At 39.3% G+C, this 288,358-nt stretch overlaps 2 protein-coding genes and 1 long non-coding RNA gene across 10 annotated transcripts; 1 reads left to right on the top strand and 2 right to left on the bottom strand.

Moving 5' to 3' along the window:
- Positions 1-108,967: 108,967 nt before the first annotated feature.
- Positions 108,968-247,023, bottom strand: NMD3 (NMD3 ribosome export adaptor). 2 transcript variants are annotated; one of them, XM_059920473.1, is made up of 16 exons: positions 246,671-247,023; positions 145,439-145,495; positions 144,199-144,333; positions 140,987-141,083; positions 136,877-136,957; positions 135,989-136,117; positions 135,619-135,709; positions 128,306-128,384; positions 127,516-127,612; positions 124,782-124,899; positions 119,809-119,954; positions 114,053-114,165; positions 113,174-113,246; positions 111,801-111,907; positions 110,805-110,875; positions 108,968-110,352 (listed from the first exon to the last, which is right to left on the bottom strand). In XM_059920473.1, the coding sequence occupies exons 1-16, from the start codon at positions 246,685-246,687 to the stop codon at positions 110,222-110,224; spliced, it is 1,542 nt and encodes a 513-aa protein (XP_059776456.1). In that variant the 5' UTR covers positions 246,688-247,023; the 3' UTR covers positions 108,968-110,221. The 2 variants fall into 2 exon arrangements, with proteins under 2 accessions (XP_059776456.1, XP_059776457.1); XM_059920474.1 differs by lacking the exon at positions 246,671-247,023 and adding an exon at positions 146,068-146,187.
- On the bottom strand, positions 148,772-246,632 carry LOC132364624 (uncharacterized). The gene is made up of 4 exons (XR_009502853.1): positions 246,559-246,632; positions 230,442-230,491; positions 153,170-153,215; positions 148,772-149,557 (listed from the first exon to the last, which is right to left on the bottom strand). It is a non-coding gene; the product is annotated as an uncharacterized LOC132364624 (long non-coding RNA).
- B3GALNT1 (beta-1,3-N-acetylgalactosaminyltransferase 1 (globoside blood group)) lies at positions 246,579-278,944 on the top strand. 7 transcript variants are annotated; one of them, XM_059920479.1, is made up of 6 exons: positions 246,579-246,950; positions 247,886-247,965; positions 248,390-248,475; positions 272,087-272,151; positions 274,717-274,809; positions 277,548-278,944. In XM_059920479.1, exon 6 carries the CDS (start codon positions 277,582-277,584, stop codon positions 278,575-278,577), a length of 996 nt encoding a protein of 331 aa, XP_059776462.1. In that variant the 5' UTR covers positions 246,579-246,950; positions 247,886-247,965; positions 248,390-248,475; positions 272,087-272,151; positions 274,717-274,809; positions 277,548-277,581; the 3' UTR covers positions 278,578-278,944. The 7 variants fall into 7 exon arrangements, with proteins under 7 accessions (XP_059776462.1, XP_059776458.1, XP_059776461.1 ...); XM_059920475.1 differs by having other exon boundaries at positions 248,387-248,475; XM_059920477.1 differs by lacking the exon at positions 246,579-246,950 and adding an exon at positions 247,085-247,210 and having other exon boundaries at positions 248,387-248,475.
- The last annotated feature ends 9,414 nt before the right edge of the window (positions 278,945-288,358 follow it).

Raw genomic sequence — 288,358 nt, 5'->3', positions numbered from 1 at the left:
CTCATGGTCCTCACCCTGTCAACTCTTACATGCAGCCCCAGGAAGGGTTTACCGTCATTCTCTGCAACCTCAGTTTTCACCACTGGATGGGAGGAACATGAGAAATCAGGGGTGAGGAAGTACGGCTCTACGTAGAATCAAAAAAGAGGGAAGGTTGCTTCCATGTCCTGGCTATTGTAAATAGTGGTGCAATGAACACTGTGGTACATGACTCTTTTTGAATTATGGTTTTCTCAGGGTATATGCCCAGTAGTGGGATTGCTGGGTCATAAGGTAGTTCTATTTTTAGTTTTTTAAGGAACTTCCAAATATCATATGCTAACACATATATATGGAATCAAAAAAAAAAAAAAGGTTCTGATGAACCTAGGGGCAGGACAGGAATAAAGACACAGATGTAGAGAATGGACTTGAGGACACGGGGAGGGGGAAGGGTAAGCTAGGACAAAGTGAGAGAGGGGCATGGACATATATACACTACCAAATGTAAAATAGATAGCTAGTGGGAAGCAGCTGCATAGCACAGGGAGATCAGCTTCGTGCTTTGCAACCACCTAGAGGGGTGGGATAGGGAGTGTGGGATAAGGAGCGTGGGAAGGCGATGCAAGAGGGAGGGGATATGGGGATATACGTATGCATATGGCTGATTCACTTTGTTATATGGCAGAAACTAACACAACACTGTAAAGCAATTATACTCCAAAAAAGATGTTAAAAAAACAAAGGGAAGGGGTTCATGTCCTGGTGTAGCCAACAGGCAAAGTGTCCAAAAAAATCAGCTGTCGAATATGCCCTTCTGGTAGTTTATCTCTTGCACCTTATTATGCAAAGGCAATACCATCCTCCCAGTCCTGAGTTACGTTTTCGTGAACCAGACAAAGTACCTGGCTGCAAAGAAGGAGAGGGAAGAAGAGAAGTCCATTGTCCATATATGCGTATTCTGTGCCTCTCCTATGTCAATTTCCAAACAGTTATGCAGGTGTGGCTTCTGGAGAGCACATACTGTTTTTTTGCCCCAGGTATTCTTGTAAAAGCTCATTAAGTGAACGGATTGATGAATACATTAAGTCCTTTTTGCAATTCGAGGTTAGGAGGCATAGAGTCATATTCCAGACATGATTTGTCATTAGAAATTGTATCGAATGATTCACCTATGAGGAGAGCTTTAAAACTCTGAACAAGTAGGTGAAGGTTTTGAGAAATTGCTGACCCTCCCCTGTGTTCTCCTACCTGTTTCTCCTCTCTGCTCCTGCATTTATTCTCGCAGCAATCCCTACACCAGCGTTGTTAAAAAGGAGGAGGATCCAAAATGTATTTGCTGCTCAAGGACCACACCATTGGTTTACCTCTGTGCCTATACATTAGAATCATCTGGGAGCTTTAAAAACCATCAGTGCCTGGCCCCACCCAGAAAATTAAATCACAATGCCTGGTGGGGGCCCCCAGCATGGGATGTTTAAAAGCTCCCCAGGTGATTCTAATATTCAGCCAAGATTGAGAACCACTTTACTAGGGTTTCAGCAATGCTAATTAAGTCACTCAGATCCAGCTTAGAGCTAGACCCTCCACTTTCTCCCACTTGCCAGGTTCCCTGAACATGTCTGTGATATGGTCAAGACTCCACTGTTTGTCTAGATCCAGACTTAATCTGAAAAAACACCATTTCCCTACAGTTCTTCAGTAAAAGTACTTAACACTCCCATAAGAGCTTGAAGTGCTAAATCATTAAGAATATCACATTCCCTGTTGGATATTGTTCCATGTAATGATGTCTTCAATCATTTCATCATGCATCATTTAAAAGCAGTAAAATATCACAATTTATGCTTATAGGCACGAAGCTCTAAGTACACTTAGTCTGCTGTTGATTAGCCTGGAGTTTTTCATTTGCAACCTGACTACAAGATCATGCCACAATAATTTGGTTAAGCCAGATAGATAGTGCCATCAGCACTGCTGCAGAGCAAGCAAGGCTTATGAATTTCACTACAGTGTTGTAGGGCATCTCGTGGATGAATGATTGTACCTTGCTTCCTTTTGTTTTTAATTATTTGCAGCTATATGTCTTTAATGTAAAAAATATATGATGTTATATTGTTAAAATCAAAAACAAACAGACCAGCCTGGAAAAGTCCCTGAGCAGACAAAATCAGTTTAATCATACAAGCAAAGCTTAATTTAGCTCATTTTGCAAGACTAACTTGACCTGGGTCATTTCTTGCTTATGCCTCTGAAAATCATAAGTAAAACTTAAACTGTTTCCCCAAACTGATATGTGGTGGCCACTAACCAATTTCCTATCATTTAAGAAAATTCTAATACTATAACCAATCATGGTGAAGAATAAACAGTCACTGCCTTCCCAGTATGTAATTTGTTTTTTAACAGTATACCTTGAGCCTCATTCCATGTTTTGGTTTGAGTGTTCCTGGTTCATAAACTGTCTTTGTGGTGTGTGCACAATAAACTTTTACTGATTACTACTTCAATGATTCATTGGTTTTATTTCTGTTATTTATGAACTTTTGACAATACATATACACGCATACATACACACACACACGTATATTTTATATATATGTATATTTAACCATCTAAAGCTACATCAGTGTAACTGGTGGCAGGGGCCATTCTAATCAGAAACTAAGCTAACCAAATGATATGTTAGGAAAATAAATACCGTCATACATGATGGCAAGACAAATACCAACCAAAGAGTGGAAAAACCCAAGTTCCAGTTCTTGCTCTGGCTGGCTGTGTGGCCTTGGGCAAGTCACTTCACTTCTCTAGGCTCCAGGTCTCTCTGCTGTGAAACGAGGGACTCACCTGGGAATGGCATATGTGTTCTTGTCTTTTCGGTCCCTCCAATCACTGGCAGGACCCCTCTGGAGGGCCTTGGTGAGAAGCGTTCTGAGGCTTCATCTGCTCACTGGAAAAAATACCATTATCAACATATCAGTGTCTGTCATGAGCTCAGGAGAAGGGAAGTGGAGTTTAAGTTCCACCGGGCCAAATAGCAGAGAATTACTTTCCCAAACCAAAGCAGTGAATGGAGACCAGTAGAAATAAAATGAAAACAACTATTTACACCACCTTAGCTGCTGACCTTTACAGCCTTATAAAAGTGTGTCCCCGCATACTGGTAAAAAGCTGTCTTTACCTAGCTCACTTATCCTTCAGCTCCATTTCAAATTCTACCTCTTCTACCAGACCAACCACATGCCATAATAAAAACTGGTAATATTTAGGTAGCATTTACTATGCTTCAGGCACTGTTGTAAGCATTTTGCACAAGTAATTCATTTAATCTTCACAGCAACCCTGTTAGGTAGATACTATTATTATTCCTATTCTACAGATGGGGAAAGCTGAGGCACAGATTAAGTGACTTGCTCAATATTACACAGTCAGTGAGAGAGCTTAAATTTAAACTGAGGCAGTCTACTCTAGAGAAATGTGTTTACCATTGGATGAAATATCTATCCAATAGATATCATTTTCTGATTCTATCATTTTCTGATTGTGTGATTACAGAAGATAGATTAGTGTGGTAAGTACTTTGAGATTCAGACATAACTTTATAGAGGGTGACCATACATCCTGGTTTGCTGACTCAGTGTCTTTGGATGAGGGTGGGGAAATTCAGAATAGGCTTCCTACATGAAGTGATGCCTGAGTTACTGAGTTATTAAAGAATAAATACCAATTAACCACGTTAAAATTGGCAGTTAGGGTCCGTTTGTTCTCTAATACAAACATTCTCCCTTGCCAATTGGTTATATTGCTTGGACCCCAGGATACATCCTTTTGTAAACGGAGTTGTCTACCCCTCCTCCAAACTCAAAGAAAACATTAAATTACCTGCAAGAATAAAGTTCAGTCCTGGGGGTCGTGATGGCGGCCCCAGAGCTGGAAGTGCAGTCCCTGGCAGAGGACATGGAGAAGAAACCTCTGGCCACTGCTGAGGCGAGCAGCAGGAAATGCCAACATACCCTGGCAGAACTGGAGGGTGTGCTCAGACACCTGGAGGCTCTCTTTGCCTGGTCACTAGAACCCCAAGTGCTGATGCTCCTTGGGGGCAATACCCTAAGTCCCAAGGAGTTCTGTTACTGACCCGGGTCCTTGGACCCTTTAATCAATAGAAATTGGTAAAAGATCAGATGAGGAATTCAGGCAACGCTTTACTGGGACTTGTGCTGCTGCACAAAGGAGAGAAAACAAGTAACAGGTGCCCTCGCTCGCTCTCCGATGAGGGCAGGCTGGTTCCTTAAATGGGATGAGGGTGGGGGCATATCAGTGGGTTGGGCCGGAGGGGCGGCTTAGGGGGTCTGCCCGCCCCCTTGGTGGTGCTATGTGCAGGGACCATGCGTAATACCCTGCTTTTGCTCTCAGCGCCTCAGAAATGGTAGTTGGTGCATGCGTGCAGTGATTTTCAGTCCCTTATAGTTGCTTTGCATTCTGTTGCTCGAGCAGACGTTTGTCCAGGTGCAAGGGCAAGCACTCCAGTAAAGGGTCCCAGGTCCCAGTCTATCTCAGTTCTATGACCTTGACTTGTCCTGCTTGGCCGCCAACAGCATGGACCTGAGCCTGAGCACAGCAGCTTGTTTGCGCCGTCTCTTCTGAGCCATTTTCACGGCTGGCGCCTTCAGTGAGCTGCAGACTCCTCCACTCATGGGCACCATAGTAATGGCACAGGGCCACTGCGACTGTGGAGAAGATTGGTCTTGACCCAAGCTCAATTACAGAGTGCCCAGCCCGGGCCACAAACTCACTGTGACCATGTTCTGTGGTTAATTCTCCATCCCAACCATGGCCTGGGAGGATTTCATTTTGATTCCAGGCAGTGGTGACACTGAAAGTCTTCTGTGAGTGAAGAGGAATGCTTCTTAATCGTGAACACAATGGCTAAATTATCTTTCCCCTGGTGGCACCAAGTGACCCATCTCTCGCTTAGAGCTAGGTACTTCCTGGTGAGAAGAAAGTTCTGTCCTTCTGGCAGCCTGCCTCCCTTCCTCAGACTTCCTGGTGGGCTGATGGTATGGCTGGGACTGTGACACCATCATTGAACAACATATTTTTGGATCAAAGGCTGATTTTCCCAGACAGTGCTGAGTCAGGCGTTTCTGTTTAGGGTTGGAAAGCAAACATGGGCACATAGACAGACACTCTTATGGAGGTAGCCCTTTTCTGCTTTTTGCTGTGAACTTTCAGAATTTTTACCAGGGACATAATGTGGGTGTGACTCATGAACTTAAATATAAAATGAATGGATTCTGGACTTCCCTGGTGGCGCAGTGGTTAAGAACCCACCTGCCAATGCAGGGGACACGGGTTTGAGCCCTGGTCCGGGAAGACGAGAAGATCCCACGTGCCGCGGAGCAACTAAGCCCGTGCGCCACAACTACTGAGCCTGCACTCTACAGCCCTCGCACCACAACAATTTAAGCCCGCACGCCTAGAGCCCGTGCTCCGCAACAAGAGAAGCCACCTCAATGAGAAGCCCGCCCACCACAGCAAAGACTAACCCCCGCTCACCGCAACTAGAGAAAGCCCGTGTGCAGCAACGAAGACCCAACGCAGCCAAAATTAAATAAATAAATAAACTTATTTTTAAAAATAAAAATTAAAAATACATAAAATAAATAAAATGAATGGATTCATATTAAATTTTCCTCAAACTCAAGAAAAAAGTTCAGTCCTATCGTAATTATGGTAAATTGCTTTACATATGAAAAGCTTAAAAAGGTCACTTCCAGGTCATGTTCTTGTGTCGTTAGAAAGGGAGGGAAAGATCTAATAAAACTCTTGATTAGGAAAGAAGAAAATACTTCAGGGCACAAGAGAGTGTGGGAAATCATTTCTTCCTACGGTCAAGAGCTTCAGACTCTCCGGTAAATCAAACGTAATGAGCTGGTAACTCTATGAGGTTGTGAGGGGAAAGATGCTACATTTTGGTGAGTTCCAGACAAATAAAAATTGGTTCCACTTATACACTCTGAGACCTAGTTTAGGGAGGATTGGACTAACAGGAAAGCATGCTGCTAAGGGAGAGAATAAAAAGGGACCACGTTGGAACCTTACTTTTGTTTCTGGTTTGGTGATCATGAATTTATTTAAGAGTCTTATTTTTCTAATTTATTACAATAATAATTTTCAACCTGCTCACGATGGTAGCTTGTTCCACAGACACACAAAGATACAAGCCTTGTAAGACACATTTACCTGTAAGACCTGAAAGCACTAAGAAGCTCAGAGAAGAATGCAGGGAGGATGTATTTCACTTCTTCAAAGCCACACCAGGATGACTCTGGGTTAATCACCATAATAGGACACTCAAACGAAGCTCAAAAGTCGATCTGCTTTCAAGATGATCATATATCCTGGAAACTTGAAGTTGCCTGCCTCCCAGATGATGGGCAAGGGGAAACGATGATGAAACCTATCAGGAGATGGGAGCACAACTCTTCCAGAGACAGAAACTAATTTACAAACAAGAAACCAGTCAGAGGTGATTTCAATTTACCGGGCAGGAGTTAAAAACTGAGATCAGGATCTGGACAAAAAGGAAGATAATCAGGAGCTAGGAGAACAGAAATAGGGAGTCAAGACCAAATGAGAAACTCCAGAGGCTGGAGTAGGAATGCTGCCCAGAAACTCCATGGCTCCCACCTCTGGGTGGGCTGTATGGAGGTTCTAAATTCCAGGATGCCCCTGGGAGGTTGGGGAGAAGAGGACATTTGGTCAACCTGAACCAGCTTCCCAGGTTCAGGTTTAAACACGAGCTCCACCACTTTCGGAGCACAATCTTGGAACCATTCTTGACTTTGAAAAGGCACCTTTGATGAGTCAAAAGATTCAGGAGGGCATCAGAACAGGTCTCCACTTGAAGTCATCTAACATCAGTGCCCACAATCATAGTGGCCCTATATTTTGTTTAGCAAAACTTTTGTTCACAGGACAAAGGTGAACTGGAGCACCGCCCTATTTGAATGATCACTATCCCATAAGAGTATACTTTCTTCCTGTTGCAATTTTTCATAATGTGTGACATGATTTATCTAATGTCAGTTCTCCCTTTAGACAATAAGCACCAAGAGGGCAGGAACTGTGACTATTTTTGTCCACTATTGTATCCTCATCACCTGAAATACTATCTGGCACCAAGGAGCCCTCAATACATATCTGCTGAAGAGATAATACCCACTCAAAAAATTGTGAGGACTAAAAGAGAAAATATATGTGAAGTACCCATCCCAGTGTCTGGCAAATGACTCAACATTTTTTGAGTAGAGTGAATGAGTGGAGAAGATTTTACTGCACTCGCTCTTGGTGCCCCCTCTGGTTACCTTCCTATTTTACAGCTTTCTTTTATTACATACTTTTCAGATGAGTGCTCAATGCTTTTATTTCCTCTCTAGTTACTCTCCAACTTCTGCCCTTTCCACTTCACTGAAATAATCCTCTCAAAGCTGTTTCAAATCCAAACAATTGGCAAACTCTCTCCTCCTTGAAACTCTCTCAGTGTCTGTGGCATCACTACAAATTCTCCTGCAATTTTTCCAGTACTTTCTCTGTTTCTATCACTGACTCTCAACTTTCTCCTGTTCTCTCAGTGAGAGCATCAGCAGGACTCACACCTTGATTGTCTGCCTTTTTTTCTTTCATTAAAATTGGACTTAGCGGGCTTCCCTGGTGGAGCAGTGGTTAAGAATCTGCCTGCCAATGCAGGGGACATGGGTTCAACCCCTAGTCCAGGAAGATCCCACATGTCGCGGAGCAACTAAGCCCATGAGCCACAACTACTGAGCCTGCGCTCTAGAGCCCACGAGCTACAGATACTGAGCCCGCGTGCCACAACTACTGAAGCCCGCACACCTAGAGCCTGTGCTCCACAACAAGGGAAGCCACTGCAATGAGAAGCCGGTGCACCGCAATGAAGAGTAGCCCCGCTCACCACAACTAGAGAAAGCCTGCGCGCAGCAACAAAGACACAACTCAGCCAAAAATAAATTAATTTTTTAAAAAAATTGGACTTAGCCAATCTAAGATACCACTTACTACTTCTTGCTAACGACTCAAAAATTTTCAGATCTTTCATATTTTGCCTGGCCTATAATCCCATACTCCCAAAACCTTGGGGAAGTTGTCCCTCCTTTGTGTTCCTAGAACATTTTCATCCTCCCTACAAACATAGCCTGTATGTTTGTCTCTACCAGACTCCCTTAGGATAAGCCCCATATCATAGGTTTTTTTTATCCTCAGCACCTAGCATTAAATTCCAGCACAAAACAAGTGATCGTTTGTTGAATGAATGAGTTTATAAAACTATTATTAAAACATTTTCATTTGAACTTCTTGCACTTTCTCAAACTTTACACCAGAATGATATCCTTTTTCCCTAAATTTCTTTGCCTCCTGAATTTCCTGCTGTCAGTGGTACTGGCATCCACCTATCTGAGCCTAAAATCTTCAAGTCCTCTGTCACTCCTTTCCACTTCCCTCATATTCATCAAATCTTAATGTTTCCTCTGGTATTCTAAGTCATATCCATTCTTCATCCCCACTATCAACATGCAAATCTAGCATGGTATCAGGTCCCATCTGGATTATTACAACAGCCTCCTTATTCCCAAACACGCAAAGGCTCTCTATTATCTGCAGCAGGCTTGTACTCTAATATCCTTGACTTGGTTTTCAGGAATCTCCATAATCCAGTCTCCCCTCTTCCCCTACCACTGACTATTGATCCAACCTCAGGTCAACATCCACTGCCACAACATCTAGGCAGGCTGTTCCTGCTATTGACCACTCCAGTGGTGACTTGTTCTCTATCTGAAATCCTTTCCTTCTCCACCATCTATGGACTTCTGCCCACAATTCAAGACTTAGATCAAATAATTTCTTATTTAACAGCTTTATTGAGATTATCTTTGACAGATAAAAATTGTATTTATTTAAGATGTACAACTTGATGTATTGACACAAATAATTTTTTATGCAGGAAACTTACATTGACCATTCCAGTTCCTAACCCCTTTCCTCCAACAGTGCTTAAATTCTACACCAGGACCTCATTCAGGACTTCATTAAGGGTTTTGACCTGATTTCTCTGTGTTCATCTTCTTTCTTCAAAGACATTGTAAGCTTATTGAGAACTGCAGCTATGTTCTGAGTTCTCAGCAAGTGGCAAGTAGACACTTGATGATTGATTAATTTTATCAGATTTAGATAAACTGTGACTCATTTAAGAGATGAGATACAGTCCGTAAAAGCAGACTACCATAGATAACTGGAGGAATCAAAACTCATTTCATCTCCCTGTAAAGTTGGAAAGGAGTTCTCAACAGGAAAAATTTGTGTGGTCAGAATTTTATAAAATAACATTTAATATACAACACAATTTTCAAGTCACACTTGTTAAGGAATAGCAAGATATTCTGGTGGAGAATAGGAAAGGGAAGACAAAATGAAATCAATAAAATTCCTCATGAGACTTCCCTGGTGGTCCAGTGGTTAAGAATCTGCCTTCCAATGCAGGGGGGGGACGCAGATTTGACCCCTGGTCGGGGAACTTAGATCCCACATGCCGCAGGGCAACTAAGCCCATAGGCCACAACTACTGAGCCCGCGTGTTCTGGAGTCCACGCGCCACAACTAGAGAGAAACCCACATGCTGCAACGAAGATTCCACATGCCACAGCTAAGATCTGATGCAGCCAAATAAATAAACATATATTCTTAAAAGTTAAAAAAAATGAATTCTTCAGGCAAACTACAGTATACAAATGTTCTCAAAGAACGTTATCCTGTCAACGTGACTGACCCTCTAAAGATGGTCTTAAAAATTTCAAACTTTTCTTCCCTTCTCAAGAGGAGAGAATCTCTGTCCTGAATAATTTTTCTTTACCTTTTTTTTTTTAGTTTTATTTATTTATTTACTTTTACCTTTCAAATCTTTTTTTAATTTAATTTTATTTTTTTATACAGCAGGTTCTTATTATCTATTTTATACATATTAGTGTATATATGTCAATCTCAATCTCCCAATTCTTCCCACCCTCCCCACCCCATCCCCGCTTTCCCTCCTTGGTGTCCACACATTTGTTCTCTACATCTATGTCTCTATTTCTGCCTTGAAAACCAGTTCATCTGTACGATTTTTCTACATTCCACATATATGTGTTAATATATGATATTTGTTTTTCTCTTTCTAACTTGCTTCACTCTCTATGACACTCTCTCAGTCCATCCACATGTGTAGAAATGACCCAATTTCGTTCCTTTTTATGGCTGAGTAATATTCCATTGTATATATGTACCTCATCTTCTTTATCCATTTGTCTGTCAATGGACATTTTGGTTGCTTCCATAACCTGGCTATTGTAAATAGTGCTGCAATGAACATTGGGGTGCATGTGTCTTTTTGAATTATGGTTTTCTCTGGGTATATGTCCAGTAGTGGGATTGCTGGGTCATATGGTAATTCTATTTTTAGTTTTTTAAGGAACCTCCATACTGTTCTCCATAGTGGCTCTATCAATTTACATTCCCACCAACAGTGCAAGAGGGTTCCCTTTTCTCCACACCCTCTCCAGCATTCGTTGTTTGTAGATTTTCTGATGATGCCCATTCTAACCAGTGTGAGGTGATACCTCATTGTAGTTTTGATTTGCATTTCTCTAATAATTAGTGATGTTGAGCAGCTTTTCATGCGCTTCTTGGCCATCTGTATGTCTTCTTTGGAGAAATGTCTATTTAGGTCTTCTACATATTCTTTGATTGGGTTGTTTGTTTTTTTAATATTGAGCTACATGAGCTGTTTGTACATTTTGGAGATTAATCCTTTGTCCGTTGATTCATTTGCAAATATTTTCTCCCATTCTGAGGTTTGTCTTTTCATCTTGTTTGTAGTTTCCTTTGCTGTGCAAAAGCTTTGAAGTTTCATTAGGTCCCATTTGTTTATTTTTGTTTTTATTTCCATTACTCTAGGAAGTGGATCAAAAAAGATCTTGCTGGGCTTCCCTGGTGGTGCAGTGGTTGAGAATCTGCCTGCCAATGCAGGGGACACGGGTTCGAGCCCTGGTCTGGGAAGATCCCACATGCCGCGGAGCAACTGGGTCCGTGAGCCACAATTACTGAGCCTGCGTGTCTGGAGCCTGTGCTCCGCAACAAGAGAGGCCGCGATAGTGAGAGGCCCGTGCATCGCGATGAAGAGTGGCCCCCGCTTGCCACAACTAGAGAAAGCCCTAGCACAGAAACGAAGACCCAACACAGCCATAAATAAATAAATAAATAAATAAATAAATAAATAAATAAAAAAGGATAAGCCCAACTTTATAAAAAGAAAAAAAAAAAAAAGATCTTGCTGTGATTTATGTCAAGAGTGTTCTTCCTATGTTTTCCTCTAAGAGTTTTATAGTGTCTGGTCTTACATTTAGGTCTTTGATCCACTTGGAGTTTATTTTTGTGTATGGTGTTAGGGAGTGTTGAAATTTCATTCTTTTACATGTAGCTGTCCAGTTTTCTCAGCACCACTTATTGAAGAGACTGTCTTTTCTCCATTGTATATCCTTGCAACCTTTTTCATAGATTAGTTGACCATAGGTGCATGGGTTTATCTCTGGGCTTTCTATCCTATTCCATTGATCTATATTTCTGTTTTGGTGCCAATACCATATTGTCTTGATTACTTTAGCTTTGTAGTATAGTCTGAAGTCAGGGAGTCTGATTCCACCAGCTCCATTTTTTTCCCTCAAGATTGTTTTGGCTATTTGGGGTCTTTTGTGTCTCCATAAAAATTTTAAGATTTTTTTGTTCTAGTTCTGTAAAACATGCCATTGGTAATGTAATACGGATTGTGATGAATCTGAAGATTGCTTTGGGTAGCATAGTCATTTTCACAATATTCATTCTTCCAATCCAAGAACATGGTATATCTCTCCATCTGTTTGTGTCAACTTTGATTTCTTTCATCAGTGTCTTATAGTTCTCTGAATAAAGGTCTTTTACCTCCTTAGGTAGGTTTATTCCTAGGTATTTTCATCTTTTTGTTGCAATGGTGAATGGGATTGTTTCCTTAATTTCTCTTTCTGATCTCTCGTTGTTAGTGTATAGGAATGCCAGAGATTTCTGTGCATTAATTTTGTATCCTGCAACTTTACCAAATTCATTAATTAGCTCTAGCAGTTTTCTGGTGGCATCTTTAGGATTCTCTATGTATAGTATCATGTCATCTGCAAACAGTGACAGTTTTACTTTTTCTTTTCCAATTTGTATTCCTTTTATTTCCTTTTCTTCTCTGATTGCCATGGCTAGGACTTCGAAATCTATGTTGAATAACAGCAACGAGAGTGGACATCCTTGTCTTGATCCTGATCTTAGAGGAAATGCTTTCAGTTTTTCACCATTGAGAATGATGTTTGCTGTGGCTTTGTCATATATGGCCTTTATAATGTTGAGGTAGGTTCCCTCTATGCCCACTTTCTGGAGAGTTTTTATCATAAATGGCTGTTGAATTTTGTCAAAAGCTGTTCCTGCATCTACTGAGATGATCATATGGTTTTTATTCTTCAATTTGTTAATATGGTTTAATCACATTGATTGATTTGCATATATTGAAGAATCCTTGCATCCCTAGGATAAATCCACTTGATCATGGTGTATGATCCTTTTAATGTGTTGTTGGATTCTGTTTCCTAGTATTTTGTTGAGGATTTTTGCATCTATATTCATCAGTGATATTCGTCTGTAATTTTCTTTTTATGTAGTATCTTTGTCTGCTTTTGGTATCAGGGTGATGGTGGCCTTGTAGAATGAGTTTGGGAGTGTTCCTTCCTCTGCAATTTTTTGGAAGAGTTTGAGAAGGATGGGTGTTAGCTCCTCTCTAAATGCTTCATAGAATTCACTTGTGAAGCCATCTGGTCCTGGACTTTTGTTTGTTGGAAGATTTTTAATCACAGTTTCAATTTCATTACTTGTGATTGGTTTGTTCATATTTTCTGTTTCTTCCTGGTTGAGTCTTGGAAGGTTATACCTTTCTAAGAATTTTGCATTTCTTCCAGGTTGTCAATTTTTGGCATAGAGTTGCTTGTAGTAGTCTCTTAGGATGCTTTGTATTTCTGCAGTGTCCGTTGTAAATTCTCCTTTTTCATTTCTGATTTTATTGATTTGAGTCCTCTCCCTCTTTTTCTTGATGAGTCTGGCTAATGGTTTAGCAATTTTGTTTATCTTCTCAAAGAACCAGCATTTAGTTGTATTTATCTTTGCTATTTTCTTTGTTTCTATTTCATTTGTTTCTGCTCTGATCTTTATGATTTCTTTCCTTCTGCTAACTTTAGGTTTTGTTTGTTCTTCTTTCTCTAGTTCCTTTAGGTGTAAGGTTAGATTGTTTACTTGAGATTCGTCTTGTTTCTTGAGGTAGGCTTGTATTGCTATAAACTTCCCTCTTAAAACTGCTTTTGCTGCATTCCATAGTTTTTGGATCATCATGTTTTCGTTGTCATTTGTCTCTATGTATATTTTGATTTCCTCAGTGAGTTCTTGGTTATTTAGTAACATATTGTTTAGCCTCCGTGTGTTTGTGTTTTTTACGGTTTTTTTCCCTGTAATTGACTTCTGATCTCATAGTGTTGTGGTCAGAAAAGATGCTTGATATGATTTCAATTTTCTTAAATTTACTGAGGCTTGATTTGTGACCCAAGATGTGATCTATCCTGGAGAATGTTCCGTGTGCACTTGAGAAGAAAGTGTAATCTGGTGTTTTCGGATGGAAAGTCCTATAAATATCAATTAAATCTATCTGGTCTATTGTGTCATTTAAAGCTCATGTTTCCTATTAATTTTCTGTCTGGATGATCTATCCATTGGTGTAAGTGAGGTGTTAACGTCCCCCACTATTATTGTGTTACTGTCGATTTCCTCTTTTATAGCTGTTAGCATTTGCCTTATGTATTGAGGTGCTCCTATGTTGGGTGCATATATATTTTTAATTGTTATATCTTCTTCTTGGATTGATCCCTTGATCATTATGTAGTGTCCTTCCTTGTCTCTTGTAACATTCTTTATTTTAAAGTCTATTTTATTTGATATGAGTATTGCTACTCCAGCTTTCTTTTGATTTCCATTTGCATGGAATATCTTTTTCCATCTCCTCACCTTCAGTCTGTATGTGTCCCTAGGTCTGAAGTGGGTCTCTTATAGACAGCATATATATGGGTCTTTTTTTGTATCCATTCAGTGAGGCTGTGTCTTTTGGTTGGAGCATTTAATCCATTCGCATGTAAGGTTATTATCAATATGTATGTTCCTATTACCATTTTATTAATTGTTATGGGTTTGTTTTTGTAGGTCCTTTTCTTCTCTTGTGTTTCCCACTTAGAGAAGTTCCTTTAGCATTTGTTGTAGAGCTGGTTTGGTGATGCTGAATTCTCTTAGCTTTTGCTTGTCTGTAAAGCTTTTGATTTCTCCTTCCAGTCTGAATGAGATCCTTGCCAAGTAGAGTAATCTTGGTTGTAGGTTCTTCCCTTTTATCTCTTTAAATATATCATGCCACTCCTTTGTGGCTTGTAGAGTTTCTGCTGAGAAATCAGCTGTCAACCTTATGGGAGTTCCCTTGTATGTTCTTTGTCGTTTTTCCCTTGTTTCCTTTAATAATTTTTCTTTGCCTTTAATTTTTGTCAGTTTGATTACTATGTGTCTCGGTGAGTTTCTCCTTGGGTTTATCCTGCCTGGGACTCTCTGCACTTCCTGGACTTGGGTAGCTATTTCCTTTCCCATGTTAGGGAATTTTTTGACTGTAATCTCTTCAAATATTTTCTCGGGTCCTTTCTCTCTCTCTTCTCCTTCTGGGATCCCTATAATTGGAATGTTGGTGCATTTAATGTTGTCCCAGAGGTCTCTTAGGCTGTCTTCATTTCTTTTCATTCTTTTTTCTTTATTCTGTTCCTCAGCAGTGAATTCCACCATTCTGTCTTCAAGGTCACTTATCCATTCTTCTGCTTCAGTTATTCTGCTATTGTTTCCTTCTAGTGTATTATTCATTTCAGTTAGTGTATTGTTCATCTCTGTTTGTTCGTTCTTTAATTCTTCTAGGTCTTTGTTAAATATTTCTTGCATCTTCTCGATCTTTGCCTCCATTCTTTTTCTGAGGTCAGGGATCATCTTTGCTATCATTATTCTGAATTCTTTTTCTGGAAGGTTGCCTATCTTCATTTAATTGTTTTTCTGTAGTTTTATCTTGTTCCTTCATGTGGTACATAGTCCTCTGCCTCTTCATTTTGTCTATCTTTCTGTGAATGTGGTTTTCCTTCCGCAGGCTGCAGGATTGTAGTTCTTCTTGCTTCTGCTGTCTGCCCTTTGACGGATGAGGCTATCTAAGAGGCTTGTGCAATCTTCCTGATGGGAGGGACTGGTGGTGGGTATAGCTGGTTGTTGCTCTGGTGAGCAGATCTCAGTAAAACTTTAATCCACTTGTCTGCTGATGGGTGGGGCTGAGTTCCCTCCCTGTTGGTAGTTTGGCCTGAGGCAACCCAGCACTGGAGCCTACAGACTCTTTGGTGGGGTTAATGGCGGACTCAGGAGGGCTCATGCCAAGGAGTACTTCCCAGAACTTCTGCTGCCAGTGTCCTTGTCCCTGTGGTGAACCACAGCACCGCCAGCCTCTGCAGGAGACCCTTCAACACTAGCAGGTAGGTCTGATTCAGTCTCCTATGGGGTCACTGCTCCTTCACCCTGGGTCCTGATTCACACACTACTTTGTGTGTGCCCTCCAAGAGTGGAGTCTCTGTTTTCCCCAGTCCTGTCAAAATCCTGCAATCAAATCCCGCTTGCCTTCAAAGTCTGATTCTCCGGGAATTCCTCCTCCCATTGCCAGACGCCCAGGTTGGGAAGCCTGACATGGCGCTCAGAACCTTCACTCCAGTGAGTGGACTTCTGTGGTATAACTGTTCTCCAGTTTGTGAGTCACACACCCAGAGGTTATGGGATTTGATTTTATTGTGATTGCGCCCCTCCTACCATCTCATTGCAGCTTCTCCTTTGTCTTTGGATGTGGGATATCTTTTTTGGTGAGTTCCAGTGTCTTCCTGTGGATGACTGTTCAGTAGTTTATTGTGATTCTGGTGCTCTTGCAAGAGGGAGTGAGCACACGTCCTTCTACCCCAACCATCTTGAACTAATTCTACCTTTTCTTTACTTTTTTAAACTTTCTATTTTGAAATAATTTGAAAGTTTCAAAAACAGTACAAAGGGTTTCCATATACCCTTTACTTAGCTTCTTCTAATGTTAACATGTATCAAAACCAGGAAATTAATATGCCAATATTCAGTCAATACTATTGACTGAACTACAGATCTTATTTGAATTTCTCTAGTATTTCTCTTAATGTCCTTTTAATGTTCCAGGATCAATTTAGGATCCCACATTGCATTTGGTTGTCTCCTTAGTCTCCTCCAATCTGTGACAATTCCTCAGTCTTTCCTTGTCTTTCATGACCTTGATACTTTTAATGAGTAGTAGACAGGTATTTTGTAGAATGTTGCTCAATTTGGGTTTATGTGATGTTTTCTCATGATTAAAGAGAAGTTTGTGCCTTTTCTGGCAAGATTACTGCAAAAGTGATCTTGTGTACTTCTCAGTGCATGATATCAAGAGGTATGAGATACTGATATGTCTCAGTACCAGGGACATTGACCTTGACCACTTGGTCATTATGGCGTCTGTTGGGTTTCTTCATTGCAAATTACTATTACAAGTTATCCTTTTCCCTGGGGGGGAGATTTTTTTGAGATTTTGCTAATATGCTATTTCTACCCTATCATTCACCCACTGATTTTATCCATTAGTGGATCTTGCCTGCAACAATTATTACTGTGGTATTTGCCTAATGGTGGTTTTATAGTTCCCTCATTCCTACTATATTTATTAATTGGAATTGTGTAAGGCTGCATGTTTCTTAATATATTATTGATTTATGCTCCTTAGCAGGTGTCTAATATGTAGAACACAGTCCTGGGAGGCTTGGAGATCCTAGTCTAGTAACAGTTCTGCCCCTAACAAGCTTTATCAACTTGGAAATATGTCTGTTTTATACTTTCAAGTCAAAGGAGGTAGCCTAAAGTATATTTTTCAGAAAAAAAGAAGTTGTAAGAGGAGGAGGAGAAGAAGGAGGAGGAGAGGAGAAAGGAAAAGAGGGAAAGGAGGGAGGGAGGGGAAAAAAAGGAAAATTAACCTTTTGTGTCTTTTTCTTAACTATCAGTAACTTTGAAAACAAGTAGCATTTTAAGGGGACACTTTCTTTTCAATGAGATATTCCCATATTGAATACCAAGGAAAGATCTAGAAACAAAATACATTTCTGGCAGTCATGCCACCTGGATGAGTTACACAGCAGGATAATACATTTCTGAGGTCATTACATACCAATATAACCACGATTATGACTTTCCCTCTTATCTTTTAGAGTAAGGGAGTATATCTTGAAAGAGGAAAAAAGGGCCTCAAAGCCACAGTACAAACTAGCAGAGTGGTAACTGCCACCAATCCTGATGGCCTCTGTACCCCTTGCAGGAAAGTAGAACATAGTGCACAGTTATTCTCAAACTGGGAAACGCTCACTTACACCAGGGTGGGGGCGGGGGGCGTGGTATCTACAAATACTTTGAGATTATTATAATTCTTTATTCTCATATGATTGATTGAAACTCTTGGAAAAAAATAACATAGGTATATTCTGGGTCAATCAGGATGACCACTCAATACCCACAAACAGATACTAATTCCAGTGTTCTCATTTTTGCACAGTGGTTTATAATCAGGTTATTATCAACTGATCATTTGAAGAGGTAGCATTTAACTTCTACGTGCTAATAGGCGTAACTGAATGCATTTGAGCTGGCATGTCCTAATATCCAAATGACAACATTCTATATCTGCTGTTGTACTTAGGTCATTTATTTTAACCAATTATAAAGATAAATCCTGAGATTTGCAGTGATACTCAAAATTGAAAGACATTTTCATGGACTAAAACTTTCGTTTCTTAAGTAACTTAATAAATTGGGATTTTGCTATACATCATGAAAATGACAGTGTTCAGTAGTATACTCTAATGGAACAGTCTAATGAGGAAAGAATTGAGGCAGACCTAGAATGGAAATAAGGCACCAAAGTCAACTGGAGGCCAAAAATTACCTCATTTTGTCCTACCTAAAAGCTTAACAATAGTTTGAGGAGAGAAACATTTGTTGGAGAGTTGTGTCATACTATAGACATTAATCCAGATATAGCAGTATAATTGTTAATACCATACAGGAAGAAAGTGGATTCTTTGTATGTATCTCCCTCTGATCTAATTAGCTTGCAAAAGTTCACCACCAGAACACATAATTATAGAGATACATGGAAAATGTTTTTGTTAAATGGTCCTTTATAAATTTTTCAGTATATTTGGGCATGCACTATTACATTAATTGCTCACAGGATCAAAAGAGAGAGTATTGTTTATTGTTTAAAAGGAAAAATAATAAAATGATAATGATGATGCCATAAATAATGGCCCATCATGCTCAAAATCAAAAGGATCAAGTCAACAAGTAAAAGATAAACCATTATTAAACTGAACCATTGACAATTTAATTTCAATTACATTAAACTGCATTACATTAAAATTGATAATTTAATTTTTTATTTTGAAATTTTGTTGGTTCTTTATTTGGGTTTTATAGTTGTGTATCACCTAGAAGCACAAAATTAGGAATTTTATACCTAATTATATAACTGTATGTATTTAAGCCACAGGATAATAACATAAGTCACTATGGTAAGGAGGGGTCCAAAGAGGGGGAAAAAAGGCCAGAGTAAGAAGTTGAACAAATTATAAACAAAATGACCCTATTTATGTAAAATAGAATAGCTATGTAGGTGCTTACATATATGCAAATTTGTAAATACATAGGAAAAAAAGATTCTGGAAGAAGGAGACATAACCTACCATTAACAGTGAAAACTCCTGAGGAGGGACATGTTTTGAGGGACAGAGATGAAACTGAACTTTTGAATCTATAATTTCTGTATTGTTTCCATTTTTATACAAATAAATTCACCTAACTGAGTAGAAAATACTTTCAGTGAATGCACAAATAAAAGTAATCAGTAAATTACTGAAGTGGTAAAAAGGGCATGGACTTTGGCATTAGAAAACATGGGACTAAACTAATTTTCCTGTTTCTTATGAGCTATGGGATTTGGGGCAAATCACCTAACTTCTCTAAACCGCAGTTTTTCTAATCTGCAAGATAGCAGTGATACTAGCTATGGGAATATTGTGAGGATTAAATAAAATAAAGTATGCAACTTGCTGAGTACACTGCCTGGCCCATAGGGGATGCCCAATAGATAAAAGCCACATTTTTACTATATCAGTTATTACTACTAATATTAATTACAGCTGTTTTATGAGATTAGGTTGACTCTGGAAATAGCCAAATGGGCTACCATGCCATTGTTCTCTGTTTCTGCTGGACATTCGTTATTTGCCCCTTCAGGTCTACGCCTCTGCCTTCTCCACCTGCTCTGAGCCTTAGGAAGGCTCACCCTTATGAACTGCATCAATGGACCCCCATGCCTTCCAGTTTCCAGACAGGTTCAGCCAATGGGTGTGCTGGCAGGAGACTGGGAGGTGGGGTAAGAGGAAAGTCTGGTATTTATCCCGTGTTCATTCTCACAGCTCCCACCTTACCAGGGAGCCATTGGTTGGATGCCTCCTCAACCAAAGCCCACAGCTTCTGTCCTCAGCCCTCTCCGGGTTCTGGTAAATACTTCCTCCCACTTCCCCTTCAGCCTAGGGTGGTCAGGTCTTCCCAGGGTTTCTAGTCTAAGGTTCTGCACTATCCTTTGTTGTTTTTCCTAACTCCATAAGTGGTCCTTTTCTTAAATTATTTTCAAATTATGCTGTTGGAATGCAGTGTGTTTCTTCCCAGACTCCGTTATATTTGCCATTCCAAGTTTGGCTCCATGAGATAACCCAGTACAACATAGACAACTTCACTGCAGGAAACTTCCAGTGGAAATTCCTGCAAATCTCACCAGACCAGCCAGATGCTTAGGCAAGAGGGCAATTCTTACTCTGTGCCATTTCAGTGGAATGGAAAGAAATCCCTCTCCCGCTGGTCTGAAATTCCACTGCTGTAACAACTATAGTTTGCTCACTAACTGATGGTTATAAAAGATGAAAATTTTCTAATTACAGGTTATAATTCCAAACCACCCATTCACAATTTGTCTGTGGAGGCAAAGGATGGAATCTTTGAAATGTAAATTTCTCATTCTAATTTTCAAGTTTTTTCTCTGCATGTGAGTTGCTCACTAGTGTTTCTTATGCAGGCAATATTCCTTGGGTCAATGAGAGTCAGCCTCCTGACAAAAACAGTAGCTGTAACTGGACTGCTGGCCCTGCCTTTATTAGCCTTTCACCCTGCATCAAAAATGCCACTTCCCTGTTCAAAAACCTACAGTGGATGCCCATTTTACTTAGCAATTGTTGCTGTAAAACTTACTAAGTGCTGGGTACTGGTCTAAGCAATTTATAAATATTAACTCATTTAATCTTTACAATCGCCTTATGATACCCATTTGTTTTACATAAGGAAACTGAGGCACAGAGATATTAGGTAAGTTGCCCCAAGTTATATAGCCAGTAAATGCTAGTAAGTAGAACTGGCTGTCAAACCCAAATAGTCTGCTCCATAGTCCATCGTTTTAACCCCTCCTCCCTGAAGCTTGTTTGTCCAAGAAACTAGTGCACACTTCTTACTAGACTTTTAGGTTTCTCTACATTTTGGCCCCAAATAGCTTTCCAGTATTATTTCACATCACCTACTTAGTATCTATTTATCCAACAAAAATCTATTGAACTCTGTATGGAGATGTGGCCTAGAGGAATGACAGATGTTAAGAAAGAATTTTTCAACATTAAAATAGATAAATAAATTGTGGCAGTTTCAAAAGATGGAATGCTATACAGCAAAGAAAATGAACAAGCTACAACCACAGGCAACAGAATGGCCCAGCTAAGACTGAGGCAACCAATGCTGGTGCAGAACCGGCAGTTTCAACTGAAGGTAAAGGTACTCTGAAGAAGTGCTAGAGAACATGGCCTGCGTGGGAAAGGTGTTGCTTCCAGTGTATCCTGAGCCATCCCAGTCCCTCAGAGTTCACAGTGTCAGAACGGCTTTCTCTTCTGCCTTGCTTTGCTTATTACCTGTTCTAGTAGTTAAGTGCATTACTTGTCTACCTTGCAGCTCATTCATACCTCCTGAAGGAAAAAACACCAGAAGGGTAGCATGATGCATCTCAGAGGAAAAGGATATGCCTAGTAAATGAAATCAACAGTGAAGTCCTGTTTCTTACTAAAGCAGCCTATGGAAGATGTTGGCATTCAAGACCTATCCTGCACATATGCCTGCATTATGGCTCATGTAATAAACCTAATGAGGGAATTCCCTGGCTGTCCAGTGGTTAGGACTCTGCACTCTCACTGCCGAGGGTCCGGGTTTGATCCCTGGTAGGGGAACTAAGATCCCGCAAGCCGCAGTGCCATGGTCAGGAAAAAAATAAAAATAAAATAAACAAAAAATAAAATAAATTGGCAGAAGATAACTTAGGTCCATCACTACTGAAGAAGACAGGAGTATTAACGATGATGAATTAGGATCAAATGCTTTTGTATGCTGCAAAATCTTATGACAATATTTTCCCATTCTTTGTGTATCCAAAATTCATGAAAAGGTAGTCTGGATTATTGCTATTGGTTAATTATTTTTTCTCTTTTTCCAGTTTTATTGAGATGTAATTGATACATGTATAAGTTTAAGGTGCACAGCATAATGGTTTGATTTACATATACTGTGAAATGATGACCACAATAAATTTATGTAGTATCCATCATCTCATATAGACACAATTTTTTAAAAAGAAAAAAAATTTTTTCTGGTGATGAGAACTCTTAGGATTTACTCTGTTAATAATTTTCATATATATCAGACAGCACTGTTAACTATAGTCATCATATTATACATTACATTCCTAGTACTTACTTATCTTATAACTAGAAGTTTGTACCTTTTGACCACCTTCTTCCGATTCTACCTCCCCCCACCCCACCTCCGGTAACCACAAATATGATCTCTTTTTCTATGAGTTTGTTTTGTTTTGTTTTAAGATTCCACATATGACTAAAATAATATGGTATTTGTCTATCTCCATCTAACTTGTTTCACTTAGGATAATGCCTCAAGGTCCATCCAAGTTGCTGCAAATAGGATTTCCTTGTTTTCTTAATGGCTGAATAATATTCTATTACTTGTATACCATAACTTCTTTATCTATTCATCCACTGATGAACACTTAGGTTGTTTCCCTGTGTTGAATATTGTAAATAATGCTGCTATGAAAATAGGGGTGAAGATACCTTTTCCAGTTAGTGTTTTTGTTTTCTTTCGATATATTCCCAGAAGTGGAATTGTTGGATCATATGGTAGTTCTATTTTTAATTTTTTGAGGATCTTCCATACTGTTTTCCATTGTGGCTGTACCAGTTTACAATCCCACCAACAGTAGTGCACAAGGGTTCCCTTTTCTCCAGATCCTCACAAGCATTTGTTATCTCTTCTCTTTTTGATGATGGCCATTCTAACAGGCATGAGGTAGCATCTCATTGTGGTTTTGATTTGCATTTCCCTAATGACTAATAAAGTTGAGCATCTTTTCATGTACCTGTTGGTCATTCCTATATCTTCTTTGAAAAAAATGTCTATTCCGGTTTTTTGCCCATTTTTAAAGTTGAATTATTTGTTTGTTTTGCTATTGAGTTGTATGAGTTTTTTATATATTTTGTATATTAACCATCCTCTTGGATATACGGTTTGCAAATATTTTTTCCCATTCTGTAGGTTATCTCTTCACTTTGTTGATTGTTTCCTTTGCTGTGTAAATAATTATTTATACCCATTTATTTTCTTGCTACACTACAATTCATATTTGATACTTTGTTTAGCAAGCAATCATTTATGTAGAAATTAAGTCTCAGTTAAGTCTTAAAAGAATGAATATTTCAACAATAAAATCAACACTTCTGATTTTAATTAATTGGTGACACCTAAATTTTTAGAATATATCCAAAACTACTTTTTTGAATATCAATATTTTCAACAGAATATAAACATTAAAAAAAATCCCACATGGGGATGTACTCAAGACGGCAGCATAGGAAGATCCTGACTCACCTCCTCCCACAAACACAACATATCTATGACTACATATAGAATAATTCCCTTGGAAAGGGACCTGAAAACTGGATGAACAGAGTTCCACAACAGAAGGTAAAAGGACCACAACAAGACACGGAGGAGAGGCAGAGATACGGTCTCACCAAGAAAAAGTGCACATCCCAGCCACAGTGATCCACTATTAAGAGGGATCACGAAGGTATGGATATTTTCCCTGAGGAAAGAGAGATTTGAGCTCCACATCAGGCACCCCAGCCCCTAGATCCTGCACAAGAGAAATGAACCCCCAAAATATTTGACTTTGAAAACCAATGGAAAATATGCCCAGGAAAACTATAGAACTGCAGGTAACAGAAAATCCACTCTCATAGTCCTCATGTGCAGGCTAACATGACCCAAAATCCAGCACAAAAACACCAGACTGAAAAGCACATGGACCATAGGTGGAGGGGACTTACTAATCTTAATGCATTTGCTGGAGAGGCAGGAACCAGTTGGGACACTCCCCAGGGACTGAGATACTGATGGGAGCCATTTTTGTGATCTCAGGCTACCTTACTAATGCCAGCACTGGAGGGCGCCATTTTGGAATTCTCCCTCTAACCTGTTAGCACCAGTGGGCATGGCCACTGAGAGCCCTGCCCATCCCTACACCTCAGCTGGGCCTCACAGCTGGGGGAGTGGGGCAATAGCCCAGCCCATGAGCACACCGCAGCAGCTGTGGTCCCACCACAACAGGAAGGTGCACATAGGCCACACAGGGAACGCCCCTTGAGCTCCTGGCTCTGGTGGGTGGGTGGGATTGCACTTCTGAGCCCTACGGGACATTTCCTAAATAAGGTCACTCCTTCAAGACTAGGAGAGATAGCTGATTTACCTAATACATAGAAATAAGCACAAGGAACTAGGCAAAATGAGGAGACAGAGGAATATGTTCCAATTGAAAGAACAAGATAAAACCTCAGAAAAAGAACTAAACAAAATGGAGATAAGCAATCTCCTTGATAAAGAGTTCAAAGTAATGGTCATAAAGATGCTGACCAAACTCAGAAGAAGAATGGATGAACACAGTGAGAACTTCAACAAAGAGATAGAAAATACAAGAAAGTATCAAACATAAGTTATACAGAACAGAAAAATATGCTACAGGGGTTCAACAGCAGACTGAATGAGGTAGAAAAATAAACCAGCAAGCTGGAAGACAGAACAATTGAACTCACCCACACAGTGCAGGAAAATGAAAACAGAATTTTAAAAAGTGAAGATACCTCAAGGGATTTTGAGACAAAATCAAGTGGAATAACATTTACATTATAGGGATCCCAGGAGAAGAGAACAAAAAAGGGCCAGAAAAATTACTTGAAGAAATACTGGCTGAAAACTTCTCTAATCTGGAGAAGGAAACAGACATCCAGGTCTAGGAAGCCCAGAGAGTTCTGAATAAGATACGCCGAGAGACACACACCTGACACATTATAATTAATATGGTAAAAGTTAAGGATAAAGAGAGAATCCTAAAAGCAACAAGAGAAAACAACTTGTTAGGGAACCCCCCATAAGGCTATCATGGATTTCTCAACATAAACCTTAAAGGCCAGGAGACAGTAGGATGATATATTCAAAATGCTGAAAGAAAAATACTGCCAACTGAGAATACTGTATTTGTCAAAGTTATCCATCAGACATGAAGGAGGATAAAGACTTTCCCAGACAAATGAAAGCTGAGGGAGTTCATCACCAGTAGACCTACCTTACTGAAATGGTAGTAAGACATACTGAAAGGAGTTCTTCCAGCTGAAATAAGAGGATGCTAATTAGTAACATGAAAATATACAACACACTCTTAAACTATGTACAAAAATAAACTGGATTAAACACTTAAATTAAGATTGAAACCATAAAAATTCTAGAAAAAAACATAGGCAGTTAGCTCTTTGATATCAGTTTTTTTTTTTTAAACATCTTTATTGAAGTATAATTGCCTTACAATGGTGTGTTGGCTTCTGCTTTATAACAAAGTGAATCAGTTATACACATACAATATGTTCCCATATCTCTTCCCTCTTGCATCTCCCTCCCTCCCACCCTCCCCATCCCACCCCTCTAGGTGGTCACAAAGCACCGAGCTGATCTCCCTGTGCTATGTGGCTGCTTCCCACTAGCTATCTATTTTACATTTGGTAGTGTATATATGTCCATGACACTCTCTTACCCTGTCACATCTCCCCCCACCCCCCCCCCCCATATCCTCAAGTCCATTCTCTAGTAGGTCTGTGTCTTTATTCCCGTCTTGCCACTAGGTTCTTCATGGCCTTTTTTTTTTTTTTTTCCCTTAGATTCTGTATATATGTGTTAGCATACTGTATTTGTTTTTCTCTTTCTGACTTACTTCACTCTGTATGACAGACTCTAACTCCATCCACCTCATTACAAATACCTCCATTTCATTTCTTTTTATGGCTGAGTAATATTCCATTGTATATATGTGCCACATCTTCTTTATCCATTCATCTGTCGATGGACATTTAGGTTCCTTCCATGTCCTGGCTATTGTAAATAGAGCTGCAATGAACATTTTGGTACATGACTCTTTTTGAACTATGGTTTTCTCAGGGTATATGCCCAGTAGTGGGATTGCTGGGTCGTATGGTAGTTCTATTTGTAGTTTTTTAAGGAACCTCCATACTGTTCTCCATAGTGGCTGTATCAATTTACATTCCCACCAACAGTGCAAGAGTGTTCCCTTTCCTCCACACCCTCTCCAGCATTTATTGTTTCTAGATTTTTTGATGATGGCCATTCTGACTGGTGTGAGATGATATCTCATTGTAGTTTTGATTTGCATTTCTCTAATGATTAATGATGTTGAGCATTCTTTCATGTGTCTGTTGGCAATCTGTATATCTTCTTTGGAGGAATGTCTATTTAGGTCTTCTGCCCATTTTTGGATTGGGTTGTTCGTTTTTCTGTTATTGAGCTGCATGAGCTGCTTGTAGATCTTGGAGATTAATCCTTTGTCAGTTGCTTCATTTGCAAATATTTTCTCCCATTCTGAGGGTTGTCTTTCGGTCTTGTTTATGGTTTCCTTTGCTGTGCAAAAGCTTTTAAGTTTCATTAGGTCCCATTTGTTTATTTGTGTTCTTATTTCCATTTCTCTGGGAGCTGGGTCAAAAAGAATCTTGCTGTGATGTATGTCATAGAGTGTTCTGCCTATGTTTTCCTCTAAGAGTTTGATAGTGTCTGGCCTTACACTTAGGTCTTTAATCCATTTTGAGTTTATTTTTGTGCATGGTGTCAGGGAGTGTTCTAATTTCATACTTTTACATGTATCTGTCCAATTTTCCCAGCACCACTTATTGAAGAGGCTGTCTTTTCTCCACTGTATATGCTTGCCTCCTTTATCAAAGATAAGGTGACCATATGTGTGTGGGTTTATCTCTGGGCTTTCTATCCTGTTCCATTGATCTATATTTCAGTTTTTGTGCCAGTACCAAACTGTCTTGATTACTGTAGCTTTGTAATATAGTCTGAAGTCAGGGAGCCTGATTCCTCCAGCTCCATTTTTCGTTCTCAAGATTGCTTTGGCTATTCGGGGTCTTTTGTGTCTCCATACAAATTGTGAAATTTTTTGTTCTAGTTCTGTGGAAAATGCCAGTGGTAGTTTGATAGGGATTGCATTGAATCTGTAGATTGCTTTGGGTAGTAGAGTCATTTTCACAATGTTGATTCTTCCAATCCAGGAACATGGTATATCTCTCCATCTATTTGTATCATCTTTAATTTCTTTCATCAGTGTCTTATAATTTTCTGCATACAGGTCTTTTGTCTCCTTAGGTAGGTTTATTCCTAGATATTTTATTCTTTTTGTTGCAATGGTAAATGGGAGTGTTTTCTTAATTTCACTTTCAGATTTTTCATCATTAGTATATAGGAATGCAAGAGATTTCTGTGCATTAATTTTGTATCCTGATACTTTACCAAAATCATTGATTAGCTCTAGGAGTTTTCTGGTAGCATCTTTAGGATTCTCTATGTATAGTATCATGTCATCTGCAAACAGTGACAGCTTTACTTCTTCTTTTCCGATTTGGATTCCTTTTATTTCTTTGTCTTCTCTGATTGCTGTGGCTAACACTTCCAAAACTATGTTGAATAATAGTGGTGAGAGTGGGCAACCTTGTCTTGTTCCTGATCTTAGTGGAAATGGTTTCAGTTTTTCACCATTGAGGACAATGTTGGCTGTGGGTTTGTCATATATGGCCTTTATTATGTTGAGGAAAGTTGCCTCTATGCCTACTTTCTGCAGGGCCTTTATCATAAATGGGTGTTGAATTTTGTTGAAAGCTTTCTCTGCATCTATTGAGATGATCATATGGTTTTTCTCCTTCAATTTGTTAATATGATGTATCACGTTGATTGATTTGCATATATTGAAGAATCCTTGCATTCCTGGGATAAACCCCACTTGATCATGGTGTATGATCCTTTTAATGTGCTGTTGGATTCTGTTTGCTAGTATTTTGTTGAGGATTTTTGCATCTATGTTCATCAGTGATATTGGCCTGTAGTTTTCTTTCTTTGTGACATCTTTGTCTGGTTTTGGTATCAGGGTGATGGTGGCCTCGTAGAATGAGTTGGGGAGTGTTCCTCCCTCTGCAATATTTTGGAAGAGTTTGAGAAGGATAGGTGTTAGCTCTTCTCTAAATGTTTGATAGAATTCACCTGTGAAGCCATCTGGTCCTGGGCTTTTGTTTGTTGGAAGGTTTTTAATCACAGTTTCAATTTCAGTGCTTGTGATTGGTCTGTTCATATTTTCTATTTCTTCCTGGTTTAGTCTCGGCAGTTTGTGCATTTCTAAGAATCTGTCCATTTCTTCCAGGTTGTCCATTTTATTGGCATAGAGTTGCTTGTAGTAATCTCTCATGATCTTTTGTATTTCTGCAGTGTCAGTGGTTACTTCTCCTTTTTCATTTCTAATTCTATTGATCTGAGTCTTCTCCCTTTTTCTCTTGATGAGTCTGGCTAATGGTTTATCAATTTTGTTTATCTTCTCAAAGGACCAGCTTTTAGTTTCATTGATTTTTGCTATTGTTTCCTTCATTTCTTTTTCATTTATTTCTGACCTGATCTTTATAATTTCTTTCCTTCTGCTGGCTTTGGGGTTTTTTTGTTCTTCTTTCTCTAATTGCTTTAGCTGCAAGGTTAGGTTGTTTATTCGAGATGTTTCCTGTTTCTTGAGGTAGGCTTGTATTGCTATAAACTTCCCTCTCAGCACTGCTTTTGCTGCGTCCCATAGGTTTTGGGTCGTCGTATCTCCATTGTCATTTGTTTCTAGGTATTTTTTCATTTCCCCTTTGATTTCTTCAGTGATCACTTCGTTATTAAGTAGTGTATTGTGTAGCCTCCACGTGTTTGTATTTTTTACAGATCTTTTCCTGTAATTGACATCTAGTTTCATAGCGTTGTGGTCGGAAAAGATACTTGATATGATTTCAATTTTCTTAAATTTACCAAGGCTTGATTTGTGACCCAAGATATGATCTATCCTGGAGAATGTTCCATGAGCACTTGAGAAAAATGTGTATTCTGTTGTTTTTGGGTGGAATGTCCTATAAATATCAATTAAGTCCATCTTGTTTAATGTATCATTTAAAGCTTGTATTTCCTTATTTATTTTCATTTTGGATGATCTGTCCATTGGTGAAAGTGGGGTATTAAAGTCCCCTACTATGATTGTGTTGCTGTCGATTTCCCCTTTTATGGCTGTTAGTATTTGCCTTATGTATTGAGGTGCTCCTAGGTTGGGTGCATAAATATTTACAATTGTTATACCTTCCTCTTGGATCGATCCCTTGATCATTATATAGTGGCCTTCTTTGTCTCTTGTAATAGTCTTTATTTTAAAGTCTATTTTGTCTGATATGAGAATTGCTACTCCAGCTTTCTTTTGATTTCCATTTGATGGAATATCTTTTTCCATCCCCTCACTCTCAGTCTGTATGTGTCTCTAGGTCTGAAGTGGGTCTCTTGTAGACAGCATATATATGGGTCTTGTTTTTGTATCCATTCAGCCAGCCTGTGTCTTTTGGTGGGAGCATTTAATCCATTTACATTCAAGGTAATTATTGATATGTATGTTCCTATTCCCATTTTCTTAAATGTTTTGGGTTTGTTATTGTAGGTGTTTTCCTTCTCTTGTGTTTCTTGCCTAGAGAAGTTCCTTTAGCATTTGTTGTAAAGCTGGTTTGGTGGTGCTGAACTCTCTCAGCTTTTGCTTGTCTGTAAAGGTTTTAATTTCTCCATCACATCTGAATGAGATCCTTGCTGGGTAGAGTAATCTTGGTTGTAGGTTTTTCTCCTTCATCACTTTAAGTATATCCTGCCACTCCCTTCTGGCTTGCAGAGTTTCTGCTGAAAGATCAGCTGTTAACCTTATGGGGATTCCCTTGTGTGTTATTTGTTGTTTTTCCCTTGCTGCCTTTAATATGTTTTCCTTATATTTAATTTTTGACAGTTTGATTAATATGTGTCTTGGCGTGTTTCTCCTTGGGTTTATCCTGTATGGGACTCTCTGTGCTTCCAGGACTTGATTAACTATTTCCTTTCCCATATTAGGGAAGTTTTCAACTATAATCTCTTCAAATATTTTCTCAGTCCCTTTCTTTTTCTCTTCTTCTGGGACCCCTATAATTCGAATGTTGGTGCGTTTAATGTTGTCCCAGAGGTCTCTGAGACTGTCCTCAGTTCTTTTCATTCTTTTTTCTTTATCCTGCTCTGTAGTAGTTATTTCCACCATTTTATCTTCCAGGTCACTTATCCTTTCTTCTGCCTCAGTTATTCTGCTATTGATCCCATCTAGAGTATTTTTAATTTCATTTATTGTGTTTTTCATCATTGCTTGGTTCCTCTTTAGTTCTTCTATGTCCTTGTTAAATGTTTCTTGCATTTTGTCTATTCTATTTCCAAGATTTTGGATCATCCTTACTATCATTATTCTGAGTTCTTTTTCAGGTAGACTACCTATTTCCTCTTCATTTGTTAAGTCTGGTGTGTTTTGACCCTGCTCCTTCATCTGCTGTGTGTTTTTCTGTCGTCTCATTTTGCTTATCTTACTGTGTTTGGGGTCTCCTTTTCACAGGCGGCAGGTTCGTAGTTCCCGTTGTTTTTGGTATCTGTCCCCAGTGGCTAAGGTTGGTTCAGTGGGTTGTGTAGGCTTCCTGGTGGAGGGACCTAGTGCCTGAGCTCTGGTGGATGAGGCTGGATCTTGTCTTTCTGGTGGGCACGTCCACGTCTGGTGGTGTATTTTGGGGTGTCTGTGCCCTTATTATGATTTTAGGCAGCCTCTCTGCTAATGGATGGGGCTGTGTTCCTGTCTTGCTAGTTGTTTGGCATAGGGTGTCCCACACTGTAGCTTGCTTGTCGTTGAGTGAAGCTGGGTCTTGATGTTGAGATGGAGATCTCTGAGAGATTTTTGCCGTTTGGTATTACGTGGAGCTGGGAGGTCTCTTGTGGACCAATGTCCTGAAGTTGGCTCTCCCACCTCAGAGGCACGGCCCTGATGCCTGGCTGGAGCACCAAGAGCCTTTTGTCCACATGGCTCAGAGTAAAAGGGAGAAAAAATAGAAAGAAAGAAAGAAAGAAAGAAAGAGGATAAAATAAAAAGTCTCTTGCCTCTTCGGCAGCTGCAGACTTTTTCCTGGTCTCCCTCCCAGCCAGCTGTGGTGCGCTAACCCCTTCAGGCTGTGTTCACGCCTCCAGCCCCAGTCCTCTCCCTGCGATCCACCGAAGCCGAGCCTCAGCTCCCAGCCCCGCCCTCCCTGGCGGGTGAGCAGACAAGCCTCTCGGGCTGCTGACCGCTGCTCGGCGCCGAGTCTCTGTGCGGGGTCTCTCCGTTTTTTCCTCTGCGCCCCTGTTGCTGTGGGATCCGCGCTGATCGCCGTGGCTCGCGCCCGTCTCTGGAGTTCGTTTAGGCGGCGCTCTGAATCCCCTCTCCTCACGCACCAGGAAACAAAGAGGGAAGAAAAAGTCTCTTGCCTCTTTGGCAGCTGCAGACTTTTTCCCGGACTCCCTCCCGGCTAGCTGTGGTGCACTAACCCCTTCAGGCTGTGTTCACACCGCCAACCCCAGTCCTCTCCCTGCGACCGAAGCCCGAGCCTCAGCTCCCAGCCCCGCCCGCCCCGGCGGCTGAGCAGACAAGCCTCTCGGGCTGGTGAGTGCTGGTCGGCACCGCTCCTCCGTGCGGGAACCTCTCCGTTTTGCCCTCCGCACCCCTGTGGCTGCGCTCTCCTCCGTGGCTCCGAAGCTTCCCCCCTCTGCCACCCGCAGTCTCTGCCCGCGAAGGACCTTCCTAGTGCGTGGAAATCTTTCCTCCTTCACAGCTCCCTCCCACTGGTGCAGGTGCCGTCCCTATTCTTTTGTCTCTGTTATTTCTTTTTTCTTTTGCCCTACCCAAGTACGGGGGGAGTTTCTTGCCTTTTTGGAGGTCGGATGTTTTCTGCCAGCGTTCAGTGGGTGTTCTGTAGGAGCAGTTCCACGTGTAGATGTATTTCTACTGTATCTGTGGGAAGGAAGGTGATCTCCGCGTCTTACTCTTCCGCCATCTTCTCTCCTCCCCTGATATCAGTTTTAACAATAGTTTTTGGATATATCTCCTCAGGCAAGGGTAACAATAGCAAAAATAAGCAAATGGGACTACACCAAACTAAAAAGTTTTTGCACAGCAAAGGAAACCATCAACAAAGTGGCAAGGCAACCTACTGAATGAGAGATACATATGCAAATGATATATTCATTAAGGGGTTGATATCCGAATATATATAAAGAATTCATACAACTCAGTATCAAAAACATAAACAACCCAATTAAAAGGTAAGCAGAGGATTTGAATAGACATTTTTCCAAAGAAGACATACAGATGGCCAATAGACCAATGAAAAGATGCTCAACATCACTAATTATCAGGGAAATGCAAATCAAAACCACAATGAGAACTCCCAAAACAGTCTAGGACCAGACGGCTTCATAGGTGAATTCTATCAAACATTTAGAGAACAGTTAACACCTATCATTCTCAAACTATTCCAAAAATTGCAGAGGAAGGAACACTTCCAAACTCATTCTATGAGGCCAGCATCACCCAGATACCAAAACCAGACAAGACATCACACACAAAAAGAAAATTGTAGGCCAATAACTCTGATGATCATAGGTGCAAAAAATCCTAACAAAATAATAGCAACCTGAATTCAACAATACATTAAAAAGATAATACACCATGATCAAGTGGGATTTATTTTAGGGATGCAAGGATGGTTCAGTATCTGCAAATCAATCAGTGTGATACACCACATTAACAAACTGAAGAATAAAAACCATTTGATCATCTCAATAGATGCAAAAAAATCTTTTGACAAAATTCAACATCCACTTATGATAAAAACCCTCAACAAAGTGGGTATAGAGGTAACATACCTCAACATACCTCAATATACACATATACCACTTCTTTATCCATTCATCCATTGATGGACCCCCTAGGTTATTTCCATATCTATTGTAAATAACACTGCAATGAACATAGGGGTGTATATCTCAACATAATAAGGGCCATATATGGCAAACCCACAGCTAACATCATACAGTAAAAAGCTGAAAGCTTTCCCTTTATGATCAGGAACAAGACAAGGATGCCCAATCTCACCACTTTTATCCTACACAATATTGGAAGTCCTAGCAGCAGAAATTAGGCAAAAAGAAGAAGAAGAAGAAGAAAGGGCATCCAAATTGGGAAGGAAGAAGTAAAACTGTCACTATTTATTATTATATATAGACATGATATTATATATAGAAAACCCTGAAAACTTCACTAAAAAAACTATTAGAACTAATAAATGAATTCAGTAAAGTGTCAGGATACAAAACCAACATACAGAAATCTGTGGCTTTTCTATACACTAAAAACAAACTATCAGAGGTACTTCCCTGGTGGTCCAGTGGTAAAGAATCCACCTTCCAGTGCAGGGGTCACGGGTTTGATCCCTGGTCAGGGAACTAAGATACCACAAGCCATGGGGCAACCAAGTCCACACACCACAACTACTGAGCCCGTGCACCTCAACTAGACAGACTGCATGCCACAAACTACAGAGCCCATGTGTTATGGAGCCCGCACGCCACAACTAGAGAGAAGCCTGCGCACCACAACAAGGAGCCAGCACACTGCAAGGAAAGATCCCGCATTTCCTGGTGGCGCAGTGGTTAAGACTCCATGCTCCCAATGCAGGGGGCCCCGGGTTCAATCCTTGGTCAGGGAACTAGATGCCACATGCATGTCACAACTAAGGAGCCCATGAGCCGCAACTAAGGAGCCTGTGAGCCACAACTAAGGAGCCCGCCTGCTGCAACTAAGACCCAGCACAACCAAATAAATAAATAAATATTAAAACAAAACAAAATAAAACAACTATCAGAAAGAGAAATAAAGAAAGCAATTCCATTTATAACTGTGTCAAAAAATAATGAAATACCTAGGAATAAATTTAACCAAGGAGGTGAAAGACCTAAACACTGAAAACTATAAGACACTGATGAAAGAAACTGAAGATGATGCAAATAAATGGAACAATATTCTGTGTTCATGGATTGGAATAATTAATTGCTAAAATGTCCATTCTATCCAAAGCAGTCTACCGATTCAATGTAATACCTATCAAAATTCCAATGGCATATTTCACAGAACTAGAACAAATTATTCTAAAATTTGTATGGAACCACAAAAACCTTGAATAGCCAAAAAAGTCTTGAGAAAGAAGAACAGAGCTGGAAGTATCACACTCACTGATTTCAAACTATACTACAAAGCTACAGTAATCAAAAACATTACAGCACTGACACAAAAACACACACACAGATCAATGGAACAGAATAGACAGCCCAGAAAGGAACCCACACTTATATGGGCAGTTAATCTAATAAAGGAGGCAAGAACATACAATGGAAGAAAGACAGCCTCTTCAATAAATGGTGTTGGGAAAACTGGACAGTTACATACATGAGAATCAAACTGGATTACTTTCTCACACCATGTACAAAAATAAACTCAAAATGGATTAAAGACTTAAATGTAAGACCTGAAATTCTAAAACTGCTACAAGAAAACATAGGTAGTATGTTCTTTGACATCAATTTTAGCAATATTTTTTTGAATATGTCTCCTCAGGCAAGGGAAACAAAACCAAAAATAAACAAATGGGACTACATCAAACTAAAAAGCTTCTGCATAGTGAAGGAAACAATCAACAAAATGAAAAGGCAAACTACTGAATCAAAGAAGATATTTGCAAATCATATATCTGATAGGGGGTTAATATCCAAAATATATAAAGAAATCACACAACTCAACAACAAAAAATCAACCTGATTAAAAAATAGGCAGAGGATATGAATAGACATTTTTCCAAAGAAGACATACAATGACCAACAGACACATGAAAAGATGCTCAACATCACTAATCATCAGGGAAATGCAAATCAAAAGCACAATGAGATATCACCTCACACCTGTTAGAGTGGCTACTATGGAAAAGACAAGAAATAACAAATGTTGGAGAGAATGTGGAGGAAAGGGAACCCTTGTGTACCGTTGGTGGGACTGTAAATTGGTGGAGTCATTATGGAAAACAGTATGGAGGATCTTCAAAAAATTAAGAAAAGAACTACCATATGACCCAGCTATTCCACTTCTGGGTATTTATCCAAAGAACACAAAAACACTAACTTGAAAAGATATATACACCCCTATGTTCATTGCAGTGTTATTTACAATAGATATGGAAATAACCTAGGGGGTCCATCAATGGATGAATGGATAAAGAAGAAGTGGTATATGTGTATATTTGTATGTATATAAATATACACATATGTGTGTGTGTGTGTGTGTGTGTGTGTGTGTGTATATATGTAAGGTTGGCCCAAAAGTTCGTTCGGGTTTTGCCATAACATCTTATGAAAACCCGAACGAACTTTTGGGCCAACCATATATATATACATACACACATATATATAAAAAAGAGTGAAAAAAAGAGTGAAATCCTGCCATTTGGGACAAAATGAATGAACCTTGAAAGTACTATAGTAAATAAAATGTCAGACAGCAAAAGACAAATATGTAATTTCACTCATATGTGGAATCTAAAAAACAAACATAACAAACAGATATTTAAATAAATAAATAAATAAATATTGAGAACAGATTAGTGGTTACCAGAGGGGAAGGGGTTTGGAAGGTGGGCAAAATAGTCAAAGGGGTCAACTATACGTCTCTTTCTCTCTAAGGAAACATTATTCCCAGGATGGCCAGACTGGTGGTGGTGATCACTTTATAGTGTATATAAATGTCAAATTATAATGCTGTACACCTGAAATTTATATAATTTTTTGTAATTCCCACACCTTAAATACATCATTTATTAAGAGGGAAAAAGAAACAAGCACAAAGGGATATACACCTCTTGAATTTATTTATGTAAAGTTCAAAAAGCTGGCAAAATCATTCTATACTGTTGGAGGTCAAAATAGTAATTACTCTTCAGGTTGAAAAGTGACTAGAAGGAAACATGATGGGGCTTTGAGTCAGTCATATTCTGTTTTTTGATCTGGGCCTGGTTACATATGTGTGTTTCCCTTATAAAAATTCTTGAAGCACACACTTTTGTGTTCTCTCCTGTATATGTATTTCAATAAAATATTTACTTAGAAACACACACAAATTTGTAATTACTAATTTTAGTGCTATGTGTCAGTCATTCTATTTAGCTCTTTATGTATATTATCTTTATTATCATTACAAACTCATCTGAATAGGTCCTATTATTAACAGAGTTAATAAACAGCACCCAGGTTTCTCCCAAGCAGATTACACTTATTTCCTTCCTAGCATTTAACACAATAGGTAACAATTTTGTGTGCTTGCTTGTTTATTGTCTGTCCCTCTACCTGAGGGTACAAGCATGGGACTTGACTTTTTTATTCACTAATGTAGCTACTAAAGGAATCCAGTGCCTGGAATACAACAGGTCTTCAATAAATATTAACAATTGCTAAACAAATGAGCATATAAATTTTGTAAAGGCAAAGAATACAGTACAAGAGAGAGAAAGCAGTTGGGACTTACCTGTTTGGGTACTCAGAGACGTTCTCTCTAAGGAAACATTATTCTCAGGATGGCCAGCAGACTGGAGGAGATGAGAGACCCACGAGCAGGAGGAAGAGCACGTGTGAGGACGTAGAGCTGGGACAGGCTTGCTCGCTGGAAGAACAACAGAGGCCAGTGGGCCTGGAGTGTGGGAGCAGGGAGCTGCAGAACCCACGCTCCCCAGGATGATCCACATGTTCCTGCCTCCATGACTTTCCTCCTGCCAGTCTCTAAAATTTTATCCAACATTCAAGGCTCATCTCAAATCCCAACTTCTTTAGGAAATCTCTCCTGACAACTCCAGCCAGGAACTAGGTGCAGTAGTGTTGGGGAAGGTCATCGAAAAGACATGACCGTTGAGCTGAAACCTTCTTACCCCCTCCCCTGTCCTTGGAATGTACACTCTACCTACCATTCCCACAGTGGGAGCTGCTCCAAGGACACAGAGAAAGCAAGGAATTCTTGAGACCATCTGGACAGTGTATGTGACTGAACCCAGTTTAGGCCTCTATATAAACTTTTCAGATTCTGGCAGGTGGGTGCAGAAATCTACACGGCTGAGCAAGACAAGCCTTGTAAGTAAGTTCCCTTGCTTATTAAACCTGCCACCCTCCAATCTGGAGTGATTTACCTCTTTCTTGGGTCTCTCCCAGCCCTCTGTGTATGGGGTTCAGTTTCAGATTACACCCAGGAAGCTCCTGAGGAGATGGCAAACCTATAATTGTCAAGCCAGGCAGGAGACCAAAGAAATCGGCTTTGGGAAAAAAGCATCCATGGGGGAAATCCTGAGGTGGCCATGGACCTCTGTGTGGGGAGGGGTGGCCCATACAAGCCTCTTAAATTCCCTAGCCTTGGGAAAGAGGCATCCACAGGGGAAATCCTGAGTTAGCCATCAATCTTCAGGTGGGTGGACATATATACACTAGCAAATGTAGAACAGATAGCTAGTGGGAAGCAGCCACATAGCACAGGCTGATCAGCTCGGTGCTTTGTGACCACCTAGAGGGGTGGGATAAGGGAGGGTGGGAGGGAGACGCAAGAGGAGGGGGGATATGGGGAAATATGTATACACATAGCTGATTCACTTTGTTATAAAGCAGAAGCTAACACACCACTGTAAAGCAATTATACTCCAATAAAGATGTTAAAAAAAAAAATCTTCATGTGGGGAAGGGTGGCCCATATGTTAGATGCTTGTGGACTGCTCCATGAGTATGGGGATGTCCCAAAAATGCCAGCTGTCATTTTTTGCTTGAGAAACTGCACATAGCACACTGAAGCAAAGGGAAATGAAGGGCTCTTGCAATGGGCTGTACTCTACTGTGGGCAGTTCAGCTGGACATCAGTGCCCAACTGGAGGCTAGAGCTTGAGTTAGAGAGTTAGAAGAAAAGCTGAGGTTAGAGAAAGACATGCAGTTGTCCGCTACTCTGCTAGCTTCGGGGCTGCCAGACAAGGTGCGAGAGCAGGATAATAAGTTGGAGACCTTAGTGTACCATTTTGCAGAGCTAGAAGGGTGTAAATTGCTGTGGATTAAGCTCCAAGTGCTTGTGACAAAGCCTGACTGAGACACTAAGGGGTGGAATCCCTGGGAATGTGATGAGAATAAAGAGGATAATGTTATGGTGATTGATGAGGAAGCAGGTGAAACACCCTGTGCCATCCTATTACAAAGGAAAATTTTAAATAGTAATTACCTCAAAACCCCTAGGAGAAAACTTACATGCTCTGTCTTCTGAAGTTGTAAATCTTATCATGTCTTTGAAATATAAACACCCTGGAGATAACCAAAACATTTCCCACAGAGACCTAAAAAAATTTTTTTAAAAAAAAAAGGCAGGGAAAGAGGCTTTTTAAAAATACAGACTGCTGTAGAAGCTCCTTTGCCCAAAAATCTAGTCCACAGCCTCCATAAGATCACAAATATCAGTAAAAAGCTTTAGCCATGTGAGTGGGTACCTGATTCATGGCTTAAGTTTTGGAATGAAAGCCATGGAGATTCCGTTTGTGTCTGTCTGTATGTTTATGTAATATGTCTATAGATGTGTATTGTGAATGTGTGATGTTTTTCTACCTGCAGAGGGTATTACCAAAATTTATTTGTAAAAGAGAGAAGGTATTTTACAAATCTATTAGAAATAATAAGGGTGAAAGAAAATGACTGTATAAGAAAAGTAGGTAAAAATAATAGAACGTGTTTTTTTTTTTTAGATAAAGGACATTGTTTATTTGTTTTGGTAAAGAAAAAAAGAAAGCAATTTTGTCCTAAAGTAAAATGATTGTTCCAAGATTGGAAAGAAAAAAGATAGGACAAAAGCTGAATGGATATAGAAAGTTGTCGTTTCGCAGAAAAAAAAAATATTGAGAAAGAAATGTTATGTGTAGTCAAGCTAAAGTTGAAATAGATTTAAGTTAAAAAGAAAAAAGGAGAGTTTTAATATCAAAAGTACACTGCAAAATTAGAATTTGGTTTTCTCTCTGTTAAAAGGACAAAGTTTTCTTAGATTATTGGTTTGCTCTAGTAAGAAATTATAAATCAAGGTTTTTCTTTGCCTTTAATGTAATCTGTCTAGAAAACAAAGATTTTGTGTTTTGTCTTTATCAGGTGCTTGATTACTTAAGAAACCTGAGCCTTCTCTATTAAAGAAACTAAGTGTTTTACAACCATATAACTTTTCGTATATGTTAAATTTCATGGGAAGCATTGTCATATTTAAGAAGTGGTACACTTTCTTTAGGGTATACTTGTATGAAATCCCTAAAAACCTGATATGTCTTGGTATAATGTTATCAGTCATAATTTTAAAATGTATGTCACAAATATAACCAGATTCTCTTGACAATTGCATTATAATGAACTCTAATCAGATCTTTAACCATGGCTATTTTTTGTCTTCTGTCATTTGCAGGCAGTTATTGTTTTACTCTGATGCTTTGACAAACTGTTACTGAAAAAGTGCTTTATCTTCAAGGAGATTCATGGAAAAGATTTTGACAAGTACAGGTTTCTGATAACTAAGATCAATTTGCCTTCATATGGGAGGGGCAACAATGGACCTTTCAAGTGCTTCCCCAAGTCTACCTGCACAGCCCCACAATATGTCACGGAATGGTAGCCAAGACCTGTCCCTGTTCTCCTTCCCCACATTAGTAAAATGGCCCATTACACTGATGGTTGCCTCTGCTGCAGGTCACTCTGCAGGCTTTGCTAGAACATCTGCAAGGGAGAAGATGAGCAGTGAACTTACAGAAAAGTCAAGGCCCAGGCACCACCGCAAAGCTTTTGGGGGAGTTGTTCGGTCGGGTAAGACATGTGTTGTCCCAGAAGCTGTGTTTAAGATGCAAGCCTAACCAGCCCCTAAGAATGTGAAAGAGATGCCAGCCTTTGTAGGGATTTTAGGGTTTTAGAGGACTTGTATTCCCTACCCAGCACGTTGTCTCCACCTGGTAAAGAAAGGGCACATTTGGGACTGGGGATCAGAGCAGCAAGCCACCTTTGAGAAGGCAAAAATACTAGTGAAGCAGATGAAAGCTCTGCACATCTACCAAGCAGAAGTAGCATTTGGGTTAGAGGTGTCTGTGACTCCAGAAGGTATGGGTCAGGCACTGTGACAGAGACAACAGAGGGGGAGAGTGCCCCTCGGATTTTGGTCCCAGCTCTGGACAATGGGAAACAAGGGCATATGATTCATGAGTGCTGGTCCTTGTCGGTCAGGCTGTGTGGAGGGACAGTTGGGTTTGCCTCCAAGAGCCTGAGGCAATCCTCATTCTTTTCCGTATCCCAGCTCGTAAGGCACTGACACCCCCTGGCAATCAGGAAGCTGATGCTCCAGCTCAGACACAAGCCCTAGCAACTGACCCTTTAGTAGATACAGCAGATTTGGGTGTATAAAAGGAGCAGCTGCCACAATGCTTGGGTAGGATGGCAAATTGCCAAGGATGTCAAATTGCCCTTGAAATACAGTGACTTGGTTAATGGCAGTAACAACATGTCCTGTGCGTTCTAAGCAATGCGCAAGGCAACATTATGGATGATTGGACCCATCCACTGTAGTTCCCAACTGGGGAGGGATTGGCAAATTGATTATATTGGCCCCTTCCCTGCAAGTGAGCGTTTAAACATGTCTTGGTTTGTGTGGACACTGGGTCTGGTTTAACCTAAGCCACACGAACCAGGCTACCACTGTTATGGGATTAGAGAAGCTGAGTACCATGTATGGATACTCTTTCTGAAGATCAGTGATAGTGATCAGCGATCACATTACAAAGGTCATGATGTGCAAGCCTGGGCAAAAGAACATGACATTAAATAGAGGTTCCATCTCCCCTACAATCTGCAAGCAACAGGGCTGGTAGGAAGGAAAAATGGAATATTAAGACAGCAGATTAAATTACTATCGAGTAAAATCACCTTGTCAGGGTGAACTAAAGTACTGTCTTAGGCTTTAATACATTTGAATGATCAACCAGTATGGCCTGTTGTCCCATATGCCAGACTAGGGACCTCTGCCAAGGCACCCAATACTGTAGAGGTATGGAAATGGCAGGATAAAGCCATTGCCCCAACTCTCACCATGGATCAACCTGCTATGCTGTTGAGGACACCGGGCCCCATCACACCTGGGAATTGTCTCCTGGAATTCGCAATAGGACGTCTCACCCAGACCAGAGACTTTGCACCCCTGGGTGAAAGGAAACTATGCAATCTCCTCAGGGATCCCATTGTCCTGCTGCAAGCTGGACCTGTTGAAACACATTATACTTGGAATGGAACACACACCATTGAAAGAGGGGAGAAGGTGGGGGTCCTGGTCTGGTATATCTCACCCCCAGTCCGTCTCCTCGTGCCTGAGATTGCTGCCTCCCCAGCCAGCATGTATGGTGTGCACAACCAGGTCAGTTTCCTAAAGCTGCCAACCTCCCTCTCTTGAAGACCAGGGGGGCATGTTCTGTTTTCCACTGGTACAATCATTTGGCCACCGTTTGTTCCCTCTGTTGGCCTGGAGGACATTATAGCACACATAGAAGCCCTTACTAAATTCACCCAGCAAGCCTTCAGTGAAAGTCAGCAAGGCCTATCTTTAGTGAACACTGAAAGGTCTCTAATAATAAAAGCTGTCCTCCATATTAAGATTCTGGTGGGCAGGTGCGGAAATCTACTCATCTTGTGGCCACCCAAAACAAGCATTGTAGGTTTGTTCCCTTCCTTATTTAATTTGCCACCTACCAATGTGGAGTGACTTGCCTCTTTCTTGAGTCTCTTGCTGCCCCCTGTGTATGGGAGCCAACTTCAGATTACACCCAGGAAGCTCTCAAGGAGGTTGTGAACCAAAAAATGCACTTATGTCACCCCCCACCCCGAACACTCCATGACAACCTGTACTTCCATAACATTGTCCTATTCTACTTTGTGTTGCAATTATGTGTGCACGTATCTAATTTTCCCTTCTAGATAACAAGCTATTTAAAGACAAAGAATTTGTCTTATCTTTGTAGAACCCTCACTCCAAGTGCCATGCCTTGCAAATATTGTCCAGTAGGAACTGAATTGGGGTGTTGGCATAATTTGGCAAATGTGGGATGTACAGGAATGGTGGGAAGCATTGTGCATATATGAGTGGAGGAGAGGGAAAAGGAATGTATCGACTAGGAATGCCTTTGTCTGCAAGTAACAGAAAAGCTGAACAACCATGAATTAAACAGTGAAGAATTTAGTTTTCTCATTTAACCAAAACTAAGCAGGTACTGGCAACTGGTTTAGCTACTCAGCCGCACCCAAGGGCCAAGACTCTTGCTTTATTTCTGCTCAGTATTCTTCACAGACTGGCTTTTGCTCCCATGGCTATCTCACCATGGGAACAAGGTAGCTTTTGCATCTCCAGATAACTTGTTCATTTCAAAGCAGGAAGAAAGGGGGAATGGTCAAGGGCCAAACCAACTGTGCCTGTCGTCTTTTACAGAGAAATAACATATTCCCCGGCTCATCAGCATCCTCTGCCTACATCTCATTGGTTAGAACTGGGTTACATGGCTAGAAACAAGGGAAGCTGAGAAATACAGGAATGTGATTAAAAATTTAGGCATAGACCCAGCTATACACACCTTGCCACCATAAAAAAATCTCAGAGTTTCATTGAAAAGAAAGAAAAGGGGAATATCTCTTGGAATAATAAACATATTATTTCAGCCTCAGGGATGATCTGTGCCTGAAGATAAAGTCACAGGTACAAAAGCTAAACTGGGTATCTTAAACACAAAGTCTATAAGTGAGTAAATGAGCAAAACATGCAGGTGATTTCTGTAGAGATCTATTTAAGTGCATATGAATCCCTAGGATACTCTCACTTCCACAAGGAAATATGCTTTCTCTCATTGTTCTTGAATCATGTGGCATCTTGGTCTGCATCATGCTTTTTGATACAAATGAGGTTATCGGACATATTCTAATATTCTGTTAATTCTACCATCAGACAAATAACCATCACATGGATGGATGGATTACAATTGACATTCAGCCTCCACGTCTGGAGAAAATAAAAGGATGAGAGGGGAATGGACAATGGGGAACTGGCTCTGTCCCAAATGAGCAGCCACTATTCAGTCTTACTCAGTGAGAGCTACTATGGTGGAATGCTATCAGATTTTTCAAGAGAAATCAGAAATGTGGATTTGCATGTGAAATTTCATGATTAAATGTTAATAATGAATATAGGAAGTTTCAAATATAATGAGGACTAAATGTTTTGTGCCCTTTGAGAGCAACTGTCAAGGATGAGAGCTCTCACTACAGGCCAAGCTCAGCCAACCCCCTCGGAGCTTCCTTTCCCACCCCAGCACTTTCCACAGGCATGTTCCTTTCCCACCTCCCAATGTCTAGACATTTCTATCAACTTTGACAAACAAAAACATTTTAAATGAGTACACTTTTTATTCTAAAACTGGAGTTCATTTGTAAGAGCAAACCTCTCCTACTGTTAGAAAGTTCTTTCCAATTTTTTACTAAAGGTCGGACTATGTACCTTTTTTAAACTTTAGTAAGAATTTCTAAAATATTATAGCATCAGGTTTAAAAAACAAAACCAGATATTTCTGGTTACCATAAAGAGCAAATATTGACTCATTTCATGGTGAGATGACTGCTTCTTTGTTGATTCTTTCACTTATTTGTTTTCATTTAGAAAGTGTTGTTTGCTTTAGAAGTAGGACCAATGGTCTGTTTTCAGCTCAAGAAAATTCTGGACTACTTTACTTCCTCAAATTTTCAAAGTAAAACTTTAATAAATAAAGCTCTGGCTTGTCATCAAGCATTTTGATTTTTCTTTTCTCTCCTATTGTTTCTTGTTTTCCCATTTCACTCTGGCCCTAGGCCTTTTGGTTAGCCTATAACAAAATCAAGAGTAATTTGACAAGGACTATCCTCCTCGCTTCACAAAGTAATATTCTTGTTGATTTATGTCACTGTAACTAGCCAAGGCAACCATTCCCCAATCTCAAATCTAATACTGTTTTTCTCTCACTGTGATAGAAGTACACCTTTCAGACTGTGCTGTCTGACCTTAGTACATATATCTTATATCTGCCTTTCTCGTAATTGGACCACTGTGCAGCTTTCTCACCAGGTTTATAATATTCCTTTTCCTCTGAGAAATTCTTTGGATTTTCTATGTCCTTTTCTCCTTCTCTTAGATATAAAAAAAAATAAAAACGATTAAATAACTAAAGGTAAAATACTTTTTTCAACACATGGTTCTTCCAGCTACATAATATCCATCCACACCAAGTCAACTTCAGCAACTCTCTCCATATAAATATATGTATTTATAGTTTATACATCAGAAGTCAATTCTTGGAATGACCCTAATTTTTCCTTCCTATTTATAAGCATAATACATACCACCTTCCCACGTTTATCTAATAGTTATTGCTCCTTGATTTTTCTTAATGTTACCATCACAGCGATTAGGTTCACTATGGCGAAAGGCATTAATTTTCCTTACACATGAATCAGAGATGAGCCAAAATTTGCCAAATATCTTTATAATTTATGTTATTTGTAGTTCTAAAATGCATTTGACGTCACTTATAATAAAAATATGTAGTCAGGCTAATTTAAAGAAAAATAAGCAGAAGTCTTTTAGAATTGGGATAAGGTAGTTATTATCACAACAGAGCATAAAATCTGGCTTGAAGTTTTCTGGCATGCAAGGGAAAAGAAAACCAGAAAATGATGCAAAGCTCCCATCAGGTAATCAAATAAAGTACATGAGTTCTTCCTTCAATAAACAAATCCACGTAACAAATATTTGCGGAGGACTCACAATGCCTCAGATACCATGCTCGCTGTGTGGATATAAAGATAGACGATATAACAACGACCTGAAGAGCCCAGCATCCAGTAGCGTAGACAGACATAATGATGACAATGGAATGAATTAAATTTAGCAATTGAAATATGTACAGGATGCTACAGGAGCACTTACTGGAGCCAGGAGTATTCCCTCTCCTGAAGGAGAAGCAGGTGACTACCTAGGACTGAATTCACAAACAGGGGTTTCCATGCACTTGATGCCCTAACTAGAGGACAACACATACAAAAGAATACTTGGGATTTCAGGTGAGAAAACAAGTGTAGTTTGTAGTAATAAACACAATCAATCTGTGTAAAATTTTAATTGTTTCCTCTTTGGGAAGTGACATGTATTTGTGGTGTCTCAAGTTCAAAATCCATTCAATTCAAAATGGCTGGATATGTACCTAGAAAAATAAAAACATATTCTGGGCTATATAAAATATAAAACATGGGCCATGCAGCTTTATTCAAGAGCCGTTCACACAACCTGCAGTTTTAAGACTGTGCATCACTAATTGACATTTGGATCAATTCAACCTAAAGGGAATTTGATCAATAAGAACTCAGCCATGCCCAGTAGGGGCGCTTCATGATGGATGGTGACAAGTCCATGCAGGCACAGCCTCCCCCTCAATGTGATGGTTGATTTTATGTGTCAATTTGACTGGCCACGGGTGCCCAGATTAAACATTATTTCTAGGTGTATCTTTGAAGGTGTTTCCAGATGAGATGAGCATTTGAATCAGTGGACTCAGTAAAGTAGACTGCCCTCCCCAATATGGGTGAGCATCACCCAACCCATTGAAGGTCTGAATAGAACAAAAGGTGGAAGAAGGAAGAACTTGCCCCTTTCTTCCCTGCCTCACTGCTTGAGCTGGGACACCTCATTCATCTTCTCCAGTCCTCAGATTGGGATTTACACCATCAGCTTCCCTGGTTCTCAGACCTTTGAACTTGGACTAACTTGGAACTTGGACCACTGGCTTTCCTGGGTCTCCAGCTTGCAGACAACAGATTATGGGACTTCTCAGTCTGCATCATTGTGTGAACCAATTCTTATAGTTATAGATATAGATAGATATAGATATAGATATAGGTATAGACATAGACATGATAGATAGATACATAGATAGACAGATAGATATCCTACTGGTTATATCTATATCTATATATACAGATAGCCTATTGTTCTGTTTCTCTGGCGAACCCTGACTAATGCCCTTGGGAAGGGTGAATGTGGACACACACAGAGGAAGCAGCAGCGGGGAGCAGCCCTGCTCAACCCTGAAGGGAAGACAAGATGACCAGGTGTGTTGAGCTGCTGTTGCATCACAGATCACAGGGGGCAGTAGAGCCGCTGGGAGTTCCCGAACAACACTGAGCAGCGTTCTCACTGAGAGAGGGCTGCTGAACCTCCCAGACTTGGATGTACTGGGGGCTGGAGGGACCCCCAGTTTGGCAGGTTCACTACCAACCTTTTGTGGTAGGCTGAATAATGGTCCCCCAAATATATCCATATGCGAATTCCCAGACCCTGTGAATACACTACCTTACATGGCAAAAGGGGCTTTACAGATGTGATTAAGTTAAGGATCTTGAAGTAAGGAGATAATCCTGTATTATCCAGTTTGGCCCGATATAATCGCAATGGTCCTTATAAGAGGGAGGCAGGAGAGGTCAGAGTCAGAGAAGGTAATGTGATATCAGAAACAGAGTTTTAGTGATGAATTTTAAGATGAGGGAGGGGCCACAAGGCAAGAAAGCCAAGGAAGGTGGCCATAGAAACTGCAAGAAGCAAGGAAATGGATTCTCGCCAAAGAGCTGCCAGAAGGAACCAGCCCTGCCAACACCTTGACTTTAGCCCAATGAAACTGATTTGGGACTTCTGACTTCCAGAACTGTGCAAGATAGAGTTTTGCTGTTTTAAGGCACTCAGTTTGTGGTAATTCATTATAACAGCAATAGGAAACTAATACAGACATCTTTGTCCTCTTTCCCCTTTGACACTGCAGACCACCTTATGCCTTAGGCTCATTTAGGAACAGACAAGGCAGTGTGATGCAAGTTTCTGCATGAGCACACATGAGGAAGAGCAAGACATCCACTCAGCGTGTGTGATAAGAGTTGAAGGAGGAATACAGAAAATTGAAAGTCACTGGTCCTCTGAGTGGGGTGAGTACTGAGCAGAAAGCCTACTTTTAGAGGGCTGATTCACAATCAGGAGATGAGGAAATCAGATAGCCAGTGAGTGTGGACCATGAGTTCATACTGCTTGTCGCAAAAGGAAACAAATTTGTCTGTCCATAAATTCTAGAAAGAACAAAGCACTGGATTCTTATATAAAGGGAAATTTATAACATAACAGATAATGTCTTCAAGCAGCAGTTTTATAGAGACATTCTTAAAACCTCAAGAAAACAAGAGCATACCTTCAATTACAGCCCAGGGACAGCAAGTTTTATAGGAGCAAGACAAATTGACTCAGAATATATTATCTGCAGTAATCCAACTTGATAAAAAAAAAAATAATGTAGAGAGTTTAGACCACCTGAATGAATTACCAAAAGTTATTCAAGGGATATGGCCTCATACCTTAAGAAAAGTTGGCTTTAAAAACCAATGCATTAGGGCTTCCCTGGTGGCGCAGTGGTTGAGAGTCTGCCTGCCAATGCAGGGGACACGGGTTCGAGCCCTGGTCTGGGAGGATCCCACATGCCGCGGAGCAACTAGGCCCGTGAGCCACAACTACTGAGCCTGCGCGTCTGGAGCCTGTGCTCCGCAATGGGAGAGGCTGCGACAGTAAGAGGCCCGCGCACAGCAATGAAGAGTGGCCCCCGCTCGCCGGAACTGGAGAAGGCCCTCACACAGAAACGAAAACCCAACACAGCCAAAAATAAATAAATTAAAAAAAACACAAACAAACAATGCATTAGCAGTGACTTCTAATTTTTTTTTAAAACAGAGAGAATTTGAACATGCTTCCCCTATGTGGACAGGACCTGCATCTCTTTATGTCTCTGGATTATAACAGGTAGGGTAGATTTGAAAATCTTTTCCCAGTGTGGGAAGCTGAGGGCACTAATTACAGAGAGTTCATTCCCAAACTTTACTACAGATCCTGGTTTGTGTTTTGTGAGAAAACTAAATCATCTAATGTATTTATACTGATCATAGAATAATTATATTGCGTATTGTTCATTTATTTTCTTAATGGAATGTTGATAGACACACAGAGTAGACCACACCCACTCTGAAAAAATGAGTGAATATTCTGACTTGATTAGGTCTCCATCTTTAGCAATCATGAAATCCTAGTTCCTCCTTTTACAAGGCCCCAATATCAGGGGGTAAATGTGAGATGGAGATTCAGATTTTTAACTCCTCCCACTGGCTGCACTTAGTTCTTTCTAATTCCATACTTCCCAGAATATGGAGCTGGACCTTAGCCCACAAACTCAGGATTACAAAAAAATATTTATTCTTATTATTTTTCTCATTCCTTTCTTTTCTTTTTTTTTGGGCTGTGCCGAGAGGCTTGTGGGATCTTAGTTCCCCAACCAGGGACTGAACCCGGGCCCTTGGCAGTGAGAGCATGGAGGCATAACCACTGGACCGCCAGGGAATTCCTTCATTCTTTCTATTTTATTCTTTATTCTTTTAATTCAGCTTAATTTCTGTTTTGGGTTCCCATCATGCTGGGCAGGGAGGAAACCCAGCCTCAAGCCATGGTTCCTCCCCTCTGGTCATGCTGGGGTCCCAGAATCCTGGGCAGTGGAAGGCAGTCAGGGAAAGACAGACTTGGAGACATCCAACATAGAGGCGGCGGTCCCTGGAATTTCAGAGTTTTCCCACTGCTGCCTAACCTAGCTGAGGCCTGGGAGTCTCCATGAAACTGCCCCAAGCAGCTTTCTCAACTCTAGAGTCTTTCCACCCTCCCAAAGCCCTGCCTAAAAATTAAGCAAGCAGTTAAGAAAAACAAAACCAGCTTTCTAGGTTCCATATTCAGCTCTGATACCGACTAGCTATGAGATCAGCAAATTATGTAACCTCTCTATGTCTCAATTTCTTCATTTGTAAGCTGGGAATATATCAATAGTATCTAACTCAACAGGTTGTAAGAAGTAAATACATGCCATGCACTTAGAATAGTGTCTGGCATACCAGAATCCCACAAGTTTTGATATTCACTAAAATGTAATCTCCATGAGGGCAAGGATCAGGATCTCTGTGTATTTGTTCACTGCTCTTAGACCAGTCCATGGTGTATACAGAAGTTAAAGAATGAATGAATGTTGAAAGATTCAGTGCATGCTCCTTCTTTGTCCCAGGACTTCAGAGCTCTCTGTTTTCCTTATGTTCCCTCTCTCCAGCCCTGGAAAATCTCTCTCTAGTCTCAGAGAAGTTTTTATTTTTTGGGGTGTCTGGCCAATATGTTGTTTCTGACCCATACCATCCCCACCTCTGCCCACAGAGCCAGGAAAACATGCAGACTATGCTTTATTTTCTCCCAACCATATCCCTCCACAGAAGCAAAGAACAGACTTTACTCTGCTTCAACGGAAGGAAGAGAAAGGAGGAAACACAGAAGAAAAGCAAAGTTTAAAAATCTCAAAATAGTATCCCATCCCAAGAGCTTTAACTCATTTTTTTTTTTAACTTTTAGTTTCTCATGAATGAGTCCAAGGGTTGTGCAAAATTATAGGGCTTTTTCTTGTAATCATTACATGAAATGAACTCATGCCTGCTCACATCAGCTGAATCTAATCTGCCTGTGATTCATGGCCGAGTTACCATGTTGCCTTGCTGGTCAGAACAGTTTCCTCCTGGCTTCCTTGGACAGGATGAGGCTGGCTCTTGGTAGCCAAGTCATTGGAGTCATATCAATGAGCAATTTGCCTTCTTTGATAAAAGCTCTACTCTAATTGTTAGGTACACACAGAGCCCACACCCAAGCACACCACGTATACTTTCTAAACAGAGGTGGGGCAAGCACCATGATGTCTGTTTCCTGACGAGTCAGTAATGCTCTCCTGCTCCACCCTCCCTCCCACCTAGTTTGCCATCTTCAGCTCTAGGCAGTGCAGATCGTTACTAGCCTCCTATTTATTAGTGAAAGCAGTCTGGGTTTCTTTGCCAAAAGATACACTCAGGAAGGCTCATCAGCCCGTACCCAGTTACACCGGCTGTGCTACCAGCTGGAAGCCTCCCATACTTCACGTTTGTGAAGAGCCCTAAAATCAGGGCCCACAGTTAACCTGGCTTCTTCTGGGACAGCAGCACCAGAGCCAACAATTTTTTCACTAACATTTAATGAGATTGTTAAACACTTCATTTCCAAACAGATCTGAAGTTGGCTTAGGGTTTTGTTTTAAAGCCAGATGTATTTTCTGGTTCTTAGTTTGTCCAGGTATGGCTGAGATTAGATTTTAGTCTAATCAGTGCTGCCTAGAGCTGAAGATGTGAGCCATCTTACTGGTAAAGACACCTCTCCCTCAGCCTAATTATTTTCCAGGGCTCACTATTATCCCATACTCACGTGGTAAATATTGATAAGGATTGGAAATGACAATAATATGGGGGTAAGAGCCCTGGACTGAAGTTCAAATATCTGCATCCCAATCATGACCTAGTCACTATTTGCCCTTGGGAAAGTCAGTGACCTGGTCTGGATTTAGTTTCCCTAACTGTATATTATGAGACATTTTTAAAATATTTTCATATCCTACAATTATCCTTGCCTATGGTAGCCCACTCTTTGACTCTGAAGCATCCATTCCTTTGGGAGGGCAGATACCATCTATAACAAAGGGTCAGCATCCACGTCCAAAACTGCTTCTTATTAAAATTCTTATTAAAAAAAAATAGTAATCACCAATTTTAAAAATCTCTAAATTCTTTCAGCTTCCTTTATATAAGAAAAGCAAACCTTGACCAACTCATCTTGATTTGCCCAGGATGTTCCCAGTTTTAGCACTGAGAGTCCCACATCTCAGGAACCCCCTCAGTCCCAAATCAGGGTAATCGGTCACTCCACTTAGAGTTCTGGACCTACAGTTTAGTTATGAGCCATAGTGTAGAGATTATTTAAGGTAGAAGAGAAAGACTGGTAAGGATGTGAGCTCCAGAAGGAATGAGTGCTTCAGTCATCTATGAACAAACCACCCTAAAAGAGTGACTTAAAATAAGAGCAATCATTTCTTTTGCTAGTGAATCTGAGCATTGAATGGGCTTAGCTGGGTGTTTCTTGCTCAGGGTGTCTCTTGAGGTTGCAGTCAGACAGTGATTGAAACTGATACCATCTTGAAGCCTTCTTAACTTGCATGTCAGCATCTGGGTTGGGCACACTTGAACAGCTAAAAGCTTAAGCTCCTCAGATCTCTCTGTCTTCCCCACCCCCTCCTCCTCCCTCCCAACCTCCCTCTCTAACTCTTTCTCTCATCTCCACATGCTCCCCCCAAATGGTTGCCTCAGGATAGCTGGACTTCTCACATGGGGGCTGAAGGCTCCCAGAGCAAGTCCCAAGAGAAACTGGCAGAAATGGCATGGCCTTTTCTAATCTAGCCTCATGTCATACTGCGTCACTTCTGCCATATTCTTTTCATTAAGCAAGTCACAAATGTCCACCCATGTTCACAAGAAGTGACATAGACTCCACCTCTTGATGAAAAGAGCATCAAGGAATTTGCAGACACGTTTCACAACCACCATAAGGAAGAAGGACACCTACTCCTTCCAGCTCAGAGAATTTACTTGAAAGAGAAGAGAGGTAGGGGAAGCAAATTGTCAGATGCATATGTGCTAGGGATCACCACCACACCTCCCCAGACCATAAGATCTGAGCGGCTGGTATCAGACAGTAAAGAGTCAAGAAGAAAGCCAAAAGTAGAGAAGCCTCAACCACTCCCCATTCACAATTCTGGGAAGATGTCACCACATAAGGCACCAACAATGAATGATGCAACAAAGTGAAAATGGCAGCCCAGCCCAGTTAGGTAATGAGAGCATCAATTACCCAGAGCCTTCCTTGTGGCACAGAAGAAATTTAGAGGTTTCTGCCTATCTCATGAAGGATGTGAGAAGATGATGTTGCTGATGGCAAAGGTACAACAGAGCAATGATGAGGTCACTCTGAAGTGCTTTAAATTGGGAATCACAGGCGTCCTCAGACCTTAGGGAGAAGAAACTGTGGCATCAGAGAAAATGGAAGTAGGGTGAGTCTGCAGGAAAGACTTCTGGATCAACTGAGCCCAGAGGACAGACTGAGAGTTCTCCAGAGACAGGTAAGCAAAATGTCCCCAACCCCATCACCTGACTGGATGGACAAGGGCAAGACCAGAGCTCTGGCTCCACCTGTCAAGATGGAGACAGGAGGAGCCAGAGGGCAGCAGACAACTGGTGTGTGGACCTGGGGCCTCTCTTCCCTGCCACCTTGCAAAGACAATGGAGTCATCTGAAAGTGATGAATATACCACAAACTGGCAGGTTTAAATTTCTGGTCCCTTCTTTCAGTCTCACCTCCCATTCAGGGTGGCAGCTGTGAGAAAAATCAGGTCAGCTCTAGAGAGAGAAAAAGCGATATTTCTTTTTGCACATCTAAGTTACCGTGTTAAACTTGTCCCTGAGCAATATGAAAAACAGAAACCACTCTTTTGATTACCTCACTCCCCACACTGCAGCCACAATAGTTCCTGTTGCTTACCTCTGACTTGCCGTTTCCTCCCTTTGTGCCTGTGCACCTATGGTTCCCTCTGTCTGGAATGTTCTCTCTGCTGGCTCTTTGTACCTTTCATATCTCACCTTAAATGTCAACTTCTGAGTGAGGTCTTTATTAACTGCTCTGCCAAAATGGATCTACTCCTGTTTGTCTCGATCTCAATACCTACTGACTTTTTTCTGATAAATGATTTCTCACCCCACCCGCACTGTTCCCAACCTGCTCCTCACCAGACTTGTCCATCTTAGGAGACAGTCGTACCCAGTCGCTCAAGCCAAAAACCTCAGTTCTTCTGAGTCCTTCTCGTTTGTCCTCAAACCCACATCCAAAGGAACTGCAGTCCGAAGGGTTCTGTCTCCAAATATATATCCTAAATCCATTCACTTCTCTTGCTCGGCTCTGCCACCACCATCTAGCTGGGCCAGAACTTTCTTGCCTGGTCTGACCTGCAGTGCTAGCCCCCCTACCTCTGCTCTTGCCTCTCTACCATTCCATATCACACTCAACAAAGTATTTTTAAAATATAAATCAGCTCCCGCAACTCCTGTGTTTAAACACTCAATGGCCTCAAAAGTCTCCCCCTAGACCCACAAGGCCTGAAGGGTCCAGCCCTCAATCTCTTCACCTAACAGCACATCTCCTTCCCTATACACTGGTCTGCTTTGGACTCTTTGAACCTGCCTTCCTGCCTCAGGGCCTCGGCAATTCCTCTAACCTGTAACAATCTCCCCCAATGCCGTAACACAGATGGCTCCTTCTCATCATTCAAGCCTCAGCTTAAATTGTCATCTCCTCAAAAAGGTCCTCCCTGAGCTCCTCCCACCCCCATCAGAAAGTCCCTCTCCTTGGACTTCTTTTCTTTACAACACCTAACTCTGTGATGAAATGGGCAGTTCATTTGTTTACTTTTTAAAAATTATCTAGTCCCTCCTTCACAAACACACTTAGGTAAGCTCCCTGGTGCAGGTCTCTATATCCCCAACACCCAGAACAATATGTGGCTCTTAGGTGCTCAGAAGGTACTGAACAAACGAATGAATGAATACCTTGAAAACCAGTTATTCTCTGAGGAAGAAGGAGCATTTTCTTCTGGTCTCAGTTTCCTCACCTGTGAAATAAAGCTATTGAATAAGGTCATCTTCAGGGCTCATTTCAGCCAAACATCCAGGGTTCTTTCTATAATTGCATGTGCACTCTAATGGTTGGCTCTGTAAGGGCATCTTTTCTCTACAGATAGTTTAAAGGGCTCTTTCAATCTTATCCTAAAGTAAAAATTCGCATCTGCCAAAATAGAGTAAAACTTCACTAGGTAAATAATACAGTTAACACTTGCCAATAAGATAAGGTCGGCCCAAGTAAAATGTAAATCCCTCATTTCAATAAGTGATGAAATAAACTGCCTGTGCTCCAGGTCTATTTGTATCTGGCATTTAGCTTTCCTTTGGAATTTGGCTCCTCTGGGCTGGAGCTTGAATTTAAGTAAACACACACACACATACTATATATATATATATATATATATATATATATATATATATATATATAATCAAAACTCTATTAACTGCAATTGATTTGTTGTGTCCCTATCTGGGGTAATATTCTTTATTGTCAGCAGTACTTAGCTTTCAATTTCAATTCATTTTTCAAGTTCTTCCTGATCTAAAAAAAAGAAAAAGAAAAAGCTATGAGGGTGGAAGAAATACTCTTTTATTTTAGCAGGGTTCCCAGCTACATGACTGCAGGTTGGTACCTCCAGGCAAATGGCAATAGAACCCAGGACTTCAAGTTCTCTCTCAAAGTATTTCTCTTTGAAGAACTACAAAGTCACTCTAAATGCTCTTTGGGCTTCAAAAAAAGAACATCTCTAGCTAGTCCCCATGCTGAATTTTTACCATATATAAACACATCTAGTTTCATAGGCTAAAGGAAGGCATGAAAGAATATGTTTGGAGAAAAAGTAGAAGTTTGAATAAGAAAATACTAACCAAAAAGTTTAGGATATACATTAAAAAAAAAAAAACCTTCCTTACTCTCTTCTGTACCTTCAGAATCAGATCCATCCTTCAAGCTTCACTTCAGAAATCACCTCCTCCAATAAATTTCCACCCAGCTCCTCAGACCACTTTAAAATCTCCTTCCTCTCAATTCCTGCCACACTTTGCTTGTAATTATTCAATTTATTTGACTCAGAGATTATATATGGTTGTTTACATGCCCACCTCCCAGTAGACAATGTGCCATTCACTGAACTATCTTCCCCACTGCCTGTAAGCACCTAGAGGGCAAGGACTCCCTCTAACTCACCTAGAATGTTCAGCAAGGCCTAAAATCACACTTCTGTTCTTATGTTCAAAGTCATTATTGCCTTTTTTCAAGTTATTAATAAAATACAGATACTTCTATGTTTTTATAAGCATTTTTACTCACTACCTAGGGGTTCTTTTAAACTTTTTATTTTAAAACATTTGTAATACACTTCATCCAGCTTCCCCCAGTGGCAACATGTCGAACACAAGATCGAAACAGGAAACTGACATTGGTACAACACTCTTAACTAGACTACAGACCGTGTTCGATGTTCATCCATTTTTACATGCACTCATTTGTATGTGTTCCTATGCACTATATGCATATGCAATTCCAGGTATATACATTTATGAAGCCACAGTCAAGATACAGAGCTGTTCCATCATCACAAAGGATCCTGCTCATACTCTCCATTTATCTTCACATCCCCCCGACATCTATCCCTGCCCCATGGCAACCACTAATCTGTTCTCCAACTATAGTTTACCCTTTTTGAGAATGTTATGCAAATGAAATTATAAAGTATGTACAAAACCTTTAAAGGTTTTAAAGTATAGAACCTCTTGATGTTGACTTTTTTCAGCATAATGCCCTTGAGATCCATCCAGGTTGCTGTGTGTATCAATAGTTCATTACTTTTTATCCCTGAGTAGTATTCCAAGGTATGAATGTACCAGAGTTTGTTTCCAGTTTGGAGGTATTACAAATAAAGCTACTATAAACATTCGTGTATAGATGTTTGTGTGAACGTTAAGTTTTCCTTTATCTGGGATAAATGCCCAAGAGTGCAATTGCTGGGTCATTATGGTAAGTGCATGTTCAGTTTTATAAAAAACTGCCAAGCTATCTTTCCAGAGTAGCTATGCCATTCCCACCAGCAATATATGAGGAATCCAGTTTCTCGGCATTGTCTCTAGCAGTTGGTATTATCACTACTTTTAGCATATATATATATATATATATATATATATATATATATATATATATACACGTATATATATGTGTGTATATATATATATATACGTATATATATATGTGTATATATATGTATATATACATATATGTATATATATATATATATATAATGGAATATTATTTAGCCATAAAAAGGAATGAAGTACTGATACATGCTACAAGGTGGATTAACCTCTAAACATTATATAAGTGAAAGAAGGCAGACACAAGAGGTTACATATTGTGTGATTCCATTTATATGAAATACCCTGAAAAGGTAAATTCATAGAGAGGGAATGCAGATTGGTAGTGCCCAGGAGCAGCAGAGAGGAGAAATTGAGAGCAACTGCTTAATAGGTACAGGGTTTCCTCTGGGGTGATAAAAATGTTTTGGAACTAGATAGAGACAGTGGTTGCAAAACATTGTGAATGCACTAAATGTCACTTTAAAATGTTAATTTTATGTTATAGGAATTTGACCTCAATTTTTTTTTTAAAAAGTTGGACATATTTATGTGTGTCTGTTTAATACCATCCAGCCTTGATTACTGTAGGTATATAGTTAACATCATACTTTTCATACATAGGGCCAACTACAGGTGAGCTGGGTAAACAGACACTCTCCTCACCAAGCATTTTCTCTCACTAGGCTGGGAGTTTTCCCCCAGAGGCACAGATCCCTCTATCCCAACATACATTCACAGGCCCCCTATTATCTATCTCCCTATTACACGCAGGTGGAAGTAGGCTTTGCTGACACAGATTGGCATAGGGTCTCAAGAAACTGGAGATTCAGTCAAAGTTAATTCATATTATCACTTTGACTTTCTGCTTACGCACCTTATTATTTTAAAAAATCTCCAAGTATTAAATGTAATATTTGTATTATTACTTAAAATTGTATGCATGATTAAAGTGGGGAAAGGAGAGTTTTCATCTTCCTATACAGTGAGGACTGAATTAATAATGGGAGTGTGCTTAGCTTTAATTTGGATTGATTAGGTTTAATAGCGTTAAGTGGCACAACCCTGTAAAAGTGATACTAAAATTTATATTTATTTCTAATGGGCCTCTGGCTGGACTTTGGGTTTGGTTGGGGTCAAAGCCAGGTTGTTCCTAAGTTGAATTCATTCTGATGCTTGACACCCCCCACCCCCTTGTCCATTTAGAAGCCCTGCTTCTAAAGGTCAGTGTACCATCTCTTTGGCACCCAACTAACAATTAAGAGTAGGCTATAAGGGAAGATTGTCTATAGTTTGAGTGGCAAGAAAAGCCGCAGTCATTTTGTCTTTGCACTTTGGATGCTGAAATCTTCCTGTGTAACATAGCCACATCTAGATAAATATGAGCTTTTTCTTCTATTAAAATTATTTCCAATGTCTATCAAAATGCTTTCTTTTATAGAATGGTTCTGACCCATAGTGGCCTGTAAAACATGTATTTGGAATAATATTTGGAAAAAAGTAAATAGCTTTTTCAAAATGAAAAAAAAAATTGCTAAGCAGTTAGCGGCAGTCATTGACCAACACTTTCAGAATGGTTTTGAAGAGATGATCCAGTGGACAAAAGAGGGGAAATTGTGGGAGTTCCCAATTAACAATGAAGCAGGTTTTGATGACGATGTTTCAGAATTTCATGAACATATATTTCTGGATAAATACCTGGAGGATTTTCCAAAACAAGGACCAATTCGCCACTTCATGGAGTTGGTGACCTGTGGCCTTTCCAAAAGGCCACAGGTCACCAACTTTTTTTTTTTTTTTAACAAACTTTTAACACACTTTATTGATTTAGGGGCCAAACAAGGCAGCATTTGGACAGTTAAGAAAGGCACCTCACTGAAAATAATACATCACAGTGCTGTTGAGTGATCCCAGTCACAGGATTTGAGGATGGAAAGGACAATCTCTGGATAATGTCGCTTAGGACACTTGCTCATTTATTAAAAAGAGTCCTTTCACACGACACGGATGGAGGAAGGCAAGAGTGTAGGACTGTGGCATATGCTGGGTGGCTGTCGAGAGCTTACCCACGAGAGCCGGTGGGCTGCTACGTCAGTGGTAGGTTGGGAAGGCAGTGAGACCAGCCTGCTCCACCTGCCCCATGACTCCAGTAAACCTGATTTGCTGAGCCACCCCCATGAACACACTCTGTATCTCTCTCAAATGCGGAGATGACTTTTTGATCTCATGGTATGGGGAACAAGGGCTAGTAGTCAACTCCCACCCTGTTCCAAGCTACAGAACAGACAGGACAACAGGGTGATTTCCTGCATTCCTGGGCTGGCATGAGGTTCTGATAAAAGCTGAGGTCTTAGGGCACTGGCACTCTAGAGTTAGAGTATTAATAACTAGCTTATCAAGATTTTTAGACTTCTACTTAATCCTAAATTTTACACTAGTGAGAAATCTCCTGGTAGGCACTTCGAAAATAGCCATAAACTGTCACCAGGAGCTGTACTGGAATTAGACCATCTTCATGGAGCCCTGGCACACCCCGGCCTCCCACTCATGGAAGGCTGAGCCCATAACCAGCTTTCTTCACTAACCAGGCAGGAGGCTGATTGGGCTGTACAGTTCCATCTCATGCCTGTGCTTGACAAACTGAAGAGCTCAGTTGTCGTGTCAAACCTACATCTTGATGACTTTGTGGGGCTGATGTGAGGATCGATTTTGCTGCCTTGCCTTTCCTCTCAAGCTTACAGTGAGATAATAAAGAGAATCTGCTCATGTCAAATTCCTGCTTAAAATCTTCCATTGACCTCAGAATAAAGTCCAACATCCCAGCATATCATACAAGCTCCTTGGCTTTCCAGCTTTCTCTGGCCCCTTCTCCAACCCTAACTCCCAGTCTCATATCAAAATATTTGCACGTCCAACACTTTGCCATATTCTCACTTGGCCCAGTGCCTTTGCATATGCTGTCACCCTTCAAGCTTGATTCAGGATAAATCCTACCTGGAAAGTTCTCTGTGACCCATCATAGTCAGGTTAGGGGTCTCTCTGTGTTTCCTTCTTCTACAGTAAATCTTACCTGTGTCAAAATTCCCTGTTGACTTGTCTTTCTCCCTCATGAAACTAAAGATAAATTTTTCCAGCCATGTAGTAGGTGCTCAACAAATGTTTCTTACATGAACACACTTATTAATTCATGATAAGGGATATTTCTCAAACACCTATTATGTGCCAGATACTGTTTTTCTACATGGAGATATAGCACTTTACAAGGCAGGCAAGACCCCTTCCTTCTTGGAGCTTATATTAAAATAAAGGAAGGAGACAATAAATAAGTGTATATTAAAGTTTCAGGTGTGATAAGGTATGTGAAGAAAATCAAAGCAGAGTGAATGGATGAATGAATGAAGAACTCAGATCTAGGAATCAGGCCATTCAGACTGCTGCCATAGAAGCCAATCTTACTGCTATCAATTCAAACTTGAAATTACATGGATTTATTTTTTAATTTGTATACATTTTACAAATATTTATTGATTGTCTTCTAGATGCCAGCCATTGCTCTAGGTCTGGTATACAGCAGGGAACAGAGCAATTATTTAGTTAGTTAGTTAGTTAGTTTTGGCTGCATTGGGTCTTCGTTGCTGCTTGTGGGCTTTTCTCTAGTTGCAGTGATCGGGGGCTACTCTTCGCTGCAGTGCACAGGCTTGTCATTGCGGTGGCTTCTCTTTGTTGCTGAGCACGGGCTGTAGGCGCACGGGCTTCAGTAGTTGTGGCACGTGGGCTCAGTAATTGTGGCTCGTGGGCTCTAGGGCGCAGGCTCAGTAGTTATGGTGCATGGGCTTAGTTGCTCCGCAGCATGTGGGATCTTCCTGGATCACGGCTTGAACTCGTGTCCCCTGCATTGGCAGGTGGATTCTTATCCACTGCGCCACTAGGGAAGTCCCCCAGAGCAACTTTTATTAGGAATTTTTACTCCTGTCCTTGCAGAGCTTACATGTGAGTGTTAGCAAGTAAATATATAATATTATCAGAGGCTGGTAAGTGCTTTGAGGAAAATAAAGCCAATTAAAAGGCAAAGAAATTCTTGAGTGTAAACTAGACTAAGAGCAGGCAGACCTGGGTGTGAGACCTGGGAACCTCACTTATGGTTGTATGGCTTTAACCAAGGTTTTAATCTCCTCAGGTCTCTGATTCTTGATTTGTACAATTAATGCCTCTCTGAAAGTATGGTCATGCTACTCCAGCAGGATGATGGACTCTATAAAGTATTACGAATATCAGTTTTAACTATTTTCTCATATACCTTGTCTTCTAAGATTGCCAGGAAAGTTAACTAGATCATTAGTGATCTAGTTATGATGATCTAGTTATGATACAATGATATTCATTATATCTAAATGCAACATGAAATTATAGAATTTTCAGATTCTTGTGGTATGTTCGCCTTATGTAACTAATTATTTATATAATGTGACTTAATTAAGATGTTTTCAATCTTGGTATTTCTTGAAAGAGCTATCATTTCTGACCACTAACAGTATCTAGACTTCCTATATCATTCAGGTTAAAGGTTTTTTGTTGCAATATGCATATATCCTTTGTCAAATTGACTTTGATTCCTGATTCTAGACATTAAACAGATTGTTCTTACCATAATTTTATGATTTAAAAGAGTTCCTATCATTTTTAATTAGGTAAGCATAGTACAAAGGAAGTTTAAATTCAAAGAGGCTGCGGTCCGAGCCTCCCGGATGTCTGGGACAGGCCCGACAGGGATACCTGCTTTTTGTTGGTGACTGAAACAATGGGGAGGATTTGATCTGGTGGGACAGTTACCCAAAAGGTGACTTAAGTTTTCACTATGATCGCTCGCTGGAGTTTTATACTATATATTATTATATACATTATAGGCATTACAATATAATTCCATATACAAAGCTACATTTGTGTATGTAATGGGTAATATAAGGCATTTTTAAGTGTAATTTTGTACTATAAGCGTCCTTCAGGAAACAACGCAAGCATACATAAAAAAAAAACAATTCACAAGATTAGGCAGCATGTGACAACTGACATACAAGTGGCACAGACAATAGAGGATGGAAGGACTTCAGAGAAGGGAGGGTAGTTTACTAAATTCGACAATCAGGAAAGGCTTTGCAGATGGGTGGGGATTTGAGTTAAGGACATATGATTCAGAGATGGATGAAGAGGACGAAGACATTTCCAGAAAGGCATGGGAAAGGCCCTCAGATGGTACCCATGGAAGGATGTTTGAAATCAAAACAATGTAGCTGTAACTGAGGGCAGATCTGAAGTAAAGGCTTTATACAGGAATATATTTGGAATAATTTAGGTGGAAAGAAAAGTCAGGAAAAATGTGGAAGGCCTTGAATGATTTCATCACTGATACACTGTTGGTGGGAGTAGTAAATTTATACAACTTTCTAGTGAGCAGTTTGGCAGTATTCCTCAAAATGCATATAACCTTTGACTTAACAATCCCACTTCTAGGAATTTATTTTAAGTATATAATCAGAGAAGATCTCAAAAATATGTGTAAAAGGATGTTTACTGTAGCATTATTTATAATAGAAAAATAAAACTAACTATCTCACATACCAAATTGGTAATAAATAACAGTGTCTCCACCTATGGAATCCAATGCAACCATGAAAGCTGGTTTTTCAGGATTACTAAGGAGATGGAAAGACAATGTAAGTATGAAGTGAAGAAAGCAAATCACAAAAAGTCTTTATACAATATGATTCTGCAGGGGCAGAAAACTTTTCCCTTCTTCCCTTCTAGTTTCTTTGCCTGGCCTAATAATTAAATTGACATAAGACAGATTAACAGGAGAAAAACAAATTTAATTTCATAAGTACAGGAACCCAATAAAATATATAAGACTCAAAGAAGTGACCAAAGCAGGCAGCTTTTATACCTGCTTGACAAGGAAACAATAAATTTGTAAAGAATTGACAAGATAAAGGAGTTTGGGCTTGGGGTAGTAAATTAGCGAAGAAGTAACAAGGTTTGTTTATATGGCCTTCTCAGCCCTAAATTCCCCGTCTCTGGTGATAAGGATGCCTTCTAGCCTCCTGGTACCCGGAGGGTTCCTTTCACATAGGAGATTTATTTCCTGCTTTCAGGGGGTACAAGGGAGGGTCAGAGTGTTCTTGCACCAGCTGTTTCTTAGGTAACTTTAATCCAAAGTAATCGATACACCAAAATGGCATATTTGGGGGTAGCATATTCTACTTTCCTTCAATTCAAATTTTTTAAAGGTTGTATAAGGTGGGCAAGGAATACACCAAAATGTTAACAGTGGTTAATGGGTGCTTTTTTTTTTTTTTTTTTTTTAAACAATCAATGTTTACCTGTCCTGTGCTCCATCCCCTCAGGGCCAATCTGATAAACTGTGATAACGTGGTGGAGGACACTCAGTGCAGTGCAGCGTAGTGCGGACAGCTGCCTCTCCCATGGACGGACGATGGCTCTCTTACAAACAGAGGCTTCCTGAAACCAATGCCTGAAGTCCAAGGCTCAGCAACGTTTTAAAGGGAAGTAAGCTTTCAGTTTCTCAGATCACACCAAGTAAGAACAGGGGCTTTATTTAGTGTTTACTTAGATGCCAGGCACTGTGCTAGCTTTTCTCATAGATGGTCTCATTTAAACCCCCAACAGTCCAATAAGGTAGGTACCAGTATTCTCATTGTATATATGAAGAAACTGAGGTACAGAGAGGTTAAATAATTTCCTCAAGGACACACAACTAACAAGAGATGGAACCAGGATCCAAATGTAGATAATGACTCCAGCGTCCATATTGACTACCACACTCACCCACCCATTTTAATGGAAGACAGAAAAAAAAAATCCATCCTATACATCTCCTCATCCTAGGGTCACCTGCTGTAATGTCCTTGGTGGTGGAGTTAGGCAGCATATGATCCAATAGAAAAATTCTGGATGGGGCCTGTGGGAGCCCTCTGGTACTGGGTCTGGCACCTACTAGCTTTGTAACTTTGGGCAAGTCATAATGCCTCCAAGCCTTGACTTTCTTACGCATATAAGGGAAATAATATTCCTTGACCTGCAGGCCTCCCAGGATGGCTATGAAGATCAAAGGAGACAAAACACATGAAGGTCCTGTGAAAACTATCTAGTGCCATACAAGTAAAAGGTATTATTAGTCATAATACTAGCATGGAACTCTCAGAGTGTTAAGACTGGACACCAGATTGCTCTGAGAAGCTCCCCCAAGGGTCATTCTCAAGGAGTATACCATACAACAACACAGACATTTGCTCCAGCTGTGGCCTGACAATCGTGATGTGCTATTTGGAACAAAGCACCTGATTTGCACCACAGTGTAATGCACTGTGTAGTAACACCTACCCATGACTGATGGACAGAGGTGAGCTGAATAATGGCATTCACACAATCCAAGTCCTGGCCTGGAAAGCCATTCAGAGAACTTACTCTGAGATTCAGGCCTAGCAAGGTCTTTCTTGATTCACAAGGCAGAACATAAGAGGCAAACAATTGATGGTGCCCACAACAGACCAGGCCCTGCCTGTGCTAGGCCCCTTAAAAACATCTTCTCTAAGCCTCAGAGCATACCTGCTATTATCTGCATTTTACAGTTAAGAAAGTTGAGGGCTTTCCTGCTGGCACAGTGGTTGAGAACCTGCCTGCTAATGCAGGGGACACGGGTTCGAGCCCTGGTCTGGGAAGATCCCGCATGCCGCAGAGCAACTAGGCCTGTGAGCCACAACAACTGAGCCTGCGCGTCTGGAGCCTGTGCTCGGCAACAAGAGAGGCCGCGATAGTGAGAGGCCCACGCACTGCGATGAAGAGTGGCCCCTGCTTGCCACAACTAGAGAAAGCCCTCGCACAGAAACGAAGACCCAACACAGCCAAAAATAAATAAATAAAGATACCTCTCCATTTATTAAAAAAAAAAAAGAAAGTTGAGGCTCAGAGAGGTTAAGGGGCTTGCCTACCAGAGAGCTAAAGGGATAAAGAGAAAATTAAGGTATCATGACACAATTTTGTTCCTCCATTTCTGTTCCAGTAAAGATATCTAAACTCTTTTTTGGTTCAGTCCCTCCAAAATGAAGATAATTAATAAATCAGATTATTTCCTGGGTTTCTCTTGACATGTTAGGTGAGTAAAACTGACATTTATTCAAAATATTTTATTATAATATATATCAATATTTTGAGACCAATGTATGGCTGCCACTCTTATGAAAATCATGTGAATTTAATAGAAAGTAGTTTTGTCTAAGTTTTTTCTCAAATAACGGGGAAAGGCTTTTGATTTTTAACTGAGAGAAATGAAAGGAATATTTACAACAAGTATGGCCCATTCTTAATGTCAGCAATGAACTCATGTAATTCTATGTTTGTTTAACACATAAACAAATTGCCCCCAAAATGAGCAGACAGTTCACAAAGGAAGAAATATAAATTTTTATCAAACATATGGAAGCTCACGAATAATGAAGTAAATTCAAAGTAAAACAATGATATCCCACATTTCATATGTTGAATAAGTAGAGATTTTTAACTTTTTAATATTTAATGTTGGCAAGTGTGCATTCTCACGAACTGCTGGTAGAACTGCATATCAGCACCTTTCTGGAAAGTGATTTGGTGATGTGTATAAAGATCCTTCAACAATATGCTCTTTGACTATGGTAGATTAAATATGGCCACAAATTCCTTGTCACTCCCCACCCCCCCCTCTGGAATCTGACCTGTGACTGCTTTGACCGAGAGAGCATGGTGGAGGAGACTCTGTGCCAGTTCCAGGCCTAAACTTTAAGAGGACTGGCAGCTTCCACCTCCTCCCTCTCTGAACCCAGTGGAGACGCCCACCTTGGAGGGGAACGGAGGCCCCAGCCAACTGCCAGCACCAACTTGTCGGTCATGTGAAAGTTACCTCGGAAGTGGATCCTCTAGCCCCAGTCAAGCCACCCCAGCCACCTAACATGTGGAGCAAAGACAGATTGTCCCCAAATTGCAAGCAAATGAATGATTGCTGTTTTAAGTTTTAAGTGACTAGGTCTTAAGTTTGGAGGATATGTTACACAGAATATTGAACTGATATTGATCCAATAATTTTGCTTCTAGAAATGTATCCTCAGGCACTAATCAGGAATGCAGACAAAGGCTTACACCCAAACATTTCTTGCAGAGAAGTTTCGAAGAATGTTAACGTCTAAATTAGGAAAAATGATTATGTAGGTCGCAGTATAACCAGTATGAAAGTAATTTAAATGTTAGCAATATGGTAGAGTACTTATGATAGACTTTTAGGTGGAAAAAGTCATATAAAGAACTATGAATATAAAAAGGAAAAAAATTAAAAGTTAATAGTGGTTATTTCTGGGCAATAGAATAATGAATGATTTTATTCTGACCTTCACATTTTTGTGATAATTGCACAAAATAGAAAAAATAAATCTTAAAAATGAGAAAACTATCAACTTGTAAAATCTGTCCATAGATAAACAAATAAAGCTCCCTTTTAACTATAGCTTCAAACTTTTTCACAAAACCATTTTACCAAGGCATTCAGCAATATTGATGTTGAATCATCTGCTATTTCTCATAACTGACAGGCTGATAGGCAGTTACACTGCAATTTTAAAAGTCAGCAGGAGGAATAAAGATGCAGACGTAGAGAATTGACTTGAGGACACGGGGAGGGGAAGGGTAAGCTGGGACGAAGTGAGAGAGTGGCATGGACATATATACACTATCAAATGTAAAATAGATAGCTAGTGGGAAGCAGCCGCATAGCACAGGGAGATTAGCTCAGTGCTTTGTGTCCACCTAGAGGGGTGGGATAGGGAGGGTGGGAGGGAGACGCAAGAAGGGGGGGGATATGGGGATATATGTTTATGTATAGCTCATTCACTTTGTTATACAGCAGAAACTAACACACCATTGTAAAGCAATTATACTCCAATAAAGATGTTAAAAATAAATAAATAAATAAATAAATAAAAGTCAGCAGGAAACAGACTTATTAGCAAAGGGCTTTGATAATCCATAAACTGGATGTAAAACATCCTGAATAATTAAGCAGTTCTAATGATGTAGCAGAAAGAAAAATAACTGAAGAAAAAGCTTCAAAAAATCAAATTAACATCATTGAAAATCTGTTACCTGCCAGGAACGTTCCTAGAGCCATGTCACTTAATCCTCTCAACAGCCTTGTGAGGTAGGTGTTATTCCCATTGTACGGATGAGGATCCCGTGGCCTTGATTGAACTTCCTACAGCCTCCAAATGCAGACCCGAGAGTCGGGTTCAACGCACATGTTTTTTCCACAGTACCGGGCCATTCCACTCCAATGTCAGGGTTCAACATTCTTACAGGATGAAAAAAATTATTAAACATATAAGCTTTTTGAAAAAGCCTTTCTTTCATTCTAACACAATTCATTAAAATATATTTAGCTGAACTTTGTGAGCTTCTTTTGCAGGATCATTTTCTTCTTGCATAACTTGAAGTAATCCTTAAAAAGTCAATGCCAATTTTGTAAGAAGCCTAGACTATTCTTGAGCAATTAGAAGGTGTTGCGGGAGGAGGACAGGCTGACAAAGCAGAGGTACTTGTCCCCTCTCTCACAGCATCTCTGAGAAACCCTATCTTTAGCGCGACTGAGTCTTTTAGTAAGTTGGAACCTGGCTGTGCTCGTTGGTCTTATTCACTATTCATACCTGTTTTATTCTGTTTCCAATAGGCCATATCCATTTTGGGAGCCAAGATGTGAGGGATCAGTACCACAGAGAAGCCCCACAGGGCATTTGGCAGGATAATGTGGAGACCCAGATTTCAAACGAGCCCAGGGGTTTTTGTTTGTTTTTAAAGACAGTAGTTTGCTCTGTTTGTTGTTAAAGAAGAGTAACTAATGATAACAACAGCTAAGATTTCCATAGTGTTTATACGCATCAGCTCTGTGCTGTGTACTTTGTTTGTGAACATTATCCAACTTAATCCTCACGACTCTAGGAGGTAGGCACTATTTTGACCTTCATTTTACAGATGAAGGTGTGAGGTCTCAGACTCCAGAGAGGTGGTGGTCAGGGTATGAATTGTTTGTCTGATCTCAGTCCATGCTCCTAACTGCCACATGGACTGTAGTCGTCAGCCTGCTTCTGTCCCTTTCTGTCAGTTCCTGCGGGAGCCCCGAGTATGAGCAAAAGGAGAAGGGCCATAGTCAGGAGAATGGAGAAATGGGAATCCTAGTCACGCAAAGCCAAGTTGGAGGGTGGCTTTTCCCAGAGCCAGGGCTGCTTGCCACCTAGTTCCAAACCTCTAAGGACTCTGAGTCTTCTTTTTAAATGTACTTCTATTCATTCATCATTCCCTATATCTAAAGGGATGTAAGGGAGTTTACAATGATAGACAAAATATAACAACATGAAGTAAGAAAGAAAAAGAAATAAGAGTGGTAAGTATTCAATGGCCGACATAAAATCATGATCAGTAATCATCACAGTGATGAACAGTGTTCGGTAGATTGAAATAAACCAGTGGCTCAGGACAAGCACAACTAATGCCAATATTAAGATCAGGAAAATATTTCCTCCTGAAAGCAAAGGGGCACAGGGCAGTGTGATGAGCAGTGCCCTCTGCATCTCCAAATGATTAAACACCAGGCAGCAAAGCAGAGTGGTTGAGCACACGGACTCTGGAGCCAGACTGTCTGGGTTCCACCACTTTCTAGCTGAGTAATCTTGGGCAAGTTATTTAAGCTGTTTGTGCCTCAGTTTCTTCATCTGTAAATCGGGACTGGGGAAATACGGAAGACTGAATGAGATAATGGATATAAAGCCTTCAGAACAGTGTGGGGCGTGCAGGAAGCACTGTGTCTGTGTGCTGTTATCATCAGCCTGGTTAGGAATATAACAGACACTTCCTACCCCAGGACCCCTGTCCCCACTGCTCTCTCTGCCTGGGACAACTTTTCCCCCGATTATGCAGATGGCTCACTCCTTTCTCTCCTTCGAACCTTTGCTCTAATGTCACTTTCTCGGTGAGGCCTTTCCAGACAACAATATTTAAAACTGAAGTGCTTTCCCTACTTGTCTCCATCAAACCAGCAAGCTACATCTCCTTCCCCAATTCATTTCTCTCCTTCTCATGAGCTCTTCTCACGCTCAGATAACCAATTACTTCATTTCCTCTGTTTTTTGTCTATCTTCCATCACTAAATGAGGGCAGGTTTCCGTTTTATTCACTGAACCATTACCAACACCTACAGCAGAGCATGACAGAGAACAGACACCCAATAAACCCATGATGAACGAACTAACCAACACATTCATCACTGTACAACCAACTGCAGGGTTCTTTTGAAACACCTGTAAGGGCAAGTCAGTCAGTCAAAAAGAGAACCTGTAAATTGTCTGGACTTTTCAATCTTCTGATAATAATTTGAGAAAGACTTTGAAAGGCTTACAAAATCTTACAGTGACAAAGGTTACTCCACTGAAATTTTAGGTGACGTGTACTGTTTTATACTCTTGGAGTGAGTTTAGAATTAGTGACTAAGAGTCACTTCCAGCAGAGGAACAGCTAGAGGGAATTGTCAAAATGCAGAGTAAGAATAAAGCATTACTGGAATTAAGTCATCACTCTGTCAGTTCTTAATGGAGCCAGTCCAAATAAATCATAGGTTTTACTATCCAGCTCTCTCCTGACAGCAAAGCAAGGACAGGAAAGCCGGTTATTAATGAGACATCTTATTTCATGCCTCAGAGGAACTCAAAATTCTGTATTTCCTAACACAAAGGCAAGTGTTAAGTGCAGAACTTGGGGAGAGACATCAGGACACATGGGGCTCCCACTGAGTACTAAGACTTACATGACTGCACAGTCCTAAGTGGTGACTAGCTGTCTTTCAGTCACTGAAGGGCAATCTAGCAGAACGGAAAACATGCCACAGAAAGGGCAACAGAAGGCAACAAGGTGAGTCAAGCTCCAGGTGAAGCTGGGAAACTCTCCCCGGCCCAAAGGCAGATTGATCCATGTCATCCACATGTGGTAGAATGCCAGCCTCAAAGGAGCAGCCATTTCTATACACCACTCTTTGGTCAAAAAAAGAGTTTGGGGGTACTCTTAACTTTCCGATGGCTGAAGTACGAGAGCCAGGAATACTTCCCTGAGATATTCTTCAAAAGGTTTTCAGAAAAAGAAAGTTGATTGACTAGGCTGCAATTCTGGCCATTCACTGTGTGGCATGGATTGCTGGCTGTGAATGAGGCTGTGCTTGTCTCTTGTTACCCTTTTTGGTTTAAAGTCTATTTTGTCTGATATAAGTATAGTATACCCCTGCTCTCTTTTCTTTTCCACTTGCATGAAATATTTTTTTCCATCTCTTCACTTTGAGCCTATGTGTGTCCTTAAGGCTGAAGTGAGTCTCTTATAGGCAGCATATAGTTGGGTCTTGTTTTTTAATCCATCCAGCCCCTCTGCCTTTTTTTTTTTTTTTTTTTTTTTTTTTTTTTTTTTCACACACACACACTGTATTTTATTTTTACAAGAGATAAATCGACTGACACCAAGCATTGTACATGGATGACCACAACAAAAGCAACAATGATTGCAATTACGAAACATGAAACACACTCATACTATGTCATAATATTGACATTCAGTCCAGTAATCCTCCACTGTAACAGCTCCTTTACTTTGCAGTGAAAATTGATTTGTATATTCTTTGCCTCTGAGTCCTTGTCGAATTTTTTTTTTTTTTTTTAAATTCAGACAGAAAGTCACAAAAATTATACTCATCCTCATCAGTTCACTCAGTCCCATGTAATTAATTTTTTTTTTCATCTTGATCTTTTGTTAGCACTTTTATGAGTTCATCAGTTTTTCATTAGAGTTCTGAAAATGCTTATTCATTCAGTTCAGCAGTACAGTCCGTTACCAGAAACCTGTACTTGTCAGAGTCTTTTCCATGTATTTCTTGAAGATGAAACCCTTTTATAGGAACATATTTGCAAAATCATCAGAGTACACCCAGAACTGTCTGTAAATGACAAAAGACTTAAAAATGACCACGGTTAAAGATTTGATGACAGTTCATAATAATGCAGTTGACAAGAAAATTAGTTATTTCTGAGATATACATTTTAAAGTAATAACTAGGATTATTACTTATAACATTATACCAGAACATATAAGATTTTTAGAAATTTCATGTAATGTCTGAAACATTTATATGAACATATTTCCATACATATTTCCATACAAGTACAAATATGATTTTTAGAAATTTCATGTAATGTCTGAAACATTTATATTAACATATTTCCATACAAATACAAATATAAGATTTTTAGAAATTTCATGTAATGTCTGAAACATTTATATTAACATATTTCCATACAAATAACCCAATGAAAGTTTAGTATTAGTTGTTTTGTTTGTTTTTTTATACTGCAGGTTCTTATTAGGCATCAGTTTTATATACATCAGTGTATACATGTCAATCCCAATCGCCCAATTCAGCACACCACCATCCCCACTCCACCGCAGTTTTCCCCCCTTGGTGTCCCTCTGCCTTTTGATTGTTGATTTCAATCCATTTACATTTAGAGTAATTATTGACAATTAAGGACATACTAATGTCATCTTATTAATTGCTTTCTGGATGTTTTGTAGTTCCATTGTTCCCTTTTTCCTCTCTTTCTGCCTAACTTTGTGAATTGGTGATTTTCCATGGTGGTGTACTCTGATTCCCCTCTATTTTTTGTGAATCTACTAAAGGTTTTTGCTTTTGGGGTTACCATGAGGCTTACATAAAACATCTTATAGCTAAAACAATCCATTTTAAGTTGATAGCAACTTAACTCCAATCACATATAAAAGCTCCACCCTTTTACTCCTCCCTCTTTTTTGTTTTTGATGTCACAATTACCTCTTTTTGTATTGTGTATTTGTTAACAAATTAAGGTACCTATAGTTATTTTTAATACTCTTGTTCTTTAACTTTTACACTACACTTAAGTGGCTAACACACCACCGTATTACATGTATTAGAGTATTCTGAATTTAACTATAAACTTACCTTTACCAGTATATTCTATACTTTCTTTTTTTTATTGAATTATAATTGACATACAATATTATGTTAGTTTCAGGTGTACAACATAGTGATTTGATGTTTAAATGATTACCATGATAAGCCTAGTTACCATCTGTCACCATACAGAGTTATTATAATATTATTGACTATATTCCCTATGTTGTATATTATATCCCTATGATTTATTTATTTTCTAGCTGGAAATTTGTACCTATTAATCTCCTTCACTTACTTCACCCCTCTTCCCCACCCGCTTCCCTCTGGCAGCCACCAATTTGTTCTCTGTATCTATGAGTCTTTTTTTTTTTTTGGCTATGCCACATGGCTTGCGGGATCTCAGTTCCCCAACCAGGGATTGCACCCGGGCCACGGCGGTGAAAGCCCAGAATCCTAACCACTAGGCCACCAGGAAACTCCCTCTATGAGTCTTTTTTTGTTTTGCTTTGTTTGTTCATTTGTGTTGTTTTTTAGATTCTACATATGAGTGAAATTATATGGTATTTGTCTTTGTCTTACTTCACTTAGCATAATACCCTCTAGGACCAACCATGTTGTCACAAATGGCAAGATTTCAATATTTTTTATGGCAGAGTATATATAGATATGTATATACCTATATATGAATATTGCTCATTGATAGACATATGGTTATATATATATACCACATCTTCTTTTTCCATTCGTCTATCAGTGAGAACTTAGGTTGCTTCCATGTCTAGGCTGTTGTAAATAATGCCACAATGAACATAGAAGCTTATATAATTTTTTAAATTAGTGTTTTCATTTTCTGGCAGATAAATACCCAGGAGTAGAATTGCTGGATTGTGTGGTAGTTATATTTTTAATTTTTTGAGGAATCTCCACACAGTTTCCCATAGCGGCTGCACCAAATGTGTTTGTTGGCCATCTGCATGTCTTCTTTGGAAAAATGTTTATTCAGATCCTCTGCCCATTTTTAAAATTGTATTGTCTGTTTATTTGATGTTGAGTTTTTTATATATTTCAGATACATATCAAATATATCATTTGCTAATATCTTCTCCCATTCCATAGGTTGCCTTTTCATTTTGTTGATAGTTTCCTTACTATTACTGTAGCTTTGTAGTATAGTCTGAAATCAAGGAGGGTGATACCTCCAGCTTTGTTCTTCCTCAAGATATATTTGTCTGTTCAGGGCCTTTCATGTTTCCATATAAATTTTAGAATTATTTGCTCTAATTCTGTGAAAAGTGCCACTGGTATTTTGATAGGGATTACACTGAATCTGTAGATTGCCTTGGGTAGTATGGTAATTTTAACAATATTAATTCTTCCAATCCAGGAGCATGGGTTATCTTTCCATTTTTTGGTGTCATCTTCAATTTCTTTCATCAGTGTCTTACAGTTTTTTTGAGTATAGGCCTTTTACCTCCTTGGTTAGATTTATTACTAGGTATTTTATTCTTTTTGATGCAATTGTAAACGGGATTGTTCTCTTAATTTCTCTTTCTGATAGTGTTGTTAGTGCATAGAAATGCAACAGATTTCTGTATATTAATTTCATATCTTACAACTTTACTGAATACCTTGATGAGTTTTAATATCTTTGTGATGGCATCTTTAGGATTCTCTATGTATAGTATCATGTCATTTGCAAACAGTGACAGTTTTATTTATTCCTTTCCAATTTGGATGCCCTTTCTTTCTTTTTCTCATCTGATTGCTGTGACTAGGACTTCCAATACTATGTTGAATAAAAGTGGCTAGAGTGGAATCTTTGTCTTGTTCCTGATTTTAGAAGAAATGCTTTCAGCTTTTCACCTTTGAGTATGATGTTAGCTGTGGGTTTGCCATACATGGCCTTTATTATGTTGAGGTATGTTCTCTCTATACCCACTTTGTTCAAAGTTTTCATCATAAATGGATGTTGAATTTTGTCAAAAGCTTTTTCTGCATCTATTGAGATAATCATAAGGTTTTTATTCTTCAGTTTGTTAATGTGGTGTATCACATTTATTGATTTGCAAATATTAAACCATCCTTGCATCCCTAGGATAAACCCCACTTGATCATGGATTATGATCCTTTTAATGTATGGTCGACTTCAGTTTGCTAGTATTTTGTTGAGAATTTTTGCATCTATGACCATCAGTGATGTTGACCTGTAATTTTTTTTTTTTGTAGTGTCTTTGTCTAGTTTTGGTATCTGGGTGATGATGGCCTTGTAAAATGAGTCTGGAAGCATTCCTTCCTCTGCAAGTTTTTGGAATAATTTGAGAAGGATAGATGTTAACTCTTTTTTAAGTGTTTGGTAGAATTCACCCATGAAGCCATCTGGTCCTGGACTTTTGTTTGTTGGGAGTTCTCATTGTGGTTTTGATTTGCATTTCCCTGATGATTAGTTATGTTGAGCATCTTTTTATGGGTTTGTTAACCATCTGTATGTCTTCTTTGGAAAAATATCTCTTCAGCTCCTCTGCCCATTTTTTAATCAGGTTGTTTGTTTTTTAGATATTGAGCTGTCTGAGCTCTTTATATATTTTGGATACCAATCCCTTACCAGATACATCATTTGCAAGTATCTTCTCCCATTCAGTCAGTTGCCTTTTCATTTTATTGATGGTTTCCTTCACTGTGCAAAAGCTTTTTAGCTTGATGTAGTCCCATTTGCTTATTTTTGCTGTTCTTACACTTGCCTGTGGAGACATGCAAAAAAAAAAAAAAATTGCTAAAACTAACGTCAAAGAGCTTATTGCCTTTGTTTTCTTCTAGGATTTTTGGTTTCAGGTCTTACATTTAAGTCTTTAATCTATTTTGAGTTTATTTTTTATATCATTTAAGAGTGTGTTGTATATTTTTTAGGTTACTAATTAGCATCCTTACATTTCTGCTGGAAGAACTCCTTTCAGCATTTCTTGTAAGGTATTTTTAGTAGTGTTGAACTCTCTCAGTTTTTGCTTTTCTGAGAAAGTCATTATCTCTCCTTCATTTCTAAAATATAACTTTGCCAGATACAGTATTCTTGGTTGGCAGTGTTTTTTCTTTTAGCACTTTGAACATATCATCCCACTCTCTTCTGATGTAAGGTTTACACTGAGAAATCCACTGATAGCCTTATGGGGGTTCCCTTGTAATTTACAAGCTTCTTTTCTCTTACTGCTTTTAAGATTCTCCCTTTGTCTTTAAATTTTAACAGTTTTAGTATAATGTGTCTTGAAGAGAATTTCATAAAGCTGAGTTTGTTTGGTGACCTATGAGATCCATAAACTTGGATATCCAAATCTCTGTCCAAATTTGAGAAGTTCTCAGCTGTTATTTCCTTAAATAAGCTTTCTGCCCCTTTCTCTCCCTCTTTTGCTATTGGAACTCCAATAATTCACAAAGTATTTTTTTTCATGGTATCCCATAAATCACGTAGGCTTCCTTCATTCTTTTTCATTCTTTTTCCTTTGTTCTCTGACTGGATACCTTCAAAGTTCCTATCTTCTCACAGATTTTTCCTTTGGCTTGATCCATTCTGATGTTGATGCTCTCCATTTCATTTTTCATTTCATTCCTTGTATTCTTCAGCTACAGAATTTTTATTCACTTCTTTATGATTTCTGTCTCTTTGTTAAACTTTTCATTTTGTTTATGTATTGTTTTCCCGATTTTTTTGAACTGTATTTTCTTGTAGCTCATTAAGTTTCCTTAAAACAACTATTTTGAAATTTTTATCATGTAAAGTACAGATTTTCATGTCTTTGAGATCAGTTACTGGAAAATAATTATAATCCTTTGGTGATGTCCTGTTTCCTTGATTTTTTCATGTCCTTGAAGTTTTGTGTTGCCGTCTTCTCATTTGAAGTAACAGTCTCTTCCTTTAGTCTTTATTAACCTCCTTTGAGAAAGAAATACCTTCCACCAGCCCTGCTAGTGATTCTGAGGCTTTCTATGGGTATACCTGCTCCATGCTTCTTGCTCCCTCTTGTGGAAGAATTCCTAATTTATAGGCATACCTTGAAGATATCGCAGGTTCAGTTCCAAACCACCACAATAAAGTGAATATCGCAATAAAGAAAGTCATATGAAGTGTTTGGTTTCCCAGTGCATATAAAAGTTATGTCTACACTATACTGTAGTCTAGTAAGTGTCCAATAGCATTATGTCTAAAAAAATGTACATATCTTAATTAAAAAATGCTTTATTGCCAAAAAATACTAACCATCATCTGAGACTTCAGCAAGTTGCAATTTTTTTTGCTGGTGGAGGATCTTGCCTCGATGTTGATGGCTGCTGACTTGTCAGGGGGGTGGTTGCTGAAGGGTGGGGTGGCTGTGGCGATTTCCTAAAATAAGACAGCAATGAAGTTTGCCACATCGATTCCTGCTTTTACAAATGATTCTCTGTAGCACATAATGCTGTTTGATAGCATTTTACCCACAATAGAACTTCTTTTAAAATTGGAATCAATCCTCTCAAACCCTGCCGTTGCTTTATCAACTAAGTTTATGTAATATATGTAATATTCTAAATCCTTTGTTGTCATTTCAACAATCAATTAAGTTCACTATCGTATATGGGCACAGTTTGTGGCACCCCAAAACAATTACAATAGTAACATCAAAGATCACTGATCACAGATCACCATGACAAATACAATTATAATGAAAAAGTTTGAAATATTGTGAGAATTACCAAAATGTGACACAGAGACACAAAGTGAGCAAATGTTGTTGGAAAAATGGCACCAATAGACTTGCTCAACACAGGGTTGCCACAAACCTTCAATTTGTAAAGAACACAACAACCTGCAAAGTGCAGTAAAGCAATGCACAATAAAATAAGATATATATACACTACCAAACGTAAAATAGCTAGCTAGTGGGAAGCAGCCGCATAGCACAGAGAGATCAGCTCAGTGCTTTGTGTCCACCTAGAAGGGTGGGGTAGGGAGGGTGGGAGGGAAACGCAAGAGGGAGGAGATATGGGGATATGTGTATATGTATAGCTGACTCACTTTGTTATAAAGCAGAAACTAACACACCATTGTAAAGCAATTATACTCCAATAAAGATGTTTAAAAAAAAAGATATGCCTGTATATCTTCTCTTGATTTTGCAACAAACCAGGCTGAGCACTGATGGCCTCCTTTTTGTTTTTACAAAAGTAGCCCTAAAACTCAAGTTTGTAGGTTCTCCCTGGTCCGCAGATTCAGGTCGATTTTCTGCACATGCTCACTAGCCATTTGCCAAAGCTCACTCTTGCTGCCGCCAGTGGGAGCATGCACAGGGAGCCACCACAGTAGGCGGGGGGCGGGGGATGAAGCACACAGAACACTGGGGGTGCCCATGGGCCAGTTGGGGGGATCTGCTGGCAAGGTGCCCCCAGCAGCTCATGGGCAAGCTTCTTGATGGAGTCTGTGACACAGGAAGATCTGTGTCCCTTTGATGCCCTCCCAGAGTCCAATCTGGTGCCCTCCCAGTCTTCCCCTGCACCTGCCCAGTCATGCAGCTCACAACTCAGTACCCTGGATGGGTGAGAGAAATGAGCCTCTTTGAGAGTGTCCCACACAATGGGGAATCCAGGTGCTCATTCACACACTCTCTCATTTCCCCCACAGGAGAAATCACAGGCTGAGAAGATCTGTCTTGGCCTTAAGCAGTGCTGTCTTGGGGATGGGGTGATGCAGGTAAAGTCAAACTGTTCCTCTTACCCACCCCATTGCACCCAAACTCATATGTTTTTGTTTCAGTGGTGTGCTAGGATTTCTCCACTGGAAATTTTGAATTCCACAAAGGCTCTCTTGCTCATGGATGACTAAGACAGTGTTTTCCAGGGGCTCCTGGACTGTAGCCAAGAGGGACTGGAGCCAGTTCACAGGTCATTGCAGGGTCCAGAGCCAGGACCAAGGTCCAGTTGCCTATTATCTGACACATGAGTGGGCAAGACCCTTCCTGGACCCCTTGGCCTATGGGGCTGGATCCCACAGCTCTCACAAAGGCACTTTTGTCCCTGGATGGATGCCAAATTGTTGTTGGGGGAAGGCCACAAACGAGTGATGTCTTATTCAGCCATATGGCTGACATAGCTCCCCAAACAGCTCAGCCCTGTATCTTTCAGCAAGCTGAGAAATTAAAGAATGGAAAAATGTGGACAGCTCAGCTTTCTTTACCACAAAATTCTTGGCTCCATCAACTACCTAACTCTTAACCTCCAGCTCCATTCCTATAATTCCCAGCTTTATTCCTGTCCAATATTGCCTCCAAACTTTGAACACTGTCCCCCACTGTCCATCCCATGCTTATCCTTTGGATCTGAAATGGACTTGGCTTCTCTGATTTGACCCCCTCCTTATTTCCTGGCTCATCCATCCTGAGTATCTACTCCAGGAGACCAAGCCTAGGCTCCCAGACCAAACTAGTCATTATCCAGATGCTTATCTGGCATCTGCTTGGGAAGAAGTGGGAAACAGTACATGATGGTTGGACATGCTACAATAATCATTAGTCAGGAGGGCACAATTCTGCCATGCTGTCTGCTGCTTCTACCACCACCAGCATCAGCACTTTTCCATGTCCTGGGTGTGTGAGAAGGAGTGGTCTGGCTCAGCTCACCACCACCAGAAGCAATAATTGATTTATCACTAAACTGAGAGACCAAGGCATGAAAGTAGAGAAGACTATAAGCTCCCTAGAGGTAAGAATTATGTGTGTCTTATTCATAATTGTCTCTTCAGGGCATGCCAGTGTCTAATATGTGAGTAGGTTCTCAACAAATTTGTTGAAATAATTAATTAGGAAAAGAGTGGTACTGTCTTTGATCTCCATCTTATTGTCCTTTAAAGGAATTTAAGTCAATAAACATGTATTGTTCCAATCATGGTGCAAGGCCTTGCAAATATATGAACAGATGAAATGAGTTACATGTAATCTTTTCTCTCAAGAAGTTTACAGCTCCCTTTAAGCATAAAGGCAGACACATTTTAGACGCCTGTGTGTTGTTTCACTAGAGTTACAGATAAATAACTATGAGCAGAGATAGCACTTTACGGAGTAATTTATTCTGTTAAAGTTGGAAGCCTATGGGGAAAAAAAAGTGACATTTGAGCTGGGCCTTGAAATAGGAAGCAGTATCTCAGGGAAACTTATAATGACGAGAATGAAATTGACCACACAGTGAGGACTCTGTGAAGAACAGCCCAGCCTGAGAGCAGAGTGAGTTCAGGGCTGCTAGTGCCCCTCTGGCAGACAGAGCTAACTGTTGACAGCAGTCTCTATCACAGGAAGCCTAGGACGAACTGGAGATGCCCTAGAAGAACGCTGAGGACATATATTGGGAACAGAAGGCTTATGACAACCACAGCTCTGTACCAAGATCAGCCAGTGGTCCATGCAGCTCAGCCTGGAAGATGCCTCAGGACAATGGTCAGTTCTAAGGCTCCCTCAGAGGGTTTCTGGGTTCTTCTGGGCAGGCCCTGCAGATCCAAGTCTGACGAGGTGGGTCAGAGCCAAGATGGAGAAGTCTGGGACTCAGAGATGGCCTGGAACCACTCGAGCCTCTAAGAGTATAGCTAGCTTTCTGTGCTCACCCCAAGCAGGAATCTCCTGTGCAATTTCCCCAGCTCCTGAGGTCACCAAAAAACAGAGCCTCCCTGGAGACTCAGACTAGTCTGCACATATGGGTGTAGACATAAAATGGGGGATACCCTTTTACCTGCAGTCAACTATGGGAAATAGGCTGGAGCCCAGATACTGAAGCCCATGTGGGAAGAAAAAGTCCATGATCCGTAAAAAATGATGCGGGGATGTATTAAAACCAGAAGTTTGTCTCTCTTGACTTTTAGAAGACAAAATAGCAACTTCACTGAGCAAGAAACTAGTTATACAAAATTAGAGGAAGTGAGACCCCCAGCAGCACTGAATGCAGGTGACCTAAAGACCCTAAAGAAACACCCCAGGATGAATCAGGATATTCATATATTCCCCCCAAACGTCATCAGGGCTCCAGCTGCAGCACTGCTACTTACTGTTTGCCTGATGTTTCTGTTACTTAAATAAGTGTTATCAATAGAATATTATAACAGAAAGGAATCCATTTGCTAAGGAAAAATGAGCCTCATTTAAATTATTTGCATTATGAACTAGGATTAACAAGTAATGACAATATCTTAATTGGTACAGAAGTTTCAGTTTTTAAGATACTTTCCCATACATCGTTGTATATGGTGCTAATAATCCCTGACGAAGTAGGCAGGTAAGACACTAACAGAGAGGTTAACTGCACCTACCATGGTTTCACAGTAAAACAGGAGGCAAGCCCAAGAAGGCCAATTTCCAATCCTGTGGTTTCCTAATCCTGGCCAAATATGGCCACCAGGAATACCACTGTGATCCACTCATTTTATTTAGCCATTTCCAGATTTCATCTGTCAGATGCTTTCCATGTGAGTTGCTCTGGTGACGAATTGCTCTGTAGCTGACTGTTCAGCATTCAAAGCACCTTAGTTCTTAATACCTATTACATACTTTATGAAAAGGGTTCATAGTAGTGTTTGAAACAAAATCATTCTCATCTATCTTTTCTTTATGATGCATGTTACCTTTGGCATGTAGTAAAAGGAATGTAAAACTAGCTTTATATCAGGCTTTTAAATATCTAAAATCACAATTTGGATAACTATTTTAAGGTAGATAAGATGTGCTGCTAAGGAGTTCTGAGTAAAATTTCATCACAACTGAGACTTCCTAAAGTGTCCACATATTCCCTTTATTTTGTTTTTAATTAATTAATTAATTTATGGCTGCATCAGGTCTTCGTTGCTGCGTGCAGGCTTTCTCTAGTTGCGGCGAGCAGGGGTTACTCTTCGTTGTGGTGCACAGGCTTCTCATTGCAGTAGCTTCTCTTGTTGCAGAGCATGGGTTCTAGGCGTGTGGGCTTCAGTAGTTGTGGCTCGCAGGCTCCAGAGCGCAGGCTCAGTAGTTGTGGCGCACAGGCGTCGCTGCTCCCCGGCATGCGGGATCTTCCCGGACCAGGGCTCGAACCCATGTCCCCTGCATTGGCAGGTGGGTTCTCAACCACTGCGCCACCAGGGAAGCCCCTCCCTTATTTTAAACTCTGAATTCAGGAACCAGGAAGGATGCCAGTGAAGTCTTTTACCTGTTTGCCATTGTATGGCAAGTGCCCAGGGCCCAACCCTGAGTAAGCAGGCACTCCCTTGGTGCACGCCCACTGGTCCCCCGTCTTTCCCAGGCTGGTCCCACTGCACCTCACCTCTAGTCACCCACATGCTCACCACCACCTCAAGACAGGATATGCACCTGCTTCCCCATCCAGTGTTCCACTTGTAGATCTGCCTTGTCTGAGTTCCAGCTCTGGTCTCTATTATTAATTAGCACAAGCTTGAAAAAGAGCATTGGCCCACATGTTGGATGGGTAATACATTTACACCAAACTCACAGAGGGACAAATAGACAGTCCAGTAAAAAAGCTTAATAAAACTTGACAGCAAGCATCAAATAAAAATGTCCTGCTCCTCATTTTAAATCTATTTTTGCTGATATTTGCTGTTGATATTACTCAGATTGCAGCTATAAACAAAGCCAAAGGACAGAGGAAGGAAACAGGGAAGGAAGGAAGGAAGGAAAGCAAGAAAGAAAGAAAGCAAGAAAGAAAGAAAGAAGAAAGCTGGACAGGGGGCTCTAGCCTCACCTCTTTGCAGCTTTGCTCAAAACTACTAAGTAACTGATACTTGTCTGTCAATTAGTTTAATATGTTACTCTTCTAAGAATATATCTTTCTAACAGTTGAACCCAAAGAAAACTCAAAGGTCTGACACTTTATGGATAGAATTTAAGAGACTATGACACCTGAATGGAGAGATTTAGAGGTAGGAAGTTCCTTCTAAGACTTCTTATACCATGACACCCTTTTAGATTTCAAAACAAAGCTCAAACTTGGTAATGAGTTGCAGACAAGAAATGCGGCCTGCCATTTCAGTAAACTAAGAACGTTGCCTGCCATTCCCGTAAATACTGCCCGCCATCAAGCCCTCAGCCAGAGCAGCCACCCCCACTGGTGTCCCCTGAGGGGGAATTCAGGATGGAGAAAAACAGGACACACGTCCTAGATAAGATGCATATCTAAGGAATAACTTCAGTGAGCCCAGACTCTTGCACCTTCCCATACATAGGAAAGCACTAAAACCATTAACTTGAGATGTCTATTTTTTGTGATTAGCAGTCATCTTTTGATGTTTGACTACACTTCTTTTTTTCACCAGCAAAAACTCCTCTATATCCTGGCTCCTCCCTTACCTCTTCGGAATAGTTCCTCAGAGCTATCTGAGGGCTGTCTCCCGGGCTACAGTCCTCAGTAAGCTCCCTGAATAAAACATAAGTCGCAACTTTTGGGTTGTACGTTTTTCTTCAGTCAACTAAATCTTCAATAAAAGTTCTTGCAATACTCATCCTAAAAGAGAACCACAAGATTCCACCTGTCTTGTTCTGAGTATACCCTAGCCTGTTTCTCTTTGGTAATCTATAAGCTTTTCTCTGAAGCCAGACTCCCCAAGTTCAAATCTGGGTTCTGCCACTGTATGGCTTGGGGCAAAATACTGTCCCTTCTCCACCACTTACTAGCTGTGTAACCTTGAGTACACAATTTAACTCTCTTTTGCCTCATTTTGCTCATCTGAAAAAAGATAACACTATTACCTACCTCATAGTTTTTGTAAGGATTACATGAATTAATGTATCTACATAAGGCACTTAGAACAATGTCTGACTTGTAGTACACACTGTTTGCTATTATTATTTCTTCCTAAGAATAAAGACATCCTATAGGTCTCTAATCACAACTAGAGTTGGTTATGCAAATGCCAACCACAAGCCCCGGGAAGAACAAAAGATAATGGGAAAACAAAGTAATACAAAGCAGTGCTAAATCACAGATTCCACACTCCATCAGGTAGTTTTAACTAGTGAGCTGCGATTTCATTTTCTTTCCCTTCCCTTGATCACCCTTTTGATCTAGAGATATAAGAAAGGTGATGAACTTGAAAGGCAAGCAACAAGACGTAGGAATAGGGAAATAAGAAACTGGTGCATTTCAGACTGGACAGACAGCCCCTTACTGGGGGAATGCTTCACCTGCCCCAACGCTGCTCTGTCGCAGGGTTCAACCTCTTCCCTGTCTACTTACTCCCTGGTTATAGAAGCACGGAGGAATGGAGAGAAGTCTGTGCTAGGATTGGCAAACTTCCAGAGCTGTAAGATACAGAAGAAAGGGCATGGATCTGGGAATCAGGCCTCTCATCCTAGCTCTGGCACAGGCCTCTGAGTGACCTACGATGAGTCACCTGAATTCTTTCTTCTTCTGTTTCATCTACAGAATGAGAATGCCTATCCTATGCACCTCATAAGATGTGAAAATTAGTTGAAATAAAGCATGCGAAGTCATTTTGAGAAGTATAAAGTACTATGAAAAGTTTCATTAATGACAGAGTTAGTATAGCATTAGTATAGCCTTCCCTAAAGTTAACAGATGTTACACAAAATAAAGGTTCTATTATTAAATTTAATTTACTAAATGCAGGGTTAAGAAGATTCTCCAGATTTCTCCACTTGGAATAGTGGTTCCGCACCCTTTCAGATCCAATATGCCCTTGTTGTAAACATTTATCTTTGTAACACCTCCTTTACCATCCTGAAACAAAATTCATAGGTATGTCCTACATAAACGTAATTTCCAAAAAGACCAACAATAACATAATGTGTATTTTAATACGTAAATCTTGGGAATGACTAAACCAAAAGACATAGAAAATCATGGAAAATATAACAACTACAAACACAGGCAACAGAGCTGTGCTGTATCAGACTCAAATACAACCAGTGTTGTTTGCTTTTGATGTCCTTTTATGAAATAGTAAACAATTCTTGGTAAAGCTCCAAATAAAACAAAATACAACCTTCCCTTAATTTACATGGTCATTGTATTCCTAAGACATTCACTGTCTACTATTATAAAATCACAACTGGTATGTGTTTATCTGCAAAACAGAGTTAGGTCCTAAGCTTAATTATAAACAGATTTTAAAGCTACAAGGACAAAAGTAAGTCCCAGGGGGCGAGGGACAACTCTTGTTTTTACAGGACAGACTGTGCACTGCACACTAGCTACTGTCCATGACATCTGGGCCAACTGGTGTGACAAGAACGCTCCCACAAATTTATAATTTATAAAATGTCTCCTAGGGGGCAGTACCACTCTACTGAGAATCATGGCTAAAAGGCTTCAGAGAATCTTTAACATGATAATGTGAGCGGTGCTGAGAAAAAAGTTTGCTTAACCACAGAACACTTTCCAAGTAGCTTCTGGAAAGATTATCGTTTCACTAATCACACTTCGGGAAATATTGGCATTGATCATTTTTTAAAAGTAAATTCAACAGTGAAAACATACTGAGTACCTGCTGCAAGTGAACAGCAGTAAGAAGGTTCTGGAGATATCAGGGATGGAAAGCCTGATGCTTGGCTGGGCCTCTCAATGTATCAGTAATATAGAAAATATATCATGTCTCCAAAGGACAAGAGAGAGGGAGCTCATAGAAACTTTTCTAGGATATTTGGACCCAGACACAGAGCCTGAGTCATCAGTACCATTCAGAATAAATGGTATGAAAGTTTTATACTTGGAGTACAGATTGTTGCTTGGAAGTTACTCTTATGGTCCTTGGATATATTAATATTTATTTTTCGAAGTCTACAAATTTCTCTATGCTTACTTCCCAAAAGGAAATGGTATTTGTAGATCAGTCCAGTGAATGAGGTGGATAATCTTGCCTATTTTTTTCATTATCAATTCACTATATAAAATTAAAGCAATGCAATGTTTATTTCCATGATTTTCCCAACCTGCAGGTTTTATACACGTTTAAAGATATGTTTAAATTAGAAAGTCTACATTTAAGGTTTCACTTCTCCCAAACCTGGCTTTAACTCATAACCTAATGATTACCAGAAAAATAAATAAAAGTCCCACTATTCATGGCCTAGTGAGGCTAAAAATGTCCTGATCTCTACCTCAAGTGAAAGAAATAGACTCTAGTAAATAATTACAGAAGAAAGATACCTCACCCAACCTGGAGCCTCAGAAAGGGTTTCTTGAAGACTAATTAATAGGAAGCCAAAATTATCTCCATAATTACAATGTCAATACATTCTTATTTTAACCGATTTTAAGATAAGTGTGAGAATAATGCTTCTGATTTTCATTAAGTACTTATCATGCACTGGTGCCATCTGGTGGACATTTTTAAACTAAAGCTAAAATTATTATTTTAAAGAGTTTGGGGCTTTCTCCTCTAACTTAAATAAAAAGAAAGTAGAAAAATACCTTTTATTATTTTGCAACATATTTTATCTTATAGTTTCTATAACTTGGGGACCAATGCATTAATTCACTCCCACGAGGTTCTATTAACCTAACTCAGGTCACTTGCAACACGGCCACATCTCATCTTTACCCAGATTTATGAATGGGTTAAGTTACCACATTATATGTAAGATAAGTACTTGCAGTGGTGTTGCAAAGCAAATTCAAATGAAATGGGCAACAACAGAGCATAGTGTTTGTCCATATTTTTAAACCTGCTTCAATTCATCCAACAGTTTTTAGTGAGAAGACTTTTATTTATTCGGAAAATCTAAATTATAGATATCAGTGGTCTTGCTTGAACAAGATCCAGAGAAGCACAAACCTTAAGGAGAAAGAATTTCTTGTTATAACTACATCAAAGTTAAATACTTCTGTTTAACGAAGGACATTATTTGCAAATTTAACAACTAATAAAATGAGTGAAGATATCTGCAATTTCTGAAACCAGTAAGGGCTATTGTAAGACATTTTATCAAATCAACACAAGACAGAAAAATCAAAGACGAGCAAAGAATATAAATAAGCACTGACCAAAAGAGATATGAACAGATATTCAGCATGTTATCAAATAAATATAATTAAAGTGAGATATCACTTTACACCTATCAGGTTTGCAAAAAATTATTTAGAAACATCTGATACTAGCAAGTGCTAGTGAAAAGCGTGAGGAAACAAAAGCCTCAAGTATTGCTGACAAGAAAGAAATCTGGCAGTACTTAAGTATGCATATATCCCACAGCCCATCAACCACATTTCTGGGTATATTAGTTACCTATTGCTGTGCAACAAATTACCCAAGATTATTATCTCAAAGTTTCTGTGGGTCAGGAATCCAGATGTGGTTTAGTCGGGTGCCTCTGAGTAGGGTCTCTCAAAAGGTTGCAATCAAGAGTCAGCTGGGGCCGCAGTTACCTCAAGGGTAACTTGGGAAGCATCTGCTTCCAAGCTCACTCACAAAGCTGTTGCCAGATCTCAGAGCCTTGCTGGCTGTTGGTCAGACACTTAAGTTCCCTGCTACATGGACCTCTCCACAGGGTGGTTCATAACATAGCAACTTGCTTCCCCCAAAGAAGAGAGAATGAGAAATGGCAAGTAAGACAGAAGTCACAGATCTTTAAAAATCTAATCTTGGAAGTGACATCTCATCACAATTGCCAGATACTATTCACTAGAAGAGAATTGCTAGGGTCAGTCCACATGAAAGGGGAGGATATTAAACAAGGTGTGAATATTAGGAGGCAGGGATCATTGGGAGCTATTTTTGAGGCTGCCTGCCACACTGGATATATATCGCAGAAACTCTCAACAGATCAATATAAAGTAAATAAAACAGGGATGAAGCTGCTCATTGCAGTATTGTATGCAAGATAACTGCAGGCAACTTAAATGCCCATCTATGGGAAAACATATGAGAAGAGAAAGGGTGATAAATGCATGTGGTAGAATATCATGCAACAAAAAATAGTGAACCAAATTTATATACAGCAACATGGATCCATTTCAGAAACCTAATGCTGAGTGTAAAAAAGTAATAAAGAATAAAATTTTTAGCACAACAGCATTTATTTAAATTTAACCCATGAATAACATTACATATTGGGTTGGCCAAAAAGTGCCTTTGGTTTTTAAGTAAAAATAAAAGACACATTTTTCATTTTCACCAAGAACTTTTTTGAACAACGTATTCACCCTTTTGTTCCACTACCTTCTGCCATTTTTCAGGCAACTTCATAATTCCATCTTCCCCAAACTTTTTATCTTTTTGAGCAAAGAACTCTTCCAGGTGCCTTTTACAATCTTCCAGGAAATTGACATTCTTTCCATTAAGAGAATTTTGTAAAGACCGAAATAAATGGAAATCCGAAGGTGCAATGTCTGGTGAATACGGCGGATGAATTAGAACTTCCCAGCCAAGCTGTAACAGTTTTTGCCTGGTCATCAAAGAAACATGTGGTCTTGCGTTATCTTGATGGAAGATTATGCGTTTCCTATTGACTAATTCCAGACGCTTTTCATTGAGTGCTGCTTTCAGTTGGTCTAATTTGGAGCAGTACTTGTTGGAATTAATTGATTTTCTGGAAGGAGCTCATAATAGTGGACTCCCTTCCAATCCTACCATATACACAACATCACCTTCTTTGGATGAAGATTGGCCTTTGGTGTGGTTGGTGGTGGTTCATTTCGCTTGCCCCACGATCTCTTCCGTTCCACATTATTGTACAGTATCCACTTTTCATCACCCGTCACAATTTATTTTAAAAGCAGAACGTTTTCATTACGTTTAAGTAGAGAACCACATGCAGAAATATAGTCAAGAAGGTTTTTTTCACTTAACTTACGTGGAACTCAAACATCAAAGTGATGAACATAACCAAGCTGGTGCAAATGATTTTCAACCCTTGATTTGGATATTTTGAGTATGTCGGCTCTCTCCCGCGTGGTATAACACTGATTGTTCTCAATTAATGTCTCGATTTGACCGCTATCAACTTGAACTGGTCTACCCGACCGTGGAGGATCGTCCAGCGAGAAATCTCCAGCATGAAACTTGGCAAACCACTTTTGACATGTTCAATCAGTCACAGCACCGTCTCCGAACACTGCAGAAATCTTTTTTTGCGTTTCAGCTGCACTTTTACCTTTCTTGAAATAATAAAGCATAATATGCCAAAAATGTTGCTTTCTTCCTTCCATCTTCAGTATTAAAATAGCTACACAAAAATTCACCAATTTTGGTAGTCTTTTTTTAAGGGCACGCTAATGACAGCTGTCGCATACAATCTAACAAAATTGTTTTGAATGAAGTTAAAGACAACTAAGTGCTACTAGAGCCATCTTACAGAAAAAACCGAATGAACCTTTTCACCAACCCAATCTCTTTCAAGAATTTCAATACATCTATATAAAAGTATGGGAGGTAGACATACATGGCATAAGCGACAATGGGAAAAAGGAATGGCATGATGCATTGCATGAACAAAAATCAACATGCTATGAAATGAATAAAATCAACTTAATTCTGTGGATCTAAAGGCATTAAAAACAAAGCCCCAAAGACAAGGAATAAAATGAATGCATCCCTCCACTGCTGTGCTCAAGCCCCCAAGTTCTCCTTCCTAGAGACACAGTTACTGATTATAGAAGATATGTGCATATACATAGTCTTTGCACAGGTTAGTTACCTGTTATTTTTCACCCCACCTACCCTTCTATATGCTACTCTGAACATCTGGGGCTGGGAAACATCAAACTCTATTTCTAAGCTCTCTTGCCAGGTAGCTTCCTGTTAGGCATTGAAGGGAACTGAGGAAGCTGAAGAAAGAGAAAGGCCCTGGTTCCCAATGTGTGACAGTTGCTGGCAGACACTCTTGCTGCTATGGAAATGGATTCCAGATGAGCAGTCAGGGCAGAAGCAGTAGCCTTTGGTTAAGCGACACCTCTTCAGCAGATCCAGGCCTGCCTCTGTGCCTTCAAGAGTACAGCAGCAGGTGAACTCAAGGGCGGCAGCATCTGCACTTCTATCTCTGGGTATCACCCCTTCATCTTCCTTTTTACTGCTCCAGGCCCACTTGTTTTCCTTTTTGCACTTCCAGCCCCTTTATGTGAGTAGAGACAGTACAGACCATCTGAAAAATACTGCATTTCTATTACCCTCACAATAATGGGACACCACAATTTTAAACAACTGAATTCCCATTTTACAGATAAGTAGATTGAGTCAAAGAAGGGAAGTACTTGCCTGAGGATCACAGCTGGGATCTGAACTCAGGACATTTCGTTCTTGAGCCTATGCACTTAACTATATTCCACACTTCCTTTCGCACACATATAAGTAGAGTAAAACTGTATTACCATATGATGCCATATAAAAAAAGAAAATGTGACTGTATGGTAAAGACAGCTGAGTACCACCTGTGCGCCTTTTATTTTGTACCCTCATTACCTTAGAAAAAGGAAAATATGAAAAAGCAGTTATACAATAAAGGATATGACTGACCTCCCTTCCTTCTTGATAGATTCATTCATATGCTTGGGGTAAATACGGTTCCATATTTCATACTACAGGTCTGATGCTCAACTTTCCATGGTTTAGTCAGTGGGAAGCACCAGATTGGGTAAACATATTATCAGACCCGTAACCCATGTTAGATTGTTTTGCATCATAAACTTTTTTTTTTAAATAACTAAAAGAAGTACTAAGACAAATCATATCACAATCTTTAAAATTCTTTTTTAAAAAAAGCATTTCTATTTTTTTGCTTGAACTGGAAATTCTCAAATCACAGAACAATGGGGAAATTTGTATAGGACACTGGTGATGTTAACATCACTGAATTAGATTAGAGTCCAAAGCTAGGGGCTGTTAGATGATTTTATTCTCAAACCAGTAAGCCTCAACCCAACTCCTGTGAACTTCAGTTTATTCCCAAATACGTGACAGCAAGGGAGCATGTTACTGTGAACATTTACAGCTTTGAACACTCCTAATGGAAAGAAAACTGCTTTTAGTTTCCTAACACAAAGGTCTCCCTGGATTGCCAGAACTGAAAATTGCTAGTCCTCTGTTAGTTGCCTTCTGCCTCATAAAATGTAGACCCTCTCTTCTCTTTTCCCTTACTTAATATCCTCCTCTTTCCTTTTGCTAATATCAGCAATAACAATGGGTCCTTTTGTGGGACTCCTATAAATTCCACTTGACAGAACTGAATAAACACACACACATACACACATGCACCCTCTCTTCTGTCACATTAACTTTTCTCTAAGGAACATCTTAGATTATCAGAAATGAATAACTTGCCAATAAAATGTATCAATAAACACAGCCTGAAGGGGTTAGCGCACCACAGCTAGCCGGGAAGGAGTCCGGGAAAAAGTCTGCAGCTGCCGAAGAGGCAAGAGACTTTTTCTTCCCTGTTTCCTGGTGCGCGAGGAGAGGGGATTCAGAGCGCCGCCTAAACGAACTCCAGAGACGGGCGCGAGCCGCAGCTAACAGCGCGGATCCCATAGCAACAGGGGCGCAGAGGGAAAAACGGAGAGACTCCCGCACAGAGGCTCGGCGCCGAGCAGCGCTCACCAGCCCGAGAGGCTTGTCTGCTCCCCCGCCGGGGCGGGCGGGGCTGGGAGCGGAGGCTCGGGCTTCGGTCGGATCGCAGGGAGAGGACTGGGGTTGGCGGCGTGAACACAGCCTGAAGGGGTTAGCGCACCACAGCTGGCTGGGAGGGAGACCGGGAAAAAGTCTGCAGCTGCCGAAGAGGCCAGAGACTTTTTCTTGCCTCTTTGTTTCGCGGCGCGCAAGGAGAGGGGATTCAGAGCGCCGCCTAAACGAACTCCAGAAACTGGCACGAGCCGCGGCTATCAGCGCGGACCCCAGAGACGGGCGTGAGACGCTGGGGCTGCTGCGGCCGCCTCCAAGAAGCCTGTGTGCGAGCACAGGTCACTCTCCACACCGCCCCTCCCGGGAGCCCGTGCAGCCCGCCACTGCCAGGGTCCCGTGATCCAGGGACAACATCCCCCGGGAGAACGCACTGCGCGCCTCAGGCTGCTGCAACGTCACGCCAGCCTCTGACGCCGCAGGCTCGCCCCGCCTCCTCTGTACCCCTCCCTCCCCGCGGCCTGGGTGAGCCAGAGTCCCCGAAGCAGCTGCTCCTTTAACCCCGTCCTGTCTGGGCGGGGAACAGACGCCCTCAGGCGACCTACACGCAGAGGCGGGTCCAAATCCAAAGCTGATCCCCAGGAGCTGTGCGAACAGAGAAGAGGAGGGGAAATCTGTCCCAGTAGCCTCAGAAGAAGCGGATTAAAACTCCACAAACAACTTGATGTGCCTGCATCTGTTGAATACCTGAATAGACAACGAATCATCCTAAATTCAGGAGGTGGACTTTGGGAGCAGGATATATTAATTTTTCCCCTTTTCCTTTTTTTTTTGTGAGTGTATATGTATATGCTTCTGGGGGAGATTTTGTCTGTATAGCTTTGCTTTACAATAGCTTTATTTTACTTCACTATATTATAGCTTCTTTCTTTCTTTTCTTTCTTTCTTTCTTTCTTTCTTTCCTTCCTTCCTTCCTTCCTTCCTCCTTCCTTCCTTCCTTCCTTCCTTCCTTTCTTTCTTTCTTTCTATTTTTTCTCCCTTTTACTCTGAGCCGTGTGGACGAAAGGCTCTTGGTGCTTCAGCCAGGCATCAGGGCCGTACTTCGGAGGTGGGAGAGCCAACTTCAGGACACTGGTCCACAAGAGACCTCCCAGCTCCACGTAATACCAAACGGCAAAAATCTCTCAGAGATCTCCATCTCAACATCAAGACCCAGCATCACTCAATGACCAGCAAGCTACAGTGCTGAACACCCTATGCCAAACAACTAGCAAGACAGGAACACAGCCTCATCCATTAGCAGAGAGGCTGCCTAAAATCATAATAAGGCCACAGACACCCCAAAATACACCACCAGACGTGGACGTGCCCACCAGAAAGACAAGATCCAGCCTCATCCACCAGAACTCAGGCACTTGTCCCCTCCACCAGGAAGCCTACACAACCCACTGAACCAACCTTAGCCACTGGGGACAGATACCAAAAACAACGGGAACTACAAACCTGCAACCTGTGATAAGGAGACCCCAAACCCAGTAAGATAAGCAAAATGAGACGACAGAAAAACACACAGCAGATGAAGGAGCAGGGTCAAAACACACTAGACTTAACAAATGAAGAGGAAATAGGTAGTCTACCTGAAAAAGAATTCAGAATAATGATAGTAAGGATGATCCAAAATCTTGGAAATAGAATAGACAAAATGCAAGAAGCATTTAACAAGGACGTAGAAGAACTAAAGAGGAATCAAGCAATGATGAAAAACACAATAAATGAAATTAAAAATACTCTAGATGGGATCAATAGCAGAATAACTGAGGCAGAAGAAAGGATAAGTGACCTGGAAGATAAAATGGTGGAAATAACTACTGCAGAGCTGGATAAAGAAAAAAGAATGAAAAGAACTGAGGACAGTCTCAGAGACCTCTGGGACAGCATTAAACGCACCAACATTCGAATTATAGGGGTCCCAGAAGAAGAAGAGAAAAAGAAAGGGACTGAGAAAATATTTGAAGAGATTATAGTTGAAAACTTCCCTAATATGGGAAAGGAAATAGTTAATCAAGTCCAGGAAGCACAGAGAGTCCCATACAGGATAAACCCAAGGAGAAACACGCCAAGACACATATTAATCAAACTGTCAAAAATTAAATATAAGGAAAACATATTAAAGGCAGCAAGGGAAAAAAAACAAATAACACACAAGGGAATCCCCATAAGGTTAACATCTGATCTTTCAGCAGAAACTCTGCAAGCCAGAAGGGAGTGGCAGGATATACTTAAAGTGATGAAGGAGAAGAACCTACAACCAAGATTACTCTACCCAGCAAGGATCTCATTCAAATGTGATGGAGAAATTAAAACCTTTACAGACAAGCAAAAGCTGAGAGAGTTCAGCACTACCAAACCAGCTTTACAACAAATGCTAAAGGAACTTCTCTAGGCAAGAAACACAAGAGAAGGAAAACACCTACAATAACAAACCCAAAACATTTAAGAAAATGGGAATAGGAACATACATATCAATAATTACCTTGAATGTAAATGGATTAAATGCTCCCACCAAAAGACACAGGCTGGCGGAATGGATACAAAAACAAGACCCATATATATGCTGTCTACAAGAGACCCACTTCAGACCTAGAGACACATACAGACTGAAAGTGAGGGGATGGAAAAAGATATTCCATGCAAATGGAAATCAAAAGAAAGCTGGAGTAGCAATTCTCATATCAGACAAAATAGACTTTAAAATAAAGACTATCACAAGAGACAAAGAAGGACACTATATAATGATCAAGGGATCGATCCAAGAGGAAGGTATAACAATTGTAAATATTTATGCACCCAACATAGGAGCACCTCAATACAAAAGGCAAGTACTAACAGTCATAAAAGGGGAAATCGACAGCAACACAATCATAGTAGGGGACTTTAACACCCCACTTTCACCAATGGACAGATCATCCAAAATGAAAATAAATAAGGAAACACAAGCTTTAAATGATACATTAAACAAGATGGACTTAATTGATATTTAATAGGACATTCCACCCAAAAACAACAGAATACACATTTTTCTCAAGTGCTCATGGAACATTCTCCAGGATAGATCATATCTTGGGTCACAAATCAAACCTTGGTAAATTTAAGAAAATTGAAATCGTATCAAGTATCTTTTCCGACCACAACGCTATGAGACTAGATATCAATTACAGGAAAAGAGCTGTAAAAAATACAAACACATGGAGGCTACACAATACATTACTTAATAATGAAGTGATTACTGAAGAAATCAAAGGGGAAATCAAAAAATACCTAGAAATAAATGACAATGGAGATACGACGACCCAAAACCTATGGGACGCAGCAAAAGCAGTGCTAAGAGGGAAGTTTATAGCAATACAAGCCTACCTCAAGAAACAGGAAACATCTCGAATAAACAACCTAACCTTGCAGCTAAAGCAATTAGAGAAAGAAGAACAAAAAAACCCCAAAGCCAGCAGAAGGAAAGAAATTATAAAGATCAGGTCAGAAATAAATGAAAAAGAAATGAAGGAAACAATAGCAAAAATCAATGAAACTAAAAGCTGGTTCTTTGAGAAGATAAACAAAATTGATAAACCATTAGCCAGACTCATCAAGAGAAAAAGGGAGAAGACTCAGATCAATAGAATTAGAAATGAAAAAGGAGAAATAACCACTGACACTGCAGAAATACAAAAGATCATGAGAGATTACTACAAGCAACTCTATGCCAATAAAATGGACAACCTGGAAGAAATGGACAGATTCTTAGAAATGCACAAACTGCTGAGACTGAACCAGGAAGAAATAGAAAATATGAACAGACCAATCACAAGCACTGAAATTGAAACTGTGATTAAAAACCTTCCAACAAACAAAAGCCCAGGACCAGATGGCTTCACAGGTGAATTCTATCAAACATTTAGAGAAGAGCTAACACCTATCCTTCTCAAACTCTTCCAAAATATTGCAGAGGGAGGAACACTCCCAAACTCATTCTACGAGGCCACCATCACCCTGATACCAAAACCAGACAAAGATGTCACAAAGAAAGAAAACTACAGGCCAATATCACTGATGAACATAGATGCAAAAATCCTCAACAAAATACTCGCAAACAGAATCCAACAGCACATTAAAAGGATCATACACCATGATCAAGTGGGGTTTATCCCAGGAATGCAAGGATTCTTCAATATACGCAAATCAATCAATGTGATACACCATATTAACAAATTGAAGGAGAAAAACCATATGATCATCTCAATAGATGCAGAGAAAGCTTTCGACAAAATTCAACACCCATTTATGATAAAAGCCCTGCAGAAAGTAGGCATAGAGGCAACTTTCCTCAACATAATAAAGGCCATATATGACAAACCCACAGCCAACATTGTCCTCAATGGTGAAAAACTGAAACCATTTCCACTAAGATCAGGAACAAGACAAGGTTGCCCACTCTCACCACTATTATTCAACATAGTTTTGGAAGTGTTAGCCACAGCAATCAGAGAAGACAAAGAAATAAAAGGAATCCAAATCGGAAAAGAAGAAGTAAAGCTGTCACTATTTGCAGATGACACGATACTATACATAGAGAATCCTAAAGATGCTACCAGAAAACTCCTAGAGCTAATCAATGAATTTGGTAAAGTAGCAGGATACAAAATTAATGCACAGAAATCGCTTGCATTTCTATACACTAATGACGAAAAATCTGAAAGTGAAATTAAGATAACACTCCCGTTTACCATTGCAACAAAAAGAATAAGATATCTAGGAATAAACCTACCTAAGGAGACAAAAGACCTGTATGCAGAAAATTATAAGACACTGATGAAAGAAATTAAAGATGATACAAATAGATGGAGAGATATACCATGTTCCTGGATTGGAAGAATCAACATTGTGAAAATGACTCTACTACCCAAAGCAATCTACAGATTCAATGCAATCCCTATCAAACTACCACTGGCATTTTTCACAGAACTAGAACAAAAAATTTCACAATTTGTATGGAAACACAAAAGACCCCGAATAGCCAAAGCAATCTTGAGAACGAAAAATGGAGCTGGGGGAATCAGGCTCCCTGACTTCAGACTATATTACAAAGCTTCAGTAATCAAGACAGTTTGGTACTGGCACAAAAACAGAAATATAGATCAATGGAACAGGATAGAAAGCCCAGAGATAAACCCACACACATATGGTCACCTTATCTTTGATAAAGGAGGCAAGCATATACAGTGGAGAAAAGACAGCCTCTTCAATAAGTGGTGCTGGGAAAATTGGACAGGTACATGTAAAAGTATGAAATTAGAACACTCCCTGACACCATGCACAAAAATAAACTCCAAATGGATTAAAGACCTAAGTGTAAGGCCAGACACTATCAAACTCTTAGAGGAAAACATAGGCAGAACACTCTATGACATACATCACAGCAAGATTCTTTTTGACCCAGCTCCCAGAGAAATGGAAATAAGAACACAAATAAACAAATGGGACCTAATGAAACTTAAAAGCTTTTGCACAGCAAAGGAAACCATAAACAAGACCAAAAGACAACCCTTAGAATGGGAGAAAATATTTGCAAATGAAGCAACTGACAAAGGATTAATCTCCAAGATTTACAAGCAGCTCATGCAGCTCAATAACAAAAAAACGAACAACCCAATCCAAAAATGGGCAGAAGACCTAAATAGACATTTCTCCAAAGAAGATATACAGATGGCCTACAGACACATGAAAGAATGCTCAACATCATTAATCATTAGAGAAATGCAAATCAAAACTACAATGAGATATCATCTCACACCGGTCAGAATGGCCATCATCAAAAAATCTAGAAACAATAAATGCTGGAGAGGGTGTGGAGGAAAGGGAACACTCTTGCACTGTTGGTGGGAATGTAAATTGATACAGCCACTATGGAGAACAGTATGGAGGTTCCTTAAAAAACTACAAATAGAACTACCATACGACCGAGCAATCCCACTACTGGGCATATACCCTGAGAAAACCATAGGTCAAAAAGTGTCATGTACCACAATGTTCATTGCAGCTCTATTTACAATAGCCAGGACATGGAAGCAACCTAAATGTCCATCGACAGATGAATGGATAAAGAAGATGTGGCACATATATACAATGGAATATTACTCAGCCGTAAAAAGAAATGAAATGGAGGTATTTGTAATGAGGTGGATGGAGTTAGAGTCTGTCATACAGAGTGAAGTAAGTCAGAAAGAGAAAAACAAATACAGTATGCTAACACATATATACGGAATCTAAGGAAAAAAAAAAAAAAAAAAAGGCCATGAAGAACCTAGTGGCAAGACGGGAATAAAGACACAGACCTACTAGAGAATGGACTTGAGGATATGGGGAGGGGGTGGGGTGAGATGTGACAGGGTAAGAGAGTGTCATGGACATATATACACTACCAAATGTAAAATAGATAGCTAGTGGGAAGCAGCCGCATAGCACAGGGAGATCAGCTCGGTGCTTTGTGACCACCTAGAGGGGTGGGATGGGGAGGGTGGGAGGGAGGGAGATGCAAGAGGGAAGAGAAATGGGAACATATTGTATATGTATAACTGATTCACTTTGTTATAAAGCAGAAGCTAACACACTATTGTAAGGCAATTATACTTCAATAAAGATGTTTAAAAAAAAAAATATCAATATTCACTTAAATTTCTTTCAAATAAATCATTTATTTATTATTTATTATGATTTATTATTTGATTTATTAAAGGAAAAATTATTTCTTTTCCTCTAATATTAGCTCTTACACATGGCAATGCCTTTAATTCCCCTTTTAATTCTGAAATAATCATATACTCACAAGAAATAACAAAAAAAAATGTACAGGGAGGTCCTGTGCATTCTCCACCTATCCTCCCACCAGGGTAACATCTTGCATAACTAGAATACAGGACCAAAACCAGGAAACTGACACTGAGACAATCCACAGAGCTTATTCAGATCTTATTAGTTTTAAAAGCATGTATATGTGTATCTGTCTGCCTGTCTGTGCAATTTTATCACCTGTGTAGTTTCATGTGATCATCACCACACTCAAAGCTCAGAACTGTTCCATCCTCAAAAACCTCCCTTGTGCTACCCCGTTATAGCCACACCCAACCTCCACACACACACCTATCCCTAAACCCTGGCAATCACTAAGCCATTCTCTATCTATAAATTTGTTCCAAGAATATTATATAAATGGAATGACACAATATATAACCTTTTGAGATTGACTCTTTTCACTCAGCTTAATTCCCTTGAGATTCATCCAAGTTGTGTGTATCAACAGTTCATTCCTTTTAATTGATGAATAATATCCCATGGTATGAATGTACAAGTTTGTTTATAAGCAATTTTTAGATTTTCTAAAAAATACCTTTTTTTCCTAACAAAATCTTACATGAAAACCAAATATCTAAATAAAAGTGAAGCTGCTTGCCATAAGCAGAGCTGGGAACAACTGGAGCTAGGTCTTCTTGGCCTCCCCCATCCGCCCAAGGTACCACTATTTAAACCAGTAAAGCCTATAATACAGGCAGAAAGGAGAATGCATGGGAATGAACCCAATAAAATTTTTGTACTTGTTCACAACAGTGAAAGCAGCAGTAAAAGCCAGGCTGCTTTAAGGGACTCTACAGGAGTATATCCACTATTATCTTAACTTTAACCCTATCCAATGAATGGGGGAAGGGAGATTGGCTATTTCTACAATCACAGAAGGTATCCATTGACAACTACTTAATGAAATGAATTTTAAAGATGAAGAGACTGTCAGTTAGCCATTGCCAATAATACTACATAAGAAACCACCCCAAAACTCAAAGGCTTAACAACTAATCATTTATTCTTACACTCGGGGTTGTTTAGAGTGACACTGCTTCAAATGTTCCATTCTGAGCCCAGATGAGGCAGTGACTGTCCAGGGCATTTCTTCTCGTGGTGAAGGCAGAAAGATAGGAACACAAGTGCAAATAAGCAAAGGCATTTTAATCTTCTTACCATATCCACTAACACCCCACTGCCAAAGCAAGTCACACAGCCAAATCCAAAGTTAAGGGACAAAGAAATACACTCCACCACCATAAGGACTGGGGCAATATAAGGCTATTGATTACTTACAGAGGAATTAAGAATTGTGACCAACAATTCAATCTACCACACTCAGAAGATTTGCTATCTCCCAAAATATATTTCCTCCATTTGAATGTGCCTTTGCTTAAGTCCCTAACAAAAATGAAAATACTCCCAGGAGTAACACTTTACTCCATAACTATTTATTCTATCCCTTACTATGAATATCATTTCCTATGAAAAGAAGAAAAGGCAAACATGACTAGGGAAGGCAGAGTAAGGGACTGGGGGAACAACCCCAAACAAACTTTCTGCAAATTACAAATTTACCTAGGATCAGAGTCTATGTAGTCTCACAAAATAAAAGGCAAAATGCCACAGAAATAGTCACAGATGTAGAAAACAAACTTATGGTTACCAGGAGGGAAGGCTGGGTGTGGGGGGCGATAAATTGGGAAATTGGGACTGACATATACACACTACTATATATAAAACAGATAACTAATAAGGACCTACTGTATAGCACAGGGAACTCTACTCAAGACTTTGCAATGGCCTATATATATATGGGAAAAGAATCTAAAAAAGAGTGCATATGTGTATATGTATAACTGATTCACTTTGCTGTACAGCAGAAACTAACACAGCATTGTAAACCAACTATTCTCCATAAAAAATAAAAAGGCAAAATGCCAAAATGGAACTCTACAATCAGAACACAGATATTTTTAAGATCCTCTCGGAAACACAGAATTCCACATTCCAGACTATTCAGAGTGTCACCAACCCAGGAATCTGTCTCGCAACACTCCGCAGAGACTTCTACAGCATTTGTTTATGCTGACACTCTAGAACCCAAATGAACACTGATTTATCTCAGCCTCTGTCAAGTAGTCAGCACATCAACATTATTCTGATCCAAATGCATAAACACAGGAAAACCACCAGACATATTTTATACTTCTTGAATACTGCCAAGAGTTTATCCTTCTGATTACAAGCTACCTTCTCTGCATAGGTCATTTGTACTTCTCTGTCCACATGATCATTTACAAATACCATTTGTGCTATTATATACAATAAAGTACTCTAAAGTAAGAAAACTATTCACTGTGTGTTACACTGAACAGTTTGTGTTAATACTACAACATAAGACTTCTGCGGTTAATTAATTATAATTAGCACTACTCACATAAAATTTACCAAGCTTAGAATTAGATGCAGGTTTTGTTTCTATTAAGTAAAATGAAGTCTTGACCAACATGAACAACTCTCCCTACAAATCCCACTTACTGCCTCTCTAACGCCAGTAAGATCTGCTTGATTTCTTATTTCATGGCCAGACTTGTAAGGAATTATTTAAAACAAAACTATACCCATTTTTCAAAATATTGACTTCAATCAAATCATACTACTAACTATATATTTGAGAACTTATGCATTATATTTGTGTTGCCTTAAGGAAATGCAGTCTAGTTAGAGAGAAAGACAAATACACATAAAAATAGTAATGATAACTCAGGAGGCATATAAAAACTAACCAAGTAGAACAGACAGTAACTGCTACAGAAGTTCAGCAAATAGATCATTGTGGACTGGGCCTCACCTACTTAAGCCCAGAAAATATTAAGTGAAAAGAGAAACATGTCAATCATCAAGAATAGTAAGATTGTAAGAGACACTCGTAAAAATTCTACCACATGGAAGGCATCTTTCTGGAAAGGATTTTTGTAATGTGTCCTGAGATTCATACATGCTCTTTGACAGTAATTTCACTCCTAAGAAAATAATGAGCAAAATGGACAGATTTTTAGAAGAAAAGGAAAAAATGAAAAACACCTGGCAACGACCAACTTTAGAAATCGGATAATTAAATGCTGGCACATCAGTCTACCAATTGTCTAATGCCACAATGCTATGCAGTGAACACAAACCTTCAGGGGCATATAAGTTTACTGCTCACGTGTCTGGGGTTAGTCAGGGGTCAGCTCAGCAGTTCTGCTGATCTTAGCTGGGCTTGCTCAATGTCTGAGGGTTGGCTGGCTTCATACAGGGCAATGGGGCAACTTGGTCTGTGCCACCTGTATCTCTTCCTCCAACACTCAACCAGGCATGTTTTCACAGTTAAGACAGAGGTGCAAGCCCTCCTGAGCCCTAAACTCAGAACTTCCACCTCATTCTAATCACCAAAACCCAGAGAAGAGTATAAGGGCACTACAAAGTTACATCCGGGGTCAACAAACTATAGGCTACAGGCAAAATGTGACCTACTGTCTGTTTTTTTTAAATAAAGTTTTATTAGAATATAGACACTTCCTTTCATTTACATATTTTCTATGGCTCTTTCAGGGTACAACAGCAGAATAGTTGTGACAGAGACCATATGACCCGAAAATCCTTAAATGTTTATTATTTAGTCTTATCGTAAAATTACAGTAAAGGGAATGGACACAGTGAAGAGTAAAGAATTGGGGCTATTCCTGCAATCTACCAGTGGAATATTGTTTTATTATTAAATATGTTTAAAAAAACTTAACGGTTTAGAGAAGGTTTATAAAATAATGTTAAAGAGAAAAGAAGGTACAAAAATAAACAGGCAGTATGATCTCACCTCTACATAATCATATATAAGTAAATTACACATATTACATATAAATAATTCATATACATATATTATTTTCATATATATTTTTAAAGGTAAGCCACAAATAAAGAATGTATTTTCAAAACAGGTATCTATCTGATAAAGGACCTGTATCCAAAATACACAAAGAACTCTTAAAACTCAATAAGAATATAATTAACACTGCTGTATGTTATATATGAAAGTTAAGAGAGTAAATCCTAAGAGTTCTCATCACAAGGAAAAATATTTTTTTTCTATTTCTTTAATTCTGTATCTATATGAGATAATCGGTGTTCAATAAACTTATTGTGATAATCATTTCATGATGTATATCATTATGTTGTATACCTTAAACATATATGGTGCTGCATGTCAATTATATCTCAGTAAAACTGGAAGAAAAAAACCTCAATTTAAAAATGGGCCACCAGGGCTTCCCTGGTAGTGCAGTGGTTAAGAATCCACCTGCCAATGCATGGGACATGGGTTCGAGCCCTGGTCCAGGAAGATCCCACATGCCGTGGAGTAATTAAGCCCGTGCGCCACAACTACTGAGCCTGCGCTCTAGAGCCCACGAGCCACAACTACTGAAGCCCGCGCGCCTAGAACCCAAACTCTGCAACAAGAGAAACCACCGCAATGAGAAGCCCGCGCACCGCAACGTAGAGTAGCCCCCACTCGCCGCAACTAGAGAAAGCCGCGGACAGCAACAAAGACCCAATGCAGCCAAAAATAATTAATTAATTTTAAAATGATAATAAAAAAAATAAAAATGGGCTGTCAAAGACAAATATATGATATCCTTTATATGTAGAATCCAAAACAAAAATGATACAAGTGAACTTATATACAAACAGAAATAGACCCACAGACATAGAGAACAAACATGGTTACCAAAGGGGAAGGGGAGGGCATAAATTAGGAGTTTGTGATTAACATATACACACACTACTATATATAAAATAGATAACCAACAAGGATCTACTGTATAGCACAGGGAACTATACTCAATATTTTGTAATAACCTATAAGGGAAAAGAATCTGAAAAAAATAGGTATATGTGTATGGGTAACTGAATCACTTTGCTGTACACCTGAAACTAACACAACATTGTAAATCAACTATTCTTCATTAAAAAAAAAAAGGGCCAAAGATCTGAACAGACACCTCATTATAGAACATATACAGATGGCGATTAAGTATATGAAAAGATGCTAATCATCCTTTGTCAACAGGCAATTGCAAATTACAACAATGAAATACCACTACACAGCTATTAGAATAGCTAAAATCAAAAAAGCTAACAATACCAAATGCTGGCAAGGATGCAAAACAACAGGAACTCTTACACATTGCTGGTGGGAATGTAGAATGGCACAGCCACTTGGGAAGAGTCTGGTAGTCTCTTCCAAAGCTAAACATAGTGTTACCATAAGAGCCACCAATATGCCCCTAGGTATTCAACCAATTGATGTGAAAACCTTTATCAACACAAAAACCTGCATATGGAAGTTTATAACAGATTTATTAATCATCAGCAAAAGCTGGAAATAACCAAGATATGTTTTGACACGTGAACGAATAAACAAAGTATGGTACACCTATACTATGGAATATTACTCAACAATAAAAATAAATGCACTAACAAGCCACAAAAGATAGAATAACAGGGGCTTCCCTGATGGCGCAGTGGTTGAGAATCTGCCTGCCAGTGCAGGGGACACGGGTTCGAGCCCTGGTCTGGGAGCATCCCACATGCTGCGGAGCGGCTGGGCCCGTGAGCCACAATTACTGAGCCTGCGCGTCTGGAGCCTGTGCTCCGCGACAAGAGAGGCCGCGATAGTGAGAGGCCCGTGCACTGCGATGAGGAGTGGCCCCAGACTGCCGCAACTAGAGAAAGCCCTCGCACAGAAAACAAAGACCCAACACAGCCAAAAATAAAAATAAATAAATTAAAAAAAAAAAAGATAAAATAACATTAAAGGCATATTGCTAAGTGAAAGAAGGCAGTATGAAAGGTTACATATCATATGATATGTATATATGATATGTATATATGTATATATGATATGTATATCCCATGTATGACACTCTGGAAAAGACTAAACTATAGAGATAGTAAAATGATTAGTGGTTGCCAAGGGTATGGGGTTCATGATGAATAGGTGAAGTACAGGGGACTTTTAGGACAGTAAAACTATTCTGTATGATACTGTAATGGTGAATACAAGACATGATGCATTTGTCAAAACCCATATAACTTTACAGCACAAAATGAACCTTAACCTAATCCATGCAAATTTAAAAAAATCATTTAGGAGGTTAGGGGATTAAATGCAGACTGTGACAAGAGATTCTAACTGTATTACAAATATATAAAAACAACCTCACTGAAGGAGGTGGGGGGGGTTTATTTAGGTCACTAAATAACTCTGGAAATGACTGCAGTCTGTAAGACTAAAGGCAAAAGGAACTGCACATAAGCACTTACTGTAACAAACAATGTTGTAATGGGCAGAGATTAACAATTCTGATACAGCTATACATGTATACCAGAATTGAATAATTAAGTAAATGAATGGCAGATGACGGGGACCAGGGTTTTTATTTTTTTGTTGTTTTTTTCTTTTTACTATTGGAGTGGGAGTTTACAGATAAACGAGGGAAGTTAGACTGATCCATGATGTAATGAATTAAGAGTTGAAGACAGTATGAACTCATGTTTAGCTTGAAGTAGATAGAGATGGTTACATATAGAAATACTTATAAATATGTGTAAATACATAGGTTAGTATAAAAGCATTTTTTTCAGCCTGTCAGCTAAGAGGGCCTAAAAGAAATGACACCCAGGAGCAACAAGCATTCCTTGTGCCTAGATTTGGTTTCTAAAACCATCCTCTAGTAAATGGAAGCAGAATTTCTTGGCAAAATGGCTGATTCTAAGGTAGTAAATATACAAAATGACTCTGTAGTGCCATAATTATGGTGGCAGAGAATAAGGAAATACAAAGGTGAATGTGAAGGGAGAGGGACACAAGGGGACAGGAGCGGTGTAGGAAAGAGGGAAGGGTAAGAGAGGAGAGGGAAGGAGGAGGAAGAAGAGGAAGGGCAGGAAAAGAAAAAAGAAAATCTACATACACAAGTCCAATAGGGTTATGTCAAAGGAGCACAGGAGCCAACCAAAAGAGCTCCAAATGACCAAAGCTAGAACAATTCAAAAAGCAAAGTAAAATAGTATTAGCTAATAACCCAAAATATAAAATAAGTACTCATGAGTCCATGTTGCTTTAAATAAATGATTGAACAAACTAGTACAGTTGTCCCTCAGAGTCTGCAGGGTATTAGTTCCAGGACCCCCATAGGTACCAAACCCTGAGGATGCTCAAAGCCCCTTATATAAAAGGGCACAGTATTTGCATATTGGACACACCCTGCTATATACTTCAAATCATCTCTAGATTACTTAAAATACCTAATATAATGTAAATGCTATGTAAATAGTTGTAAATACAATGTAAATAGTTGCTGGCATTTGGCAAATTCAAGTTTTGCTTTTTTGGAACTTACTGGAACTTTTGTCCCAAATACTTTTTTTTAATTGAAGTATAGTTGATTTACAATGTTGTTAATTTCTGTTGTACAGCAACTGATTCAATCATATGCATATATACATTCTTTTTTTCCCCAAATATTTTTAATCTGAGGTTGGTTAAATCAGTGGATGCAGAACCCAAAGATATGGGGGGATGACTGCAAATGGGAAAAAAGAGACAAATCTCCCATATAGAGGAACTCAAAATAATTTATGTAGATATCCCACCCTCAAGAAAAAGCAGCATGACTCACTACTTCGTAGGTGTGGAGTGTGCATAGTGACTTCCTTCCAAAGTGTACATTATGGAAAGGGGAAAAATAAGAGTAACTCTACAGTGGAGAAACCTGACAAACACTATCTCAGTCAGGTGACCATGACCAACATCAACAGTGATAAATCATGCAAACAGTATATACCCTTGATATAATGTCATGGAAATAGCACTTTGCATGTGGTCTTTCTCCCAATAACCCATAACCCCATTCATATCATGAGAAAAACATTAGACAAACCTCAATAGTGGGGCATCCTACAAAATCTGTGCCCAGTACTCCTCAAAACTGTTCAGGTCATCAAAAAAAAAGGAATTCAGAGAAATTGCCCCCTGCCAAGAGGAGCCTAAGGAAACAGGACAACCAAATGTAATGTGGTATCCTGGATAGGATTTCGGAAAAGAACAAGTACATTACATAAGAACTAAGGAAATCAAATCAACTATGGACTTAGCTAATAACAATATATCAATATTGGCTTATTAAGCGTAACAAAGTATATAAAATGTTAAAATGTAAAATGTTAAAAACAGGAGAAGCTGGGTGTGATATACTCAGTATTATCTTCTCACTTTTTCTGAAGATCTGAAACTATTAAAAATTAAAGTCTATTAAAAAAGAAAAAACAGCCAAGTATTAAATGATAAATCTCTCTCTATTGGAAATATGGGCAATTTATGATTTGTCTTTACAGTTCTCTGTGCCATACACATTTTCTAGAATAAGCTCCATGTTGCTCTAAAACGTATAAGCATACAAGATTTGTTTGCTCAACTTACTTAAATACTAAACACTAGAACTATGATTATAAATTTTAAAAGCAGATACTATTTATTGAATAATTACAACTTGTTGCATACTGATTGTGCTAAGAATTTTAACAATACTCTGTGAACACTATTATTCCTTTGTAAAAGAACACCACTATGCCTTTTTAAAAGATATGGAACTAGAGGTTCAGAAATTTTAGGCCACAGAGCTAACAGATGGCAGATAAGCTGACTTCAAACATGCTTTTATTTTTAGATAATATAGCTTCCCTAGAATTACTCGTTCACTAGTGCCATATATTATCTTAAAGTACTTCACAACAACACTATGAAGTGAGTTTTAAATAACCGTATTTATGTGAAACTGTGTTAGAAGAAAAATGTGACAGGCACCATTGCAGTGCCAACTCCACCAAAGACAAAACAAAACCTCCATCAGATAAAATGATGGGTTTAAGTCCTGATAAACCCATCATAAATTGAAAATATCATTAAGTTGAAAATGCATTTAAATACACCTAACCTATCAAACATCACAGATTAGCCTAGCCTACCTTAATGCTCATAATACTTAATTAGCCTACAGTGGACAAAATCATCTAACACAAAGCCTATTTTATAATAAAGTGTTGAACATCTCATGTAATTTAATGAACACTGTACTGAAGGTGAAAAACAGAACGGTTATATGTGTACAGAATGACCGTAAGTACATTGATTGTTTACTCCCTCATGGCACTGGGAGCTATGCTCTCTGCCGCTGACCAGCGTCACAAGAGAGTATCATACTGCATATTCCTAGCCTGGGAAAAGATCAAAATTCAAGGACTGCCCTGGTGGTCCAGTGGTTAAGCCCCGTGTTTCCACTGCAGGGAGTGCGGATTCAATCCCTGGTCGGGGAACTAAGATCCTGCATGCCCCGTGGCGCGGCCAAAGGAGGAAAAAAAGAAAGAGGAAAAAAAAAGAGAGAGAGAAAAAAAGATAAAAATTCAAAGTACGGTTTCTATTGAATGCATGTCACTTTCACACCATGGTAAAGGTGAAAAATCCTAAGCTGAACTATCGTAAGTCAGTGAGCATCTGTACAAGCAGCATTGCTACAGAAACACAGTGAATGCCAAACCTACTTCTAATAACTTTTAAATATTTAGATCTTGTTCTACCAGGAGGCATCCACAAGCATGCTTCTTTCCTAGGCAATAAGGCAGTTCTTTCAAAATGTATCAAATCGATTATTCTCCTTACACTTTTGTTAAGTTCAAAGAGATATTGAGACTGATTTCTTGCCTTCATCAAGGCTCACCACCCTACTGCTCAAGCTATTTTAACATGTGACAGAATTGATAAACTGAGAATGAATAGCCTATATCTGTGTTTCTTATGATGCTATTTCATGATTCCTTAATTCACAGGATGACTCAACTAAGGCTGGCTTATTTTTAAGAAAATTGATCTATTTTTAGGAAAATTGGTCCCATCATGAAAATAAGCCAAGAGGAGACTGCACACAGGTCCTGAACAAGGGAAATCCAAAACCTACTCAAAGAGTTACATTATCAGCATCCATGAATAAATTCAAATATATGGAGAAGAACCTGGCAAAAGGACACAGGAGCCACACTGATGGGGCACCCACTAGCCAATTCTGGGATAATGTGAGCAACAAAAGAAAAGATTAACAGAAAGAAAACAAACAATCTGATTTTTAAAAGTAGGCAAAGGTTTTGAACAGCCATTTTACCAGTGAAGATATACGGATAACAAATAAGCATATGAAAAGATGCTCAACATGATAAGCCATTAGGGAAATGTAAATTAAAACCACAAAGAACACAACCAACCACCTATTAGGATGGTTTTTAAAAAATGACAACATCAAGTGGTGGTGAGGATGCACAGTTACTGAGATGCTGATACACTGCTGGTGGGAAAGCAAAAAGGCACGAACCACTTGGAAAACAGTTAAATATACAAATACTATAAGGATCCAACAATCGCATCCCTAGTTATTTAACCAAGTAAAATGAAACCTGTATACAAATATTCAAAGCAGCTTTACTCCTAATCATCAAAACCTGGAAATTCAAATGTGCCTCACCAGAGGAATGAATAAACTGTGGTACATCCATACAATTCAATATTATTCAAAATAAAAAGTAACAAACTCTTGATATATATACCACACCTTAGATGAATCTCAAGTGTACCACGCTAAGTGAAAAAAACCAGACTCAAATGGTCACATACTGTATGACTGCATTTACATATTTTGGAAAAAGCAAACCATAAGGTCAGAAAACAGATTGGAAGTTGGCAGGAGTTAAGGATGGGTGAAGGGTTTGAAAACAAAGGGGTAGCAAAGGGAATTTAGGGGGATTGGGGAGGATGATAGAATTTTTTTGTATTTTAATTGCAGTGGCGATTACATGAATCTACACGTTAAAATTCAAAGAACTGTAAAACAAAGCATAAGCTTCACCATCTATAAGTTAATGAATTTAAAAAGAAAAATCAAGTTAAAATAACAATTGCAAAGGATTAAATCCTTTAATCCCTTCAAACAGAAAACCAACTAATATAACCCAAGAACATTTGGGAACATCTGGACTAATCGACAGCATACGTCTCCTGATGCAATGCATTGAGAACTTAGCATTACATCTGGGGAAGTCCTGCTAAAAGGGCTTAACATAAATTTAATCATGAGGAAAGTCAGACAAGCCTAAGCTGAGGTCACTCTACAAAACAACCGGTTTGGACTCTTCAAAAATGTCAATTACATTAAAAAAAAAACTCAGGAATGGATCCAGATGAAACAAGTCTAAAGACATAAGAGAACCCAATGCAACATACAATCTTAGATATTTATTTTTTCCATAAAAGACTTTATGGTTGGGATAACTGACAAAATCTCAATGTGGTCCATCAATTGGATAACAGTATTGTGTCAATGTTAATTTTCTGATTTTGATCATTGCACTGTGATTATGTAAGAAAATTCCTTGTTTTGGAGGGGGAAAACCAAATATTTAGGGGGTTACTCTTAAATGGCTCAGGAAAAAAAAAATTGAAAAGAGAAAGAAAGAAAATAAGGTTATGTTCACGTTTGGCAAATCCGAGTGAAGGGTATCAAGGAATTCTCTGTACTATTTTGCAACTTTTGTCTGAAATTAGGTCAAAATTAAAAATAAATTGTTTTTAATAGTAAACGTACTCTGGGCTAAAAATACCAGATCAAGTTATCTAAAGGATGGGAATCGGACTTCCCTGGTGGCACAGTGGTTAAGAATCCACCTGCCAACGAAGGCGACACAGGTTCGATCCCTGGTCCGGGAAGATCCCACACGTCACGGAGCAGCTAAGCCCGTGCGCCACAACAACAGAAGCCATCGCAATGAGAAGCCCACGCACCGCAACGAAGAGCAGCCCCCGCTCGCTGCCACTAGAGAAAGCCCGCGTGCAGCAATGAACCCAACGCAGCCAAAAATAAATAAGTAAAATAAATAAATAAACTTATTAAAAAAAAAATAAAGGATGGGACTCAACATGAACACATTTACTAAAATTTTAAGAGTCATGGGAAAACTCCTGGCACTTACTCAGAACTGATCAGAGAAGTGTGTTCTAGCACAAAGTCTGGAATTCTGGGTTCCACTGCAGCAAGGAATTAGCTTGATGCTGTTAAACATCTAACCACAAAAGCAACTCTCTCCCCTCAACTGTTTCCTTGCTCATCAAGTGCCTCTTGCCAATAAAACAGCAGCTTCAAGTGCAGATTTGGCCACAAAAAAATAATCAATCATACTGACTTAGAATATTTATAAATTGGGTTATAAATCAGGTTCCTGTTATTTTGATTAATACCAGCATTCTCAAGTTGTATCAACTCTGGGACATAAGCCTGGAAATTATCCTCTAAAATGGTAGATTTATCAAGGTTATATAACTGTGCGCACTCTTGGCTAACAGCTTTTCTTTTAGCTATATTCCCTCATCTTGTCACAGCCTTCTTTCAACCAACAGATTTCATTACTCATAAAGACACAACATGAAAACAGGTAAGACTAAATAAGGTGAGTGAGAAATTACATTTTTCAGTGGGAAAGTCATATGACAAGTACTTAAATAACATTAATTCTACTTCAGAAACCTGCATGAAATTTAAATATGACACCCACATAATCACTTCAAGGACACAAAAAAGGGGGAGAACGTTTTTATTTTCATGCTTTTTAAAGTCTTGACATAGAGGGGGTAAACACAGACCACAGGTAAAAACTTTAAATATGCAGACAGAAGCCACTTTAGAAAGCACAGACCTTTATTCAAAACTTCAGAATTATGGAGTCTGATCTTAAAAAAAGGAAAATGTTCCATTTAGCACTTACTCAATTTCCTTATATAGTGGTATATATAGAATTTATGAATTAGCGCTTAGTAAGTCTGATCTTGCTTATAGAAGTAGGATCTTAATACTTCATTTTCAGAACACTTTAAAACCCAAGCCAATGCTTTTCCTTCAAGGATGTGGAAGGCATTCCTCATTCAAATCTGATTCGTGCTTTTATAAAGCATGAAGATCATTTTCATTATTTCATCAACTATATGCTGGATTCTAATACTCTTTTTGAAAGTGATGTGTTCAGTGATAGAAACTTATAAAGAGGGAATTCCTTCTCAATTTGTAAACCAAAATTTTAAAAGCAAAATCCATGAAGTGATAGGAAGACATTTTTATGACATAAGCAGCTACTTCACTAAGTTGCTGGCACAAGCCAAAACAACAAAGGTACAAATTGTTATTTAACCTTTAAATACTGTTTGCTACAAATCTACAAATATTTTAAATATACTTTCTTCTGCAATGCAAATTAAGATAATCCCCAGCTTAACAGCTTTTGAAGATGTAAATATTACAAATAAAAAAGACAGCTTTCCTACTGAATGTCCAACGATAAACTGAACCCCAAGTTTTCTATCCCAAGGACATAAAAATGATCTAAAGTGGACTAAGTGCGTGGCAAGTTCTTATTAAAAATGATTCTTCATATGCTCTTCTACTAAAGCAATCAATATAAAAAGGATGTGAAAGCTTGTTTTCTGCTTGAGGATTTAGGTAACCTCCAAGGAATCACAACTTGTGAGCTTTTAAACCCAGAGCTATAGTATGTGAAAATACTAGTGTCTGATAAAAAAGCAAGCCAATAAAATTCCATACGTAAAATGGCCTAAATATCAGTAATAATTACATTCTGCATTTTTTAATCTAAAACTTCAAAGTCATCAACCTTTATCAGTGCTTCAAGTGAACAATCAAAATAGTCATATTTATTCAGGTTTAAGACGAAATTTCTCTTCTCTCAATATGAAGGCACAGACAAAAATAGACAGTAAAAATTATTTTGTCCAACATCCTGAGCCTATGGATGTGGAAACCACCTACAACATGATCTCATTATGTCATCATCGATTCACCTTCTTCACCAGTAGCATCTGGGGAAATGTGAAGGTCTTCAAGCATCTCAGCCAGACTAATTCGAGGTGCTCCTTCATCATCTGTGTCACCTTCCACAGGAATGGTTGAATCTAAGAAAAAATACAAAGAGGATTTCAAATAAATACAACTATGGAAATATGCAAATACCTGCACCCAGCAGCATTACTATTATTTAACCATATTATATCCACAGCACTTATATCGTATCTAGAGCAGGCATTTAAATATGCATTGAATGACTGAACTTGCATAAATGTATGAATAACTATCCACTTGTATAGGGGTCAGCAAATTGAGGGATCATGCTAGGATGCAAATGGTATCAAATGTGGTATAGTAAACAACATTTTAATAAGTTTTACTGTTGTGCAAGTTTGGGATTTTTTTGGGGGTGGGTGGGTAAATGTTTAGAGTAGTTTTAAAAACACATGATAAAAGTCATTTATGGAATCAGAGTTTAAGATACCAAAATACTCATACTGGGTTAATATATTTATTTACAGAAGCTACAACTTAAATCAAATACTCCTAATTCACCAACCTCTATAAATGTTCACATTTTTTCTAATTGCCTCATCTTCTTCAAGATCTTCAAGGAAATCTTGGTATTGCCTATAGAAGGGTAAAGAAACATTTAAGGTATTTCACCTTTACCAAGAAAGTATGAAGTTAATGTTTTCTTCATTTTCAGCATTATAAGTGTGTTCCAAGTATTAAAATCTTTAAAAATAGTAAATGAAGGTCAAATATGGATGTTAATTAAATACTGACAGGTTTTTAAAAATTCTTTTCTTTCAAAATCACATTATTAAAAAAAATACACACCTGAGTATAGGTGACATTAAATATAAGACAGTAAGAAGACCCCTTCATACTTTACCCTCCCCCCAAAAAAATGTATGGCCAAGTTGCAATACACACACTTTAAGACTATAGATGAAATAGTCAAATATGTACTTACAATATCTATTTAACATTATATACTTATATATACGTATTTTAAATTATGAGACTGTATTTTAGAAATATTGCTGTTTCCCACTCACATTTCATGACACAACTTTATTTAAACTTTTCGTTTTTTTATACATCAGTGTCATTAATGTCATCATTAAAGCCACTTTTCCAATCATCCAATAAACTTTTCTAGAACACAGTATCTTCATTTCTCCTTAAGTTGTTTGAAAAACAGCATATTTGATATCAATGTGCTATTTTCTTTTTATACTAAATCATAAGTACTCATTTGCTATTTCTGACATCCACAAGGTAACTGCTCATTATATTTTCAAATGAATCATCAATAATAACACTGCAATTGTCAGGTCATAACCCAGGAAATAATAACTAAATCTGTGTTAAATGTCATTATATCTGTTCATACTGATCCAAACAACATATTGATAAGAACAGAAAATTAATATTGAGTGCAAGGAGCAAGTGTGTGGTGACTATTTCTTTATGATAAAAAAAACCATAAAGATTTATCATAAGGATTTCCTTTGAGACAACATATAAAATATAAAGAAAGTGGGACCTTTCATCATCTGTATCCATGTTTTCTCTATCTCTTGCAAGCTCTTTCAGTTTCCAGTTTCTACGACGCTGACGTTTGGTACGGTCATAGCTCTTCTTGATTAACACCTAAAAGTAAGAGAAATATTTGCAAAGTTACAAAAAAATGGGAACTAGGTAACAGGACCTCAAAATCCAACAAAATTTTTAAAATGAAAGCTTATGGGAATGCCAGGAAGACACCAAACTAATGACAGTGGTTATACCTTAAGGGAAAGGAGTAGGGATCAAGAAGTGGTGTCAAGAGAACTTTTAACATTTTTATTAATGTACTTAATATTTTATGAGAATGCATTTAGCCATTATTTGTATAACTGTTAAAATTTACTAACTGAAATTTTCCAGCGACTGAAAATTAAAATTTTTTATACCAAAAATTTCATGTTTCTGGTGGTTTTTTTTCTTCCTTTATACCAAAGTTCAGTTTTCAGCTACCATTCACAGAAATCATTCTGAAACATTATCACAGGCAGACATGTTTTCTCCCTTTCATTCCTACTAATAAGCACTTATAGAATTATATATATATTTTCACAACTGTATATCCTAGAACAATTTAATAAAGTGTGGAATAAATGAAAATAACTTTATAATATAAAATCTATATAAGACCATTTTGATCTTCTCTTATGACCTTTTTGAAAAATACCTATTTAGACTTACACCGAAACCATGCTTCTATTTCCTAATTTATTAATTAATAAAAGCACAACTGGGTGGTGAGGAGGGGAGCCGTTCTTATACCATGACTTTATTTTTGCCCACAGCTAAAGAGATCAATGTTTATTTTAAAAGATTAAGTTAAGCAAACAGGAGATAGGGTCTTTTCACATTTCACATTCACTGTTGCTCAGGATTCTGATAAACTCATGTTAGAATTTAACAGATTTTTTTCAGAAGTAACATTCTTTCTCTAGGACTTAACACTGTGAAGATTACTTTCAACTACAATTATATTCAAACCTGAATGATGGTTTTAACTCTAAATGCCTTCTTAACAACACATGAAATAAGCTGAGCCTAAAAGAATGAACAGGAATAAATTCTAAAGGTCATCATTTTTAGCTGCAAATTTATTTTTACTCTACAGATACTACCAAGCATTCTGACAGAATGAAAATTTGATTATAAGAGCAACCGAAAAACTCAATAAATCTTGGATATTATCCACTAAGAATTATCTTAAATGAAGGTTTTGCTATTATACCTTAACTGCAATTTCAAAAGAAACCTCTAAATTGATTACTTTCAAAAATGTGAACTCATGCATCTTACCCATAAGAGTTACATCAATCGTCTCCAACACATGAAAAAGAGGAAAATCTAAAGCCTTACCACATCTGGGACTCTATCTGATTTCATTTTGTTGGCATGCTCATCATTTAAGTTACAGTTGGCCAAATCAAACCTGAAATGAAAACAATGAAACACTTAATGACAAAAACACTTACTCTTTCCATGTAACTTTTTATTTTATAGATGATCACCTAACAGTTCCTCCTAAGATCAAACATTTAATACGCTTTCCCACTTTAGAAGTTTTGCAGTGTACTATACAGTGAACAGGCTTCTACAGATCCTGGTAAAGATAATAATGCAGTCTATCTCTCAGTTTCACATGTCATCCATTATTGTCCACCTTACTATACTCTTGTAAAAGAAGCAAAACAGACTTATATATCAGTCTATCATTAGGATTCAGTTACATGGTTCCATTCAGTTTATAGACAACAAAAACAAAACACCCCTCATTCTCTAGTAAAAGGAACTGAAACCCTAAGAGCAAAAATAATGTTTAAGGTATGCTTATAAGCTCTGCATCAGAATGGACTATCCTATGGCTAAAAAGACCCCTTACATGTATAGCTGCCATATTTTAAAAGTGAAATATTTTAACAACAGCATATGCATAATAAAAAACTACCTGCTCCCTCAAAAAACTACAAACATAATCTGATCATACTACTTCAGGGTTCAATTACTCAAAATCTTGTAATAAATGACTCTAAGATGATGGCCAAAATGGAATAACTATGGGCTTCTGTCCAATCAATAATTTCATTTAGTTATCAATAATAAAGTGAGCTATATGGCTCCTAAGAACTCTTAAATTCTTTTTAGGATAAACAACTTTATTTTAGATAGCTTTGCTGGCTCCCAGAGAAACTCTGCAATGCTAGTCGGCAGTTTAAAATACTATAAAATAATACAAACCCCAACACCAGGTCTCCAGGATTTAGAAGATGTCCCAAATGAGTGCGACAAAAATACTGTTTATCTGTATTCATTTCAGATGTTTTCTGTACCCAGACTTCCCCGAGGGTATGCTTAACAGGAAAGAAAATGAACTCTTCAATAATCTAGGCATAACTTAAAAAGCATCTCATAGAAAAGTTAGATACAATGTTGATTTTGGTTTTCCGATTTTCATTTTAAAGACAGAAATTGTTTTATTTTCCAGATCTCTGAAACACTGTCAAAATTAACAAATTACTAAATTATGAGTACAGAAAAAGACTCATAAGTAATTCATAAAATAAATATTTTTGTTAAGATTTTATTCAAGGCTTTTATAAAACATTAACATTGTCACCTAAAAACAGACACATATGTAGAATTTTCAAAAGAAATGTTCTCACAGGGAGATGGGCCAACACAGACTGAGCAAAAAGAATAACTAAAAAAGTAGGGGAATCTTAAATCCAGAAAATATCTTAAGCAACCCCTTGCTTTACACATAAGGTTAAAAAAAACCGGCTTCAGAGAAAATAATCTAGCAATCCCAGCAGCACCACTACCACAACAGAACCCAAATCGTCATCAGTTTTTTGAATGTCTACTATTTTGAGGTGTAACTTTTTTTAAAACTATTTACCATGGAAACATCATCTCAAGTTTGAACTTTTAAAGCAGAAAACCATTAAAGTCCCTTTCCAACATGGAATTTTACAAGCAATTTTAACTGACATTTCAAACTTCCCGGCTGAATGAAGTATAGCACATGCCAATACCTTTTACTAACAAAAACAGAACCAAGTAAAATGGGATCAAGAGCAAAATACTAAGAATTATAGATAGAATTAAGGAATCTCAAAGAGGTGAAAAGAAGAGGTAGAGAGAGAGGAAGAAACTGAAATAACAGACAGGTCCCAGATTTAGGAAAAAACTGGAAAAAAAATTGAATTACCAGGGAAACACTAAATTCTAGCTAAATGCATATTTTGAAAGCAAAGAAAGTTTTATATATGCCTGAGGGGAAGTGGTGGTGCTTAAATGATAAACGTTTGTTCTTTTTTTTTTTTAAATAAATTTATTTATTAATTTGTTTTTATTTTTGGCTGTATTGAGTCTTTGTTGCTGCTCATGGGCTTTCTCTAGTTGAGGCAAGTGGGGGCTACTCTTCGTTGTGGTGCGCGGGCTTCTCATTGTCTTGGCTTCTCTTGTTGCAGAACACAGGCTCTAGAGCGCAGGCTCAGTTGCTCCACAGCATGTGGGATCTTCCCAGGCCAGGGCTCGAACCCGTGTCCCCTGCATTGGCAGGCGGATTCTTAACCACTGCACCACCACGGAAGCCCTAAACGTTTTTTCTTAATCATATTATTAAATTTTCTATTTTAAAGAAAAATATGAAAAGTAATTCTTCCATTCCCATTGATTTTCTCAAGTTATCGGAAGTTTTTTTTGTCTCAAGACACAATATTACCTCAATAGAAAGGAGCACTGTTAGTATACAGTTTGGGGGGGCCTCTAAATACTATTTTATAGTAGAAGAAATCAGACTTACATCCTTGAAGAAACACCTGATTTCAGATATGGGGTAGGAATTACACAATGTGATTTTGGAACACCTAAATGTTGCAGTGTTGTCCCACAAAGTAAGGATGCTTTCAAAGACTAGGAAAGTCATGTCAAAAGGACAAAGGAATAGACCTATATCTATTAAGGAAATTGAGTCAATAATTAGTAAAATAGAAAGCACCAGGCCCTGATGGATTCACTGGTGAATTCTAACAAACATTTAAGGTAGAAATTATACCATTCCTCTAGAATCTTTTCCATAAGGCAGAAACAGAGGGAATACTTCCTAACTCATTTACAAGGTCAACATTACCTTAAAACCAATACCAGACAAAGACATTACAAGGAAAGTAATCTACAGACCAATCTCTCATGAACACAGATTCAAAAATCCTCAACAAAACATAAAAGAACTGTACACCATTACCAAGTGGGATTTAACCCATGTATGCAAGGCTGGTTCAACATGTGAAAATCAAATTAATGTAGCCCATCAATCATATCAACAGGTTAAAAAGGAAAAAAAATCACATGATGATATCAATAAAGAAAAAGCATTTGACAAAATCCAACACCCATTCATGATAAAAAAAAAAGCCTCTCAGTAAACTAGAAATAGAGGGGAACTTCTCCACCTGATAAAGAATATCTATTAAAAAAAAAAAACCTTAAACCTAACATTATACTTAATGGTGAGAAACTTGCAGCTTTCCCACTAAGATCAGGTACAAGGCAAGAATGTCCCCTCTCACTACTCATTTTCAATATCCTACTGGAAACCCTAGCTAATATAAAAGATAAGAAAAGGAAATGAAAGGTAAATAAATTGGAAAGGAAAAAATAAACTTATCTTTGCAGATGACATGGTCATCTACATAGAAAATTTAAACGGACCAAAGAGCTCCCAGAATATAGCAAGGTTATAGGATACAAGGTTATAAACGAAAGTCACTTTCCTATATACCAACATAAAAAAGTGGAATTTGAATTTTAAAAATACCGTTTACATTAGCACCCCTACAAAAATGAAATACTTAGGTGTAAATCTAACCAAATATGTATAAGATCTGTATGAGGAAAACTACAAAACTCTGATGAACAAAATCAAAGAACTAAAACAGAGAGATGTTCCATGTTCACAGACAGGAAAACTCAATATTGTCAAGATGTAAGTTCTGCCCAACTTGACCTACAGATTCATGCAATTCCAATCAAAATCCCAACAAGTTTAGCCACAGAGGCATAATTACAGCATAAGGAATATGGTCAGTAATACTGTAATAACTTTGTATGGGGACAGATGGTAACTAGACTTATCAGGGTGATCATTTCATAATGCATGAAAATATCAAATCACTTGTGTAGTACACCTGAAAATAACATACTGTTGTATGTCAACTATGTTTCAATTAAAAAAAAATTCCAATAAGATAGTCTGTGGATATCGACAACTGTTTTTAAAGTTATACCGAGACAAGAGATTCTGAACAGTCAACACAATTTTGAAAGAGAAGAACAAAGTTGTAGGACTGACACTACCCAACTTGAAGACTTACTATAATGCTACAGTAATCATGACAGTGTGGTACTGACAAAAGAATAAACAAATATTATACATCAATGGAACAAAATAAGAGAGCCCAGAAATATACCCAAATAAATACAGTGAACTGATCTTTGACAAGGGAGCAAAGGCAATACAATGGAACAAAGACAGTCTTTTCAACTAATGGTGCTAGAATAACTGGACATTGACACGCAAAAAAAAAAAAAAAAAGTCAATCTGGACACAAACCTCACACCCTTCACAAAAATTAACTCAAAATGGATCATAGACCTAAGTGTACAACACACAACTATAAAACTCCTAGAAGATAACAAAGGAGAAAATCTAGCTGAACGTGGGTTTGGCAATGACTTTTTCAATACAGTAACAAAGGCAGGATCCATGAAAGAATAGTTGATAACCTGGACTTCATTAAAATTAGAAACTTCTGCTCTATGAAAGACAATGTCAAGAGAGTAAGATGATAAACCACACTGGGAGAAAATATTTGCAAAAAACATATCTGACAAAGGACTTTTAACCAAAATATACAAATAACTCTTAAAACTCAAAAATAAGAAAACAACCTGATTAAAAAATGGGGCAAAGACCTTAACAGACACCTCACCGAAACAGACATACAGATGGCAAATAAGCATGAGAAAATACTCCTCATCATGTGTCATCAGGGAAATACAAATTAAAATGACAATGAGATACTACTATATACCTATTAGGAAGGCCCTAAACACTGACAAATCCAAAATCCTGACATCAAATGTTGGTGAAGATGTGGAGCAACAGGAACTCTCACACGTTATTGGTGGGAATGCAAGATGATGCCACCACTATGGAAGACAGTTTGGCAGTTTCTTACAAAACTAAACATACTCTTACCAAATGATCCAACAAACATGCTGCTTGGTATTTACACAAAGAAGCTGAAAACCCATGTCCACACAAAAACATGCAAAAGAATGTTTATAGCAACTTTATTGATAACTGCCAAAACTTGGAAGCAACCAATATGTTCTTCAGTCAGTGAATGAGTAAACTGTGGCACATCAAAACAATATTATTTGGCACTTAAAAAAAAAAGAGCTATTAAGCCGTGAAAATACATGGAGAAAATTTAAATGCACATTACTAAGTGAAAGAAGCCAATATGAAAAGACTGTATGAGTCCAATTATATGACACTCTGGAAAAGGCAAAACTATACAGACAGTATCAAAAAAAAAAAATCAGTGATTGCCAGGGGTTAGGAGTGAGGGAAGGATGAACAGGCAGAGCACGGAGGATTTTAAGGGCAGTGAAAATATCCGGCATGATATCATAGTGATGAATACATGTCACTATACATTTGTCCAAACCCATAGAAAGTACAATACCAAGAGGGAATCCTAATGTACAATATGGACATTGGGTGATTACACTGTGTCGATGTAGATTCATCAATTGTAACAAATGTACCACTCTTTTGGCAGGAGAAGGGCATTTGATAATGGCGGAGGCTACACATGTGCGGAGGCAAGAAGTATACAGAAAATCTTTTACCTCCTCTTAATTTTGCTGTGAACCTAAAAGTGCTCTAAAAAAAGTAAGTCATTAAAAAAAATTTTTTTGAAGGAAACAGAAACTATTCTGAAGGGGCTCCTACTGGCTACATTTGAGGCGATCTGAGAGGGAGGGAGGGAGGAAGGAAGAAGGGAGGCAGGGTAGTAGCAAAAGGAAAAAATTCATAAATTACAATGGAGAGACCTGGCTATCAGATAAACAGCCAAACATTACTTGCCTCTTGATATATCATAAAAGGTACATAGCATCACCTCTGAAATGTTCTGCCAAAAAAAAATTAACCTAAACTTAAATAAGACTTTAGATCCATTTTCCAGTTTAAAGGAACTATAAGAGATTACAAAGCAAGTTAACTGACATCATGAGGAAACAATATGACTAGATCCACAAGATAAATAAATGCCCTAGTTGCATTAGGAAGTTGGTATCATAAAAAAATGAATTAGAAAAAAAAAGGGGTGGGCTGTTATTAAATATTTAAGAGGTACAATATTCACATTCAATATACAGTCCCCAACTAGACACTGGTTTGAACAAACCATAAAAGGCACTTTCGGACAAATAAGGAAATCTGGCAAACTATGCAGTTTATATGTATGATAGTACTTTGATTATACAGAAAATGTTTCTATGTTTTAGAGATGATTATTGAAGTATTCAGTATTTACTGATGATATATATATTTAATTCAAAATGTTTGAAATTTTTTAAAAAGCAAGAGAGGGTTAAGCTTGTCATTTGGTCCTTCTGTACAAAAGGAAAGGAAATGCTTTTACATAATAGTATTTTTTTAATTTTTCCAATATTAAAGAGAAAAAGTTAACTTACTAGATAGTGTAAGTCTGATAGTTTTCACCACAATGACCACATGTTAAAAGCAAATGGCATACAAACACAGAATGCATTTTTAACTGAATGTGCTGTTAGCTTCTTTGGAACCACATTTTGGAATTACAAACAAATTTAAAAAACAAAGAAACAAAAAAAGAGAGAGGGCCACTAAAACAGTAAGTTGGGGGCTAGGGAGAGGTAACCAGGATGGAACTTACCTTTTTTGATATCATTCCAGCACCTGCATTGCGTTTTAGATCTCGGACTATGCTGCATTCCATAACAATAAACTCCTCTAGCTGTTTGGGATGGCATAAACTATTGAAAGGATGACTCCAAAAAGTGTTGCCATCAATATCTGCAACTAAGAATACACAAAGAGCATTAAAGAACAAAAGAACTGAAGTATTTCAAAAGCCATCAAATGCAGTCCCAGGTGAATGCCCAGAGTGTCCGAGCCTGCTTCCAGGGTTTCAGCAGCAGCAACCCGTGAGGTGGATTTCAGATACTCAGACTCCACCTATACTTTCACCTACACTGGCGGCCCCAGAAGCCACGTGGCTGACAGGGTCTTGGTGCTCCGGCCGGGTGTCAGGTCTATGACTCTGAGGTGGGAGAGCCAAGTTCAGGACATTGGTCCACCAGAAACCTCCCGACTCCACGTGATATCAAACGGCGAAAACTCTCCCAGAGATCTCCATCTCAACACTAAGACCCAGCTCGACTCAACGACCAGCAAGCTACAGTGCTGGACACCCTATGCCAAACAACTAGCAAGGCAGGAACACAACCCCACCCATTAGCAGAGAGGCTGCCTAAAATCATAATAAGGTAACAGGCACCCCAAAACACATCCCAGACGCAGTACTGCCCTGGACAATATCCAGCTTCATCCACCAGAACACAGGCACCAGTGCCCTCCACCAGGAAGCCTACGCAACCCACTGAACCAACCTTAGCCACTGGGGGAAGACACCAAAAACAATGGGAACTACGAACCTGCAGCTTGCGAAAAGGAGACCCCAAACACAGTAAGTTAAGCAAAACGAGAAGACAGAGTAACACACAGCAGATGAAGGAGCAAGGTAAAAACCCACCAGACCAAACAAATGAAGAGGAAATAGGCAGTCTACCTGAAAAAAAAGTTTAGAGTAATGATAGTAAAGATGATCCAAAATCTTGGAAAGAGAACGGAGAAAATACAAGAAATGTTTAACACAGACCTAGAAGAACTAAAGAGCAAACAAACAATGATGAACAACACAATAAATGAAATTAAAAATTCTCTCGAAGGAATCAATAGCAGAAAAACTGAGGCATAAGAACAGATAAGTGACCTGGAAGATAAAACAGTGGAAATAACTATTGCAGAGCAGAATAAAGAAAAAAGAATGAAAAGAATTGAGGGCAGGCTCAGAGACCTCTGAGACAACATTAAATGCACCAACATTCGAATTATAGGGGTCCCAGAAGAAGAAGAGAAAAAGAAAGGGACTGAGAAAATATTTGAAGAGATTATAGTTGAAAACTTCCCTAATATGGGAAAAGAAATAGTCAACCCAGTCCAGGAAGGTCCCATACAGGATAAATCCAAGGAGGGTCCCATACAGGATAAATCCAAGGAGAGACACTCCAAGACACATATTAATCAAACTATCAAAAATTAAATACAAAGAAAAAATATTAAAAGCACCAAGGGAAAAACAACAAATAACATACAGAATCCTCATAAGGTAAATAGCTGATCTTTCAGCAGAAACTCTGCAAGCCAGAAGGGAGTGGCAGGACATATTTAAAGTGATGAAACGGAAAAACCTACAACCAAGATTACTATACCCAGCAAGGATCTCAGATTCGATGGAGAAATTAAAACCTTTACAGACAAGCAAAAGCTAAAAGAGAATTCAGCACCACCAAACCAGCTTTACAACAAATACTAAGGAACTTCTCTGCACAGGAAACACAAGAGAAGGAAAAGACCTACAATAACAAACCCTAAACAATTAAGAAAATGGGAATAGGAACATACATATCAATAATTACCTTAAATGTAAACGGATTAAATGCTGCAACCAAAAGACATACACTGGCTGAATGGATACAAAAACAAGACCCGTATATATGCTGTCTACAAGAGACCCACTTCAGACCTAGGGACACATACAGGCTGAAAGTCAGGGGATGGAAAAAGATATTCCATGCAAATGGGAAATCAAAAGAAAGTTGGAGTAGCAATTCTCATATCAGACAAAATAGACTGCAAAATAAAGACTATTACAAGAGACAAAGAAGGACACTACATAATGATCAAGGCATCGATCCAAGAAGAAGATATAACAATTGTAAATATTTATGCACCCAACATAGGAGCACCTCAATACATAAGGCAAATGTTAACAGCCATAAAAGGGGAAACTGACAGTAACACAATCATAGTAGGGGACTTTAACACCTCACTTTCACCAATGGACAGATCACCCAAAATGAAAATAAATAAGGAAACACAAGCTTTAAATGATACATTAAACAGGATGGACTTAATTGATATTTATAGGACATTCCATCCAAAAACAACAGAATACACTTTCTTCTCAAGTGTTCATGGAACATTCTCCAGGATAGATCATATCTTGGGTCACAAACCAAGCCTTGGTAAATTTAAGAAAACTGAAATCATATCAAGTATCTTTTCTGACCACAACGTTGAGACTAGATGTCAATTACAGGAAAAAATCTATAAAAAATAGAAACACATGGAGGCTAAACAATACACTACTTAATAACCCAGAGATCACTGAAGAAATCAAAGAGGAAATCAAAAAATACCTAGAAACAAATGACAATGAAGACACGACCACCCAAAATCTATGGGATGCAGCAAAAGCAGTGCTAAGAGGGAAGTTTACAGTAATACAATCCTACCTTAAGAAACAAGAAACATCTCAAATAAACAACCTAACCTTACACCTAAAGCAATTAGAGAAAGAAGAACAAAAAAAACCCAATGTTAGAAGGAAAGAAATCATAAAGATCAGATCAGAAATAAATAAAAAAGAAATGAAGGAAACGACAGCAAACATCAATAAAACTAAAAGCTGCTTCTTTGCAAAGATAAACAAAATTGATAAACCATTAGCCAGACTCATCTAGAAAAAAAGACTCAAATCAATAGAACTAGAAATGAAAAAGGAGAAGTAACCACTGACACTGCAGAAATACAAACGATCATGAGATTACTGCAAGCAACTCTATGCCAATAAAATGGACAACCTGGAAGAAATGGACAAATTCTTAGAAAAGCACAACCTTCCAAGACTGAACCAGGAAGAAATAGAAAATATAAACAGACCAATCACAAGCACTGAATTTGAAACTGTGATTAAAAATCTTCCAACAAACAAAAGCCCAGGACCACATGGCTTCATAGGTGAATTCTATCAGACATTTAGAGAAGAGCTAACACCTCTCCTTCTCAAACTCTTCCAAAATATAGCAGAGGGAGGAACACTCCCAAACTCATTCTATGAGGCCACCATCACCCTCATACCAAAACCAGAGAAAGATATCACAAAAAAAGAAAACTACAGGCCAATATCACTGATAAACATAGATGCAAAAATCCTCAACAAAATACTAGCAAACAGAATCCAACAGCACTTAAAAGGATCATACACCATGATCAAGTGGGGTTTATCCCAGGAATGCAAGGATTCTTCAATATACACAAATCAATCAATGTGATACACCATATTAACAAATTGAAGGATAAAAACCATATGATCATCTCAATACATGCAGAAATGGCTTTTGACAAAATTCAACACCCATTTATGATAAAAACCCTCCAGAAAGTAGGCATAGAGGGAACTTACCCGAATGTAATAAAGGCCATATATGACAAACCCACAGCCAACATCGTTTTCAATGGTGAAAAACTGAAACCATTTCCACTAAGATCAGGAACAAGACAAGGTTGCCCACTCTTACCACTATTATTCAACATAGTTTTGGAAGTTTTAGCCACAGCAATCAGAGAAGAAAAAGAAATAAAAGGAATCCAAATCGGAAAAGAACAAGTAAAACTGTCACTGTTTGCAGATGACATGATACTATATGTAGAGAATCCTAAAGATGCTACCAGAAAACTACTAGAGCTAATCAATGGATTTGGTAAAGTAGCAGGATACAAAATTAATGCACAGAAATCTCTTGCATTCCTATACACTAATGGTGAAAAATCTGAAAGACAAATTAAGGAATCACTCCCATTTATCACTACTATGGTAGAACTACCATACGACCCAGCAATCCCACTACTGGGCATATACCCTGAGAAAACCATAAAGAGTCATGTACCACAATGTTCACTGCAGCTCTATTTACAATAGCCAGGACATGGAAGCAACCTTAGTGTCTATCGACAGATGAATGGATAAAGAAGATGTGGCACATATATACAATGGAATATTACTCAGCCATAAAAAGAAACGAAATGGAGGTATTTGTAGTGGGTGGATGGAGTTAGAGTCTGTCATACAGAGTGAAGTAAGTCAGAAAGAGAAAAACAAATACAGTATGCTAACACATATATATGGAATCAAAAAAAAAAAATGGTCCTGAAGAACCTAGGAGCAGGACAGGAATAAAGACGCAGACATAGAGAATGGACTTGAGGACACGGGGAGGGGGAAAGGTAAGCTGGGACGAAGTGAGAGAGTGCCATGGACATATATACACTACCAAATGTAAAAGAGATAGCTAGTGGGAAGCAGCTGCATAGCACAGGGAGATCAGCTCGGTGCTCTGTGACCACACAGAGGGGTGGGATAGGGAGGGTGTGAGGGAGACGCAAGAGGGAGGAGATATGGGGATATATGTATAGCTGATTCACTTTGTTATAAAGCAGAAACTAACACACCATTGTAAAGCAATTGTACTCTAAATGGAATACAACTAATAAAAATTTAAAAGTTCCCAGAAATCTTTCTTCAAACAAAAAAATACAAGGATAACTTATTAAAAGCTTTAAAAATTCCAGTATTTTAAAACGCTGTACGGTAAAAATTTTAACCACTGTACAGTAGTTTTTTAAAACAATGTTACTAAGAATGCTTGATAAAATTAACAACATTAACAAATTATTACTGCTTGCTGGACAGAACCGTCAAGGCAAATAATTTCGAAAACTTACCTTGTAGGGTATTTGGATCTATGAGATGGATGACGCTGGTTACTCGAATACACACACAAATCTGGTTCATGTTTCCCAGGCTTTGTGCCAGTTTTGGAGACAGACAAACAACATTATCCTAGGCATAAGAACTAACATTTAGTGTGAAGGAAATCCTAAGTAACAGTCTCCAATAAACACTCATCAATGTAAAGCTGATCCAAGTGCATTTGCCCAAACCAAAATGTCATTTTTAATTCTATGTATCAACAAAGGGCCTAAAAAAAAGAACCAGACCTTAAAGAAACAGAAAATAAGCTACACCTTCTTAAGATGGGAATATCTGTCTTAATAAAAATGCTTTAAAAAATATTTTACAGATCCTAGTCACCAAACTATTGTTTGTTTCAATTTTATTGAAGTGTGAATGCCTGCTTTTTACTCCATGTTAATACAGTGTACATTCCAAGCAAAGTATTATAAACACCAGAAGGAGAGTGATTTTCTAATCTATTTGTGACTTCATTTAATCTCTATAAAAATTAATTTCAGGGACTTCCCTGGTGGCACAGTGGTTAAGAATCCACCTGCCAATGCAGGGGACATGGGTTCGACCCCTAGTCCGCAAAGGTCCCACATGCCGCGGAGCAACTAAGCCTGCGCGCCACAACTACTGAAGCCCGCGCCCAGAGCCCATGCTCTGCAACAAGAGAAGCCACCGCAATGAAAAGCCCACGCACCGCAACGAAGAGTAGCCCCCGTTCGCCGCAACTAGAGAAAGCCCTCATGCAGCAATGAGGACCCTACACAGCTAAAAATAAATTAATTTTTTAAAACAACATAACCATTATTAAAAAAAAAATTAATTTCAGAGGAGCCACGTGTTCCTCCTTCTTGTCTACATGTACCAATATGAAATCAAAGATCTAATGCCCCCTTAAAAGCACATATGCCTATGATGTGTGCATCAGGAGATATTACCACCAATGTGGTTATCTGTTTTTAAGCTGTTATTAAAATATAAAGAGGATCTGGGTTATATTTTAAGCTGTATCTATTCACAAGGCTCCCCCACTGAAGGGACATTCTGTGCCTCCCTAATGGCACCTAGTTCAGTCCTTTTTCTTTTCTTTTTTTTTAATTTAGTAAGAGTCTCCAAAGATTAATGAAAAAACTTCTTTACACTGTGTATTCATCCAGATACCTGTATGAGTCACTCAGAGCACTTAATACACATGGCCTAAATATGCCCTCACCCCTAGATTCATATTTCCCCAGTTTTGCACCAGGAAAATGTTCACTGTTTTAAACTAGGAGTCTGCAAATAAGATCCTCAGGCCAAATTTTTGTAAATAAAGTTTTGCTGGAACACAGCCTCAGCCCTTCATTTACCTATTATCTATGGCTACTTTTGTGCAACAACAGCACAGATGAGTAGTTGCAAAACCGATTATACAGCCTAAAAGCTGAAAATATTTACTATCTGGCCCTTTACAGAAAAAATTTGCTGACTTGGTTTTAAGCCATCATTTCATCCCTGGTACTGTGCTACACCATAAATTAGGGATAACTTTAAAGCCTCGGAGTCACAGACCTAGACACAAATCCTGGCTTCATTATTTTGTAGTTATGTAACTTTGGGCAAGTCATCTAACCTCCCCAAGCTTCAACTTCCTCATCTTCAAATGATGATATGATTTACTCCCGTTGTTGTGAGACTTGAAAAGGTGAAATATACTTATAATAGTAAGTATAATATAAGAGATAATAACTTTATGTAGAATGCTCACAATAAATTATGGCATTTATTATTAGTGGTTTAAACATGGACATGCAAGTTCCTACGTGGCAGTGACCTCTACTACATAATTCTTAACACACAGCCTTCTATACAACAGATCCTCAATAACTATTTGTTGAATTTTAATTCATTTATATTTTTTGAAGCAGAGTTTTACCTTAGTACAATTAATGAAATGATAATCTATGTCTTAAGTGTTATTCAGATTATATTTTTAAAATCACAGGGATTTCCCTGGTGGCGAAGTGGTTAAGAATCCACCTGCCAGTGCAGGGGACATGGGTTCGAGCCCTGGTCCGGGAAGATCTCACATGCTGTGGAGCAACTAAGCCCATGTGCCGCAACTACTGAGCCTGCTCTCTAAAGCCCACGAGCCACAACTACTGAAGCCTGCGTGCCTAGAGTCCATGCTCCTCAACAAGAGAAGCCACCGCCATGAGAAGCTCGCACACCACAACGAAGAGCAGCCCCCCGCTCGCCGCAACTAGAGAAAGCCCACGTGCAGCAACGGAGACCCAACACAGCCAAAAATAAATAAATTTTTTAAAAAATCACAAAAATAATTCTGTGATCTCCTTTCCACAATACTGTTTAATTTTATCATGCCAAAATCCAGTTTGCATATATTCCACAAAGTGGTTCACTGATAATTATTTTAAAGTAATTTCCTGTATTCAAAGTTTCACAGAACTGTCAAGTGTCCACTAGGATCGCAAAGTTTAAGGAATTTGCACCATAAAAACTGCAACCAGGCCTTTTAATTAGTACACCAAAACTTTATAATTTTAAGCATGATTACTTTTAAACATCTTTTTAACACGGCTGAAATGTGTCAGAAATCATTAAGAAGGAAGTTTTCTAAATGTTTAACCAATCCCAGAAGGAAACCAGGACCTAATAATTACATATAAACCAATTAAGAAGGACATGGATTAATTAAATGAGAAAAAGTACCTTGCATATTGGAACAATTTCCACAGAAAAAGTGCTTTTGTAATTGTATGTATTACTATGGACATCCTGAGAGATCAATCTCTGTGAGGCTTTGTATCTGTTAAGAGAAAAAGTTAATCGTAATAAAAAAAACAAAGGTCCTTACTTGTATAGTCTCGAGAATATAAATTTTCATCAAATCAAATCATTACTATCCAAGGTCTGAAAACAGCTTCCTGACGCCTGCTATGGTGAACCCTCATTACATCCACTTCATTTAAAAACCTTCACCAATCTGACTGCACCCTACCTATTTTCAACTTTACCTACTGAAAACCTCCAAAACATGCCCTTGGCTTAGACTAATCTAGTTTACATATAGCACCCATTAAAAGCCACACTAATGCCTGCCCCAAGTCACTGTTCACACTAATCTCACTTTTCAATACAAACTCTACTTTCGAAAATTTCCCCATTTTATGAGCTTAAGTTCTTCCTCTTCCATGAAGCTTCTCCCCAAAGTCCTCTACCCCCATTTTTCTTCTCGCTTATTTAAACACATTCAACCAGTGGTTCAGTACTACAGTGCTTACTATTGTGGGGTGAGGTCTAGCTCCCCAAAGAGATTGTTAATGCTCTTTGGCTAATACTTCCCTTAAAGTGGCTAATCCAATAAATGCTTACTAACTGTGTAAGTATTCCTACTATAATTTAAATATTTTAAGATAGGATGCCAAAGCCTGAAGAATGGACATGACCTAAGTTCATTCCCAGTTCCCTGGATTTAATCACATGTACGTTCAAAACATACCTAGTGGGAACCGTACACTGAAGAAATTCTACCATCTTCTGAGCATGTTGTTTTGAGGAATAATAGAAATCCAGACCATCTTTTAAAGAAAAAAGCCATGTTAAAATAATACCGCAAAGTAAGATTTTCCTCTACTAACATGACTATACCAAAAATTAAATGCATATTAAACAATTTAATTATAATATTCTAGCCATAGCACAGTAGGAATGCCGTTATCACTTGAAGGCTTGTTTGACAAAAGAATAAACAAATCCGATAAATGCTAACAAAACAAAACAAGATGCCCAATTTAAATTTCAGACAAAATAAAATCAAGGTTAAAAGGGAAGAAAACTATTAAACAGAAGAAGGATATTTTATGTAATAAATGGAACAATCTACCAAGAAGACAAGAGGAATTCATCTAATAACACAGCACTGAGATGCAGAAAACAAAAACTATTAAAAAGAATAAAATTAACAAATGTTAACACACGTGCAATCACTGTGGGAGACCAGTATAAGACTATCAAAACCAAAATGACCAAACTGACCAAAAATAGGAAGGATACATAGAACTTGAAAAACCAAGTATCAAGGCTGCTTTAATTGACAATGTAGAACATGGTCCCAAGAAAGACTATTATTTTCAAAAATTCATAGAATATTCATAAAATAATCACATACTAAGAATAAAAAAAATTCAATAAATTCCAAACAGCAGAAATTACTACAATGTTTTCTGATCACAATGCAGTAGTATTACTAAAAGCAAACTACCTGCTAAGAAATGTTTAGAGATATTCTTCCAAACAACTCAGCTAACTAGAAGACTAAAATAACTTAGAATAGCCAAAGCAATTTTGAAGGTGACCAAAGTTGTCAGGAATTTACACTTTCCAATTTCAAAACTCAATAACTTTAGGTAGTCAAGACAGTGAGGTACTAGTATATGAAGGATAGATTATATAGATCTACGGAACAGACTTGAGAATCCAGAAATAAACCCTTACATTTATAGTCAATAGATCTTTGACAGAGGATCCAACACAATTCATTGGGAAAAGAATAGTCTTTTCACTAGGAAAACAGGCTATCCACATGGGAAAAGATGAATTTAGACCCTTACACCATGCACAAATATTAACTCAAAAGGATTAGACTTAAATATAAGAGCTAAAATTATAAAACATTTGAAAGAAACAGATAAAGATTAGACAAGAGTTCTTAAACATGACACCAAAAGCATGCTATTTAAAAATGATAAATAGACTTCAAAATTTAAAAGTTTCACAATTCAAAAGACACCATTTCACGCAGGCATCACACATCCTAATTTCAAAATATATTACAAAGTTACAGTAATCAAAAAAGTATGGTATCGACAAAAAGACAAGTCTATAGAATCAATCCACACATACACAGTTAACTGATCTTCAACAAGTGTGCCACGAATACATGGTGGGGAAATGATAGTCTCTTCAACAAACGGCATTGGGAAAACTGGATATCCACATGCAAAAGAATGAAATTGAACTCGTCTTAAAAAATCAACTCAAAACAGATTAAAAAAACTCAAATGTAAGACCTGAAACTACAGAACTTCTACGAGAAAACATACAAAAGAAGCTTCATGACACTGGTCTTGGCAATGATTTCACGGATGACACCAAAACTAAAACAAAAATAAACAACTGAGACTACATCAAACTCAAAAAGCTTCCAGACAGCAAAAGAAACAATCACCACAGTGAAAGAGCAACCTACAGAATTGGAGAAAATATTTGCAGACCATGTATCTGAAAAAGGGTTAATCTCCAAAATCTATTAGGAATTCCCACAGCTCAACAGCAAAAAAAAACTAATAACCCAAGTAAGCAACAGGCAGATGAACAAGACGTTTCTCCAAAGAAGATGTGCAAATGGCAAATAGGTATACGAAAAAAGCTCAATGCTGTTAATCGTCAGGGAAATGTAAATCCAAACTACAATGAGTTTACAGTTCACACCTGTCAGGATGGCTATTATCAAAAAAAACCACCCAAGACAATAAGTACTGGCGAGAACATGGAGATACTGGAACCCTTGTACACTACTATGGAGAATATAAAACTGTGCAGCCACTATGGAAGACAGTCCAGATGTTCTTCAAAAAATTAAAAATAGAACTACCATATAATCCAGTAATCCTATTTCTAGGTATTTATCCAAAAGAAGCGAAATCAAGATCTCCCATGTTTATTGCAGCACTATTCACTACAGCCAAGATGATGGACATTTAGGTTGTTTCCACAACAGATGAATGGTTAAAATGTGATATATACCTCCAATGGAACATTATTCAGCCTTAAAAAGGAAATTCTACAATGTACAAAAACATGGACTAACCTTGAGGACCTTATGCAAAGTGAAATAAGCCAGTCACAGAAAGACAAATACTGCATGATTCTACTTATATGAGGCAGCTAAAATAGTCAAACTCATTGAATTAAACAGTGGAATGATGGTTGCCAGAGAGGAGGGGGAAATGAGGAGTGATTAGTTAATGGGCATAAAGTTTCAGTTAAGCAAGAGATTAAGCTCTAGAGATATGCTGTATAACACTGTACTTACAGTCAACTATAATGTATTATACACTTAAAAATTTAAGAGGGTAGATTTCATGTTAAGTGTCCTTATCACAATTTTAAAAAAAGACCCCATTAAGAAAATGAAAAGATAAACTAGGAGAAAATATTTACAAATCATATGTGATAAGGGGCTTGTATCCAGTGTATATTTTAATAACTCTTACAACTTCAGACAACCCAATCAAAAACTGGGCAAAACACTTAAACAGCTATTTCACCAAAAAAGATACAGAAATGGCTAATAAGCTCATGAAACGATAATCAACATCAATAGTCATTTGGGAAATGCAAATTAAAACCACAATGAGATACCACTTCATATTATCCTCTAGAACGGCTATTTATAAAAAGAAACAATAGCAAGTGTTGACGAGGATATGTAGAAACTAGCACCCTCAAACACTGCTGACGGGAATATAAAATGATACAGCCACTTTGGAAACACTATAGTAGTTTCTTAAAAAGATAAATATAAATTTACCATATGACTCAGCAATTCTACACCTAGGTATGTACTCAAGAGAATCAAATAGCTGAGATACTTGCTGAGAAAAAAAAGAAATATGCAATGGGTAGTGGAAAAAGACAGCTTTAAGTACCAGCTACAGAGCCAATATGATACTCAGAAGAAAATTTGTTAAGTCTACATATTAGAAATTGAAAATAAGCTTTCAATTAATTCAAACAAAAAACTAAAGAAAGTAGAAGGGAAAAAAATTGTATAACTATGTATGGTGATGTATGTTCACTAGACTTAATAGGGTGATCATTCAGCAATATACACAAATATTCAATCAATATGTTGTATATGTGAAACTAATATAATGTTTTATGTCAATTCTACAATTCTATCTCAATTAAAAAAAATTTTAAATAGAAGGATTAGTAACAAAAGCAAAAATTAAGAAAAAGTAAGACTTTTTTGATAAAACTAAAGCTAACTCTTTGAAAAAACTAGCATAATAGACAGAACTTTGGCAAATCTGATGGGAACGGGGAGAGAGGAAGTGAAGGGAGATGAAAAAAGACAAACAACATTAGCAACAATAAAGAAGACACAACAATAGTTATGGATGAGATTTAACACTATGATATATACACCAGGTTCAATTTTATGCCAAGTATGTGAAAAGCTAGACGAAATGGTGAATTTCCTTGGAAAATGCTATTAAAATTGATTCAAGAAGCAGTATAATACCTGAAAGAGACTAACGTCCTAATAAAAGGAGTTGAAAAGCCTTTACCCCCTTTCCTCATACCAAACTGGATGGCTTAATGGGCAGGTTCTTACAAAACTTCAACATGTTGATTAACACTATGCAGAAAGAGGGAAAAACTCCAATTGTTTCAATGTCACTAATATAACTGATAACATGATGGACAGAACAGTTTAAATATAACTATGTATGCATATGTATCAGATAGAAATCTCAACAAATATTCTATTTAGGGGTGAAACACAGAAAGATGGTAATGCCTGATACATTACCACTCAATGCTATTCTCCACTCCTAGCCAAAGGGGAAAAAAAGAGGGAATAATACTGCAAAGGAAGAAATAAAACTATCATTGTGTACAGATAATAATTTACCTAGTAAATTATCATGTATATGACACAAGAACATAATGTAAACTATTAGTGATTAAGAAATTTCAGAAAGATCAACATACAAAATCAACAGTTTTCCAAAATACTAGCAATAATCACTTAGAAAATATAATGAAAAAAGTTGCCATCCACAATAACAAAAAGCATAGAATAGTCCAAAAAAACAAGAAACATTCAAAATCTTGACGAGGAAAACAATAACATGTCACTGAAATACAGAAAAGAACTAAATAAACATGATTATGCACCAGGTACAGTTCTAAGAGCTTTACATAAATTATTTAATCCTCACTATAATCCTATGAGGTACTGTTATCGTCCTCTCTATTGTATTAATGGGAAAACTGAGGCTCAGAGAAGTTAAATAACTTGCCTAAGGTCACACAGCAAAAAACTCGTGGGACAGAGATTCAAATTCACAACATCTGGTTCCAAAATCCATGCTCTTACTCACTATCAACCAAGGTTTACAAAAGAATTAATAAAAGGGCACATAACTATAAAGTATAATTTACATACTGTAATAAAAGCAGTGGGACAAAATAAACCAGAACTGAGCCATGTGTACAAAGGAATTTAGTATATATAAGAGAGGAGATATTTCAAATCAGTGGGGAAAGGACAGACTACTTGGTAGGTAAGTATTGAGACAATGCAAGTTAACTTTCTGGGAAAAACTCTTACCAGGTAAGATTAAAGATCCAAAAGTAAAACAAAAATTTACCTTCTAAAAATAATCTTTGGAGTATAAATAACTTTCCTATGTAAGACAGAAAGTCATAAGCCATAGCTATATAAAACTAAAAAATGAAAAATTTAGATGATAAAAGACATGAGACATCGTAAGAAAGTATCTGCTCTCTCAGGCTCACACTCAAACACATGCTCCGCATGCTCCTCTCTCTATATATATAATAATACACACACGTAATGAGATTGATATCCTGAATAACAGACAAAATAAATAAGGAAAAAACAGATATATGCAGAACAGACAATTCACATTAGATAAACATAAATGGCCAGTACATATGAAAATGTTAACCCTCATTAGTAATCAAGGAAATGAAAATAAAAACAAGATGCCTTTATTCTCTTCATCAGAACAGCAAAAATTAGAAAGTCCAATACAATCTTATGCAGTGTTGGCAAGTGTTTGGAAAAACAGAAATTCTCACAAGTGATTGGACTGTAAGCGGGCACTATTTTGGAAAACAATCTAGCAGCACATATAAAAATTTAACATTTGCATACTCTTGTCTAGTAATTTCAATTCCTGAACTCGGTCCCACAGAAAAACCACTACGCACAAACATAAGGATGTTTATTACAGTACTGTTTGTTGCAGCAAAAAAACTAGAGCATCTTGTAAACCAGTTAATAGGAAACAACTAAATAATTTAAAACATACTGATTAACAAATACACAACCACAGTGGTTAAAAATAATAAAATAGATTATATGCAATGACGTGGAAAGGTTTCTAAATATATTAAGATGGCAAGTCACAGAATATTACAGAACAGTCTCATATATGAGGGGAAACCAATGCTATCACAATTTATATACAGAATACATATTGTAATATCTTGTTTTAAGGGGCTACATCTAGGAATAACAAGTGGATAAATGGGACAGAGGTCCTTTATTCATATATATTTCTGTTTAAGTGTTTACAATTGTTATGATTTTAAAAACAAAGTTACAAACAAACAAGCAAACAGAAGATTCATTTACATCAAACCAAGAACCAGCAGGGGGAAAAAAAAATAGGTTAATTCTTCTGGATGAAAAAAAGGATTGTTAAACTTCCAGCATTTTTGATTTTTAAAGTGACTGCAAAGGTATGTACCAGAATGTATCCAAGTCTTCTGCTACAAAAAATTCTGTGTAAGGACATTTCTGCCCTGGTGATGAATGATAATCAGAGTTTTCTGCTTCCTTTGCTAGAATATTAGGATCCCCTAATCCCCAACAGTTACTCAGAACAAAGGTGTATTTCTGCCTGATGACTAGCCACAAATAGCCAAGCACCATGTTAAACAGGCTGCAAAGTACCTTCCCCACAATAAGTATTCAGTAAACTATGTTTTACAGATTTAGACTGTTAACCTTATACTGGTAATGCACTCAAATCAGATACAAAGCTTAAAAGATTTTCTCCAGGTGCCAAAACTGATACTCATTTCTTCCCATTTAAGGACCCAAAATCACACTTCTAATTACTTTCCTCAAGACACATGAGATAAATGACTAACAGATCAGTAAGTAACAGAGGAACTTACACTTTTAAAATAAGTAGTACAAGAATTTGGTCATTCCTTCAAGAACAGCCATCTCTAAACCTGTACTTTAACAACCAGGAAAATTATACACATCCTACAACTAAAAATATTAACTTTTAGCAAGAGACTTAAGAGTTTGCTAAAGAATATTTATTTTTTCTATTATTAAAGAAATATTCATCCATCAACTAGTATATAAAAGTATGCTACATCAATAGTAAGTGCTAAGACAGGACACGCTCTGAGGAGCCATTATGAAATTACACAAACATTTTTAAATTCCATCTTCAAGAAATCTAATTATATCATTTGTATATCACTATTTATTATTACTGAGTTTAGCCTTTTGACTTAATGTATCCAGCACAAATGCCGCTAGGCATATGAAAAACAAAAATATTACAACTTACAGATCTCAAAAATAATTTTCTTTCAATCAGAAACTGACCTCTACATAAAATAAGTTTTTGATGAATTTCTATCATACCACTTTACATTCTATTAATGTAGTTACTGGTTTACTCATCTGGTAGCTATTTAGTGTAAATTTCAATTAAAATAGAAAAAAATTAAAAATTCAGCTCCCCAGATGCACTAACCACATTTCAAATACTCAATAGCTACGTATGGCTAGAGGCTACCATACTGGTTGGACAGTGCAGATAAAGAGCTAAGATTTTTTTCTTCCTAACAGGAATTTCTTTTGGACAGTACTATTCTAGATATTATCAGTAAAGATAAAAGACTCCTTAGGATAGTTGAAATAAAATTCTGACATCATTTCAAATGCTTTAAATTTTAACTCACCATGAATGTCTTTGATACGAAGTGTATTCTGGTGCATGCCGTATTTCAAAATCAACTGTTCCAGGTAGTAGAAAGTTTTTTTGTGCAAAGTCTAAACATAAATGCATTATTAGATTAATAAATGAAATGTAAAAAAAAAAAAAGCCATCTACAGATATAGAACACTGATTTAAAACAGAAACAATCTTTAAAGATTATCTAAAATGTGGCAGTGATCTCTTTCTAAAGGTGAATGCTCCAGAGACCTGGAATACCCCTAGTGCCTGAATGATTTGGAAAAAAGGGAAAGGAGAAGGTTTTACTCACTATTTATAACCGACAAAGATGAAATACAAGATGGAGGATTCACACATCATCTTTCTCTCATTACCTTTTGCCTAACTTGAACCACAGCCTTCCAGAAATCCTTAGCTTCCACTCTATGGCAATCTCCACACATCTGGGGCTGAACAACATAATCCACCACAAACACTTGCTGAAGGATAGCACCATTCATCACCTGACGAAGAAAACAATCACACTCCTTCATTCTTTCCTTTCTGTTTAATAACAAATAGTTTTCTTAAAAGAAGATCCTTCAATATTTAACTTAAAATCTTCTTCCATGAATGCTTTGAGGAAATCAACAACAAATGAGTTACATTTAAAATCGTAAGTCATACTATTTCAAGAAAGATATATAGGTTTAATTCATAGGATTTATTAGATTAACATTTCAAATTTACCTTTAGTTGAAGTGTTGTAAGGATATTCTTTGAAGAATTTTTATAGCTATATATACACGTATATGCATGTGTGTGTATAAAGTTCTTCCTTAGGAGACCAAGAAAACTCTCAAAAAAGAAGACATTCCTTAATTTAACTGTCCCCAAACATAGGCAATCATCAGAAATCACCTGGGAAGCTTTAATAGATTCCTGGATCTTACATCCAGTTGAATCCAGTTTGATTCAGTCACTGTGAGTCAAATGATCAGCCAAGTTTGAGAAGCACTGCCTTAGTTCATGTTTTTACTTCAATCTTATTCCAAATAAAAATGACTTTGAGAAGATTAACTTAGTCCACTAATCATGAACAATGGCTGCTCTTACTATCGACCTGATCATCTGTGCGGATGATCCAAAAGAAAACAAAGGGTTAAAATTAAGAGTGCATTTGTTTCCTTTTAAGCTGTTCAAGTCATAATATAATTTACTAATAGCCCCTCATTTTCCTACCTATACTTTAAACCATGCTGAGAAAATTATGTATAGCTTACCTCTTTCTGAATAGTTAGTTTAACTTTAAGTCTCTTAGAATGGGGCTCAGTCCAAACAAAGCTTGCATCTACAAGCCGTACCTTCAACAAAACACAAACAAAAAGAAACATAAGTTCCCATCTGAGGAGAAAAGAGATGAGAGAATAACTCATTAATAAACAGATTTCATAGATGCTTAAGGAATCCATGATTAATCTACCCAACATCACCAGTTTAAAAAAAGAAAAAGATTTATCATCAGAGGTATGGCAACAAAAACAGCAAATAAAGGGAAAATCTAATGACTATATTAATGAAACTGGTATAATTCAAGCAGAAATTAAAAGACTTGCATAGAAAAAAACTCCTTTCCCCTAAAAAAGCATACAGTTTTTTGAATGGAAATTACACTTTTTAGAAGAAAACAAAGACCTGATGACTTCATCATCTACTAGAAATCCCAAGAACAAAGGTTTCTACTTTTATTGTTCTCACTATGATATGTATGTGGCTTAAAAAAGAAAAGAATGAACATTCATTACAGGGAGTCTCATGCACTGAATACTGAATCCACAACGGTAACTCACTGCTAAATCAGCAGAGGCCAGAAACAGTTTGCCATATGTGACAAACTGAATGTAGCTCAATATGGCTAAAATGCGTGTTTTGAGGAAGGGGGTGGGAGAACAAAAATGGAGATTGTTTCAATAATTTGGGCAGGAGTTGTAGGTGACCTGAACTGAGGGGCTGGAAATAACAGCAGCAGAAAGATCCAAGCCAAGAGCTATTTAGGAGATAAAATCTATAGGATTTAATAATAACTGGATATGGGAAGGAAGAAAAGAAGATTCTAGAATGATGGTCAAGTATCCAGCTTGGGCATCTAGGTAACACTATTTTTCTGACACAAATAAAAAACACATTAAATGGGGAGGAATGCGCTATATTTGGTTTCAGACATTTAAGTTTAAGAGGATTTATCTAAGATGTCCAAGTGAAGCTGTTCAGTGGATAGTGAGATATATATATTTGGTCTGGAGCTCTATGGAGAAATCTGAGCTGTAGATGACAGATTTGGGAGACATGAGCAGGCAGATAATTTTATCAAGACCTGTCTGGTGAGAACTTGATAAGCTAGTATACATACAGCAGTCCAGAGTAAAACCCTCCTCATTCGACTGGCTTCCCTAAAGCAAAGCCTAGTAGTCAACAAGCCACACCAGGTACAGAGGGTGACAGAGAGCTTCTTATTCCCTCAGCCTCCATCTGCATTTCCCATTCCTCAGCCTCACCGCACCATCTGTCCTCAGACAACCAGGACTAATCCACCTTATTGAGCCCTTTAATCCTTCTTTACCATTACCTCAGTCACTCCCTCATCTCCCACACTCCGATCTCCATATGGTTCCACATATGCCCTTTTCTATCCCATCTAACACTCCTCCCCAAATCCTGAAAACCTTTTACTGGCCTCTGAAATTCAACATTCACTAACAACAAAACCTCCAAAATCCTCAATCTCTTTCCTGAACATTCTTCACCTTCTAGATCTCCTGATTATATATATTGCTCTCCCTGCCTCTAATTAGAAGTAATGACTGATTTTTTTTTCTCATCTTCTCAAACTTTTATCATTAAAGGATCCCAGGATTCAGTCCTGAAATTTCTCCCTTTCTCTAAACTCTCTAGGAAATCCCATCTAATTTTACAGCTTTAAATACCATCACACCCCAAATTTATTATCTCTGGTCTGGACCACTCCCTTGCTCATTTATCCAGCTCCCCACTATTTCTACTTCCATGTCTAATGGACATCTAAGTACTACTTTGAGATGAGCTTTGATTTCTCCCACCTGACCTACTCCTTTTTTTTTTTTAATTTTATCTATTTATTTATTATTTATTTTGGCTGTGCCAGGTCTTAGTTGTGGCATGCAGACTCTTAGTTGCCGCACGCATGTGGGACCTAGTTCCCCGACCAGGGATCAAACATCGGCCCCTTGCATTGGGAGCAAGGAGTCTTACCCACTGGACCACCAGGGAAGTCCCCTGGCCTGCTCCTCTTAAAGCCTTTCCTACTTCACTATCAGTAACTCCCTCCCCTGGTTGATCAAGTCAAGAACCATGGAAGTCACCCTTGACTATTCCAACTCATAAACATACATCCAGCTTCATCAGCAGATCCTACTGACTACCTTCAAAATACAGCCAGAATCTGTCCACTTCTCACTTCCTCTACTACTGATCCAAATATCATTTCTCATGATTACTACAATCGCTTCCTAAAGGTGCCCATGCCCCTCACATCTATTCTAAACACAGCCAGAGGGAACCTGATAAACTGTAAATCATTCATCTCACTATTCTGCCCTATACCTTGTATACCAGCGGTCCCCAACCTTCCAACCTTTTTGGCACCAGGCACCGGTTTCACGGAAGGCAATTTTTCCACAGACGGGGGTGGGGGGGTTGTTCAGGCGGTAATGCAAGCGATGGGGAGCAACGGGGAGCAGCAGATGAAGCTTTGCTCGCTCACCCACCCCCGCTGCTCACCTCCTGCTGTGCGGCTCAGTTCCTAACAGGCCACCGACCAGTACCTGTCCGCGACGTGAGGGCTGGGGACCCTTGCTCTATACCCACTATACTCAAGAGTAAAAACCAGTGCTCAAAAGGGCCTACAAGGCCTGACCTACTGACTTTCCATGCCTTCCCTGGCTTCATCCCCAATTACTTTTCCCTCCCCACTCCACTCTAACCACACAGGTATTCTCCTGCCTTTGGCCTCTACACTTGTTTTGTCTACCCATAATGCTCTTCACCTCCAGACTGTGGCTCCCTCCCCCTACTGCCTTTAATGTTTATTCAAGTATCACTTTATCGATGAGGCCTCCTCTAACCATTCTATTTTAAATTGCAACTCTTCCCTGCACAGTTCTGGCTTTATCCTCCACAGAATTTATACCTTTTAATATACCTATTTATTTTGTTCATTGACTACTCCACACCCTCCCCTTCAACTAAAATAAAAGCTCTCTAAGACAGGGATTTCGTCTCTCTCATTCCCTTCCACATCCCTAACACCAAAAGTAGATTGGCACAGAGTTGACAGTTAATAAACATCTGTTGAATGCTAATGAATTATTAATGAACATCTGACAAAAGCCTGAAGTATGAAAACAAAAGACCAAGTTACACAAAAACTGACTCCAGAAAAAAAAAAAAAAAACTAAGACAAATCAGGGAACAGAAGGAAAGTAAAAAATGATAACAGCATATTATTAAACCTTCAGAAATATTCAACAGACTGTATCAAGAACATTAAAAACTCTAAACTCAAAATATTACTACTGAAAGAAAATTAATACAAAAATTGGAAGATAAAGGAAACTGTCAGGAACACAGGAAAAAAAAGATTAAAAACAATACAAGGGCAAAAAGGCAAAGTTTTCAGCTAGTAGGGTCAACATTTGACTGATACAAATTCCAGGGAGAAAAAACAAGGAAAATAAAGGGAGAAACTTCAAAGAACTCTTACATGAAATTTTATCAGAGTTTTAAGAGAATCTGAAGCTCTTCAAACCAAAAGAGCCCATTTCAATTAAAAACATATCTGGTGGAAATAAGTCATAAAGTTTAGCATAAAGAAAACTGAAAGTGTTATGTAGAGAGGCTAACTACACTAAAAAACCCTATTTGTTTTTTGAAGATGTTTATACACTGACTTTAAGTAATAGGCACAAATATTTTCTTTCCAGAGCAGTAATGACAATTTTTTTAAAACCGAATACCGTAGCCCTAATACTATAGCCTCCAAATTATGTTTAGCAATGGCTTTATATAAACATTTTCAGAAAAGATTATTGCACATAAGAGGTTCTCAAATAATGAATGAAAAAAATTTGATTCTATACTAAATCTTTTAAAGCAGAAAGATTTTCATTTCCATTAAAAAAGAATATATACAACTTTAAAAATGAAAACAGCATTTGTAGTAGTGTGCTTACCAACAGTAGCATTTAATAGTTATTTTGGAAAATCTACTCAAACAAGGATTATCTGAAAATGAGAGATTAAACACACACACACACACACAACCCCCCCCAAAAACTGATTTTAGCTATTTGACCTACCTTACTCAGAGGGGCTTTGATTTTTTTCAAACACAAAGCAAGAAGTTCCCTAGATTCTAATGCACATTGTACCCAAGTTCCTGGTGGCTGGAAATATCTGAGAGAAAATATATTGAAACTCAGGATCTCTCAGAAAAAAAAATTTCCATGTGAACATGCAGACATAACAATGATTATTAATCAAATATAATAATACCCAAGGTTGATCTGAGGCACTTAACCCAAATATATTTTAAAAGTTCCAGAAACCTTTCAGTTAGACAAGTAGTTAAAAAGATAAAATCCTGAGTATTTAAGAAAGTCAATCTGAAATAACTTATTAAAAGGTCTTATTACTTCAAGCACCAATAAGCATTCCCGTGAGGATGACAAAATGCCCCAGTGTTCCTTGAAGCTATACTTTGAAACACAGGTGAAAAAATCACCTCCAAATAGCATTAAAATGGTTTATAATGTACATCTAAAATGCTTAAGAACTGCTTATTTCTCACACACAAAAAAGGTAAATTAGTACCTAATACTATGTATCAATAATAGCTCAGACTATTTATCTACTTCAAAGTCCCTTTTCAAATTTTAAATTGTAAAATTTAAAATCTTATATAAAACCTGACTAAATTAAAATTTAAATCCCTTATGTATGTACTTTAAGTTTTTTAGCCCAGTCAGCTCAGGACTTAGGACAGTGCCTAGCATACAGTAAATACTCAATAAATGTTTGTTAAATACATAATACTTCTAAATGTATTGTGAATGCTTTTTTTCCCCTTACTTGTTAAGTAAATATTCTGATTTTCACTTTTAAAGTTTCACTGAAAAAAATTATTTATATAGGTCTCTTTGTTATAATAATGTTTTTGGAGTTAAAAAGGGCTTCATATATCATCTAATAAAGCCCCTTCATTCTGATGAGGAAATTAAGGCTTAGAGAGGTGAAGTGGCCAAGAGTATCAAAGAGCTAGTTTGGGGCTTCCCTGGTGGCGCAGTGGTTGACAATCTGCCTGCCGATGCGGGGTACACGGGTTCGAGCCCTGGTCTGGGAGGATCCCACATGCCGCGGAGCAACTAGGCCCGTGAGCCACAACTACTGAGCCTGCGCGTCTGGAGCCTGTGCTCCGCAACAAGAGAGGCCGCGACAGTGAGAGGCCCGCGCACCGCAATGAAGAGTGGCCCCTGCTCGCCGCAAGTAGAGAAAGCCCTCGCACAGAAATGAAGACCCAACACAGCCAAAAATAAAATTAAAAAAATAAATAAAAATAAAAATAAAGGAATTCCTTAAAAACAAAAAAAGAGCTAGTTTGTAAGAAATCCAAGATAAACTGGGTCTCCTGATTCTTTGTCCAGTGTTTTTTTCACTCCACCGACGTTCTTAAGAATAGCGAGGGGGCTTCCCTGGTGGCGCAGTGGTTGGGAGTCTGCCTGCCAGTGCAGGGGACACGGGTTCGAGCCCTGGTCTGGGAGGATCCCACGTGCCGCGGAGCAACTAGGCCCGTGAGCCACAATTGCTGAGCCTGCGCGTCTGGAGCCTGTGCTCTGCAACAAGAGAGGCCGCGATGGTGAGAGGCCCGCGCACCGCGATGAAGAGCGGCCCCCACTTGCCGCAACTAGAGAAGGCCCTCACACAGAAACGAAGACCCAACACAGCCATAAATAAATAAATAAAATTAAAAAAAAAAAAAGAATAGCGAATATTTATTATAGATTAAGCCTCACACAAGCCTACAAACTATAAACTCCCTGAAACAGAACACAAGTTTCAAGTCTTTGTTTTATGTACTTTTCTGGAAAGATGCAGTTTTTAAATTCTTAAAGGGATTCATGAACCCCTCCCTCCCAAAAAAGTTAAAAGTCACTACAGTCCTAACCCATTTGCGAAATCACAGGCATATAATTTTATGGGTAGTTCTGTATTACTCAATGGCCTCCTAGACATAAGCTGTTTATGCCAGCAACTAAAGAAAATACAAAAGGAACAAAACATTAACTTTCAGAAGTCTGCCTTAAAATCCAGTCTTCATTTCAGACCATCCTAGATATGATATACTGAGCTGTTTTTCCATCAGCTATAGCCATTTTAGTTACATGGGAACATTAATACATATGATTTTTAATTTAAAACACACCACTAAATTACTTAAAAAATAAGGTGCTTTTTATCATACATGGCTTCTAGTGATTGAAGCAGAAAACAAAAGCTTCATGGTAATTAATAGTAATATGTCTTTAAAATCTGCTCTCACCCTTAAAAACATCAACTTGTATCTATTTTTTTTTTAAAACATTTTTCTTTCTTTTTAATTTTTATTTATTTATTTATTTTTGGCTGTGTTGGGTCTTCGTTTCTGCGCGAGGGCCTTCTCCAGTTGCGGCAAGTGGGGGCCACTCTTCATCGCGGTGCGCAGGCCTCTCACTATCGCCGCCTCTCTTGTTGCGGAGCACAGGCTCCAGACACGCAGGCTCAGCAATTGTGGCTCACGGGCCTAGTTGCTCCGCGGCATGTGGGATCTTCCCAGACCAGGGCTCCAACTCGTGTCCCCTGCATTGGCAGGCAGATTCTCAACCACTGCGCCACCAGGGAAGCCTCAACTTGTATCTATTAATTGTATACATCAAACCTATTAATCCCTTAACAGAAAAAGAACAGATTCAAATACCTTTGCACTAACTTTACCAAATTAGCAGAGAAAACTAGAAAAGAACACTGCAAAATTGCAAATTCTAAAATCTCTAGCTAGGCCAACATAAATAAAACTTAAATCTCAATTACATGCACTTTATTACATGTATCTTATCTTTATTACATGCAGCTTATTGCATGTATTTTTAAAGGATGGAAAGAGTATCATGTCTAGTGATTCACTATGATGGGAGTATCATAACCCTAGGTGTACTGGGAACACAAAATGTTTAAGAATCATTGCCGTTATCCAAAATGAAAGTTCTATAATCTCTGATGTACACTATGGTAACCACCAGGCACATGTGACTACTGAGGACTTGAAATGTGGGTAGCAGACAGAACTGAATACTTAATTTTATTACATTTTAATTACTTTAAACTTAAAAAGCCACATATGGCCAATGGCTGATGCCAATCTAGAAGAATGTACAGTGAATATCTTAACACTCTTAAAATATTGTCAGTATATCCTGGTGGCTCTCCCACATAAAAATCTCAACTTTAAGCAGGATAAAATAGTACCACATCGTACCTTTGGCACTGTTTGCAGAAAGATACAGAGACTTGTTTCGGAATGCCTTGGCTGATATCTACTTTACTTCGCAGACAAGCCACACAAATATTGGCAGGATTTGGACTGATCGGGACACCACATTCGCAGCACAAGCTTAAATAAACAAAGCATACGTTTTTCAAATTAGATTTCATAAGTGCACAGGTTAAATTAAAACACTATCAAACAGGGAGTAGCAGATACAAACTATAATACTATATATAAAATAGATAAACAACAAGGTCCCACTGTATAGCACAGGTAACTATATTCAATATCCTGTAATAAACAATAATGGAAAAGAATATGAAAAAAAATATATATATAAAACTGAATCACATTGCTGTACACCAGAAACTAACACAACATTGAAAAATTAACTATACGTCAACAAAAAATAATAATAAAAAAATAAAAAACAAACAAACCAAAGCCTTCAAGTTAGGCCATAATATCTCTGCACTTTTTTAAAAACTGACTTCAAAGATGCAGTAGATTAAAAAACCTTGGATTATTGAGGTGAAAAAAACCCAAGGATGGCCGCAATTCCAAAAAGCCTCAAAATATGGCCGATGTACAAAAGGTCTAGAGAGGGAAAATAACTGCTAATAGTAATCATCAGACAGCTTTATAGTCCAAAGGCAAATTTTTTTTAAAGCCTCAGTATAGCACAGGGACTGCCAAAATGTAAACATTTACCCAGAGGAGAAAAATTTTTAGAGGATGGAAAGAGTATCATGTCTAGTGACTCACTATGATGGGAGTGTCATAACCCTAGGTGTACTGGGAACACAAAATGTTTAAGAATCATTGACGTTACCCAAAATGAAAGTTCTATAACCTGATGTCCACTATGGTAACCACCAGGCACATGTGACTACTGAGGACTTGAAATGTGGGCAGTAGACGGAACAACTGAATACTTAATTTTATTACATTTTAATTACCTTAAATTTAAAAGTCAATGGCTGATGCCAACCTAGAAGAATGTACAGTGAATATTTTAACACTCTTAAACCAGTATTTACTACCACAAACTTCCCAGCGAAAAATGAACTCGTTTTTCTCAGGAAACAAGGCTTTTCATTTTTCCCACTTAAGACAAAAGCATCCCCCCGACCCCACCCCGCAAAGAAAAGCTTTCCCCACAGTAAGTTTCAAAGAGTCACTTTAACATTTTTAAACTTAAGGGGGATGGGGGAAAAAGGACGCGACTCACATGTGTCCAGGCGTGTGCTTCACGGGTTCTGTCATATACTCCATTTTTCTGCATATCCTGATTTTAAAAAGAGAGAGAATAGTAAGATTTAAGACATTTGTCTCTTACTCATCTTCCTTCTGCCTCTCTGAATAAGGCAGCCAAGCCTCGTAAAGCCGCAAATAAGAAAAACCAATTCCACCTGGAACCTTTGGAAAAAGTAATTTCTTTAATAACAAAACGAAGCGAATTCCGGAGGTTCCCGTCTGCAAGACCCTCGAGCCACTAAACTGCGCGCTGACCTCAGGCGGCACCTGGGCGCCAACCCCGGCGAACCCAAGGAGGGGCCAGAGGGGGCCGGGACCGGGGCCGGGGCCGCACCGGACACCCCACGCCCTCACCCCTGCCGCGGGCGTGCCTCGAACCTCACTGTAAGAGTCCGCGGGCGGTGTCACCGCACCTGTGGGCCACCCACCCCACCCCACCCCGACCCCGCACCCCGCGGGTGAGACCTCACGCGGGCTCCCGCCGGCGGCACACACGCTGCGCGCACGCGGCCCGAGGTCGCCCCGAGCCCAGGGAGTCCGTCCCCCCTCTCTCCTTAGGGACTCCGCACGACTGCAAGCCGGGTCTCGGCCCCCAGAACCTACTTAGCGCCTCTGGGCCAGATCCAGAGGTGCCGAAAAACTGCAGCAGGACGAGCTTCTACCACCCAGTTAGTGCCCACCACAGCTGAGTTCAGTACTCTGAAGATATCGCGAGAGAAGAGCTCGTAATCTCGCGGGCCGACAGCGCGAATCACAGCGGCGGGTGGGGGACCGAAAAAGGGGAGGGTGCTGGCGAGAGGAGGGCGGGGCGGGGCGGGGCGGAGGCCAGGCTGATGGAAAAGATCAGGGAGAGAAGGCAGCGGGCTCTCTGGCTCTCTCGTCCTATGGCGCCTGAGACTCACACACTTCTATTTGGTTATCGTCCTTCCCGATCTTCTTGGCCAGAGTTCACTCAGAGCCACTTCTCAGATACCCCTATTGGGAGCTTGCTTCTTGGTTAAATGATTATATAAAAGTTATCTATAAACGGTACCACATTGGACAAAAATTAGAGTAACCTCCATCTAGGGCAGTGCCTTTGTCTATTTTGTTCACCGTTATATGCCTAATGCCTGCCACATCCTAACTGCTCCAAGGAATATTTGTCGAATAGATGAAAGAAAGAAATGTAAGAAATAACTATTTGTGAAGAAGTCTATGTTATTTTCAGACCACTCTAATTATTAGAATGTGCTTCCCCATAGTGCACTTAATATTTTCTTATGACTTTATACCTTGATCCTAGAGCAGCTCAGAAAGAGTCTAATCACTCTTTCTTATGACAGAATTTCAAATATTTGAAGAGTGCAACCATATTCTTTTTCTGTCTTCTCGCCCCAAATTTCAAGGAATAAGCAAGGTCGCCTTATAGAATGTCATTAAAGAAGGCCTCCCATTTCTTGCGTAGGGTACTTAAGTAGTCTCCCATTCCTTCTCCTTATTTCCACACTCCAATCCATCCTTCTAAACTGCAAATTTGATTTTGTTACTCTCCCCTGCTTTTAATCCTTCAATGGTCTCCACTCTGGATTATTTCCAGTTTCTCTGCATAGAAAAAAGACCCTTCAGGATCTGACCCTGACATAACCTGTCACATTCCTAAGCACACAGCCTTTCAAACCAACTGGCAGGTCCTGCAGGAACTAATCTTCCTTTGCTGGCCTACCTGTGAGTACAGGCCAGCTTCTGAATGTCAGGGGCCGTTCCTTTTTTCTTTCTCAATACACTCCTTCCATACCCTGTTTGATTTGGCACCAAGTGCCACAGTGCCAGTCTTATTAGGCACTGGATCAACACAGACATGGTCCCTGCCCTTAATGGAGCTTCTGTTTTACAGATGAGGCTGATGTTCCAAAAAACTAGGTAATTTGCTGAGAGTTCTGTAGCAAGTAAGTGGCAGAACCAGGACCTGAACAACAGTTTGTCTAACTCTGTGTACATGTACCGCCATACCAGGCTGCCAGCCCTTCTGAGGCTCAGGTCAGCTATTCCTATTCGTGGGCTTTTTTTTGTTTTTTTTAAAGAAACTTTATTTTCCATCGACCTTATTTCCATCTTCTGTTTAGGAGTCTGTGGAAGAGCAGCTTTGAGACCACTCTGGTTGTTTCTCCCCATTTAGTGGTCTGAGCAGCGGCAGCTGCAAACCGGCCTTCAGAGGCTGGCTGCACGCCGCGGTCCTTCAGGAGACGCTGCTGGAAGGTGCTGAGGCCACCTGCGCCTTCAGACCCGTCTGCAACTTCGGGTTGAGTAGCAATAAGCTCGGGACCTGGAGCGGCTCATTCACCCCGAAATTCCTCCGAGGTCTCAGCCTTTTCAGCAGCCGCCTGCTCTTCCTTTTCAGTCTCTCCACGATCCCTGTAGAAGCAGAGATGGGATCTGACCTCCCACGAGCGCACACCTGAGACGGAGCCGCGCAGGCGCACAATCCCCAGGCCAGCATCACCACATCAGACCCGCCGGGAGCGCCCCTCGCGCTGCAGGGATGGCGGTGTCCACACAGCGCAGGGGGAGAGTCTGTGTGACGTGGAGCAACCGTAGGCGGGTTACCATAAGACGCCTCTGTGAGGCTGGTGGTCACCCTGATAACCACACAGCACACAGCGGAAGGCTGCCTGGATCCGGTTAGTGAAGCTGCCAGGAGTGGTTGGAGCACCTGCAATAGAGAGGCTCCCGTGGCAGCAGCAAACTTCAGCACAGATCGCTGGCCCGCATTCCTGGAGGGCATGACACTGGCATCTGCTGGGTTTTCAGTGTCGACAATGGCACGAGCTGCTGGCAGAAGCTTCTCCCGGGTTCTCTTCAGATTTATGAAGTAACGCCATCACTTTTCCTTTTGTAGATGTGCTGTTCCATTTGGAAGTCAGGTTGGTGCCACCTAAGTGGGCTCTGCTGTGAGGGATTTGAGGATATCCTCCTTCTTCATTTGCAGGACATCAAGGGCTCCGGTTATTGTGAAATTTTCCCTGTAAGTTACAAGGGGGAGCCCAGAACAACGCCACCATATGGACCCCTCTCTGGTTAATGCAGAAAGGCCACAGGCTTTTTTTTCTTTTTGGAGTATAGTTGATTCACAGGCTTTTGATAAATGAAATACGTACCTATATCTCTCCTCCCACTTCCCACCCCTCAGTACTAAGATCTCCAGATGTGAGAAGTAAGTGTTTGCTGTTAAATGTCTGCCACAAACCAGGATGACCTTGCTAGAACTGGTCTCACAGTGGGATAATATACGCAAATTACACCTGAGAGAAACTCATTTTGCACTTTTTATTTAATCCTCAAATCTCACCTTGAAAAAATGTGTTCTCTTGTACCGTAGTCCGTACATTCAGGATATCTGTCCTTATTCGAATCTTAGCTTTCATTTGTTTTTACAAACTTAAATTCAGACCTCCTAGGAAGTTACAGGTTCACCAGATTCATCATCCACAAACTCATTAAAAAAAAAAAAAGTTTAGATCAGAATCCATAAAATCTCTTTCTCAAGCAATTAAGGTAAATATAAATATTGATTTTCATCTGTTTTGTTTTAGATTACAACATAACTTTCTTGGAGACAGACTGAGTAAGTGTTTTAAAAGTAGAGTTTTATTAATTTTAAATATCTTCAATACCTAGCAAGTAGTAAATGCTCCATTCATATCTGTTAATCACTTAAATTCTACACAGAACTTAAAGATGCAGAGTGTGGTTTTTTTCACACCATCAAATGTGATAGCACGTGTGGGAAATCAAGATCTCATTGGTTGGAGATTAGCGCAGGAGAGGTTTATTAGGGAGTGCACTTAGAATCAACACCTGTGCAAAGGAAGGAAGGGAACCACAAGTGGGTAGAGGGAGAAGCCGAGGTGCCTTGCAGTCTGATGGAGGCCTCACCAGCCATAATGCCGGAAGTTCTGAAGCTGAGATGACTTGAGAGTTTTCTTGAGGGGGCTGGGCCGTTGTTCACTGATGAGTCATTGGATGTGACCGCTCAAGGAAGGAGGTGTAACCTCAGGTCAGGTTTCCCTCTTCAGCCAAGGCAGTCCCAGAAGTGGGTGAGACTCAGAGCTTTCTGCCAGCAGTAGGAATAAGAAATAAGTCATTCAGAGGAATAAGTCCTTCATTCCTGAAAGGGGATCTGGGATGCACCATGCAAAAGCAGTTTATCTATAGAATTGATACTAGACCTGGACTCTCAGGGCCTTGCTTCATGTCCATGACTTGTGACTTATAGACCCTCTGCCCCCAAGGGGTTGCTTCACCTCTCTGAGCCTTAGTTTCCTTCTTTTTTTTTTTTTTTTTTAATTTTTATTGAAATATGTTGTAGTTGATTTACAATTTTGTGTTAGTTTCAGGTGGACAGCAAAGTGATTCAGTTATTCATATATAAACATATATATATATATATTCTTTTTCAGATTCTTTTCCATTATAGATTATTACAAGATATCGAGTATAGTTCCCTGTGCTATACAGTAGGCCCTTGTTGGTTCCTTCTTTCTAAAACTATGTGATAATCTGTCCCTCATAAAGTAGTGAGAAATGACTGAGATAAGGTATGTAGAAATGTTAGTAAGCTGCAAAAAGAAGTGCTTAGTAAACTATAAAAAGCTGTTATGGACAGAGTTATGTTATTCTCAGGTGAAGCTCCTTAACAGCAATTGAGTTAAATGGCAAGGAATGGTTAGTATTTGATACATCCAATGTATAGAATTTGAAACATCACACTTGTGATCTTGCTTCACTCTTAATTTACAGATAAAGAAATTATAAACAAAATAAAATTTGAGTGTTCATTTTGTGAAATTCATTCACCTATAACATCCGTGCATATGTCTGCATGTGTATTATACTTAAAAAGTTTTAAAAATACAAATAAACTCTCACATAGAATCCCAGTAAATAAAACAGAAAAAATAAAATAATAAAATTACTATAATAGTACTTGAGAAATTTCCCCACTTTTGCAAACTGCAAAATATCGGAGATTAAATTTGTAATGTTCTACTGTAGTTTTTCAAAGATGTAATCACTGACTTCTCGCTTTAGATGTTAGTGATGGGAGTGAACTACTATAGTAGTAGATGAGGAAATATTTTACAAAAATAAATTTTATAGGTATTATAAAAGAGAAGATGAACAAAGAAAAAAACATGAACAAATTTAGATGCACCAAAATAACTTTCAACAATAAAACTACTATAATAAAATAGATAACTAATAAGGACTACTGTATAGCACAGTAGAGTTCAGTACTCTATAATGACCTATATGGAAAAGAATCTAAAAAAGAGTTGATATATGCACATGTATAACTGATTCACTTTGCTGTACAGCAGAAAGTAACACAACATTGTAAATCAACTATACCCCAATAAAAATTAAAAAATAAAAAATAAAACTTTATATGCACTGGGTCCCAATGAACTAAGAATTGGGGGATATGAAACTGACATTTTTGCTCTGATCCTTCTTTTCAGTACTTGCTACCATGTCAGTGTCTCATTGGTCCTAAAAGCCTGCTCACCTCTTCCTCTCAGATGATCTCAAAGATGCTTGGTGCTCTGTTTTTTATTTCACTCCTGTAGCAAGAACGGAAAAGACACACAAAACTGTACTTGTCTGGAGGTGATGGGGAGAATTTTCCTGCCAAAACTGTTTAGAAATAAACTTACTTTGCCTATGTTGGCATTTTATAACATCTGAAGCTGAGTTTCAGGGGAGTTGCCAAGGATGTACAGGGAGTGTAGGTAAGCAAATTTGGATGTCAGGAAAAAGCACTTTCTAAAATGTCTGGCTCTGTAGCTGATTTACTTTAGGATACTTTACAGTTAGTTGAACCATGACCTCCTAATAAACTTCCCAAATTACTATAAAAATTATTATTGAAGAAATAATACAAGAAATATTTTTGCAGAACGTAAGGACAAGAATGTACAGATTGAAAGAATCCACCATATTCTCATCAAAATGGAAAAAACTGGTACACACCAGAGATCATTGTCATGAGGCTTAGAACACTAGTGATGAAAAGATCCTTGAAGTTTCCAAGTAGAAAAAAACAGGTCACATACAGAGCATCAAGATCAGAATACCTCCAGACTTCTCAACAGCAACACCAGAAACAAGAAGGCAATGAAGAAATACTTCGAAAATTTTGAAGCAAAATTATTTCCAACCTTGAATTCTATCCTAGACCAAACTGTCAATAAAGTGTGAGGACTGAATAAATATATTCTTAGTTTCACCCTTCTGAGGAAGTTACTGACAGATGTAAACCAAGAAAAAGGAAGACACAGGACTCAGGAAACATGAGAAAAGTTAAGCAAAATCCCAAGGGGATAGTTATATGCTACACAAAGGGAGCTTCATCTGGATTGGAGCAATCAGATGGCTCTAAGAGAGATCTCTACAAGCAACTAAAAATCGATGACATATACAATGTTTCTGAATATCTTGAAGAGTTAGACATCTGGGAAATAGTTGGATATTGATAAGGGAATACTACAAAAAAATTTCCATGCAAAAATTTGAAAACTTAGGTGTAATAGACCAGTTCCTCAAAAAGCACAAACTACCACAACTCACACAAAATGAAGTAGATAGTTTGAATAACCTGATAACTACTAAGAAAATTGAATTTGTAGTAATTTTTTTCACAAGCCTTCAACACTTTTTTCTTCATCGTCAGTTGGCTGACTTAACCCCATCCACATTCCCCTTCTCCCCAGCCTCTTTACCACTAGGAGCAACCACAAGACACAGTTTTGGCCAGCAGGTTACAAGGAGAAATCTATTGGGCAATCTTCCAGAAAACTTTAGCTTTCTTAATAAAAAGGCACAGACTCAGTGGGTAAGCCATTTCGCCCTCACTCTTTGCTCCTTTGCCCTTTTGTCTGCCTCTTGTCTGGAATGCAAATGTGATGCCTGGAGGCACAGCAGCCATCTCCTGACCATAAGGCAAAGAGCAATAAGGGCAAATGCTATCAAGCAAAGTATGGTGAGGCAGAAGAGAGCTAGAAAGAGCCTGTGTCTTGGCTGTGTTATTATGTGGTGGCACCAACCCTGGAGTTCTTTCTCTTGAAGGAGAAAAAAAAACAAAAACAAAAACACTTTATTTGTGTAAGCCACCATTGGCCAGGTTTTCTATTATTTGTAACCAAACGCACTTCTAACAGATTCCTCACTCAGGAGATTCTCAGCAGGGCTGATACACTTCACCTATTATAAGACTATTATAAGGATGAAAAACAGGATAGCTGCTTTATATTCTCTGTGTGTTTCAGAAACCAAGTTGCTGATACTGCCTTTTCCTTTCTTCTTTCTCTACAATATTTTATGTTTCTTATTCTCCTCAGCTTGGGCTAAAGTTGTATTATAAGCAAACCCTTGCCAGTCACTCTCCTAATTGAATTGGACTTTTGTTCTAGCTCAGACAGCTCAGAATTTTTTAATAGTCTTCCTAAACCATCCCAGCCCAAGGCAGTTGCTCCCTTCTTTGACCTCATAGCACTTACTGTCTGCACCTCCCAACTGCCAATTCATCATGCACTGCCCCATGACACTTCTCATACAGCTGTCATAGAATAATCGATGTTTAGAGCTGGACGTGACATTAAAAATCATCTTCTCCAGCCACCTCACTGCATGTGAATTGTGGCTTAAATCTTGGATTTTTCTTTACCTCTTCAGGGGTTTACAGCTTATCATCCCAACTAGATCTTAAGCTCCTAGAGAAAAGAAAAATGAGTAAGTATTTAAGTTACCTCCTATAAGCCAGACACCTGGCACTCACTGTTTAATTTTCACAACAATCCTATGAAATGGAGACCTGATTGAAATAAAAAGGTGTTCATTTGGGGTTTGTTAGGAGTGCATCCCATGAGACACAGATCCAAGAAGCACTTGAATTGTGTTCCACCAGTCTACAAAATGGGAGAGGCTTATAAAGGCAAAAACCACGAGGTTACAGTTAATTACATGAGTTGTTTATCAAGAATTATAATTGGAGCTGGCAAGAAGTAAGGGTGATTGTTAAGTAAGGAATGGTCGGGGTCTGAAATGGTTTCACAGTTATAAGGGGAGACCTTGAGAACATAAAGTTGCACTTGGTAGGTATTGTTCTGAATACAGCTGGTTGTGTCCTTGGATCTGGTACAGTTTAAAGAATGTTCATTTCTCAGTGGTTCAGGGACATGTCTGAGACCAGAAACTCTATGGCCGCCCAACCCCATTTTTGTATACCTGAACTGTGATCCCTCCACTATAATTTCAATTTGTCATCAGTACAATACCTAGAAAGAGAGGAAGCCCATTCTGACTCAGGTCTTAAGATATTCAAGTGTCTTTAACCTCCTTCTAGGCTGCTAAACCACTTGATTGGATTTTGCCTTTGGGGGGTTCTTCAACCTTTCAACTTCAAGAAATTCTGCATTTTCTTCATAGGCTTTCTCTCTAGTGAGATATTTAAAATATATCTGTGATATTGTGATTCATAATAAGAAATATATATTCGGTCTTAATCTCCAATCCCTGACCCAGGGCTTCTAAAACCCTTGTAAATTCCTGATTTATAATAAGAAATATATGTTTGGTCTTCATCTCCAATCCCTGACCCAGGGCTTCTAAAACCCTTGTAAATTCCTAAGTGGTAAGAGCACTGGGAGCATCTTTCATTCCGTTCAGGAGACTCTGGGGAGGCTTCTGGCTGGCTCCTGCGTGAAGGGTGGTCATCTGAAAGACCAAGCCATGATTAGCATTTTGGAATTTTCAGCCTCACCACCCATCCTCCAGAGAGGGGAGAGGGACAGGAAATGGAGTTAATAATTGACCATCCCTATGTGAGGAAGCCTCCATAAAATCCCGATAGTTAGGGGTTCACAGAGCTTCCAGGTGGGTGAACACCCACATACCATACCGGGAGGTTGACACACCCCACTTCATGGGGACAGAAGCTCCTGTGCTCAGGACCCTCCCAGGTTTCACCCTATGTATCTTCATCTGGCTGTTCACCTATATCCTCTATTATAGCTTTAATAAACTGGTAAACCTGTTTCCTTGAGTTCTGTGAGCCACTTTTGCAAATTAATAATACCCAAAGAGGGAGCTGTGAGAACCTCCTATTTGTAGCCAAGTCAGATGCACGTCGGTAACCTAGGAACCTCGTACTTGAAACTGACATCTGAAGTGGGACAGGAGCAGTTTTGTGGAATTGAACCCTTAACCTGTGGAATCTGACTCTATCTCCAGGTAGACAGTGCCAGAATTCAATTAAATCATAAACCCAGCTGGTTTCCTGGAGAATTGCTTGGTGTGGGGAAAAAAAATGCAAACATTTGGTGACCGGAAGTGTCAGAAGTGTTATGAGTGTGGCAGTAGTGTGAGAGTAAAGGAGAAACACAGAACTGTAGGTTTTTCCAACTCATTTTCTAATAGCCAAATAAGATAATGGTTCTTTGTATTTAATGTTAACATTTTTAAGATGCAGTGCTAATGGAACAAAAATATTTTACTGTTTTGTTTTAATGGAAAAACTATTAGATATCCATCATGATAAAATCTTGTAACAAATATAAATATATTGTTAAGTTAATGCAGAATAGTTTTTGTTCTATCTGAACAGCAGCAAACAAAAGTGCTTTGTAGAGAATAACTTTGTAAGCGATTTGAGATAACTCACACCACTAAGAAAAAATAATGGAAATATTTAAAGAAATGAAATTTAGTAGTTCCAATGTTCAGAGAAATGTCAGCAATTTTTTATTCCATTCAGTAATCCAGTTGTATCTTTATTTTTCATCTGCAACATTCCATAATTTAATCTGAGCCTAACAGATTTTTAATTTGGGGTTTGGAAGTCTTTCGGTTGCATTACCTTTTTGTAGAACTAGCTTAATGTTAGATTGGCAATTAAAATGCAGGTGTAATTTTCTTCTAACGCCATTGCTATTGTTTAGGTAACAAGAAAAATCTTAGGTAACTGGCTTTGATGAGTGCAATCCTATAGCTGTCATCCGTCTCTGATATAAGCCACATTTGATATTTAAAGTGTATAGATAATCTCTTCATTTAAAAAAAAAAGTGTAACATTACATTTCTGCATTTTAAAAAGAGCTCGGTCACAATTTTAGATGCCTGCTTTTAATAATGTACGTGTCACCTGTGGGAACATACCTTTGCCTGTATAATCCGAGTTTATTTATAACTTTTCTGATTATATACTGCTTAAATCTGTAAACTCAAGATACGCAATGAATATTAATTTCAAAAAAACACCACAGGTTATGGTAATTGGTTGTACATGCTTAAAATGTTAACCAAAAATAAATAAGCTAAAAATATATATATATATAAATATATCTAATAGGTGCCTGTGTGTCACAAGGCCACACAGGTCTCTAGTCATGTGGATGATTATACCTGTTAACCATAAGCCTCAATAGACAAGGACTATACCTTGTAGGCCTTTATATCCATCAGGTCTAATACAGGAGAGTCTAATAAACATTTGAAAGATGAATGAATGAATAAGTGAATGAATGAGTTTCCTTGAAGGGCAGTCAGGTGATTTATACTTCTTTGAGTTTCTTCAGATTGCTAGCACAATGTTTTGCCCAAAGTAAACAACATTTACTAATTGGCATGTGTTAAAAGAAGGAAAGGGAAAAGCCTCCTTTGCCTTTCTCACCAGGCTACCCCATTGTTCTAAACATTATGGAATATGCATTTTCCTGTCAGCATGGTATGTCAAGGACTCAGGCAAACTAGATGTGCCCTATGACCCAGCCATTTTCCCCCTGACCTTTGCCTTTTCTTTGATCCTATAAGTTTGTTAAAGAATTCCTCTATAATTATTACTCTGTTAAAAATACTGTTTTAAAAAGATAGGATGATGTATTACTTTGATAATGAGGGGAAAAATGAAGAAACCCAACTTGTATGAATTCTGTTCATATTTTCTCTTCTCCCACTTTATTTATGAAGAAGCTTACAATTTATTTATTTATTTATTTGGCCATACCGTGTGGCTTGTGGGATCTTAGTTCCCTGACCAGGGATTGAACCCGGGCCATGGCAGTGACAGAGCAGAGTCCAAACCACTGGACCGCCTGGGAATTCCCAGGAGCTTATAATTTATAAGGGAGGACTCAAAGTGGTGTACTACAGAAATTCCAGTGCAGGGGAATTTTTGACAATGTCTAACATTGGCTTTTAAAAAATTGAATGAATTGCTTTATCGTATAATATTCTTAAATACAAGCATGAGAAACTGACTGTGGCTTAGTTAGCAGAAAGGAATTTGTGACATGCTCTTGGTAGGCCTCGGAATCCAAAGGAAGGTGGAGGACAAGACGCAGAGTCATGCAGCCAGGAACACCACCCAAAATCACACAGCAGAGCCAACTCATCCAGTCAAAACCACACAGACGTCACTCCCACAGGATACACACTGCAGCCTGCCCTGCAGACACAGCTACTGCTGCTAGAACCTCAGTCCCTGCTTCCCTAGGAACTCTGTGTGGCTACCATAAGGCTTCCTGCAGTCCTGATTCTTTGCATCATTAACTCAGAAGTTCAGAGCTGGCACCTGTAATCAGCAGAGCCTAGATCATGTGGGCAGATGAAGGAGATGGGGCAGTAACCAGAGGCTGAGTCAGAGTTTGAGCCACTGACCACTACAGTCCAGTCCCTTTCTTGCTAATTTTCAAAGAACTACCTCCTACTCCCCAACCTTTGCCCCTTCCAAGTTTAGAATCCCTAAACAAGCTTAGCAATTTGCACATTCATTGCCAAAATTAACATTGCTGGATGCATTAAAAAGTCTAATAGCCAGATGTTCTTGGTAAATGTTTATTGGGCTATTTTTAGACAGTGGTGATGCATTCAATTAATATTTATAAATGTAAAACAGAAAGCCCTAAATGGTCATGATTGCACTCTTTCAATATTCTTTTAAAATTCAGAATTAGCTCCTGAATAGAGTCTGCAAGTGCCTTGAGAAACCAATTAAAATCTTAATCCCTCTATGGCATGATTTTCCTTCTCTTCATTACTGTGCAGGCTTATTGCTTCCTCGTCCATCAGCAGCACTGTCAAGCACGGCCCCTCTCTAATAACCTTTAATCCGTCTAAAAGACTGAGCAATCAAACAGCTCAGTGAAAATTTACTTGAGTTCAACAAATTCTTGGTTACACTTACTAATTTTCTGAAAAAGCTTCCAAGAGGGTAAGTGGTGGCCCAGAATATGATATTGATTTGTGAGTTGCTTGGCATGTAGTCGCAAGCCTGAAGTTCACATACAAGGAAATGCTTTTAGCTGCAAGCACTTTAATGTCTGTTCAGAGCACAAAAAACTCATCCTCTAAAATCCTAGCAATTATTTTATTGCTGAAATTAGAGACTTTTCAGTAAAACCCATGCATGTCAGTAAAAATTATAGACAATAAAGAATTTTTACATGTGAGATATTTCAAATACTGAACTGTCAGATTTAGACTCAATTTATATTTATTGAGCACAGACTGTCAAGCACCGTTCAAGGCAAGGTTACAAACATTCTCTGAACTGTCGCTACAAACTCATGAGGTAGGTTAAATCCCACTTCACTGATGAGGAAAGCAAAGCTAGAGGTCTATGGGACTTACTGAAGATCACAAGCCCAGTAGATGGTAAAGCCAGGGTTTGAGCCTGGCTCCTGATCTAAATCAGCTCTCTGCCTCAGCATAATGATCCAGGGTGAGTAAGGGTTTCAGCATGAAGGAGCAGTTAAGGTAGATTAAGCTTTAGGCAGAGACGTGTAACATCTAGTAATTCTTCCCTAATTAAAATGTCATGGATTAAGCCCAGATTGCAGGGATTTCATTGCGACGCTGCAATTTGGCATCCTATCATTCAAAACTGAGTTGAAAGGAAGGACACCACCCAAAGCAAAAGGGTGTTTCACCTGTTGAAAGGATGCCCCCAGATGATGAAGGATGGCTAGATAGAAACCTTCTCATATCTCAATGCGTAGGTTTAGAAGGCAAAAACAAATAAGCAAAATAAAAACACATGTAAAATATTATGATGTAGAAGAGTTGTCTTACAATGCTTAGTGACTACATAATTGGACCGTCTATGGTTGGGGCATATATTTTGCAGTCTTTTTTTCCTTCTTCAATCTCATGATTCCTTGTCACCATAAGTCTGGACTTGTAGATTAGATCCTAAAACTGGCCCAAGGGTACATTAGCATGACTCCCAGGGCCATATGGGTGACAGATCCTTACTCTAGCTCCATGGCATGGAATTCAGGATTATATCCAGCCCAATGGAGCCCTATATACTCCTGCAAACCTGGGGTGTGTACTATGACTCCCTGATAGATGCAGTACACCTGGCCAGGGTGCAGTTGTCTCCAGTGTGTACACAGGCAAGACCAAGACCACATCTTGGACTGCTTTAGCAACATGTATGCAAGACTAGGTCTGAAGGAGGCAGCTGATCTTTGCAAGGTCTGATGTGAGCCTCATTTGCTCAAACTTACCACCCCCAACTGTGTATCTGCTGGTGTGGCCCCTTTGAGGGGTCCTCAAGTGAAAGGACTTCTGTCCATTAATAGGAAATGAGAGCTGATCTATCTACTGCACGGCCTACCTGCTCTGACTTCATGTTGCACCTTTAAATATGTAAACCTTGTTTGATTTACCCAAATGTTGTCTTCTTCTGGTTGTCCAGTTAGTCTGAGCCTATTATTCACATTTGTCAAGTCGGTGTGAATACACACATACACACTTTTTTGACACTCTGGAAAGCCAATTGTCGAATATTTACCAGGATACCGTTAGTTATAGTGCTGTCACACTGTGATTTAAGTTTTCTTTCCCTGATGACTAAGAAAGTTGAACACATTTTCATAAGTTTATCAATCAATAGAATGTCTTTTTTTTATAAAGTCCCTATTAAGTCTTTTGGTCATTTTTCTACTGTGTTCATTTTCTTATTGATTTGTAGGAATTCTTTACGTATTCTTTTTTTAAAATATTTATTTATTTATTTATTTATTTGGTTGCGCTGGGTCTTAGTTGCGGCATGCATGTGGGATCTAGTTCCCTGACCAGGGATCGAACCTGGGCCCCCTGCATTGGGAGCGCAGAGTCTTAACCACTGCGCCGCCAGGGAAGTCCCTTCTTTATATATTCTTGATAAAAGTCCCTTATTGACTATATGTATTGCAAATGTCTTCTAGTGGTGTCTTTTACGTAGAGAAGTTATTTTTAAAATTTATTTATTTTATTTATTTATTTTTGGCTGCATTGGGTCTTTGTTGCTGCGCACGGGCTTCCTCTAGTTGCCGCGAGCAGGAGCTACTCTATGTTGCGGTGTGCGGGCTTTTCATTGTGGTGGCTTCTCTTGTTGCGGAGCATGAGCTCTAGGCACGTGGACTTCAGTAGTTGTGGCACGTGGGCTCAGTAGTTGTGGCTCACGGGCTCTAGAGCACAAGCTCAGTAGTTGTGGCGCATGGGCTTCGTTGCTTCGTGGCATGTGGGATCTTCCTGGACCAGGGCTCGAACCCATGTCCCCTGCCTTGGCAGGCAGATTCTTACCACTGCCCCACCAGGGAAGCCCTATGTAGAGAAGTACTTAATTTTCAGTTAGTACAACCTATCAACCTTTTCCTTTGTGGTTAGTGCTGTTCATGTCCAGTTTGAGAAATATTTGCTGTCCCTAAGGTGCCTGTGTTTTCTTCTAGAAGCTTTCCTGTTTTACCTTTCACATTAAGATCTGCAATCCACTTGGAATTGATTTTTCTTTATGGTGTAAGGTAGAAGCTAAGATTCATTTTTTTTGTCCAGATGGCTATCCAATAGGCCCAGAACCATTCGTCGAAAAGACCATCTTTCCACCATTGTATTTCAGTATTCCTTTTGTCAAAACCAAGGGAATGTCAACATGTAAGTCTTACAGGACAGTTTTAAATCAATGAAACAATGGATTTTTGCATTTTACAGATATTTTAGCACCCCAAACATCTTAGCAATTCATCCAGAAGAGATTTTGTTTCAGTTGGTTAGGGAACAACTTGTCTCACCTCCAATCAACAATGTTTATTGATTTCCACTGTGAACAAGACCCTGGGCTAGACTCTGAGAGTATAATCTCCTGCCCGCCACCCCCACCAGCTCTACACACTCAGTCCCTTCATTCTTTTCTCTCTTTCTCAAGCACCTTGACACTGAAAGTCATAAAATAAGCATTTCTGTCAACATCTTATTTTTCTAGATATTTACTATTAGATCTTTTGATAACTTTGCAAACTATTCTCTCTCAAATATTAATTTCTTTTATAAAATTAAAGGAAATTTTGATAACACATTCAGATTATCTATTGACAAGTCAATATTTATTTGTATAAACTTGTGAGAAAGAGTAGATTTATTTGTCAATACAGAGTGACTAACCCTTTTTTTCAAAATAGAAAACAACAGATTTCCTGGACCGTGACAATTTGGTTATTCCTATTTACAAGATAATGCACCCTAGAAGTAATAAAATAAATAAAATTCATTCAGGAAGAACATATCGGACTTCCCTTGTGGCACAGTGGTTAAGAATCCACCTGCCAATGCAGGGGACACGGGTTCAAGCCCTGGTCCGCAAAGATCCCACATGACGCAGAACAACTAAGCCCGTGCACCACAACTACTGAAGCCCGCGTGCCTAGAGCCTGTGCTCTGCAACAAGAGAAGCCACCGCAATGAGAAGCCCGCGCACCGCAACAAAGAGTAGCTCCTGCTTGCGGCAACTAGAGAAAGCCCGCACGTGGCAACTAGAGAAAGCCTGCGCGCAGCAACGAAGACCCAACGCAGCCAAAAATAAATAAATAAATAAATTAATTAATTAATTAAATTTATTTAAAAAAAGAACATATGAATGAGAATTAATTTCTTACATAAGGGAATTAATTTCTTAATTCTGTTATTGATTCTATTGTTCAGAAAGAAAGCAAAATCTCCACATCGCAATTGCAATGTAACTGTGGATAGATTTTCTGTTCTTTCAGTTTGATTGTAGAAAGGACCTAACCTTCCACTAGAGGGTGTCTTTACTCCATTTGGTCTTTTGTAAAAATAAACAACAGCAACTAATATTTTGCTTAATGTTGTCATATTACCTTTTAACTACTCCTGACCCTAAAGAGAAAGTTGTGAATGATCCTCATATTAAAAGAACTCTTAGAAACACGCACACTATCTTTTTCATTAACAGTTCTAGCATTAATAACTGTTACTATTATGAAATTATCTTTGGAACTAATTGTCATTCTTCTTTATCCTCCTCTTTTCCACAAAAAAAGCCCTTTTCAAACAAATTTCCCTCTACCCTTCTAGGTTCTGTGATAAGACCCCCTGTAATAAAAGACAGATTAATAAGCGAAGAAAAACACACAGAAGTTTATTAACACATATACCTCATGTATACTGGGGAGATATCCAGGAAAACTGAGTAAAAAGCCCCAAAATGGCCCAAGCCATCACTTTAAATACTATCTTCAGCTAAAGACAAAAGAAAGATATTGGGGAGTAGAGGGGGTAGTTATGGGAGGTTATCAGGAAAGACACAGTAAACAGGGTAAGGTTGTTATGCAGATTTAAGCCAGCACCTTCTTCATGGATGAGTGTTTTGTGATTTAGAGTCATTCTTCGCTTCCTGCTACAGAGAGGGAGACATCCTACCCAGTGGAGATTTCCCTTAAAAAAGGGTAAATTCAACTCTGTTTTTGGAGCTTCTCCTGTGTCTGCTTTTTTTCAAAAAATAATCAGCTCAAAATAAACCTTATGCCAAAGAGGTATATTCTAGTGTGGCATATTCTGCTATTTTTCATTCCTGCCTTTGAAACTTCCCCGCTAAGTTTCACAGCCCTTGTAAAGTTGGTAGATTCCTCCATCTTACTGAACCAGTCTCTTAGTACTGAGAATAGGTCAGTTCGGTTAAAGAGTTGTGTCTCATTTCAGGAGGCGGTGTAAGGGAGGAAAAATAATTTCTCCTCTACCCTTCTAGGTTCTTGGCTGAGACCCACCTGTAATAAAAAGATTAATAGGAGATAAACAAATGTAATTATATGGGAGCCCCACAAAGAAGTAAACAAAGCAGGATGGTTATACATTTTAGACAAAGAAACAATAAATTTGTGAAGATTGACAAGACAAGAGGGTTTGGGCTTGGGTTAGTAAAATGATGAAGTAGCAACGTTTGTTTACACAGCCTTCTTGGCCCTAAATTCCCTATCTCTGTTGATAAGAATGCCTTCTACCCTCCTGGTACAGGGAGGGTAACTTTCATGGGAGATTTATCTCCTACTTTTAGGGGGACAAAGGAGGGTCAGAGTGTCCTTCTTGTACCAGTTGTTTCTCAAGTAACGTTACTTCAAAATAGTCAATATACTAACATGGCATATTTTGGGGTGACAAATTCTGAACCCCTATAGCAGTGATACAAGTGGGCTCCCAAAGCTAGGCTTATATGGTTCAAGCAATCAGGTATTTAATAAGAGGTATTTCTATGGAAACAAAATAAAAACAAAGGTTAATGATTAGAGCAGACTGTGAGTCCAGTTTCTGAGTTCTGAGGACAGCCAGTGATTTCAAGATGTTGGGCTTGTAGAATATTTTGTGGTTTGAATCTCTCTGGTGATGTTATCAGGTGTTCCAGGGAACTTTATGTGTGGCCCACACAGCAGTAGGCATAAAGGTTGTCCACACATGAGCTGTTGCAGTGATTTCTCTGAAGTTTATATCAAGTTGTCCAGCTTCAGTTTGCAGAGAAAAGGGAAGCCTTTGTTCTTAGTGACTTCGAGTCAGAAGGATGGAAGAAATTAGAAGTTAGTTTGGAGCGTTGTAGCCAGATACTTGAGGAAATTAGAAGAAGTCAGGATACAGCCCAGTTTACAGGTATATAACAAAACCTCAAAGACAATTAACAGGACTAGATTCTGATATCCACCAAAGGTGTGCTACTGCACATAATTCTTCTCACAGGTTGCTTATTGGTAACAAGAGAAAAAAACAAAAAAACGGCTAACTATGTGAACAACACCTTGACCAAAAGATGAAAACTAACACCACAAATGAGGGTCAGATGGCACACACATTGCGTGCCTCCAGGTGTGGTCTCCTGAGGATGCAACGCCACTAATGTACTATTCTAGCCAGGATGCATAATCTGAAACTAATGATGAGATAATATTAGACAAGCTCAAAATAAGACATATTCTACTTGTTTTTTAAAAACGGACTATATTTTCCCAAAATGTCAATGTCATAAAAGACAATGAAAAGCCAAGGAAATGTTCCGTATTAAAGGAGACTAAAGAGACAACTAAGTACAGTTGATCCTTGAACAACGAGGGAGTTAGGGGCACAACGTTCCCCGCAGTCGAAGATCTGTGTATAACTGTACAGTGGGCCGTGCATATCCGCAGTTCAGTATCCTCGGATTCAACCAACTGCGGATCACGTAGTACTGTAGTACAGGGGTCCCCGACCCCCGGGCCACACACAGACTGGTACCCATCCATGGCCTGTTAGGAATCGGGCCACATAGCAGGAAGTGAGCTGCAGGTGAGCGAGCGAAGCTTCATCTGTATTTACAGCCACTCCCCATCACTCACATTACCACCTGAGCTCCACCTCCTGTCAGATCAGCGGCGGCATTAGATTCTCATAGGAGGGTGAACCCTACTGTGAACTGCGTGTGCAAGAGATCTAGGTTGCGCGCTCCTTATGAGAATCTAATGCCTGATGATCTGAGGTGGAGCTGAGGCGCTAATGCTAGCGCTGGGGAGTGGCTGCAAATACAGATTATCATTAGCAGAGAGGTTTGACTGCACAGAGACCATAATAAATCAATTGCTTGCAGGCTCATATCAAAAGCCCATCAGTGAGTGAAAACAAGCTCAGGGCTCCCACTGATTTTGCATTATGGTGAGTTGTATAATTATTTCATTATATATTACAATGTAATAATGATAGAAATAAAGTGCACAATAAATGTAATGCACTTGAATCATCCCAAAACCATCCCCCGCCCTCCTGTCTGTGGAAAAATTGTCTTCCATGAAACCAGTCTCTGGTGCCAAAAAGACTGGGGACCGTTGCTGTATATGTATTCAGTGAAAGAAATCCCTGTATAAGTGGACCCATGCAGTTCAAACCCATGTTACTCAAGGGTCTGCTATATGATACCTGATCCTAGATTGGATCCTCTGCTGGAAAGGATAAAATTGCTATAAATACATTATTGGGTCAATTAACAAAATTGGAATGTGAATGGTAGATTTAGGAAATATAATTATATCAGTGTTAAGTGTACTAAAGTTGATAACAGTACTGTGGTTATGTAAGAGGGATACCCCCGTTCTTTGTAAAGTTAAATTAATTAAACAAGGAAGCCATTACACTGAAGGGGTTTGCCTGCATAAGCAAACCAAAACCTAAGCCTGTAAATGCTTCAAGGTGAAGAAATCAAAACCAAAGGACAACCAGTCACCAAAGCAAAGTAGGCTTTTCCAAATAAGGCAAACTTAAGTTCTAGCCAATCAAATAATTTCCTTGCTTTGTTTCTGCCTTTTCTCTATAAAAGCTTTCCCTGAGCTCCTGTTGGTGGAAAGCTCCTTACCACTTCCGGTTTGGTGCTGCATAAATAGACTGGAATAGATTTTTGCTCAAATAATCTCTTAAAATTTTTAATATGCCTCAGTTTGTCCTTTAATAGTTCATACAGGGCTTCCCTGGTGGCATAGTGGTTGAGAATCTGCCTGCCAATGCAGGGGACACAGGTTCAAGCCCTGGTCCAGAAAGATCCCACATGCCGTGGAGCAACTAAGCCTGTGCACCACAACTACTGAGCCTGTGCTCTAGAGCCTGCGAGCCACAACTACTGAGCCCTCGTGCCACAACTACTGAAGGCCGCATTCCACAACTACTGAAGCCCGTGCGCCTAGAGCCTGTGTTCTGCAACAAGAGAAGCCACCGCAATAAGAAGCCCACACACCGCAACGAAGAGTAGCCCCTGCTCACCACAACTAGAGAAAGCGAGTGTGCAGCAACGAAGACTCAACACAGCCAAAAATTAAATAAATAAATAAATAAATAAATAGTTCATACAAACTGAAGTATTAGGGGTAAATGCAGTGGAAAAAATTGGTTCAGAAAATATACACATTTGATGAGTTTATATCAATATATCTATATCGATATTGATATAAAGATACAGATATAGAGAGAGATGAAGGGACTAATAACCCACCAGAATGGCATAAAGATAACCTTAAATGAGAAACATTTGAGCAAAAGATGCATAAAGAAATCTTATCTGAACTGCCCTTATCTGACTAAAGCAGAGTCCCCCAACCCCCAAATACAGCCACCATTAACACCCCTCCAAGGGAGTTGCATGTTTGGGAAAAAATGGAATCCTAGCAGCAGGAGGTGAGAATTCAGCTGCCATAAATTCCCCTCCAGGGGAGTTTCCAGCCAGGAAGGAGGCTGCCCATTAGCACCAGGATGAAAAAGCCCAGTGAAACCTTTCGTACTTTCCCGCTGAAGCCCTTAACCACCCCCAACCTTTTCCTCTATTAAGCTGCTCTACAAACTGTTATGAGTGGTCCCACATGTTTGTAAATAAGCCTTGTCTTTCCTCCTGTGAATCTGGCTATTGTCAGTTAATTCACAGGCCTCTACCACCCTACTCTGAGGTGGTAGAGGAACAGTTTTTCTCCCAACAAAGAGCAAACAAAGCAAATGAGGCAAGTTCTAAATAATAGGTGAATCTGGTGGAGGGTATATGGGTTTTCTTTGTACTATTCTTGCAAATTTTCTGTGAGTTTGAAATCATATCCAAAAAAAGTTTTAAAAAACCAAAAAACAGAGGTATTCATTGAAAAATTATCTATAATAGCAAAAAAAGGAAAGAGAAAAATTATTAAGTAAATTTTTATGGATCCATTCAATGTTGTCATCAAAACTGATGTTTTAAAAAAATGTTCCTTTACATGGGAGAATGTTACATATATATTCCTTTAAAAAAAAAAAGGTAGAAATGAAAAAAATCTATACAGGATGATCCCAATTAGGTCAAACATTAAATGGTTTATGTATTTATCCCAGATGTTAATGTAAGAAGAGCCTAATAAAATTGATTCCAACTTCATAACTGGAAACCCAGAGTTACTCTGAACAGCTCTAGGAGTTAAGATATGTTTGGGGGGTGAGGAGCAGGGAGGGAAAGTAGAGGAGCAGTACTACATTTCTCCTTATCTTCTCTGGCTCCAAACTTCTGCTCCTGAGAACTTATTTCTGTGTAAGGATCCCATCTCTGTTCTCTAGAGCATGGTCCCCAATATAGGTCACATCTTTTTCTTGACTTACTTCTAAAGCATAAAATAAGTCATTTGCATGTATTGGGGAAGTAAAAGTCCTACCAATAAACAGAGACCCCTCCACATCAATGCAGAAAAGAAAACTGGTTTAGTAACTGAGATATTGTGATTTATAAGAAATATATATTTGGTCATTCAGATGACCAAAATATATTTATCATAGCTATTTGGTCTTCATCCACAGTTCCTGACTCACAGCTCCCAAAACCCTTAGAATTTCATCAGTGTGGAAAGTGATAAATGTGTCTTTTATGTTAATGAGGTGACAATGGAGCCAACCATAAGGTTAGAGTGTTGGAACTTTTAGTCCCACCCCCTGACCTCCAGGGAGGGGAGAAGGGCTGGAGGTTGAATCAGTGACCAATGACCAGTGATTCAGTCAATCGTGCCCATGTAATGAAGCCTCCATATTAACCCAAAAGGATGGGGTTTGGAGAGCTTCCAGGTTGATGAGTACATGGAGATTGGGGAGAGTGGTGAGTTTGGAGAGGGCATGGAACCTCTGAGCACTTTCCCTATACTGTGCCCTATGCATCTCTTCCATCTGGCTGTTCCCGAGTTATATCCTTTTCTAACAAACCAGTAATCGAGTAAGTAAAATGTCTCTCTGAGTTCTGTGAGCTACTCTAGCAAATTAATTGAACCGAAGAAGGATGTTGTGGGAACCGCTGATTTATAGCCAGTTGGTCAGTAGCTCAGGTACCAGCCTGGGCTTGTGACTGGCATCTGAAGTGTGCGTGTCTGGGGAAGGATGGGGTGGGGCGAGGATGGACTGTCTTGTAGAACTTGTTAAAACACAAAATTCAACGGAGTAAATTTAAAGATTTAATTGGCTGTATTCAGTGATTCATGCATCATGCAGCATCCCATCTAGCAGACAGAAAGGAGTTCCGAGGAGCTGTACAAAATGTAAGACTTTTATAGGCAGAAGGGGGCTGGAAGCGGAAGTTTCCAGCAAAGAGTGGATTATTTCAGGCAAGGTCACCTTCCTTTGTGGGAAGGTGGGGTCTATCAGGCAGATTACTTCACTAGTGCTGTCCAGGTACAGGCATACCTCAGAGATTACAATTTCGTTCCAGACCACTGCAATAAAGGGAGTCACACAAATCTTCTGGTTTCACAGTGTACATAAAAGTTATGTTTACACTATACTGTGGTCTATTAAGTGTGCGATAGCATTAAGTCTAAAAAAACAGTATACATACTGACAATGAAGCTTGGCCACTGTGCACCGGTGCTGAATCCAATCTCAGAGACAGAGTTTTGGGTGAAGTAGAAAAGAATAGCTTTATTGCTTTGCCAGGCAAAGGGGGAAACAGTGGGCTCGTGCCCTCAAAAACTGTGTGTCCTGGGACTTCCCTGGTGGTCCAGTGGTTAAGACTCCGCATTTCCACTGCAGGGGGAACAGGTTCAATTCCTGGCTGGGGAACTAAGGTCCCACTTGCTACACGGTGTGGCCAAAAAAAAAAAAAAAATTATTAAAAAAACAAAAACAAAAACTGTGTCCCCACCCAGGGGGGTTTGGTGAGTTCTATAGCAGTGGTTCAAGGGTGGGGTTGCTAATAAGGATCAGGGTCTGCATTCCTTTAATCTGGTTCTTGAGGTTATAAACTGTGACGTCTCTCTGGAATGAAGAATGCTTCATCAAGTAGTTAACATCTTCCATTTGTTGGGGGTTTTAGTTCTGCAGAAGAGCTCAAAGATATTGATATGTGTATCCCTTGAGGTGGAGCCAGGACCCTGCCCCAAGGCTGCACTATTGTTTCATGACTGCTCCTCCCTTGTCTCTGCATCCTCTCCCCTCCCTGATTAACAACTGTTTGAACCTGCCCTTTGGAACTCAGGGAGGGTCATGGAGACTGGAGTCAATTCCCTACCAACAAGAAATGGGGGACAGAACGGCTTCTGTGTCCAGGAGCCCCAAAGGGTCTTGCTCGGTTTCAATATCTTAATTAAAAAGTACTTTACTACTAAAAAAAACCACTAACCATCATCTGAGCCTTCAGTGAGTCTTAACATGTTTGCTGGTTGAGGGTTTGAAGTATTGGGAGAACTAACAGAATGTGACAAACAGACACCAAGGGAGCAAATGCTGTTGGAAAAAAGGTGCCTATAGACTTGCTCAATGCAGGGTTGCCACTAATCTTCAATTTATAAAAAAATCAATATCTGTGAAGCACAATAAAGCGAAGCACAGTAAAATAGGGTATGCCTATAATTCCAGATTGGTTGAAGTCACATTCCTGGGAGAGGCTGAAACTGCAGTTAGGTTAGGGGTTAAGTCTTGGTTTGGTGATGTGAATCTTAGCACAAGTGATCTCATTTTGGGCCTGTTTCTTTTATTAACAGAGTGAACCCTTAAGCTGTGGAATCTGATGCTCTATCTGGGTAGATAGTGTCAGAAGTGAGTTGAATTCTCATACACCCTACTGGTGTCTGAGAATTGCTTGGTGTTGTGTGGGAAACCCTCCCCGCAAACATACACATGTTAGAATTGGGTCCAGGAACCTAATTTAGTACGGATACTGCACAGGGCCCTATGGGGCTCCTGGGCACAAAGCCTTTCTGTGACCACCATTTCTTTGATTATAGGAAACAGCCTTCATTCAGCCTCCATGACCTTCCCTGAGTTCCAATAGGCAGATTCAAGCAGTTGTTAATTAGGGAAGGGAGGGGATATGAGACTGGGGGAAACTGTCAAGAGCAGCCTTGGGGCAAGGTTCTGTTTCCCCATCAATGGATACACACAGTATCTTTGAGCTATTCTGAAGATACTGAAACCCCCTCCAGACAGGAGAAGTTAACGGATTAACCGATGGTATACTGCCAACAACCATGCAGACCTCAGACCAGCTGGACCTGAAGGTTGATGATGCTGACTCCTACCTACCTCACCACCAACTCATCAGAAGAATGTCCATGAGCTGATCACACCCTCTTTGAACAACTACTATAAAACTTCTCACTATCTTCTCCAAGTTGGGACACATAGTTTTTCAAGGCAGGAGCCTGCTGTGCCCCTCTTTGCCTGGCAAAGTAATAAAGCTATCCTTTTCTGCTTCACCCAAAACTCTGTCTCCAAGATTTGATTCAGCACCAGTGTACAGAGAAGCTGAGCTTTCGGCGTCAGTACTGAGTATGCACAACAGAGTAGTACACGTACATAGGTAGCCTGTGAGTAACTATGAAGTCAGCATGAAGTTTCACACAATTGAGTAAAGCAGAAGAAAGAATATTTATACTTCTCTTGTCTCCTTGAGAGATAAGTAGTTACTCAAAACAGCCTGCTAGGTTAACTCGAGAATTATGCGTGGACATTTCTAGGGGGTATGAAGCCCAGACCTTGGAGACAACTCTGCATAAGGAGACAGGATATGGGGCTTATTTATTTAGCCCTGGAGAAATCTGCCCACATTCCAAAAAGTTAAAGTAGGGACTCAAGGACTATTCTGTTTCTAAAGAGACCCTTTCAAAAGCGAAGGAAGAGAGAACGTTCTTCTTCTCCTTTACAAGCAGAGAAAAATCATTTTTATTTATACTCACACATGGGTAGCAGCTTTTTGGACTTTTGGGATGCTGTGTATGAAGGGTGGGACTACATGATAGGGTGGGACTACATGATAGCGACAACTGGCAAACAACTGAAAGTTGAGCTTTTTATTTATATATCCTGGTTGTTAGCCTTCTGGCAGCCACAGTTACTGGAATTTTGCCTGGAGCACCTCTATCTCAGCAGACTCTGGCCTCCTGCCATGTTTTCTTATTCCCTTTCTGACTCCATATGCCCTGCTTCTCCCTCTACAGGCTCCTTCCTCCCCTAGTTTTCCCCACGAAACTCTATTTCCCTTGTATTATTATGCAGAGTAATTTTGTTTTCCATCCACTACTAGTCTCTGGAGCATCAGAGACATTTCTATTCCCCAATGCTTTAACAACTCAGGCATCAACTCCAGATCCCACTCCTTATCTGCAGAGAAAAATGGGCAGAGGCTTTGCAACTTCAGTCTTTTCCCTTCTTTTTTTTTTTTTAATTTTTATTTTTTTATTTTTTTTATTTTTGGCTGTGTTGGGTCTTCGTTTCTGTGTGAGGGCTTTCTCCAGTTGTGGCGAGTGGGGGCCACTCTTCATCGCGGTGCGCGGGCCTCTCACTATCGTGGCCTCTCTTGTTGCGGAGCACAGGCTCCAGACGCTCAGGCTCAGTAGTTGTGGCTCACGGGCCCAGTTGCTCCGCGGCATGTGGGATGCTCCCAGACCAGGGCTCGAACCCGTGTCCCCTGCATTGGCAGGCAGATTCTCAACCACTGCGCCACCAGGGAAGCCCTTTCCCTTCTTTTTTACCACCAGTGTTTGAAGGGAAGGAAGAGAGAAGTAGAGATGTGTTGCCCAACTGCTGATATGAATTATGCCATCCTTCTCCTCGATATCCCCCTCAGAAGGCAGCAACAGCTATACTCAGGTTTAGTTTTAAATTATTATTTTCCTCTGATTTTTCAAATTTCTTTGCTCTAAGATATCTGTTTCTATTCATGTCATCTAAAAATTGAGATATATCTTATATATATGCCATCAAGTGATAAGATACCACTTTTATGTATAAAATTAGTAAAGATTTTTGGTTTTGTAGGATCAGAGGAGTTAAAAATATATTGTCAGTAGCAAGCTGAGTAGTAAGTTGGCATTGAAAATCATATTCAAGGTTCAGTTTTAACCTAAGTTTGGTGTCCTAATGTTCTTAAATTTTCTTCAAAAATTGTGCACCCAAAGTATGCTGAGATAGAGCTACAGAAAGTATACATCTTGTGAAGTAAATATTAGCCACTGAGGAATGACCACAGATAGATAAATCTGTCTTTCTTACTGTTACTAATACAAATGCAAAATGACTGCCTGTCACATGCCAGGAAATGTTGTCAAAGGCTGGAGAAATTATCAGAGCTTTTGGAATAGATCACACAATGCTCAAGGCTAGGAGAAGTTGATGTGACTGATCAATGCTTCAAAGACTCTCAGTAAGATGTTGACCATCAACTTGTCAAAAGCCTTCTTCTGACTTTTAGGAGAAGCTATTTATCTTCCTTCAAAATACAATTCATTCAGGAACGCAACAAAACCTACAAGTTTAGCCAAATAGGTAACAATCAAAACGCTGAAATTCCTTGATAAGCCTCAAAATAGAACTGTCTGCAACTGTCTGCCTGAAGGTTGCTAGAAAACTCACAATCAGGAGCACGTTCTGGACATTATCATGTCTCCATGATGATCTGCAGGGAATCTTCATATTCAAAATGTGGGAAAGTCCTGGACTCGGATTTCCATTGCAATACTGAAAAGCGGTAATTAGGCATATAATATTGTATTAGTCTGCTCAGGCTGCCATAACAAAATACCACAGACTGGGTGGCTTAAACAACAGAAATTTATTTTCTCCCAGTTCTGGAGGCTGGAAGTCCAAGATCAAGGCATTGGCACGTTTGATTTCTCCTATGGCCTCTAAATTTGGTTGCAGATGGTTGCCATCTTGCCTTGTCCTCAAATAGTCTTTACTCTGTGTGTGTTCACCTCTGGTGTCTCTCTATGTGTCCAAATGTCCTCTTCAAAAGGACACCAGGGCTTCCCTGGTGGCGCAGTGGTTGAGAATCTGCCTGCTAATGCAGGGGACACGGGTTCGAGCCCTGGTCTGGGAGGATCCCACATGCCGCGAAGCAACTAGGCCCGTGAGCCACAACTGCTGAGCCTGCGCGTCTGGAGCCTGTGCTCCGCAAGAAGTAGAGGCCGCGATGGTGAGAGGCCCGTGCACCGCAATGAAGAGTGGCCCCCACTTGCCACAACTAGAGAAAGCCCTCGCACAGAAACGAAGACCCAACACAGCCATAAATAAATAAATTAAAATAAATTAAAAAAATAAAAAAACGCAGTTCAAGTACTTTCTTAAAAAAAAAAAAAAAAAAGGACACCAGTCATATTGGATTAGGGTCTTCACTCTACCCCCGTTTAACTTAATCATCTCTTTAAAGGCCCTATCTTCAAATGCATGGCAAGGCCCACCTTAAACCATATGTTAGAAAACCTCATAAAAATCCTGCCTTTGCCCTCCGCACTCTGAAACACTAAGACCTTTCAAGGTAGCCTTCTCCTTTACCATTGTGAGCAATAAATAAACAAACTCAGCTTTGTTTTATCAACAGAATTTTTTTTTAACATCTTTATTGGAGTATAATTGCTTTACAATGGTGTGTTAGTTTCTGCTTTATAACAAAGTGAATCAGTTATACATATACATATGTTCCCATATCTCTTCCCTCTTGCGTCTCCCTCCCTCCCACCCCCCCATCCCACCCCTCTAGGTGGTCACAAAGCACCGAGCTGATCTCCCTGTGCTATGCGACTGCTTCCCACTAGCTATCTATTTTACATTTAGTAGTGTATATATGTCCATGCCACTCTCTCACCCTGTCACATCTTACCCTTCCCCCTCCCCATATCCCCAAGTCCATTCTCTAGTAGGTCTGCGTCTTTATTCCCGTCTTGCCACTAGGTTCTTCATGACCTTTTTTTTTTTTTTTCCTTAGATTCCATATATATGTGTTAGCATATTTGTTTTTCTCTTTCTGACTTACTTCACTTTGTATGACAGACTCTAACTCCATCCACCCACTACAAATACCTCCATTTCGTTTCTTTTTATGGCTGAGTAATATTCCATTGTATATATGTGCCACATCTTCTTTATCCATTCATCTGTCAATGGACATTTAGGTTGCTTCCATGTCCTGGCTATTGTAAATAGAGCTGCAATGAACATTTTGGTACATGACTCTTTTTGAATTATGGTTTTCTCAGAGTATATGCCCAGTAGTGGGACTGCTGGGTCGTATGGTAGTTCTATTTTTAGTTTTTTAAGGAACCTCCATACTGTTCTCCATAGTGGCTGTGTCAATTTACATTCCCACCAACAGTGCAAGAGTGTTCCCTTTCCTCCACACCCTCTCCAGCATTTATTGTTTCTAGATTTTTTGATGATGGCCATTCTGACCGGTGTGAGATGATATCTCATTGTAGTTTTGATTTGCATTTCTCTAATGATTAATGATGTTGAGCATTCTTTCATGTGTCTGTTGGCAATCTGTATATCTTCTTTGGAGAAATGTCTATTTAGGTCTTCTGCCCATTTTTGGATTGGGTTGTTTGTTTTTTTTGTTATTGAGCTGCATGAGCTGCTTGTAAATCTTGGAGATTAATCCTTTGTCAGTTGCTTCATTTGCAAATATTTTCTCCCATTCTGAGGGTTGTCTTTTGGTCTTGTTTATGGTTTCCTTTGCTGTGCAAAAGCTTTTAAGTTTCATTAGGTCCCATTTGTTTATTTGTGTTTTTATTTCCATTTCTCTAGGAGTTGGGTCAAAAAGGATCTTGCTGTGATTTATGTCATAGAGTGTTCTGCCTATGTTTTCCTCTAAGAGTTTGATACTGTCTGGCCTTACATTTAGGTCTTTAATCCATTTTGAGTTTATTCTTGTGTATGGTGTTAGGGAGTATTCTAATTTCCTTCTTTTACATGTAGCTGTCCAGTTTTCCCAGCACCACTTATTGAAGAGGCTGTCTTTTCTCCACTGTATATGCTTGCCTCCTTTATCAAAGATAAAATGACCATATGTGCGTGGGTTTATCTCTGGGCTTTCTATCCTGTTCCATTGATCTATATTTCTGTTTTTGTGCCAGTACCAAACTGTCTTGATTACTGTAGCTTTGTAATATAGTCTGAAGTCAGGGAGCCTGATTCCTCCAGCTCCATTTTTCATTCTCAAGATTGCTTTGGCTATTTGGGGTCTTTTGTGTTTCCATACAAATTGTGAAATTTTTTGTTCTAGTTCTGTGAAAAATGCCAGTGGTAGTTTGATAGGGATTGCATTGAATGTGTAGATTGCTTTGGGTAGTAGAGTCATTTTCACAATGTTGATTCTTCCAATCCAAGAACATGGTATATCTCTCCATCTATTTGTATCATCTTTAATTTCTTTCATCAGTGTCTTATAATTTTCTGCATACAGGTCTTTTGTCTCCTTAGGTAGGTTTGTTCCTAGATACTTTATTCTTTTTGTTGCAATGGTAAACGGGAGTGTTTTCTTAATTTCACTTTCAGATTTTTCATCATTAGTGTATAGGAATGCAAGAGACTTCTGTGCATTAATTTTGTATCCTGCTACTTTATCAAATTCATTGATTAGCTCTAGTAGTTTTCTGGTAGCATCTTTAGGATTCTCTACATATAGTACCATGTTATCTGCAAACAGTGACAGCTTTACTTCTTCTTTTCTGATTTGGATTCCTTTTATTTCTTTTTCTTCTCTGATTGCTGTGGCTAAAACTTCCAAAACTATGTTGAATAATAGTGGTGAGAGTGGGCAACCTTGTCTTCTTCCTGATCTTAGTGGAAATGCTTTCGGTTCTTCACCATTGAGGACGATGTTGGCTGTGGGTTTGTCATATATGGCCTTTATTATGTTGAGGAAAGTTCCCTCTATGCCTACTTTCTGGAGGGCTTTTATCATAAATGGGTGTTGAATTTTGTCGAAAGCTTTCTCTGCATCTATTGAGATGATCATATGGTTTTTCTCCTTCAATTTGTTAATATGATGTATCACGTATCAACAGATTATTTTGGTGGTATTTTCAGGGAGTCAGTTCTCAAAATTTAGAAGACTCTTGAGAAGTTGTCCAGTCCTACTGTCCACCATACTTGAGTCCCTCATATATTATCCCTAACAAATAACATTCTGTTTTCTACTTATATACTTCCAGGGCCTGGGATCTCACTATCTTTAAGCCATTGCCCTTTAGACAGTGACATCTTTGGAGTTGTCCAGGTATTTAACAGGAGGTAACAATATGATGGTAATAAATGTCATCTGAGCGAGTGAAAGGATAGATGGTACATGTCAGGCTTCATTGGTATTCCTTCTAGTTAGCTGAGAAAACCATGATTAAAAATTTTATTTACCTCCTTTCAATCTCCTTTCTTTTTCTGTTTTATTTCTTCCCTACTCCATCATTATAAAACAATTTTTAAATGATTTTTGTGTGTGTGATTAAAATATTCTATGTGTAGAACATTGTTGGAAACTTTAAAAAGAAGTAAAGAGGAAAATAAATCTTTGGAAACTGAAAAAAAAAGCTTAGGTAATAGATGAAATTTTAGAAAATATGTTTACTTACAGAGCTTTATAATTATTTTCTATAGATTTCTGATTTCTTTGTTATACTCTTTCTGAATTCACTTTGAATGAATGAAGACATTCTGAAATAATATTAATTTTAAAAATGAATAGGGCTTCCCTTGTGGCGCAGTGGTTGAGAGTCCGCCTGCCAATGCAGGTGACACGGGCTCGAGCCCTGGTCCAGGAAGATCCCACATGCCGCGGAGCAACTAAGCCCGTGTGCCACAACTACTGAGCCCACGTGCCACAACTACTGAAGCCCATGTGCCTAGAGCCCATGCTTGACAACAAGAGAAGTCACCGCAATGAGAAGCCTGCTCACCACAATGAAGAGTAGCCTCTGCTTGCTGCAACTAAAGAAAGTCCGTGCGCAGCAACAAAGACCCAACGCAGCCATAATAAATAAATAAATAAATAAATAAATAAATAAATAAATAAATATATTTATTTATTTATTTAAAAAAATAAAAATTAATAAAACCAGCTTGTGAAAAAAGAAACGGAAAAAATATGACTAGCTTCCCAAAATCTATTAATGAGGAAAAATATAAACTGCTGACATATCAGCAAGGAGAATACCATTGCTGATTATCGTTTTGATGCAGAAAAACAGACACATTTGCCAAAAGTTCCTGCCAGTAAACCAACTGAAAAGAAAACTGAAAATCTTTCTGAAGTTCTACTTAATATTCTAATTATTTCAAGGAGGGGAAAAATGTAAGAATCAGTCTGAATTAATAAGATATTAGTAATCAGTATATACAGAAAAGATGTGTATGCATGTCTGGAGTGTTTTCCAACACCAACAGCCAATTCTCTGATTCTCTGGACACCAACTGGGTATCCTATAATTCAATTTTGATATGAAATACTAATTCTAATACTCAGAATTAGCATAGATCCCACAGGTTTAGGACTCAGTCCTCCATAAGATTACCCCCACTTCAGATGCCAATCCCAAGTCTGGCCACCCATACTTCTAACCTACTGCTATAAATTGTGGGTTCCCATGATCCCCTTCTAAAGTTTGCTAATTTGCTAGAATGGCTCACAGAACTCAGAGAAACACTTTACTTACATTTATCAGTTTATTATAAAGGACATAACTCAGGAACAGTCAAATGGAAGAGATGTGTAGGGCAAGGTCCAGGGTTGGGGCAGGCATGGAACTTCTATGCCTTCTCCTGACTTGCCTCCCTCCCAGCACTTCATATGTTCACCAACCCAAGAAGCTCATTAAATCTCATCATTCAAGAGTTTTTATAGACTTAACTCTCCAGACCCAGTTTCTACCCCTGGAGGTTGATGGGTAGGACTAAAATTCCAACCCTCTAATCACTTGGTCTTTCTGGTGACCAGCCCCTCCTGAGGCTATCTAGGACCCCCACCCAAAGTCATCTCACTAGTATAAATTCAGGTGTATCTAAAGATGCTCATTATGAATAACAAAGATACTCCTATCACTCAGGAAATTGCAAGGGTTTTCAGAGCTCTGTCCTCCACTTCCACCCTCTACCACACATGGTGTGCCTGAGACCTACTCCTCTGGTTCAGTTTCTCCAAGATATAAGCTTGTGATTGCTGCCTGGGGATAGTCACTAGGCACATTAGGAGGGCAACTGGGGGTCTAGCCTCTCTGAATACCGACCTGAGAAGATCCTCCTGTTTTCAATACCATACCTTAACCCGTGGTATCTCCAATATGTGAATCCTTCAGGGATTCTCTAGGGCAAACCGACTCACTTCTTGACTCTCAGCTAGTCTTTAGCTTGTTTTGACCAATACAGTATGGTAGAAGTAATGCTGTGTGATTTCTGAACCTCAACCTCAAAAGATGTTGCAGCTTCTGCTCTTATCCTCTTGGAACCCTGCCCTGACACTACCATGGAAGAGGCCTGGTATGACCTGCTGAAGACCGAGAGGCCACATGGAGAACTGAGGCCCCAGTCAGCTGCCAGACATGTGAATGAGGCGATCGAGAACCAGCTATTTCTCAGCCAACCTGCCAGCTGAGCACAAATGTATGACGGAGCCCAGACAAACCCACATGGAGCAGAGGAAAATCACTACAGCCAGGCCCTAGTCAAAGTTCCAACCACAGAATCATAAACAAATAAATGATTATTTAAAAATACTAGGTAATTTGTTCCCTAGCAAAAGTTAAACTGATACAGTGGTAAAGTATAATGATGTTTGCAACTTACTTTCAAATGTTTCAGAAAAAAAGTATATATATATATATATATATATATATATATATATATATATATATATATACACACACACACACATATACATACAAATATCTATAAAAATATATATTTGAGAAAGGTAAAGCAAATATGTCAACATATTAACATATTAGCAATTATTAAATCTAGGTGAAAGGTATGTGAATATTCACTGTACTATCCTTTCCATCTTTATGTACATTTGAAATTATTCAAATTAAAAGTTGAAGGGAAATAAAATTTAAAATACAGAGGAAAACAATATTGGCAAAATGTTGATAATTGTTGAAGGCAAGTAATGGATATGCAGGGATTCACAGTACCAATTTTTGTTTATGTTTGACGTTTTCACAATAACAATTTTAAAATATATAGCAGGAATGATTACCAGACAGGGAGTTAAAATTTAGCTCCTACTCCATTTCAACAGACATGCTTCTGTTGCCCCAACTAGGCTTTATCAATTTTTCTAAAGTTACAGGCTCTCTAGGTTGCCTACCTACTTTGCAACCCTCTTCTTCCTTCCTGGCAGGATTTGTTTCCTACTAAAGAAACTGAAAATGGCAAACTATCACCTCCCTAGCTCAGTTGCACTTAGGACATGGGCACGTGACCCCATTCTGGACCCATTCCTCTGAAAAGTGTTGATTTTTGTTGTTGTTGTTGTTTTACTAGGCAGTTTACTTGGGTGGAACCAAACCCCAAACTTTGTCTTCCCTGTGGTGGGTGTACATCTGAAATCACTATCACTATGCGGTTCTTTTATCCTTAACTGGGCTGTTTAGAGCCTTCCCCATGCACGTGTGCTTTAGAGTCTAACCAGAGGTTTAGGCAGAGTTTATGTGCAGAATTTGGGGTGCCCCTCTCCTTTCCAGGATGTTCCCCTTTATTTTCCTGCTGTTGTGGTCCCTCTGACCTCTATCCCTGGTACTTTAAGCCAGTAAATTTGTGTATTTCTGTGCACAGGGGTTTAGCTCCCCTCCTAGGGCTTGTCCTCAAGCTAAAAGTCTTTAAAAATCGGGAAACTCACCCAGTTCATTTTTCCTTTTCCAATCGCAGACCCAATTTCTACCTGTTTTTAGTCTCTGATGCCTTCAGGGAATTGTTTATTTTTGCCCAGACTTTATGGTTGTCATATGCAGGAGGGCAGAAGCTACATCACACTTACCTCACAATTCTCTTTCAGAAGACAAAAGAAATATGACACGGGACTCATCATTTTTAGGTATTCAACCTTACAGAATACATAGTATGAAGAGAATTAGAATCTCTGTAGAGACTGCTTAATCTTGCTTTTTACAAAATATCCCAATTCTTTGAAGAACTGCTAATATTAAATGCCTTCATTTTTTAAATAAAATATGTCCACTGTCTTAATATTTTAAACAGATAAAACTACTGATTTTTCATTCTTATATATAAAAGGAAATATTGTTAGTGATCATTTGACTTCCACTTGGATTGACTTGACTAATTTAGGGTCTTGCTCAACATTTTATAATCAATAGCAGTCTGGGAAAGTATGGGCACTTCATAAGTTGTTAAAATAAAATTCATACAATGAGTAATGTATACAATTAATGGAGCCATTCTCTTTGCAGTTTTAATTGGGAAAGAGTATATTCCAGGTCAAAATTTAGAATGCAATAAATTTGACCCAACAGACTATCAGAAAAACAAAGTATTCTATATTACTTTTTTCAATAGCCAGAAATCAATAGGGTCCAAAATAGTAGCTGTAAGAAAAACAATACATAGGACAGAAATAACGGAATGTGAACCAATCTGCAAGAGGCTAAAGATGTCATCTTCCCTCATTTTCCAACAATTCCAAAGGTTTCTCCTGCTATGTAATTATGCATTTATAATATTCCTGAGATTATGATTAAGGACAACAGACTCAGATTTTACGTGCACAGTAGTGATAAACCTTGTGAAAGTGAAAAGAGTAAGGGTTAAAAATAGAGCACAGTTATTTTGGACCCTCCAAATTGCTGACATAACTGAAGTGACTGTGATAGAATCCCAGCTTTCCTGACCCTTATGATGGTGAAAGAGTTAGCCAACTGACAGATGACCTTTTCAAGACTGGCTTCCATTTACTTCCATTTACCCATGTGAGTAGTTGTGTGTATTTGTATGTGTGTGTGTGTGTCTGATTGTATGCTGTGTGTTTGTGTGTGTATCTGGATGTATTTGTATGTACTTTTGTGTGTGTGCCATGTGTATGTACACATAAACATGCAGGTGGTAGTGGGAGAGAAAGACTCGCAGTATTTCCAAAGAGAGTTGATAGGAATAATGCTCACCAACAATAATACTGGTTATTTCAAGATAGTAGGATTCAGGGACGTTTGCTGCTTTTTACTTTAAATCTTGCTCTATTGCTTGAATAAGCAAGTGTCACTTTTTAGAGAAAAAAATCTCTTCTTTAAAATAATATTTTTTACAGGGTAACTTTTCTTGTACTGACATGGAAATATGTCTAGACCATATTATTAAGTCAAGGAGTTTCAGAATAATAAATATAGTATTATCCCATTTTTGGAAAAAAATTTGGATAAAAATTTAATGTGGTATGAATATAGGTGGGTCCCAAAAGATACATACTAAATATTAAGATTGTTTATCTCTAGGGTTCGGGCTGGAATTGGGTATTGGAAGTATGTCATACGCAACTGCCTAGAACACTGACGTAAACAAGAAAGGGGGGTATTTTTGCTCACATAAGTCCAGAGGTAGGCTGTCTCGGGTAGGGGTGGGGGGAACCTCAAAGTTCTAGGCTCTTTCTAGCTTTGGTCCCACCATCTTTTGGGTGTGTCTTCTGCACTCACAGTTAAGGGATTGTTACTCCAGCTCTAGGCATTGCCTACAAATTCCAGTCAGGAAGAAGATGGAAAGATAGAAAAAAGATGTGTGCCAGATGAGTCTGCCTCTTTTTCTCAGGGGAAAAAACCAGCTTTCCCAGAAGTCTTTCCCAATAGACTTAAAGTTATATCTCATTAGCCAAAGCTATGTCATGTGGCCACATGTGGCTGCAAGGAAGCCTGGGAAACCTAGCTTTTCAGTTGTCACACTGTTATCCCAAACATAAGCAGAATTTTTTTACATTAAGGGAGAAAAGATACATTCTATATATATTTCTCTGCATGTGTATGTGTGTGTGTGTTTAATTTAGGAAGAATCCATGTATACAATAAGTGAAGGGAGGACATTCCAGATAGAGAAAATCGTCTGACTGATTTAAAATATCTAAATAAATGGAAAGTATTTCTAATATAATTGTATGTAATTATGTATAGTTTTCATTTAAAAAATGAATTGCTAAAATGACCCAAACTGTTAAAATAGATTTCTTATGCAACATAATTCACTATGTTCAAGATACAATGTTTACAATAAGCTAAGAGCTGGAGAGAATCCTGCACCAGTGTAACTGAAAAAAAAAACCCTCCAGATTTGCGCTTTATATTCAAATTACTCTAAAAAAATTATTTGTAAATCAAAGCTTGAAAACAAAAAAAACTTACCTTCAATTATTCTATGACTATTTTTAATTTTAAAACATTCCTGCCTTTCTAGTCCTTATCCTTCTGTGTACATGTTTTACTTACCTCTAATCTCAAATGACTTTCTACTTTGTAAACTGGAAACCAATTATTACAGAGAAGAATTAATGTAAAGGTTTTTCTCATTTGCATAAACAAATAAAGAGATGACGTACAAAGCAGTGAGATCTGAGAGAATAAATAGTGCAAGGTATTACTTTCTCAGTGAGCTTTTTTTTTGGTTTTCCAAAACTCTGTATTTGAGAGTAGGTGATTCAGGATTTTTTTGTATTTTTTAAAATTGTCTTTTTGATGAAGAGTGCTTTCCAGGCATTAGAAGAAAGGTTTCAGAAGGTGAAGCTCTCCAAACAGATTGTGGGCTCTGGTTAGAAGAAAGCAGCTGCCTGAGAAGAAACAGCAGCAGCTCTGGATGAGCCTGAGCGCCCTGGGGAAGGGCCAGAGCCCAGAGAGGACAGGATGACAAGGTACTGAGGGTGTGAAGGATGAGTCAGAAGCCTGAGCTGGGTGAAATCCAGATGACCTGGGGACAAGGCAAGTTCCTCATCTCAAACACTGACTTCCGGAGGGAAGTAGTTCCCTGCAACCTTGTGTGTTTGGGAGAATAGTAATTGTTTCTAGAGTATGGCACAAAGAAAGCAAGGCGAGTGGACAGAGAAAAAGACCTACTAACTGCAATAACGATTTTAAAGGTCTAGAAGTTTAAAAAAAATGAAATTAAATACCATCTGCAAAGCCTCCAATAACGTAGGTCCGCAAAAAAATGTTAGCCCCTTCTGCCCCACTGGCTTTGTAGGCCCCTTGGTGCCTGTACGGTGCTTTGCATTTGCTAAGTGCTCACTAAGAACATACTGCACGACTGAGAATAGGGCTGATGGCCACAACCTATTTGTCCCAGGAGATATTTGTACAAGATTTATAAGATTTCATATTTATAAGCCTGGCTTTCTCTATCTCATAATCCTCTCTCAGCATCCCTTGAGTCCAATTTCTCTGTCTTTACCATCTTCCAGAGAATTGGGATCCTACTGCTTTATAGAACTCTCCAACCTATAGCCCTTGGGACCTCTTTCCTTGTCAGCATTTGAATCTAGGATTTAAGATTCGTCTCTCCCACACTGGTGGCCGCACACTCTTCCTCACACCAACTCTGTCACTAGCTGTGTTGCTCCCTGTCCCCAGTGAGACACCAGTCATGGCACCCCATCACGCCAGGTGTGGACTAAGCAGGGGAATCCATCCTAACCACTGGCCTTTGGGCCAGCAGTCCTCCAGGGATGATAGAAAGCTTTTTTTTTTTTTTTTTTAAACTAAAAACAACCAGCTTAACAGTTTTCCTTTTTCATATTCTTCTTCTTTCCTGCACTTAAACATTAACTATTTAAAAATCATGCCAGGTTTTACTAGGAATATTTAACACCTTGCCAGTATTTCAAACTCTAGTTATGATTCATACATTCCACGGCAGTTACGTCATCTTTGTTCAATATGAATATTCATGAGCACTCTCTTCCATGCCTTTTCTCCTAATTCAGACCATTAATACACCTCATGCAGATTCACTGATCTGCCTAGCTCCTGGAGGAGGACAGGCCCTCCAGGCCCTATGTCACATCCAGTTTATCTAACTACCATGTTCTAAGACATCTTCGTGAAACACAGACCTGATCATGCGACTCTCCTGATCAAAACACCCTTGATGATTTCCTGTTGCAGAAAAGCAAACACCAGCTGCGTCTCAGTCATGCCTACCTCTGCAGCACCACATCTCCTTGGGCTTCATTCCACACACCTTGTCTCCGTCTGTCGTTCAAGGTATTCCTGATATACTGAGTGTTCCCTAACCATAGAAGTTTTCCTAGACCCTTGTTGTCTCAATCTTCCCCTCCTCCATACTCCAAGAGCTTTTTGAACCTCTTTCACAATCTGCCTTGTGCTGAAATGATATATGTATTGGCCTCTCCTATAAGATTGAGACCCAGGGACCAGAACTGGTATTTTACTCATCCTCCTCACTCCCATTTCTTCTTGGCTAATTTACCTGTGCGGTCCACAGTGTTAAAGCAACATCACTAATTATACGTGATCTTGGAACCCTCCTTCCTGTGGCAAAAGCTGACTGGATGGGGCTGGATGGATACTTGACGTAGGCTAGGCCAGTCAGATCCTTCTGAATTTGGAACTAGAATACACACAAACTCACTTACACACACAAAATCTAGGAAGGTCATGTAGGTTTAGGGTCTGAAGCTCTAATTTGGGGTAGTCCTGATGGGTCATCTACAAGCAGGTCAGAGAGCAGAGAAGAGGCTTACAGAAAGCAGAATGAAGCAGAAATATTGCAAGGGTAGGACGCCATGCAGTAAACGAGAAAAAGGAAACAGAAGTGTTGACCAAAAACAAATAGACTGCCAGATATTTCTCCAGCAAAAAAATGGGCTTATTCAGGACCAGCAGAGAATTGCAGTTCGGGGTCTGCAATCATGGCGAGCCTTGTGCAAGTTCCCGCAGGCAAGGGAAGGAGAATGCTTTTATAGAGAGGAAAGGAGGTGGGGAGGGCTAGAGTACAAAGAGTCCATGGCTTTTCATCGGCTGAATCCTTCCCAGGAAAGAAGCAGTCTTTCTTCTTCCTGTTCAGGGCTCTGCTATCTTGCAGGGCATGAGAGCTCCCCACTCTGGTCACCCGCGCCATTGGCTGTGAAAGCACAGAGTCCTAACCACTGGACCACCAGGGAATTCCCTCCCAACTCTATTTAATTGAGGTTTCTTTGTATTAATTTTTTACAGAAGACAGAACCAAAGAGGGTGTGTGGATAAGGGGAAGGGAAGGCAAAAGATGTCTGGCAGCTTTCTAGTTCCAGTGAGGCCTGACTGTCTTCCTAGCAGAGGCTTCTCTGCACCCTTACCCTTCATACAAACAAATCTGAGTTAGAACTGTCTTTCCTTATGACTAAGGGATCCCTTATTAATACAACCTAGCATTGTGCTTTGCTCATTAAATGTCTATTAAATTGAAGTGTTGGGGCTTCCCTGGTGGCCCAGTGGTTAAGAATCTGCCTGCCAATGCAGGGGACATGAGTTCGAGCCCTGGTCCGGGAAGATCCCACATACCTCAGAGCAACTAAGCCCGTGTACCACAACTACTGAGCCTGTGCTCCAGAGCCCGCGAGCCACAACTACTGAGCCCACGTGCCACAACTACTGAAGCCCACGAACCTAGAGCCCGTGCTCCGCAACAAGAGAAGCCACCATAATGCGAAGCCCGCACACTGCAATGAAGAATACCCCTGCTCACCGTAACTAGAGAAAGCCTGCGTGCAGCAACGAAGACCCAACGCAGCCAAAAATAAAAATAAATAATTTTTTTAAAAAATTGAAGTGTTGAACAACATTACATTGAATAGAATTTCCTTAAGTTGAATGGGGACTGGACAGCCTCAGGAATACAAGACACAAGTGGACCAATGTGCCATGCATGATGTTTGCTGGTTGTTCCCACTGAGCCGATACTCCAACATGGAGGAGAGAGGGTAGGACTTTCTCCACTCTCCCAAACTGTCTCATAAATTTTACATTAAAAAATCATGAGTCATCTCTCCAGAGAACACACATTGATTACCTATGCTATTAAAAATGAATGATTCAATATTTTATATTTTATTCTAGATTTTCAGTAATCGTGGGGTTAATTTGACATTGATTGATAGAATGAGCACTATTACTGGAAGCTACATATAAAATCCTTACAAGCACCATCCTATGGACTGATTTAGTCACAGGAGATTTGATTAAGATATATAGAATTCCATCTTTGCTGACCTTAACATGAGGGCCAAAGGACAGTTCCCATTATAATTAAACCCTGCATCCTGCATCAGAATTGACCTATAGGAAAATTTGACCATTATTTAGACATTTCTATTCTGAAACCCCTTCCTGAATTGGAATAAATAAATTATATATTAGTCAGCTCTAAAGCAAGAAATACTTTAAACATGAAATTTAGCTTGCATACAACCTAGAGGCTATGTTGCTACAAACAAATGTTAAGAACAGATTTTACATGTTGTACCTCATAACTATTACCTTTTCCATGTGTGCAGTTAAGCATACATATGTGACCAGAAATGTAACACAATACCTGTACCATAAGGTATGCTTTTTACAACAGTGAGAAATAGAGAGTAGCTTGATTTCCTCATCAAATAAAAGAGAGTGTTTTATATGTTCCTTTCCTTTCCTCATTCAATTTTATTTTTTATATGCACATGTGTGTAGCTAGTTATGCAAAGCAGAGTGAAATGCAAGATCCAGGTCACTGGGGCCAAAGAAATGGAAAATGTTAACTGTTTTCTCCACTTGGTTTCACCTCTGGCAGTAAAAAGGAGTTCACCAAGAAATTCAATGCTGGTGCAGACTGAAGGAGGTGCTGTTGAGCAAGACATTAAGCAATGCTACTCACATTGAAACTATACATATATAATCTCCTTATGGAATTCATTCATGGAAAGCAATTTGGGTAGATTGTATGTGCTTTAAAATGAAAAAGAAAAAATAAAATGACAGTGCTCCAGCATTCTTCTGTCTTTCCAAACCCTTTCTGTGAGCCTGTTAGTCTGGAAGTTTATAGTGCAGACCTGGCCAATTTTATACAAGCAAAGCAGAACTGGTATCCAGTCCACTAAGTTGCTGAGTCGAAGAATTAGCGGAACAGTCCAGGGTGGTGTGAGCTGGGAATAGACACTGCCCACATTTATCAGCTAACTCTCCCCTGCCCATTTGATCTGACCTTGTCAAACCAGTCATATGACAAGTTCTACATTGCTGAGGCATGTGACACTTCACTTTTAGAGCTTATTAGGTCTTTGGACCAATATTTCAACTTGATTCATTATAAACCAAGATGTAGTTCAGTGAAAGGATCTGGATAGGTTAAAAAGTAACTAAAATTATTTTGTTCTTTTTATGTACATTTCATGATAGACATATTTTTGACTTTTTCTTCTTTAAGGAATATAATACAGTATTAAAAGACCAATGAGGTAAACTCTGAGATATTATGCAATGGAATATTAATGGAATAATATACACTCATTTGAATTATATGTATAGAGACAAAGTTCTTTGATACAATAATAAATAAAAAAGAAAAAAAAAGCTACATACATAATATGATTTTGACTATGTAATGAAAATCTACGCATAGAAAAAACATTGGAAGGAAATATATATAATAAAAATATTTATAGTGATTGTGTTTGCATGCCACTTGATGTCTCACTCATCGCGGAAAGAATTCAGTGAGAGACAAAGTAATAGGTCAGAAGTGGATTTATTTAAAGAGAAACACACTCCACAGACAGAGTGTGGGCCATCTCAGAAGGTGAGAAGGGCACCAGGGTTTGGGGTTGTCAGTTTTCATAGGGGTGGGTAATTTCATAGGCTAATGAGTGGGAGGAGTATTCCAGCTATTTTGGAAAGGGTCGGGGATTTCCAGGAATTAGGCCACCACCCACTTTTTAATCCTTATGGTCGGCCTTGGAACTGTCATGGCACCTGTGGGTGTGCCATTTAGCTTGCTGATGTGAGCATATACTGAGGCTCAAGGTCTAGTGGAAGTCGACTTGTCCGCCATCTCGGACCCATTTGGTTCTAATCGGTTTGTCATGTTCTCGGGCTATGTCATTCTTTCAAAGGTTGTGCCCTGCCCCCTTCCCTCCTCTTTCAGGATCATTAGGAGGTGAGGTGAGCTAGAACTAGTGACAGATTAGACGTGGAGGTAAAGGAGAGAGAAAAGTCTAGGCTGAGTCCCAGATTTCTCTATTCTACAAATGATGACTAGTAAGTGAGAAGACAAGAGAAGGAGTGTTTGGAGAGTGGATAGAAGAGGAGGGAATTCCCCATTTAGAATTTTTGGGGGATCTAGGCGAACATGTCTAGTGACCAGTAGAATGGTCACGTGTAGAGGAAAAAAAGAGGATTAAGGGACAAATTTTAAAGTCATAAACAAAAAGAAAGCAATTAAAGTTATGGAAGAGATGACCTTTCTTAGAGAGACGCAGACACTTGAACCTAAGAATTTCCTCAAATGACACATGGAAATCAGGACTTTCACTGCAAATACATGGGTAGCACTTTCTTTATGAAAGACTTCAAAGACTTCTTCACAGACTTCCCTAGGCAAAATTAAGGCTTCCCATGTGTATTAGTTTGGAAGGGATGCCATAACAAAATACCACAGACTGGGTGGCTTAAGCAACAAAAATTTATTTTTTCACAATTCTGGAGACTAAAAGCCCAAGATCAAGGTGTTGGCAGGTTTGGTTTCTTCTGAAAGCCTCTCTTCTTGATTGCAGATGGCCATACTCTCACTGTGTCTTTACATGGGCATCTCTCTGTGCATGTCTGTGTCCTAATCTCCTCTTCTGATAAGGACACCAGTCATACTGGATTAGAGCCCACCCTAATGACCTCATTTCAACCTAATTACCTCTTTAAAGTCCCTGTCTCCAAGTACAGTCACATTCTGAGGTACTGGGGTTAGGACTTCAACATATGAATTGTGGGTGTGGGGACACAGTTCAGCCCATGGCCAGGCTAACACCACATCCCTGCCTGATCTTCCCCGCGTGTGCCATTATGCTGTGCTCTGTGCCTCTGCCCACATGCCCATCCCCTCATGAGACTCAGAGATCCTTCTGGGTGGTAGCAATGTCTCACTCATCTCTGTGTCCCCAGGCACTGAGCCATTACCACTGGTTTCCAGAAGTTATTTGAAAGCTTGAGCATACTCTAAGTTTGGGGGAAAACACCTCATTAACAAAACAGGCTTTTCCTAGACCAGAAACAGATGGCCCAAGGACAAATTCCAGTCCACAGATGTGTTTTGTTTGACCACATCGTTTTTGTTTTATGAAATTAAGAGGTTTTACTTTTTCTAAATCTGAAATTTTTTCTTCTTTTGAAAAATGTATAGATTTGGTAACTTGAGGCTTTGTTCCTGTGTAGCAATCAGCTTGGGCTTATTGGCAGCTGCCACCTTTATTTCTTTTTCTAATTTTCATCATGAATATTATAATGAATCCTCTTGTACCTTTCACATAACTTCAGCAATTATTATAGTTTTGCCAATCTCATTTTACCTATCCTTCTCCGTTCTTTTGTTTGCTTTTTACTTTTTTTTTTTTGGCCACACGGCATGTGGGATCTTAGTTCCCCGACCAAGGATCGAACCCACGCCCCCTGCAGTGGAAGCACAGAGTCTTAACCACTGGACCGCAGGGAAGTCCCATTTGCTTAAATATTTTAAAGCAAATTCCAGACATTTTAGTATGGCTTTGTAACTGAAAAAGATTTTATTTTTTACATAACCACTATGACATTCTTGTATCTCTAAAATTAGCAATAATTCCTTAATAACATCTAATATACAGTCTACATTCATATTTTCCTATCTAAAAATTGTCTCTTTATACTTAGTTTGTTCAAATTGGGATTCAAAATTACTCATCACAGTTAATTGTTATGTATCCTAAAGCCTTTTAAAAATATCATTTAGTTTTTGAAAAAAGTAAGTCATTTGTCCCATAGAATGACTTGGCTGGTTGTTTCCTCATGGCATCATTTAATTTATCCTTCTAGTTTTCATACTTCCTGTACACGGGTAGCTTGATCCAAAGCAGCTCTGCTCAATGTCACTTCCTACAAGGGATGAAGATTTTCTGTCTGTGCTGTCCAATAGAGCAGCTGTGAGCCACATGTGATGAGTAAGCCCTTGAAATAATGGAGGAACTGAATTGTCCAGCCCATCTTCCAGCTATCTACAGCTATGAACTAAGATTTAGTGCATAGGAAGTAGAAGGAAGTGATGGGCTCAACTTTTGGGTCTTGCCTCTAAAGGGAAGGGAGTTATCTTTCACTCTCCCTTCTTCAGACTTCAGATTTCTGCCTGTGTGAACGCAGCGATGAGTCTTTCCCACCATATGCATGTAAGCAATATTCTACAGATGACAGAGCAACAAGATAGAATGAACCTGGATCCTCAATACCGTATCAACCCCAGACTACTTATGTTTAAACTATTATGGGAGAGTTACGTGTGCTTCTATCTTACTTTAAGCCACTGTTAATTTGGACCTTACTACAAAGAAAACAGATTCTCTGACTAATACATATCCCATTTAACTCATCACACAAGCCTACGATGGAGGGAGGGAGGAGGCTTTAAATAACCATACACACAGGAGAACTGTTTCCATGGATGTTAGTCATCCTTATTCCTCAACCTGCTGGGTGTGTCTCTAATTATCTAATGAACAAAGTACCAACAGTCACTTGCAGAGATGGCAAACACACGGACTCAATAAGGGATTTTCCCTCCCAAAGGCCCACCCTGCCACTGTTAAGGGATTTTCCCTCCCAAAGGCCCACACTGCCACTGTTGAATACTTAATTTTCCAGTATGGTAGCAAACCCTAGCACCAAAATACCTCTAGGGTCCTGACAACTAGCTACCTGTTGCCAGGCTGATTTTATTTGACCCCTTTCATCATGTAGACCATAACAATAGATGCTTAATTCTGCATTTACTTGGCTTCCCCTACCCATCATTCTTCTGCCAGCACTAATATCTGTATATTTATTGAATATCCTATACACCACCATGCTTTCCTAGTCAATGTTGCCTCCAAACAGGAATTTTTTTAATGGCAAAAAAATGTGAAGCAGTGGTATAATGCTCCACCTGTTCTTATCATGGACTTTGGCCTTAAAAGCAGAAAAATGGAATGAATAAAGGAGAAGGGAAATCATTAATGCCAAACTAAAGCTGCATGACCAGTTGTAAAAATGAGAACAAAACCTCTACTGTATTTTCTTAATTGGGTACCTGGCCATCAGAATAAGATTTACATTTTCCAGCCTCCCTTGCAGCTGTCTGTGACTATGAACTAAGGTTTATAGAAGTTAAATAAAGTGATGGATTCAACTTCTAGGTTGTGCCTCTAAAGGGAAGGTAGTAGCTTTCATGTTCCCTTCTTCAGACTTCAGATTTCTGCCTGGTATGTAAGTGTATTGCAAGAAGCTTGAATCATCACCCCTTCTCCCTATTCTTTTTAAGATATAGCATAATTTGAACAAAAATCTTTCACCTCTTTACTCTTCCTTTTTCCCTGTTGTTGTTTATAGCAGTAGTCTGCAAATTTCTTTGCCAGTAATTCCTCAGAAGAATTTTTTTTAAAAACTTTGTTGCACGATTTTAAGTTACCTAAAGTTTTTCAGCATAAGTTTAAGTGGTTATAATGTGGAGTATATTATAAATATTGACATTTTAAAATAAAATACACCATTCTTTCAAATAAATTCAATAGAAACAACAATATAGCAATATAAAAATGACCAGCATTCATTTAAGATTAGAAGAACAAGCTCTTTTTTAACAGTCAAAAGTTTTACATCATTTTTTTCTCCTTAAACTCATATTTGCATTCTACTTCCTTCACAAACTTTCACCCTAATGTATTATATTTCTATGCTTGAGTGTCTTTTACTGACCATTCTCTCATACTCTGTGTAGCAAAAATATGCATATATATTAAATTACTGTTTTTAGATTTTCTGTGAATTTAAGACTCTAAGATTTTTTTAAAATGTCTTCTAGATTGGATCAATCATACAATTATTATGTAAACACAAATGATCAAAACAATTTACATATAAAAATATTTTGATCAAAGAAAATAAAAATAAAAAACTTATTAGACATTTGTCACTTTCTGAATTAAATGGAGCTTTTTAAAATATATAACATGGATTTATGGGTGAATAATTAATTATATTCCAATTTTTAAATTTTTATAGATTTTATTGATGATAAATCTTATTCATACAAATAAGTAGTTGGGAAGAAAAGGAGTTTCAGTCTAATGGTATCATTTGGTTATTTGAATTCCTTTTGAGTTGTTTTGTAAAAACCATAAAATAAATTAAAAAAAAAAAGAAAACCATATGGTATCTAGCATCAAAAATATTTTTAAGAATCTAATACTTTAGAACACAATTAGGTTCTCCTTCAATTTTATTGCTAGCAAAGAATTAGAAACCACTTGACTTATAAAGGAATTAGAACAGAAAAAAAGGCATTGGGTCAGGACCTGCGCCCTGGGAGGGATCTGTAAGGAAGAGAAAGTTCACACGGACAGACCCTTGCCCTGGGGAGTGGGCAGGTCGAGCCACAATCTGGGTGTCCCAGTCTTGGAGTCCTGTGTGGAGGAGGCAAGCCCTCTTACCTGCTGGGAAATCTGCTGAGACAGACAGAAGGACTGGAGAAGCCTAGACTCTACTTGGGAGGAGTGTGCACATGCTGGCTTGCCAATATTCATGGTAGAGAGAGCCGTACACTGGCAGCTGCTGTCCTGTCACATTTCCCAGTCTGAAGAGGGGAACACCCCAATCCTGCTCACTCTACACCACAGCCTGGTGTGAGATCTGGGACAACTGAGCCCTGGGAAATGACTAGCTACAGAGAGACAGAGTGGGGTGCCTAGGGTGTAATCCAGATGGAGCCTCAGAAGCCATTGTCAACACATGCATGAGGTGACATCACAAGTGTGCTCAGTGGCTAAGTGCTGAATCTTGGGCAGACAGGCCCTGGGAGAGGACTCATCTAGCTACACAGGGACAGCCTGGAGGGCTTGGGGTGTGGTCTGGGTGTGGCGGTGATGGCTGCTGTCAGCACACTTAGGAGTAATGTTTCACCTCCCAGTGAGAGGGCCCCAGCTCTGCCCACTCCACACTACAGCTTAGTGCTAGCTCTGAGGCAGACAGGTCCTGGGAGAAGACTGCCACAGAGGCAGCCCAGGTCTCAGGCAGCAGTGCAGCCACCTCAGTTCCTGCAGCCACAATAACCTGATCTGCAACCCCAGCCTACTCCACACCACAACCTTGCACTAGATCTGGGACAAACAACAGAGAAATGGATGCAACCTTGGGCTGCTTCTGAGTGGAACTGAGGACACTTACACAGGTGGTGCATAGGTCCTCCATGATCGTACGGGCCTCACTTGCTTCAACAATCACCTCCTTTGTGGCAGGGCATGCACTCAAAGGCAATGGAGTCTGATCAAACCTGACCCTCAGGGTTTCTAATCCAACAACTGGGGAGCACACCCCACCCTGACAGGGTGGCATCAGCTATGGAGCAGAGAGGAGGCCCCACAAAATATCCAGTGCAGGCTGTGGACACCACAACACCAACCACATCCCCTATCAAGGTGATAACAGCCAGCACACCCTGAGGAAAGACATGGCTGGCATCCATACCAAAATCAGCCCTCATACCAAAAACACTGGATACACACGGCCTACACAGGGATGCTCCCTCATAAAAACATCCCTTAATGAGCACAGTAAATAACTGTTCCTCCTAAACTCATAAAGACAGAAGAAGTTAAGTAAAATGAAAAGGCAGAGGAACAACTCCAAATTAAAAGAACAAGAGAAATCCTCTGAAAGAACAAATAATGAAACAGAGCTCACCAATCTACTAAATCCCAAGTTCAAAAAACTGGTAATAAATGTGCCAACTGAATTATGAAAGATTATTGATAGAAATGCAGATCACTATAACAAGGAACTAGAAACTATAAAAATGAATCAATCAAAAACAGATAAATCAATTGCTGATATAAAAATTTATCTAGAATCAAAGAATAGCAGACTAACTGGCAAAGAAGAATGAATAAATGATATGGAAGATAGAATAATGGAAATCACCCACCAGAACAGCGGACAGAAAGACAAATTTTAAAAAATGAAAGCAACATATGAGATCTATGGGATAATATAAAACATATGCCAACCTATGTATAATAGGGGTTCCAGAAAGAGAAGAGAGAGAGAGAAGAATTGAAAATATATTTAAAGAAATTATGGATGAAAACTTCCCAAACCTAAATGAAGAAACAGATATCCAGGTACAAGAAGAAGCACAGAGGGTCCCAAACAAGATGAACCCAAACAGACACACACCAAGACCTATCACAAAAAGTTAAAGATAAAGAAAAGTTCTAAAGGCAGCAAGAGAAAAACAAAGAGTTGGTTATAAGGGAACCCCCATAAGACTATCAGCTGATTTCTCTGCAGAAACTTTGCAGGCCAGAAGGAAGTGGCATGATATATTCAAAGCCCTGAAAAGGAAAAACCTGCATCCTAAGATACTCTATCCAGCAAGATTATCATTTAGAACAGAAGAAAAGATAAGAAATTTCTCAGACAACCAAAAACTAAAAGAATTGAGCAATACTAAGCCTACCCTAAAAGAAATATTGAAGGGTCTTTTCTAAATAGGAAAGAAGCAGGAAAATTTAGGAAAGGGTAAATCACAATAGGAAAGGCAAATATATAAAAGGATTGATGATCACTTAAATAAGCTAGTACATAGATTAAAAAAAATCAAAAAAATTTGTAAAAGCAATTATAACTACAACTAACAGTAAAAGGATAAACATGAAGATGTAAAACAGCACATCAAAATCACAAAATGTGGGGGAGCGAAGCTAAAAATGTAGATCTTTTAAAATGTGTTTGAACTTGAATGGCTATCAGTTTAAAGCAAGTAGTTATAGTTATGGGTCAACATATTTGAATGCCATGGAAACCACAAATCAAGAACATACAATAGATTCACAAAAACCAAAAAGAAAGGAACTCAAGCATACTACAAAAGAAAATCATCAAACCACAAAAGAAAAAACAAAAAGAAGAGGAAATGACCAAAGAAGAACTACAAAAACAATTGGAAAACAAGAATTAGAATGACAATAATTACATACCTATCAATAATTACTTTAAATGTCAATGGACTAAATGCTCTGATCAAAAGACAAAGAGTGGCAGATTGGATAAGAAAACAAGAAACACACAATACGCTGCCTACAAAGACTCACTCCAGGGCGAAAGACACACACACAAGTGGGGATGGAAAAAGATATTTCGTGCAAATGGAAATGACAAGAAAGCAGGGGTAACAATACTCATATCAGACAAAATAGACTTTAAAACAAAGGCCATAAAGAAAGACAAAGAAAGGCATTATATAATGATAAAGGGATCAATACAAGAGGAAGATATTATACTCATTAACATACACACCCAATATAGTAGCATCTAAGTATATAAAATAAATACTAATAGATGTAAAGGGACAAATTAACAATAATACAATAATAGTAGGAGACTTTAACATCCCACTGACATCAATGGGCAAATCATCCAGACAGAAAATCAATCAGGCAATAGAGGTCCCAAATTACACAATAGACCAGTAGAACTTAATTGATATCTACAGGACACTATATCCAAAAACCCAGAATATACATTCTTTTCAAGCGTGCATGGAATATTCTCTAGGATAGATCACATACTAGCTCACAAAACAAGCCTCAACACATTTAAGAGGAAAATAGTTTCAAGCATCTTTTCTGACCACAACGGTATGAAACTAGAAATCAACCACAGAAAGAAAAATGGGGAAAGAACGAACACATGGAGATTAAACAACATGCTACTAAAAAACCAATGGGTCAACGAAATCAAAGAAGAAATCAGAAAATATCTCGAGACAAGTGAAAATGAAAATACAACCTTATAAAATCCATAGAATGCAGCAAAAGCAATTCTAAGAGGGTAAGTTCATAGCAATACAGTCCTTCCTCAAGAAATAAGAAAAATCTCAAACAACCTAACTGACAGCCTAAAGGAATTAGAAAAAAAAAACAAACAAAACCCACAGAAGGAAGGAAATAATAAAGATCAGAGAGTAAACAAATAAAATAAAGATTAAAAAAACCAGAGAAAAGATCAATAAAACCAAGAGCTGGTGTTTTGAAAAGATAAACAAAATTGACAAACTTCTAGCCAAGCTCACCAAGGAGAAAAGAGAGAGGATCCAAAATAAACAAGATAAGAAATAAAAGAAGAGAAATAAAAAACTATACCACAGAAAATCGTAAGAGAATACTATGAACAGTTATGTGCCAACAAATTGGACAACCTAGAAGAAATGGACAAGTTTCTAGAAACACACAGCCTGCCAAAACTGAGTCAAGAAGAAACAGATAATTTGAACAGGCCAATCACCAAACGTGAAATAGAACCTGTAATAAAAGAAACTCACTGCAAACAAAAGTCCAGGACCAAATGGCTTCACTGGGAAATTCTACCAAACATACAAAGAAGAACTTATACCTATCCTTCTCAAACTGTTCCCAAAAATTGAAGAGCAGGGAACACTCACAAATTCATTTTATGAAGCCACCATCATCCTGATATCAAAATCAGACAAAGATACTACAAAAAACAAGAAAATTACAGACCATATTTTTGATTAATAAAGACACAAATATCCTCAATAAAATATTAGCAAACCAAATCCAACAACACATAAAAAGGATCATACACCATGGTCTAGTTGGATTCATTCCAGGGGCACAAGAATGATTCAATACATGCAAATTAATCAATGTGATACACCACAGTAACAAAAGGAAAGACGGAAAAAAAACCCCACATGATGACTTCACAGATGTGGAAAAAGCATTTGACTAAATTCAACATCCATTTATGATATAAAACTGTCATATAACACATAACAAATAACAAAAGCCATTTACAACAAACCCACAGCCAGCATAATACTATCAGTGAAAAGCTGAAAGCCTTCCCACTAAATTCTGGGAGATGACAAGGATGCCCATTCTCATCACTTCCATTCAATATAGTATTGGAAGTCCTAGCCACATCAATCAAACAAGAAAAAGACATAAAATGTATCCAAAATGGAAGGGAAGGGGTGAAACTATCACTATTTGCAGATGACATGATACTCTAAATAGACAACCACTCTAAAGACTCCACACAAAACTATTATTATTAATAGATGAATTCAGTAAGGTAGCAGGATGCAAGATTAATATACAGAAATCTGTTGCATTTCTTGCACTAACAATGAAATATCAGAAAGAGAAGGTAAAAAAAAAAATCCTATTTAAAAATCACATCAAAAAAATTAAATACTTTGGAGTAAACTTAACCAAGGAGGTGAAAGACCTATATGCTGATAAATATAAGACACTGATAAAGGAAACAGAAGATAGTTCAAAGTAATTAAAAGATATCCCATGCTGTTGGATTGGAAGAATTAATATTGTTAAGATGGCCATACTACCCAAGGCAAACTAGATTTAATGCAATCCCTAGCAAAAATACCCATGACATTTTTCACAGAACTAGAACAAATAATCCTAAAACTTATATATAACCACAAAAGGCCCAGAATTGCCAAAGCAATCCCAAGGGAAAAAAAAAAGCTGGAGGTATCACCCTCTGAGACTTCAGACAATACTCAAAACTACAGGAATCAAAACAGCATGGTATTGGCACAAAAATTGACATACAGATCAATGGAACAGAATAGAGAGCCCAGAAATAAATCCACACACCTATGGTTAATTAATCTATGAAAAAGGAGGTAAGAATATAGAACAGAGAAAAGACAGTCTCTTCAACAAGTGGTACTGGGAAAGCTGGACAGCTACATGTATATTAATGCAATTAGAATACTCCCTCACACCATATACGAAAATAAACTCAAACTAAGAAGCTTTTGCACAGCAAAGGAAACCATCAACAAAATGAAAAGACAACCTACTGAATGGGAGAAAATATTTGCAAATGATGTACCTGACAAGGGTTTAATATCCAAAATATATAAACAGCTCATACAATTCAATATCAAAAAAAACCCCAACAAACCAAAACATACAAACAAACCAAAAAAACCAGCAGAAAACCTAAATAGACATTTTTCCAAAGAAGGCATACAGATGGCCAACAGGCACATGAAAAGATGCCCAACATTGCTAATTATTAGAGAAATGCATGTCAAAACCACAATAAGGAATCACTTCACAACAGTCAGAATGGCTAGCATCAAAAAGTCTACAAATAATAAATGCTGGAGAGAGGGTGTGGAGAAAAGGGAACCCTCCTACACTGTTGGTGGGAATGTAAATTGGTGCAGCCATTATGGAAAACAGTATGGAGGTTCCTTAAAAACTAAAAATAGAGACCATATGATCCAGTAACCCCACTCCTGAATATATAACCATAAAAACTGAAAACTCTAACTTGAAAAGATACATGCACTCCAATGTTCATAAGCAGCACTATTTACAATAGCCAAGACATAGAAATAACCCAAGTGCCCATCAACAGAAAACTGGCTTAAGAAGATGTGATGTATACATATACAATGGAATAATACCTGGCCATAAAAAAGAATGAAATATTGCCATTTGCAGCAACATGGATGGACCTAGAGGATATTATACTTAGTGAAGTAAGTCAGATAGAGAAAGGTAAATACTATACGATATCACCTATGTGTGAAATCTAAAATATAATACAAATGAATCTATATACAAAACAGAAACAAACTCACATAGAAAACAAACTTATGGTTACCAAAAGGGAGAGGGAGGCTGGGAGGGACAAATTGGGAGTACTGGATTAACAGATACAAACTCCTTTACATGAAATAGATAAGCAATAAGGATTTACTGTATAGCACAGGGAATTATATTCAATATCTCATAATAACCTATAATGAAATATAATCAGAAAAAAATAACTGAATCTCTATACTGTACACCTGAAACTAACACAATATTATAAATCAACTATAGTTTAATAAGAAGAAAAAAAGAATAAAATAAAATTCAAAACATAGTCCTGTTTGTTAATATATATCTAATTAGTACATTTTAGGACTAAATAAATGAGCAGAGAATTGGTTAATGAGTGACAGCTAGCTGTAGACTTCACTCCAAGTAAAAATAAATATGGATTTGGAGTAAGTAACACTCTTGTTAAACATCAATGAAAATGATTCTTCTACCAGTCTGAGTAAGAGATCAACAAAGGGCAAAACACTAACACTCTCAATGTAAGTTCTTTTTCTTTGAAGATATAATATTAATCTATTTCTCAGGAGTAAAAATAGAATTTTTAGCTTCCTCTTTCTTGAAATAAAAACAAAACAAACAAACAACAAAAACAAAAAATGTACAACTGAGACATATACCAAGGCACAAGGGCATGGAAGTAACCACCAAGCAAACGGAGAGTGGTGTAAATGCAGAGAGAGGTTGCTTCTAAGCAAATGGGTATTTCTCAAACTGGTCTCATAAAAGCTTTTTTGTTTCTTTCCAGTTTTATTGAGGTATAATTGACATACAGCACTGTATAAATCTAAGGTGTACAGCATAATGATTTGACTAACATACACCGTGAAATCATTATCACAGTAAGTTTAGTGAACATCCATCCTCTCCTATAGATATAAAACTTAAGAAATAGAAAAAAAGAATTTTCCTTGTGATAGAACTCTTAGGATTTACTCTCTTAACAACTTGCATATATAATGTACAGCAGCGGGGTTTTTTCTTAATTGAATATGGTTCCCTGTGCTATACAGTAGGCCCTTGTTGTTGATCTACTTTATATATAGTACTTTGTATCTGCTAATCCCACACTCCTAATTTAGCCCTCCCCCAGCAGCGTTACTTATATTTCTCATGTTGTATGTTAAATCCCTAGTAGTACTTAATTATCTTGTAACTGGAACTTTGTACCTTTTGACCACCTTCGTCCAATTCCCCACCTCCTGCCTCTGGTAACCACAAATCTGATCTGTTTTCCTATGGGTTTGTTTTCGAAGTACAACTGACCTACAATGCTATGTTAGTTCCTGTTACACAACACAGTGATTTGGTATTTCTATTCACTTCAAAGTGATCACCGTGATAAGTCTAGTTAGGATATGTCACCATGCAAAGATATTACATAGTTATTTACTATATTCCCTGCACTGTAGATAGCCAGTTTTTAAGTTGCTGATCCCTTAAGTTCAAACATATTTTAACAACTCTGTGGATTTTGACATCCTATTTTATATCTTTTGTTTGGGTATTCTTATTGCTGATATAGATTATTTTACTACTTTTATCTTTTAATCTTCCTACTAGCTTTATACATGGCTGACTTTTTACCTTTACTGTATATAATTGCCTTTACCAATGAGATTTTTCCTTTCTTCATTGTGTGTTTCTAGATGTGGTCTTTCTTTTTCACTTAGAGAAGTCCCTTTAACATTTCTTGTAAAGCTGGTTTGGTGGTGCTAAACTCTTTTAGCCTTTGCTTGTCTGTAAAACTTTTGACCTCTCCATCAAAGCTGAATGAAAGTTTTGCTGGGTAGAGTATTCTTGGTTGTAGGTTTTTCCCTTTCATCACTTTATATATATCGTGTCACTTTTAAATATATCGTTCTGGCTTGTAGAGTTTCTGCTGACTAGTCAACTAATTACGTTATGGGAGTTCCCTTGTAGGTAACTTGTTGCTTTTTCCTCGAAGCTTTTAACTCTCTCTCTTTATCTGTAACTTTTTCTATCTTAATTGCAATGTTACTGGTGTGGTCCTCTTTGAGTTGATCCTGTTTGGGACTCTTCTGCTTCCTGGACAGAGAGTTCCAGCTTGCTGATCCATTCCTCTGTATCATTTAATCTATTATTGATTTCTTCGAATGTATTTTTCATTTCAATTATTGTATTCTTCATCTTTGTTTGGTTCTCCTTTATATTTTCTAATTCTTTGTTTAAAACTTCTAACTTCTCACTCTGTTCACCTAATCTTTTCTCTCAAGTTCTTTGAACATCTTTACGATCATTCTTCTTCTGGGGTTTTATCTTGTTCCTTTATCTGGAAGCTATTCCTCTGTAGCCACATTTGGTCTAATTTGCTGTTTTTATTTCTAGGTATCTGGTAGGTTGGTTACACGTCCTGACCTTGGAGAAGCAGCCTTTTGTAGGAGATGTATGCATCACAGCAGTACACCCCACTCTGGTCACCAGAACTACATGCTCTAGGGGTGCCCCCTATTGGGTTGCATGGGTCCTTCTGTTGTGGTGGGCTGACTACTGTTGGGTGGTCTGGTCAGCGTGGCTGGCCCTCAGTCTGGTTTGTTGCCAGGCCCTGCCTTGTGTGGAGGCTGCCACAGCCACTGGTTGGCAGGGCTGGGTCACAAAGCTGCTAGCTGGGAACTCCCTGGCGGTCCAGGTTAGGACTGATTAGGACTCAGTGCTTTCACTGCCAGGGCCCAGGCTCAATCCCTGATCAGGGAACTAAGATCCCACAAGCTGCATGGTGTGGCCCAAAACAAACAAACAAAACAAAACAAAAACAAAAACAAAGCTGCTGGCTGCAGGCCCCAGGAAATCCAGGGGATAGTACTGGCCCACTGGTGGGTGGAGCTGGATTCTGGAGCAGGTGGCTGTGGAGCTGGGGGTCCCAGATCTAGTGTTGGTCTGCTGGTGGGTAAGGCCAGTTCCTGACACAGCTGGCTACAGGGTTGGGGGTATCCCAAAGCCAGTGTTGGCCTGGTGGTGAGCAGGGCTGGATCCTGGGGCAGCTGGCTGAGGGGTCCAAGGTGTCTTGGATCTGGTCTTGGCCTGCTAGTGGATGGGGCTAGGGTACAGGAGGTCTTGGGTTTAGTGCCAGCTTACTGGTGGGCAAAGCCAGGTTCCCAGGTCTCTGGTTGCAGGACCCTGGGGGTCTGAGTGCTAGTGTGCTATCAGTGCACTGATACGTAGGGCCAGGTCCTGGGCTCTCTGGTGGACAAGCCTGGGTCCTGGGGTGGCTGTGGGTTCATGGGGTCTTAAGGCAGCAGGCCTGCTGGTGTGTAGGACTATGTCCCTGCCTGGCCAGCTGCTTAGCCTGAGGCATCCTAGTGCTGGTGCCAAAAGGCTGGTGGGTAGGACCAGGTCCCATCGCTAATAAGCTAGAGGGTGGATTCCAAAACAGTGCTTGCCAACACCACTGTCCATGTGGTAGAATGGACTCCTAAAGCCTCCAGTGTCTATGGACCCAGGGTGAGCTCCAGTTGCCTCCTGCCTCTCCAGGAGACTCTCCAGGATCAGCAGGTAGGTCTAACCCAGGGTCGTTTCAAATTACTACTTCTGTCCTGGGTCCCCGTGAGATTTTGTGTGTGCGTGCTTTTTTTGGCTGCATTGGGTCTTTGTTGCTACGCGCAGGCTTCCTCTAGTTGCGGTGAGCTACTGTTCGTTGCAGTGGCTTCTCACTGTGGTGGCTTCTCTTGTTGCAGAGCACGGGCTCTAGGCACATGGGCTTCAGTAGTTGTGGCACACGGGCTTCAACAGTTGTGGCTCACGGGCTCTAGAGCTCAGGATCAGTAGTTGTGGCACATGGGCTTAGTTGCTCTGCGGCATGTGGGATCTTGCCGGACCAGGGCTCGAACCCGTGTCCCCTGCATTGGCAGGCAGATTCGTAACCACTGCACCACTAGGGAAGTCCCTTGTGTGCGCTCTTTAAGAGTGGAGTCTCTATTTCCCACAGCCCTTTGGGCCTCCTGAAAGTAAACTCCACTGGCCTTCAAAGCCAAATGTTCTGGGGGCTTGTCTTCCAGGTGCAGGAGCCTGGGACTGGGGAGCTGGATGTGGGGCTTGGATCACTTGTTCTTTGGGGAGGACCTCTGTGATTGTAATTATTTTGTTTGTGAGTCACCTGCCCAGGGATATGGGTCTTGACTATACTGCATCTCTGCCCCTCCTTCCCATCTCATTGTGGTTCCTTCTTTATATCTTTAATTGTAGACCATTTTTCCTGCTAGCCTTCCAGTTTTTCTCATCAATAGTTGCTTTGTACAACTATTTGGTGTGACCGTGGGAGAAGGTGACCTCAGGGCCTTCTTACTCTGCCATCTTGGCCTCACCTCTAGTCTTGTCAAATCTTTAGTATCCAAGTTAGACAGGACACAGATCCTTGTCATGGGTTTATCACCTAGGTGAGATAAGGGGCCAGAGCTCACATTTCCTGCCAATGGTCTTTGCTATGATTTTAAGGGACCCTCCCACAGAGGCATACTTCTTTTACAAGCCTCGGGGGTTAAGAAGACTAAGTCATTGAAGGAAAATTGTCATTTCTCCTGCTGTGCCACTTCCTAATATATCTGAATTCAGAATATCCTATTTCTAATGTTTTTCTCTCAACCAAAAAACATGTTAGATAGCAAAAGACAAATAGCTTTCCTGTGGATTTATGGTGCCTTGATTAAAGAAAGCTTCTCCAATATGAATGGCCTAAGATAGCTTGTCGTTTGTTCCTCTGGAGTTTTACACCCTGATAAATGAACCATAGTAAGATCCATGATGGGGGAAAGGTATACTTATAAAGTAAGTCAGAGCCTACTGTAAAAGAGGAGATGCGGAAGCAGAGAGACTCAAGAGTCCTCTAACTCAAACACATTTCAGGGCTTCCCTGGTAGCGCAGTGGTTGAGAATCTGCCTGCCAATGCAGGGGACACGGGTTTGAGCCCTGGTCTGGGAGGATCCCACATGCCACGGAGCGACTAGGTCCATGAGCCACAATTACTGAGCCTGCGGTCTGGAGCCTGTGCTCCGCAACAAGAGAGGCCGCGATAATGAGAGGCCCGCGCACCACGATGAAGAGTGGCCCCCACTTGCTGCAACTAGAGAAAGCCCTCGCACAGAAACAAAGACCCAACACAGCCATAAACAAATAAATAAATAAATAAATAAATAAATAAACCCAAAGTTAAAAAAAAAAAAAAAAAACACATTTCAGACAGATCAGTTGTAGGAAAGAAGCTGAGAGTCTGAACATTGATTCCCTCAAAACTTTCAATGCCGGAGTACCTCTTGGAACGTTTTTATGTACCTCTAAATTTACTTGTACCCCAGTTTGAAAAACCACTGTAATTTAGGATGTGTTAGTGATGATTAAATTTTCCAGCTAATTGATGTGTTGCATTGGGTTAGCCAAAAAGTTTCTTCAGTTTATAAGTAAAAATAAAAGACACATCTTTCATTTTCACCAAGAACTTTATTGAACAACGTATTCACTGTTTTGTTCCACTATCTTCTGCCATTTTTCAGGCAGCTTCATAATTCCATCTTCCCAAAACTTTTTATCTTTTTGAGCAAAGAAGTGGTCCAGGTGCCTTTTATTGTCTTCCAGGGAATTGACATTTTTTCCATTAAGAGAATTTTGTAAAGACCAAAATAAATGGAAATCCGAAGCTGCAATGTCTGGTGAATATGGTGGATGAATCAGAACTTCCCAGCCAAGCTGTAACAGTTTTTGCCTGGTCATCAAAGAAACATGCAGTCTTGCGTTAGCCCGATAGAAGACTATGCGTTTTCTGTTGATTAATTCTGGACACTTTTCATTGAGTGCTGCTTTCAGTTGGTCTAATTGGGAGCAGTATTTGTTGGACTTAATTGTTTGGTTTTCCGGAAGGAGCTCATAATAGAGGACTCCCTTCCAATCCCACCATATACACAACATCACCTTCTTTGGATGAAGACCAGCCTTTAGTGTGGTTGGTGGTGGTTCATTTCGCTTGCCCCATGATCTCTTCCATTTCACATTATTGTACAGTATCCACTTTTCATTGCCCGTCACAATTTGTTTTAAAATGGAACATTCTCGTGAGGTTTAAGTAGAGAATCGCATGAGGAGATACTGTCAAGAAGGTTTTTTTCACTGAACTTATGTGGAACCCAAACATCAAAGCAATGAACATAACCAAGCTGGTGCAAATGATTTTCAACGCTTGCTTTGGGTATTTTGAGTATGCTGGTTATCTCCCATGTGGTATAACATTGATTGTTCTCAATTAATGTCTTGATTTGATTACTATCTACTTCAACTGGTCTACCTGACCGTGGAGCATTGTCCAGCAAGAAATCTCCAGCACGAAATTTCACAAACCACTTCTGACACCTTTGATCAGTCACAGCACTTTCTCCGTGCACTGCACAAATCTTTTTTTGCGTTTCAGTTGCATTTTACCTTTCTTGAAATAATAAAGCGTAACATGCCAAAAATGTTGCTTTTTTTTATTCCATATTCAATATTCACCAGTTTTGATAACTTTTTTTTTAAATGCATGCTAATATGACAGCTGTCACAATACAACCTAACAAAATTGTTTCAAATGAAGTTAAAGACAACTAAGCGCTACTAGAGTCATCTTAACGGAAAAAACTGAACGAACTTTTTGGCCAACCCAATAGAATATGTAAGGGTATTTTGACAGAACTGGAGGATTGAGCATGCTCTAGGAAATCCTTGACTTGCAGCTGTATGACCCTATGACATTGCCTCTAGATCAATACAGGGACAGGAGTTTGCATCATCTCTTATTGGAAAGTGGTGGCTGCAATTGTGTGTGGGAGAGATGTATCATGCAGAGATAGGAAAGCTTCAGATGTATGAGATGGGCAGGTGGGCATAATGGAGTAGACAGTTTCTAGAGTAGTGTTCAGCTCACAACACTTTGTTTCTTTGCAAACTTCCACTGATATACAGGGTTGAACACCCAGCAGTCATGTCTGTAATACATGGATTTCTCCCCCCCCCCCAAGAATAGATAATCGATTTGGGGACTAATACTCAACCTAAGCTAAGCCAATCAGATTTTCCAAGGAATTTGAAATTTTGGACTACAAGTCACCCAGAATCTGAATTTTAGAGCTGAGTTACTTTAATGGCAGAATTCTAGAAAGAAGAACTATTCCTTGAAGCTTCCTGATTTCTGACATTCCAGAGGCTTAGGTTTTTAGTAGTTCCTTATATTTCATGCTATATTATAGCATCATCATAGTACCATTTTTAAAATTTGGTAGTGCTACATAAATAAGTAGATCAATGAAACAGAATGGAATCCAGAAATAGACCCACATATATTGAATTTGATATGAGAATATCATATGACAATATTAATATGAAAATATTATAAAAGTTGTATTTCAAAAATTAGTGGAGGAAAGAATTGTTCAATAGATGGAGTTGAGACAATCTCATTCCTTTTCCCAAAACAAACTTAAGATAGATCAACTATCTCAATGAAAAAAATTCCGTAAGTTATACCAAGAGGATTTTCCTGGCATGTTTTCTTCCAAGATTTCATTCAAGGTATGATTTGGGAGGAAGCCTTTCCTGGGAATGTACAACTTTTGGAGCTGACAATGCTGAGTGCAGATTTGGGGCTGTGATTATTTTAAGGATTGAAGTTCATAAGCTGTTGCTTTAAAATTTTTTGGCTTGTGATTACTCCAAAACTTAGTAGACTTCTGGTATACTGTGAAAACCACAGCCAAAAATTTATCCAGGCATAATTTTAATGTACATGCTTATCAGTTACTTACTGGCCTCTCCATTCTGCATCCCTCTCATCCATAGGTAGCTTCAGACCATTTGGAAGATAGCACTCTTACTTTGAGCTTTGCTAATAAGTTTGTTTCTATTTTCTAGATGAAGATTCTGGGGAGATGATACTGGAAAAGGGTTGAGGCACAGACTTCAGTAAGGCTACTGCTTTACAGTCACCAAATATTTAAAACAGCTCTAGTGTGGGACATAGAAGCAGTTGGCTTTTTCAAGCTCCAAAACAGAGTGGTCAGGACTTGGATTGCAGGCTGCAACAAAAAGCACTTCCTGTATGTCCAGGCTGAGTTACATTCACGTTTGATTATTACTATTAAGGGGGGGAGGAATATTATTTTATAGGTAGTGGTGTGTTCTTCCAGGCACAAAATATCTGTTTACCTGTCTTTTTCTGAAAATAACAGCCATTGGGGTTCAATGCTTAGAGTCAATAATTCATTAGAGACTGTCAAAAAATGCTGATATTCAAATTCAATTCTTTCTTCTTTAGTTTATTTGATTGACCACTTCCATAAAGACCAACCTCACATCATCTACTATTTGGTTACCTAGTGTTAGAGTTTATACAGGAAAGGCAGGATAAATGCTTGATTGTTTTCTTTTATTTACCAGTTTTCAAAATAAAGAGAGGGAATTCCCTGGCAGTCAAGTAGCTAGGACTTGGCGCTTTCACTGCTAGGGCTCGGGTTCAATCCCTTGTTGGGGAACTAAGATCCTGCAAGCTGAGAAGTATGGCAAAAAAAAAATTAAAAAGTTATTTCCTTAGCATCCTCCAGTGATGACCAGTTTTTTGCAATAGGATGAAATCATGGTTTTAAATATATTTGATGTGTTTCGATCCACTGAAGCTATTATTTTCACTGAAACTCAAAATGTTTTTAAAAAATTTTTTTAACATCTTTATTGGAGTATAATTGCCTTACAATGGTGTGTTAGTTTCTGCTTTATAACAAAGTGAATCAGTTATACATATACATATATCCCCATATCTCTTCCCTCTTGCGTCTCCCTCCCTCCCACCTTCCCTATCCCACTCCTCTAGGTGGTCACAAAGCACCGAGCTGATCTCCCTGTACTACGCGGCTGCTTCCCACTAGCTATCTATTTTACATTTGGTAGTGTATATATGTCCATGCCACTCTCTCACTTTGTGCCAGCTTACCCTTCCCCCTCCCCATATCCTCAAGTCCATTCTCTAGTAGGTCTGCATCTTTATTCCCATTTTGCCCCCACGTTCTTCATGAACATTTTTTATTTGTTTTAGATTCCATATATATGTGTTAGCATATGGTATTTGTGTTTCTCTTTCTGACTTACTTCACTCTGTATGACAGACGCTAGGTACATCCACCTCACTACAAATAACTCAATTTCGTTTATTTTTTTAGCTGAGTAATATTCCATTGTATATATGTGCCACATCTTCTTTATCCATTCATCTGGGTTTTGTTCTTTGTTTTTTTTTAATTTTTACTTATTTATTTATTTATTTGTTTGTTTATTTATTTATTTATTTATTATTTTTGGCTGTGTTGGGTCTTCGTTTCTGTGCGAGGGCTTTCTCTACTTGCGGCAAGTGGGGGCCACTCTTCATCATGGTGCCCGGGCCTCTCACTGTCGCGGCCTCTCTTGTTGCGCAGCACAGGCTCCAGACGTGCAGACTCAGTAGTTGTGGCTCACAGGTCCAGTTGCTCCGCGGCATGTGGGATCTTCCCAGACCAGGGCTCGAACCTGTGTCCCCTGCACTGGCAGGCAGACTCTCAACCACTGCGCCACCAGGGAAGCCCCATTCCTCTGCTGATGGACACTTACGTTGCTTCTACGTCCTGGCTATTGTAAATAGTGCTGCAATGAACATTGTGGTACAGGACTCTTTTGAATTATGGTTTTCTCAGGGTATCTGCCCAGTAGTGGGATTGCTGGGTCGTATGGTAGTTCTATTTGTAGTTTTTTAAGGAACCTCCATACTGTTCTCCATAGTGGCGGTATCAATTTACATGCCCACCAACAGTGCGAGAGGGTTCCCTTTTCTCCACACCCTCTCCAGCATTTATTGTTTGTAGATTTTTTGACGATGGCCATTCTGACGGGTGTGAGATGACATCTCATTGTAGTTTTGATTTGCATTTCTCTAATGATTAATAATGTTGAGCATTCTTTCATGTGTTTGTTGGCAATTTGTATATCTTCTTTGGAGAAATGTCTATTTAGGTCTTCTGCCCATTTTTGGATTGGGTTGTTTGTTTTCTTGATATTGAGCTACACGAGCTGCTTGTATATTTTGGAGATTAATCCTTTGTCAGTTGCTTCGTTTGCAAATATTTTCTCCCATTCTGAGGGTTGTCTTTTCGTCTTGTTTATGGTTTCCTTTGCTATACAAAAGCTTTTAAGTTTCATTAGGTCCCATTTGTTTATTTGTGTTTTTATTTCCATTTCTCTAGGAGCTGGGTCAAAAAGGATCTTGCTGTGATTTATGTCATAGAGTGTTCTGCCTATGTTTTCCTCTAAGAGTTTGATAATGTCTGGCCTTACACTTAGGTCTTTAATCCATTTTGAGTTTATTTTTGTGTATGGTGTCAGGGAGTTTTCTAATTTCATACTTTTACATGTACCTGTCCAATTTTCCCAGCACCACTTATTGAAGAGGCTGTCTTTTCTCCACTGTATATTCTTGCCTCCTTTATCAAAAATAAGCTGACCATATGTGCGTGGGTTTATCTCTGGGCTTTCTATCCTGTTCCATTGATCTATATTTCTGTTTTTGTGCCAGTACCATACTGTCTTGATTTGTAGTATAGTCTTAAGTCAGGGAGTAGTATAGCTTTGTAGTATAGTCTTAAGTCAGGGAGCCTGATTACTCCAGCTCCGTTTTTCTTTCTCAAGATTGCTTTGGCTATTCGGGGGACTTTTGTGTTTCCATACAAATTGTGAAATTTTTTGTTCTAGTTCTGTGAAAAATGCCAGTGGTAGTTTGATAGGGATTACATTGAATCTGTAGATTGCTTTGGGTAGTAGAGTCATTTTCACAATGTTGATTCTTCCAATCCTACAACATGGTATATCTCTCCATCTGTTTGTATCATCTTTAATTTCTTTCATCAGTGTCTTATAATTTTCTGCATACAGGTCTTTTGTCTCCTTAGGTAGGTTTATTCCTAGATATTTTATTCTTTTTGTTGCAAGGGTAAATGGGAGTGTTTTCTTAAATTCACTTTCAGGTTTTTCATCATTAGTGTATAGGAATGCAAGAGATTTCTGTGCATTAATTTTGTATCCTGCTACTTTACCAAATTCATTGATTAGCTCTAGTAGTTTTCTGGTAGCATCTTTAGGATTCTTTACATATAGTACCATGTTATCTGCAAACAGTGACAGCTTTACTTCTTCTTTTCTGATTTGGATTCCTTTTATTTCTTTTTCTTCTCTGATTGCTGTGGCTAAATGAATAATAGTGGTGAGAGTGGCAACCTTGTCTTCTTCCTTATCTTAGTGGAAATGCTTTCGGTTCTTCACCATTGAGGACGATGTTGGCTGTGGGTTTGTCATATATGGCCTTTATTATGTTGAGGTAAGTTCCCTCTATGCCTACTTTCTGCAGGGCTTTTATCATAAATGGGTGTTGAATTTTGTCAAAAGCTTTCTCTGCATGTATTGAGATGATTATACGGTTTTTCTCCTCAATTTGTTAATATGGTGTATCACATTGATTTGCGTATATTGAAGAATCCTTGCATTCCTGGGATAAGCACCACTTGGTTCATGGTGTATGATCCTTTTAATGTGCTGTTGGATTCTGTTTGTTAGTATTTTGTTGAGGATTTTTGCATCTATGTTCATCAGTGATATTGGCCTGTAGTTTTCTTTCTTTGTGACATCTTTGTCTGGTTTTAGTATCAGGGTGATGGTGGCCTCGTAGAATGAGTTTGGGACTGTTCCTCCCTCTGGTATATTTTGGAAGAGTTTGAGAAAGATAGGTTTTAGCTCTTCTCTAAATGTTTGATAGAATTCGCCTGTGAAGCCATCTGGTCCTGGGCTTTTGTTTGTTGGAAGATTTTTAATCACAGTTTCAATTTCAGTGCCTGTGATTGGTCTGTTCATATTTTCTATTTCTTCCTGGTTCAGTCTCGGCAGGTTGTGCATTTCTAAGAATTTGTCCACTTCTTTCAGGTTGTCCATTATATTGGCATATAGTTGCCTGTAGTAATCTCTCATGATCCATTGTATTTCTGCAGTGTCAGCTGTTACTTCTCCTTTTTCATTTCTAATTCTACTGATCTGAGTCTTCTCCCTTTTTTTCTTGATGAGTCTGGCTAATGGTTTATCAATTTTGTTTATCTTCGCAAAGAACCAGCCTTTAGTTTTATTGATCTTTTTAATCGTTTCCTTCATTTCTTTTTCATTTATTTCTGATCTGATTTTTATGATTTCTTTCCTTCTGCTAATTTTGGGGTTTTTTTGTTCTTCTTTCTCTAATTGCTTTAGGTGTATGGTTAGGTTGTTCATTTTATTTATTTATTTATGGCTGTGTTGGGTCTTCGTTTTCTGTGCGAGGGCTTTCTCTAGTTGCGGCAAGTGGGGGCCACTCTTCATCACGGTGTGTGGGCCTCCCACTATCGCGGCCTGTCTTGTTGCGGAGCACAGGCTCCAGACGCGCAGGCTCAGCAATTGTGGCTCACAGGCCCAGTCGCTCCGCGGCATGTGGGATCTTCCCAGACCAGGGCTCGAACCCGTGTCCCCTGCATTGGCAGGCAGATTCTCAACCACTGCGCCACCAGGGAAGCCCGGTTAGGTTATTTATTTGTGATGTTTCTTGTTTCTTAAGGTAGGATTGTATTGCTATAAACGTCCCTCTTAGAACTGCTTTTGCTGCATTCCATAGGTTTTGGGTGGTCGTGTTTTCATTGTCATTTGTTTCTAGGTATTTTTTAATTTCCTCTTTGATTTCTTCAGTGATCTCTTGGTTATTAAGTAGTGTATTGTTTAGCCTCCATGTGTTTGCATTTTTTACAGATTTTTTTCCTGTAATTGATATCTACTCTCATAGTGCTGTGGTCGGAAAATATACTTGATACGATTTCAATTTTCTTAAATTTACCAAGGCTTGATTTGTGACCCACGATATGATCTATCCGGGAGAATGTTCTATGAGCACTTGAGAAGAAAGTGTATTGTGTTGTTTTTGGATGGACTGTCCTATAAATATCAATTAAGTCCATTTTGTTTAATGTATCATTTAAAGCTTGTATTTCCTTATTTATTTTCATTTTTGATGATCTGTCCATTGGGGAAAGTGGGGTGTTAAAGTCCCCTACCATGATTGTGTTACTGTCGATTTCCCCTTTTATGGCTGTTAGCATTTGCCTTATGTATTGAGGTGCTCCTATGTTGGGTGCATAAATATTTACAATTGTTATATCTTCTTCTTGGATTGATCCCTTCATCATTATGTAGTGTCCTTCTTTGTCTCTTATAATAGTCTTTATTTTAAAGTCCATTTTGTCCGATATGAGAATTGCTACTCCAGCTTTCTTTTGATTTCCATTTGCATGGAATATCTTTTTCCATCCCCTCACTTTCAGTCTGTATGTGTCCCTAGGTCTGAAGTGGATCTCTTGTAGACAGCATATATACAGGTCTTGTTTTTGTATCCATTCAGCCAGTCTATGTCTTTTGGTTGCAGCATTTAATCCGTTTACATTTAAGGTAATTATTGATATGTATGTCCTATTACCATTTTCTTAATTGTTTTGAGTTTGTTATTGTAGGTCTTTTCCTTCTCTTGTGTTTCCTGCCTAGAGAAGTTCCTTTAGCATTTGTTGTAAAGCTGGTTTGGCGGTGCTGAATTCTCTTAGCTTTTGCTTGTCTGTAAAGGTTTTAATTTCTCCATCAAATCTGAATGAGATCCTTGCTGGGTACAGTAATCTTGGTTGTAGGTTTTTCCGTTTCATCACTTTAAACATGTCCTGTCACTCCCTTCTGGCTTGCAGAGTTTCTGCTGAAAGATCAGCTGTTAACCTTATGGGGATTCCCTTGTGTGCTATTTGTTGTTTTTCCCTTGGTGCTTTTAATATTTTTTCTTTGTATTTACTTTTTGATAGTTTGTTTAATATGTGTCTTGGCGTGTTTCTCCCTGGATTTATCCTGTATGGGACTTTCTGTGCTTCCTGGACTTGATTAACTATTTCCTTTCCCATATTAGGGAAGTTTTCAACTATAATCTCTTCAAGTATTTTCTCAGTCCCTTTCTTTTTCTCTTCTTCTTCTGGGACCCCTATAATTCGAATGTTGTTGCATTTAATGTTGTCCCAGAGGTATCTTATACTGTCCTAAATTCTTTTCATTCTTTTTTCTTTATTCTGCTCTGCAGTAGTTATTTCCACTATTTTATCTTCCAGGTCACTTATCCGTCCTTCTGCCTCAGTTATTCTGCTATTGATCCTTTCTAGAGAATTTTTAATTTCATTTATTGTGTTGTTCATCATTGTTTGTTTGCTCTTTAGTTCTTCTAGGTCCTTGTTAAACGTTTCTTGTATTTTCTCCATTCTATTTCCAAGATTTTGGATCATCTTTACTATCATTATTCTGAATTCTTTTTCAGGTAGACTGCCTATTTCCTCTTTATTTGTTAGGTCTGGTGGGTTTTTACCTTGCTGCTTCATCTGCTGTGTGTTTCTCTGTCTTCTCATTTTGCTTAGCTTACTGTGTTTGGGGTCTCCTTTTCGCAGGCTGCAGGTTAATAGTTCCCTTTTTTTTGGTGTCTGCCCCCAGTGGCTAAGCTTGGTTCAGTGGGTTGTGTAGGCTTCGTGGTGGAGGGGACTAGTGCCTGTGTTCTGGTGGATAAGGCTGGATCTTGTCTTTCTGGTGGGCAGGTCCACGTCTGGTGGTGTGTTTTGCGGTGTCTGTGGCCTTATTATGATTTTAGGCAGCCTCCCTGCTAATGGGTGGGGTTGTGTTCCTGTCTTGCTAGTTGTTTGGCATAGGGTGTCCAGCACTGTAGCTTGCTCGTCGTTGAGTGGAGCTGGGTCTTGGCCTTGAGATGGAGACCTCTGGGAGATTTTTTTTTTTTTTTTTTTTTTTTATGGCTCTGTTGGGTCTTCGTTTCTGTGCGAGGGCTTTCTCTAGTTGTGGCAAGCGGGGGCCACTCTTCATCGCGATGCGCGGGCCCCCTCACTATCGCGGCCTCTCTTGTTGCGGAGCACAGGCTCCAGACGCACAGGCTCAGTAACTGTGGCTCACGGGCTTAGTTGCTCCGCGGCATGTGGGATCTTCCCAGACCGGGGCACGAACCCGTGTCCCCTGCATTGGCAGGCAGACTCTCAACCACTGCGCCACCAGGGAAGCCCCCTCTGGGAGATTTTTGCCATTTGATATCACATGCAGCTGGGAGGTCTCTTGTGGACCAATGTCCTGAGCTTGGCTCTCCCACTGCAGAGGCACAGCCCTGACGCCTGGCTGGAGCACCAAGAACCTGTCATCCACATGGCTCAGAATAAAAGGGAGAAAAAAAAGAGAAAGAAAGAAAGAAGAAGATAAAATAAAATAAAATTTAAAAGTTATTGAAATAAAAAATAATTATTTTTAAAAATTTATTAATTAAAAAAAAAGAAGAGAGAAAGCAAACCAAAAAACAAATCCACCAATGATAACAAGCGCTAAAAACTATACTAAAAAAAGAAAAAGAAAAGAAAAAAAAAAAAGGACAGACAGAACCCTAGGACAAATGGTAAAAGCAAAGCTATACAGACAAAATCACACACAGAAGCATACACATACACACTCACAAAAAGAGGAAAAGGGAAAAATATATATATATATCGTTGCTCCCAAAGTGCACCTCCTCAATTTGAGATGATTCGTTGTCTATTCAGGTATTCCACAGTTGCAGGGTACATCAAGTTGACTGTGGAGATTTAATCCGCTGCTCCTGAGGCTGCTGGGAAAAATTTCCCTTTCTCTTCTTTGTTCACACAGCTCCTGGGGTTCAGCTTTGGATCTGGCCCCGCCTCTGCATGTACATCTCCAGAGGGCATCTGTTCTTCACTCAGACAGGACGGGGTTAAAGTAGCAGTTGATTCGGGGGCTCTGGCTCACTCAGGCTGGGGGGAGGGAGGGCTACGGATGGGGGGCGAGCCTGCGGCAGCAGAGCCCAGCATGAAGTTGCACCAGCCTGAGGCGTGCCCTGTGTTCTCCTGGGGAAGTTGTCCCTGGATCACGGGACCCTGGCAGTGGTGGGTTGCACAGGCTCCCAGGAGGGGAAGTGTGGATAGTGACCTGTGCTTGCACACAGGCTTCTTGGTGGCTGCAGCAGCAGCCTTAGCATCTCATGCCCATCTCTTGAGTCCGCGCTGATAGCCGCGGCTCACGCCCATCTCTGGAGATCCTTGAAGCGGCGCTCTTAATCCCCTCTCCTCGCACACCAGGAAACAAAGAGGCAAGAAAAAGTCTCTTGCCTCTTCGGCAGCTCCAGGCTTTTTCCCGGACTCCCTCCCAGCTAGCTGTGGTGCACTAGCCCCTTCAGGCTGTGTTCACGCAGCCAACCCCCGTCCTCTCCCTGGGATCCAAACTCCGAAGCCCGAGCCTCAGCTCCCAGCCCCCACCCGTCCCGGCTGGTAAGCAGACAAGCCTCTAGGGCTAGTGAGTGCTGGTTGGCATCAATCCTCTGTGGGGGAATCTCTCCGCTTTGCCCCCCGCACCCCTGTTGCTGCACTCTCCTCCATGGCTCCGAAGCTTCCCCCCTCCGCCACCCGCAGTCTCCACCTGCAAAGGGGCTTCCTAGTGTGTGGAAACCTTTCCTCCTTCACAGCTCCCTCTCACTGGTGCAGGTACTGTCCCTATTCTTTTGTCTCTGTTATTTATTTTTTCTTTTGCCCTACCCAAGTACGTGGGGAATTTCTTGCCTTTTGGGAGGTCTGAGGTCTTCTGCCAGTGTTCAGTAGGAGTTCTGTAGGAGTTGTTCCACATGTAGATGTATTTCTGATGTGTTTGTGGGGAGGAAGGTGATCTCCAAGTCTTACTCCTCCACCATCTTGAAGCTCCTCCTCTTTTTTTTTTTAAATTTATTTTTGGCTGCGTTGGGTCTTCGTTGCTGCACGCGGGCTTTCTGTAGTTGTGGCGAGCGGGGGCCACTCTTCGTTGCAGCATGCAGGCTTCTCATTGCGGTGGCTTCTCTTGTTGCAGAGCACGGGCTCCAGGTGCACAGGCTTCAGTAGTTGTGGCACATGGGCTCAGTAGTTGTGGCTCACGGGCTCTAGAGCACAGGCTCAGTAGTTGTGGCGCACGGGCTTATTTGCTCTGCGGCATGTGGGATCTTCCCGGACCAGGGCTCGAACCCGTGTTCCCTGCATTGGCAGACGGATTCTTAACCACTATGCCACCAGGGAAGTCCCCTCCTCTTTAATTTTTATTTATTTATTTTTGGCTGCATTGGGTCTTCATTGCTGCACGCAGGCTTTCTCTAGTTGTGGCGAGCGGGGGCTGCTGTTGTTGTGGAGCATAGGCTCTAGGTATGTGGGCTTCAGTAGTTGCAGCACACGGGCTCAGTAGTTGCAGCGCATGGGCTTAGTTGCTCCACTGCATGTGGGATCTTCCCTGACCAGGGCTCGAACCCATGTCCCCTGCATTGGCAGGCAGATTCTTAACCACTGTGCCACCAGGGAAGTCCCCATACTCAAATTCTTCCATCTTTAGTCAGTAGGAGCCAATAACAATACCACCGATGTGATTATTGGAAAGAGTTACAAATTCTTTTGCATATGCTCTCCCCATTCTCACCCCAATTTTTTGCAGTTGTGCTGTACCTACATTGCCAGAGCACTCAGCTACTACATACTACAGACTCTTCTTTATATCTCTCATTTAGTCTTAGTTATACATAGAAATTATATGCTCATCTTCAGTCATTTTGTCCTGTCTCTTAAGTATTTTGCTTGTTCAATCCCCTTCTCCAGTAGATTCATAACAAATACTATTCCCTGAGTTCTTACATGTTGATGACAGCTTGTTTAGATATAAAATCCTTGCCTTGTATTTTCTTTCTTTGAATATTATAAATATGTTACTAAATTTTCTTCAAGCATAAAGTGTTGATGTTCAAAAGTTTAAAGACAATATTACTTTCTTCCCTAAGTGACTTGGGCTTTTTCTCTCAGTGCCTAAAGGATTTTTATTTCCTTTCCTTTAAAGTCCAGTAATTTCACTAGACTATATCTCAGTGATGGTCATTCTAGGTCAATATTATCAGATAAGCCAAGTGCCCTCTCAATATTTCATTTCAATTCACATTTTATTTGTTTCTTATATTACAGATTTCAGGGATTTTTTTTTTCTTTGTCAGGGTTTTCTGCAGATATTCCATATATATATATACATATATACATATGATATATACATATATATGATCTTCTCTGCCTGTCTTATTGTTCCTTTAATCCTTTTCATCTCTCTGTTCTTCCATTGTAGTTTTTAAAATTTCCCTTCTTTTTATGTTCCATTGAGGCATTATCTTGTATTCATTCTAGTTTTGCTTTTATTTTAGTTTCCATTTCTTAATAATTTTGTTTTAATTATTTTCTGAGTTCTGTCACCTCAGATAAATTCTGATTTATTTGTTCTTTCATTTGTTATGTTGTTTTCTTTGTGTCTACTAGCTTGTTTTGAAATATTAGATTATAATTTTTACTCTGCTTTATGGGAATGTCTTTTGGACATGATTTCATCATCTGTAGGAGTATTATTCTCTTTTTTCTTAATTTTGATGGAATTTGATTTCCATCTTTTCTGTTGCTTAATTTTTATGTCAAAGTAATTTAGAAAGCTCCTAAGCTTTTAGAAAGAAGATGTTGTTCTGGATAACTTTTTTTTTTTTTTTTTTTTTGGATAACTTTTTAAGCTTAACTTTCTATCTAAACTTTGATAAGTTTATAGCTAACTTTTATACTTCTGAGTTCTCTTGCATTGATGTTTTTTCAAAGCATTCAAGAACATGTCAGGTTACATTTTGAAATCTCCTGACAGTTCTCTCCTGCCCCAACCCCAATATTAATCTGGATGTTCTTTTTCTTTGGCCTTTTCTATCTGTGTCCTGCTAAATTTAGATTTTATTCCCAGATGTTTCTCCTCTTTGAGGAGTTTTGTCCTGGAAGGGAATTTAACTTAGAAGAGGTATGTGGCCCTGACCAGCCTTTTCAGATTCTGCTACAAACCCTTGCACTCCCCTCACAGATAAACATGTAATATTGACTTTAGCAAGAAAAAAAATAAAGGGAAGTTAAGATACTAAAAATGTACGTCTGAGGTAGAAAAAAACAGGAAGAAAAGTTCTCTGAGGAAAGTCCTTTCCTGGCTATTACAAAACTAACAAAAATAACTGAAAAAGTAAGATGCATGCCGCAACTAAGAGTTTGCATGCCACAACTAAGCAGCCTGCCTGCCGCAACTAAGACCCAGCACAACCAAATAAACAAATAAATATTTATTTATTTAAAAAATAATAAATAACTTAAAAAGAGAATTCCCCAAAATTTCATGCAGAAAACACCATATTGTTTAACATTTTTCTTAAAAGTAATAGAAACCACCTCAAATTAGCTGAAACAAAGGAATTTAATTTATCCTAAGGAAGAAGAGCTGATCACCTGAGAGTAGGATGCAACCAGGCCAAGAAGTCTTCCTACCCCAGCTTTCAATTCAGCTTTAATCTCTGCCTCTACTTTTTCCTCCTCTCTTACTACACACTGTCTTGGCCTACATCCTGGTTCACAAGGTGGAAATATCCACTGACATCTTCTGAGTTTCCATCTCCTTTGTTCCAAAACCCAGCAGAATAAGCCTAGAATTTCTTAGTCTGAATTCTAAATGCTGGGAATTCCTTGGTGGTCCAGTGGTTAGGACTCCATGCTTCCACTGCAGGGGGCCTGGGTTCAATCCCTGGTTGGGGAACTAATCCCGCAAGCTGCTTGGTATGGCCAAATAAATAAATAGATAGATAGGTAGATAGGTTCTAAACGCCTGCAGAGGGATTCTGATTGGTCCTGAGTGTATCTCTGTGGCCAAGAGAGTGGGGCCAAGTTGTTAGGAGAGGAGTGTTCCCACTGTGAGGAAACGATGGCACGGATGGAGCATAATGATGTGACGGGGGAGGGGCAGGGCAAGTGGAAAGAAGGCAAAGAGGGAGCCAAACAGACAAAATGAGAATGAAATCCAGATTTCTATTTTCATTAATATTAGACATGCGTATTGTACACATGATATATGCCTATAAAGAGTCAGGGGTTAAAAAAAAAAACTGGTTCAAAAACTAGGAGAATGAGTAAGAACTAGGAGATCTTTTCTACTCCATCTCCAACATTATTTTTTTAAACAACATCAAGACTGTGAGATGTAAAATTGCTGCCTGGGAGGTTAGAAGCAACAAAAACATAAAACAGAATATCCAAACTGAATGTTGAGTTTTAAGGAAGATAGGTTTGCTGAGCACTATTTTGCTAACTTTTCAGAAGCAAATTTAGACCCTCCAGTAAAATGAAGATGTAAAAGTCATATGAGCTTCTGAAATATTTTGTTTAAATGAACACAGAGAGGTTAGCTACTGAGCTTAATATAAGCAAAATAGAGTAAAATTCATATTTTGGAAGCATATACTTTACAAGCTAAGCTACTGGCTCCACTTGAGAAAGGTTAGCTATTTGAAGTAACTGTGATCAGTGACAGTGTAACTGGCAGCAACAGTGAGAAAGTTTGAATCCTCAAAAGATGCATTTTCAGAGGAATACAAGTTTCAGATCCTAGAATCAATTTACTGTCAGCTGTCACTTAGATTTATTATTTATTGTTTTACCTTTTTTTTTTCAGTTTCAGATGAACAGAACAATAAATCCTCTTAGACTTTGGAAAGCAAATGATTTGAAGATAAAAATCTCAATTCTGCTCTCATATCCTTGATAAAGTCTTCTTGAGGAAGATACATATCATTCATATGTGTAAATATCTCTGGTACATAAATTTTTTTAAAATAAATTTATTTGTTTTTGGCTGGGTTGGGTCTTCATTGCTGCACATAGGCTTTCTCTAGTTGTGGCCAGGAGGGGCTACTCTTCGTTGCAGTGCACGGGCTTCTCATCGTGGTGGCTTCTCTTGTTGCGGAGCACAGGCTCTAGGCATGCGGGCTTCAGTAGTTGTAGCACATGGGCTCAGTAGTTGTGACGTGCGGGCTCTAGAGCGCAGGCTCAGTAGTTGTGGTGCACGGGCTTAGTTGCTCCGCGGCATGTAGGATCTTCCCAGCCCAGGGATCGAACCCATGTCCTCTGCATTGGCAGGCGGATTCTTAACCACTGTGCCACCAGGGAAGTCCCTATGGTACATAATTTTTAAAAACAGATTTGGGCTTCCCTGGTGGTGCAGTGGTTGAGAGTCTGCCTGCCAATGCAGGGCACACGGGTTCGAGCCCTGGTCTGGGAAGATCCCACATGCCGCGGAGCGACTAGGCCCGTGAGCCACAACTACTGAGCCTGCGCGACTGGAGCCTGTGCTCCGCAACAAGAGAGGCCGCGATAGTGAGAGACCCGCGCACCGCGATGAAGAGAGTGGCCCCCGCTTGCCACAACTAGAGAAAGCCCTTGCACAGAAACGAAGACCCAACACAGCCAATAAATAAATAAATAAATAAATAAATAATAAAAGTGTTTAAAAAAATAAAAAATAAAAAAATAAAGTCTTAAAAAAAAAAAAGAAAAGAATCATCCTGAAGTAGATCTGGATCTTTAAACTATCACTTGAGTGTTCTTTCCTGGATATGCAAGTTCCAGTATCTGGTGTCCCAGATCTGTTGACTGAATTGTCAAGGTGAGGCAGGTGGCCAGTAGGTCCACCAGGAATAACATCTGATTTTGCACACAAGCAATGACAACTGCAGCAGTCATGCCTGCTGCTTCGTTAATCACAATCATAAGATGCTAGCAGTTGTTAAATGCATCTCAGGTTCAGAGAGGTTTTTAAAAAATAAAAGGTTTTTTTAAAAGGTTTTTAAAAAAAATGTTTTTAAAAAATAAAATAAAAGTGCAGCTTAGAAGCAGCATAATTATTTCAGGTGTATCTCTGACGTCATCTTTCAAGAGAAAGGTGAATGTTAGAAAGAACTGAGCCATGCAGAAATCTGGGAGAAAAGCATTCTAGGCAAAGGGGACAGCAAATGGAAATGTCCAGAGGTAGGATGTTTAACAGAAGGAAACAAGGGCAGCATGACTGGGGCAAAATGAGCCAGAAGTGAGGAGGGTAGGGGCCAGATGAAACAAAGTGCTGAGTCCAGTATTGAGGCTGGTTTCAAATATGGCAAAATGAGACGATGTCCAAGGGTGAACACCACATATTAGATGTGTGTCTATATGCAATTATTTCATTCGTCCTATGTCTAAAAATTGCTGAGGCAGCTACTTAACCAATGAGCATTACTGAAGCTGAATATCACCTTATTTTTTTAAGTTTACTAAATAATTAGGCTTTACAAAATCTCGGGGAGGCCCAAGCAGCTTTAAAATGTGAGACCACTCACCCCTTGGATTTAGTTAGATGGATATCATTTAAAATCATCATTTGGGGACTTCCCTGGTAGTGCAGTGGTTAAGAATCCACCTGCCAATGCAGGGGACATGGGTTCGATCCCTGGGCGGAGCAACTAAGCCAGGGCGCCACAACTACTGAGCCTGTGCTCTAGAGCCCGCAAGCCACAACTACTGAGCCCACATGCCACAACTACTGAAGCCCGTGCACCCTAGAGCCCGCGCACTGCAACTACTGAGCCCACGTGCCACAACTACTGAAGCCTGCATGCTCTAGGGCCTGCATGCTGCAACTACTGAGCCCATGTGCCACAACTACCGAAGCCCGTGCACCTAGAGCCCGTGCTCCACAACAAGAGAAGCCACAGCAATGAGAAGCCCGCACACCACAATGAAGAGTAACCCCCGCTCGCCACAACTAGAGAAAGCCCACACACAGCAGCAAAGACCCAACACAGCCAAAAATAAAAATCAAATCAAATCATCATTTGTGGTGCAGCTTTATCTTAATCCCTTGCACATAATTCTACTGAATGGAAGTCACAATTTGAGACTCCCTTGAACTTGAGGCCCAGAACAAATGGCCCTGACCTCTGGGTCTGCCACATGAAGTTCTGCAAACAGTTCACTGCACATTGGCATGCCACTGAGGGTATAAGTTAGGGCTGAAATCCAGCCCAAGTTCCACTAAGCCAGCTGTGTGTCCTGGCACTGGGCTGTGTCCACCAAAGGCGCATCTTTTTCTAATTTGCACAAAGTCATCATATGACCTAGCTTTGGCCCACTCCTCGTCCCACCCCCTGCTTTCTGGGTTTTGTAAATATTATAATTTGTTTGTATAACACTTCATAACTTTCAGAGGGATTTTACTGTGTTCTCTTGTCACATAAGGCAATCTTATTACCCCAATTTTTTTAGAGGAGTGAATGAAGGATCAGTGAGACAGAACAGCTGGTTCTGAGGGTGGCAGAATTGACTGAAAATCACAGATGTTCAGCTGGGGTCTCACCCTGCATCCCGATACCTCGGGTGTGATTAGAGTGGGGAAAACCACAGCTCTGGCTGAACTGATGCTCCAGGCTTTAAATGCTCCAGGGACTTTTCTAACCACAGAAAGTACCTGTCCATCTGCAGGGCTAGCATTTCTTCCCCTTCCTCTCCTTATGTTTAAAACAGAACAGTTGCTACAACCAATAAAACTGGCTATTTTATTTCAAAAAACAACCAATTTTTTCACTTCACATAAGCTATAAAAAATATATAATTTTTTTTCCTCAGTTTTTTTTCAAAATACACTTTATTTATTTATTTATTTGGCTGCGCTGAGTCTTAGTTGAAGCATGCAGGATCTTTTAGTTGCAGCATGTGGACTCTAGTTCCCTGACCAGGGATTGAACCTGGGCCCCCTGCATTGGGAGTGTGGAGTCTTAACCACTGGACCACCAGGAAAGTCTCTCCTCACAGTTTTTCCATGCCAGAGAAGGGAAATGTGTTAAAGAAAGCAGAATAGAGATGATTTAATAGATTCAGATGTTATTCTCTAAATAGGTCATTCTAGTACCTTTAATTGTTTTACGACAGCTCTTTGATTTCCATTGTGGACTGCACCACCATTCATCTCCAATGGGTTTGCAATCTCTTCACACAACCCCACACACACATCATGCTCATCTTTTCATGCCAGGCCTCCTTTCGGTTAAGGTCTCAAGAACCAAGGTTTGAATTCTTTCCAACTCATCCTAGAATCACTTCCTAGGCCTGAGTCCAAGGAAACATCTTTAACCCTCATTTACTAGACTGTGATCTCCCTCTTAGAAAGCAAGAAGTTCTCCGAACTTATGGTTACTGGGGGGCAGGTGGGGGAGGATGGGGGGAAGGGATAGTTAGGGAGTTTGGGATCAACGTGTACACACTGCTGTATTTAAAATGAATAACCAACAAGGAACTACTGTATAGCACAGGAACCTCCGCTCAATGTTATGTGGCAGCCTGGATGGGAGGGGAGTTTGGGGGAGAATGGATACATGTATATGTATGGCTGAGTCCCTTTGCTGTGCACCTGAAATTATCACAACATTGTTAATCGGCTATACTCCAATATAAAATAAAAAGTTAAAAAAAAAAAAGAGAGCAAGAAGTTCTCACTTTAGCTTTCTTCCCAATTCTTTGTTAATTTAGAAGTCAGAAAAATATTGAGGTAGTTCCTTCTAATGCAGATGGAAAGTGAAACAGGCGAGTGAGAGAGTTTTCACCTGCTGACACAAAGAGAGAAAAATGACAGTACAGTGAATTTTGAATAAGATTGAATTTATCCAATTTGACCATCCATTATTCTAAGGTTGCCTTTGTGCTTTTATGTTAGAATAGCTTTTTTAAAGAAATTATGATGGTAACAAGTAGAAAGCTTTTTTGTTTTATTTTGCTTTTTTAATAATGTCCTTTGACATTGGCAAAACAAGGTCACAAAGCCACAAGGATGGGAGCTATTTTCCTAAGGTACAGGATGAACAAAAACTCTCTGTGGGGCTTCCCTGGTGGTGCAGTGGTTGAGAATCTGCCTGCCAATGCAGGGGACACGGGTTCGAGCCCTGGTCTGGGAAGATCCCACATGCCATGGAGCAACTGGGCCCGTGAGCCACAATTACTGAGCCTGCGCGTCTGGAGCCTGTGCTCCACAACAAGAGAGGCCGCGATGGTGAGAGGCCCGCGCACCGCGATGAAGAGTGGTCCCCACTTGCCGCAACTAGAGAAAGCTCTCGCACAGAAATGAAGACTCAACACAGTCATAAATAAATAAATAAATAAATAAATAAAAGAACGTGAATTTCTTTAAAAAAAAAAAAAAAACTCTCTGTGGAAGATACTTCCATTTTCCTCTCATGTGTGTTCCACCTTGTGGCCAGGGCTGACTCAGCAAAGTTCAGTCTATCATGGAAGCAACCCACTCTGCTATGATGCTGTGAGCAGTTATTCTGAGAATAGAGCACCGAAAGAACTTAAGTACCCATTAAAAAGGAAATGGTTAAAAATACCATAGAACTAGGGATATCATGCAGCAGTTACAAAGAATGAGGCTGTTGTAAATGTATGACAGGAAAGCTCTCCCTGACCAAGTATTTTATGAAAGAAGGAGTGCATTGGTTATCTAGTATATAGGCTGGGTTCTCCAGAGAAACACAATCAATAAATATATATTCTGTAAATACATAAATAGATACATACCTCTATACATCTATATCTGTATCTGTATCTATATCATCTACACATGGCGAGAGAGAGATTTATTTTAAGGAATTGGCTCACGCAATCATGGAGGCTGAGAAGTCCAACATCTGCAGTTGGCAAGCTGTAGACTCGAGAGCGCCTACAGTGTAAGTTCCAGTCCAAGTCCAAAGGCCTAAAACCCCAGAGACCTGATGGCATAAGTTCAAAGTCCAAGAGTTCAAAGGCAGAAGAAGACTGATGTTCCAGCTTGAAAATAGTCAGGCAGAGAGAAAGAATTCTTTCGTACTCAGCTTTTTATTCTATACAGGCCTTCAGTGGATTGGATGAAGCTCACTCACATTGGGAAGAGCAATCTGCCTTACTCAGTTCACTGTTTCAGATGTTAATCTCATCCAGAAATAACGTTTAACCAAATATCTGGGCACCCTATGTATTGTTTTGTGTGTTTTTTAATTAATTAATTTACTTATTTATTTATATTTGGCTGCGTTGGGTCTTCGTTGCTGCGCACAGGCTTTCTCTAGTTGTGGCGAGCGGGGGCTGCTCTTCATTGCAATGCACAGGCTTCTCATTGCAGTGGCTTCTCTGGTTGCGGGGGCGTGGGCTCTAGGTGCGTGGGCTTCAGTAGTTGTGGCACGTGGGCTTAGTAGTTGTGGCTCGCGGGCTCTAGAGCGCAGGCTCAGTAGTTGTGGTGCATGAGCTTCATTGCTCCGCAGCATGTGGGATCGTCCCGGACCAGGGCTCAAACTTGTGCCCCCTGCACTGGCAGGTGGATTCTTAACCACTGAGCCACTAGGGAAGTCCCCTTACGTATTGTTGACACACAAAATTAATCATCACAAGTCCACTCCTTGTCAACTTGGCACTCATATGCACCTTCTTAAACTATACTTAATCTCCAAAAAACACATTAACAAGATCATAATTCCACCTAACATGATACAACTGTTCTGTGTATAACCAGAAACGTACTAATCCCTTACCCAGAAGAGGTAATATAATGTCCTTGAGTGATGTTTACTCTTCTCCTTGATATCCTATAACTTAAATACTATGATATAAAGTCAATACATCTTATGTTACACAATTAGGGAATAAGAGAGGGAAGAAAACAATGATATTTGTTTTAAAATACACACAGACACACACACACATATTCATAACAAAATAAGGAGGAATACTCGTGACAGTTACAGTCCCCATATCTGTAACTGGTCACATGGTCATAGCTGGTATTTATAACTACCTTCCTCCACTACCCATACTATATTCCCTTTGCCTTCAGTAAACACCTCAGCTGGTTGTGGTTCTTTACACACTGAAGTGATACAAACCTTCATTCCCGAAGGATCTGGGCCATTAGTAGTCCTGCCTGGATTGGGTTGTTGTTGTCTTCTACTGACCTTAATCTCAAGGAATGGTTAATACTAAGAGCCTTCTTAAGGGATCTCCTGCATTCCAGACATACTCTTCCATATCTCTGTCGTGGAGTAGAAGTACAGTTTCCTCTTGGTAGTCAGGATCAATTGTCCCAGCCAGCACAGTAACTCACTACTTTGCCTGCTGAGTCAGAGGCATGAGGAGTCCAAAGTGGCCAGACAGCAATTTTAACTTACAGTTCAATGGAATCATTATTGTGTCTCCTGGCGGAAGCATTTTTCTCTTTGGCCTAAGCTCTCTAAGCCAATAGAGCATTAGGTCATGGGAACAAGAAGCAAAAATTTTGCTAGCAGGTCACTAGGGATAATAGTGAGTAGAGCCGCTCCCATTTCCACCCCTTGACACATGAATCTTTTTTTTTTTTTTAATTAATTTATTTATTTGTCTGCATTGGGTCTTTGTTGCTGCACGCGGCCCCTCTCTAGTTGCGGTGAGCGGGGGCCACTCCCCGCCGTGGTGCGCGGGCTTCTCACCACGGTGGCCTCTCTTGTTACAGAGCACGGGCTCCAGGTGTGCAGGCTTCAGTAGTTGTGGCACGTGGGCTCAGCAGTTGTGGCTCGCGGGCTCTAGAGCACAGGCTCAGTAGTTGTGGTGCACGGGCCCAGTTGCTCCGCGGCATGTGGGAACCTCCCGGACGAGGGCCCGAACCCCTGTTGCCTGCATTGGCAGGCGGACTCTCAACCACTGCGCCACCAGGGAAGCCCCTTGACTCATGAATCTTAGCTTTAGGAGACATAGCGACATATGTTGGACACTGATTCAGAGCATTCACAGCCTTCTGGAGAAACTCGGCCCAGTCCTGCAACGTATTGCCATCTAGTGGATGCTGTAACCAAGTCTTCAAAAGGCCATCCCACCATTCAATCAAGCCAGCTGCTTCAGGATAGTGGGGAACAGGTAAGGCCAGTGAATTCCATGAGCACGGGGACATTGCCACACTTCTTTTGCTGTGAGGTGAGTTCCTTGATCAGAAACAATGCTGTGTAGACTACCATGATGGTAAATATGGTATTCTGTAAGTAAGATGGTAGTTCTGACAGAAGCATTGTGTGCCAAGAAAGCAAATCTGTATCCAGAGAACGGATCAGCACCCTGGGGAACAGTGCCATATCTAGGACTCACTGCTGGTCTCTGTTGCTGGCAGATTGGGCACTCAGCAGTGGCCATAGCCAGGTCAGCCTTGTTGAGTTGAAGTTCATGTTGCTGAGCCCATGTATAACTTTCATCCCTGCCACCACGGCCACTTTGCTCATAAGCCCGTTGAGATGACAGGGGTGGCTGGGAAAGAGGCTGACTGGTTTCCATAGAAAGGGTCATCCTATCTACTTAATCATTAATATCCTCCTCTGCTTAGGTCACCCTTTGGTGAGCATTCATACGGGACTCAAATATCTTCATGTTTTTGTCTATTCAGAGACATCTATCTATATCCCTCTTCCCTAGATTTCCTTGTCACCAAATTTCTAATCATGTTCTTTCCAAGCCCCTGACTATCCAGGAAAACCACTGGCCACAGCCATGAACCAGTATATAATCACATGTCAGGCCATATCTCCTTCCAAGCAAAGTGAACAACTTAGTGCAATGCTCAAAGTTCTGTCCACAGGGAGAGTTGAATGTAGCAATTTGGCCCTTGCCATCCACAGATCCTACTGCCCTTAGGTTTCCCAATTCAGTGACTACAGTCCGCACTGTAAGGTCTGGTGTACAGAGAAGACCAGTCACAGAACTCTTTAAGAATGCTGGGGCTCCTCTCTCAAATTTATTTCTCGCAGTAGTGATGACTGGTATATCTTCTGGACCCTCCAGTGTGGGTAAGTAGGTCTTAAATGACAAATCCAGTCTAATATTCCAAACTCCATAAGCCTTTGAATCCCTCCCTTTACATTAAACCAAGGCATGTCTACCATTTCTAATTTGGTCATCATGGGCCACTTTTTGATCCATGTTTCAGCCAACAAAGCAAGCAAACTGCTAGAGCTCTTCCTAACACTTCAAGCTGCAATATTAAATGCAGAATTTCTGCTTAGAGAGACCGTATCAACACATTTGGCCCGATCCAACTTTATGTTCCTTCTACCACTAACCCACACCTTAATATCCATTCCCACACATATTCTCCAGATTTCTTTCTGTACAAATTATAAAACTTAACTTAGTTCTTTTGGAGTATAGCACACCTCCTCATGGGTTACACTTTGTATCTCACTTTTAGGGCTGCTGGGACTTGAGTCTACTTATAGGTCTAGAAGCAGAGAGGGGTAGTGGGGGTGGGTTATAAGGAGAACCAGCATTGCCTTGTTTAGCAATTGCCTCAGGGGAGGCCATTACAGTTTCCTCAGACAAGTCAGGGTTAATCCCCTCAGATAGGGGTGAAAAGACTGCTACCACTGGGGTAGGGAAGCCACTTCTAACGGGGATGGTGTGAAGAAGGACTTTCACACTTTCTTTTCATTTGCATTGTTTGAATTGTTTTACCAGAATGTATTAAAGTGTTACGTGTGTAACTGAAAATAAATACAAATCCAGAAAAATCCTCACTGAATTCCATAAAATATTCCTGTTCATTGTTCAAGGAAAAAAAATTCTTTTAAAGGAATGAAATGTCATGATCACTAAATGTTCTTATATTGAAAGAAGAGCTTTAAGAATATCTGTAGCTTACATTATGAGCTACATGCAAAGGTACAATAAAACAGTGGGTTTTTAGTTTGGAATTGATTTTTCTAGGTTGAATGGAGCTCTGGTAGTGGCTTTTAATTGTTCTCTGATTAAATACGGCTAAAAGTATCTACTCAGGTTGTCAGTGGGAACCAGTAGGGCAAAGGGCAAGAGTTAAATGGGAGAGACTTCTTCATAAGCTAATTTTTGAGAATGATTTTTTTTTTTGCATACTCCTGAGATGGAATACAATTTTTCCCTGATAGACCTAGAGGCTCTTGGGAAATAAAGTGTGCTAACAATGATTAAGCTATATAACACCTTTCGGATACTTAATATGTGCCAGGCTCTGTGCTAAGAGCCTTACATACATTATCCCATTTAATCCTAACATTCCTATGCAGAAGGCATTGTAATTGTCCTCTTTTTCAGACTAGGAGAGGTGAAGTAAATGGCTCAAGGTCACACAGCAGTAAGTGGTTAAGCCGTGATCCAAACAGAGATCCTTGCTCTTGCCCTTCTCCACGAGAAATGAGGCCTATCTCTGACCTCAAGAACAGGAGCCGACTACCTGGCAGGAAATGTAAAGTGATGATGAAATTAAATTACACCTCTTTCCACCTGTTGCTCTCCAGAGCAGGGGTTCCCAACCCTCAGGCCACAGACCAGCACCAGTCCGTGGCCTGTTAGGAACCAGGCCACACAGCAGGAGGTGAGCGGTGGGTGAGCGATTGAAGCTTCATCTGTATTTACATCCACTCCCCATCGCTCACATTACTGCCTGAGCTCCGCCTCTGTCAGATCAGCAGCGGCATTAGATTCTCATAGGAGCCCGAACCCTACTGTGAACTGCAGGTGCGAGAGATCTAGGTTGCGCGCTCCTTATGAGACTCTAATGCCTGATGATCTGAGGTGGAGCTGAGGCGGTGATGCTAGCGCTGGGGAGTGGCTGCAAATACAGATTATCATTAGCAGAGAGGTTTGACTGCACAGAGACCATAATAAATCAACTGCTTGCAGACTCATATCAAAACCCTATCAGTGAGTGGCAAGTGAAAACAAGCTCAGGGCTCCCACTGATTTTGCATTATGGTGAGTTGTATAATTATTTTATTACATATTGCAATGTAATAATAATAGAAATAAAGTGCACAATAAATGTAATGCGCTTGAATCATCCCGAAACCATCCCCCCCCACCCACCCCCATCCGTGGAAAAATTGTCTTCCACGAAACCGGTCCCTGGTACCAAAAAGGTGGGGGACCACTGCTCCAGAGCACTTGCCTGCCCAGGACTTGATCTTTTTTTTTTTTTTTTTTAACATCTTTATTGGAGTATAATTGCTTTACAATGGTGTGTTAGTTTCTGCTTTATAACAAAGTGAATCAGTTATACATACACATACACATGTTCCCATATCTCTTCCCTCTTGCGTCTCCCTCCCTCCCACCCTCCCTATCCCACCCCTCTAGGTGGTCACAAAGCACGGAGCTGATCTCCCTGTGCTATGCGGCTGCTTCCCACTAGCTATCTATTTTACATTTGGTAGTGTATATATGTCCAGGACTTGATCTTAAGGTCTGGGGCCCAGCCCCTCCCAGACGGTGGATCTGGTTTTACTCAGGCCCCATGTCAGCACCCAGGAGAGAGGCCAGTTCTGGAGTACATACAGTATACTATTATGTGAGAGATTCCTCAGGCACTAAATAAGGAGATGAATGTTTTCTACTATCAAGACCAATGTTTTCTTCCTCCAACCAAGACCAACAGGAAAAAAGGGGGCCGCACACCAGTAAATCAAGCATGTTTTATCCACTGTGAGGGGGATGCCCCGTACGCAGGATTAAAAGGATATTGAGTACATCTACAGCAAAACTGCCTCATGTTACAATTGAGAAATCCAAGGGCCAGAGAGGAAAGTGATTTGTTCATGGACTTTCTACCAACAAGGGTGTAGCTGGGAGTAGAGGCCAGATCCCCTGGCTCCTGGCTCCTGGCTGAGTGCTCTTTTTCCATCATGTGTCAGGGTGAAGGCCTTGGGTCCTTCTGGCTGAGATATGCAGTGGGGTTAACAAAAGTGCCGGCTGGAGGGGAAATAATAATAAAGTGACCAAGCGGGGGTTGGAAACACAAAGAACAGGAAACCATTTAGGATCAGAATGAGAGCACCTCATCAAAGCCAGAAATGCAGGAGAGGGTCACTCACTCTGCAGCACGCCTTGCCACCAGGGCCAGGACCACAGTGTAAAAGAGTGAGAACGGCACCAGCTGGCACAGGCTGAAAAGCTACAGGGCATCTACCGGGCAGGTGGAAAGAAATGCACTTACTGGAAAGGGCTTCAGTGAAGACAGCCAGTTCTTGGGAAGATATCCCAGGCCTGGAGAAAGGAACAGACAAGGAGTGAGTCCGGGGGAGCAAGCCCCTTATGGAAAACGCCGTGGGCTCTGTCAACTTAAGGTCATTGGTGGGTCAGAGCTACAGCTAGGATGGTAACCCAGGTGGAGTCCAGGGACTTTGAGGAAAAAGCTTTGACTCTGGGGTACAGTAGGGATGGAAAACTGAAATGCCTTCAGTAGCTGGAGGCATAATACAAATAAATGATGTGAGCAGGGTGACTAGAAGCCTTTGCCCCACCACCCCTGTCCATCCCTCTCAAAAATATACATATATATTAATAATAATAACTACCAACTTAAAGGAAGATGGATTTCTAGGTTGTGACTAATTTGAGTCTCATATCATGGTTGAGAGTGGTGGAAACTGTGGCAAATAGACAATTTTCCCAGCAAACAGAGGAGCTGCTTTTCAGTCCCAGCAAACTTCTGATCTGTCAGAATGCAAAGTCAATACTGCTAGCTTTCCAACTTCCCAATAGACACCAGAAATCTAGACGTTTATGTGTAACCTCCTGAGTTTTTACTGTTGGCAACACATGCAGATATTTTAAACCTGTGCAGACTAGGCACAGGTCCTATCTTAGAGCAGGAGCCGGGGTGGGGTGGAGTTTATATCCAAGGATCAAAAGAAACAGGCCCTGCTTCCCTAAGGGTCCTGAAGCAGATCTCCAGCTTAAAGGAAGGTTAATACAGCTACAAATCCCATATCTAGGTCTAAATCCTCATCCCTTGTGGCCAGACAGGTTTTGGAATTCAGCAGTTTTCAGATTTTTAATTTTTCAGATTTATGGGGCCCCTGCCATGGAGCATGCCCAGAGAACTCCGAGGCAGTACCCTATTAACAAACACATCAATTTTTCTGTAGCAAAGCATATAAATATTCAGAAATCAAGTGAGATAAATAAAGAGTATAAATAATCTCACATAAGTTCCAGTCAAGTTTTGCCACCAGATGAGACAGTTGCAAACTTATGAAAAAAATATTTTTTCAAAATCATTGGGATTGCAGAATTACTGATAGGAGATTGTGGACCTATTATAAGGGAGAGGCAACCAATGAGTAATGGGTACATACTCCATTAATTAACAGGCACATAGAATTTATGCCTGACGACCTCTACCCTTTGGAAAATATGTTTGTATCTTTGCTAACTGGCAACATCTCTGCTATCTCCCCTTTGGCTCCAGGGGAGAGGTAGTGTTTTGCCCTTTACCACTGTCCCCCTAGCTGGGGCAGGTCCTTCCCTTAATCACCTCAGCACAGCTGAGACAGGCTGTCAGGGAAGTTTAGCACAGGCAGTCACGTCCTTCCAGATGCTCTTAGAAGTGGCTTCTCTCAGAGATGCCACCCCCAGTGGGCCCTGCCTTGACTGCCTCCCAGTTGGGCTCCCAAATATCTTGATGTCTCAAGGTTCACACCAAACTCTCAACAAGGACCCAAACCAGGGGAAAAGTTCTCCTTCCTCTCTAGTTCCTGCCCCTCTTCCATGCTGAAGTTTTACACCCCAGTAATTTATAATTGTGGACCTATTATAAGAAGGGCAGACAGCCAATGAATAATGGGTACACACTCCATTATTTAGGTGGATGACTGCCAGTGGAATTATGTTTCCCTTCAAAAGAATTCCCACCCTAACCCTCAGGGCTTTGGTTATCCTGAGCTCCACCCCCTCTCACCCCTCAGGACAATTACAACATAAAACCTAGTATCAGCACAATCTGGATTATGGAATCTCAGTGGGTGTATCCACAATCCACTCTGTGCTAAACTGGACCTAGTCCAGCTCACTTCAAAGTCCCAGAGGAAGATGAGGTGTGCATATCTCTCCTGCAGCTTTAGAGGTTCTGCTCCTGACTCTCTGTCATTACTCCACAAAGAAGAACATATACACAACTCCAGCGATAATAACCAAACAGAGCACAGTCTAAATCCAAATATGGAAAAGAATCCTTTCTCCTGTGGAAGACACAATTCTGCAAGGTCTTGGCTTTGCTAAAATACCTCTTTGGGGCAAGACACACCGGATTTACGTTACAAAATAAAGCACTTGGTTTAGCTTCTGAACATCTCCACTCTGATAGCCTCAGTCTCCCTCAGTAACAATATTTTTGTGTCTCTAGAGGTAGGAGCATTCCAAAACAACATACCCAAAGACAAACGGAAGTCTCTTCTTCCAATGACGATTACTGTTGAAAAACTCATAAAAGAGCTCCTCCCATTTCCAGGCTACTGAAGGTTTATAAAGATCAGCGTACTAGTCTCAACACATTCCAGGTGTGTGTGTGTGTGTGTGTGTGTGTATTATATTGTAATTAATAAGTAACTGTGGGTGATACATGATAACATGTGAATATCCTATTGCTCAATAATCCTGCAAATGGCATTATTTCATTCTTTTTTATGGCTAAGTAGTATTCCATTATATATATGTACCACATCTTCTTTATACATTCATCTGTTGATGGACACTGAGGTTGTTTCCACATATTGACAATCGTAAATAATGCTGCTATGAACATTGGAGTGCATGTATCTTTTCGAATTAGTGTTTTAGTTTTTTTGGGTATATACCCAGAAGTAGAATTGCTGGGTCATATGGTAGTTCTATTTTTAGTTTTCTGAGTCACTTTGGAATCATGGGTTCTTTTCTAACTCAAGATAATATAACCATTACCATCATTATTCTTTTTGATGGTCAACTTATCACAAACTTGGCCAGTGGGAACAACTTTAAGCTAGCTCTTGTATCCTCTGACATGTCCCCATTAATTGTGAGCACTTCCTCACGTTTGTGCACCAGACGTCTCCAACTTACTGTGTACTTTCTGTATCCCAGAATTGGAATCAGCCATTTCTCCAAAGAACCTGAGTTCCTTTCAGTGGAGAACAATATTTAGAAATCAACATCCGCATACTAGGTATGCCCAATGTTATTGAAATATTATTGCTTCTAGGCTTTTCAGGAGCCTAGAAAATAAAAATTTCAGAGCTAGAAAATATTAAACCATGAGTTAATATTGATAACTCCAATGCAAATCAAATCAAATTAAAAAAAAATGATTCTTCCTAACCTTCTCCTATGGCAACTGGTATCTCCGTTCTGCCATAGTGAGAAAAAACCTGGTTTCCAACAATTTTCTCTAACCTATAATAGATACAAAATATTTTCAAAATTTCTTCACTGATATCATTATAAAAAACAAACCTAAGAAAAGATCAGTATTTCTCTGTAATTCTTTTTGTACTTAAAAAACATTTTATTTAGGGAGTACACTGCTCAAAAGTCAGTTGAATTAATTCTTTTTTCTGAATGGCCATGGTATCAATTTGATAGTTTCATTAATTAGGTTAATTTGTGGCTGTTTGTGTTCAACATTAGGACTTGCCTTTTAAATTTTTGTTGATTTAATATGCAAAACAGTTACATGGTTCAAAAGTGAAAACTATATAAAGCACTAAGCTCAAAGAAGTTGCATTTCATTTTCAACATTTTTGTTAGTTGCTGCTTTATCCTTCCTATATTTTTTAAAATTATAAGCAAATATATATGTAGTCTTTCTCTCCTTTTCATATGTTTACATTAAATATAATCTTTTATACCTTGCTTTTTTTCATTTAACAAAATATTCCTTGAAAACACTCCATATCAGTACATAGAGATCTTTGCTGCATAGTATTCCATTGTTTGGATATACCATCATTTATTCAACTAATCTTATATAGATGGGCATTTTAGGTAGTTCTCTATTTCTTCTCTGAAAATTGATTTGTTTAAACTTTAGTGACAATTTTGGAAATTTTTATTTTCCAAGGGAATTATTTGTTTCAACTAGGTTTTCAAATGTATTTGCATTAAGTTGTGCAGAGTGGTGTCTTAAATGTTTAACATTTTCTTCTCTTTCAATGCTTACATATCCCTTGTCATTTCTTGTTTTGTATATTTTCTCCCTTTTTTTTCATTTCATGATTAGGTTAGTTGGTGGTTTGTCTATTTAATTGTTTTTTCAAAGAACAATTTAGATTATTTTTCCCAAAGATTTATTTATTTATTTTTCCTATTGTAATAATTAATTTCTGCTTTCTAATCTTTATTATTTTCTTCTCCCTGTTTTCTTTTGGTTTATTTTACTCTTCTCTTGCTAGGTTTGGAACTGAAATTTTAGTTCATTTATTTTTCGATCTTCAATTTTTACTGATAATATTATTTTAGGCTATTGATTTTCCTCCTATCACTGCTTTAACTGTTAATTCTTCCTCTAACCCCTATATTTCCTATAAAGTAGACTTAGATCTAGAAGCCTGATTAGATTTTTATCCAAGAATACTTCACCAATGGTGTTGTGTGCTTCAAATTACGTTTTACCACAAGGCACACATTACCAGCTGTTCTAGTTTTATTGTTGCTAAAGGTCTTCAGGTTCTGGTGGTGTTGGCCAATTTTCTCCACTTTAATGTTCCCTATCAACATTTTACCTAATATTTTTGGTAGCTAGATAGCCTTTATTTCATTAGAGGTTGCAAAATGGTGGAGGGCTATTCTATCACTGCTTCTTTATTCATTAGCTGAAATTCATCTATAAAAAAGGACTTTTCCTCATTAATTATTTCATTTATATGGGAAAGGTAGGATCCTTGATGTTTTTCCCTTTATTCATCAATGTTTAGAGTAGTGACTTAGTAATCTAGCAACCTCCAATGGTAACCAGTGTGTTTTTAAAGCAGCATCATGAATTCAGATTTATATATATTTGATGTTTCAATCCGTTGCAGTCATTATCCTGTTTTTACTTAACTTTTAAAATTTTACACTTGTATCTCTTTTCTCTTGCTGTGAAAATCTAAGTTTCTAATGGCATTAACACAACTATTTACTTGTTTGTTTTTTTTCCTACATCATGTCACTATTAGTGTTACAAAAAGAATGCAATATAAAATTTCTTTGTGGTTCTTTTTTTCTTTAGACTATATGCCACTAAGGGTATCCTATATTTTTAAATAAGGAATTATTTTCTCTATGCCGCTATGGCATCAAATTGATATACGGTTAAGTTCATTTGTTTCCATTTGTGTTCAATTTTAGGGATTTGTTTTTTCCCATTTTTGAATCATATAAACATTTATATGGTTCCAAAGCCAAAAATGCACCCACAGAACTTTTTCTTCTATCCTTGCCCCTTCATCTTGCACCCTCTCTTCCAACCTAGGAAACCGTTCTCATTAGTTTTTGATGTGTCATTTCATTGTTACCTTTTGAAAAATATCACAAATATGTTTATGATTTATTTACCCACTGTTTCTCACACAAAACGTAGCACAACATAAACACCGTCCTGCATCTTGCTTTATCTCATTTAACAATCGCCTAGTGATAGTTCCATACCAATATATAGAGGCCTCCCTCATTCCTTTTTATAGTTGCGTGGTTCTCCATTGCTTGGATGCCCCATAGTTTACTAGACCATTTCCCTATCACTGAACATTTGGGTTGTTTCCAGTTTTGTTTTTGTTTTGTTTTGTTTTTACTATAGCAAACAATGCCACCATAAGTAGCTTTATGCCTATTAAAATAATTTTTATGTAATAACAATTTTATGTTATGACATAAACATAAATTGCTATATGTCATAACAATTTCATATTTTTGCAAGTATGTCTCCAGGAGACTTTCCTGGAATGAGTGGATGTTGGATCAAAGGGTAAATGCTCATGTAATTTTTCTAGACATTGCCAAACTCCTCACCATAGTGGTTATACTACATTTTTTTGCCTTGCCACTAGCAATGAGAAGGCTTGTTTCCTCACAGCCTCACATAGTCAAAGTTTTAGATTTTTGTCAATCTGATAGGTGAGAAATGGCATCTCAGTGCAGTGTTAATTAGCATTTCTTTGTTTTATTTTTTACTTTTTAAAATGTTTTTCATTGTAGTAAAATACACATAAGTTTTAACTTTTTAACCACTTTTAAGTGGACAGTTCAGTGGCATTAAGCATGTTCACATTGACTATCGTCACTGTCCATCTAGAGAACTTTCATCATCCTAAGCTGAAACTCTATACCTATTAAACAATAACTCCCCACTCTTCCTTCCCCTCATCCCCTGGTAACCTGTGTTCTACCTTCTGTCTCTATGTATCTAAGTATTCTAGGTACCTCATGTTAAGTGGAATCTTACAATATTTGTATATTTGTGTCTGGCGTATTTCACTTAACAGTATATCCTCAAGGTTCATCCATGCTGCAGCATGTATTAGAATTTCACTCCTTTTTAAGGCTAAATAATATTCCATAGTACGTATATGCTCCATCTTGTTTATTTATTCATCCATTGATAGACACTGGGGTTGTTTCCATCTTTTGGCTATTGTGAATAATGCTGCTATGAATATTAGTTTACAAGCATCTGTTCAAATCCCTGCTTTCAATTCTTTTGTATATATACCCAGAAGTGGAATTGTTGGATCATATGGTAATTTTATGTTTAATTTTCTGAGGAACTGTCATATTTTTTTTCACAGCAGCTGCATGACTTTACATTGCCACCAGCAACACCCAAGGGATACAATTTCTCCACATTTTTGTCAACACGTCTTCTGGTTTTTTTGATAATAACAATTCTAATAGGTCTGAAGTGGTATTTCATTGTGGTTTTGATCTGCATTTCCCTCATTATTAGTGATGTTGAACATCTTTTCATGTGCTTATTGGTCATCTGTATATCTTCTTTGGAGAATTGTCTTTTCAAGTCCTTTGCCCATTTTTGAACTAGAGTTGTGTGTGTGCATGTGTGTGTGTGTGTGTGTGTGTGTTGTTGACTTTTAGAAGTTCTTTATATATTCTGGATATTAATCTTTATCAGATATATGATTTGCAAATATTTTTTCTCATTCTGTGAACTGCCTTTTTACTCCATTGATAGTGTCCTTTAGCATACATAAGTTTTTAATTTTGATGAAGTCCAATTTCTCTTTTTTTTTCTTTTGTTACTTATGCTGTTGGTACCATATCAAAGAAATTATTGCCAAATCTGATGTCATGAAGATTGTCCTCTGTTTTCATCTGAGTTTTTATAGTTTTAGCTTTTATGTATAGGTCTTCAATCCATTTTGAGTTTGTTTATTTATTTATTTATTTATTTATTTATTTATTTTTGACCATGACACACAGCTTGTGGGATCTTAGTTCCCTGACCAGGGACTGAACTCGGGACCTTGAAGTGAAAGCACAGAGTCCTAAACACTGGACCACCAATGAATTCCCAGTTTTGAGTTAATTTTTATATATGATGTTGAATGAGGGTCCAACTTCATTATTTTGGAAATGGATATCCAGTTCTCCCAGCACCATTTGTTGAAAAAGTCCTTTCACCATGAATGGTATTGGCACCCTTGTTGAAAATCGTCTCACCATATATATGAGGGGTTATTTCTAGGCTCTCTATTCTATTCCATTGGTCTATATGTTTGTCTTTATGCCAGTTCCACAGTGTTTTAATTACTGTAACTTTGTAATAAGTTTTGAAATCAGGAAGTGTGAGACCTACAACATTTTTCTTCTTTTTCAAGATGGTTTTTGTTATTTGGGGTCCCATGAGAGTCCACATGTATTTTAAGATGTATTTTTCTACAAAAAATGTTAGGATTCTAATAGGGATTGCATTCAATCTGTAGATCACTTTGGGTGGTACTGAAATCTTAACAATATTAAATCTTTCATTCCATGAACACACAATGTTTTTTGCATTTATTTGTGTCTTCTTTCATTTCTCTGTGCAATGTTTTACAGTTTTTAGTATACAAGTCTTTCACTTACTTGGTTAAGTTAATTCCCAAGTATTTTTATTCTTTTTGATGCTATTACAAATGGAATTGTTTTCTTAATTTCCTTTTCAGATTGTTCATTGTAAAATATTTCTCTTACGATGGGCAGGCTGAGCACCTTTTCATGTGTTTAAAGGCCATTTGTATTTCTTTTTCTGTGGAATTGCCTGTTCATATTTTTTACTCATTTTTCTATTGCACTGTTGGCATTTTTCTCTCAATTTTTAGGAGCTCTTTATATATTACTAATATTAGCCTTCTGGGTCGAGGTTTAAGTCACAGAGGTATACGTATCTGTCAAAAATCAGTGAACGTACAATTAAGATTTGTGTATTTCATTCTATTTAAATTTTATATCAGAAGAAACACCTTAAACAAATACTGAATTCTGGTTAATAATATACATGCATCAATATACCGGTTTGCAATTTATTTTGAAATGCAACAAAAAATAATATAGATTGACAGATGGATAGAGATAAATTACATACATGATAAAGCAAGTATCAATACAGTAAAATGTTGCTGGTAGGATCTAGAGGGTGCATGTTCTCTACAAAATTTTTTCAAATTTGCTACATGTTTGAAAATGTTCATAATGAAATATTGGGGGAAATATTAGCCCTCTAATGATAGACATTACAAATATTTTCTCCAAGTTGTCAGGATTTTTTACTTGCTTATAGTTTTTCCTCATGAAAAGTGGTCTTTTAAAAGCTTATGTATAAATGCATTTATGAATCTTTTATTGCTTCTTCATTTTGAGTCATATTTTGTGGGGTTTTCCCTTTCTTATGTTATATAGCAATTCATTCACACTTTCTTCTACTACTTGCATTATTTTCTTTGTGTGTCTGTGTGTATTTCAGTTAAGTGATTATTTTTTAAGAAATAAATCACTGTAGCTTCAGTGAAGTGCCCTGTGCCACCCTAGTCTCTGTCCCCTTACCCTTCACTACAGGTGATCACTCCTGTGCTTTGGTTATATATGTTTACCATATATGACATATATACTTATAATGCATATATAAATTTATAATACATTTATATTTACAATACATATATATATTTACAAACAATAATATAATTATGTTTTTCACATTTGTAAAACATATTCATAAATAACACCTTTCTGGAACTTGCTTTCTTTGATCAACATTATATTTTTGAAATTTATCCAAGCTGAGAGGTATAGCTCTAATCGATCCATTTTAACTATTACATGAAATTCTTCCTAAAACATGCTGCATTTATTTATCAATCCTCCCATTTGTGCATGTTAGTTTGTTTCAGATGCCTCTCAGTTAAAAGAAAGCTGTCATAAACACTGTTGTACACACCTTCCTGTGCACATGTGCATGTTTCTCCAGGGAAGACATCTAAGAGTGGAACCGCTGGTTTACAGGATATGCACATCTTCAATTTTATTAGATAAGTGATTTATACAATCATCAGCAGTGATTACTACCTGACAACGTAATATTATTGGACTTTAAAATTTCTGGCAATGAGTAGGTATAAAACTGTATCTCATTGTGGCTTTAATTTGCATTTCCTTGATTCCTATGAAAATGTGCATCTTTTCAGATATTTACTGGCCATGCAGATTTCCTCTTCTGTAAATTGCTTCTTCATACCCTTTGTGAATTTTTCTACTGCCCATTTGCATGAGCATGGGAACTGTGTAGTCACACAGGGCCCTGCACTTAGAAGGGCCTTGTGCTTTGTTTAATGCTCTGCTGGTGCTGTTTTGAAATTCTTAATAATTTCTTACAAGGGGCCCTGCATTTTCATTTTGCACTGGGCTCCACAAATTGTGTAGCTGGTCCTTAGGCGGAGCCATGTTTGAACTGAGTTTTGGCAGACAAAAAGGGATTCATATAGATCTGCATTGTTCAATATGGCGGCCACTTAGCCTTATTGTTCAGTATAGCGGCTACATTAATTTAAATTAAGTAAAATTAAAAATTCAGTTCCTCAGTCTCATGAGCTTTGTAACCCTTTAGACTGTGCCCGGTGGGGAACCACTGACCATTTAAAACCAGAAGTGCATGGAAAGATCTGGGTTTGAGGAAGACAGCCCTCGTGGTAATGTGAAGGACTAGATAGGCAACTCAGAAGTCAGGGGAGCAGACAGAAAGCTCTGACACAAACCCAAGTGAGAAGTGAGGCTTTTCGGGGAGTGGAGGATCAGAAGGTCAGGGTCTCAGAGAGAGAAAATCCACAGGGTCTTGGTGACTGTCTGGACATGTGGAGTAATGGAGAGGGAAGAATTGAGGGTCAGACTTGGGCGACTGATAAATGGGGCTGCTTTAACCAAATCTAGAATCCAGAAGAATAAACAGATTTTATGGGAAGGTACTGAAGTTGGCTTGACACATTCTTGAGGTATTCTGGGACAGTTGTTCACCAGTCTCCCTACCTTCTAAATGAAGGTAGTGGTAGCATCTGTCCCACAGGACTGATGTATTAATAATCAACTGATACAGATATGTGAATACACTTTGTTAATGTTTAAGTGCCATATACATGTTATCTAGCGTCAGTCCTGTATGTATCTGAGGTCTGATGGAAGGAAGAAGCAGCGGAGGGACTGAAATACTGTCTGCGTTTGCACAAAAGGAGCACCATCCATCTAGTTCAGTGAGACAGGAGATGCTGGAGGAAAATGCTGAAGAGAATGAAAAATGTGGATAGTCAAGTAAGAAATACAGGATAACAAATCATCAATTAGAAATACACCCTAGCTGCTTCTAAACATAATAAATTGTCAAAGCTTTCCATCAAGTGGAAGAAGACGGAGTTACAATGAGATCTGGGAGAAAACACATATTAAAAAATTCAACTAAGCAATTAGTAGCAGCATTTACTGTAGATTAGAAACCCTCTGCAGAATTACTTCTGCCTTGGAACATACACAGCATATATTCCAAACCGCTGTTACTTTTTTTTTTTTTTTCACTTGATAGCATATATTTATTGGATTTGTTTTTCTCCCCTTAACCTCACTCTTAATGGGTTTGGATTTTTAACATTCTCCCTTCCTCCACTTATTAATTTTTTTTATTGGAGTATAATTGCTCCACAATGTTGTGTTAGTTTCTGCCGCACAGCGAAGTGAATCAGTCATACGCGTACACATCCCCTCCCTCTTGGACCTCCCCGCCTGCACTCCCATCCCACCCAACTAGGCCATCACAGAGCAACAAGCTGAGCTCCCTGTGCTGCTACATTTTGATTGTCATCTGCAGACACATTTAAAGTTAAAATGTAATATGTCCTTAAAGCTGATTGCTAGTTCAAACTTGTCATTAAGCATACTGCTTCCTAACGTTTGATTATATGTTTGGAAAACTGCTAGGAAGTTTAACTATCTGATTGATTAGACAGTATTTGGGTGTGAAACGTAACTCTTTGACGCATGCTGTTCTTCCAGAATTTGGAGGTAATGTGCAAGATTCTTAAATTAGTTTTGTTTTTGTGAAGTAAGCAAATAACCTGATGTTAAACCTCAGTTAGGCTATTTAGTTAAATTCCGTACCTATCTATTGAAGATATATCACAGCAAGGCAGCGTGGTAGGGCATGGTCCTTCCTTCAAGGAGCTGATATCTCTTAGCAGAGACACCTATAAACTAGTACTGAGGGAAATGAGTGAGTGCTCACAGAATTCGAAACAGTCTGGGGTGATATGGTCAAAAGGGAGAGTAAGAACAGTGGCTGCCATCAGAGATCATAAATCCATAGTTTCTGAAGTTATCTGATTAAGGCTCTGAGAGCCAATCTAATATCAAGGTCAGCATCAGCCCTCCATCTCCCTGGGTGATGCAGACAGCAGAAGTCCTCCACTTAGTTAAGCTGGCTGTGGCCAGGATATCGGCAGCTCCTCCCACTGACAGGGAGTCTCTTGTCCATTCCTTCAATCTGGGTTGGCCTCGTGGTCTCCTCTGATCCACAGAATGTGGCATATGTGACCCTGTGTGATTCCCCAGCTATGCCTTAACAAGTCTGACAGCTTCCACCTCCACTGTCTTGGGTGCTGCCCTCAGACTGACAATGGAGCCCCTGGAGGACGAGAAGCCCTGAAGATTCTCCAGAAGGAGAATCATGGCCTTCAGTGGACGGCATCACCAAGTGCCAGACATGTAACTGAGGTCACCTTTGACCTTCAGCTTAGCTGACTTTCCAGTTCAGAGGCTGGCAAACCACAGCCTGCGGACCAAATCTGGCCCTCAGCCTGTTTCTTTGTAGGGCCCTTGAGCTAAGAATAGCTTTTGCTTTTTAAAGGTTTGTAAAAAAAAAAAAAAAAAAAAAAAAAATCAATAAATAACAAAGAAGAATATGCGACAGACACAAAACCTAAAATATGCACGATCTACCACCCCTTACAGAAACTTTTACCAGCCCCTGTTATAAGTGAATATAACTGTGTGAGTAAACCCACACGAAACCACAGAGGAGTCATCCAACCAACCCTCAGAATCGTGAGAAATATTAAATGGATATTTTTAATATCTGAGATGCAATAGATAACTGAATCACAAGCTGAATAAATGCTACACAAGGAACAAGGAAACTGCCTCAAAGGAAATAAGCTCTTGAAGGTTTTGGACCTTTTCTTCTCAATCATTTCACTTGAGAGGATTTCTTCCCCCTAGTCTGCTGTCCATGGCTCTGTTTTGCATCCTAGGGAGGTTTTGCCATCTATGAGCACATATATCCACTCATTATTCATGGGACATTCAAAACATTTTAAAAACAGTTATTGGAATATAACTTTTCAAAATAAAAATACAGAATTTGTAAGATATACTATCAGTGTCCTAAAGCATCCTTCCAAATACAGAGGTCTATTTTTTCCCATATATTACTCTATTTGCAATGGAGTCTTCCTAGTTTTGTTACCAACGGATTTCCTTTACTTAGTGAGGTGAACTGTCAGCCAAGGTGAGGTGAAGCATGGTTGTGATAAAAGGCATCAGCAGGTAGCAATCACTTTACCCTTTGCAAAGGGCACAGCTATCTGCCAGGGCTGGAGCCAGAAAAAGAATCACAAGCAGGGATTCAGATCTGGATATTTACACAGTGTCAAAGAAGTCCAGTGCCTAGACTTACACTGCTACTATCCAAAAATAGTTTTGTTGTACACCCATTTTAACTCCTATTTCCACCTCTGTTATTTTCAGAGAACCTCCAAATTACCATAAATAATTTTAAAATGTACATTTCATGCCCCTATTCTTTCTCCTTCCTGTAGGGGGAAAAAAACCAAAAAAACAACGCATTTGTAAGGGAGAAGCAGTTGAACCAAGAAATCTGTAAACAAAATGAAATGGAGGGGGGGTACTTCCCAGGTGGCACAGTGGTTAAGAATCCGCCTGCCAATGCAGGGGACAAAGGTTCGAGCCCTGGTCCGGGAAGATCCCACATGCCGCAGAGCAACTAAGCCCGTGCACCACAACTACTGAGCCTGCGCCCTAGAGCCCACGAGCCACAACTACTGAGCCCACGCATCTAGAGCCCGTGTTCCGCAACAAGAGAAGCCACCGCAATGAGAAGCCCACACACCGCAACGAAGAGTAGCCCCCGCTTGACGCAACTAGAGAAAGCCCGTGCGTAGCAACGAAGACCCAACGCAGCCAAACTTAAATAATTAATTAATTAAATTTAACAAAAAAGGAATGGGGGCCCATATTTATAGTCTTGATGTAAATCTATAGATCACAATTGGGGATGGGTGATTATGACGAGGCTTGAAGTTAAATAGATGATCCAGACCCACCTGATTTTGAGCAAAGCACCACTACGATCAATACTACACATCTAAGTTTGCATTTGGCCTAGAGCAGTGTGGTAGCTCCTTTCCAAATATGTTCCCTCTCCACTCCACAGTGAGCCTCATCTCCTGGTGTTCATGCCTTGTCTGATCCCCTCCCCTTGAATCTTGAACAGTCCTATGCTTGCTATTGACCAATAAAATGTCACAAAAATGATGCAACATAACTTTCAAGTCTAGCTTCTGCCTTGCAGCTTTTGCCTTGGACTTTTAGAAAGCTGACTCTGATGAAATTCAGATCAACTGGCAGAGGCATGAGCAGACACTAATTTGCTGATGCAAACAAAAACCATTGATATGATCCACTTACTCTGACTCACTAAAAATTGTAAAAGTGGAGATACAGGCTCTGTTTAGAACCCTACATTTGTCTGTGGAATAGAAGATGCCCTTTGAGAGTTCTCTTGTGGGAGGTGAAGTGGTCACTGTTATACAGAGTAAACTTGACGTAGATCTCACCCAGTGGAGCTTATAAGCTTAAATGGATGAGCTCACACCCCCAGATGTTTGATATGAGCCAGAGACCAGGTGATCACAGACCGAGTTTACACACAGTATTACATATTCTTGATTTGTTTCTGTTGTTAGAATGGAACTGGGAGTTTAGTTCAGGTATGCCCAGTTAAATATAGGAAACTCCTCCTGGATTTTATCAAGCCTTCTTAAAACATACATCACAAGACCTTGTAGAAAGTATCACTGCCTTTACCAGAATTATCCACAGGAACCCTAAAGTGGTCCAAACTCCACAGAGTCCAGAGTTTTACTGTTCTTTGAATGAAGCTAGTACCTAATTCAATGAAGCACCTAACACTAGGTACCAGAATGATCCAGATGATTACTCTATCCACCTAGGTGAATGAATTTGTAACCCATGTCCTCCTTGCAGGGATCTAAGACTTTCTCCTCCAAACAGATCCAAAGTCTCCACCCCACAGATTACCTATTAACCACAAAAAAGAAAATGGAGTTTAAAAGAGAAATCTGGAGAACACTTCAGATTTCAGTGACCATTGATACTGGGACAACCTAATATTATGCATATAAAAATAAAAGGGGTCTAATATTTATTATTATGTTCTTGCTGATGGAAAACAATAAGAGCACCTCATAAAGTGTGCCATCTTAGAAGGATTCTTGCCATCTAGTCAGACCTCTCAACCTTCCTTTGAGCTTACAGGAAATATGGGATCTAGAGAAAAAAATTCAATGACATCAGGAGGAAAACAAGGTCAGACAAATTGTGAAAGTAGAACCCTCTGCCAAATAACTGGCCTAGACTCTTCAAAAAGTTAACACCACAAAAACAAAACAGGTGGAGGATTGCTCCGCATTAAAAGAGAAAACCATAACAACAAATACAATGCATGAATCTTCACAGGACTCTCTTTCTTTTTTCTTTTTTTCTTTTGACTAGCAGCAGTCTTTAATGTAAATGTCAGGCAGAGATCCACACAAATTCGAAAAAAAAGTCTTTAACTTGAAAGAGCTTAAAACAATAAAAAAAAAAGATTAAATAGACAATTCAGGAAACAGAGGAAACTCAAAAGAGAAAGTCCTGAAATTTGTCTTATTATCCATTTGGTAAGAGAAGATATTGTATCCCTTAAATAAGAACTGGACGCCATGGGACTATCTTTCTACAAAACCAATATATGACTTTTTTTGGTAACTGGAGAAATTTGCATATGGGCTGGATATTAGGTGATGTTAAATTATTAAGTTTCTTAGATGTAATTTAGTTTCTTATGTGGTTGCATAGGAGAATGTCTTTGTCTTTACTTAGGCGAGAGAGAAAGAAAGCAGTTACCGCAAAATGTTGAGTTATTCATTCTCGGAGGAACGTACATGGTTGTTCACTTAACTATTCTTTCGACTTTTCACACCGTGATGCCGCAGCCGACCTGTTCACTGTGCCACAGACAAGCGGCCAGAATGGGGAACTGTTTTCGGATGGCACTGTGTCAGGGTTGCCGAGAGAGGAGAGTAAATACTATCTCTGAATTAATTCAACAACCTCCACCCAGAGGCCGGTACAACCAGAGCCCATACAGCACACTCAGCTCCCGCGCCTCAAAGCTTCTCCATTCCTCCCAAGAAGCAACAGTTAGTGACAACTCAGGGTGGGACAGACCTTCTTTGAATTCTCCAGACCAAAGGAGAGTTTCGAGAGGCATTTCTCGAGAGCATGCGACTCCCAGGACTCCTGTTCACACCCCAGACCATTGTAACCCCGACTATCCCCAGCCTTCTTTTTCTGTTGATTCTATATGGAAAACGCGCATTTCTTCTGCGAAAGCAAAGAACTTCCCAAGGTGCCTTCTTCCCTTCATAGCTCTGTGCGGATCTTAAAAAGTAAATCCCTCCCGCACTGCCTCGAGGCCGAGCACTTACGCAACTTGAAAACAGGGCAAGCCGGGCAAAGAGAAGCAAGTCTTAAACAGAAATCCTTCCCGGGGTCAGCCCATCGACTAACCGCTGCCAGGCTCAAATGTAAAATGCCTACCTAGCACCGCGGTGCATGGAATGCAAGGTGACGCCGAGAATCCAGAGGTCGCGCCCGGATCAGCGCGGAGGCCTTGGGGCCGCGCGACGCCGCCCTCCTGGGGGCTCAGGGCCCGCGCGTGCGTGCGTGCGAGCGAGAGGACGAGTAAGGAGCTCCGGGCCCGGCGCGTGGTCTGCGCGCGCCCGGCCGCGCGTGCGGCTGCGGGAAGGCTGCGTGTGCGCGCGGGGCGGGAGCTTCGGCCATCCGACCACGTCGGAGCACGGTACGCGCCGCGCGGGAGGTGAGTGTGGTCAGGGGTGGGTGCTGGGGTGGCGCGGAGCCCTCGGAGGCCCCCGGCCTGGGTGGCGGGCGTGGCGCTGGGACCTGCTCCGCTCGCGACGCGCCCTCCTCCGGGACACCGAGGCCCGGGCGGCTGGGCCGGGAAGCGGGCAGGGCGGCGCCGCCCACTCCTCCGGCCCTCTCCCGGGCGCGGCCGGGGTTGAGCCGCGAGCGGCCGCGCCCAGGGTCTTGGGCCTCCGCAACTATCCGCTCCCCGACCGGGTGAGCGCGGGAGGTGGGGCCGCGGGCGACACCGAGGAGCGCCGGGGTGCGTGGTAGGGCCAGGCCGAGGCTGCGAGGAGCACGCTGTACGCCCTGCTCTATCCCAGCGCGCAGCCCACCTCCTTCCCGTCGCCTCGGGGAGCAGCACGAAGCAAGTTGGCCGGGTCGGCGGGGGAGCGGACGGGGACGGGGATTCGGTGTCGGATTCCCCAGGCAGGCCTGGAGTGAAGCATTGACGAGGAGTTAGGGAAGGGCCCAGCAGCCGAACTGTGGGAGGCTTGTTCCTCCTGGGGAGGGGTTGGGAGGAATATGGACCTAAGGAGGAGAATGGGCGAATTGGGCAGAGAGAGGAGGACACCCGAAGAGGCTAGGGCTACATGATTTTTAAAAGGGGTCTTAGCAAGCATACAGGCATTTTAAAGGAAATCTTTTAAGGTGCAGTGGAGCCTCACTTTTCAAGCAATAGGGAAGGATGCCAGCACAAGCACGAGTGGCATTCCGTGTTCCTTCTCTCTCTTCCAGTGTTCTAGGAAGGAGAATGTGCAAAGCAGAGATGGTTTTCTTTCCTTCATGTGTTTTGCACATAGTACCAGCGTTTAGGAGGTGACTGCTTTGTCAGGTAAACCTATCAGTAAGGAACAAATTACCAAACCATGTCTTTTTTTCTGTTTTCAGAGGTAAGGAAGATTTGAGTTTGCAGTCTTCAACTGGGAACAGCTTTGTGTTTTAGCTTTCCCCAGGCGGCTTAGACAGAGGTAGGGAGCTGATTTTGTGCTCTCAGAATGTGTTGATGCCTGATAAAAGCATACATTGAACCTGTATCAGTGTAGAGAAGGGAACTATTTACTATTTAGAAATAAGAGTTTAAGACTTTTTTTTTTTTTTCTCCTGACTAGAAAGTTCATTCAAATGAATGGTTGTTGGGTAATTCCAGTCCTGAAAATAAAGCCTGTTACCAAGACAGTGGCCAAGTATAATTCCACATGAGATGAATGAAGTGATTTGAGAGCAAGGAGGAAGAAGAGAGGATCACAGCTTTTCCAAAAATGAAAAGAATGTTGATATATAATGGTTTGCTCCTATAGCAGCTTGCTAGATATAGAACATTAATTTTAGATATCTCATACCCAATGTTGTTATGACTGAGATATATTCTTTTTCTGTTCTTCTGTTCAGTAGTGCACGGCAAATCTTTTAATTAAAGCATGGAATACGGAAAACAAAAAACTTCAGCTAGTGCTTTAGTCTCATCTGAAATGCTACAGGTAAGTTCCTCTTATTTTAATTGAGAAATTATCCTTATCGGTTAAGATTGACCATAATAGTCTCCTTTATAAGATTTTAAGGATCATTTATGCAGCTACAAGTTTTGTTGTATATTCTAGTATATTTCTTTCCCTAAAGGATTTGAGGAGTTGGAAGAGTTAAGCTCAATTAAACCATTTTAGGTTATATATATCATATTATAACCTATTATAATTATATTATAATTATAATAATTATAATTATTATATAATATATATAATATATATTTTACATATATATTTTTTAATTGAATCATTATTAAAATACCATGGTATCTCAGGAAAACTTAACTATATAAACTTATTTTAGTGGTCATATTCAACTCAAGATCAGACTCAATTCTCTTTATCCCTAAGAAAATACTCCAGTGGTTACTTTTCTCTCTTTTCCTTCCCTTTCAAATGATTTGCCTTGTCTCTGTGCCCAGTCTCCAGCTCTGTTCTGTCCACCATTGGATGATACAGGTAGAATCCCATTTTAGGAAATGCCTTTATTCCTTCTGCAACCATAAAATGTCCAGGCCAAATACGCTTTTCTGTTGCATCAGAAAACAGCTATCATTGCTCATCCCTGCTCACTGTGTAGTAGATAAACACACTACAGCTTCATGAATGAGGTCAAAACTGGAGGGTCAAACAGGATGCTCTTAAAAGACCTGGCACAACAGGTAAATTCAAAAGTTGCAGTTCATTTAACAGCAGGTTCTTTGGCAGATATCTTTTTTTGGACTATGTCGACTAAATCGACTATGTCGATTTGCTTTTGCAACCGCAGCTTTTGATACATTGTGAATTAGAAGAGAAGGGAAGGCGATGGTATAAGTTAGAAGCAACTTGTAGGGGGCATGTCTAGATGAGGAGGAGATGAAGCCACAGAACAGTCTGTAGTGTGGGACCCTGAGAGGCTACAGGATAGAAGATTTGGCCAGGGGTGTAACTTGCACCCCTTGAAACTGAGAAATTAAGGAATAAAAAACAGAGCTAGAGTAGATTGTTTCTCATTGTGTGTGGATCTGACCCTGACACAGGTAGTTAGTCAGGAAGCCAAGGCCTTTTGTTGTCCCCTTATAGCATCCACAGCCTAGTTTAATACTTCTCAGCCCTTCTACCCTCCAGGAACCATTTCATGTAGGGAACATGTTACGAGCACTAGGATCCCCTTTTCAGTAACATAGCCTTCTGGGGTAATGAAGAAACAGAGAAGAGAGATCTTAGGAGGTTTTGTTGCTGTTCTGAGATGCCATTTCATGGGGCTAGACAAACACTTTCAGACCAGCAGCCTATTTTGAAAATGGTATTATTGGAGCACAGTCACATCTATATGTTTAATAATGTCTACGGCTCCATTTTCGCTACAAAGGCAGAATCAGGTAGCTGGGATAGAGACCATGTGGCCCACAGAGAAAATATTTGTCATTTGGCCTTTTATTTTTAAAAAGTTTGCCCACTCCTAGAACACAGATTTCTGCTAACCTCCAAAGCAGTGCGCTTTAAGTAGACTCTTTTAAGTTTGAATTAAGGAAGTACTGCTCCTGTTAAACATTTCACAAGTCTGCAACCACCTACTACCAGCATGACAGTGAGGGCTCCAACCATGTCTCTTATCTGGAGCTATATTTGGCTATTATTTCGGTAACAGAATTTGTTTTCAAGAATGGAGTTACCCACTTGCTGAGAGAAAAAATTATAATCAACTCTTATCTCAGTATTAAATAGTTTCATTCTCTAAACTGATATAATTTGTATAATTTGCACTTTTGAGGGGCATCTACACATTCTGAGAGTGCCAACTCAGCACCTTGTCATGAATGGTGGCCACAGGTTTGGAGACATTTGAGCTGGGGGTGGGGGGGTGTCCCTCCATCTTCTCCAGGTGGGCTTTGCTCATAATGTTCAGTCTACAACTTGGAGTCATGAACCTTCCTCCACGCTCTGCATCGTGTCAGCAGCTTGAGGGCCAGGCAGCCTAGCCTGTAACACAGGTCCGGCATATCGAATGAATGAATGAAATACATTCAAATAGCTAAGGACAGGGGAAACAGTAACTTAGCTTGACAGACAAGAATGACAAAGATCTGTAATACTCCTCACCTAGGGCAACAACGGGAAGAAGTGTTAACTAGAGCAGCTTGCGCTGTCCTCTTCCTCCAATGAGTACAGCTGTTTGTAGCAAAACAGAGACAGGCAGCTCAGCTCTCAAGACAGCCTTGGCGCTACTCTGCCTGACTTGTGTCATCTTTGCTCTGCTCCAGTTTTCCTAGCTTCTCTGAACCCGGTTATCCTGTTGCTTCTTCCCACAGGCTGCTCTGTCACATGGCTCCCTCATACTGCCTACCACTCAGGGCAGAGTGTGTCCACTTTTGTTGTACTCTTTGCTCCCTACCCAGGAATCTCAAGAGGCTATGGGATTGGGTGTGAGGTTGGGCTCTTCTACAGGCACTGTGCTCTGGAGAAGGAGCACAGCATTTGGAGTTGAACCTAAGTTTGGGTTCCAGGTCTGCTTGTATCTGGGCTGCACCAGTCTCTGAAAAATGAGATGGTGATACCTATTTTACCATGTTGTGAAATGTGCTTTGTAAATTGCTGTACAAGTGATACAGACTTAAGCCCAAGAGTCCACTTAACCTTAAAAAAAAAAAACCCCTGCTTAAAATTCTAAGGTATTGCAAATTACAAAGAGTACCTTTTTTGTGTGTGTTGGATACAAGTGCAGATAAGGCAGAAGCAAAGAGAAAATCTTGAGTGAATTTTCCTTGTCAGGTTCTACTACTTTGGGCTGCTCCTCATCTTTCTCAGTCTTTCTCATGCCACAAGCCCAGAAATCTATAAAATACAGTTGTCCTCAGTATCTGCAGGGGATTGGTTCTAGGACTCCCTCAGATACCAAAATCCATCTCAAGTCCCCAAAATGGCATGGTATTTACATATAATCCATGCACATCCTTCATATACTTTAACTCATCTCTAGGTTACTTATAATACCTAATGTAATGTAAATGTTATGTAAAACATAACGTTTAGTTATGTTAGTTGTAAATACAATGTAAATGATATGTAAATAGTTGCCAGCACACATGGCAAACTGAAGTTCTGCATTTTGGAACGTTCTGGGATTTTTTTTTTTGAATATTTTTGATCCAAAGTTAGTGGAGCCCATGGTTGCAGAGCGCTGTGTTCCCATATATTGTTATTCCTACAATAAAATACTTTGTTTACAAACGGTATATGATATGTGTTTTTAAAATATGTTTTTAAAAACCCAGGTGTCTTCTACCTCAACATGCAAGAGGCTGGAGGTTTCCATTTTAATGAGGCTAGAATGAAGGGCATTCTCCCATACATCTCAGAATATCTGAAGGTGGTATCACTGCAACCAGCAGGGGATGCAAGGACAGAATGGGGAAATAATAGAGCATTAGGTATTTATACTCACTGTCTACCTAAAACTGTGTAACAACCACAGAGAGTTATGCTTCATATGGGGGGTTTTCTTAAACTCATTGAGTACTTCAGATTCATTCTTAAAAATGGAACAGTTTTAAAATTTTATGCAAAATGAAACCTTTTCTTTTTAAAGGTTTTTAAAAAATATATTTATTTATTTATTTGGCTGCATTCGGTCTTAGTTGCAGGATCTTTGTTGCAACACTCAGGCTCCTCTCTAGGTGTGGTGCGTGGGCTCTAGAGCGCACGGGCTTAGCTGCCCCGCGGCATGTGGGGTCTTAGTTCCCCGACCAGGGATCGAACCGGCGTTCCCTGCATTGGAAGGCGGATTCTTAACCGCTGGACCACCATGGGAGTCCCAACCCTTTTCTGTATACTACATTTTAAACATGAATAACAAAGTCATGGAATCTTGGAGTTGGAAGGGACCTTAGAAGTTATCTAAAATAACTTAAAACTCAGTGAGGAATTAACCTTCATAACATTCCTGCCAGCTGCTTGAAGATTTCTGTTGGTGAGGAGCAGCCCATTCTAGTAATCTTTACTGAACCTTCCCACTAATTTTTTTTTTCTTTTTTTTTTTTTTTTGCCCGCGTTGGGTCTTCATTGCTGCACGCAGGCTTTCTCTAGTCGCGGTGAGCGGGGTCTACTCTTCGTTGCAGTGCACAGGCTTCTCATTGCAGTGGCTTCTCTTGTTGCGGAGCACGGGCTCTAGGCACACGGGCTTCAGTAGTTGTGGCGTGTGGGCTCAGTAGTCGTGGTTCGCGGGCTCTAGAGCGCTGGCTCAGTAGTTGTGGCGCACGGGCTTAGTTGCTCTGCGGCATGTGGGATCTTCCGGGACCAGGGCTCGAACCTGTGTCCCCTGCATTGGCAGGAGGATTCTTAACCACTGTGCCACCAGGGAAGTCCCCCACTGATTTTTATCTTTGGGCTTCCATTTGCCTTCTGGAGTTACACTGACGTATTGTTCAAAATATCTGAAAGCATCTACCACGGCCCTTTTAAGCTTTTGTTTTCCCCGGAACAGAACATTCCTCAGTTCCTTCAACCACTACTTCATCCAATTATTATGGGAGTTGAGAAACCAAACCCTTAACCTTCCTCTCAACTATAACTCTAACTTGTCGATGATCCTTTTAAAATGGAACATACATGTGGCTATGGGTTTATGACCCCTTTTGCCCAGACTCCTTTCTCTTTCTTGAACCCAAGAGTGCATTAGGGGTTTTAGTGTGTGTGCTGGGGGAGGGAGACACATTATGGTACTAGGATGTAGGATTTCTGTTAGCACTGCCATTCATTTACAAGCTCCTGGGGAATGCTTTCCGTGCTAGGTGCTGGGGACACAGCAGTGTACAGAAGTGAGCATTGTCTTTGTTCTGGTGGAGCTAGATGGGATCTGAGAGGTATCCTGGCCCAGTCCCTTAAAGGCTCTGATGAGAGAAGCAACTCCCTAAATTCAATAACTTGCCCCCTCCCCCAGCCACTGGAACTAGAACCCTTGTTTCCTGACTCTCCAGTTATTCCTTTATAACATCACCTTTCTTCGTACTGAATTCATACTCAACTAAAACCTTTAGGTCTTCCTAACTTAGACGGGTGTTAAAATGGTCTCCCATCCTCTCTTACGCAGTTGGTTTTTTGAACTGTGATATAGGACAGTAAATTTTTTCCCATCAGATTTCACCTTGCTTTGGCTCTATTCTAACCTGTTGAAAGCTTTTTAGGTTGCAATTATATCTTCTAATGAATTTGCTATTTTTTCCTGCTTTATCTTGCCTTCAAAATTGAATAAACCCATATTCATGTGTCTTTGATAAGGAATATTAAACAGGAAAAGGCTAAAGATAGGCCTGTGATTAAACCCTAGAGATTTTCTCCCAGGTTGACAGAGATGCTCTAACAGCCTTAGACATAAGTGGGAGGACAGGTCTTTGGCTGTTTTGGTCGATACTGTATTGTCACAGTCTAGCTTGAGCCCAAGAGGCGTGTGTTGAACAAAAGACTGGCTGTGAAAAATCCACTGGCCAAGATGGATCAGCCGATTTTGAACCATCTAGGCGCTGCCACTGGACTCAGCTTTTTCCATTTGGTTCAGAGGGACCCTGCCTTCTTCAGAGAAGCTTCATTCTTGTGTGTTATCTGAGGCTTCCCTTGATCTTCTGGTCAAGGAACCCTTTTGAATATGGAAATGAGGTTAGTCAGACGAAGTTTTCTTAGTGACTCTGCTGGTTCCTGATGGTCACTGCTTCTGTGTCGAAGTGTTCAGTAATGTTTACGTAAGTGTGGGAACTTACTCACAGTTATTTGGAATATAAACTCACTAACATTATTCCCCCTCAGCAATTCCGCCATTTCTGAAAAGTGTACTTGGAAGAGACTTGTTGAAAATTGTTTGGGTGAGAATTAGAAAGAGCTGAGCATGATTTGCTCGGAGATTGAACTGTGTTTGCATTTAGGATTTCCCTTCTTTTAAGTTTCTGGTTTAGCTTTGTCAACTCTTTATGCCTGGGGAAGAACAGAGGTGCTTCACTACATGGAGGAAAGTATGAAGACATCAGACTAGAGTCATAAAAACAAGTCAGGAAGGATGCCTTGTACTGCAGAGGTTCCAGACCTCACTTATGGGGTGAGGACACCTGGATTTCCAGCCCTGCTCTGCTGCCTGTGAGCCCCTGACTAAGGAGCAGGTCTCCAAAGCACTTACTATAGTGCCAGGACCAGGCAGGTGCTGTTGCTGCAGTTATGGAGAGAGGGGAGTATGAAGAAGTTAGGTAAGATAGAAAGCAAGTTCTTTTATTTTATTTTATTTTATTTTATTTATTTATTTATTTATTTATTTATTTATTTATTATTTATGGCTGTGTTGGGTCTTCATTTCTGTGTGAGGGCTTTCTCTACTTGCGGCAAGCAGTTCACTCTTCATCGCGGTGCTTGGGCCTCTCACCATCGCGGCCTCTCTTGTTGCGGAGCACAGGCTCCAGACACGCAGGCTCAGTAGTTGTGGCTCACAGGCCTAGTTGCTCCGTGGCATGTGGGATCTTCCCAGACCGGGGCTCGAACCCGTGTCCCGTGCATTGGCAGGCAGATTCTCAACCACTGCGCCACCAGGGAAGCCTGAAAGCAAGTTCTTTTTGACATTAACTTTGTTCGCCCCGACAGAGTAAAGAATGTTTCATTTTTAAGCATTATTAGATTATGCACATGTAGTGGTTGCAGTTCATTCTTTCAGTAAATAAAATTGGATTCCCTATTATACTTCCAACTGTGTGCTTCCAAGTAAGAAGAAATGTAAGTCTTATCAAATATGCTTAATCCTTAAAGTAGCTTGATGCCTCTTAAATATCTCATACCTCAGTTTGGAAAGGTTCATGTATTTTGTAGTTCTCCTCCAGTTGCTAGAAGTACCTACTGTAGGACTTTGGACAGTGCACACCATCCCCAGTTGTAGGAAGACTGTGGGGCAGGGGGGAGGATCATAGGAGACTGAAGCATGTGTATGAAGGAAGAACCAAAAGGTCCATATTTGGCATCATGGACCTATTAGTAGTTCCATGGCTTCTGTGTGCGTGGTAGCAGAACATTAGGAACTTTAAGATGCTATAGGAAACATAATCCAAGCCTCTAAAAGAAGGCCTACTGATTTGCAGGGGGAAGATGGATCAACTAGGATTTATTTGCATGTTTAAATGTGTCATAAAGCATAGAGCGTCATGTAAGAGACATCAGGAGCTAACAGCAGGGTTTGTAAATGGAACAAATTAAGAAAATAAAAGTAAGGGGAGTTCCCTGGCGGTCCAGTGGTTAAGACTCTGTGCTTCCCGAACCTAAGACCCAACACAGCCAAAAATAAAATAAATAAATAAAGTAGCTATAAAAAATAAAAAATAAAAAAAAAATAAAATAAATAAAATAAAAATAAAAATAAAAAAAAATAAAAATAAAAAAAAAAAAAAAAAAAAAAAGACTCTGTGCTTCCACAGCAGGGGGTGTGGGTTCGATCCCTGGTCAGGGAATTAAGCCCCCACATGCCGTGTGGTGCAGCCAAAAACAAACAAACAAGCAAATAAATAAATGGTTTCCAAATTAAAAAAAAAAAAAGAGTAAGTTAGAGAGAGCATACAGTGGATGTAATAATAATAACAGTTCTCCAAGAGATGATAATATGCAATAAAGTTTGAGAACCACTGGCTTAAGAAAGAAAAGGGAAGGGAGAAGTAGTGGTCAGACATCACTGGTTCTGTCTGTTTCTAATATAATTGGAGGAGGTAAGAATGACAGAATTTTATATTGCTTTGTTTATGAATTAATGTGTTCAGTTTGAGAGGGTATTACTAGGGAAATTTTCTTCAAGGATATGTATTTTTTAAATAAATTTATTTATTTTATTTTATTTTTGGCTGCGTTTGGTCCTCGTTGTGGTACGCGCGCTTCTCATTGCGGTGGCTTCTCTTGTAGCAGAGAACGGGCTCTAGGGGCACGGGCTTCAGTAGTTGTGGCTCACAGGCTCTAGAACGCAGGCTCAGTAGTTGTGGCGCACGGGCTTAGTTGCTCCACGGCATGCGGGATCTTCCTGGACCAGGGATTGAACCCATGTTCCCTGCATTGGCAGGCGGATTCTTAACCACTGTGCCACCGGGGAAGTCCTATCATTTTGTATTAAACCCTATATGCATAGGACCTTTTTTAGGCAATTAGGATTTCTACTCCTTTGTAGTATCATGTTTTATGCAGAAGTCAGAATGTTGCACAGCTGGCAGCAGTTTAGTAATTATGGTTTTTTTTTTTTTTTTTTTTTTGGCTGCTTGCGGGCAGGATCTTCGTTCCCCAACCAGGGATCAAACCCTGCAGTGGAAGTGTGGAGTCCTAACCACTGGACCACCAGGGAGTTTCCAGTAATTATCTTTAATAGTTAGCTCGTGTTTTCTCCTTGGATGACCCTGAATCTAGCATGCTTGGGCCCAGAATTTCATTGAAATTTGTTTTTCGTTTGTTTGTGTGTTTGTTTTTTCCTGTCTGGACCTTTTTTTTTTTATAAGCAGACATTCATTTTAAATTATTATTTATTTATTTATTTATGACTATGTTGGGTCTTCATTTCTGTGCGAGGGTTTTCTCTAGTTGCGGCAAGCGGGGGCCACTCTTCATCGTGGTGCGCGGGCCTCTCACTATCGCGGCCTCTCTTGTTGCAGAGCACAGGCTCCAGACGCGCAGGCTCAGTAGTTGTGGCTCACGGGCCCAGTTGCTCCACGGCATGTGGGATCTTCCCAGACCAGGGCTCGAACCCGTGTCCCCTGCATTGGCAGGCAGATTCTCAACCACTGCGCCACCAGGGAAGCCCCTGGACCTTTTATTTTTAAATGAACTTTATCAGAATCAGTGCAGCCTGTTAGAATAAGGCTTTGTATTAGAAAATAGCTGAAGAATAGTAAGCATAATCTAACAGAAACTCAGGAATTTACTTTTGGATTCAGTTTATTCTTGGGAATATTTTCATAATATGTTAAGTGGATAAAAACACATTACCAGACCATTTGTACAATATTTAGATATCCATCAAGCACCTACTGTGTGCTAGGCTCTGGGCATATGGCATTGAACAAGATGGGCAAGGCCTTTCCTTCATAAACTTACATTCTTGTGAAGGGAACAGACAACAAACAGGCAAAGAATTCCAGGTAGGGCTAAGGGCTTAGAGGAGAATAATGAGGAATGTGATAGAAGATAGGGGCTGGGGGAACTACTTGAGATAAGGGGCCAGGAAAGGGCTAAACTAAATGACATTTTGCTGAGACCTAAAGCATGAGAAGGAGCCAGACTTTCCAAGAACCAGCTTTTGAGTTAGAGGGAGAACAAGGGCAGACTCCCTGAGGGAGGGAAAGAGTTTGACACAGTCAGGGATCAGAAAGGAAGCCCTTGTGGCTGAAACAGGGGTAGGATGAGGGCAGTGGCAGCTGGTGGGATGGGGGCTTATGTTTTCCTGAGGAGAGGCAGGCTTGATAGATCTTCATCAAAAATGTTAACATTGCGGGACTTCCCTGGCGGTCCAGTGGTTAGGATTCTGTGCTTCCACTGCAGGGGGCGTGGGTTGGTTTTTGGTTTTGTTTTTGTTTTTTTGTGGTGAGAACAGTTAAGATTTACTCTATTAGCAACTTTCAAGTACTAACAATACAGTATTGTTAAACGGTCCACACATCGTACGTTAGATTCCCCAGAATACATTCTTTTTTTTTTTTTATTTTTTATTTATTTATTTATTATTTATGGTTGTCTTGGATCTTCGTTTCTGTGCGAGGGCTTTCTCTGGTTGTGGCAAGTGGGGGCCACTCTTCATTGCAGTGCGCGGGCCTCTCACTATCGTGGCCTCTCTTGTTGCGGAGCACAGGCTCCAGACGTGCAGGCTCAGTAATTGTGGCTCACGGGCCCAGTTGCTCTGCGGCATGTGGGATCTTCCCAGACCAGGACTCGAACCTGTGTCCCCTGCATTGGCAGGCAGATTCTCAACCACTGCGCCACCAGGGAAGCCCCAGAACACAGTCTTATAACTGGAAGTTTGTACCCTTTGACCAACATCTCCCCATTTCTCCCACCCCCTAGTTCCTGGCAACCACCATTCTACTGTTTCTATGAATTAAATGTTACTAGATTCCACATATAAATGAGACCATGCAGTATTTGTCTTTCTCTGACTTATTTCCCTTAGCCTAATGATCTCCAGGTCCATCCATGTTGTTACAAATGGCAGGATGTTTTCTTTTTTATGGTTGAATAATATTCCTCTGTGTGTGTGTGTGTGTGTGTGTGTGTGTGTGTGTGTGTATGCCATATTTTCTTTATCCATTCATCCATCAATATGCATTTAGGTTGCTTCCATATCTTGGCTATTGTGAATAATGCTGCAGTGAACATGGTAGTGCAGATATCTCTGAGGTTTGATAATTTTGTCTTCTTTGGATATATACTCAGAAGTGGGATTGTTGGATCATATGGTAGTTCCATTTTTAAGTTTTTGAGGAAACTCCATACTGTTTTCCATAGCGGCTGAACCAATTTACATTCTTACCAACAGTGCCCAAGGGTTCCCTTTTCTGCATATACTCACCTACACTTGTTATCCCTTGTGTGTTTTTCATGGTAGCAATTCTAACAGGTGTGAGGTGATATCTCATTGTGGTTTTGATTTGCATTTCCCTGATGATTAGTGATACTGGACACCTTTTCATATACATGTTGGCCTTTTGTAAATTTGTAAATCTTCTTTGGAAAAATGTTTATTCAAGTCTTTTGCCCATTTTTTTTTTTTAAACAACAGCTCCTGTTTTTATTTTTTTATTTTTATTTATTTATTTTATTTATGGCTGTGTTGGGTCTTCATTTCTGTGCGAGGGTTTTCTCTAGTTGCGGCAAGTGGGGGCCACTCTTCATTGCGGTGCGCGGGCCTCTCACTATCGCGGCCTCTCTTGTTGCGGAGCACAGGCTCCAGACGCGCAGGCTCAGTAGTTGTGGCTCACGGGCCCAGTTGTTCCGCGGCATGTGGGATCTTCCCAGACTAGGGCTCGAACCCGTGTCCCCTGCATTGGCAGGCAGATTCTCAACCACTGCGCCACCAGGGAAGCCCCTTGCCCATGTTTTAATTGGACTTTTTTTTTTTTTTTGCTATTGAGTTGTAAGAGTTCCTTATGTTTTTTATTTTTAATTTTTATTGGAGTATAGTTGCTTTACAATATTGTGTTAGTTTATACTGTACAGCAAAGTGAATCAGCTATACGTATACATATATCTCCTCTTTTTTGGATATCATATATCCCCTCTTTTTTGGATTTCCTTCCCATTTAGGTCACCACAGAGCACTGAGTAGAGTTCCCTGTGCTATACAGTAGGTTCTCATTAGTTATCTATTTTATACATAGCATCAATAGTGTATATATGTCAATCCCAATCTCCCAATTCATCCCACCCCCTCCTTTCCCCCTTGGTACCAATGCATTTGTTCTCTACGTCTGTGGCTCTATTTCTGCTTTGTAAATAAGATCATCTATACCAATTTTTTCAGATTCCACGTATATGTGTTAATGTACGATATTTGTTTTTCTCTTTCTGACTTCACTCTGTATGACAGTCATTAGGGTGTGGAGAAAAGGGAGCCCTCTTACACTGTTGGTGGGAATGTAAATTGATACAGCTGCTATGGAGAACAGTATGGAGGTTCCTTAAAAAACTAAAAATGGAACTGCCATGTGACCCAGCAATCCCACTAGTGGGCACGTACCCAGAGAAAACCATAATTCAAAAAGACACATGCACCCCAATGTTCATTGCAGCACTATTTACAATAGCCAGGACATGGAAACAACCTAAATGTCCATCAACAGAGGAATGGATAAAGAAGATGTGGTACATGTATACAATGCAATATTACTCAGCCATAAAAAGGAAAAAAATTGGGGCACAGATTTGATCCCTGGTCTGGGAACTAAGATCCCACATGCTGCATGGTGCAGCCAAAAAAAAAAAAAATGTTAACACTGTCTTTCAGCTTTTATTGTCTTTGTGCTTTGTTTTTGCATTCACAGTTCTCTGATGAACATGTATTACATTTGCAATTAGAAACATTTTATATATTTTTTAAATAATTAAATTTACTTTCACTTTGTAGAAAATAACCAACATTTTTGCACCCCAGGAAAGAATATCAGGCTATTTTTGCTTAAATAATTGTACCATTGCTGTAACTCAACTCTCTTTTCCATTTCTCTAGAACCCTTGCATTTGAGCTGATCCCTCCGCCCACCCCCCCCCCAGTTTATTTTCTTGTGCCTAGCATGTTTTTGATGCAAAATAAAAGGTCCATACCTGCATGAATTATTAGTTACTATTCATTACTGTTGTTAGTAACTCATATTTCAGATTTTGAGAATGTGAATCTTGAGTGTTTCTGTGTAAAGATGGTAAGGCTGTGATGCTGCTTTACTGTTTCTCTCAAGGTTCAATGGTTCCAAGAAGTTAAAACCCACTCAGAGCAGCTCTGGTCAGGAGGGCTGCGGCAGACTCCCCAGGATAGGAAGGGCAGTGGCCAAGAACGTGAGGTTTGGAGTCCTGTTTGATTTTTGTCTCTACCACTTATAGCCTGTGACTTTGGGCAAGTTACTGACTCTCTCTAAGCCTTAGTTTCCTCACCTGTGAAAGGTGAACAGTAAAGGTCTTTAAAGCTCCTTAATTCGTGGGCTCTCTTGAAGATGACATGGCTTAGTGCCTGTGCTCTTCCCACAGCTGGGGCATCCAGGGCCAGCACATCGTGTGGACACCTGCCTACACTGAATGCACATAGTATCTTGAGTAAACAGATAATTGATTGGACTGCCAAGCTCTTTTGTACATTTCTATTGAAGTATGGCATGCAAAAAGAAAAGTGTGCAAGTTAGAAGATAAATTATCAGAGTGAACACACCTGTAGCTACCATCTAGGTACAGAAACAGCACATGACCAACACCCCAGAAGGTCCCCTCCAGTCTCTCCCAATTATATTTCCTCCTTCTCCCCAGAAGTCACCAGTGTCCTGAATTCTAATACTTTAGATTACTTCTGCCTGCTTTTCAACTTTGTGTAAATCTCATTGTAGTGTCTGTTCTTTATGTACCTGGCTTCTGTAGCTCAACCTTATGGTTGAGAGATTCTCCGTGATGTCATGTGGAGATGTAGTTTGTTCGTTTTCATTTTGTATAATGTGCTATTCTCTAAATTTCTTTCTTCTACTGTGGGTTGTTTCCAGGTTGGGGCTCTCATGAATAGTGTGCTATTAAAAACTTTAGTGAACATTTTTTGGTGTCCTTATGGACCTATACATTGTTGAATGTTCTGCCTGAGGGTGTAGTAGCCGTGTCATTGGGTACATGTATGTTATATCTTAGTGAATAACACTAAAAAATTTTCCAAAGTAGTTAAACCAGTTTGTTTAGTTTTTTGGGTTTCCTTTTTTACTTCAAACTACTACTTAAATATTTATTTATTAAATCATCAAAATTAGTTTCATGATTCAGTGAATACAAAGATGTTCTAGGATAGCATTTCCCAAAGTGCGGAATTCTAGTCCTGCCAGAGGCTCTGAAACTTAAAATGGGTTCTTTGTTCAGATAAGTTTGAGAAACATTGCGTAATATATCCTCTTCTCAGAGAACGTACATTAACATATTAAAAACTCTGAAAAGCCCTCCATTAAAAAATAATAGTTTGAATGATGTCCAGTTTTTTGGTCCACAGCCCTTTTGAGGCTCTGTAACACCTGTAGATAAGACACAGATGCAGGCATCTTTGGCTGCCATAAAGTTCTGTGCTTAATAACTGAGATGTTGGTTCCTTCTCTGAGGACAGTGGTTTCATTTGATGGTTAAAGCATTTGCATGCTTAATAATCTGGACGCTGACAACTGTTCTGTCTCTGTAGGTTTTCTGGGCTTTTCTATTATTTGAGATGCTTCTTCAGCTGTTGTTGATCAGCCACCAAATCAACAGTAATTACTGGTGGCCTGCTGTGCACCCAGCGTTGTGCTACACTTGTAAGATAGAGAAGATGGTTTGCTTAATGTAAATTTTTTAGAGTCTAGTTGGTGAATGCATGTGCAGTTAATACAATCACAAGTTTATTTTTTATAAAATGAAAATTATTTTTAAATTATAAATATAATTTATTTGTTGACGGTGCTATGTGACATTATTATTTAAGAAGTCAGTAGTAAAATAATAGTGTCCTTGTTGGGCCTTTTTATATTTTTCTATGCATTGATGTTTTAGGTTTTTCTTTCTGTCCCTCCCCTGGGACATGGGATTTAGAACAGTGTCAGGGTTCACAAAGACCACTGCTCAGCCTTCCTAAGAAGACCTGTGCTCCCACTGTCAGGGAATGAGCCAATCCCAGATCTCAGGCCAGGCCAGCTTGACTTCTGTGACCTCATAGTGTGTGCATTTATCTGCATGGCTGAACGTCGTTTAACTTCAGAAACTACAGAGTGCCCTAGTGCTGACTGGTTAATTCATGTTTCCGCATAAACCTCACAGTAACTAAATTGGTATTGATGATGTATATCTGGAAGGAGACACTTTTGAGAAGTTAACTTCTCCAAGGTCACACAGCCATTAAGTGTTGCAGACAAGATTGAGGGTGAGCCATCTAACTGCATTTTTATTATGCTTTTTTTCCTGTTTTGATAAATTTAAATTACAAAGAAAACTATGAGAAGGCCTATTTTTCTATCACCCTGAATTAACAACTGCTAATATTTTATAGTATTTGTGTCTAATCTGTTTTCTCCTGTTTTCCCCACACACCCCCTTCATTCTTTCACAGTGACACCCACACTGCTTAGTGTGGAAGGTGTTCATGCATTCCCTTTAAAAAATAGTTTTATAGCTGCTTCTGAAAGCTTACTGTTTCTTGTATGTGGTTTAAAACTGTTTATCTAAATGGTGTATTTTATATATGTGTAATCATTCAACTTGTATTTTTTTACTCAACTTTTTATTTTCAAATTGATATACTATGTACAAATCTAGTAACTATCTTGTAGGATTCCACTGGAAGACAGACCAGGTTTTATTTATCTATTATCTTATGGATAGACAATTAGGTTACCTCGAATTTTCCACTTTCGTAGTCCCCCTAATGAGCATGCTTGTACATGTCTCCACATGGGTACACGTATGAGAGTTTTTCTAGGGTGTGTTCCCACAAGAGGAGTGGCTGGTTTTCAGTTTTGCTAGATGCAGCCCTATTGCTTACCAGAGGGGCTGCAACAGTTTTTGCTTCACAGTGTGTGACAAATAGCATTTACTCCAGTACCTGATTAATATTAAACTTGGAGATTTTTCGATGGTTTAAAAATTTTGTATCTGACTTTAATTTGCACTTCCGTGATTACTATTGAGATCAACTTGCTCTTTTCATGTCCGTTGGCCACTCTTTCTTTCCTCTTCTGTGAACGTCTTGTTTATGTCACTCATTTTCCTTTTGATTGGTAAGTTTTATATAAACTTTATATAAACAGAAAATAATGACAGCAGATTATTACAAATATATATTATATAACAAATATATATCCAGAAGAGATTCTGTATACCAGTCCTTTGTTTTTACTTGTTGTAAATATCTTCTCTGAGCCTGAGGCTCATGTATTTTTTTTTTAATATTTTATTTTATTTTATTATTTTTGGTGGCACCACGTGACATGCAGGATCTTAGTTCCCTGAGCAGGGATCGAACCCACGCCCCCTGCAGTGGAAGCATGGAGTCTTAACCCCTGGACCACCAGGGAAGTCCCATGTGGCTCATCTTTTAACTGTGTTTATGGTGTCTTGTCTTATAAGTAGTTTGATATCTTGTTGTGACCCAATCTGTTTCGCCTCTCTTTTATGGGATATGCTTTTTGTGACTTGTTTACAAAGACTTTCCCCATGCTAAGGTCACAAATCTATTCTGTATTTCTTATCGTGGTATTAGTTTTGCTTTTTTTACATTTAATTCTTTTATCGACTCGGTATTTTATTTTAGAAATATGAATATAATTTTACTTTTTCCACATTTATTCCAAAACAGTTTATTGAATACTTTCCCCATTGGTTTGCAGAGCCACCTCTGCCATTTTTCAAGTCCCTACGGATGGGTGGGTCTATTTCTGGTCCTGTTATCCAGCTGTTTAATACGTTGTTCTATTCCTCTGGTTTAATTACTGAGCTCTGCAAAATATTTGATAACACCAAATCCACCAGAACCCCAACTTCATTCTTTGTTCTCAAAATTTTGTTGGTTATTCCTAGATCATTAAGTTCCTTTCATAATCCTATGAATTTATTGATCAGTTTGGGGAAGTGGAATCTTACACTGGAGTTTTCTTATCCCCGAACATGTTATCTCTGTTGTTTATTCACATCTTTTTTATACTCTTCAGAAAAGTTTTTTAGTTTTCTACATCAGGGTTCAGCGCATCTTTTGTTACCTTTATTTGACACTGTAGTTTTTGTTGCTATTGTGTTTTTCGTGTTAGATTTTAATTTTATTTATTGTTTTAATGTTTCTGATTTGTATGTAAGCTCATATCCAGCATCTTGGTAAACCTGTTAGTTCTTTGATGTTATCTTTTTCCCCTTGAGTTTTCTATGTAGATGATTATATAATATGAAAATAAGGGCAGTTTTTTCCCTTCCTTGACGATTTTTATATCTTATTTCCTCTTCTTGTTTAGGGGATAGTAAGGCTCACTAGAAAAACACTGAATAGTAGAGGTGATAGTGGGCATCCTTGTCTTTTTCCTGACTTTAATGGAAATACTTCTGAAGTTTCATCATTAAGTTTGCTATGGTTTCTTCAACAGGTTAAGGAACTTCCTTTCTATTCCTAATGTTTGTTTTTTTAATAATCATCTGTATTGGTTTTTGTTTTTCATTATTTTCTGTTTTATCTTTATTATTCCTTTTGTTTTCTTAGTAATAACATAGGAATTTTTTTAAATTTCTTATACTCAGATCATTTATTTTCAATGTGTTTTTTAAAATATGTTATCTATTAATGCTGATGAAAGAAGACAGACTAAAAAGTCTGCATAACATATCATTCCATTTATGTGACATTCTGGTAAAGGCAAAAATATAGGGATGAAAAACATCCGTGGTTGCCTGGGTATTGGGGGAAGGACTGATTACAAAGGGACACCAGTAGAATGTTTGTTGTGATGGAGCTGTTTCATATCTTGATTGTGCTGGTGGTTACATAAGCGTCAAAACTTACAGAACAGTACAACAAAAAGGATGAATTTTACTGTATGTAAATTATAAGCCAGTAAAAAAATATATCACATGGATACAAAAAATATATAAAGTAATTCTACTTTTTTAAAAAGGTACATTATTTTTATGTTTTCTTTTTTCTTTTTTTATAAATTTATTTATTTTTGGCTGCATTGGGTCTTCGTTGCTGTGCACGGGCTTTCTCTAGTTGCAGCAAGTGGGGGCCACTCTTTGTTGCGATGTGCATGCTTCTCATTGCGGTGGCTTCTCTTGTTGCGGAGCATGGGCTCTAGGCATGTGGGCTTCAGTAGTTGTGGCGCGCAGGCTCAGTAGTTGTGGTGCACGGGCTTAGTTGCTCTGCAGCATGTGGGATCTTCCTGGACCAGGGATCGAACCCGTGTCTCCTGCATTGGCAGGCGGATTCTTAACCACTGTGCCACCAGGGAAGTCCTAAAAAAGTACATTATTTTTAAAAGTTAATTTTCTGTAAGGATTGTTTTAGTAATACCCAGTGCATTTTCATATGTAGCACTTTTTTAAATGAGGGAAAATTTTTGTTTTCATTGTTTTGAATTTTAATGTATTCAAGTATAAGAGTCAAAATAATATTTAAAATATATATAGGTAACAATGTAATATAACAAAGTGATGCCAAGTAGTATAACAAAGTAATATAAAAAGGAGTGCTCTCACCTTTCTTTCTTATCCACTGCATTCCTCTCTGTCCACTATGTGTGTCTTTCCACTGTTTTTCATACGTACATACAAATATTGGTTTTAATTCGTATTCCTTTCTGACGCAAAAGTTAACATATTATAAACATTGTTCTATATCTTACTTCTTCACTTGATGTATTCTAGAAATCTTTCCATGTCAGTACTTAGAGAACATCCTTATTCTTTTTTTTTTTTTTTTTACTGCTGTAAAGTTTTCTATTGGGTGGATGTATCATGGTGTATATAAGAAATCTCTCATTGTGATCCCTTGGCTTATTTTTAATTATTTACTGTTACAAACAGTTTTGCAGCCAATAACCTTATATACATGCATCATTTTGGACATATGCACCTGTATCTGAAATAAACTTCAGGAACAAAATTACTGATAAAATAATAAATGTATTTGTAATTTGTACAAGTATGTATTTCCAAACTGCCCTCCATAGAGGTGTTACCACTTTTTACTCCACCAGAAATACATGAGCGAGGGAATTTTTTTGTTTTCTTAACTCTCTTTAGTTTTTATTACTGAAATATTTTAAATTAAATATAGATATTGTGACATTCTACTCCTAAATATATCAGTGTATGACTCTTAAAAATAGGAAAATATTTTTTAAATTAAAAAAAATTTTAACAGCTTTATTGAGGTATGACTTACATACCATACAATTATTTCATTTTAATTATACAATTGAATGATTTTTACTAAATTTACAGGGTTCTGCAACCATTACCACAATCAAATTTTAAAATATTTCCATTACCCTAAAAAGATCCTTTATGTCCATTTGCAGTCAGTCACTGATCCCACCCCCAGGTAACCACTAACCTACTGCCTATAGATTTGTCTGTCCTGGGCATTTCATATAATATATGGTCTTTTGTGTTGGGTTTCTTTTACTTAGCATAATGTTTTTTAGGTTCACCCATTTTCTGAATTCTTTTTTTTTTTTTTTCTTGAAGTGTAGTTAATTTACAATGTTGTGTTAGTTTCTGGTGTACAGCAAAGTGATTCAGTTTTATATATGTGTGTGTGTGTGTGTGTATATATATATACACACACACATATATATATATATACATATACACATATTCTTTTTCATTATGGTTTATTACAGGATATTGAAGATAGTTCCTTGTGCTATACAGTAGGAACTTGTTTATTTACTTTATATATAGTAGTTTGTATCTGCTAATCCCAGACTCCTAATTTATCCCACATCCCCCTTCCCCTTTGGTAACCATAAGTTTGTTTTCTATGTCGGTGAGTCTGTTTCTGTTTTGTAAATAAGTTCATTCGTATCATATTTTAGATTCCACATATAGATGATGCCATATGATATTTGTCTTTCTCTGTCTGACTTCACTTAATGTGGTAATTTCTAGGTCCATCCATGTTGCTGCAAATGGCATTATTTCACTCTTTTCTATGGCTGAGTAGCAGTCTATTGTATTCCACATTTTCTTTATCCATTCATCTGTCAATGGAAATTTAAGGTTGCTTCCGTGTCTTGGCTATTGTAAATAGTGCTGCTGTGAACATTGGGGTGCATGTATCTTTTCAAATTAGAGTTTTTTTCTGGATATATGCTGAGGAGCGGGTTTGCTGGATCATATGGTAACTCTAGTTTTAGTTTTTTAAGGAACTTCCATACTGCTTTCCATAGTGGCTGCAACAGTTTGCATTCTCACCAACAGTGTAGAAGGGTTCCCTTTTCTCCACTCCCTCTCCAGCATTTATTATTTGTAGACTTTTTGATGATGACCATTCTGACCAGTGTGAGGTGATACCTCATTGTAGTTTTGATTTGCATTTCTCTAATAATTAGTGAAGTTGAGCATCTTTTCATGTGCCTGTTGGCCATCTATATGTTTTCTTTGGAGAAATGTCTGTTTAGGTCTTCTGCCCATTTTTTTATTGGGTTGTTTGTTTTTTTGTAACTGAGTTGTATGAGCTTTTTGTATATTTTGGAAATTAAGCCCTTGTCAGTTACATCGTTTTCAAATATTTTTCCCAGTCTGTAATTTGTCTTTTCGTTTTGTTTATAGTTTCTTTTGCTTTGCAAAAGCCTGTAAGTTTAATTATATCCCATTTGTTTATTTTTGCTTTTATTTCTATTGCCTTGGGAGACTAACATAAGAAAACATTGCTACAATTTATGTCAGAGAATGTTTTGCCTATGTTATCTTTTAGGAGTTTTATGGTGTCATGTCTTATATATAAAGTCTTTAAGCCATTTTGAGTTTCTTTTTGTGTATGGTGTGAGGGAGTGTTCTAACTTCATTGGTTTACATGCGGCTGTCCAGCTTTCCCAACACCACTTGCTGAAGAGATTGTCTTTTCTCCATTGTATATTCTTGTCTCCTTTCAAAGATTAATTGACTATAGGTATATAGGTTTATTTTGGGGCTTTCTCTTCTGTTCCATTGATCCATATGTCTGTTTTTGTGCCAGTACCATGCTGTTTTGATTACTGTAGCTTTGTAGTATTGTCTGAAGTCTAGGAGAGTTATGCCTCCAGCTTTGATCTTTTTTCTCAGGATTGCTTTGGTGATTCCATATAAATTTTAGGATTATTTGTTCTGGTTCTGTGAAAAATCTCATGTGTAATTTGATAGGGATCACATTAAATCTGTAGATTGTTTTGGGTAGTATGGCCATTTTAACAATATTAATTCTTCTAATCCAGTAGCATGGTATATCTTTTCATTTCTTTGAATCAGCTTCAGTTTCCTTTATCAATGTCTCATAGTTCTCAATATATAAGTCTTTCTCCTCCTTGGTGCGGTTTATTCCTAAGTATTTTTCTTTTTTGATGCAATTTTAAAAGGGATTTTAAAAAAACTTTCCCTTTCTACATTTCATTGTTATTGTAAAGAAATGCAACAGATTTCTGTATGGTGATTTTGTATCCTGCTAACGTACTGAGTTTGTTTATCAGTTCTAGTAGTTTCTGTGTGGAGTTTTCTATATATGGTATCATGTCATCTACATATAATGACAATTTTTACATCTTCCTTTCCAATTTGGATACCTTTTATTTCTTTTTCTTCTCTGATTGCCATGGCTAGGACTTCCAATACTACGTTGAATAGAAGTGGTGAGAGTGGGCATCCTTGTCTTCTTCCAGATTTTAGTGAGAAGGTTTTTAGCTTCTTACCAAGTATTATGTTGGCTGTGGGTTTGTCAAAAATAGCTTTTATTATGTTGAGATATGTTCCCTCTATACTCACTTTGATAAGAGTTTTTAACATGAATGTATGTTGAATTTTATCAGATGCTTTTTCTGCATCTGTTGAAATGATCATGTGGTTTTGTCTTTTCTTTCGTTGATGTGGTGTATCACATTGATTGATTTGCATACGTTGAACCATCCTTGTGACCCTGGGATGAATGAATCCAACTTGATCATGTTGTATGATCTTTTTTTTGTGTTCTTGAATTCTGTTTGCTAGTATTTTGTTGAGAATTTTTGCATCTATATTCATTAAAGATATTGGCCTGTAATTTTCTTTTTTGGTGGTATCTTTGTCTGATTTTGGTATCAGGGTGATAGTGGCTTCATAGAATGACTTTGGGGGAGTGTTCCTGCCTCTTCAGTCTTTTGGAAGAGTTTGAGAACGATTGGTATAAGTTCTTTGTATGTTTGGTAAATTCCCCAGTGAAGCCATCCCCATGTTCTGAATTCTTAAATAAAATGTTATAGCCTGTATCAGTACTTTGTTTCTTTTTATAGCTGAATAGTATTCCATTGTATGGATATAGCACATTTATTTACCCAGGAACATTTTCAGTTAACATCATCACACCTAACAAAATAAAGAATCCTTTTCACATCACCTAATATCAACATTGTCTTCAGTTTCTCCAGGATCCAGTCTGGGATCATACACTGCAATTGTGTATGTCTCTTAATCTCTTTTAATCTCAAGCCATCCCTTGTTTTACGGGATTGACTGGCTGTAGACACCATGCTAGTTGTCCCATAGAACACCCCACCTCCTGGGTTTGTTGGAGTGTTTCCTTGTGGAGTTCTTAGCTTGTGCTTCTATTCTCTGTATTTCATATAAAACGTGATTAGATTCCAGTTAAACATTTTGGCTAGGATGTACACTTCACATTGTATCTCATTTGGAGACCCATAATATGTGTTTGTTCCATTATTTATAATGCTGAGATTGATGATTGGATGAGAGTGGTAGCATTCCTTCACTGTGAATTTTATATTTTTTTCAGTCCTTACAAGTAAAAAGTAATCTTTGTGGTGTTACTTTGGTACCATACAATGTCTAATTCCCCATCAATCTTTCATTTGATGATTAAAACACTGATGGATAATCATTGCCTGAATCAGTAATTTCATGAAAGGTTGCAACATGATAGTTTTCTTATTCTGTCATTCTATCTACATTCATAATTAGCAGTTTTCTATAAAGAAGAGCTTCTCCTCTTCACTTGGAGCTATTTGTCTTCCCTGAACTACAAATCACTCTTTAAAACAAAACAACAAGAGAAAAAAATTGACTTGTCTTCTCCCCCAGTAATTTTCAAGTAAGGGATTGGTATAATATCTTCCTCATTGAAATGTTATACATTGCTGGTATTCAGTTGTATGTATTTTATGATTACCACTGTGGCATTCTCTTTAAGTTCATGGATTAAACAAAAGTTGGGTGTGTAAGGGTTTTGAGTTTCCTGACAGGATTTTTTGTGTGTTTGTTTATGTGCTTTTCAAGATATGTTTTGGTAGTTAAGCTGAAATAATACTGTGGTCAGATAATGGGGCCTGTGTTAAATTAAGTTTTGAATTTTGGAGACAGCTTATGTAACCTAATATGATCAGTTTTTTTTTTAGTATAATCATTTTATTTTTATTTATTTATTTTGGCTGCACTGGGTCTTCATTGCTGCGCGCAGGTTTTCTCTAGTTGTGGCGAGCAGTGGCTTCTCTTGTTGAGGAGCACGGGCTCTAGGCGTGTGGGCTTCAGTAGTTGCAGCACGTGGGCTCAGTAGTTGTGGCATGCAGGCTCAGCAGTTGTGGTACACGGGCTTAGTTACCCCACGGCATGTGGGATCTTACTGGACCAAGGATCAAACCCATTTCCCCTGCATTGGCAGGTGGATTCTTAACCACTGGACCACCAGGGAAGTCCACGATCAGTTTTTTAGTAAATGTTTCGTGTGGTCTTGAAAAGAACATTCCTGTTCTTTTTAATTGAATGAAAGGTACTAAATCAAGACTATTAATAATATTAATAATTTTATTTGAAACACTCACATCCTTATTTTTTTCTGCTTGATGTATTTAGTTATTTAGAGAGATTTGTTAAAAATCTCCTATTAGGATTATAGATTTTCCCATTTGTACTCATACTTTTCAGAGTTGGCTTTATGTATTTTGAGACTATGTTTCTATGTTTATATAGCTTCATGATTGTTAAATTATCTTTATCTGTGTGGAATGTATATGTTGGTTCCTTTTATTAGTAACAAAATCTCCTTGTCCCTTTTAAATGCTGTTCATTTAAATACATGATGTTAATAAATAACTACAGCAGATTTCTGATTGACATTTTCCTGATTTTTAAAAAATTTCCTAATTTTTAAACTTTTTGTGTTGTTTTGTTTTAGGCATGTATCTTATAAGTAGTATATGACAGAGTTTTAAGCCAATCTGAGAGTCTGTTTTTCAGTAGGTGAGTTTACGTTTATATTTACTCTGATATCAGATGCATTTAAATTTACTTTAGCCACCTCCTTCTGTGGTTTTCCATTTGCCATGCATTTTCTCTGCTTTTTTCCTTTTCTCCTGCCCTCTGTTGAGTTGATAGCTTGCTTTGTTTCTTTTATTTCTTAATCTGTGTGGAATGTATATGTTCAGTGTCTGTTCTTTCAGGGTCGTCACTCTAAAGGTTAATATACATTATTAAATGAAACTTTTTTTACAGCAACCACATCATTTTTATATAGTATTTTGGTTTCACTTTTTTAACCACACCAAAAAATACTGTTTTTGTGCTTGTTCTTCTCTCTCTCTCTCTCTTTTACTATGTATATTTACTAGTTTTCATTATCTTTCAATAATCTCTTGACTTACCTTTGTTTCTTGAATTCCTTTCCTTCCTCCTGAGTTCATTTTTCTTCATACTAAAATACATTCCCTTGGTACTTCTTTTAGCTAGAGTTTGTGCACTTTATAAGTCCTAGTCCATTTCAGAGTGTTTTTATTTCACCTTCATTTTACTTGAACTCTAAAATTCACCTGTAAAATATGTACAGTAAAACCAGTTGGCCCACAATATAGGGTTATTGGGGGGAACGAATAATATTTGTTGAAACACTTTATAAACGGTTTTGTGTGTGTATGTAATGCTATTATTATTAGCTAATATACATCCTATTAGAGTTATATTAGAATTAACAGTGTTTTGAATGGATTTTAAAAATCATTGCTTACTGTATTTAGTTAATATTTACTGAGACAAAAGAGAATAATACCTACTAGAAATATCATGAATTGTACATGCTCACACCTTGGGAGAAGAGCTGAGATAAGGTGAAACTTGGGATCCTAACTGCTAGCTTAGGGTTACTACCATTCAGTGGAACTTTGAGATACGCAAGCATGAAGTCCAATTTTTTTACTTTGTTTTTATCTATTTACAAAGACAATACACAAATAGTGTGGAAAGTCCAAATGATAAAAAAAAGAAAGAAATCTTCCAGGAAGTCCACAGAATTGAAACCATTGACATATTGGTTCCAGACATCCTTCCAGACATCTTACTCTGCATGTGTGGCTATGTGGATTTATGGAGACTTGTCTTTTCATCTTTCAAAAGGAATCATACTACATATGCAATTTTGCTACTGCATCTTTCACTAAGTAATATATCAAGAGAATATAGCTAAGCATCATTGCATATAATGAATAAATGTATACTGTTGTATGGATGTATCATAATTTTGTTTAACCAATTCCCTATTGGGAGACTTTAAAATAATTTTTTATATTATAAATTATGCACAGTTGCCTGATTATTTCTTTAAGATAAATTGCTAGCAGTGATATTGGTCAAAGAGTGTGCACATTCAAGTTTTTGATACATGTTTAATAAATCTCTCCAGAAAGTGCACAAGAATGCCTCTTTTCCTCACACAAACTAAGTATTGTCATTTTTCCCCCTTAATTTTCCAGTTTGAGATTTTTGTCAATATCTCTGCTTACTTGTGAGTTTGGATATCTTTTCTTGTTTTATCAATCATTTGTAATTCTTTTGAGAACTTCCCCTTTGGCTGTTTATTCTCTTTTTGCATTCATCTATTTCTTATTAAGCTGTATGAACTCTTATTTGGCTTATAAATTATTATAAATATCTTAGGTATTTTTTCCCTGTTTTTTTTTTAATCTTTTAACCTTGTTTGTGCTTTTTATCACGTTGTTTTTTTGCTTTTCAACCTTGTTCAAGAACTTTCTGAAATTTTTATTTGATCAAAATTTCCTTTATGAGTTCTGGGTTGTTTCCTTAGTTGGGATAACTAAAAGTTCTTCCCCACTTCAAAATTGTTAAATGTTCATTTGTATTTTTTGTGTGTCTGTGCTCCTAGCAGTTTATTTTTCTCCCATTTGAATCTTTAATCCATTTGGAGTGTTTTTGGTATAAGGAGTGATACATATCAGTGCCTTCCTGTTTGTCACATCCTATTCTGGTTTTTAAATATGACTGATGAAAATCAATATATGAGCATCCTAAAGCGTGGCAGGAATTGAAATGTGCTGCATAGTTTTCAGTTTACTAATGTGTCTTGGGTATTTGTAAGTAGAGATAGAGGTTCACAGGGGAGGGAGTAGATTGGGAAGTGGTAGTTGACAGTCTCATGTCAGGGTTGCCTTCTGTGTATGTGTGTGAAACAGAGAATTAAAGAGAGGCTACCAGCAGAGTGTCTCTTAGAAGTTTCATGTTTCACTCCTTTTAGTGACCCTGAGTTCTTTATCCAGGCAAGTGGAACTGTGGTAGGATGTCATAAGACACCATCTGCTGTCAGAACTTAGAGGTTTTACGTCTTGAATACCAAGTGCTCTTCCATGATGAACCCATGAACTCTCTGAATTCTGTAGATTCGTGGGCTTTTTTTAATGTTTTATTTCAGCACATGTTCAGAAAGAAATTGGAATGGGGAAGGGGGTTCCCTTCCCCTCTTTGACGTCTAATTCCCTGACCCATAAGTAGATGCTGTTAAATTTCTTATATATCTTACAGAAATTTCAAGCACTATTTTTGACTACTACTTGCTACTGAATGTTCAGTTGATGAAATTGAAGGTCTTTCACTTAGAAGAAATAAATCAAGAAGGTAAGAAATAAAATCTGTTTACGCTTTGAAACATTCATCAAGTAAGAAGAATTCATCAAGATTATTTCTTTAGGATAATCCCTTTTGACAATAAAAATCAATTTAGTGAACATAAACAGGATGGAATAGCTGCAAAGGGTGGAACACGGCTCATGATGACAGCCTCTGTTTGTTGCATACCTGACACAGGCCATCTGTGCTTTACACACGCTGTCACTAATTCACACTGTATTAACATCTTCATTCTGTAGAGATGAGGAAACTGAGGCTTCCAGAGGTAAATAACATACCCATACCTCTCCCTGGTTGGCAAAGGATAGAGCTAGGTGTGGGCTCTGGTCTCTGCCTTTGGAGCCACCTGTGTTGTGGGTAACCTGAAGTCTGTTCCAGCCAATCCTTGAAAGACCTTCCCCCACTTTTGGAATAGATAGTTCCTCTTCTTTTTGCTGCTACTTTATTTTCTTCGTAGGCCCGTAAGCAGTAGACATCATAACTGCAGACACAATTTCACATTTATGAACTGTGGCTTGTAGAATGCATATAGGATAACTTTTATAATAAGATTTGCTGTTTTTGAGTTCTTCCCATTATTGAAGAGTAGCCAGGCCTCCATTGCCTGTGTGCAGTTATACATGAAGCCCCTTACTCAGGATGCTTTCCTTCCATTTGTCCGAAATTTGTTATAATGTGCCGATTTGTTAGAATGAGACGTAAAACTGCCATTTGATAACAGTTGTAATAAATGCACAGGTCATCGATGGCTGAGATTAGATGGAGCTCCGTAGGGTTGTGCTGTGTCTAGTAGCCAGGTGAGGAGAAAGTGTAAGAAGATATTAATTCCTTCCATAATTCTCGTTCTAGGTCTATTCTGTTTCAGGTTTTTCTGGGAGCTAGCTGTGTAAGGCTAGCAAGGGGGAGAAAGGAGGATGGGGGTGGGATGGTTAGACCTACATTTTATGTTTATACAAATAGAAATAGCATATCAGACAGGTCAGTGTTCATTGCACTCTTGCTGTAGGTCTCTGTCTTGTACTTTGACTCTTGTCAAAAGAAAAATGTTCTTTCCGACAAGGTCATAGAGTATAAGTGGAAAGGCAAGACACATATACATGAAACCGAACTAGAGAGTTTGCCGAAACATTGTACTGTGTGACTTAAAATATAAAAAACATTAGAGGTAGGAAAGGATATTGTAGCAAGAAGTAATCAGGGCAGGTAAGATATGGCCAGAGGGAAAGGACAAAGAGTCTTGAGATCCTGTCATTTTTATATGTATTAAGAGGCAGAAGAACTGTGTGTCCAAAGACCTGAGATTGCCCCAAGGTAGAACCCTTGGTAGACCAGCCTTTCCATATAATGACATTAATGTGCGCCCTCCATAGCAAATTCTGGGTTCCCAGGATCTCTCCCCCAGTTGATTGTGGGTGAAAGGGCACGGTCAGAAGCTTCCTCAGCCTGCCCCTCATGTTGTTTGATCTGTCCCTCATTCTGAAGTTCCTTAGCATTTGACGTAAACAGTCTGTACCACATTGCTGTGACATGTTTACTTGTTGCCTTGGGATTTGTACTCCTCCCATTTCCTTCTTCCTTTGGCCTCTTTAGTGCCTGGTGCAGTCTGTGGATGTTGAAGTTCTAGTAAACACTTAGTACATGAATGTCTTTGGACTGAGGCCCATGATCATGGCACCAGGAAAGCCCTGTGGGATCCCGAATTGTAAACCAACCTTATCCTTGGGATCCAAAGCAGAGCTGAGGCTGCGACTGTGAATGCGCTGTGTCTCCTAGCTCAGTTTTTTTGTCTCAGCTAGAAGTTCCGTGTAAAAGCAAGTGTTCTAGGAGGTTCCATCCCATGATTCTGATCTGGTGCAGGATTTCTGAACAGGGAAGTTAGATTAGATTAGATTGGAGTGGGATTAGAATGGGAAACACACAAAAACTCATACTATGGGCAGGCCTTTAATTTAAGCACTTGCTGTCCAAACTGAGCATTGAGTTCAGCTAGTGAGGTAGAAAGGGGGCTGGGGTGGTATTTTGGGCAGGTAAAAGCTGTTTCATAGTCTTGTGCATTTGAAAACTCCGGAGATGGTTATTGTTCTTGTGTTTAGAGGCCTCACCTTTCGGGGGAAGCATCTCCACCTTTATCTCATCCCATATCAAGCAGGTCACCATGAATAATTGTAGCTATTGGGTTTTTTTCTTACTCCTGATTTGCTAGAATTCACATCAGATCACACAGCTGAGAAAGACCCTTGGTTTATTTGGACATGTTGCTGATAATATCTCTTTGCATTAATGATTTTGTTGCTGATAATATCTCTTTGCATTAATGATTTTATTCTGGATATCCAGAGGGACAGAAAAAGATGAGTAATGGGGGGATTACAAAATACATCTACAGTAAAAACTAAAGCAAACTGCTTCTCTTCTTTACCATTATGAAAAAGAAGTAAAGAAATATTTCAACAGTTATGTCAAACAAGAAGTATTAATTTTCCTCAAATAATTAAGGGTATGTTTTTAACATTGGTCTTGATGTAAAAAGCTGAAATATACTTTTGGTTGTTGGTATCCGTTTGCTTCTAGTTAAATGAAGTTAAGTAGATTCAGGTCAGGATTTTTGGTTTTGCTTTGGAGCTTTTGTTCTCCCAACTCTTTTTCCTTAAGTAGATGATCAGGTATCATTTGAAAATGTGTTTTGGGTGGTGGCATACTAAGCAGGTCTTTGATAACTCTTCCAGAACCCGAGGCTCGCGTGCTCCTGAGTTGCTGTGAATGGCCCCGGCACTCCTGACCACCCTTCCGGGTAGGATGTCACTGAGATCCCTGAAATGGAGCCTCCTGCTGCTGTCGGTCCTGAGCTTCCTGGTGATGTGGTACCTCAGTCTTCCCCACTACAATGTGGTAGAACGCGTGAACTTGATGTACTTCTATGAGTATGAGCCCATTTACAGACAAGACTTCCGCTTCACACTTCGAGAGCATTCGAACTGCTCTCACCAAAACCCATTTCTGGTCATCCTGGTGACCTCACACCCCTCAGATGTGAAAGCCAGACAGGCCATTAGAGTTACTTGGGGTGAAAAGAAGTCTTGGTGGGGATATGAGGTTCTTACATTTTTCTTATTAGGCCAACAGGCTGAAAGGGAAGACAAAGTGTTAGCATTATCCTTAGAGGATGAACACCTCCTTTATGGCGACATAATACGACAAGATTTTTTAGACACGTACAATAACCTGACCTTGAAAACAATTATGGCATTTAGGTGGGTAACTGAGTTTTGCCCCAACGCCAGGTACATCATGAAGACAGACACTGACGTTTTCATCAATACTGGCAATTTAGTGAAGTATCTTTTAAATTTAAACCACTCAGAGAAGTTTTTCACAGGTTATCCTCTAATTGATAATTATTCTTATAGAGGATTTTACCAAAAAACCCATATTTCATACCAGGAGTATCCCTTCAAGGTGTTTCCTCCCTACTGCAGTGGGTTGGGTTATATAATGTCCAGAGATTTGGTGCCAAGAATCTATGAACTGATGAGTCACGTAAAACCCATCAAGTTTGAAGATGTTTATGTTGGGATCTGTTTGAATTTATTAAAAGTGGACATTCATATTCCGGAAGACACCAACCTTTTCTTTTTATATAGGATCCATTTGGATGTCTGTCAGCTCAGACGCGTGATTGCAGCCCATGGCTTTTCTTCCAAGGAAATTATCACATTTTGGCAGGTTATGCTAAGGAACACCACATGCCATTATTAATTTGACATTCTACCCAAAGCCTAGAGAAGGGAGGGATACTTTGTGGAAAACGTTAAAGTTAGACTATGAAATCTCCAATGGAAAACTCATGGGAAGGTCACTGTGTGGCTTACACGGAACTGAAACTCATGAAGAGGCTATAGGCTGGAGACTGGAGGGTTGTACTTGACCTGTGGTTTATTTTGACAACAATCAAGTCAGGCCTTTTAAAGATGATATTCAGAGGAATTAAACATCTTACAAAGGAATGGGAGGTTTTTGTTCATAAAACTCATAGGACCAAACAATTTGAACATGTCATTCTGTAGATTAAAACTTCTTAAGTGGGTTTCATTGAATTATAAACTCATTTGTCCATAACAACAAAGCAGTGTGGAGTATTATTCATTGAACAATCTAGTCAGTTCAGGGTTTTGTGTATATCTTACATGGATTACAGTTTTTTTAAATATATAGTTCTGTGTAAAACAACTGAAGTTATACTGAACAAAATTTCATCTCTTTTTGGTCATTCGGAAGGTACTTCAGGATGTTGCAGTATTTCAGTTATCAATTATTATTTAATATTACTTAAAGTTTTGCACTTTTATGGGTGTTTGAATGTTATGGTTGTTTCAGTATTGTATAAACAGAATAGTGAAAAATCACTCTATATTTAAACTTCTTTTCCAGTTACTTCACTGATGAGTTTATTATGAATAGCTCCATTAATGTGTAGATATTGTTCATTATTGCATATCAGTAATCTCTTGAACTTTGATAAATATTTCTTCGTGGTAATATAGAGAAGAATTAAAGCAAGAAGATCTGAATTATTGTCTTGTTTTTAAAAATATAATCCCTGGTGTTTTTAGATGTCACTTCATCTGTCTCATTGTTCCACCTGGAAATTAGGAGTAATGTAGAATGCCAGGCAGCATGTTTCCTTTTGGAAAGGACTCTGAAGCCAAAAAGAAAAGAGAGAACGTGATGGCCAGAATATTATGAAAGGAGTGTCATATTTCAGTGCTTGAGCTGGAAAGAGAAGACTAAAGATTCAAGTTGCATTGTTAACGGCTCCGTGTTTTTTTCTCATTAACAATCAGTTTGAGAATAAAAAGGAAAAAAAAAAAAACCCACTGCTGCTATTGTTATTAGTTTCACATCAAGAGGCAAGCCCTATTATGTGGTCTAAAATCAAGTCTGATTTCCATGTCATGGAGAAGCACGTTTTTTCATAGGAGTGGTGATGTAGGTCAGCTTTGACCTGCTAGTTGGTCCAAGAGGAGCACTCCTTGCCCCCCCCCCCACCCCGTATTCTTGGGATTGTGCAATTTCCCATTATGCCTGATATGGGACAAGTGATTCCTTTTTTCTGGATTACATGATGGCGAAAGATCAAATCTGTTGGCAGAAAATATGAACTTGAAAATATATAGTCAGCTCTTGTAATACTCATATATTTATAATTCTCCTATAAGAAAAGCTTAATTTCAATTGGAACCATTATAATGTTTGATTCTTTATAACAAGGCTATTTCCATTTCCCTCCTCTCAGACCTGATCCAGTTACAATAAAATCAATTAAATGAAATACCCTGTGGAATCAATCTATGCCCTTGCTAATTCCCATCCATAAGGGAGTTACTTTCTTTTTTTTGTTTTTGAATTTTATTTATTTTTATACAGCAGGTTCTTATTAGTTATCTATTTTATACATATTAGTGTATACGTGTCAGTCCCAGTCCCCCAATTCATCCCACCACCACCACCCACCCTCCGGGAGTCACTTTAAGACACAGATGGTGGGTATTTTTGTGGTAGGATTAGATTTGATCGAATTTGCGTAACTTTATATTGGTGTTTGGGAAGCTAAGTCAAAGAATTTACAGAGGGAGAACTTTTAAAATAAAAGATAACTTCCCCTCACTTTAAGATGAGACCAAAAAAAGCAGTAAATTGTGAGTAATAATTGCCAGTTTTAGAAGATTGTTCCTTTTCAACTACAGATTGGTGCTTAAGAGATCTCTAAAGAGTTAAATGATTATGGAAAACATTGAGGTTGGGTCGTTATATTTTTTGTTTTTAACTTCATGTTTGCTTTCAAGTAGTATTAGTCAGCTGTGTTATTAAAATCTTGGCCTCTGATGTTTAACCACATCAATAGCACCTTTTATTTTAACTGGTAACAGAGTTTAATACAGAGCCTAACCTTAGGCTGCTTCTTTTCTGCCATCCACAGCCCTGCCACATCCCCATGGCCTTTCCTGCTCTCTGCCTCACTCATTTACTTTGCTTGCCTGTAAGCATCGAGTCTGTGACCCCAGCATGTTAGCCTTTGCCAGATTATGCTGCAAGAACAGCTCCCAGATCTCAGAGGTTGACAACAGCCACGTGTTCTTTTCATCCACACCGCACGCCGCTGGTTACCCGCCTTGGCTACTGTGTGTATCTTCTCACCTCAGGGTCCCAGCTGAAGGGCAACGCCTGTTTGGAACGTGCCATTCTTGTAGAGGGAGAGGAAAAAGCTGGTGGAAACACTAGCATCTATATCCACTGACCAAAGCAAAGCCCATGCCAAGCCCAGTGTCCGTGGCAGGGTGGGGCAGGGATTTGGTCTCACAGGAAGTAGTGCAAGTCATTTTTTGGCAGCCAGGAATATTTTGTTCTTTTACAGGGTGGGGAAGGAATAGTTGGGTACAGTAATCTGCCACACCTAGTGCATGAAAGGGAGAAGGGGCTCAGGGACCTGGATTCTGAGTCTGGCCCCAGTGCATCAGAGGTTTTCTGGCTCACTTGGAGCTGGTGCTTTGAGCCCTTCCCTGAGAGGGCTGCCCTTTCACCCTCCTTAATCTTTCCCTAGCTCTATGCTAAATGGTCTTGGCATTATCATGTTCCCATCGACTCGCCAGATGAAGAGCGGCCAGAGCTGAGCTATTTATAACAGTATTTCTGAGTGTGAGGTTGGGGATAAAGCTCTTTTCTCTTGGCGTCTGGTAGGCAATTATTGCAGGATGGAGGGAGAGGGGAAGGGTGAGTATGAGAAATGTGGCAGGCCCATCTGACGTCTTTGGGGGTTCTTTTAATCCACTGGGAATTAATCTTCATATTAAGCCAGCTCCTCTGGATTTTGTGTGAGCTATTAGAACCCTCTCACAGTCTCCATTAGCTGCTTGATTATCCCACGTGTAGTTAATATAGGACCAAACCTTTAAGGAGTCAAAACAGGTGACATGTGTTGATGGACGTGTTGGTAGGAGATGGAAGCAAGCGTGGGAAATGGGCCTCGAAAGCCAAGAGGCAGTTTGAGTGGGCAGTCCCTTGGCAGAATTTGTGCCCAAGGGAAGAGCCGACTCATGGGTCTTGTAAAGTCAAAGGAGGGCCCAACAAGGATGGATACCGTTGCTCTGTATTTAAGGTAAGTGATGGAAGCACAAAACTTGCGCTTAGATAGTCTCTCCTCACATGTGACCCTTTCTTCGCATTTGCAAGCCTTACCCTTCCTTTAGGTTTCAATGAATAATGTCTAAAATGTCTGCCAACTTAGCCCTTTTTATGTTTTACTCTCACCCCTTAGAGTAAAACATGGGAGGGAGGGTGGAGGTTAGCACTACTTACGTTTCCCCCTTAACCCCCTTTGAGACATTTCCCAGATAAAAAATCAAGGCCCCTCATGGTGAGTTAACATCATTCTCTTAAAAGGCTGCAGCAGCTGCAGTGAAGGTTTTAAATAACACTCTTCCCCCTTCTCCCCCTTCTTCCCCCTTTCTCCCTGTAGAAACCATACAGAAACAAGCAGGAGGAGAAAAATACCAAAATGTTAACAGGAGTTGCCTCTCAATGACTTTGCTCCCTTTAAGGTACCTTTTATTACTTCATTCTCAACAACAAGGATGAATTGCCTTTATAACATAAATGTTTTAACTATGTGAACAAATTTAGGTAAAGGTAAAAAGCAGAGTCAGAAGGTGTTGTGGGAAAAGGCTGGCGGGGGACAGGGTCAAAGGCTGGCTCACTGCTGAGCTGCCAGCCCCTTCTGCGCCCTCCCGCTTTTTCCCGCAGCAGACTCTTGTGAACCAGTCCCTGCCAGTGGGACCCCAAGTGAAACCACACAACTCTGATTGGGACTTGAACCACTGTTAGTTAAAATTGCTCACTTCGTGTCAGGACTTGCTGAAGCTCAGGTTCTTTGTGTCTCATCGCAGAAAGAATTCAGAGACAAAGTGAAAGGTAAGAGGTGGATTTATTTAGAGAGAGAGCATATTCCATAGGCAGAATGTGGTCCGTCTCAAAAGGCTTGAGAGCAACCCCAGGGCATGGGGTCGACTCAGAAAGGGAGAGCAGCCGTGGGAGAAATACACTCCATAGACGGAATGCGGACTGTCTCAGAAGGTGAGAGCGCCCCGAGGTTAGTTTCTGTGGGCCGTGGAATTTCATAGGCTGACTACAGTGGGGGGATTATTCCACCTATTTTGGGGAAGCGGCGGAGATTTCCAGGATTGGGGCCACCGCCCACTTTTTGGCCTTTGATGATCAGCGTCAGATGTCATGGCGTGTCATTTAGCGTATGCTAGTGTATTACAATGAGTGCATAATGAGGCTCAAGGTCTGCTGGGAGTCAGATCTTCTGCCATCTCGGACCTAGTCGGTTTTAGCCAGTTTATGTCATATCTTCAAAGGCTCTTGTCATTCTTTTAAAGGTTGTGCCCTGGCCCCTTCCTTCCTGTTTCACAGGGGATGTCTGCCTGTGGCCTCCTGTGTTCCTCCCTCATTAAGAAAAAAAGGAGAAAGCCTCCTTTTCCTTGATAAGATGTTCTGCCTACGCTGCTGGAATCTGCAGCTAGCATGGTGATCCCATGAGCCTAAAGGCCAAGGCAGTGGGCTGAGGCGGTGAGCCTGGGCCCACATTCTTCTAGACCCTTTGGGTGTTAAGTAACCACACACATTTGGATGTCGTGGGTCCGGTGGTCAGTTCCTCACAGCTGGGGGAACCTAACTCCAGGGACGTAAGAACAGTTTCCCTGACTGGAGCCGTTGTGCCCATGGTGAGTGGGGAGGTGTGAGGAGATGAATCAAACTCTCCTCCAGGGCAGAGAGAAAACAGCTGGTTCGTGACCCGGGAGCTCTGAGGCTCTGACTTGGATCCCGCTGGGGGATGGTGCCCCGCCTGCGAGCAGCCCACAGGGACGCGGTGGACACTCCTCTCTGGTCGGTGCCCGCCATCCGTGTCGTGTAGCGGGTCTGCAGTTGCACCCGCGGGGGGCAGAGCGGGGAACAGAAGGCCGTGGGAGGGAGCCCTGAGCAGTCAGTACCTGTCTCACCTGTGGAGCCGGGTCTTCTCATTTGGGAGAAGAGAAGCCAGGGCCACATCTCTTTGCCTTTCATGGTTTACTGCCTGCCTATCATCCGAGAAGGTTTGTGTCACGATCATGGCACAAAGTAGTTTCAGAGTCTGATGGTAACGCCATTCACTCTGCCCTCTTTGTAAATGAGAAGCTGGAAAATCTCTGGATTTTGGTAAATTCACAATGAAATGACCGGAGAGCACCCAGGTCTAGCTGTTCTTCCGTGCCCCGAGGCTGCTATAATTACTTTCAATTTATTTATTTATTTATTTTTGGCTGTGTTGGGTCTTCATTTCTGTGCGAGGGCTTCCTCCAGTTGCGGCGAGCGGGGGCCACTCTTCATCACGGTGCGCGGGCCTCTCAGTATCGCGGCCTCTCTTGTTGCGGAGCACAGGCTCCAGACGCGCAGGCTCAGTAGTTGTGGCTCACAGGCTTAGTCGCTCCGCGGCATGTGGGATCTTCCCAGACCAGGGCTCGAACCCGTGTCCCCTGCATTGGCAGGCAGATTCTTAACCACTGCGCCACCAGGGAAGCCCTATAATTAGTTTATTAAAAAAGAAGTGTCTCAAGGTTTCAGGACAAAAACTGTTGAAAAGCCATAAATGACTAATTTGGTGTTCAAAGGTCAAGTGATCATCAAGCCTGTCTCTTAGCTCAATGAACATGAGGAGGAGGAAAGTAACAACCTCACCTTTGTTACTGAATCTCTTTTTATATGAATCTCTAAAAAATTTTGCACATTGTTTCTCTCTCCTTTAGTGAACCTTAACATAAAAACAGTAAAATTTTTAAAAGTGTTATATAAGAAGAAATTACATTTTGTATTTCTCAGCCTTAAATTTGAAAGCAAGTAGACAGGCAGTTATTATTTTGCCTGCTGAACAACCTCCTTCTTGAGAAACTTCTACTTTTGAGAAATGTCTTATCCACTAACTCCGTCTGCTTGGTTAGTACAGTGTGACCCAAGCCATGAGGATTCTCCCCATCTTAAGATCCCAGTTCCCTGGCGACAGTCACCTGGTCCACTTGACACTACTGGGCAATTGCAGTTCCTCTCAAAGAATTTAGAATTAAGGCTAAGCAGTCTCAGTCTGATCGTTTTCCCAACTAGGAGATATAAATCTGGGAAATTTTGATATTAGATGTTTTTTTAAAAAATACATTTCATTTTTTAGAGCAGTTTTAGGTTCACGGCAAAATTGAAAGGAAGGAACAGAGATTTCCCATATACTCTCTGCCCCCATGTGCACACTCCCTCCCCCACCATCAACATTCCCCATCAGGACAGGACATTTATTACACTGGCTGTCGCCACAGTGACACATCGTTATCACCGAAAGCCCACAGTTTACACTGGACTTCTGGTGGATTGTCAGTGAGGCTAAGACTGTAATCCCTGAGGAAAGCTTCAGAGCTGGAGTCTTGGGCTCACGGAAGGGAAGTACTTTACAGAAACAGAAAAGACCCACATTCAGATAAGCCCTTCGCCAGGGCCAGTTCCCCTTCTTCATGGCGGCCTAGGGCCAGGCTGGTGGGCCTGAGGCTCTGCAGGCTTCCCTTCCACCAGACCTCACAGGAAGCAGCAGGGATTCCTATGGATGCCAACCCTAGGCTGACCTCTGTACCAGGTGGGCCTGGAGGGTAAAGGAGTAAGATTGACATTTGGGGGATCCAGTAGCTTCAGGAGTATGGTTTCACATTGCAAATGAAGCCCAGCACCCCTCAACCTCTGCCCCATGCCTTGCATACCAGACTTCTCCACTCTGCCCTTTGTTTCTCAGGCACCCCAGGCCCATGCTGGCCTAGCTGCCTTCATCTCAGCTCTTTACCTGGAGTGTACTTTGCTTTTTCTGGATCTCCATTTCCTCATCTATGAAGAGGGTTAGTAATTCTCATTCTCTTCAGAGTCAGATGATGATTTAAAGATGCTGGGGCCATCAGCCTGGAGAAGAGGAAGCCTTGTGGCAGAGAAAAAACGGTCTTGACCAGAGTGACTCTGGAAGGCAGGACCAAGATAGTGGGAGGAGTGACAGTGAGAGAGATTTTAGTATAGGATCAGAGAAATCCATAGGTAGAGCAGGATGCTTCAGGAAATAACAAATTCCCAACCTTAAAGGAGGTAAAAGAAGCTGGAGAATCCTTTGGTAAAGATGCTGGGAGTGGAGAATTAACAGGACCTGGACTTGAAAAGTCTAGCTCTGAGAGAAGTACTAGCATTAGCTTTGGAGTCACACAGATCTGAGTTCAAGTCTTAGTGCCACCTCTTACTAGCTGGATTACCCTTCTCTCTGAACCTCATTTGCCTTACACATGGCAGGAAGGTAATAAGAGTGTCTGGCTTGTAGTGCTTTTGCAAGAATTTGTTGAAATAGGAGATGGGAGGACTCCACAGGAAGTAGGTGCTCAGTACCTGGGAAATTTCATTAAATCACCATTTGGTTCTAAAGGATGGTTGTAAACAGTGGAGGGCACAATGGGGAGAATATTGCTGCCGCCCCCAGGGCCAGAGTCTGGAAAGGCCGCCAGCAGGAAGACAGACTGGAAGCAAGTAGTATATTCTAAGAAGAGGAACAAGGGAAAAAATGAAGGGGCAATAAGTGTATTGATTTTTTTTTTTTTCCCCTGAACTCTCTAATTCTGTTCCACTGCTCTGTAACTGCCTTTCCATCACTGCCATACTATCTTGATTACTCTGGCCTTATACTAAGTCTTAAAATCTGATGATATAGGTCTTCCAACTTTATTCTTTTGCAATGTTGTTTTGACTATTACATGACCTTTGAATTTTCAAGAAAAGTTGGGAATCAGCTTTTCAATTTCTATAAAAGAGTCTTCTAGGCTTTTGATTAGAATTGCATTAAATATAGAAACTGGGGGGAAAGGCTGTTTTTACAATATCGAGTCTACTGATTTATGAATGGTCTACCTCTCCATTTATTTAGATTTTCTTTAATTTCTCTCAGCAATATTCTGAAGTTTATAAAAAGGTAACAATCTTGCATATATTTCATTAGATTTATTCCTAAGTATTTTGTATTTTTTGATGCTATTGTCAATGAGATTTTTTTATAGAGGTATAATTAACATACAGTAAAATGCACAAACTTAAGTGCTCAGTTCAATGATTTGGGGCAGTTTTATACATCTGTACAAACATCACCTAAAACAAGATAGAGAACACTTCCATCATCCCACGAAGGTTCTTAATGCCGTTTTCCAATCAATCTCTACTCCTACCCCACCACCATTACAGAGCAACCACTTCCTGGTCTCTATCACTGTAGATTTAGTCTTGCCGGTTTGGGATTTCATGTAAATGTATTCATGCAGTAGGTATCATTTTGAGTCTTGCTTCTCTGATTGAACATAATGTACTTTACATTAATCCATGTTGTTTTGTGTGTCAGAAATTTCTTTTTATTGCTGAGTATTATTCCATTATATGAGTAAACAGCAATTTGTTTATCCATTTGGGTTGTTTCTAGTTTGGGGCTATCATGAATAAGACTGCTATAAAGATTCTTGTATGAGTTTTTGTGTGTGTATTTATGTTTTTATTTCTCTCTGTAAACACCTAGGAATGGAACTGCTGGGCCATAGGGTAGACGTGTGTTTACTATGAAATGCCGAACAGTTCTCAAAAGTGTTTGTACCATTGTACATTCCTACCCAGTTTTTCTTTTATGGTTTATACTTTTTGTGCCCCACCCAAGAAATCTTTACCTACACCAGGGTGGGGGAGATTTTCTCCTATATTTTCTTCTAGAAGCTTTATGGTTTTAGGTTTTACATTAAGGTATATGATCCATCTCCAATTTAAAATTTTTTTTTAATTAATTAATTAATTAATTATTTATTTATGGCTGTGTTGGGTCTTCGTTTCTGTGCGAGGGCTTTCTCTAGTTGTGGCAAGTGGGGGCCTCTCTTCATCGTGGTGCGCGGGCCTCTCACCATCGCGGCCTCTCCTGTTGCGGAGCACAGGCTCCAGACGCGCAGGCTCAGTAATTGTGGCTCATGGGCCCAGCCGCTCCGTGGCATGTGGGATCCTCCCAGACCAGGGCTCGAACCCGTGTCCCCTGCATTGGCAGGCAGACTCTCAACCACTGCGCCACCAGGGAAGCCCCTCCAATTTAAATTTTTATTCAGAGTGAGAAAGCATTTGAAATTCATTCTCTTTCATGTAAATATCTAGTTGTCTCAGCAGCATTAAAAAAAAAAAAAAAAAAGACTTTCCTCATGAGGGAGTGTTTAGTCCATTTATATTTAATGTAATTTTTATATAATTGGATTTCAGTGTACCATCCTGTTACTTACTTTTCATTTTGCACCTCTGTGGCCCCTTCCTTGCCTTCTTTTGAGTTAACTGAGTAGTCACTAGCATTCCATTTAATTTCCTCAATTGCCTTCTTAGCTATTGCTCTTGTTTTTGAAATTATTATTATTATATATATATATAT

This window comes from Balaenoptera ricei, chromosome 4 (assembly GCF_028023285.1).
Source record: "Balaenoptera ricei isolate mBalRic1 chromosome 4, mBalRic1.hap2, whole genome shotgun sequence".
NCBI classification, from domain to species: Eukaryota; Metazoa; Chordata; class Mammalia; order Artiodactyla; family Balaenopteridae; genus Balaenoptera; species Balaenoptera ricei.
This window is presented reverse-complemented; position numbering and strand designations above follow the sequence as displayed.

Coding starts and splice junctions, on each gene's coding strand:
- NMD3 (XM_059920473.1), bottom strand. Junction 135,710..135,988: donor TGGTTCAAGTTAGGCAAAAG/GTAATGAGAGAA, acceptor ATTTATGTTTAG/ACTTTGCACAAAAAAACTTT. Junction 124,900..127,515: donor AAATTGTTCCAATATGCAAG/GTACTTTTTCTC, acceptor TCTTATGCCTAG/GATAATGTTGTTTGTCTGTC.
- B3GALNT1 (XM_059920478.1), top strand. CDS start 277,582: ATGGCCCCGGCACTCCTGACCACCCTTCCGGGTAGGATGTCACTGAGA.